Source organism: Leptopilina boulardi, unplaced genomic scaffold (assembly GCF_019393585.1).
Source record: "Leptopilina boulardi isolate dan_hultmark-lab unplaced genomic scaffold, ZJU_Lbou_2.1 LbouV2_324, whole genome shotgun sequence".
Classification (NCBI taxonomy): domain Eukaryota; kingdom Metazoa; phylum Arthropoda; class Insecta; order Hymenoptera; family Figitidae; genus Leptopilina; species Leptopilina boulardi.
The window spans coordinates 2,487,890-2,775,198 of record NW_026137890.1 but is presented as its reverse complement, the minus strand read 5'-3'; the positions used below and the strand labels follow the sequence as shown (position 1 = coordinate 2,775,198).

The 287,309-nt window shown below is 31.2% G+C and overlaps 5 protein-coding genes across 5 annotated transcripts; 3 read left to right on the top strand and 2 right to left on the bottom strand.

Annotated features, from left to right (window-relative positions):
- The first annotated feature begins 26,684 nt into the window (after window positions 1-26,684).
- On the top strand, window positions 26,685-27,893 carry LOC127284366 (3-phosphoinositide-dependent protein kinase B-like). Its single transcript, XM_051309762.1, has one exon. It carries the CDS (start codon window positions 26,685-26,687, stop codon window positions 27,891-27,893), a length of 1,209 nt encoding a protein of 402 aa, XP_051165719.1.
- A 17,959-nt stretch (window positions 27,894-45,852) lies between these two features.
- On the bottom strand, window positions 45,853-48,985 carry LOC127284365 (uncharacterized). The gene is made up of 5 exons (XM_051309761.1): window positions 48,970-48,985; window positions 48,378-48,920; window positions 48,085-48,251; window positions 46,340-47,842; window positions 45,853-45,894 (listed from the first exon to the last, which is right to left on the bottom strand). The coding sequence occupies exons 1-5, from the start codon at window positions 48,983-48,985 to the stop codon at window positions 45,853-45,855; spliced, it is 2,271 nt and encodes a 756-aa protein (XP_051165718.1).
- Window positions 48,986-123,347: 74,362 nt separating this feature from the next.
- On the bottom strand, window positions 123,348-124,603 carry LOC127284412 (uncharacterized). Its single transcript, XM_051309823.1, has 2 exons — window positions 124,475-124,603; window positions 123,348-124,031 (listed from the first exon to the last, which is right to left on the bottom strand). The coding sequence occupies exon 2, from the start codon at window positions 123,820-123,822 to the stop codon at window positions 123,520-123,522; it is 303 nt and encodes a 100-aa protein (XP_051165780.1). The 5' UTR covers window positions 123,823-124,031; window positions 124,475-124,603; the 3' UTR covers window positions 123,348-123,519.
- Window positions 124,604-125,108: 505 nt separating this feature from the next.
- On the top strand, window positions 125,109-128,296 carry LOC127284364 (uncharacterized). Its single transcript, XM_051309760.1, has 4 exons — window positions 125,109-125,248; window positions 125,754-126,032; window positions 127,450-127,887; window positions 128,268-128,296. Exons 2-4 carry the CDS (start codon window positions 125,783-125,785, stop codon window positions 128,294-128,296), a joined length of 717 nt encoding a protein of 238 aa, XP_051165717.1. The 5' UTR covers window positions 125,109-125,248; window positions 125,754-125,782.
- Window positions 128,297-158,137: 29,841 nt separating this feature from the next.
- Window positions 158,138-285,978, top strand: LOC127284407 (neural/ectodermal development factor IMP-L2). Its single transcript, XM_051309817.1, has 7 exons — window positions 158,138-158,234; window positions 192,170-192,331; window positions 192,764-192,831; window positions 202,169-202,253; window positions 227,990-228,161; window positions 253,648-253,958; window positions 285,095-285,978. Exons 2-7 carry the CDS (start codon window positions 192,170-192,172, stop codon window positions 285,107-285,109), a joined length of 813 nt encoding a protein of 270 aa, XP_051165774.1. The 5' UTR covers window positions 158,138-158,234; the 3' UTR covers window positions 285,110-285,978.
- The last annotated feature ends 1,331 nt before the right edge of the window (window positions 285,979-287,309 follow it).

The following is a 287,309-nucleotide window of genomic DNA, read 5'->3' as shown; positions in this document are numbered from 1 at the left end:
TGTATAACTTTGGATGTCCAACAGGAAATTTACCAGTTTTACAAATATACGGATATAAAGAACAAACGTCTTTATATTGAATTTTTTCGCCTTCTTTAATCTCATAAAAGGATATAATATTTCCTGTACGACCTCCGTAGAAAGCATCTCGAGGGTTTAGTACTTTATTATTTTTTAAAATTGGGTGATTTTTAAAAAAATCTTTTAACTCTGCGTTATTTGATTTTTCCCTATCAAACTGATACTCACAAATCTCAATGACCTCATACCCATTACGTTTAATTTTATCTCGAATTGCGAGAGTCCTATTATACCGGACATTCATAGAAGTTTCAGATTGACCTATTTTGACATCACGATTAGTTGAAAAACATTCTGGACACCCATGCCAAAAACATCCATGATATTGAAAAACATAACGAATTCCGTTATGCTCATAATAACCATCAACTATCGGTCCTTCAATTAGTCTGTATTCTCTACCTCTACCTGCGTGAGTAATAGAAACCCCTCGCTCACGTTCCATGAACAAAATCCATTCTAAAGATTTTCGAGAGTGATTATTTCTCAATCTATAACCTCCTCTTGGAATAATACCTATTGTGTTTTCTTGTAAACACATTATTCTGTAGTATCTATTACAAGCAGAGGCTATAGTTTTAGCCTCACTAAAAGGACATACATTTCCATACTCAATGAAAATTTTACGAAAAGCAACACATGTACATCGTAAAATATCCACATCGTTTTTACAGTATTAAATTAATTCATCCTGAAAATTAAAAACATATGCAGGGTTGGATTTTTTTCATTGTACCATTCAATGAATTCTTTTCGATTAGTTTCTGACATTGTATCAGGCGAATAAAATTTAATGTCTGGTAAAGGACCTGAATAGCTCTCATTTTCAGGTGTATTAAATAAATGAGAAAATGTACCCTTTTTTTCTCCTACTCCCACTATACCAAAAGACGCCGGTAAAGCTGATAAAGGTAAGTGGAAGTAATTGAGACTATCTATAAAAGTAGTGTGAGCTACAGTCATAGAAATGATTTTTGTCCCTGTTAAAATAAGCTCGGGTTTTTTTCTCCTACAAGCTTCAAGATTTACAAGGTTATTTAAAATTAATTGAGCATCATAACTACGTGCGTTGTGGGCGATGCAAATAATTTTTTTTGAGTTTTTGATACGACGTAATGTAACATTGACAAATTGGTGAATTAAATCACTATCTTTGAAAACAAATTCTCTAACCAACCCACATTGATTGCAAGGTTTTGTTATGTCTGGTTCATCAATGCACCCTGAACGAGTCGTCGAGATTAAAATTTTCTGCACTTTGTGCAATAGAAAAAAATAAACTCCAAAAGTCTTCAAATGCGACCTGTCGAACCAGTCTGTACGACAAAAAACTAGACCCTTGACCTAACGTGTTCGAGTGAAACTTCATCCCAATAAAATCATTCGGATTATATTGGACTAGAATCGTGTTAAAAATACTTTTTAAAGTATTTTCTAACCATGCTGCAGAAGCTACCGTTTCACTCGGTATATTACTTAATTTTATAATATATTCACTACCCTGTATTTTGAATTTACGCATATAACAACTCGTAATATTTTCAATTTCAAAATTTTTTACTGCAAAATTACGTAACTGATTATTAGTATAGCTCATGCCAGAGGGTCCCGCTTCATCAGCTTGTGGTACATATCCACCATCTCGATGCGTGATAGTGTCTACATTAAAAATATTTTAATGTAAATGTGCCAAAAAGTAAAAATCTTGTTCGATTACTTGGTCTAATGATAAAGGACATATATAGATCAAGGGTTCGAGCCTAACAATTTTTTATTTTTATTCTTAACTTCAAAAAAAAAATATGATATGGTTATTTCTGCGATACCAAATTCATTTCAAAAGAATAGAAACTACTATTCTATTGATGAAAAATATACAGAGTTGTTACTAGTCCGTGTTTCACTCAGAGTCATCACTTGTCTTTTATATTCAGATTTTTCATGTTTTCAATCAATATTATTTATTACTTACTATAAAGACTAGTGACTTCTATCAAGGAGAAGTGAGTTGTCACATAAAATTCATTAAGTTTTAGTCATATGCTCAATGTCATGCAGTGTATTTAAGATTCCGAAGAGCCAAAAGAACTGTATCGCGATAGGTGGTGAATAGCATTGACCCTTATGGGTGATTTCCCCAAAAAATTCAACTTTTCGATTTTTCCACTTTTTCACTTTAATAATGAATAGTTTCAAAGTATCGAGGCCAAAGATAAAAAGCAATACGCATGCAACCAATAAGCACCGAATAGTTTCAATGTATTGAGGCAGAAGATAAAAAGCAATACGTATAAAAGCAATGCGCACCGAATAGTTTTAAAGTTTTTTTTTCTAAAAAAAAGGAAAGAAAAATTTTTTCATTATTAAAGTGAAAAAGTGGAAAAATCGAATTGTTGAATTTTTTGGGGAAATCACCCATAAGGGTCAATGCTTTTCACCACCTATCACGATACAGTTTTTTTGGCTCTTCGGATCCTTAAATACACTGCATGACATTGAGCATATGACTAAGACTTAATGAATTATATGTGACAATTCACTTCTCCATGATAGAAGTCACTAGTCTTTATAGTAAATAATAAATAATATTGAATGAAAACATGAAAAATCTGAATATAAAAGACAACTGATGACTCTGAGTGAAACACGGACTAGTAACAACTCTGTATAAAAATTACAAGGGACAACTCTGAATATAAAAAACAAGTGATGACTCTGAGTGAATCACTGGCAAGTAACTACTTTGTAAAAAAAGTACAAATGCCAAGTCTGAATATAATAGACAAGTGTCGACTCTGAGTGAAACATGGGCAAGTAACAACTTGGTATAAAAGTCACAAACCTCAACTATGTATGTATATTGAAAAAAAGAGTTGTCGCATATTTTTAAAAGAAAAGAAAAAGATTTATGCATGGTATGAAATTTTAACTATTAATTTTTTTTAAAAAATGACTATATCTATTTTCTTATATAACTATTAATTATTTTAAAAAGACTTACCATTTTGACTGCAATCAGCATCTGAACTGTCCTGCAAATATGCAACAATCCGCAGGCAATCCTCCTCCATAATATTTTGACGTTCTAGCGACACTGTGTGATCTGGAGATGATAAATTCACTGCCCTATAGACACTTGCCGGAATTTGCTTTGGTAAATTATCACTCACTGCACTATTTTTGAACTGATTTTCATTTTTCACATCATTATAAATGTGTGTCGTCGCACTAAAACTCACTTCTGATGATGGTTCTTGTCGTTGTTCTTCGTCACATGTTAGAATCGGTTGAGAAAATAATAAACTCGATTCGATAGATGAAAATTGCGTTGAAGAACCCGAATCTACAATGACAAAATAGAAAAAATATTTGTTAGTATCTTTTAAATATAATAACTTGCTTTTATTTATTTATTTTTACATTTATAAAATAAAAATAAAATAACTTACCAGAAGCAAGAAGTGGTTGTGCTGGCAGTGGTGATGGTGGTGGTGGTATTGATGACCGGGATAATAAGTTGGTCATCACACGTACACGTCGATCTTCGACAATTTCGTCGAGGGCTGGTTGACCCTTCACAATGTTGGCAATTTGATTAATAATCGCCGGATCGTCGCACTGGAGCACCAATTGCTTAATAAGGAATCGAAGGAAAAAATCTTTGATTCCTACAGCACCGTACACCGCATCAAAGATATTTTTAAAAATATTTGCGTAAGACATTTTCGTTTTTAAAATGTTAGTATTGAACTACACGGAAAATTATAAGAATAGTTTCTTACACTAAGACTGAGAGAAAAGTGATGTCCTGACACGTTGAAGATACCTTATAAGTATTTTTTTACATTTTCGTAAGAAAATGGGTGTTTCTATTTTTTGCTGCTAGCCAATAGGAAACATAATCATATTAGTAAACAAGACACGTAAATTTGTAAACGAAAATGCATTTGCAATATCTAAACCCTTAGCATTTGCGAAGACTTGTGTTTACCTCTGGCTCCGTAAAAAAAAATAGACAAACCGCTAGATAGTGCAAGACCCTTGACTAATGAGTTATATATTTCGGCACTTTACTTATTTCTATTGTATACTACAGGATATACTATTTGTTTTTAAATACAATAATACATCTGTGACAAAATATATTTTATCATTTTTAAAAAATGTTGCCTATAAATAAAAAAAATTGCATACATTATTATTATAACTATATTAATAGTCTATAATGTAATAATAGTATACTACACTTAATAATATTCATCTTATAATATAATTTAAGTGTTAATGTATTGTATCCTAAGGGTAGGTGTCTACATCATTGACACGTTAAAACCTGCTTTGAGTTGTAGAGATTTCATAAGGTATTACGTCACCAACACGTCCATTCTTGTCTAGGTTAAACGGGTATAAAATCCTGTGAAAAACAGAGAGGGTATTCACTTTTTGAAAAATTGTCTATCGCGACGTGTGTTTGACGTTATTGTGTACTATTTTGATGGGCGTTATTTTTGCGCTGCACAACCAGCTCCTATAAAACTAAATTCATCAATTTTATGCTTTACAACTTCATACCATTCGAAAGCAATACTTATTAGTAAAACAAATTGTAACGAAGAAAATGCTGAGAAGAAAATTGCTGCCATAAAATCTTCTATTAATTTGAGGAAAGATTCATATTTCACAAGTAACATTGTTATGCAGGCAAATACATTTGAAGGATTACATAAAATAGTTGTGTGCATTGGTGAACGCTTAAGGAGTTTGGAAAGAATTGCATTGGATGTTTTTTTATGTAAAAACAATTTTTGTAAATGAATTATGTGAATACTTGGAGTCACAAAAATTGTAAAACCTGTTGTTGAATTTGTGAATCAGTTAATGAATGTGAAATCAGAATTCTTCAAAGAAAATGTAACATCTAAAATGGCATCTTCAACATTTGTTAATTTATATTTTGAAATTGTTTTCTTTGGAATTTCTTGTACTTTATGGTCTTTTCTCTGTACAGAGGTAAGAGAAAAATTATATAAAGAAGATGAACCAGAAAAAAAAAGAAAATTAATAAATCTGAAAGAATATTTCTCTACTTTCTGCTAACATTTTTTATATTAATGTTTCAAATTTCTGAAACGATTTTTCATTTGTATAATATTCATTACAATAAATAAATTTTAAATGTCTAAATATTCTATAAGAAAATTTTGTGTGTATGAATTTATTTTCTACCTTTTTCTTAACATTTCTACCATTTCAAAAATAGTTTACTCTATTTTCTTTAAACATCAGTTATTAATAATAATTTTAAAATGATTTAAAACTACACTCAACTCTACACGAAGAGAAGAAGAAGAAGAAAAGGTAGGTAGAAGAGAGGAAGAGACAGAGATTGTGGTTGGGGTGATGGCAGCGGCGGCAAACCTGGACCGGCGCGACTCGCCTCAACCTAGCGTATAGGAGGCGAGTTTCCCGCAACACCGAATAATTAGCGTATTTTCGGTGTTTTTGCCTGTATCATATAAGCGTATTAAGCCTGGCATATGTACGGTACCTAAAAATAAGCTTAACATAGGTAGCGTACTTTACGGTTTTTTGTTATAAAAAAAGAATCACCTTTTAAAATACTTTCAGTATTCAAATTGCCTACACGATGGAAACATTCATTTACTTCAATGATTTGTGGTCCAACTGGTTGTGGAAAAACAGCAACCAGGTTATGTAGAGTACGGAAAATCTATAGAGTTTCGAGAAGGATTACCTCAACCTGCTGATTATTCAAATAATAATGACCAAGCTAAACTGATTATTATCGATGATCTTATGAGAGAATTTTCAAATAATACAATAGTCGATCTCTTTACAAAAGGTAGTCATCATAAAAATTTAAGTGTTATATTCATTTCTCAAAATTTATTTCATCAAGGACATGGGCAAAGAGATATTTCACTTAATGCAAATTATATTATTGTTTTTAAAAATCCACGTGATCGGGCTCAGTTTCAACATCTTGCTCGACAAATTTATCCTGAAAATCCACGTTTTCTTCAAGAAGCTTATCACGATGCAACTGCTAAACCTCATGGTTATCTACTTTTAGATTTAAAACAATCAACGCCTGATAATTGTCGTTTTCCTACTGATATTTTTCCTACAGATGGTTTTCCTCAGGTTTATATACCAACGAAAAATATAAAAATTGGTACATCAATAGATCAAGTACCAGTTGTGCGATTATAATGGCGTTGAATAGAGTTCTTTGTAAACATATTAGTAAACAAAATGCTGCCGTTTTGCATGCATTATATCATCTCAATTCCAATCAACGCAGAGCAATTTTATCCACTGCGGATAATAAACTAATCAAGTGTATTTGCGAATGTGCTCTTAATGTTTTGGCTGGTAATATTTCTTTAAAAAAATGTGAAATACGTAAATTAAAAAAACACAGGAAAATTTTAAGAAAATTGGAAAATTCTAGTGGAAGTTGGAAACAAAAGAAACGTTACATTGTTCAAAAAGGTGGAGGATTTCTACCGCTTTTACTTGCACCTATTATTGGTAGTATAATATCTAACCTTTTCTAGGTTATTCTAATATGGAACATGCAAAGAAAAAGGTTTTAATTCCCAGCAAACAAGTTCATAAAATACAAGAACAACAACAGTCTAACTTTTTACAATTAAATAATGGAAACAATAAAAATTTTAATAATAATAATGAAATTGGAAATGACACAATACAAACTTCTGGAAATATTATGAGCCGCCTTGACAGCGAAATGAGTAAAATATTACATTCGACAGTTTTAATAGATGAAAGAGAAAAATGGAAAATGTATCAACAAATTTTACAAAAATATTTATTCTTTGTTAATTTAAAACGCAAACCGTTCAGTTCTAAAAAAATATTAAATAATAGCAATGATGAAGAAATTGATTCTAATGAAAATGAGGAAGATGATAATTTTAATGAAGATAAAATAATGAGTAATGAGGAAATCCTTGGTACTGTACCAAAAACTTTTGAATTAAAAGCCAAATCTTTATTAGAAAGTATCCGTAGACCTGGCATACGTAAACGCATAAAATGGGACTTGCGTGGTAAAGTTATTGTAGATGGAAAACCAGTAGAAAATTCAAATATAATTGATCTTATTAATGATGCTTTAAGATATAGAAAAAGTGTAAACCCATCAGGACGAGGTCAGTTTGCTAGTTTTCTTCGTGATATTGAGATATCACGTGAAATTGTATCAAATTCAGAATATTGGAAAAAGAATATAAATATTACATCATCTTCAAATTTAAAAAATAAACCAGTCAATGAGAAAAAATCTTTGATAGATTTAATGACAGATGACGAAAGTAATAGTAGCGAGAGTGAACACAAAGATCGAAGTCGAAGTACGAATCGTATAGACAGGTCAGACGTAAATTTCAACGTGCTTTTTATAATGTTACTAATATCGACGATCTCTGGGAAATTGATCTTGTTGATTTAGAGAATTTAAAAGATTACAATGATGGTTATGTATATCTTTTAGTAGTGATTGATGTGTTAAGTAAATATGCATGGGTAGAACCTCTAAAGAATAAAAGTGGCGAAGAAGTAAAGAATGCTTTTAATCGTATTCTAGAAAATACAAATGATGACAATAGTTACAAAAAAAGAGAACCTGTTTGTGTTCAAATTGACAGAGTAAAAGAGTTCTTAGCTCGTGAATTTCAACAAATGTTAGTAAAACGAGGTATACGATTTCGCGAAGTGAGAGATCCAAACACAAAAGCCCCAGTTGTTGAACGATTTAATAGAACTCTTAAGGAACGTATGTGGCTGTATTTTACGTATCGCAATACACATCGTTACATTGATGCTTTACAACAAATTATACACGGTTATAATAATGCTCGACATTCTGCTACAAAAATGAGACCCTCATCGGTAACTTTAGAAAATGCGCAAACAGCACGTTTAAATATTTTACAAAAATGTAATAAAAGAGTATTACATGGTAGAAAAAAAGCTAAATATAAGGAAGGTGATTATGTACGTATCAGTAGAGAGAGAGGACCCTTTGCGAAAGGTTATGAAGCTGGATGGACTGAAGAAATATTTATAATAAAACGAGTTTGTCATGAACGACTTCATTCCCCAGTTGTTTACGAATAAAAAGAATTATCAAATAAGCTTATAGAGGGATTGTTTTATGAACGAGAATTATCAATTGTAAAAATGAAAATCTTCTGACTGATACTGAGTTTATTGTTGAAAAAGTAATTCGTAGAATAGGTACAGGTAGATACAAGCAAGTACTTGTCAAGTGAAAAGGTTATCCTAATAAATTTAATTCTTGGATTCCAGAGTCTGATTTAAAAAATTTATAATGGATTCCGATCAATTTCATTTAGTGTTACCAAGTAACAGTAGTATGAAATAATGTCAAAATGTATAATGCCGGATGCTGTGAAAAAAGATGTTGTCTAATTGGTCGGCGACCTATTACAAAGTCACATTACACAATTGCATGCTAAATTGCCGTCTGAGTCGTGTACAGTAAACAGAAATGATGTGACATTGATTTTGAGTGAGTTATTTAGATTTTCTGTGTAATTGGTCGCCGACCACATCCGGCATTATACATTTCGACAGGAAATTTTCTCCCGAGTTCAAAAATGACAATGAAAATGTTCCTCTTTCATTGGTTGGCGAGTTGTATTAACTAAAAGACCAACCAGTTTGAGAGTTCATAAATTTTTAAACAACAATTATTAATTAACTAATAATTTCAGAACAGTCTGTGGGCCTCAGATATTTTTTATTTTACCCCCCCCCCAACGTGATGCAAAAAAAAATTTCAATTATATTGATATTTGGTGAAAAAAAATCATATACTTTAGATCAACTGTCCATGCAGAATTGGCCTAATATGCATGGACAGTTGATCTAAAGTAGGGGAGGATGGAGCAAGGATAGTTAAGGGGTAAGGATAATTAGTTGCTGTTATGTTTAGACGGCTTGCTCAAAATTCGCGTCATTCATGGTATATTTGCGTCTTACCACCAATAGATGATAGTAAAAATTGGAAGTCAATCTGCCACCATTTGCGAAGTCAGGAGTTTATTTTTGTAAAAAATTTGTTTTGCTAAAATGTCAACGTAGTGTTTATCATACTGTTTTCTATATTAGTGCTTCCGAATATTTATTTTCGTAAGTGTTTTCCGGATTGCAATTTCCTGCTGAACACGAATATCGTATTTATTTTCAAATTAATTCACGACGTTCCTTAAAATTTAGAAAAAAATTAAATATGGGCTCATGGGGCAAGGATAGTTAGAGTTATTACGGCTTGATAAAATCCTGCTAATGCGACTGCAAATTATAAAAAAATGTTTAATTATTGTTCTTTTTATGTTGATGTACATAATAGTACGTAATTATATACGGAAAACGAAGCTTATTGACCAAGAAATTGGTGATGATCTGAAGAAAATTGGTTAAACCCTAGATTTTAGTTCAGACGAATTTTAATGCAATAATTGATGTTTAGAAAATGTTCAAGACATGTTGTTAATACTTGATATATCAATATTGAATAGTCTAAATCCAATAAAATAAAGAAACCGAAAATTTACTGATTTTCTATAACAATTTTAGCATTTGGTTTCTTTTAACTATCCTTGCCCCGGTACTGGGGCAAGAATAGTTGAAATTTTTTTTTTACTTTTTCATTCGTATCTCGTAGGGATTGCACTCTACAGAAAAATAATGTATAGCAAAATTATAGCCAAACAACCAGACTTTCCAAAAATACTACTCGTTTGCAGATACAAATTCAGGTTTGGTCGCTAGATTCGAAAACGTCTTACCTAACTATTCATGCCCCATCCTCCCCTATATGATTTTTTTTTCACCAAATTATAGAATAATAATCTTTGTATTCATTCCTTCATTCATTCACATTTTCTTAGTACTTGAATTTTCTCATTATTATAAGATTATATCCCTCACAACAAAAGGATATTCAGGATATCCTTGGGACGACCTGGGGATATCGATTTGTTTTCGGCGGTTTGGATATCCCTGGGATATCTTAGAGATGTCCATGGATATCCAGAGGATATCTTAGGGATATCCGAATCGCCAAAAGCAAATGGATATCCCCAGGACGTCCCAGGGATATCCTGAATATCCTTGTGTTGTGAGGGATATACATATATATCTTTACTTTGATAATTAGGGTTCTCGAAGGTTTCTACCTGAAATTTTTTTTGTCAGAACAGCTTTCGGTTGAGGGTTCATATGATGGTCCATGACCTTTTAAATACTGTCCTATAAGGCGAAGTTGTGTCCCCCACTTTACCAGCCCGGCCCGAACAATTACCATGTGGTTATATGTACTGGAGAATAAGAAGCAAGAAGAAAATTTTTGGTGCCAGCACCTTTGGGTTAAATCGGTTTAAAACACATCATGTAGGTTTATTGAATTGAACTAAAATTATAAAACTTTTCAATATTAACATTTACTATTATTGGAGCAATATATGCTCCTCGTAATCGTGAACTTCTGAGGAAAACGAATATGTCAAAATAAATTAAACAATGTTTATAATTAAAAAATTTTTAATTTTTTTGAAAAACTCATTAAGCGTCATAAAATAATATTGTCATTAAGCCCGAGAACGCCACACAGGCCCCCGATGTAATTGACTTACTCGAGGTCTGAGCCCGGGACAGGCCGATAGAGTGAGGATATACCACTTCCCTTTTTAGGACCCAATCTGTGATCGCTCGATTCGTCCTAACAGCCTTGGGTTGAGGGAATTTTTTTTTATTATTGTATATGCGATATAGATGATAACCGTTTAATCCCCGTGAGTGGAAGTGGTGTATCCATACTTAACTTACCAACATCTGTCCCCGAGGACGCCACTCAGACCTACCGTAATATCTGCCTCACGCGAGAACTTAACATAGGCCCGGATTGGTAGAGTAGGGGTATAACACTTCTCCTCAATGGAGTGAAACGGCTACTGCTGATTTAAGATGCTGATGTTAGTCTACCGTTGCAACAACATTGTAGTAGTGTCGCTAAAAAAGCTTCTAATAGTCTCAGGTAACTTAACTTGATTATTATATAGTTTATAATATTTTTCTGCAATTTGTCGATCAATAACTGTGTTGAATCTTCTTATATTATATTTGTCTTTTTCATTTTTGTATTGGGCCCAAAAAATATATTTCTATTTTTGTATAGTATTAATAATTATATATGTATTTTGAAGATAAAACATTGATTATTGAATAATTTTTTTATGCATAAAATATGGATATTGCATAATATTGGTATAGAAAATATTTGTTTCTTTTGGTTGTCTTAAATGTTTCATATAAAAAATACTTCAATCCATTTAGTTTTCTTGGTATTCGATAACATTGGCATTAAAGATATTACGATTTTGAGGATAAAGAAAGATATTTGATAACATTAGTATTGAATATATTTTGATAATGCAACAAAAATATTGATTGTTTGATAATAGTGGAAGCTGGCTTTTGGAAAAATTTTTTGGTATTGGATAATTTTGGCATTAAAGATATTTTGATTTTAAGGATAAAAAATGATATTGCAGAATATTAGTATTGAATATATTTTGATATTGGAAAAAAATATTGATTATTTGACCACAGTGGAAGTTGGTTTTTGGAAAATTTTTTGGTATTGGATAAGATTGGCATTAAAGATATTTGGATTTTGAGGATAATAAAATATGATATTGGATAACATTGGTATTGAATATATTTCGATATTGAAAAAAAATATTGACTGATAATAGAGGATGCTGGCTTTTGGAAAAGTATTTAAATAGAAAGAGGTTTGAATATTGTTTTAAGGGTTGAAGTTGTTTTATGGGTTAAATAATAGTTTGTGAGTTGAATATTGATTTGAATATTAATAAAAAGTGCAGAGGAAAATAAGTCAAATAATAATCATTATCGAAATTAATATAATATGGAAAAAGATTAAACAACGCTAATTCACGTTCATGTAAGACTATCATTGTTGCATTAGTTAGCTGAATTATAGTTAATGAAATATTTTATAGGTGAAACACATGTAAGTAAATTTTTTAAAGCAATAAACTAAAATAAACGATTTGTTTTGAAAAATGGCTTTATCAACAGTTTAAAAGTTGAAGAAGGATACCATGTCGAACATAGAAGAGTATTTTATTTTAAGTAATGACGATTTTAAAATTATTGAAAATGTAAATGAAATGTTAAATGATATGAATATGTATAAATTTCAAGAATTATTAAGAAATGATTCAAATTCTTTTTTCATTATGCAAAGTACTTTGTATTTACAAATGCTTGATTTAATTGTTCCAATTAGAGAAAGAGTTAAAAATATTCAAATAGTTTATAGCGGTAATAACAATTCTGGTCATTGGATTTGTGTTTATTACGATAGAATAAGACTTTATATTTTTGATAGCCTTAATGCAGGGTGTTTGAATATTCATCAAATAGAATATTTAATTAGATTGTTCCTTTTAAACCAACAGAATTTTTTGTGGATGTTGATCAACAACCGATTAATACAGTTAAGTGTGAAGTATAATGCAATAGCATTTGCAACATCTGTACCCCACTGAAAATTCCCACATAGGCTTCCATATGGGAAACCACATGGGTCCCTATATAGGAAACCATATGATTTCCTATACAAAATCGTATACGTAATTGAAACAGGAATTTGAATAGGAAATTAAGTCGGAATTATCATATGAATCCACATCCACACAGGAATGTACATTCCTATGTATTTTTTAAAGACTTTTCCCAGTAAAAATGACAACAGAGTTCTGTCTACTGAAACTGAGAATGAAAAGAAAATACTCAAAGAAAAAAATTTGTCCTGTAAGATGAAGAAATTATCTACAGTAATTGAAGAGGGATTTACATGTTGATGTAAATTCAGTATGCACAACAGAAAATAATAAGAAAATAATTTCTAGTCTTATTGTTAGGGGAAATTTTGATCCCATGACATATCCTACAATGTTTCCTTCTGGTGATCCTGGATGGACTGTTAACCTTAAGCATACTCAAGGTACTTGTAATTTAATTTATTTACAATTTTATATGTATCGTCTTTCATAGAGAAGAAAAAAGCGTGGATTGCCACATGTGCGTTTAACTATATGTTTACGTACACAAATTTGCGATTCAGAAACTTTAAATAAAATGATATGTGCTGAAATCACAGACGAATTAAAGAATCCAGAACTTTTTAACATTGTAAAGCGATTTTAAGTTCATGGGCCTTGTGGTAAACAAAATAGGAATTCACCCTGCATGGATCCTGAGATGGGTGAATTAAATATATTGCTAACAATTCGATTATCGTAGCATATAATCTTTATTTGAGTACAAAATTTAAAGGTCACATTTACTGTGCAATAATAAGTATTATATTATTATAACACCATAATGTTGAAATAGTAATACAGTAACGATTTCAAAAATAACATTATTAATTTTGAGAGATCAAAATTCCGATAACTTTTCGTCAAATAAAAATAAATTTTTAATTTTTTATAAAAAATTATAGATACCACGCGCGTGTACGCGCGTTTCTTTTAGCTAGTATCAATATAATTGAAATTTTTTTTTGCATCACGTTGGAGGGGGGGGGGGTAAAATAAAAAATATCTGAGGCCCACAGACCGTTCTGCAATTGTTAGTTAATTAATAAAAAAAATTTTTCTTGAAAATTCCCCAAAAACTTGTCTCCCAAAATTTGTAAATTTTTTTCAAAATTGAGAAACGAATAAGTATATTTATGAAGTATAAGTTGACATACAGAGTTTCACTATATCTCCTGATCATACGGTAAGTAGAAAATATTTTTCAAATAAATTTGGTTTTCTTAATATTTAAATAAATTGTTTAATTATTTAATAGAATAATAATTATACAGAAATTATCAGAATAAGGAAACATCACCTGTTAATGTTATGAGTGGTTTTTTGCATGGATGATAAAAATAGTTACATACATTTCAGAGAGGAATCATCTGGAGTGTAATATGAGATATGTCAGCACAATAAAATTAGAAGACATAAAATACTCATTATTATTATCAATTATTATTTATTATTAATTATTATTAATTATTATTAATTATTACAATTATTATTAGTATTATTATCTCTCAAGATGTAATTTTTGCATGAATTTTAATTTATTTTCACATCAGCTGACAATAATAATGATTCAATCTAAATCTCTTAGAAAATGATGAAGTATATTTAGTAAAAAGAGATAGAGAAAAATGTATGACTATAAAAGAGTGAGGAAAAATTTCTTATTACTACATTGTATTGTTATGTCCGATGTGAAATATCAAGAAATAAATAAATTTTTATTAATTCACAATGAATTTTGACTATTGTAAAGAATTTTTGAAGGTTATGAATACTGCTTTAGCAACTTTAAGTAAATAAACAACACCTGAAGAACTGAAATTTTTTAAAAGAATGGGAAATTTGAAAGTTAATGTAGTTTTTGCAGCAAATTATAGTGCTTTAGAAAATGGTAGAGAAATTGATGATGTCAAATTTTTTAACACAAAAAAAAAAATTTCCCTATTTCTCTAAATGACATTTCAAAATTTGAAAAACTAAACAATTTAACCATTAACGTTTATGAAATTGATAAAATTAATAAAAAAAATGATATTGTTCCACTTTATTTAAGTGAATATAAATCAGATGAACCAACATATCACTTATTAATGATTGAAAATAATGAAATTGACTTTGATGCTGATGATGATGATGATGATGATGATAATGATGATAATATTTTTCAATTCAAAAGAATTTATCATTTTGCACTAGTCAACGATTTATCTCGATTAGTTAGTTCACAGATTACAAAAAATTGTCATAGAATATGGTTTTGTGATAGATCTTTATGTCATTTTACACATGAGCACTCTTTTAATAAACATACTCCTGATTGTGCAAAATTAAATAAGTGTAGAGTTTTTATGCCAAACGAAGATGATAATACTTTAAAATTTAAAAATTACAAAAATAAAGAACATGTTCCATTTGTTATATATGCTGACACTGAAAGTCTTTTAGAACCTGTAACAAATACATATGTGAATACAGCTCCATATCTAAAGCATATTCCGACAAGTGTGGCTTTCTATTTACATTGTAACTTTGATGAATCACTCTCTGAATTTAAAATATTTCGAGGATCGGATTGTATTAAATGGTTCATGAATGAATTGAAGCAATTGTCTGTAAAAGCAAATTCTTATTTTACAAATATAATTCCAATGGAAAATTTAACTTTTTCACAACAAATGCAATTTAATACAGCAACAAATTGTCATATATGTGAAAAAACTTTTAAAGAAGATGACATCAAGCACCGAGATCATTGTCATTTTACAGGAAAATATCGTGGTCCTGCACATCATAGTTGTAATGTAAACTATAAAGATTCACAAGTTATTCCAGTAATTTTTCATAACTTGTCTGGATATGATGCACATTTTATTATAAGAGAACTTGCAACATCTTTTGAGGGTGGTATTAAATTATTACCAGTAAACAAAAAAAAATACATTTCCTTTACAAAAGATGTAGAAAATACAAAAATAAAATTCCGATTTTTAGACTCATTTAGATTCATGCCCAGTAGTTTAGAAAAGTTATCTTCATACCTTGAAAATAATAAGAAAGAAATCACAAAAAAATATTGTAGTAATTTAGATGAATTCAATTTATTGACAAGAAAGGGGGTCTTTCCTTATGAATATATTAATAGTTGGAAGAAATTAGAAGAATGTCAGTTACTGATTAAAGAATCTTTTTATTCTAAGTTAAATGACTCTCATATTTCAGACGAGGACTATAATCATGTTTGTAAAGTATGGGAAATATTTAATTTGAAAACATTAGGTGAAAACTCTGATTTATATTTAAAGACTGATGTTTTACTTCTAGCTGACATTTTCGAAAATTTTAGAAAAACATGCTTCTTAACATACAAATTAGAGCCACTCCATTATTATACTGCACCAGGTTTGGCATTCGATGCAATGCTTAAGTATACAAACGTAGAACTTGATTTTCTAACAGATATAGAAATGTTTTCTTTCATTGAAAGAGGTATTAGAGGTGGAGTATCCCAATGCTCAAATAGATATGCGAAAGCGAATAATAGATTCATGGAAAAAGATTTTAATCCCTCTGAATTAGAGTCTTATATAATGTCAAGTAATGAATTTGAAAAAAAATTTTATAAATTAATGAATAACTCTGTATTTGGAAAAACTATGGAAAATATTAGAAAACATAGAGATGTAAAACTAGTGACAAAATGGGAAGGAAGATATTGTGCTAAAAATTTAATCGCTCAACCAAATTTTCATAGCTGTATTGTATTCGATAAAGATATGGTTATTATTAAAATGAATAAAACAAAAGTGATGTTTAATAAACCAATTTACACAGGATTCACAATTTTAGATATATCAAAAATAATAATATAGGACTTCCATTATAATTACATAAAGAAAACTTTCGGTGAAAATGCAAAATTACTGTATACTGATACTGACAGTCTTATTTATTTTTTCACAGTACCAAATATTTATGATTATATCAGACGGGATTTACATAAATTTGACAAATCTGATTATCCAGAAAATAATATTTATAATATACCTCTTGTAAATAAAAAAGTTTTAGGGCTTATGAAAGATGAGAATAATGGTAAAATTGTAGCCGAATTTATAGGTTTGAGATCAAAATTGTATGCTTTCAAATTATGGGGTGATAATGAAGTATTAAAAAAGAAAGCAAAAGTTGTGAAATTTTCAACATTAAAAAGAATAGAGTTTAATGATTACAAGCACACTCTCGAAAAATCTGAAATCCTGATCCAAAATCAGCACTTTATTAAAAGTAAAAAACATGAAGTTTATACATTCAAACAAAGTAAAGTTGTTCTCAACTGGCAAGATGATAAACGAGTCTTGTTACCAGGAACAACGGACACGCTTCCTTGGGGTTACAATTCACCCTGATGAAAAAATTACCAATAAATAAATAGGGTGAGTATTTCTTCTTTTAATTTAAATTTAAATATTCACACAGCAGAAGTGAAGTATGAAAAGAGTGTCGATTTCAAAATATGATAACCTGCTTACACTTTTAGAATCACGAATTGTTTCTTTCAGCTGTTTAGCTGATAAGAGATGGGATGGATTTCAACAATTATGCAGACCAATTTCAAAGATTTTATATAAAAATTTTCTACACATTTCATGAAGAGTGGTCAAAAGGAGGATAATAGACAAAACATTATGTTATTATTATACATATATGGACAGTATTGAAGATGAGATTTCTTTCAGTTTAGTGTCACTCCCGCTCGAAAGAAGTAATACATTTTTTATTTAAAACGTACCCCTAAAGAAAAGATTATTGCTTTATCAAGATTGGAAAAAGACATTTATAGTCAAATTTCAAATCTTGCTAAGCAATAAAATTTTCTTTATTATAGTGTTGTGAAAAATAGTTGCATTAAATAATTTAATTTTTTTCAGTTTGAAAAATGGCAAGCCCGGTTTACAGCCAGGTGCAACCATCAGTTGTCGTGCCAAAGGAGTGATGTTGTGCTTTAAAACATAAAATTTTAATGGAAACAATAAACTCAACAATTTACACTTTTGTGGAGCAATATTTAGAAACAGATGTAGAGCCTGATATATCCCTTAAAATTGGGAATATATCAGCTAGATTAAATTTAGTGAATGGTGAATATGTTTTTATGCCGCTGGAATATCCACATTATTGTAAGGTACACAGTGCTATTTCTGTAAAATGGTTCCGTGCTTACGATTTTGATTTTCTTCTACCCGTGCTCAATTTCTCAATAGATCAATATATTGAAAAATATATGTCTTTAAATTTCGAACCAAAAATTATTTTAAAAATTGAAAATACTTTTGGGCTTTAAGAACAGTGAATAATAATTACATTTTTACAAAAATTGGACAATAGAGTTTAAAACCAGTAATATAAATAAATATAAACATCTTATTATAAGTAGATTGATACGAAAGGGTCCGTCAACATGTAAATAAATAATCTTTTAATATATTAAAGTATAAAACGTTATGTATAAATAAATAAGTGAATAATCTTCAAATATATTTTTTGTAAAATGTTATGTTTCAATAAATTTATACGAAAAGTGTAAATTTATTATTTATTTATATTTATCATTTATACAAAAATAATTGTTACAGATATGTGACCTAATTGCTATAGTTTTGTGATCTAATTGTTACAGTTTTGTGACCTAATTGTTACAATTTTCTGATCTAATTGTTACATTTTTTGTGACCTAATTGTTACAGTTTTCAACAACCTTTTATAAAATATAATTAAATTAGGTTAATAAACTGTAACAATTAGATCACAAGATTGTAACAATTAGGTCACAAAACTGTAACAATTAGGTCACAAAATTGTAACAACTAGGTCACAAAACTGTAAAAATTCCTACTTTGGTCACCCCCTTTGCTGCACTGACGTCTCAAGATTATGTGTCTCTCCATACCTTCGTCTCCCGCTTCATCAACATGTGCTTAGACCCCGGCCGCTCATCACCTCTTCAACACACCTACAAACTATGTGATACCTCGAATGCAGCTTGGAGTTAAAAACATTACTCATTTCTTATTATTTGATTTTTAAAATATTAAAATAAATAGTTATCTACGATTAATAAAGTAACTTCTTTTACTCAATTCTTTACTTTTTGACAATAATAATATATTAACATTTTGATTAAAATAAAAGGGGTTTTTTTTATTTATTTATTTAATATAGGCACATAAAGAGGTTCATGGGATCTCGAAGGTAAGCGCGGAACTTTAAATGATATTTCGCTCAACAGATACGGACAATGGGTCTGGGAGTTTAAAATTTTTAAAAGAAATAATAAAACTGAAACAATGCGTCGCTCTGCCAAAGTAAAAACATCAAATCTATAACATAATTGATATGCTGGGCGAAATATAAATTGATACTATAATCACAGTAGAATACAGAAATTTTATTTTTACAGCAATAATGTTGATATCAGATTGTAATAAAAGAGCAGAATTTAATGTAGTTAGGGAGGTACGAAACGTAGAGCGAATTGAAATCAGCACACCTCCTCCTCGAGATGACAGGCACCGCGCAGATAATGAATAACCAGTCCCTTCTCTCCCTTCTCTACTCGATCCCTCAATTCTTTTCTCACTGTAGTGAATTGAGACGGTTGAAACGGTGTGCGATCTGGTGTGGGGTCTTGCAGAGTTACTTTGACAGGTTTTTGTTTGGAGCTCTCCTGTGCCTGTTTACCAATACGTGTCAATGTAATAGTATCATGGAGAAGCGGTTTAGTAGAGAGATAATTTAAAATTGGAAGGACGACGTGCAAATCATTATCTTTATCAACATTAAGGTTATCAGGCAATCCGAAAATAATTAGATTTTTTGATCGATGATTACGATCTTCCAATTCGGCCAAACATGCAGAGATCGCATTAGTTTCAGAAATATTACCTTGATTATTCTCCATAACTTGAATCTCAATGTCATCGACCCTTTGAGTAACGGTGTCAATTTGAGATTCACACTTGTTCAATCTGGTAGAGTGATCATGGAGATCCTTTGAAACTTTCCCTAATGATTTTTGAAGCTTAGAGTGATCATTAGACATAGTCACTCTAACTGCTGCGAATTCTTCTCTAATTAACGCACGAATATTTTCTAGAGAAACTGACCAAGAAGCACTCATTAACATAGGGGACGGTGGACCACAGCATTTCTTTAGGCCTATATTTGGTAGCATAACAGTTTTAGTGGCACACTTGGGGTGGTAGGCTGCATTGCAACCAGGACAAAAAGTTTTATCTTTCACCACACGAACTTTACATTGCGGGCATACGTTGCTTGAGTGATTTGATAAATCATCAGTTGCCGGTATGACAACACTAAGTTGTTGACTGTCAGTCTCACCTTCACTCATGGTGAAAACAATGAGAGAAAACGGACGTGAGAACAATCAAACGAACAAAATATCGAAAAGAGAGAAAAAGAATAACAATAATTTAAAAATTATTGTTATCATAAGAGGCAGATAACTCATAAGTATTTAAATTATTACGAGAAGGCCACCAAAATGTCACCTATAAATAATTCAATTCAATAACAACTGAAATACCACAATCCTTTAACACAACTATGGTAGTCTAGAGTAACTTTCCGTATGGGAGACGCACAAAACTAAAATTTGAAAATTTATTGTTTAAAGTCTGTCACATCACACTAAATCGTAGAGAGAGAAACTCGCCATACTTTTTTAATAACTTGTTATAAAAAACAATATTAATTATCGGCAGAAACTCGCGTAAATCCAAATATTCAACAGCTGATAAAAACACGTCAGACCACGCCGAAAACAGGGTCGTGATAAATAAATGACATGAGACTCTTTTGATATTTATATATGTTTATTTTTTTTAAATGTTACACATAAAAAATTTTTTACAACAACTTATTACTAGTATTTTTAGATAACCACTCTGATAATAGTTTTACATTTCGCTCAGCACATTAAATTAAATCTATTTCAATTATTTTGCGATGATTATAACATGGCTTGATATTATACGAAGCATGCTTCAGTGATTGAAGCGATGTACAGTTTATATCTAACATATCTATAATCACAGTAGATGGCTTAAGAAAACTTTTTAACCACTTCTTTTTTTCTAAACCTTTTACATAAATTAGAGTTGCATTTTTAAAAATAGTTTTTAATATAATGGGAAGTAGTGTATATGGAACATCACCAGACGACCAATATATACAATGTAGATTATTTTCTAACCACTTATTCATTCTTTTATAATGTGGTGAAATACAGTTCCAATCACATGGAGGGTGAAAAATAAATTTGTATGGTTGTTGACAAGTTTTTTCAAGTGGTAAAATAGCTAATTCCTTTATAATAAATTCGTTAACAGGCAATTTGAAACATTAGACATCTACTATGTATGCCATTGTTCTGAAGACTAAATATGTTATACAAATATTTAATAATTTATATAATTTATTAAAACTATTTTTTAACCCCACCGCTAATTGGTCTGTACTCAACAATTCTGTCATGTAATATAAGACAGTAAGCTGCTGTTTGGTCAGGTAAATTTTCCTTAGATTCAAATTCAAGACGAATATCAACAGGACCATATTTTAATGATTCATTTTGCCTTGAACAATCAATTACTATAAGTGGAGCATATTCAAAAAACTCATTTTTCGATAAGTATGGTTGGGGCTCCTTATTGTAATACGTCACTTGAAAATAGGCATACACGTCATAAAGGACAGCATAGTGTCGTTTATCAAAATCTAAATTCAAATTGCATATGGATAACTTTGATTATTTAAGAATAATTTAACATTTGTAATTTGACAATGATCAAAATGACTGGCAATTCTAGTATTAACATTTTTTCGATTTGTCTGAAAACCTAAAATTATGAAACGAGGTTTTTTCAACTGCGTTGATGACTTAACTGTCCACACGTGATTGGCTGTCTGTGGTAGTAAAGGATACTCATAGAGTTCCCATGTTCGAAAACTTATTGGAATAAGTGGGTCTTTCTCAATGTATTTTAATAATTTGAATTTACGTGAATCAGACAAGCGAACATTGGGTAATAACCATTCAATTTTATTAATGGATACTCTAATTTGATCTTCACTTGTCTGTAGAATCGCATTCATATCATTTCTTGCTCTGGTTAAAATTAATTCATGTCTTGCATTAACAATAATTTTTTGGTAGTCCTCAGCAAAACCAAATAGAATATTAAATGGTATTGAAATATCAAAATTTCCAAGGTTGTCAACAAGAACAGTGTTTGCGTTACAGGTGAAAAACCAACCAGCGTTTTCTAAAAATTTACTTTGAACTCCATAAACAGAAACGTAATTCTTCATGAGATTTGTAAGACCAACATTTCTATTTTTATCAATTTCAATAGCGTTAAGTTCATAACGAGCTTCTTCAAACAGATGACAGATAGCGTTGTTAATAAACCTAGTATGTGTAACAGGTGTCCCGTTTTCCTTTAGTAATTTTCCTTGAATATGTAAAAAACTTTTGCTTGTCAAAACACAATGATCCTGATTTTGTACAGCTATTCTTATTTCATCACTGTTATTAAATGTTGCTGAGGCATATGGTAGATGAGCATGAACCTCATAGTGATCAATAGATTCATTGTAGACAAACAACTCTTGTTATCTTCTTCTCGATCACTTTCAGACCCCGATTCTTCAATAGTTGAATGTTTTGAGGTGTTAACCTCTTGGTTGTGGTGTCGTAACTGACTCTTTTTACACATTCTGGCTTCTTATATCCGTAACCAATTTTTGATTAAAGGCAATACCCATTTATACTGCTTTCACATGCAATCTAATGGTAATTGTTTCACTTTGAAAATTTACAAGATTTCCGTCCTGATCAACAATTCGTAACTGAATTTGATCAATGTTCTTGACGGCGATAGGCAAGTAAATGACATGAGATGGTACTTCCACTATTTTATATCCTGGTGGAACTGTTGGAAAAAATTCATGAATCGTGTGAACCTTTAGATTATTTAAATATGCACCGGTTGTAATATTACATTCAACTCGTAGTGCATTAACTTTTATAACAGACACTGGTAAGTTAGATTGGAAATATTTATCAGCTTCAAGAATTTGAGGTTCAAATCCTAATAATTGGGCTATGGAATCATCTTTTTGAAAATTAATGTCACGATTGCAAAAAATCTCACTGCGTAAAGTATTGTTATTTGGTTTAATATAAATTTCAATTCCTTTGGGTTTCAAAACACTTTGTAAATAGCGCTGTATATCACCAATTTCATAACTACCAGTTGGTATAGTTATTTCTTCTTGATCAACATAAAACTTATTGTGTCCAATATCTACATTTGGGATAGAGTTAAATGTAAGAAATTCAACCAGACCAAGTACATAATTCTGATGAGGTAACAAATCAATTGGTGGAAAATATTGTGTCTCCAATATGGATGATTTACCTGATAAGGTAAATGTTAATGAATCGTTCATATTGCTAGTTTAATTTATACTAAACTCAATGTTTCAGTGCCTTTGTTTTTAAAGAGTAAACATAGTTTTTACCTCAAGTTTATTTGAAAGAAATTTTAAATACAAATGACCACACACATAGGTATTAAAATTTTGATACCTCTTATGGTTGTATTTAATAACATTAACACTGAAATACTTCACAAGATCTGTAGGTGGTTGAAGATTACCAAAACTATCGATGATCGTTTAATTACTGTCCTGTAAGGGGAAGTGGTGTCCCTCATCTTACCAGCCGCGCCCGAGCTATAACCATGTGCTTATACAGGAGAATCAAAATGAAAAAGAAAATCTTTGGTGCCAGCACCTTTGGGTTAAATTGGTTTAAAACACATCATATAGGTTTATTGTACCAAAATTAAAAAATTTTTGAATATTAACATTTATATTTGGAACAACATATGCTCGTAATCGTGAAATTCTGAGAAATATGTCAAAATAAATTAAAAAATGTTTATATTTAAAAATTTTATAATTTTGATGAAAAATTCATTAAGCGTTATAAAATAATATTGTCATTAAGCCTGAGAACGCCACACAGGCCCCTCGCTGTAATTTACTTACTTGAGGTCCAAGCTCGGGCCAAGCCTGTTGAGTAGGAGTACTCCAGTTCCCTTTACAGGACACAATCAGTGATCGCCCGTTTTATCCACACAGCCATGGGTTGAGGGAAATTTGTTTTCTATTATTGCATACGTGACCGTTTAATTCCCGTGAGTGGAAGTGGTGAATCCATACTTTACTAACCAATGGCTATGCCCGATAACGCCACTCAGGTCTACCGCAATGTCTGCCTTACGCGAGGTCATAAAATAGGTCCAGTCCGATAGTATAGGGGTATAACACTTCTCCTTACAGAAGTGGATCGGCTACTAAAGAAAAATTGTAATAGTCCCAGAATACAGATATAAAAAAAATCCTTCCATTTAGTTTTTTGATATTCCCAGTAAAAAAAATTAGGTGTAAGCGAATAGAATTGGTGGTAACTTAAGCTGAATTCGGTTTGGCGAAAAAACCGAATTGGAACGTTACGGTGAATTATTTTTTTCTTACCGTAAATTCTTTTCTCTTGAACATTTAAATTGATGTTTGTTTATTCGAGTTTGCATTATAAATAAATAAAATAAATGTTTCGAAGTGTAAAAAAGCCGATTTGGACTAAGAAATATATAATTTTTTAAAAAGAAATAAAAGAGAAATGTGACAGATTTACCGACAATTTTAACATGTGAGTAACAGATTTTCAAGAGTGACAAATAAGTGTACAATGCTTTTGCAATTTAAAAACAACTTTAAAAAACTAATTTTAATTGAGGAGCAAGTTTTCAAAAGTTGATAAATCCATTTTCCAAAAAATTGAGATAAATACAGATTTAACAAATTTAGGACCTTAGAAATTGATTTGTCATTCTTGAATTTATGAAAAAATTTTATTAACAAAGAATTTTCAATTTAAAATCGTCTGGATTTAACCTAAGTGATTATTATTTTCAATTTTTTTTATTAGAAAAAATAATCAAAGTCTTTAAATAACCCTATAATAAAAGACTTTAATTAAACACAAAATGTATTAAATTCAAAAAATATTCGTATAGAAATAATTAATTAAAATTTTTGTACTTTAAAGTTTATTTTGGTGGTTATGTGATAAATGCAATTTTTTAAATTTCTCAAAAAAACAAAATATGGATTTATCTACTTTTGAATACTTGCTCCTCTATTGAAATTTGTTTTTTAAAGTTGTTTTTAAATTGCAAAAGCATTGTACACTTATTTGTCACTCTTGAAAATCTGTTACAAAGATGGATACATTTTATGCACTCAAAATATGACATGTATAAAATTCACTTTCATTTACATAAAAAACAATATTAATACCGAAATTAAATCATGAATGCAAACTGCAATAAAATAACATTATAGGATTCGTGACTAATCGTAAACTAAACAAACTTATCAGGTTATAAAACAAATGAATGTAATTTTTCTGAACAAAAATATAATGCATTGAATAAATAAGTAAATTCACATTGTTTTATCATAATGTATTTGTTAAGCTTTCAATAATATGCGATAAATATAAAAATTACCTATAAAAATGACAAAATTGTAAATAATTTATGCACATGAACCGCTCTGATTTTGTTTCTGTGATTTTCGGTTTTCTGTACATCTAAAGTATTACTCTACATGCTTTGATTTCGTCGTCATCGTACTGTAAGGAAGAACAAATTTGTATCACGAAGAACGACCGCGAAAGTGACAGGTGAAGGTCACTGAATACTAGGAGCGAAACGAAAAGCGAATTGAGTATATCGAGCGCACGGACTGTAAAGAAAGGACCCTCTGTCGCCGTCGAAAATTTTGGCCAAGATGCGCGTCACCTATCGAATTTCACATAGCTCCGCGCAGACTTGGAAGTTGTCCCCACCAGGCTCCATCGGAGAGATCCAGTATACCCCTTCCACTCAACTGGCGGGCCAATCGCGTGCGAGGCAAATTCCCAGCTCGAGCATAAAAGAAGCCGCTCCGGCCACGAACAACACATTCTATTCGATGTCTCGGTTCGAGACAGATGGGAGCATTTCTCCAGTCAGAGCATTACTCTGACAAAAAGAGCATTCCTCTTTTGTATCTAATATATTGAGCATTTCTCAATATATTAGAAAGGTATTTTAACGTAAAGAATCTTTTGTTCAAAAGAAAAGTTGTCGTGTTACGCTCTTTCCTCCGTGCATTTCACGGCAACTAAAATACGAGTATTTCTCGCCTGTAAGAGTTCTCATTTCCTGGTCTTCGCAGCTGAGTCATCGTAGTGGATCATCATCGTTCCCTGGTCATCGTAGTAGATCATCATCATTCTTTGGTCATCGCAGCAGATCATCATCGTCGTTACCGTTTCTTACCCTTTCTTTACCTTCGTTGATACGTGTCGCGTTTCCTTTTTTTTATGTCGTAACCATATTCACATTCGTCGCGTCGTGAATATCGCTTTAATTTAAATAATTTTACGTGCGTCAATTTGCGTAGTAGAATTACGAAATCCGTTCTTTTTTTTACTTTTACTGTGTTTAAAAAGTTTTACGTTTATTGATCACATTTTTGTTACTTTAACGATTGTAATTTTTATTTTATATATACGAACCCTGATCCGACGAGCTAATCCACAAAATTTATCTGACATTCGTTACAAGTTTCTGGCGCCCGAACAGGGACTAATCGAAATAATTTTATTCTTTTTATGTAAAAATTTCATTTTTGTTTATTTAAAAAAAAAAAATGGCAGACGATAGGGTTCACCTTACTCGTTCCGTGATTTGGACAATGAATAAAGTCACGTTAGAAAACGAATTGCGTGATAGAAACGTGCCTTATCCACCGGACGCAACTCGCGAACAATTAAGAAATCTATTGCGTAACTTAATCGGTCATAATCAAAGACAAAACAATCCCGAAAATAACCCTAACGGAATTCCTGTCGGTAATAACGAGGAAGACGAGGATAATATGTCTCAACATAGTTCTCACACGAATTTAATTAATAACAATAATCAGTTGTTAAATGACGGAAGTAATCAAAATGGTCGACAAACTCCTTCCGCGAATAATTTCGATAATCAGCAAAGAGATCCGCGCTTATTAATCCCTGGTAACCAATTACAAGAAAACGCGCTAAGTAGAGCAAATAGTCGTTTAAGCAACAATTTAGAATTCGTCGACCCAGTTGCGGGAGAACAAAATAATCAAAATAGAATACAACGTCCCCGTGGGTTAAATCGTCAACAAGTAATTGACCATTTATATCAAAATCGCGAATCTAGAAACCCACTTGATCGTGATAGACCTATACACCGAAATACACCGCGTCCTAACGATGACAACCTTGACCGTGTATATAACGAATTTCATAACGATGATAGACCTCGCGAAAGTCTTGCAGAAAAGGTACGTAAATGGGGCGTAACATATGATGGTACACGTGATTTGCTTGATTTCTTGGAGCATGTGGAGGAATTAAGTTTCACTTATGAAATCCCGCTGGATAATTTGGTGTCTTGTCTTCCAATGCTCTTAAAAGGAAAGGCTATTTCATGGTACCGTAATAATAGGAAAAATTGGCAATTTTGGGACGAATTCGCTCACGATATTAAACAATTCTTTTTACCGGTTAATATTGATAGTCAGTTAGAGGAGGATATTAGAAATCGCACGCAGGGACAGAAAGAAACCGCACATGATTTTATCACAGCGTCGCAGACTCTTATACGTAGATACGGACTCATGAGTAGGGAAAGTGAAATAGAGCGGTTGTACAGAAATCTTCGACCAGAATACAGACGTTATATACGTAGACATGAAATTCAGAACGTCTCGGATTTAATTCGTTTAACTAACGAATATGAACTGATCGTCGTCGCGGAAAAAGCATATAAACCGCCCCCTCAATCAATTTCCGGTCCTACGCAATCCGAACAAAACCACTCAAAACGACAAAAAGAAAACGTGGCAAGTGTAGAAAGTTATATCGGCTAGATCATTGTTGGCGATGTAAAGGACGCGGTCATCGTCGAGGTCAATGTAAAGGCCAACCAAAAAAATTTTGTTCTTGGTGCGGTAAGGACGACGTTTATTTCCGAGATTGTGAATGTCGTAAACAGGAAAACTCGCGGCGGACCGACGAAAAACCGGCGGAGACATTGTCCGAGACTCAAGTTTTCAAAGCCGGACAACAGACAAAGTAAATATCGCTAACGTACCAAAAAACGCACGTATCTATGAACCAATTAATATAGAAGGCAAAATTTTTTGTGCTTTATTGGATACGGGTGCGAGTCATTCATTTATTGGTGAAAAAGTTTACAATGAAATTTGTAAACATAACCTCGCGGAGTTAAAACCTTTAAATATGATGGCACGGTTTGCAGATGTCAGTCGCGCTCAAATTTTAGGTACAGTCGACCTTAAAATTTTCTTTAATGGAAAAACTGTAGATGTCTCTTTTCGTGTTTTACCGAGTCTTGATTTAGACATGTTAATCGGTCTTGATATTCTTAGCGCCGTAAATTATTAATTCGATTATAATAAAATCGCGTCGACCGATGGCGAATTTATTAACCCCGACGAAAAGGACATTAACGAAGCGCTCAGGGAAATTTCCGAAGTGTTGAAGATATTCAACGAAATTAAAGGTCCTACCAAATTCGGCAAACATACGATTAAACTTAAAAATTCGGACCCTATAAATTTATCTTATTCCCCACGAAATCCCGCGATGCTTAAAATTATGAACGACGAAGCAGACGATATGATCGCGAAAGACGTAATCGAGCCATCAAACGGTCCTTGGTGTTCTCCAATTGTTATCGTCAAGCGAAAAGACGGAACTTATCGTTTCTGTATCGATTTTAGAAAAATCAATGCCGTATCGGAGAAAGATGCATATCCAATACCTCAAATCAATTCGACATTGGATAAATTACGGGATTCAACATTTTTTTCCAAAATTGATTTGAAAAATGGCTATTGGAATATCCCACTAGCAGAGGAAAGCCGACCGATTACGGCTTTCATCATTCCCGGACGTGGTTTATTCCAATTTAAGGTCATGCCGTTTGGTTTGCATTCAGCATCAGCTACTTTCCAACGTACGATAGAGAAAGTATTAGGGCCTGAAATAGGAGTTTCGGCATTCGTATATTTGGATGATGTTATCGTTCTCGGTAAGGCCGTTAATGAGCACTTAGAGAACGTTAGGCGTATTCTTAAACATTTGCGAAACGCTAATTTAAAGGTGAATACCGAAAAATCGGAATTTTTTAAAACTAAAATTCATTACCTCGGACATATGGTCGACGCGACGGGTATTCACACCGATCCGGAAAAAGTAAAATCGATTCCGGTCCCGAAAAATATTACCGAATTGAGGCGATTTATGGGAGTCATCTCCTGGTACAGGCGTTTTATCCCGGATTGTTCTACGTTGACTGAACCTTTGACGCGTCTTCTCCACAAAAAAAGTCGTTGGAATTGGGGATCCGAGCAAAATAACGCATTCGAGACATTAAAGGAACGTTTGTCGTCGGCACCCGTTCTCGCTGTACCTGATTTTTCAATTCCTTTTTGTCTTCAGACCGACGCCAGTCAATATGGCCTCGGAGTCGTCCTCCCTCAAACTCAAAACGGTCAGGAAGTCGTTATCGCATACGCGAGTCGTACGCTCAATAAAGCCGAACAGAATTATTCAGTCACAGAAAAAGAGTGCTTGGCTATAGTTTGGGGAATATAAAAAATGAGATATTACCTCGAGGGCTACTCTTTTTATGTAATTACCGATCATGCGTCCCTTCGGTGGTTACAAACGTTAACTAGTCCCGCTGTTCGAATAGCCCGTTGGTGTGTTTATTTACAGCAGTTTGATTTTACAATTAAATATCGTAAAGGTAAATCGAATAACGTCGCCGATGCCTTGTCTCGCGATCCGATTGCGGATGAAAATCTGTCCGAAGATTTTATAGACGAAACTGCTTTTATTATCGACGAAAACGATCAATGTGAATGGTATCGCAATTTATTAAAGGCTTCGATTGCAAATCCGGATCGATACCCAGACTTTTCTGTGAAAGACGGGTTGCTTTATCGACATTTGCACCACAGTCTCAATTTCACGGATAGAGGTAAAGCCTGGAAATTATGCGTACCCGAACCGTTGCGACCTAAAGTATTGAATGAAAACCACGACGTTCCGACCGCCGGACATCTCGGAATTACCAAAACTATCGCCCGAATTTGCGAAAATTATTACTGGCCAGGTATGAATGGCGATATTTCTCGATACGTTCGGAATTGCGTTTCATGCCAGGAGTATAAATTTTCGCAAAACGCGACTTTTGGAAAAATGGGAACCTGTAATGCTACCCAACCATGGGAGTATGTGTCAATGGACATCGTCGGTCCATTAGTCCGTTCTTCTCGCGGAAACAAATATTTACTTGTTTTACAAGATAAATTTACAAAATGGATCGAATTGTTTCCCCTTAGAGAACAGAAGACTAAATCAATCATTCAAGGTTTTAAAGATAGAGTTATTCTTCGTTTCGGTTGTCCGCGAATTTTAATAACCGATAATGGTTCTCAATTTCGAGCGAAAGAATTTGAAAAGTTAGTTCAAGATTTTAATATTACGCTTCAAAGGACTCCCCCGTATTCTCCACAATGTAACCCGGTAGAAAGAACTAACAAAACTGTAAAAACAATGATCGCGCAATTTGTTGAGAAAAATCAAAAATCATAGGATAATTTGTTACCGGAATTACAATTCGCGTTTAATACCGCGAAACATGATTCAACAAAATTTTCACCGGCGTATCTTAGTTTTCAAAGAGTGCCACAGACACCTTTTTCGCTAAAAGGTAGCTTAGAAAAGGTGTTTTCGCGAAATACACCTTCCGTTGAAAAATTAAAAGATACTCAGGAACTCGTCCGTGTGAATTTGGCACGCGCTTTTACGCATTATAATATACGTCGTAAAAATTGGGTACCTGAAATTGGGGAAAAAGTAGCGAAAAGGGAATGTCACCTGTCGTCTGCTATTGATAATTTCGTGGCAAAATTAGCTCCTCGATATTCAGGTGATTACGTCGTTATAAAAATTGTAAGCGCAAATATTGTCGAAATTCAAGATTCTTCGAAACGAATTCATAGATGTCACGTAAAGGATTTGAAACCCTTCTACTCCGTGGATAAGGATCCACATGCACCGTGATTGGACGTTAGGATTCGAGAAGATTTTCCCCCACCTCCTGATTCAACCACCAATGATAAGAGAAGAAGATTTTCGCAACCCCACCATTACTACATCGACTATATAAATTGATTGCATAAAATTTCAAGTCATTATTTTGTCTATTTTGTTATTCGAGTAAGATGGCATCTCTTCCAATTTTAAATATGTGTAACGACGTTTCGGCTATCGTCGAACAAATAACCCCGGATGAAGAATTGTCGGACATGGCGGTAGTGAAGCAGATCGACGATTTACTTCAGCGGAGATCCATACCTGTTTCAAAGTCAAGATATCCAGTTAAAGACACGGGCTTATTGGAGCCAATTGTAATTTCATACCCTCAAAAAAAATTACTGTTAGTACATCGACGCAGCGCAAACCATCACCAGACTCCTTCGAGAAATTCAATCCGGAAACGATGTTCTTAGAACAGGATGTGCAGGAGACTTATTTTCGCGAACGTGAAGAATTTGAGGAGGCATACGCTGCATTGTCCGAATTTGTCGACGACGCTGACAAATATGTGCCCACAATTGTAAATAGTCCGCTACCCATGGAGGAAACATCACCCTCATATACATTTATTGTCGAGAAGGATGTCGTCTTAGTCAACAATGCGGAAGAGTGGAAAAGCCGACTTTTTTCAATTGAAGTCTTATATCGTCCAACTCCACAAGCCAGCCTCGATTTGCGAGCTTCACAAATCGAAAAATTAAAGTTAACGACTGAAAGATGTTCCGACTTTTGGATTCCTCTTCCTCCAAGAAAAAGGTTCAACGACGAAAATTGAACCGTCAACTTTCGTTTTCCAAAAGGAAGAAAATCCCGATTTTTGACGACAGTGGATGGAGTCTTGATGCAAGTACAGACTGAATACTAGGAGCGAAATTTTTTTTTAGAATTAGAATTAGAATTTGTTTATTAATATCAATTAAAGTTTTACAAAAGTTATAACATTTGCATTAACATAATGAAACTTAACCTATGGCTCCTATTTGTGCGACTTATCCATGTATAAAAAAAAATATTATTTTATTTATTTATTAAACATAAATTTTTAAGGAAAATTTTAAATAAATGAAACAGGAAAATTTTTGAAAACCTACTTAGCTTGTTGACTTAAACTAGTTTTAGATATTATTTACATATTTACAACTTACAACTATATTTACAATTTTAATATATTTAATCTTAATTTGTGGTTTGTAACAAATGGTTGGGTAATCTACATTTTATTTTAAAAGGAGCTTCATTATACTTAATTTTACATATATTTTCTAAACTCTTAAGACTATCTAAATTACTATAAAAGTTTTTTGTTAACTTAAATATTGTTTTCTTAATGCTATCTATTTCTAATTTCTTATGCAATAGTGATATTTTTGTTCCTTTTTTCGCTTTTAGGATCATGCGAAGACATTTATTTTGTATCAATTGTAGTTTTTGAATATATGTTTTAAAAGTACCACCCCAAATGGGAACTGCATATAACATGCCTGGCAATATAATCATTTTATATATAAGTTTTTTGTTATTTATACTCATACTGCTTTTGCAACATAATAGAGAATATAATTGTCTTATAACTTTAAATGTTTTGTTTCTTGCTTCTTCTATGTGACTTTTAAATTTAATTTTTCTATCTACAATCATACTAAGATATTTGACTTTATCTTTAATTGGAACATTTTCATTAAATAATTTTAATTTTGGGACATATTTTTCTTTAGTTTTTTGCGAGAAAACTATAAATTCTGTTTTGTCTACATTTATCTTCAGTTTCCATTTGAGATAGTACTTTTCTATAATTTTTAAGTATTCTTGTAGGTTTTTCTCTATTTGTTTTTTCTTCCATGACGCAGTGTATAATGAAGTATCGTCAGCGAATATTGCTTTTTTAACTATCTTACTAACAGGTATATCATTTATATAATATAAAAATAATACTGGACCTAATACCGATCCTTGCGGTACTCCCTTTGTCGCCGTCGAAAATTTTGGCCAAGATGCGCGTCACCTACCGAATTCCACATAGCTCCGCGCAGACTTGGAAGTTCTCCCCACCAGGCTCCATCGGAGAGATCCAGTATACCCTTTCCACTCAACTGGCGGGCCAATCGCGTGCGAGGCGAATTCCCAGCTCGAGCATAAAAGAAGCCGCTCCGGCTACGAACAACACATCCGATTCGATGTCTCGGTTCGAGACAGATGGGAGCATTTCTCCAGTCAGAGCATTACTCTGACAAAAAGAGCATTCCTCTTTTGTATCTAATATATTGAGCATTTCTCAATATATTAGAAAGGTATTTTAACGTAAAGAATCTTTTGTTCAAAAGGAAGGTTGTCGTGTTACGCTCTTTCCTCCGTACATTTCACGGCAACTAAAATACAGAGTATTTCTCGCCTGTAAGAGTTCTCATTTCCTGGTCTTCGCAGCTGAGTCATCATAGTGGATCATCGTAGTGGATCATCATCGTTCCCTGGTCATCGTAGTAGATCATCATCATTCTTTGGTCATCGCAGCAGATCATCATCGTCGTTACCGTTTCTTACCCTTTCTTTACCTTCGTTGATACGTGTCGCGTTTCCTTTTTTTTATGTCGTAACCATATTCACATTCGTCGCGTCGTGAATATCGCTTTAATTTAAATAATTTTACGTGCGTCAATTTGCGTAGTAGAATTACGAAATCCGTTCTTTTTTTTACTTTTACTGTGTTTAAAAAGTTTTATGTTTATTGATTATAAATAATAAATCACATTTTTGTTACTTTAACGATTGTAAATTTTATTTTATATATACGAACCCTGATCCGACGAGCTAATCCACAAAATTTATCTTACATTCGTTACAGTACGCAAACTTTTTTCGTCTTCCTGACCACTGTGTACACACTTGATGAAATTGTCGGTGGATCTGTCACACTTCGCTTTTATTTCTTTTAAAAAAATTATATATTTCTTATTCCAAATCGGCTTTTTTGCACTTCGAAACATTTATTCTATTTATTTATAATGTAAACTCAAATGAACAAACGTCAATTCAAATGTTCAACAGAAAAGAAATCACGGTAAGAAAAAATAAATATTTAAATAATCGTGAACGGAACCCTAGGTAAGCGAGTGTAACTCCCACTTGACAAATTTTTTTGGAATTTTTCTTTAGTGATTCGATTGAAAATTGTTAAAACTTAACGTATGGCTTACAGAATTTTTAATAATTTCAATCAATTTTATTATTTTTGTACAGATTACCGTGAAAGCGTCATTAGTCCTTTTTGAGAGAATCACCCAAATAAATTTTTTAATGCAGGAAACTGAAATGGAAGATTTGTTTTGAAAAGTGACTTTACCAGAAGCTTGAAATTTGAAGAAGGTTACCATGTCGAAGTAACAAAGATTTAAAAATTATTGAATATGTAAATAAAATTTTAAATTATATGCATATGTATAAATTTTTAAAATGATTGAGAAAAGATACAAATTATTTTTTCATTATGCAAATGCTTCATTTAATTTTTCCAATTAAAGAAGAAGTTAAACATATTCCAATAGTTTTTAGTGGTATTACGATTTTGGTTAATGGATTTGTGTCTATTACGATGTAATAAAACTTTATATTTTTGAAAATCTTAAGGCAGAGTGTTTGAATGTTCTTCCAAGTAGAATATTTAATTATATTGTTCCCTTTTTAACCAACATCTGTATTGGTTAACAGTGTAAATTAAAAGATTAATTTATGAAACTGATAATAATATAATGAGCAAGCATTTGATATCATTTTTTGAAAACAATTAATTAAATCATTTTCCGGCAGTTAGAATGTCTAATATTAGGATATCGATTTGTAGAGAATGATTGGAATTGTCTTTTCATAAATCAAGCTAAAGAACTTCAAAATGGTGGACTAAACCTTTCATATTTTTGTAAGACTTTTGCCAGTAAAAATGACAACAGAGTTCTGTCTACTGAAACTGAGAATGAAAAGAAAATACCCAAAGAAAAAAATTTGTCATGTAAGAAATTATCTATTGAAATTGAGGAGAGATTTTACATGTTTATGTAAAGTCAGTATGCACAACAGAAAATAATGAGAAAATAATTTCTAGTCTTATTGTTAGTGAAAATTTAGATCCCATGACATATCCTTCAATGTTTCCTTATGGTGATCCTGGATGGACTGTTAACCTTAACCATACTTAAGGTACTTGTAATTTTATTCATTTACAATTTTATATGTATCGTCTTTCATAGAGAAGAAAAAAGTGGAATTGCCACATGTGCGTTTAATTATATTTTTACGTACACATATTTGCGATTCAGAAACTTTGTGCTGAAATCACAGACGAAATAAAGAATCCAGAACTTTTTAACATTGTAAAGCGATTTTAAGTTTATGGGCCTTGTGGTAAACAAAATAGGAATTCACCCTGCATGGATCCTGAGATGGGTGAATTAAATATATTGCTAACAATTCGATGATCGTAGCATATAATCTTTATTTGAGTACAAAATTTAAACGTCATATTGACTTTGCAATAATAGGTATTATATTATTATAACACCATAATGTTGAAATAGTAATACAGTAACGATTTAAAAAATAACATTATTAATTTTGTAAGATCAAAATTCTAATAACTTTTCGTCAAATATAAATAAATTTTTAATTTTTCATAAAAAATTATAGATACCACGCGCGTTTCTTTTAGCTAGTTTATTTTATATTTTTTAATGATTTAGAAAATAAAATAATAAAAATTATTTTATTTAATTACTAAAATTAATAATAATTAAAAAAAATTATATGTTATATTAAAGTGAAAATTATTTAAATATTAATGTTAAAAGTTAAATAATTGTAAAGTTATTTTTTTGAGAAATTAAAGATTTTAGAAAATAAAAATCAGTTAGAAGAAAATGATTAGCAGGTAGACAAATTATTGTTCTCGGCGAGCGTTAGAAACGGAATTAGAGAGAGAAAAATAGCTCTGTCCTTATAAGGACATAATAATTTGAATGTAATAGGCTATCCAAAAATAGACGCCGCTAAAAATCCAAATAGAGTGAGAATTTGACGGTAAGAAATACATAGGAGAAGCGCACTGCGTAAAATGGTGAGAGAAACTCGCGGATTCTTGCTCAAATCAATTTAAAATTTCGTACTCTCAGGTGGAAAAGTTCCCGGTAGTAACTACCGGTACCGTTACCTGTACAGTGACTACCAGTAGTTATTACCGGTAATTTTTTCGAGAATTACAATAAATTTTGGTTGCGATTCCCGGACTACCGGTAGTGACTGTAGAGGTAGTGGTACCGGTAGCTACTACCGAGAACTTTTCCACCTCTTTACTGCGGTCGATTCGTTATCAACCCGTATGATAACTGATCAACTTAGAATTAATTATGAGGCGTCGATATTGAAGAGAATCACATTCTCAGTAAAGTAATTTAAAATTTATATACAAATAATTAAATAGTAGCTTAACATTTGCGCAATATCTAATGGAAAAACTTAAATAATGGACAAACATATTTTTCGTACCTTTTCTAAGAAGGCATATATTTATAATATAGCAAATATATAAAAAAGTATGTCATAAGTTGATAAACTTTGATCGAAGATAAAAATTTCAAAAATAATTAAAATAGGTAATAGCTTTAAATAAAAAATAAATTGAATAACCTTTTGATCTTACAATTTTTATCATAATAAAATTAGATCATTTCATTGTTTAAAAAAGTATATAAACCGCTGTTAATAGGCTTATAGATGTCATATTACTTCGGTGAGTTTCTGCCCGAACAGTATCGTCGAGTCGACCCTTTAATCGTGAAATTGTACTTTAAAGTCAGTGTTAATAAAAAGAATCTTCTTTCTTATAATTTATATAAGATCGAAGGTAATTTTCATTGAATTTTATAAGTTCATTTATTTCGATTGTCGTATAATATTATTTTTAAAAGTTGCTTCCGATTATTAAAGAAACAAGTTTCTTTTTGTATTAAGGTAGTGTCGAGAAATAACTTTTAAATAGTATTAAATAGTCGTCTATGCATTAGTAAAGCCGGTTGCATTCATAGTAATAATCCAGAATCAACTTTAACAATGTAACTAAAATTATATTTTAAAAACATTATTGTCAAATAAATTGTTCATTGTAAAAGGGAATATGCATAATATTATTTACCAAGGATCCTTGTTCCTATAAAGTGACACCAATCAACATAAAAAAAATATCAAGATTTACCAACCTGATAAATCAGTACCTTACCTCCCCTTTATTATTAAATAAATAAAAATCATCCTCGCCTTAGCTCGGGACGTAACATAAACTATACACGGAAAAAAACGAACTATTTTAGCACCAAACTGTTTTGTCCTTTAATAGATTGTAACTTCGTTTACCTATTAAAGTATGAAATAATGCTTTTTTAGTTTAAAGTAAGTCCATGCTGAATAAGTATAATAGTTATACTCTTATAGTAATAGTGACGTACTTTGAAAGAATAAAATTAATGCCCGCGAAGTACGACATATAGTCTACCTAAAATAGTAAGAACTTTATCCTGTTTGGTGCATAAATTCTTGCAACCTGCGATAGTTGGAGAGGGAAACTAGGCGTGACCAAAATGCAGGTTACAAGAATTTATGCACCAAAAAGGATGAAGCTCTTACTATTTTAGGTAGACTATATTTTATGATTTTAAAGTTCGTCACTATTACTATAAGAGTATAACTATTATACTTATTTAGTATGGACTTACTTTAAACTAAAAAAGCATTATTTCATACTTTAATAGGTAAACAAAGTTCCATACTATTAAAGGATAAAGCAGTTTGGTGTAAATATTTCGTTTGTTTTTCCGTGTAGACATGATCCCTAATCAATCGAAAAATTAGTTAGACTAGGATATAATTAATTTATTTAAATTAACTATCTAGTAGGGTTTTTTAGAGATAAATCTATTGAAGTTCAATGAAAATTTCACAATTTAATAATATATTGTTAAATTATGATCAATTATTGCAGTTTAATTTTTTTAATACAAAAAATAGAAAAGATAGATTAGAGTCAGAAAAAACTAACCCTAAAAGTTTTGTTAGGTAAAAGTTTATAATATTGATAAAATAATTGTTTTATATTTTTTTATAGATTTTCAAAAACTACTCAAACCGATATTTTAAATTTAGTTTTGCAAGTGATCAAATCACAAAGTCAAGGTGTGTTTGTATTTATTTTTATTAACCAAAAATAAATTCTAATTCCATTCAGAACTAAGAGAATTTATTAAAGAAAAATCCACAACCATTTGAAAACTGAATAAGTTATATCGTCAGTCTGATTGTTTATTTTGAATATTTAAATAAAAATATTTAATTCTTTTCTTTATTATTATTTTCTTTTTTCAATTGTCTAAACAAGTAAAAGAATTTTGAGAAGTTAATAATAAAAGCTAAAAAACTAAATAATTATTTGAAAGATTTCTCTAATTTAGTTTGAAAAAGCGACAAATAATTTAAAAATAAAAAAGAAGAAATATAAGTATAGAATAAGAAATAATCAAAACAAACTTATAAGAATTTTATTTCATTTATAAATTTCTACTATATTTTGATAATCTTATATGATGATATAGTTCTCACGCGTTTCATTATAGTGATCAATAGAAATTAAGAATATAATGTCCCTTTAAATTTGGACAATACTATTGTTTCTCTTGTATTGGAAATAATAGAATGTGGATGATATTTCCCTACCCACATAGCACGACTTCTTGCTGTGAGGTTACTGTAAGGATATCTGTAGGGTTTGTAAGGTTACTGTGTAAGCCTGCAGTAAACTTGAGGCCATCTTAAAACTTCCGCCTTACAGTAAGCTTACACAGTAAAGCTAAGGTAAGCTTACACAGTAAGGTCATGGTAAGTTTACATGGTAAGGTTGAGGTAAGCTTACACGGTAAGGTAGTTGTAAGCTTCCTTTAAGGTTACTGTTAATATAAAGTAATATGAAAATATATTAAAAATAATTATATTATAATATATATTATATTATAAATTTTTTTGTATACAAAATTATATATTTGGTAAAGTACTTTATGAACCCCAATAGGGTTTGTCAAATAAAAGTTACTGCGCAGCCGTATGTGCCATAGAAAACTACTGCGCATAAATATTAATAAATTTTATTTATTAACAACATTCTATGTTTACAGTAACCTTACATCAACCTTACAGTAACCTTAAAGGAAGCTTACAACTACCTTACCGTGTAAGCTTACCACAACCTTACCATGTAAACTTACCACGACCTTACTGTGTAAGCTTACTGTAAGGCGGAAGTTTTAAGATGACCTCAAGTTTACTGCAGGCTTACACAGTAACCTTACAAACCCTACAGATATCCTTACAGTAACCTCACAGCAAGAAGTCGTGCTATGTGGGTAAACATTTATGTTTGTATCTAATCAACCACATATTTGAACTCATTTGCTTTTCAGAATAGAGGTATTACAAAAAATTAATTAAATAAGAATAAGAAATTATATAATATTATAGAAATCCCCGGACTGAGAGTACATGAATGATTAAAAAATATAACAATACTGATGTATTTCTATAACAAAAAATGTAAAATTACATTTTCGTATATAACAGAAATGTAATTTATATATTCAGTCAACTTTCGCGTTAAACATTTACTCACATGCAGACATTTTAATATTGAAACAATCTTTTCCGAACCCTGCGATTCGATACTCCCAAGTTAACGTTTAAACCTTTAATGAATCTTCGGGGAATTTTCTGTGCTGTGTGGGAGGTTTGAGTCCGATTTCCGGACTATTTAATTTCAGCCCGTTTGTGTTCTTATTTTCTTTCTTTTCGCCTTTTAATAAGGAAATCTTGGTTGTAAATAATTGATTCACGCACTGATTTTCATTTAAATATATCTTTATTTAATATTAAAAAATTAATGTGTATTTCCCTGTATAAAATTTCCCAAAAAAGCGTTAAAAAAGAAATCATATAAAGAAAAAAAGGTAATTGATTTTGATTTATTGGTAACAATGCCCAGTTAATCTAAATAAAAAAAAGAATCTTCATTTCCAACATTTGTAACACTGAAATATTGAAATAAACTAATATTTTTGTTTTTTTGAATGTTCTAAGTGTTTATAATAAATAAATATTCTATAAGCATTTAAATCCTTCAACGTTTATCTGATTTTTAATCATTTTTAACCGATTTCAGCAGGTGGTTAACTCATGGATACAAATTTTTTTTGTCAAAAAAACATCACTTTTGAATATGGATCTAAAAATTTTTCTGTGAAGCAGAAAAAAAATCTTAATATATATATTAAAGTTACATACTCTACGGAAAAAATAAGACAAAAAGTCTTCTACAGTTTTTCTTTTTTTATAGTTTTTGCGTAAATTGCAATTGAAAATTTAAAAATTACGTGTGGTGATTAGCCGCGCGAGCTCAGTGGGCCGGTGGGCGGGGCATAGCGCGCCGGAACTTTCCTGATTTTCCATGCGTAGGCATGTAGACTTCAACCGATTACTTGAAATAATCCTTTGAAAAACACATAAAAATACATACATAAAATACATACTCTTTTCTTTTCTCCGAAAAATACATAATTTGTGAATTTTTCAAAGGATTAATTCAACTAATCGCATAAAGTCAACATGCCCACGCCTGGATAATCAGGAAAGATCCGGCGCGCTGTGCCCCGCCCACCGGCCTACTGAGCTCGCGCGGCCGATCACCACACGTAATTTTTAAATTTTCAATTGCAATATACGTAAAAATTATAAAAAATTTTGAAAAACTATAGAAGACTTTTTGTCTTATTTTTTTTGTAGAATATGTACCTTTAATATGTACACCCATGACTGGGACACCCTATATAACTTATAGCTAAGGCCAATACCTATACCTACCTTTCTTTTACTGAAAAAAATTATTTGAGTATATAAAAACGAAACAATTTTGATTCTTGATGACCTTTATATGCTTCTAAAACTATAGAACTTAATCCTTACCTCTGAGTTCGAGGACGAAATAAAAAAATACTAAATATTTCGAATTATTCTTTAGTGTTAAACTATAGAATAAATTTTAAACCGAAAACAATAATAATTTTTCCTTTTCACGAGTTAAAAGAACTAAAGAATATTTCCCAGCTTAAGTGTCGTTTTGGAAAAAGTTTGAAAAATCTATGTTTTTTCAGAAAATATTCGTTTTTCTTTTTTGGATTCATGCTTATATCGAAATAAATCTTATTAAATTAAATTTTAATAAGATATTGGTCACATTAAATTGGTCCATTCGAGCCGCATACGAGGCACAAAACAAAAAGTCAAAATTCTGTCAAGGAGTGAAGTACTATGTTCCACATGGCATTTCTTTACATGGATCACACACAATCACGATAAAGTACATTCTTCAAAATTCAAAAAAACGATAATGTAAGTACGTTACATTTTTACACAAAAATTTATTCAAAATTTATCCATTTTTTACACATTTATTAAATTGCTTCGACTTCGCCATAAGAAGACTCCCTCCGTCTCAAAGCATTGGAATCGCATACGTAATTCAATTAAAGGTCAACTAAATATGTTTGAATTGTTCTTAAATAAATATAAATCAGAAACTAATTTTGTTCAATTACAAATTTGATTGCAAAGAATAAACCCGATCTTCGAAAGTTTTGATTCGGTACATGATGGATTAGATATTTTAGATAATTTAGAAACTAGTTTGTAATGATTGATTATTTTGCTACGGATAATGTTTGTCGGATCAGGTCAGAGTGACTCATTACACTAGTTACTTGAACAGATGGCGTGAAGCGCCTTCTGGCGTGACTAGGATTTGGTGGAAAAGAGGTGTAAACAATAATAAGAGATTTGAATTAAACCTTCGTAAGTAAGTATATTAGATAAGAAAGTGAAATCGACAAAATACAAATTATAAAAAAAAGAGTTAACAATAAACAATAATTTAATGACGTAGTTCAGACGGTTTTACAGTAGGCTCCGTGCCTCATCACCGTCCTGCATCTCGACTCCCGCAGCGAGTTCTGTCCTGCAAAAGTATCATGAATAAAAGTCATGCCGAGTTTCCGCCTGGTTACCTCTGCTCGAAAATCTAGGTTCAATAATTACTTGAGTGCTTATCTTATGTGATTACGTTAAACGATTTCTAGTTTTGTGCATTAAAGGTGACCGATTCAAGGGGAGTGTCTCTAGTGAACCGGTCGATGAAGAGCAAGGGGTAAACCCTGACCCTCTTGCCTATCGTGAAGAACGAGATAAGGAGTGAGATAAGTCGAGAGGAGGAAATGGTGGGTGCTTGCTTAACGCAGGGGCGCCTACAGTTAAGGTCACCCACCCATTGTTATTTCACATGTGCTGAAGGGCGCCTCATCCACATGGGAAGCTCATAGGGGAGGTTTTGCGTTCGCACCGATCAGCCCGATGAGCGCCTCGAAGCGTGTCTGGATACGAACTGCCGTTCAGCGGTCTTGCATTCTAGTACCTCGTTTTCGCGTAGCCGGCAGAGGGAAGTTACTCGCTGGAGGGAGAGCGACGCGACTTGTGTGCGCCTTCCGCACTCTCTCTTCACTTGCCAGCGTGCCATAGCATTCTCTCATGCTATAGCATGAGGCAAAACCCAATCACACTTCCATAATCACTTGGCCAACAAAAAATTTATTCTGGCAAAACTCCCCGGTGGACCTTGGGTACAAATCCCATTGGGAATGAAGCCCTACCGCATCCCACTGAATGATTGCAAATGGACTCTGCGGTTGAACCAGCCGCAGGGCTGGTCATATATTCTATATTTGTAAGAATATAAATATGGTACGATTGAAAATTGTACGCGATTTTAATTATCGTTACATCCCCTCACTTGGAAAGCGAATTTTAATAAGCGTATGCAGAGGAAACAAGGAGAAAAAAAATGAAGAGAAATTTTTTTTTCTTTTTTTTTGAAAGAACAAAATAAATTTAACCCACTTACACCATTTTCCGTGCATGACGAATCCATCCTGAGCGCTGGTCAAGCCTCAGGGCCCATTGACAGTCATCCAGTGGGATGCGGTAGCGCTCCATTCCCAATAGGATTTGTACCCAAGGTCCAACGGGGAGTTTTGCCACAATAAATTTTTTGTTGGCCAAGTGAGTAGGCAGTGTGATTGGGTTTTTCCTTGAGTTGGTTGGAACAAAGGGTTCGACATTGTCTAGGCAAATGTCGGATGGTTCTTCTTCTTCGATGATGTTCTTAAGGTTATTGAACAATTCTTCAAATGAACTGGGGCACTCTTCCTTTTTTTCAATATAACTGGAGTGGTGAGTATTCTGTCCTCTATTATCTTAGGTTTATTTTTCTTAATGTTTATTCGTTCTAATTTTTCTTTTTAGGTGATGTTGTAGGCGAGGTCAAATCGATGAATTCAATGTCTTCTTTTGTGGTAAGTAAGGACTGAGAAGTTGGAGGTAAGTATTTCGATGCTGGTTTTATTTCTTTATTTTCTAGGTTCTCTGTGTTATTGGTGATGGTTAGTTCGGCGATGGGGGTTATTGCTTTTGCTGGATGGTCGACACGTGTGAGGTTTATTGACAATAAGTATGTTTATTAAAGTTGTTTGTGAACGTAATTTGTGTGTCAATCTTTCTTACTATGTTTGTTTGAGAGATACTAGAAAATTTGAATTCAGTACGTTTTCTCCACGATGCACTATACCCTTTTATAAAATTATTATTTAACGTTGGGTTAGCGTCCGAAACCCATGGTCCAAGAAAAATGCATTTTGAAATGCATAATCAAATTCTTCATTTTGATAATTTAAATTCGCGAGGTCTAATGCGTCTTTTTTTATTAATGCTTTATTATAGCAGGCGAGTTTTCTTTCGTTGTAACGATCCATGCTGACTGGTTTCTAGCAAACGACTGGATAATTCTGAGAGCTGTGTGGTATTCATATGGTCATTCTTATCTTATCTCTCTATAGGAAGGATTTCTCAAGCGATAAGCTGGCCGTCTACAAACTTCTTAATATCTTTTAGCTACATGTGTCGAAAAGTCTTTCCCTTTTCGTCGATTAAATCATAAATATTTGGCGATAATTTTTTTTATAAGAATTGATCCGCTGAATTTTTCTAGAAGTTTTGCGTTTTTCTTTTGTAGTTTATTCGACAAATGAAAGTTTCTTTTTAGGACTTTTTCACCTACGCTAGGATTCCATTGTCTTTTCCGCAGATTATAGTGTTTTTGTTGGGAATGAAAATTTTAGGCAAGATTTATTGTCACTAGTTCTAGGGCATTTTGTAATGTTTTTATTCATATTTCGGATGTTGTGGGAGGAAGGCAGTTCAATCTCATGTCTTGGAATCCGGGTGGGAGGAATTCTCTGCCGGTGGTAAGATAAGCTGGTGTGAAACCTGTTGATGTGTGTTTAGCAGTGTTATACGCAAATTGTAATTCTGCAAGATGACGATCCCAGTCTGGTTTCTTCTTATCTATGTACTGGCTCTGTACTTATCTCCACTGGATTGCATTGTGTTGAGTATGGCGGTGTTAAGCGATGAGTAATGCCGAAATCTTTCAAGAATGTTTTGAACTCGTTGCTGATAAACTGTCTACCGTTATCTGAGACAATTTGTCTGGGGCATCCGAAGCGATAAAAATTTTCTTTTAATGCTGAAATTAGTAACATAATTGTGGCTTTTCGTAACGGTTTCAATTCTAACCATATAGTAAATCTATCCTGAATAACAAATAGTGTTGTGTTTCCCGAGGTAGTGCGAGGCAATGGACCAATGAAATATACGGAAATCATTTCCCACTAATTTTCTACTAGTGTTTAATGCATTTTATTTGCAGCAGCTTGTTGGGAACTTTTATTCTGTTGGCAATTAATGCAAATTCGTTCGTACTCAGTGCCATCTTTTTTTTTGTTAATATTTTAATTCTTTTTTCTTTTGGTATGCAGTTTCCACTGATCTTCGTATGGGGAATCTTTAAAGTCCAGTGAATGTAGAACGTGGTGAAATAGTCTTCCGTTTTCTATCTTGAAATCTGGGTTTCGTTCCGGATTTTCTTTCGTATGTTTCCATTGTCTTTGGTACCAAGGGCACAACGGTAGTTTTTCTATTGTAGCGACCTCTACAGGAGAACGGGAGAGATAAGCGGGTAGCCTATTTTCACTGCCTTTTTTATATTGTACATCAAAATCCCACTGAGATGATTCAAAAATCCAACGAGCTAGACGTCCTGAGGGTGTCTCAATGCCATTAAGCCATTTAAGGGCTTGATGATCTGTGATGACCACAAAGTGGTTATGAGGTAATGGAAAATGAGGTAATGCATCATTTTCCAAATACTCCATTTGACTACGAGACATTCGAGTTCGGTGGCTGAATAATGTTTCTCAGCGGGGAGTAATGTAGGCTGGCATACGCGATGACGACATCTGTATCTCCTTGTTTTTGGGTCAACACCGCTCCCAAACCTTCCAGGCTTGCATATGTTTGCAGAAAAAATGTTTTTGACCAATCTGGATAAGCCAAAACTGGAGCTTTTGTTAATTTGGTTTTAACCGATTCAAATGCTTGTTAGTGAACTATGTCCCAGTGCCAGATGTTGTTCTTTTTCAGTAAATCAATTAAGGGTGCCATGCAGGGCCGAATTTAGGATTGTGGAGGCCCTGGGGCCAGAGTCAGGTGGAGGCCCTATGAGTGCAAATTTTTTTTCAATATGAAACAAAACATAAAAATAATAATTCTTTTTTAGCAAATAATATAAGCTTTTATTTTTTCAATATTAAAAATACATACATTTAATAAAATATTAAAGTTTTCCGGAAACTTTTTTTAACTTATAATATTAAATCTGAGTTTTGCGTGATTTTGCATTTGCAAAGTCATTTATGATACCATCAAAACTTAAGTTGCGAAGAATATCATTTTCTAAGCTGAGAAGCGTTAAATTTTCCAAACGATTTTGTCCCATGCTAGTTCGAAATCTATTTTTTACTATTTTCATCTTAGAAAATGATCTTTCTCCACTACAATTAGTTACCATTAAAGTAAAATATATTCGAAGAGCTATTTCTGCATTGCAAAATGTTGATTTCAAATTGTTTTCTAAAATCAAGCGATAGAAAAAAAATTCTACAGACTCGTTTTCTCTTTTTTCGTATTGTTTAGAAAAAGCCACAAGGTGTAAAAGTTCGTTTGCTAGATTCCCATCTAGATCTTCAGGATAGACATCTACAAGATTATTTGCTTTTCTTTCTAACTCGGCAGATTCTATAGTACTCAATTCGGCTAAAAACCCAAATCTTTCATAGATAACCTCATAAGCTGCTATTCGTTCAGTTAATGACGAGACTAATTGATCAAAAACCGGAAGAAAACTCTCTGTTCGAAATTTATCTCTAGGCAATAATTGAACCGAAGGTGCTTGTACACAGTCAAGAGGTCTGCGAGTCACATTTGGTCTCCTTACACGTACAATTTCATACTCTTGAACATTAGATAATTCTTTGCCCGCAACTTCATACGTTTCAAATGCGTCTCTTTTCGATTCAACAAATGTTTTTAATGACTTGAGGCAGTTAACAGCTGTGCAAAGAATCATTGTGGAACTTTGTAAAATTTCATTTGTTGAATTGAACCTTTCAAGCATGTCATGCCAAAATTTAGTATAAATTGCAGTTTCTAGTTTAGCCATTTTTTGTAAAAGACCAAAAGCTTCGTTTCTCACAATACTTTTTTGTTCAACGTCGTTGTAAATTTCATCTAATGCATCTTGAATAGGTTTGTACCCATGAACCAGAGCTTTAGTGGCATCTGCGCGATACGACCAACGAGTATCGCTTAGCTTTTTTAAAGTATAGAAGTTTCCTCTTGGTGTCGCGGCAGATAATTTTTCAATTAAGATTTTATATCTCGCTGTTGAATTAGTAAAAAATACACAAAGTTCTTGGACAAAGTCAAAGAAATGAACGGCAGCAGGACATGCATTGGCAGCTGATTTTCCTATTAAATTCGTTGAGTGCCCAAAGCATGGAAGATGTTCAGCCAAAGGATTTTCCTCTTTTATCAAAGCCTGCATACCTTTGTATTTGCCACTCATATTTGGTGCATTATCATAAGACTGACTTCGACAATCCATTATGTCTAAATCATATTTACTTAAAAATCCAAGAAGAGCTTGGGCCATATCTTTGCCTTGGTGGCCAACATTCGGAATAAAGGTTAAAAACCGTTCTACTGGATTCAAATTTTCCATGTATCTTATGACCACAGTCAACTGATCAATGTGTCCTTCATCAACCGTAGAATCAACTGATACAGAATAGTATTTCGCTTTTTTTATGCGGGAAACTATTTCGCGCAATACTTCTTTTCCCATAAGAAAAATTAGTTCTTCTACTACTGTTGACGACAAATAACTTGTGTGACCACTTCCCTTGTTTCCATATTTTTCCATATGAGTCGCAAGAAAAGGATCAAATTGAGCAATTAACTCCATAATTCCCAGAAAATTTCCATTGTTTGGCGAGCCAATAATTTCATCGAGACCTCGAAAAGCTAGTCCACGTTCAACAAGAAATTTAACGGTGCCTACAACTCTTTTAAGAACTTTTCTCCAATATCGAGCTACTTCAGTGGCCTAAATCAAATTATTGTTATTAGTAACTTAAAATATTTCACGAAAAAAAATGGTATTTTAATACAGAACTAAAAATATTAATTTCTTATTGTTTCCGAATTTCTGATTATTTAGATTTTCATGTCAATACGCTTATACAAGTATTATATTTAAATAATAATTCAAATTTGTAATGAAAACAAGCAGATTATAGTCAATAAATAAAAAGCCTGTACACTTAATTTTTTTAAATTAAAACTTACCTGTTCTTTTATTTTGCTATCAATGCAAGTTGTTTCATTGTAACGTGATGAAAAAGCTGTAACCGAGTTCAAATGATTCTTCGATATTTCATGTTGACATACACGTTCTGATGCATGTTTCCAATCGCAGTACCCTTCTTGACTTAGTGCTACATTCGGTGAAGTTGCTAACAATTTACACAAAAAACAATATATTTTTCCAGTAGATGGTGAAAAACATAACCAAAACCGATTGACTACTTCTTTGTTTTGATTGATTCGATGAAAAAGGCTTGGTGTGCACTTTCTTGTACTCTCACTCACATTTTGCCTTATCTGAGTAGAAGAAAATTTAGAGAGGATTTTTTCGTCGCTGTTTTGTAATTCAGTTGGACCTTTTTTTATCCAGAAGTCGATCATATCATCGGAGTAAGGTTGTACCCAAAGTCCGATATCAGTCAGAAAATTAGGATTTTCTAATGTCTCCTCTAAATGCACTGCGGTGTCGGTTTTCGATTCAACTTCACCAAATTCTAAAATATCTGATGAAGAAATATTTGGTTTTTCATTACATACAGCTTCTGAATTAACGCAGGCAATGTCAATGGCAGAAATTTTTGATTCACATTCAGCAAATTCTGAAATGGCTAAACTTGAAGGACTAACTGGTTGTTCGGTTTTTATAGCTTCAGAGTTTTGATAAGAAATAAAATAATTGCTTATTTTCGGAGTTTTAGAAAGTGAATGCTCAAAATTTTTTTCTTTTTCAGCAGCAATTTTTCTTTTTTGAGCGCCACTTGGAAAACTTCGCGGAGTTCTATGGCGATCTTCATTTCGATTGAACATTTTAATTTGTTCTATAAATTATAGAAAGAATAAATTTAAATATAGCAATTAAAAACTAACTGATAATCATTGACATTTTAGTTTATGTACAATACTTACTGTGTTTTCTCTACAAAAATAATTAAAATTCAAACACCTGCAAATACTGCAAGCTTTTCACTTACAATCACTCTGCATCGAGAAATTCTCTCACAATTAAAATAACATTTTAAAAACCGAATGTAAATCTCATTAAAAAGAAAATACCTTGAGATAATATTATAATGTCAGTCTGTAACTTTGTTTATAAATAGTCAGGTCTAGAAACTGTAGTGGTGGGAGTAGGGTTTGATTTCGAATAAACATATGATGCCAAAAATGACCACCGTGAGCGCGACGATCGAAGGTTGACGAATTTCAGAAACAGTAATTTCTCAAAATGTAAATGAAGTCATGACTTTTGAGTAAAAAATATTCTACAAACAGAGAAAAAATAAATTTAAATTTTGAAAGTATTTGATTTGGTGGAGGCCCTAAATGGTGGAGGCCCTGGGGCCATGGCCCCGCTGGCCCCGTGGTAAATCCGGCCCTGGTGCCATGGATTGAGAGTTGTCCTTTACAAATCTTCTATACCAGGAAATCATTCCTAAGAATCTTCTCAATTCTTTCAGTTTCGTAGGAGGGGAGAGTTTCAAGATGGCGTCGACCTTTTCTGGATCTGGATGAAGACCATCTTTGTCGAGAAGATGTCCTAGGTACGTCAATTGTGTCCTGGCAAACGAACATTTTTCCCAATTTGGAATTAGTTTGGCTTCGCGTAGATTAGTGAAAACTGTTTTTAGTAAGCCTATGTGTTCTTGGAATGTTTCAGAAGTAATGACAATATCGTCAAGGTAAGAAAATACTTTTGGAGCTAATTCTGCTGGAATTACTAAATCTATTAATCTTTTGAATGTTGCAGGTGCTGAATGGAGTTCGAATGGCATCACTACAAACTTGAAGAGTCCTAGGCTGAGTACTGTGAATGCTGTGAGTGGTGCGCTTTCGTCTGTTAGTCCTACCTGCCAATAACAGTTTTTGAGCTCAATTGTTGATAAATATTTGGCTCCTTTTAGTTGGTCGAGAATGCTATTTATTCAAGGAAGCGAATATGCATCTCTTTTTGTTATTTTGTTTAACCTTCGAAAGTCAATACAGAATCTTAATTTGCTACTATTCCTTTTAATTAGAACGACTGGAGAACTCCATGCACTACGAAATTTCTAGGTTGGTATCTCTGTTTAATTGGGGTAAAAACTTCTAAGCGGATCACGTGTTTTAATAATGGTGTACATCCTGGAATGTTTTGAAATAGGGTCTTTTCTGTCTGTAGTAAATTTTCTAGTTCCTCTTGTTGCTGATGATCTAGAGAGGTTAGGCCTGAAGGTCCAATTTCACATACTTCAATTTTAAACGATTTTTTCACTAGTTGGATGTTCATGTTATTGATCCGAAGGTCAAAATTAAACTTTTTTAGTAGGTCTATCCCATTTAACATAGATTGAGAGAGTCCTGGTAAAACAAAAAATCTATGTTATACTATTGTTGATCCTACAGTAATTTTAATTTGAAAACTTGTGTATACTTTAAATTTTGCACCGTTAGCTAGGGCTACAATGATGTCTGCTAGTTCTGTAACTCCTCCTATTTTTCTAGATTATTGGCTGTTTCGATGTTAATAAAAGAACACACCGCTCCGGTGTCTATGAGGGAACAAATTGACAAGTTTTTACATGTGTAGTTTACGAAAATCCGGGAGTCTTCAGTATGTAAGGTGGAACTTACTCCTTTTGTTCGACCTTCCGGTCGTTTCCCGAAGTATGGCATGGGCAGTCTTTAGTAAGGATGTTGTTCCTTCCGCAGTAGGAACAGAATTTCTTGGACTTACTTCTACATACGTGGTGACGGTGCCCTGGTTTCCTACATCTACAACAATGAGTTTTTGGGTCGTATGGTTTAGATACTTCAGGTAACTCATGGATTTGGCGCGTTTTTGGTGCTTTTTCTGGTGTGTTTACTGTCTTTAAAATTTCTGCGATTTCCTCTACTCTTTGAATGAGTGTATTGACACTGTCTATTTCTGTTCTCCTGATGTGGAGTCTGTAGATGGGAATTATGTTCCAATAAAGGGTGTCTATTTCCCGGGCGTGATTATATCCACCATGTCTTCTCATCAGTGTTCTGAGGGAAATTGCAAAACTTTTAATTGATTCGTTATTTCTTTGCACCTTGCTCGCTATCTGAGATTCTAGGTTTCTTATTTCTCCAGGTAAAATGGGGAGAGAGAAAAAAAAATTTCTCATAAAAAATGTTAATTGGGAAAAGCGCTCCATTTTCCGTTGATGTACTAAAGTTTGACGGTCTCAGCTGTTGTTTCCAAATATCTTCTTTCTTGCTTTACAAAAATTTTTAACGATGTGTGATACCGATCGCAAAAAAACTAACTTTAAAATATCGCGGTTCCTTAACGTATCCCGATTTCCTATTTATGATGTTTAAAATTTAAAATTTAATTGACGTCGACGACGGAGGCCAATTTTTTCACAAATCGTAGTCACGATGGTCAAGTAAAAAAAGAAATCTAGTCCCTGTTCGGGCGCCATGTAATGATTGATTATTATGCTACAGATAATGCTCGTCGGATCGAGTCAGAGTGACTCATTACACTAGTTACTTGAACAGATGGCGTGAAGCGCCATCTACTAATCCGTAAGTTTTATGCGCGTACGACGTGACTAGGATTTGTGGCAAAGAAGGTGCAGACAATTATGAGACGTAAATTAAAACTCCGTAAGCATATATATTATATGAAATAGAATGAAAAATACAAAGGTTAATAATAATAATAATAAAAATGAGTGTCACTTATCAGTGAATTTATTGTAGGTTTTGTGCCTCGTCGTCGTCGTGCCTCTCGATTCCCGCAGCGTGTTTTGTCCTGAAAATGATAACGAGTAAAAGCGGTGCCTAATCTACGCCCGGTTTTCTCTGCTCGGAACTACTAGATGCTATTATCATCTAGATTGCGGATTTCATTTCTCACGTTTAACGATAACTAGTTTGTGCACTCAAGGAGCTCTCTCTCGACTTGCCAGCTATGCTATATATCTACAGTTGCCTGAATTTAAATGTGGTACGATTTAAAATCGTACGCAGTTTTAATTATCGTTACAAACTTTAACTCGTGAAGAATTTCCTACCTTTGAAAAACTAACTAAATTTTTATATTAAACAGCAATGTCGCTTTCTAAACAAAACCCTCATAATGATAACGGACCCCCTTCAAAGTTAAGAAAAAAAGGAAACAATCAAAACATTTGTTACAACAGGGAAAAAATGCCTAGCGTTGTCTGAAAACTTTCACCCGTTATTTAAATGCAACAAATTTCGCGAATTAAATATTTCAGAAAGAATAACATTAGTTAATGATAACGGACTTTGTAAAAATTATTTAAGAATTCATAAAAATAAAGAATGTATGTTTGGAGTTTGTAAAACGTGCAATAAAAAACACAATATTTCTTAAAAACAATATGACCATCAAATCCAATCGTGTTCGTTATATTTTTCCTATAATCTACACGCAAAAATATCAATGTATACCAAAGATAAATTGACTTGGTCAAACAGTGTATGCCCTAGGCGGATTAAACGCTTTTTTCAAAATTTTTTATTTTTCCTTGACAACGCTATGTAAATCGAAAATGGGGTACAATGTAAAAGTCACGCACTTAAGGAGCGTACTCTTCGCGAGTACAATGTATGCTTTTATAAATATATACCTATATAATAATAAATATATATCAAATTACACATTGTAACTTGGTTTTTAATAATCACGTACAAAACCAAGTGCAGAAGTCTCGCCGAAACTTTATTCTAAAAAGTAACATTTTTATTATTATTAATTTAATTATTTAAACACTGGCCAGGCTCGAACTCACCAAAATATTGATAATTATATTATTACTAATCTTGTTTTCGTTGAATATTCGAATAATAAAATGTCTTTAAGAATATTTTTATTAAAAAAAAATATATAGAGAGAACATTCACTTTTTAATATAAACTTTGTTGTAATAAATTATAATCATGTAAATAGTGTGATTAGCTAGCAGAAACAGATGACAGCAGTCAAAGACAGTCACCACTGCAAATTATATTTTTATTGTCGTGATTGTTACACTTTTGCCTGTGACAATCAATAATTGTCAATGGTAATTACCGATTCACGGATGACAGCTTTGGGACTACAGTTGCCGGCCTACAGGCGCTAATTAATGCGCAAACTCCTTCGGGGAGGACGAGAGGATCGTCATAACCATTTTCCAAAATTGCAATTAGTACTTGCTTGGCCAGTCCTTCTAGTCTAGTTTAGTTCATTGATATTCTGGTTGTCTGGGAAAACCAGGAAAGTGAAAATATAAAAGGACGCCGTTTGCCGGCTAGTCACACTGTGTTCGCCGAAAAGTGTTTGTTCTCTCTCTCTCTCTCTCTCTTATTTATAATTTGTGCTCTTGTTAAAAGTAAAAGTTTTCTTTAAGAATAAAATTAAGTGAATTTGTTGGTTATTGTGTACGAGAACACGACCCTGAGAAGGAAGTTTCCAAAATGCTTAGAGCAAAATGGAGAGCTCGGAACTCGAGCTAGACCGTAGTGCTCGCCAGCAGTAAGTATCAGAATAGCCCGCCCGGACAGCACCGAAACTTCCCTGAACCTTGACTGAACCTCGCTTGACGAGGTGCGGGAACTTGAGTCGCGAGGTCCAAACGAGGTTGAGTTGATGTTTAAATGTCCGCGCATAATAAAGGTCAGTCACAGAGGTTGGCTGAATATTGGATTTAAATTTCTGTTAAATATTAAAATTAAAGATTCTTGGCATATTGTGAGGGGATATTTAAGGAAATTAAAAATTCAAGATTTGTTAAATGTAATCATTAAATATTCTGAAAATTTAGAAGGAGCATAAATACGGAAAAATAAAAAGAAAGCAAAAGAATTTAAAAACCCAATGGGAAAACTTAATAATTAAATTAAAATAAAAAAATGGTCATCAAAGTATTAGTGAAACCATTTCTTCCAAAAAAGAATTTGTCTCAAATCCAATAAATAGGAAAGATATCGGGCAGAAAAAAAAATTTCGACAAGAAAAAAATTTTCGATCACTGCTTATATACCAATCTAATGGCACCTCAACTGCGAGAAACAGTTATGATGTTCGCCCTCCCTGTGGAATTGAGCGAACTAAAGTCCAGAGCTGAGCCATCAGCGCAGCGCGGGAACATTTGAAAAATTTGATTTTACTAGATATTTTATTTTATTTTAAATATGACAAATAATTAACTTAATAAATAATTAATTTCATAAATAATTATTAATAACATAATGTCATACTTAATAATTCGTTAATTAATTATTTTTAACGAAAATTTGACAAAAAAAAATTTGTCGTAAAAAAAAATATTACCATTAAAAAATAATTTTTTTGTTAAATATTCGTAGTAAAAAAAATTTTTTTGAGACAATTATTTGTGGCCTAAAAAAATATCACGATGAGAATATAATTAACAAAAAAAACTTACTCGTAGCACACAAAAAAATTTCACCATGAGAAAATAATTTTTTTAAATTTTCTTTGTAAAAAAATTATTGGTAGCTGAAAAAAAATATCACGATGAGAAAATAATTTTTTGTCAAATTTTCTCTGTAAATAAATTCATTAACTAAATAACTTAATTATTAGTTACATCATTTTTTTACTACGAAAATGTACCAAAAAAATATTTGTAGCACAAAAATAATATCAAGATGAGAAATTTAATCATTTTTAAATTTTCTCTGTAAAAAACTATTTTGTGGCCTAAAAAATTATCACGATAAGAAAATAACTTTTTTGTCAAATTTTCTTTTCAAAAAAATTAATTAACTAAATACCGTAATAATTAGTTGATTTTTTTACTACGAAAATTTACCAAAAATTTATTCGTAGCACAAAACAATATCACAATGAGAAAATAATTTTTTTTTCAAATTTTCTTTGAAAAAAAATTATTCGTGTCTTTAAAAAAATCTCGATGAAAAATAATTTGGTTGTTAAAATTTCTCTGTAAAAAAGTTTAACAAAAAAATTATACGTAGCACAAAAAAATATTACTATGAGAAATTTACTTATTTTTAAATTTTCTCAGTAAAAAAATGATTTGTGGCCCAAAAAAATATCACGATGAGAAAATAATTTTTTTTTTCAAAATTTCTCTGTAAAAAAATTAATTAAATAATTAGCTTAATAATTAGTTAATTAATTTTTTTTTACTACGAATAGTTAACAAAAAAATTATTTTTTAATGGTAATATTTTTTTTGACCACAAATTTTTTTTTTGTCAAATTTTCGTTTAACATAATTAATTAACGAATTATTAAGTATGATATTATGTTATTCATAATTATTTATGACATTAGTTATTTATTAACTTAATTATTTGTTATATTTAAAATAAAATAAAATATCTAATAAAATCAAATTTTTCTAATGATCCCGCGCTGCGCTGATGGCTCAGCTCCGGGCTTTAGTTCGCTCAATTCCACAGGGAGGGCGAACATCATAACTGTTTCTCGCAGTTGAGGTGCCATTAGATTGGTATATAAGCAGTGATCGAAAATTTTTTTCTTGTCGAATTTTTTTTTCTGCCCGATGTACCGATCTTGAATCTAACCCAAAGAGGCGAGCTGGTACCGCTACGAAGAATACATTGGAAAATATACCTATATAAATGGAGACCTTTCACTTCAAAGGCAGTCCAAAAATATACACACGGAGTTCGTCATAGCAAGTGTTAGATACAGTTTCCAAGATTATCATATTTCTCAGTGGTTACGTGCGGTAATAAAAATCTTAACGACCAAGAATATCCAATCTTAGGAGGTCAATACAACAGGTGCTAATTGAAAACTCCTCAATATAACATCCTAAAGGTAACCATACCAAATATTAAAACAAGGATTTATTTGATTGTATAACACAAATTGTTAAGAACATTTCAATTTTTTAAAAATAAATAATTTTTATATTATATTAAATCATTCATTTAATAAACCTCTTCCCTGTTACGAACGGGAAAATTAATTTATTAATTTTTATAATTTTGAACAATTATTTAAAATTTTCTATTCGCCGGAGGAACCAAGTTGCCATTAAAAAGTCAAAATGAACATTCAACTTAATAATGTTTATTTTTAATGTGGGTTCGATTAATTATATCGCCGATAGAAGACGAAACTGCCAATTTAATCTTTAGATCGTAAATAATGTTTCTTAGCTTTGAGATGAAAATCCACACTATTTTTGACAGCACAAATAAAAAGGTCTATTTGATTGAATAGAACAATTGGAATTTTAGTTTACAAAAATTTATTAAAAATCAAAGTAAAAATTGCAAAAATTACACATTATATGCTTTCTTTTGTAAAGAATAATGTTTTTGGAACGATACAGTTTTTTATTACTTACGGCTAGATTTCTCTTACACACTACCGTCGAGAGAGCTTGTTGAGAAGGGAGAATTCTCGCGATCTCGTCACACAATCAACGGGCAAAACGAAAGAAAGGTGTTATGCGTATTTCCGCGTCTCGAAACGCGGTACCGGTACCCTATCAGACACAAGCGGCGCAGGTACAATCCGTACGGACTGGCCGGTTTTAAGAACAAAAAATTATTTAATAAATTATAAATAATTTATTAAATAATTTCTCACTGTACTGATCAACCGATTGGGACTCAGCCGGTTCAAGGTTCGATTTAATTTTACGTCCGCCCAAAGAAAATAGAATTTAAATTGGAGCCAGCTCGCAGACGGGCCTTATTCTTAAAATTAAAAATTGGCTCAACGAAAATCTATCGTGATTCAGCAATTTTAATTTTAGAATTTTAAGCACTGCTGTTAATTTACCTGGCTCAACGAAAATCTATCGTGATTCAGCAGGTATATTATTGAGCTTTCTCCACAGTTTAAACTCTAAGTTCACTTTTTAAAGAAATAATGCAAAAATCAGTAACACGTACTAAGTGATTGACTGAAGACGAATAGGCAATGAGGCCCTATGAGCTTCTGCTTATAAAGAGCATCGCGAGATGCACTTAGTGGGATTAGTGAATCAGGGGTAGAAGGATTCTAGGGGTTTCAGGGGTATCGATAAGAAAGCTTAGATCATCGTCCATCGATATTCTCAGAACCCATGATTCTTGTTATTCTTTTCTCTGTTGACACTATTGGAACTGCACATCTCCATGTGTGTAAGTGTATATGTGCGTTTTTAATAAAGTATAACTCGCAACCTTTGTTGAATTCCAGAGCGGTCATAGTTCTGCACAGATTATCTTTTTCGTATAAAAATGAAACTATTTTCCTTTTTATATATGCATATACATTTTACGCATACACACGTACATTTACCTTAGTACAAATGCATATATGCACGGCATACATGTCTCAAAAATTTTCTTCTCTTTTTTTTTTTATGTGCATTTTGTTTTGTTTTTACAAAATTGACCCTCTTGAAATAAAATCTTAATTGTTGCGAGTTTATATGTGCTTGGAAAATGTGACACGTTCCAATTTAAGCTATCAACAATTATTGTATCTTTATTTCCTCTTTTTTTTTTTTAATTTGAAGGTATTATAAGGAAAAGAATAGGGGAAGGAAGGCAGTGTTTGCATCGCGCGATACTCCTCAAGCGCCTCACACATATGCGTTACGCAGGCTATGGGGAGTCCGTGTCTGTGTGTACCGCATCCATGCTGCGAGACTCATTGCACCTGAACGCGTGAGAAAGAGAGAGAAAGATAGATAGAATTGACGTATGCGATTCTTCTCCCTTCTTATAAAATAATACATTTTCGTAAATATAATAATTGCAATATAATAATCACAATATTGTTGGTTACTATAATATGCGTAGAAATGTGCAACCAAACAATGTATACACATGTCTATCCATATCACTTTGGCATACTATGAACACACGCACACACGATAAAAATAATGCACACGCATACGTGCATATACAATGCATATTCTTTGAAATAATATTTGATAATGATGATTCTAATAAGTAGAAAAATAGTATTGGTAATATATCCAATTGTTTATAATAATAATTATGATTAATTATTAATATTAATTTTAGTAAATGTAAATAACAATGATAATAATACGATTTATCATTATTATAATAATAAAAAAAAATCATGAATTAACAATAATTTGCATATTATTAATTAATTAATTACTGCAAATTATTAATAAAAATGAGTAATGTATAATTGTTTGATTTATAATAATAATATTTTAGTATCTTTATATAAGGTAAGTACACTATATTATATTTTTCATGCATATATTTATAATATTCAAGCTTGAATATTGATATTAGATAATTAATATAATTTATAATATAGCATAATATAATATAGTATAAATAATAATATAGAATAATATAACATAAGATAGAATAAAATAATATATTATAATATAACAGTTTAACAAAGTTATATTATAATATCATAGTTATAGATACATTTTTAGAAGCAACGAGAATATAAGTCTGTATGTGTGGAGTATCACTCAACGCGTGCGATTATCGGGGATTCAAATTACATGCCTATATACATTGTGGCATCTACTTGGAGATTTTTCTTAAATATTTTTCAATTATTCTTGAAAATTATTTATTATCATTTTATTTTTCTTTAATTTATAATTTCGTTACGATAGTTCGTAACATCCCAACTTAGTTAATTTAACTAAGTTAAATTGAGGAAATTAGAATAGGGAACAATTTTAAGTTCAGATTTGTTAAAAATAATATTTATTTAAAATATGACATAACACTCTCACTCTCACTCAAAAATTTTTCACTATCATTCTCACTCGCATTCAAAAATTTTTCACTCTAACTTTCACATTCACTGAATAATTTTTCTCTCTCACTTTCACGTTCTTTAAAAAAATTTCACTCTCACTGTCACTCAAAAAATGTTTACTCTCACTTTAAAAGATTTTAACTCTTGCCCTTACTTTTACACAAAAAATTTTCTCTCACATTCTCACTTTGACTCAATAAAATTTCACTCTCACTTTCGCTCAAAAATTTTTCACTCTTACTTTCTCTCAAAAATTTTTCACTCTCACTTTCTCTCAAAAAAGTTTCACTCTTTCTGTCACTCATTTTCATTAAAAATATTTTAATTTTTCTTTCACATTCTGTTTTACTAAAAAATTTTATATTTCACTTTCACTCTCACTGAAAAAATTTCTATCTCATTTTCTCTTACTCTTACAGTTATACTTGCACTATCAGTAACATGATTTTAAACACTTTTACTTTCACTTCCCCTTACACTTACATCTATTTTATATTCCCTCAAATCCTTCTTTATTTTAATGGTCAATTACACTATCAGTTTCATTATCAATAAATTCTTTAGTGCACTACACTTCTCACTTTTACTGTAATACATAATTTTTTCACATTTTATCGTTATGTTCAATGTCAGTGACATTTACATAATTTTTTTTAAACTTTCACTAGTAACACCACTAACACTAAATATTAAGGATTCATTTCTACTTTTACTATCAATTGCACTAACCTAAACTGTATTTTATATTGTTAATAAGATTCCTCTCTAAAAAAAGACAGTTCGAGAATTTCTCGAAGGAACTCGAAACCTCGACAATTTGAAACAGGAATACAATTAATCACCAATTAACTATTTGAGTCACGTTTTACAAAATACGAAATGATACTAATAAATTATTAATAATTGCCAAAATCTTTATTAAGTTATTTTTTTATGTATAAAGTTGAAAATGATTCATTAAATTATAAAATACATATACGACATATAATACGCATCATGAGACAAACATAACCTACTTAGTTGAAGCCACGTGATCGGCCATAATCAAAATAGTGCGCGCATATTTAAATATAATTTGCGCTTTCGGTGAAACCACGGATCCCGATCTGGATAACTAAGTGGTGCTCATTCAGTTTATATTAAATATGATTTTTAAAGTTTCTATAGACTGTTGCAACTTTTTTCAGAATATTTAATTTGGAATAAGGCAATAAATTCTGAATTTTATATCTTATCGAATTTTCAAATATATCATCAATCGATGCACTTTTAAATGCTCTACAAGCCAGTAATAATAACTTAGAAGTTATATGAAGATTTTTGAATAAAAAAGTCAAAAAAGTCATGTTTTTTCAAATTTCTTATTTTTGAAACATCAATAACTTTGTTATATTTTATGGAAAGAAGTTCAAAAATAGGTCAAATTTCATTATTTGTCCGCCAATGAGATCTTCAATTTAAAAAAAAATCATCCCGATAGCTCTTAAGGGCTTTGAGATATTTATGAAAATGTAATGTTAACACACACACACGCGCGCGCGGACGTTTTCTAAAAGCATCATTTTTGAACTCCTGGGGTCAAATTGTATCGAAATATGTGAAAAATATCATCCTCTACGGAGGAAGCAAAATATCGAAAAAATAAATGAGCATTAAAAATTGTGAAATCTCAATAGAGGGGGAAGCATTGAGGATGTTTAAATTATAAACGAGAGAAAATTAATCAATACACTACTATTTTTACAGAAAGCGGAAATTAATATTAATAATCGTTGATATACATTAATTTTGAAAGTTCTATGTCTAACGGGACACCCTCTACTGTCCAAAACGCATGGAAAATGCATGTGTAGTTTTTTTTGCCACATGGTATTTTTGGAATTACAACTATACGCGGTCAATATGGCGCTTCGAATAAAAATGTGCATTATACAATATAATTTTTGCCGTAGTTTCAAAAATTAGTTCAATTGTTCAAACACTAAATATTCAAAGCTTTGAGGGGTTGCTGATTATGATTATGAAATTAAAATCAAAAAATTCAAATTGCGGATCCAATATGACCAATTATTATTTTTAAATTCATGGAATTCACTTGAAACTTTTAACTCGGGGGTTTTTGGAGTCGCTGATTATTACGAATCCAAAGTTAGTTTTTCAATTTTCAATATTCAATATAGTGGATCCAATATGGCGGAAAATTTTTTAAAATTCATGGAATTCACTCTTAACTTTTTACTTGGTAATTTTTAGGGTCGCTGATTACAAAACCAAAATTAGTTTTTCTGAATACACGGAAAAACTTCGTGAATCATTTTTTGTTTAACTCGCTACTAAATTTTAATAAACTTGTGACTAAATTTAGAAAAATGTGAAAACTATTAATTAATACAAGTGTTTTTAATAAAAGATGATACACAAAGTCTTTCCGTGTATAAAATATTGGACCTGACATGGTTACAAAAATTATCAAAAATTGACCAGGCTCTCTTAAAAGTTGTGACTCAGGGGTTGTCGGGGACTCTGATTATGAATTTTAAGTGAAGTTTAAAAATTCAAAATATCGGGTCTATTAATCTTTTTATCTCGTTGTTTTTGTGTGGCCGATTACGAAACTGACATCAAATTTGTAATCAGTAACCTCAAAAATACCCGAGTCATAAGTGTCAATCAAATCTGTTAAATTGTTATAAAATTGGTTTGCATAGTTTTAGAATCCGCCATTTGAAATTCATTTTCGTAATCAGCGACTCCATAAATCGCAAAGTAAAAAGTTTCGTGATAAATCTGACAATTTTTAATTTTTGCATAAGCTATATTAGACCTGCCATTTTGTGTTTCGAAAAACCGTCCTCGAATTTGTAATCAGCAACCCCAAAAACCCACGAGTAATAAATTTTAAGCGAATTAAGTAAGAGGGAATAATAATAATAATAATTTTTGAGTGAAAGTGAAAGTTTTAGTAAAATTTTTTTGAATGAGTGAGGGTGAGAGTGAGAGAGAAAAATATTTGAGTGAGAGTGAAAGTGAGATTGAAAAATTTTTGAGTGAGAGTGAAAGTCATAATGAAAAATTTTTTAGTGGAAGTGGGAAGTGAAGAATTTTTGAATGAGAGTAAGAATGATAGTGAAAAATTTTTGTGTGAGAGTGAGAGAGAAAAATTTTTGAGTGAGAGTGAGGGTGAGAGTGAGAGAGAAAAATTTTTGAGTGAGAGTGAGAGAGAAAATTTTTTGAGTGAGAGTGAGAATGGGGGTGAGAGTAAGAGAGAAAAATTTTTGAGTGAGAGTGAGGGTTAGAGTGAGAGAGAAAAATTTTTGAGGGAGAGTGAGAGAGAAAAATTTTTGAGTGAGGGTGAGAGTGAGAGAGAAAAATTTTTGAGTGAGGGTGAGAGTGAGAGAGAAAAATTTTTGAGTGAGAGTGAGAGCGAGAGTGAGAGAGAAAAATTTTTGAGTGAGAGTGAGGGTGAGATTGAGGGTGAGAGTTACGTGAACGCACCCCAGATATGGCACTAGGTGCACGTTGTTTCAAATTACCTTTTCTTTCATCTTCAATTGAGGGATAAAATAAATGCTGCTTGAATGCACCAGATAAATGGGAATTTCTTTTTATAAGTAAATCTGTATTTAATGCAATTTGAATTTCACTTTCATCTTGAAAGTTGACACTATCTAAAAAGTACATAAGAAAAATAAAAATTTTCTCTTTTAACTATAATATGTGACTCTATTCCAAAAATAAAAAAAATATTTTAAATGGAATCAGAATTTTTAATTTCACCACGTTCAGGAGTAGGATTTTTCTGCATCTCATTCATTAAAGTCAAATCAACTATGTTTTCGAGAGAATCATTCACTTGAGAAAATTCTACATTTAAAATTGCATTCTTAATTAATTCTGGATCCTGATTGAGATTAGAATCTGTCGCTATGACAAGTGGAACATTTGTACTGCCCGTTGAGTCTGCACTTTGCTCGATCGAAAATACTATCTGCATATGAAGTGCAAAAAAATTATTATAATTGTTTTATTAATATTGTTCTTTTATTAAGAATTAGTAATTTCTAAAGACGGTAAAAATTTATATTTTACCTGATGGTAATCCTTCTGTAACAATTGGAATATTGTCAATTAGCTGAAACTCTGTATTTAACATGTTAGATTCCTTTTCTGTGTTTGAAAAGACCGCTAACGATTCCTTTTTCGCTTTCTCGAGAATATTGACAACCGTATCCACATTAACGCCAATTTTTTCGAACTGTGAGGCAAGAAAACAAATTATTACTTTTGTAAAGTCAATTGTTTGAGCGTCAACTTGAAGATTTGATTCACATCTATTAGTGTTAGCAACATCTTCCAATGTACTCTTCACACACTTTGAATAATCAACAGCATTGGAGTCCAGAGGAGCAAATGTAATTTTAGTTAGATGATTATTTATATTTTCAGGCCGTATTTGACACTCGCGAATTGTTTCCTTCCAGTGGACTTTTAAGGAACGAAAGACACTCACATCTGCCGGTTGAAGTATGTGAGTAGCATTTGGCAGCAGACAGTAAAGGATTGTCATTTTTGTGACAAAATTCACTAAGTTGCATTGGCAGATGCGACTTGTAGCCGTCAATAAATAGAATCACCGGTTTAAGAATTCCCTGTTCTATAATCCACGGATTAAACTCATTTGCAATGTATTCATAGAATACAGAAGAAGTAATCCAGCCGGATTCACTTTTACCCAAAACCCAATCTGAGGGCATACTGTTAATAACGTCAACAGGAGGCCGCACATACGGGAAAACCACCATTGGTGGAGCTATGTCCCCATATTGGGCAGAGACAAAAAGCAATTTCGTCTCCATTCATCACACGCCTTGAATTATCGAAAATTGACAATAAATTATTCTCCTTTAAAAATTCTAATAGATCTCTGAACCATTTTAAAATTCCTTTTTTAGTAACAATAGCTCTTCCCTTGGTAATACCTTCAGCAGTTCGAGAAGATATTTCTGGATGCCTTTTTAAGAAAAGCTTACACCATTTTTTCCCTGGTCGACCATTCGTAAATGGAGTTTTTCTTTTATCAGTTTGAACAATCTTCGCAACTGTGTTTTGTAAATCTTCGATTTTGACAGGAAATCCACATTTTGCTAAGTTTATACACCAATCGACCATTGCTTTTTCTTCCTCTATATTAAAAATTGGTGGAGGACCAGTTTTATTTTTTATTTCAGAAGTACGTCCAGCTAAAGCATCTCTCAAAGTTGTCTCCGGAACACCATAAGCTTTACTAGCTTTCAAAACTGTTTTAATACCATCTCGAATATCCTTCAAAGCAACGGCTTTTTGTTCTATTGTTTACTTATGAAGATGATGCTTTTCCTTCACTTTTACCTGCTCACAATTATTTATGTTCATCTTTTTTACCTGTAAATATTATTATTTTTCGTATTTTATATATATATATATATATATATATTAAATATTATTTAACTGTAATTAAATAAATTTTAGAATTAATAAAATTATCTTACCGATTTCTTCCGTTGACATTTACATTAACATTTCACAAGGAATACTTAACCTTTAGAAAAAATAGAAAATGACAGTCGAGAACTGGTATGAGTTAATAAAATACACGAAACCCACTTCTCGAGTCAAAAACTCGACAATTGGAGATGAATAAAAATTCAGCACCAATTACCGAGTTTTAATTTTATTTAAGTTATTAAATATCAGATAAAATAATTAACAGGATTTTCTAAATCTCTGAGTTTTTTTTAAATCCAATGATAATTATAAATATATTCAAAATATTAAAGGATATACTACTTTTGGAAATAAAATAATACCAGTCACATTACGAATGAAAATAGCAAATGGTGTCTGTCTCCTTATTTCGTGGATAATGTGTATAAAATTATTTTTTTTTAAATGGTCTTGAAATATAGGAAGAAATATTTTTCTACTCACATATATATTATTCAGAAACATTGTAAAATATTTATATTTTAAGTTTACAATACAATATACTATTTATTGGCAAAAATAGTCACCGCGGCTCGACAACTGGTGCCGACTCGGTAATTGGTTCCTTCACCCTATAAAGTTTGAAGTGAATAAAATAAATTTTGTAATAAAAAAAATATTTAAGGGGACATTCCAGTTCAAAATGGCGAAAAAGAAGACTTTTTTAGGATGTATTTCTAAAAAAACTTTGACATTTATTCACAAATTTTTGTTAACATGTTCTAAATAACTCATTGAAGAATATGAAAAAAAAAATTTTTTACTTGTAGTCTAAGATGGCGGCGAAGTACAACATTTTCAAAAATATTCATTTTTCATGGGGGGATCGATCCCGAGATTTCTAGAACAGATAGAGACATAAAATAAAAAGCATTTTCTTCGTTAGATATTTCTCTATGGATGGTACCTCAAAAAAGTAGAATTTTTGTACCTCTCTTTTTTTATGGTAAGTTTTTCTCAAAACTTGAAAAAAACACATGTTTTTATTCAGAATTTCTGTTATAAAAAAAAAGAGAAAAAGAAATTTTCCAGTTTTTGAGGTTCCATCCATGGAGAAATATCTAACGAAGAAAATGCTTTTTATTTTATGTCTCTATCTGTTATTTATAACATGTAAACAAAAATTTCTAAATAAATGTCATGATTTTTTTAGAAATACATCCTAAAAAACCTTTTTTTCCATTTTGAACTGGAATGTCCCCTTAAGAAAAGTCACTGAGATGTGGTACTAACCCCTTAACCATCCTTCGATTGTAAAATTTTAATCCTAAAATGAACCTGTTTAGACCTTATGAGACTAGTTGAATTTTTTACTGTCAGGCTAATAAACTTTTCTGACCCTTTTTTCATCCTACTTAACAGGATATTCGACCTTACTTATATCCGTATGGACCTAAAGGAACTGGAACCAAAATTAGAGGTGCTCATGAGTTGGTGAATAGTTTCCCGCCCACTAGGGAAAACTATCCAAAGGCTGTCACCAGCTTAAAAAATCGTTTCGGGAAAGATGAATTACAAGTCAAAGTGTACGTAAGAGAACTGTTAAGTTTAGTGCTGAACAATGTAGTGCGTGGAAAGGACAAGATATCACTAGTTCAATTATATGATAAACTCGAAACGCAAATGCTATCGCTGGAGACGTTAGGCGTGACTTCGGATAAATGCGCGGCCATGCTCTATCCGCTAGTAGAGTCGTCATTTCCGAAAGATTCTAAGAACATGACAGCGAATTTCAACGGCAAACGGCGCCAAGGATGCCAAATCTCGTTTGACTAGGCTGATAGAGTTTTTGGGATCAGAGGTGGAGAATGAAGAACGCATTCGATTTGCCATATCGGGTGACAACCCAAAAGCCCGTGGAGTGTATGTTTTGCCAAAATAACAACCATGAGAGTTAAGATTGCCTGAAAACAAAAAGAATGTTTTCGAGGAACGTCGCGAAATAGTGAAGAAAGCCGGTGTTTGTTTCAATTGCCCGAGAGAGGGCCATAGTTATAAACGATGCTGGTCAAAGGTGAAATGTGCTTGGTGTAGCAAGAGACACGTGCTGCTGATGTATCTTGGTAAAGGGAAAAATGTGAATAGTAGTGACAATATGAATTCTAAAATCGGCTCATGTGAAGAGCAAAACCTGGCAAGCCTATCTAGTGTCCCCGAAATGTACTTACAAACACTGTGCGTAAAGATAGTTAACCAGAAAATCGCAGTTCCGTTTTAAAATTTTGCAGAGAAAAAAATTTAACGGTCCGAAGATTTGAACTTTCGATTTTCAATGTTAGAGCCAAGCAACTGTTCCGCGCAGCCGTATGAATTGAACTATAGATATTTGATTTTAAACATACTTACTGCAGAATATTACGGAATTCAAAAGAATTAAAAAGTTAGCGAAATATCAAAACGGAATTGATAGGAATTAAGTTTCAGATATAACTGAAATATTTAGTCCGAATTTCTCATTCAGTATTTTGGAATTCAAAAGAATTTAAAAATTAGAGAAATATTAAAACGGAATTGATAGAAATTGAGTTTCAAGCAATCTTAGTCTCAACAAGGAATACATAGAAATTGGACACAAACAGATTGAAAACAATTAATAATTTATCCTTTTTAAAGAAAAGTTAGAAATTTTTAATTCTTTTGAATTCCTCACTTCTTCCAGGTAGATACGAAGTAACTTTGCTTTATTTAAAAGGAAACGAAAAGGCGTATGTATGTTTGTTCACGTGTGCCGTGTACAGAGCGATTCATTTAGAATTATTGTCATCCTTGTCTACTGCGAATTTTATTAAGGGTTTTTGTCGATTCATTGCCAGAAGGGGTAGACCGGCTGAGATTTTCTCAGACAACAGTACAAATTTTGTGGGGACCGAGAACAGGTTCAACAAGCTAAATTAGGACATCATTGCAGATTATAGTGCTCCTAACGAATCAGATGGAATTTTAACCCGCCCTCTGCGGCACGATGGGGAGGATGGTGGAAGCGGTTGATACGAATTGTCAAGTAGTTGCTGCGTAGACTTTTAGGAAAAGAGTGTGTCGCTTACGAAAATATGACTACGATTCTGTGCGATTGTGAGGCAATTATAAATTCACGCCCGCTAACATATATGTCGTCTGATCCTTCAGATCTATCACCTTTAACGTTAAATATGTTTTTAAGAGAACTGTCCGAAACCGGGGTGCCAGATTTTGATGTGTTGAATGCTATGACGTCTCGACAGAATAACATTAGGGAAAGATCGCGTTATTTGCAATCTCTTTAGACCTTGTCGGGCCGGGATGGTCTTGTTAGTAAAAACAAAGAACGGGGAATTGCTTCGCCCTATTCAACGTTTGTATCCTCTTGAAATTGATCACGATAATAATTCGACAAATTTTAAAGAAATATTTGTAACCGCGAATTTTGATGAGCCTCGACGAAAAGATGTAGATTCCGAGAATGATGATGTGCGACCTGCGGAAAGGGTAGCGCAGGAGAAAAGCCTTATGTCACTCGTAGTGGTATGGTTGACAAGAAAATATTTTCTTTAATATGATTGAGAATCATGGTGGGAGAATGCAAGTTATAAGACTTGCAACATTTTCGATAGAAGTGGAAAATTACAGGAGTGGGATGAGTCATTTTTGCCTGCCTTTGCCTATCCCTTCCTAATTACTCAGGCCTAATTATATTAACGTTTTTATTAAGGAGAAAGTAAAAATTTCTCAAATTTAAAAAATTATTGGTTTTTAAATATAGTTTTAAATAATTAATAATATTTATAATTATAACAATCTGATGTCATAATTCTAAAATAAAAATGTTTAAACGACTATAGTCGGCTTGATACGCAGGAGGATTAAATGAAAAATTTTTATTTATATTTTAAAAAATTTTTAATGTTTAAAAAGATTTTTTATGTATATATATTGTAACGTTAGTTTTTGTGATTGACGTCACAATTGCACCAATCACAACTAAACTTTTGAATCTTTGTATATTTTAAGTTTCGCTATAAATAACGATTTAATGTCTACCGCATTTAAGAAGTTCCTATACTTGACACAAGTCCAGTTGAAATACTGGTGCTCCATTTTTATGGAATTTTGCATTAATTTAGTATAAGTTAGCTGTGGGTTGGCAGGCTTTGTCGTATTTTCAGTATGACAGGTTCCAATATTCAAGTTATTGCGAGTTTGACATTGGAAAAGTCACTTAAGTAGTATTAGTAATTCAGAATTAGGTAGGGAAATGTTTTTGATTGGTTTAAATTAAAGAAAATCGTTGCGTCATCTAGTGTCAATTTTAGTGTGAATTAAGAATTTAGTTTTCAAACTCTCTCTCTTGCCATCCAACCCTCATCGAGTCAACATGTTTAGTTTTCAATAGTTTTTTTGATTATGTGTTTAGAGTTACAGTTTTGTGGTTACAGCCATATTAATAAAATCTAAATTATTTCTAATGAAGTATTATTAAAGTTTAACAACAGTAAGTTCAGTTTATTTCAAATTAGTTACAATAACACGTTTTTTCATCATGGGTCCAATCATCAATGCAGTGCATAACTGTAAGTCATTTTTTATAATTGTTTGTAAGAATCTTTTCATTATTATTGTTAATAGAATAATGTTAATAAATAAAGGCTCAAAAGAAAGGTTAAATATGTCATAAAGAAAATAATTAATGTCCATAGTTTATTTAATTAAAATGAAATGTTGTATTTTTTCACGCTGAATCCGAATCCGAAGTCAGAATTATCAGATTGGCTTTTATTTTTGAGATAAACTCAAAAAAACTGCTCAGAAAGAAAAATAAAATCAAAAAGTTAAAAAAATTTTGAATGTCACTGCGATAGTGTAATTCCATGTATTTTTTGTCGCTGAATCCGAATCCAAAGTCAGAATTGTTAGATTCGCTCAAATTTTTGAGATAATTGCAAAAAACGCAAGTAACAAAAAACTCAAAATACTCAAAATCAGTCTTTTGGAATTATCTTCAAAATTTGAGCCAATCTGTCAATTCTGACTTCGAATTCGGATTCAGCGTGAAAAATACATGAAAATGCACTATCGTAGTGTTTCGGCAAAAAAAATTTCTTTGAGCTAAAATCGCCAAAAACGGATAAAATTTCTGAATTAGGGGTACAGATAATTTTTTTTGCCGAAACACTACGATAGTGCATTTTCATGTATTTTTTTCACGCTGAATCCGAATTTGAAGTCAGAATTGACAGATTGGCTCAAATTTTGAAGATAATTCCAAAAAACTGATTTTGAGTATTTTGAGTTTTTTGTTACTTGAGTTATTTTTTTGCAATTATCTTAAAACTTTGAGCGAATCTAACAATTCTGACTTTGGATTCGGATTCAGCGACAAAAAATACATGGAATTACACTATGGCATTACACATTCAAAAATTTTTTAACTTTTTGATTTTATTTTTCTTTCTGAGCAGTTTTTTGAGTTTATCTCAAAAATAAAAGCCTATCTGATAATTCAGACTTCGGATTCGGATCCAGCGTGAAAAAATACATGGAAATAGACTAGTGTAGTGTCTCGGCCAAACAGCTTTTTATTTTTTGTGTGCCTGTGTTATTATTGTGTAATGTTAGTTATTTTTTTTAAGCCGGGGAGACCGCCTGCCGGATGGAGCCAAGGTCAAAAAAATATTTGTGAAAGAAGAAGATGGCGTGAAGCGCCATCTACAATACTTTACTTATTACATTATTTATTTGAAGAACCTTGTCTTTGAAGCCAGAGAGGAGAGAGGTGACCTTGATTTTTGGGTGTTGTGTCAAAGGTTGAAGCTTCCAAAACCTGATATCTATTTCGTAAAAATTCTAAGAGTGCCTGTAATTTAGGCATGTTTTTTCCCGTTAGATTTTTTTCCCATTCCCTGTGAGTGTTTCTATCAAATTTAGAAGTTAGAACGTAAATTAAAATTAAATCCCAATGTTCTACTGATTCATGTAGTGCTGCAAGAGCCCGAATATCATCGGGTAAGTGGAAAACTATGCCATTTCAGAAAATATTTGAAAAACATGCCATTTCGGCGAAGAGTTTTTTTCTCCTATTTTAAGTTGGTAATACTCTTTGAAATTTGCATATAATTTTAAAGATAACTTTTCGTTTACAATTCAAATAAATAATACTTAATACATAATAGTGCACTATTCTATTAGTGCAAAAAAAGTAAAACAAAAAATATTACAAGAAATCTGACGAACTTTTGGCATTTTTAGATATTTGATTAATTTGAAAAAAGTGCTTTCATTATTAAATTTTTTAATAAGAATAGCAGAAATCCGAGAAAAAAACTTTTTAGAGATGCCTATTATTTATTTCGAGTCAGTATTACCAACTTAATATAGGAGAAAAAAAACTCTTCGCCGAAATGGCATGTTTTTCAAATATCATCCGAGATGGCATGTTTCACATGGCTTTCACGAATAAGCATCTTTTCCAATCTTCGAGCGGAATGGCATGTTTTCCAAATATTTTCTGAAATGGCATAGTTTTCCACTTACTCGACGATATGCATTTGAAAATTGTCAATTAGTTGTCGAACATTAGTTGCGGATTCCTTATTAAAAACTGGTAATTCCATCAGCATCTTAATGTGGTTTTGAATATTTATACGACGATTATCATATCTATCGTTCAATAGATTCCAACCTACATTATTATTAGTGGACGAAGTTTCTAAAGAACTTATAACTTTAGATGCCTCGTCCTTCAAACAAGATCGTAAATATTGTAATTTTTGTATGTCTGCTAATGTTGAATTGTCATGAATTAACGCTTTGAAAGAGTCATAAAAATTCAACCAATCTTGATACGCACCACTGAAAGATGGCAAATCTACCTTTGGCAACCTTATTGAATCTTGACCTAGTAATTGTAATTGAGCAACATTAGTGATTTAACTACCAGGTCGTATAGAAGTTGATGTAGTTGGATTAGCTCATTCTGAACTATCTAATATTTCTCGAGCTTTACTTATGTTTAAGTAATAAATTGATTGGAATTCAGATATGCCTGTTCCCGGTTCAGTCTCGTCTGTTAAAATATCAATTTTCATTTGAATGGATTCAAACTCATTTAAAGCATTTTCGACGCTTTGTAAACGAACTTTAATTTCATTAAATTTATCTTTATTTGACGCATTGTTTATGAAAGTTACAAACCGTGTAAATTTACTCTTAAGATTTGTTCGAGTTCGTTTTAACCCCTTCGTGCCCACGCAAAACTGAGCATATAAAAAAACGAAACTAAAGTGGTTCCTATAGTTTTTGGGGTCGCTGATTACGAATCTGGTGTTAGTTTTTGAAAATTCAAAATGGCGGATCCAATATGGCGGATGAAAAATCAAAATTGTTTGGATTCGCATGAAAATGGTTACTCGGGGGTTTTCGGGGTCGCTGATTACGAATCCGATATTAGTTTTTCAAAATGACGGATGCAATGTGATGTACGTATTTTTAAAAGTTATTAACAAAAAAAATCCAACGCACTTCTTGCGGAACCTCAAGGGTGGTGTGGAAGGCCGTTACAGACATAAAAAAATAAACTTCTATTGCTGTTATACTTTTAACTTATTTTAATTTGTTTAATTTAAATTAGTTTCAATCGATTGTTAACGATTATTAAAAATTGATCTGCAACATTGGATTTAAGACTCAATTTTTGAAAACTAATACCAAATTCGTAATCAGCGACCCCGAAAACCCCCCAGTGACCATTTTCAAACGAATCCGAACAATTTTGATTTTTCGTCCGCCATATTGGATCCGCCATTTTGAATTTTGAGAAACTAATATCGGATTCGTAATCAGCGACCCCGAAAACCCCCGAGTGACAATTTTCAAGCAAATCCGAACAATTTTAATTTTTTCGTCCGCCATATTGGATCCGCCATTTTGAATTTTCAAAAACTAACACCGGATTCGTATTCAGCGACCCCAAAAACCCCCGAGTAACCAGTTTCAAGCGAATCTAAAATGTTTTAAAAATTCGTCATTTTTCATAATTATTTATATTTTTTTCTGAACAATATAAATTTTTAAACAAAATGTGAGTTCCATTTTTTGAAAGCTCTATCCTTCCTGAAAAAAATGCACCAAGTTTGAATAAAAAATATTTAATCTGTTTAGAGTTCTGGAGGTTTTTGTAGGTGGGACATATATGTCCCATGGGCACGAAAGGGTTAACTCAATGAGTTCTGCCTCATTAAATTAGTTAGCCATGATTAGTTATTAAAGTTACACTTCCGAAATAGATCAAAAACAGGGAGATGTGTATGAATTTGGTGATTAATTTTGAACTTATTGGCGAGTTGACGTTCGTTGTATTGTCCCAAGCCTCCGTAGATGAATTTGTTTCAATGTACGGATAATGTTCAAATTCCGTGTGTGGAATTGTAACTTAATATTTGAAGTTTGTTTCACTGCACCAATTGTCAAAATGTTCACTAAAATTGTTTGTCATTTAATTACTGTTCAAGTAAAAAAAGACTTTAATTTTACACTCGCGTTAGCATTATGTATAGTCGACTAAAATTATTCTGTATTCTTTTGTCACTTTCACTGTATTGTTTTTAAACTTCACCAGGATCCGGCTCAAAGGACCAAAATGTATGATACGTATGAGAAACTTCTTATATCACGATGTTACATCCCCAGCGAAAGGCGAGGTTGAATTTAATTTTAATTAATAAAATCAATTTTAAAATTTTTGGAGGAATGGTAGGCTGATTAAGTCAAGTTGGTACAGCTTGACCATTTATTTTTATGTGAGAACGTTTGTTCCTATCGATCCTACGGGGGTCGTCTTTTAATTTATTTTACTATTAAATAATTGCCTTGACTTATAGTTGTTACGTTTTTGTGACGGAGTAAATCGTCACGACATCTCTTATCGATCCCCGATCCTGCGCCGGTACTAGGTTGCGGTAAGGTAGGGATTAAGCGGGCGGGTGACCCACTAGTAATTTGAATGTGTGTCGCTCGGTCGAATAATTTTGGTTGGTAGTTTAAGATAGGGGTCACTGCCACTGCGGGTGTACTGAATAAAGTGAATATCAAAGAGAACTGTGTACGGTGTATTTAATAGTAGCTGTTGAGAACCATTGTGTGGATCTGCTGAGAAGCTGAGAAGCCCAGACACAATTTGGCCAGTTGTGTTCTATATAAGTTTTCAAACTGAAAATTTATATTTTGGCCAGACGAATTTATTATTGTGTTTCCCCATTATTTCTCTAAATTAAATTTCGCGATGTTCATACCGTGTAAAATTTAGATCGGTGCGTTAATTAATTGTGAGATCGCGATTGTGACGTCATAAAAATTTTAATTGAATTTTCCGTTATTGAAAACTATCGTTATCAGGGCCAGTGAGATATTTTTGCTGATTTTTAAATAAATTGATTATTTTTCGAGAACAATAAATAATGGCTAATTAAACAATTAGTGCAAATTATTTAAAAGTATTGGAATTTTCGACCATGTGCTCGGCCGGAAATAAAATTCAGTAAAGTCACGTGACGTTTGATTTTGCGCAGTGATTTAAAATCTGTTAAATTCACGCGACGATAAATTCAGGCGGGAAGATAATTGGATAGAGAGAGAACGCGATACCAGTGACGTGATTCACTATTACTAGTGAGTTAGAGAGAGAAAGAGTTATAGTTGAATCATTGGTCAGTCGCGGTAGAGAAAAATTTTAATTCGCACAGGAAAAATCATGCGCCCCTGTACAAGCGTGGGTGGTTACAGGGCCGGATATACAAATTGAAATTTTGTTTTTCAATTTTTGTTTTTTTTGCGTATTCTTTCGCGAATTCAAATTTTATTTGAATTTTTAATTATTATTATTAATTTATTTAATTCTCTCGTGTCGATTAAATTCAATTAAAATAAAAATGGCCCGAGCGATCGACGAAATGCAGGCGTACCACGAGCGAATATGAAGGCTAATGGAAATTCCAGAAGCGAATCGGGCCTGGGACACAATTGCGTTTATGCCACCGGGACAAGTTGTAACAAAATTGTTGTTGCACCATTGCTGTATTAACGGTACAGAGCAGGTGCTTAAAGAAAGATTATTCCGGATAGAGTTGAGAATGTCCCTCGATCCAGAGATTGATGTTCCATTTAACGAACAATATGATTGCGCGTCTACTGATAAAATATTCCTCAAGGAAGCATTGTCAGAGCCACACAGCAGCCCCTTTCCAAATGTCTCTCAACGGAGAGGGGGGAAGAAATTATCGTCAGACGAAACCGATTCTGAAGAGGGGGGAAAAGAATTTTTAGGGCCAATGTAGGGCCGAAATCGGACAAGGGTATAGTTTGACCCACCATCAACACGCGAGGATTTCGTCCCCTCAGAGAAAGACAGCGAATCGCCGACAGCTCAAAATGAACCGAAGCGAATAACTAGCCCTACCCCAGAAAATCTAGCACAAAACAGTGGGATTTAAAATTTAAGGGGTACGAGAATGAGAATGCGGAGGTATTTCTAGAAAGATTGTCGGACTGTAGGGACTGTGCCACACTCTCTGACAAGGATATACTCCAAACACTCCCAATTATTTTGCAAGGGGATGCGATTATTTGGTTCCGTACCCTACGTCATGAATTAAAAACGTGGAGAAGTTTCAAACGAGTACTTGGTGAAAGTCGATGACGAGGAAATCATCGACGCACTAAAGAGTAGGACCCAAGGAAAGGACGAAAGAATTTCTTCATATTTGCGTAGCTTTCGAGTCATCCTGGGACACATGAAGTACCCACTCGACCGTAAGAGACAAAATAAAATCGCTTTCAAAGGATTATTACCCGAGTACAGGCGCCATCTGGATCGCCAGAAGTACGACTCACTTGGCCAGATGGAGAAGATTCTTAGGAAATTCGAGAAGAACGAGAAGTTTGGACGAGAAATATGTGCCCCCTCCACCAAAAGAGAAAATTCTTTTCCCATCGGCAGCGTATAAAGGAAAATCAGAGAAAACGGCCGGAAATAAGAGTGCGAAGAGCGAGAAGGTAGCAGCACTCAGAAATGAATCGGGATCGGAAAAAGAGTCGAGTGGGAGTAACCACTCCACTAAGAAGAATAAAAAGAAGAGTAAGGTTAAGAAGGGCAAGAAAAATGAGAAAGCTCAAGGTCAGGACGCGGTGGACGCTATAAAAAAGGTAGTGACCCCCACCCTTAGCGCTCAAGGGACCAACGAGACGACAGACCAAACGCAGCCGCAGTTTGTTTCGGTGCCGATACAAACGTTTGCAGCTATGGTAGCAGGAGGACCCAGACCTAGTTTCCCCAAAGCATTTGGACAAAAAGGGGGAAAACGGGGCAAGCAATGGGCCAGAGTGGCGCTCCAACACTAGCAAGTCCTAAACAATTCTTGGGACCTTGCTACAACTGCCAGACGGTGGGACACCGTGCATCGGAATGTCCCAAACGCGTTTGTTTCGCTTGCCAACAACCAGGACATCATGCGAAGAAATGTCCTATGAGACAACCTCAAGTGGAGAGTTGTCTAGTGTGTAAAACCCCGGGAGTGACGTTCCTAACCTGTACAAGTTGTGCAACACTTAGGGCATGTTGGGAAAACGGCACGTGGGGGGCACAACACCCTTTTGTACCCCCCCTCTCCCCGAAGGGATCTTAGGCCAGAAAAGAGTAGAGAAGGTTGAATACCCAATTAACGATGGTGCGACTTGTAGTTGGGTAAAAACAGAGATTGAGTTAGAGTTAGAGAGAGAGAGAGAGAAAGTCTGTAGAGAAGAGTTAACCGAGAATGATGTGTTCAAATGTGTGCCAAGCGACAGTAGGGCTAGATCGAGTGAGGAGAACTCACTCCATTGCAGGCCAGACAAAAGTGTTAGTAAGGAATGTAGGACTAAAATTACGGAAGTGGGTCCGGTACCTAATGTCCTGGGGAGGGGAAAGGCTGTGATGGGCACAGCTGACCCAAACCTGATTATGGTTGAGAAATTGGATGGATCCAGGACAGAGAATAGATATGTCTTTAGGATGGCCATTGGCGATAAACCATATGAAGCATTATTCGACTCCGGTGCAACGATTTCGGTAATCAGCTCCAAAGTAGCCGAACCTTACAAGGACCGAATACAGCCGTCCAGATCAGCAATTAGGAGTGCATTAGGAGGCACCACCAAAAACGCTGGACTTTTGAATTTAACCATGGTAGTCGATGGTTATGTACAGAAGTTTGAGGTCATGGTCATAGAGTCATTGACACCTGACGTCATACTGGGGGTTGATTTTTGTAAAGCCTGAAAAATGGAAGTCCAGTTAGGCCAGGGTTTATGGAGAGTATTCGGTGGAGAGTGGCACGAATTTGACAAGAGTGAAGACACAGACAGTAGAGAAATAATTATTGCAGAGTGTGCTGGCATCTCCGCATTGGATGATGAGCAGAGACAGATTGTCCAAGCCATAGTGGATCGTTGGGTACTGCCAGAAACAGACGAACTTGGGGTAACCAACCTAACAGAACATCACATCCGTGTGACGGATGAGACACCTGTCCAACATCGGCCGAGACGGATGTCACCGATCATGAACACATGGGCGCAGGAAAACACGCAGAAACTTTTGAAAAAAGGTATCATCGAACCGGCTGCGGCCCAGTGGAGAAGCGCGCCAGTTATTGCCAAAAAGGGAGAGAACGATTTTCGGCAGTGTATGGATTACAGAGACGTGAACAAGGTCACGGTGAAAGATGCGTACACCATACCGACGATCGACTCCATCTTGGATAAACTCAGAAGAGCAAAATACTTGTCAAAAATCGACTTAAACCTCGCGTATCATCAGATACCAATGGCCGAAGAGAGCAAGAAGTATACTGCTTTCGCAATCCCAGGGTCAGGATTGTGGCAGTATCGCATGATGCCGTTTGGGCTAACGAACGCCCCAATGACGTTCCAGCGTCTTATTGACGCACTTTTCGGGCCAGAGTTTGAACCATTTGTCTTCGGATATCTGGACGATATCATAGTAGTCACGGATACTTTTGAGGAACACATCAAATGGTTAGAGATAGTATTGAGAAAGCTAAATGAGGCCAGACTAGTTGTGAATCCAGAGAAGTTTGAGTTTGGATGCTCTAGGGTCACATATTTAGGGTATCTCTTGGACAGTGAAGGACTCAGGCCAGACCCGAAGAAAATCGAACCAGTCATGACTTATCCGGAGCCGAAGAACATAAAACAACTTCGTCGTTTCTTAGGCATGGTTGGTTAATACTCCAGATTTATTCCTAACGACAGTGATATCAAGATGCCTTTGGTCAAATTGCTGCATAAAGGCCGGACGTGGGAGTGGGGAGAAGAACAACAAGAGGCGTTTGAAAAGCTTAAACAGAAGCTCACTTCGGCACCAGTGTTGGCTCGCCCAGATTTCACCAAGACCTTCACCATACAGTGCGATGCCAGCGATTACACCATTGGAGCGGTATTGACACAGGAATTTGAGGACGGAGAACATCCGGTCATGTACATAAGTCGAGTCCTGACGGAGGCCAAGAGAAATTACAGCGTGACAGGGAAAGAGTGCTTAGCGTTGCTGTGGTCAATTAAAAAGTTTAGACCTTACATTGAGGGATACAAATTTCATGTGATTACCGATCACAGTGCCCTCAAGTGGCTAAGGAATTTAAGCGACCCAACAGGTCGTTTAGCGAGAGGGGCACTGGAAATGCAACAGTGGGACTTTGACATAGTTCACAGAAAGGGTGCACAACATCATGTCACAGATGCATTGTCCAGGTTACAAGAGAGTGAAGAAGAGTTAGTGTCCGCGTTTGAAACCATTGAGGACCAATGGTACCTCAAGCGCCGAGAGCTAGTGATCCAGCACCCTCAACGTTTTCCAGGATGGACAGTGGAAAATGATAACCTTTATCGCCATAGAAGTGACTCACTTTTAGTGCCGATAGTAGGAAACGAGGATGGGTGGAAATTGGTCGTCCCAGAAGAGTACAGAGAAAGAGTTATGGAGAACGCTCATGCGCAAGCGTCAGCTGGTCATCTGGGAATAGAAAAGACCTATAATCGCGTGGCTAGAGAATACTATTGGCCAGGTATTTGGAACGATGTGCACAATTTCGTGACGCATTGCATACAATGCCAAGTACATAAAGTTTCTCAAGCGGGACCAGTAGGTATGATGGGCCAGAGGATAGTCGAAAGACCGTGGTCAGTTGTAGCAGCGGACACAATGGAGTTTCCACCGAGTAAGAATCGTTATAAATACTTGGTGGTGTTTCAAGATTTATTCTCGAGGTGGATTGAGGTTATACCCCTCAGGTCAGCAGATGGAAAGTCGGTAGCCAGAGCGTTTGAGGAGTTGGTGTTATTTCGATGGGAAACACCGGAATGTTTCCTATCAGACAACGGTAAAGAATTTGACAACAAATTTCTAAAGACAACTTTAGAAGAATATGGAGTCAAACATATTACAACACCACCTTATCATCCCCAGGCCAACCCAGTGGAAAGAAGTAACAGAACATTAAAGACGATGATATCTACTTTCATTGGGGCCGATCATCGTGACTGGGACTTGCATATTCACGAGTTTCGTCACGCAATGAATACCGCGACACAAGCTGCGACTAAAACGTCCCCTGCGTTTCTTAACTATGGTCGACATCCTAGGCCAGTCAAAAGTTTGCGTAGAAAAATTGAAAAGAGGGATAAAGTGGTTAGAATCAATCCAGACGAGTGGATAGATCGGGTTAAGAGATTAGATGCGCTGAGAGATTTAGTAGCGAGACTAATTGACAAAGAGCTTATTACTTATTACTTATTAGGAGATATGGTGTTGCGTAGAACACACAAACTGTCTAGTGGTACCCAAAGGTTCGCAACTAAGTTAGCACCCAAATTCGAAAGGCCCTATGAGATAGTCGAAGTGTTATCGCCCACCGTATTCATGTTACGCGCCGGAGACAGCCGTAGAATCCCTAAAGTTCACGTGACTGACTTAACCCTTTCGTACCTCCGGGCAACCTAGCTTATAGATTTTGTTGAAACTCGTCACTCGGGGGTTTTTGGGGTCGCTGATTTCGAATTTGAAGTCAGATTTTGAAAATTCAAAATGGCGGATCCAATATGGCGGACAAATTTTCAAAATTTTATCTGTTCCCCTTAAAACTCATCACTCGGGGGTTTTTGGGGTAGCTGATTACGAATCTGAAGTCAGATTTTCAAAATTCAAAATGGCGGATCTATATGGCGGACTAATTTTCAAAATTTCACCGGTTTCCCTTCAAACTTATCACTCGGGGGTTTTTGGGGTCGCTGATTACGAATCTGCAGTCAGATTTTCAAAATTCAAAATGACGGATCGAGTTTGTTCAAAAAATTTTTAGAAATTCTTAAATTTTTCTCACTTTCAAATCAATTGTTTGCAGAGGTGACGGTCTTCCATACCACCTAAGAGGTTCCGAATAAGGCGCGTTAGGTTTTTTTTACAGTGAACCTTCGCCAAGAACCCTATTTTAACAAGGTGGATGAATTTCATTATCATGTGAGTCGCGCAAATTTTCAAAATTGATGTAAGCTTTACATATAACAAAATACAAAAATTTGTTTAATTAATATAAAAGAAATTAATTAAATATAATTTTAAGATGGTGATTAAAATAAAATTAATAATTTCAATATAATTAGTTTAATAAAATAATAATTTTAATAACCCCCGAGTGATGAGTTTTAAGGGAAATCGGTGAAATTTTGAAATTTATTCCTCCATATTGGATCCGCCATTTTGAATTTTGAAAATCTGACTTCAGATTCGTAATCAGCGACCCCAAAAACCCCCGAGTGACAAATTTGAAGAGAACAGATAAAATTTTGGATATTCGACCGCCATATTGGATCCGCCATTTTGCATTTTGAAAATCTGACTCCAGTTTCGTAATCAGCGACCTCGAAAATATTAAAAGTCAATGTGTTGTTAAAAACGGATGAAGCCTAAATGAATGACTTAACATTATTGATATATAACTTTTGTTAATTTTTTATCAATGTTGTACCCATTGTTTAAAATAATTATAACTGCATTATACTGTTTTCTATTTTTTAACATATAGTAATAACGATTGTCAATAAAACTATCCATTGGAATTACTGATTGGGTTAAATTTGTAAGAGTTACATCAAATTTTGTAAGTGGTACATATATGTACCGGAGGCACGAAAGGGTTAAAGCGATATCTCCCACCAAGGGGATAATAGTGACATAACTAATTGTATTTTGGTGAGAGAAAGACGTGAGAGAGAGCAGAGAGGCCAGAGAGATGGACAGAGAGATAGACGAAGGAGAAAAATGCCATACGACCGCATTGGACAGAGAGGGATGGAAAGAGGCCGACATCGTCCATCGACGGACTTCGGTGTGGAACCGCGAGGTCAAGGACGAATTACGAGAGGTCGGAGTCAATCCGCCCATAGGCCAGGGGGCGAGTTCCAACCGGACACGACGGCTACGAGAGGGGCATCATTACTGATGTTCCCTAATAGAGATGTGCCGCTTCCCAACCCGTTGGAACCGGTGAGACCAGGAGAGGTTAAAATAAAGAGGCCAGAGAGAGTTAGGAACGGAGGAAGGTGCAGTGGGTGGAGCAACAGGCCAAGGAAGAATGGAAGAGAGACGGGAGGATCTCCTGGGAATAGACGGGTTCGAGAGATAACAACTCGCCGTCTCCCACACTCGGAACAAAGCGGAGATCGTTGTCCCGTATACTTGGCCAGCAGAGAGACGCAAGGGGGAAAGAGAAGAGGCATACGAGAGCCGCCTTGCAGAGCACGAGTTGGAGAGTTTCCTCCGCCACGGGTCGGTGTACCCGACGAGAGATTTGGCCCGGCTAAAGAGTCGCCAAAGTGAGGCCATGTCGGCCAGACAGAAGCCAGCTCTCAGGAAAGAGGACATGGAGAGCACTGCACCGACCCCGAGGGAAGCGCGTCGCACTCCCCACTTCCCGGACCGCCTAACCGTCGGGAACCTGTAAGGAGAGAAGCGGTCAATGCAATGAGCGCTCAGTCTTCTCAGGATTCCCGAAATGCAGCGACACAACGGCCAGAGAGAGTAGAGGAGAAAAGAGGTAGAGAGGTGGGAACAAGGAGGGCACCGCTGAAGATCAAAATTTCAGGGGTGATCTTCGGTAACTTAAAGGCAATTCCCACGGTGAGCGCAATCGACCCCCCGCCATATGCCTGTTTCCAGTGTTGGAGGTTCGATCATAAGTTGGAGGCTTGTTCGAACACCAAAAGATGGCCATATTGCCTAAATTGTGGTCGTCGATTGGTGACGCTCGAGACTTGTCCGCGTTGTGCAGAGGCATACGCAAAGAGAGGGCTAGAGGTGGTTGACCGAGTCGAGCGGGTCAACAAACGAGAGGAGACCGAGGCAAGGAAGCCAACAACGGAGGAGACCTCATCAGAAGAAGTCAAGGACAGAGAGATGAAGGAGAAGGGCGGTGACAAGGATATAGCAGCAAAGATCTTAGAGATCACGAGAGCCCTAGCGGGACTGCCGGCCTCCACTACAGACAAGGCCATAAACCAGCTGCTGGAAGAGAGGAGGAAGCAGCTGGGAAAGAGGGCGGACGTGTAGACGGGAGTTCCCGGCCAGAGAGAGAGAAAGGAGTTCGGACAAAGAGAGAGGAAAGGAGTAGGCCAGAGTGAGAGAAGGAGGAACAGACGGACAGAGAGAGAGTAACGGGAGAACCATGGCCAGAGAGAATCGAGGGAGATGACCATGGTTGCAGCTGATTTGGTAAAAAATTAAATTTTTTTTTATATTATCATTTTTTGTTGTTGTTGTTATATGACGACCCTACCAGGGGTAGTTCCGGTCATGGGGAGTGTATTGTGACGGAGTAAATCGTCACGACATCTCTAATGATCCCCGATCCTGCGCCGGTACTAGGCTGCGGTAAGGTAGGGATTAAGCGGGCGGGTGACCCACTAGTAATTTGAATGTGTGTCGCTCGCTCGAATAATTTTGGTTGGTAGTTTAAGATAGGGGACACTGCCACTGGGGAGCGAGAGAGAAGGAGCGAGGCTGCAGTGACGGTGGAGAGAGACAGACAGCGAGATGACGAAGCCAGTGGGATGAGGCATAGAGAGACGCCGAGAATCCCAATACATTGGTGTCCATTACTGTCGCGGAGATATAGATATACGTAACGAGCGCGTAGGTTACACGAGGCGGATCTGCTGAGAAGCCCAGACACGTGGTCGGGTATACATCGTGGGTAAGTCGTTTATTTGTCCAAGTCGTGTCTCGCCGCTGGCATTTCTGCTTGCCGGTGTTTTGGCAGAATTCCCTCTGGAGATTGAGAGCATCTCAGAGGTGTTGTTTCGTTGTTGTTGAAATGGATGGTAAAATAGTTTATTAATTATCTTTAAAATTAATTGGCGCCTGACGGCGAAAATTTATATAATAAATTTCTCATAATTTTTATTAGTTGAGGCCAGTGATTTTGATGTTAAGCAGATTAATTTAATTTATTAAATTTATACGTCATAATTTAAATATGAATTTAGGTATATGAGAATCTCAGTGAAGAATTTTATTGATATAAATGTTGTATAATTTATTAATATAAATGAATTAAATCAAAATGTTACAATAATGTTTTATGTTAAAAGATGTTGTTACAAGAATTGTGAATTTTAAAATATAGTACTTACAATTACCTCTGTTCAGAGGGCAGAAACAAATATAAATTGACAAGTTGGCACTTGTCCTTGACGCTGTGAGTTTTTACAACTCCTGAAAAGGAACGGTTGAGACTTCCTCACAGTTTTTTAGTTCGTAAACCCCGAAATGCACACACGTCACGTTTGCAAAATCGTTAAATTGAGAATACACTAATACGACGATTAACAATAAAATTTAATAAATGACAAGCTTACGAATCTGGCGATGATGATTACTTGCTCTAATACCGAACAACGAGTAAACATATACCGTTTGAGATGCAAGAGTTACAGTCGTAATAATTTTAAACTAACCGAAGGGTCAAACTCACGATGGTAATTTTACGTTATGAAACGAACTATGAAATGATTCCGGAGCAAATGACAAATGACAATGCATTTGCATGGGTTTTTATACTAGAAAATCATCCTCAGTGGGAGTAAATAAGTTCAAAGATCACCCCATCTCCAAGCTTGACTCTTAGATCCTTTATAGAATTAAGACAATTCTCAGAACTTAGATGGACACCTGCATCCTGTATCGCATAACGCAAGTATCGCTATTACATCGTCTACAAGCATCTTCCAATAGTACTACGCTCGAAAACTGTACTTGCGCCTCGCTAAACGCATACATGAGTCATAAGTCCACTCGTTGCTAGAGAGTATTGTGCGTAGTAGTGTCAAATAGCATAGGCATAATTTCTAGGAATTGCCTACCAACAGGCTTTCGATATTCAAGTCAAAGGTTAGCCTATGCTATTTGATACAAATGAGAAATTGAACATTGCATAGAATTTTATACTTTATGCAGCTGCAAAAACAATTCCTAAGAATTAGCCAAAGAATTGCGTGGAAATCATATTAGGAAAGTTTTTATATTGAGCATTATTCATACTTTTGAATAATAGCGTTTTGTAATCTTCAAATATTGAAAATATGAGGTTTGTTATGTTGATAATAAGAGCCCAAGAAGCACGTAATATAACCTCAATATCAAGGTAATATTACATGTAAGATTCGTAAAATAACGTTGTAATATTACAGTAATCTTACAGTGATCTTAAAATGTCCGCCTCAAGGTAATATTACCGGTAATGTTACTATAATATTACGCGCTAATATTAAGGTAATATTACAGTAATATTGTAGTAATATTATACCGTAATATTAAGGTAATATTACAACAGAATATTACAGTAATATTATAGGAACATTTCTTTACGAAAAAATCTACCCATCCAGGGAATTACTGTAATATTACCGTTAATATTACAGTAATATTCCCAGTAATATTACCTTGAGGCGGACATTTTAAGATCACTGTAAGATTACTGTAATATTACAGCGTTATATTACGAATCTCACGTGTAATATTACCTTCATATTGAGGATATATTACGTGCTTCTTGGGAGGTAATTGAATTTTATATAATATTGCAAAAAGAAATAATTAATTTTGAAGAATTAGGGCGAAAACTAGTATAGATAGTTTTCGCTCTTGTTCAACAACCACACGCGATTCCTCAGCATAGCCCTTCTGTAGCGGGAGGTCACCTTCGGTGATGCATCTAGGCGCCATATCTATACTCACATATCCATGCCTGTGCGCACTATATCTATATACATTGTTTGCTCGCTTCCTGTCATAGCATGCAGGCAGAGATATGCATATATATAGACATAGACACATGTAATGATATATATGAGACAATGCTTCAATATAATATTAGAAATAATTATAATTTTAGATTATCAATTTTGAAAGATTGAGAGTAAAGCTTTGTTTATTATTATTTTTACTACTTATTATATGCCTATATAAATGAAATATATTTTAATATATTTTTAAAATTTTTGTTACTAGGATGTAACAACGACAGTTAAATTAATAATGAATTGGAAACTGGTTAGGTCAATACTTATATTCAATATAATAAGTAAACATTGTTACAAATTCTATTGCGCGAGTATAACATGTTTCAAGTGTTACTTTTAATTTTTGAATGACGTGATGACAAGATACAAAAAATGACAAAATACAATAATTTTGTGAGTGGTAGACAAATTACATAGTGGGGGAAATGTTGGAAACGCCCCATGAGGTAAAGGGACTTAAAATCATAAAATTGAGCAAAGATGGATTTTAGCTACTTTAATGACTTAATTGCCTCATAAATGGATAAAGTCTCGTCAAGCCGATCCTTAATTATTGACAATAGCAATGGTTTTATAGTTCTGTCTGTCTTTAATTAAATTTTACCGTGACGAGTCATAAACTATTGTATTTCTAACGATTGGGGGTTTGTTTTAATTTTTTTGTTTTGGTGGATTTATTTTACAAAATAAATTAAAGATTTTAAGACACAATATTTAAATCGTTACACAATTTGCCTAGCAATTTTCCTACTTTGGTACTAATGATTTTGACTGCTAACAAAATCTAGAATAAAAATGTATGGAAAATTTTGAGAATTTACAACGTAATCTTTAAGCTTTTAGATTTAATTTGCCTTTTTGAAAAGTGCTGATCGACGGCTGAGATGTAGGAAAACATGCTGGGACCTTTTTTCAAAATATTTCAGAAACAAAAAAACATTTTTAAAGTTTCAAAAATGCATATTAAAGCTAAGACATTATTCTAGATTATGCCGGAAGTACCAAAGTAGGCAAATTGAATAATTTTTTCTTGAAATCTTTTCTGTGTTATAAATGCTAAAAAATTAAAAAAAATTCTTGATATACATTCAAACGCAGAATTTTATCAGTTTTTTTACCATCTAAATTACAAGTCTCTATATTTTTTCTAACTTAAAATATCTTGCTTTAAAGTCAGCATCAAATTTCCACGCCTTTCACGTCAGGTGTACCGAAAATATCCGAAGGTACTGTATATTAAATATATTTACACCTCTCCTAACATTTGTATGATAATTATTTGTATTAAAATATTTTAAAGCGATAAATTACGCGATTTCAAAGAAAAAATTAAACTCAAAAAGGGCTCGATGAATGATTTTGATTTTTGCTCAAAATATCTTCTGTTTTGTCCTAGAATACAATCATGGAAGAAAATCTTGGTTGTTTTAATCTTCCATAATAATTTATTTAAGCTCACCGTAATTTGTCTTCTTGCATAAATATCATGCAGAAATCTGCCCGAAATATCTATCATAATGGATTCGTCATTTTTAAATTTACAAATCTGACATCAGATTTGTAATCACCGTCCGTGAAAACCCGTGACAAATTTTAAGCAAATCCGATAGATTTATAATTTTACGTCAGGCATCTTGGATCTGCCATTTTAAATTTTAACATTTTATTCGTAATTAGCCACCCTTAAAAATCACGCGTAATAATTTTTAAGAAAATACAATTAATTTTTCAGTTTTATACAGGCTACAATTGAAAATTTTATGTATTTTTAATCTTTTAGACTGCCATGTCGGATCCTCTATATTGAATTTTGAAAATCTAACATCAGATTTGTAATCAGTGACCTTTAAAACCCATTTATGACAAATTTTAAGCAAATCCGACAGATTTTTACTTTCGCCATTTTGAATTTTAGAATTCTCACTAGTCATTAGTATTTAGCGACCTCAAAAATATGAAAATTGGAGGTTTTAAATATTTTTAGTCACAAGATAAAAGACTTTTTAAGTTTAAAAATAGAAAAATGTTAATTTATGTCAAATATGTGGCCGCCATTTTAAAAATTTCAAAAAGAGCAACTTAGCATTGGATTCTACATGAAAAATGCTACATTTTGATCTATATGACTTTGCGATTTGTTAAAACAATTTTTCAAAAAAATTCAACCCCCTCCCTCTTCGACAGTTTTTGAAAAAACCTAACAATACTTCGTGGTGAAAGTACTCACCCCTAGGGCTAAACTATGTGCAAGTTACAGCCCGATCAACTTTTTTTTCACTTAGTACGCTACACGAATTTTACCCCATATAAAAATCCATGTAAAATCTTATATAGAATCATACATAAGATTATGATCTCATATGGATTCCTATCTATATAGGATCCCATGTAAGAATTCATCATATAGAAATACATGTGGGATTGTCGTGTGTGGATTTCACTGTTTTAATTGTCCATCTAAGATACCAAGCAGGAAATTATATAGGAAATTATATGGGAAATTCTAATATAGATGTAGATCATCATAGTTCCACTTTTACGCCGCCAGATGGTGATAATTTTTTTCTCACAGTTGAGATCAGTCTTAAATACTATAAAAGCTGAGACTCTTAACTGAAAACGTGTATTGCAAAGCACAAATTTTTTTCTTGTCAGATGAATTGCAGTAATATTATTTGATTTTTGAATAAATAATTTTTAATTTTTATAAACTGCCGTCTGCTAACTGAAAATTTCTATATGAATTCCTATATTGTTTCCTTTATATAATTTCATGTGAAATCTTAGATAGATATTTCAAAATCTACATGAAATCCTATGTGATTTCTTATGTTCAAATCAATCATATATATGATCCCACGTGAGGATTTTTAATCTGATTTCATGTCAGATTTTTTGTAATAATTTTTTATCCAAGAATCAAAAAAAGATTTGATGTATGATTTAATATAGAAAAATTTCTGTTTAAGGATTGAGCAATGAATTTTGGTAGGTTTTTTTTATGAGAAAACACGAAGGAAATTGCCATAAGAAATTAAAGGAAAAAATGTAACGAAAAAAAAGTTGTAGGATTTCACAAATGATCTTTTCATAAGATCGTATATAATTCCTTACATGACACATAGGATTTAATGTGGATTTTAAAATATGAATTTATGTGAGATCCTATATAAGATCCTATATGAGAATTTTCAGTATGGAAATGCTGTTCAAGAAGAATTCTGGTATAAAAAATACAACGATTTGAATAAAATTATTATACCACTCTACATGAGGCATTCTCTCACTGAGAGACCTTTTGCATTGTAGCCGACTTTCGACAGGCGGCTACGGAGCATTCTGTTGGTAAGCTACGAGACAATACGTTTGGGCTACTGCAGTACATTTTTGGGCGCGTGTCTGCCAAAAAGTTGTACAGTTACAAACCAAAAGTGGCGTCCCTACAACTTCGGTGAGCTACTCACCAACATTTTGGACTGTCACGCTCCCAGAATTGTACCGCCACACACCAAAACCATAGTCGTGCTCCTGTCACTTACCTTGTTCCGCTGCAGTCCAGAAGGTCTCTCAGTGCTGAAAAAAAGCAACTTAAAGAAAATTTTTTTTGTCAATAATATGCGGTGTTGCCATACTGGCAGGGGTCAAACTTTTTTGAAAAATAATTTTCAAACCGCTATAACTTTAAAATGAATGAATAAATTTTAAAACACCCACAGAGTTTTTTCTGCAGAATTTCCAAAACTTTAAACTATGTACCGCAAAATTTAAAAATAAAATATTTCATAGAAAAAATTTGTTTTTTAATTTTTAACCCCTTATGCCCCCTTCGATTTTTTTAAAAACTACCTCAAAATGTTCCTTATTTCACCTTTTTACCCCCCAAAGGGTTATATATAATATTGCTGTCCCAAAATTTCCTTTAGATAGTAAAAATGTGGTAAAATAAGGAACATTTTGAGGTAGTTTTGAAAAAAATGGAAGGGGGCATAAGGGGTTAAAAATTAAAAAACAAATTTTTTCTATGAAATATTTTATTTTTAAATTTTTACGATACATAGTTTCAAAGTTTTGGAAATTCTGCAGAAAAAACTCTCTGGGTGTTTTAAAATTCATTCATTATAAAGTTACAGTGGTTTGAAAATTTTTTTTTCAAAAAAGTTTGACCCCTGCCAGTATGGCAACCCCGCATTACACGGACCTGAAATCATGTTTTTTATTTTAGTTTTTACATATACTAAAACATACATCATTGCCAAAATGAAAAAATTTTTAAGTGGCTTTTTTTCAGAGAATGCCTCACATTTACCTTGATGATTTTGAAACCCAAAATCCATTGGTCAGTCACGCAGGAGAACAGAAATTAGGTGGTGTATACATTTCCATTACATCATTACGTCCTCATATTCGTATTTTATATTTTGACTAAGGCGACTGAGTGATAAATTCAATTATTTACTTACACTGAGAAAAAAAATTTAGTGTTTGCAACAAAATTGTTTGATTAGGCAATTTTGGTTCTTGTAACCAAATTTTGGTTGGCTGAAACAAAGTCGTAGAGATATCTCAAGCAAACATTTGGTTAGGCCAACAAAATTATTTGGTTGAACATTTTTAAATTCCAACCATAATTTGGTTACGACAACAAAATAATTTGGTTAACACAACAAAATAGTTTGGTCTAAAAAACCAAATGATCGTTTGTTGTCCCAACCAAAATTTGGTTGCGACAACCAAATAATTTGATTCGCTCTCAGCTCATAGCTTAAGAGAACAGTTAGTTTAAATCACTTACAAGGATGGGTAGTCCAGTAGTCAGAGCTCCCGATCTTCAGTTTTAAAATAGAGATTCGATCCCAGGCGGAGATGAGATTTTTCAAAGTCCACAAATATTTCAATTGGATAAATATAAATTCAATGTTGAATTGATAATAAATAAATAAAAAAGATAAAAAGAAAAGAAATAAGGTAGAATAAAATTTTGAATTTTATAAAAAAAACTGTTTGTTTGATCAACCAAACATTTTTGTTGACCTAACAAAAAAAATTTGGTTGAGCTAACAAAACATTTTTGTTATGCCAACAAAAAACACTCAACCAAATTTTTTGGTTGACTCAAACAAATAGTTTGGTTGCTTAAATATCAACAAAATTTTTTTGTTGGCCCAACCAAATTTTGGTTGCTCTGACTAAACATTTTTCTCAGTGTATTATAATAAATGTTGATGGGACAGATCAAAAAATTTACTTCTAATGTATCCAAATTTTAGAGGATAGTTTAGGACTAAATAAGATTTGTGGCTTTTTTTAAAGTTTTGTAGCTAACATCTCTTAAGAGATATAAAATCTTATAAAAAAATCGTTGCAGAAGAAAAACTTGCAGAATGTATTCTTAATCAAATAAAAAATTTTCACATTTGTGAAAATATATCTGTGTTATGCACGATCTTCTAGAAGGAGTTGCATTTCATACAATTTCATAAGTCATACATAAAATAATTTTTTCAGAAAAAATGACTCTTGCTACCATTAATAACAAAATTGAGTCTTTTTCATATGGCACACTGGAGACGTTAAATAAACCAAGGCCTTTATTATATATGAACAAGTATAAGGAACGGGGATTCCCTAATTTTTGCAGAATAGACAATTATTGGCGGGAATTTTCAATTTAAAAAGAAGAAATGTGTCTATTGAAAAAATTATTAAAAATTTTAATTGGGCAGACGAATAGGTTGATCCCAAGTATCGTAATAATTTATTCCGAATGATTAAAAGTAAAATGGTGGGAGGGGTCGAAATGGCTTTACATATATTCAATGAGAATATAAATAATTTAAACGACTTGATAAAATGTTTGAGAAATACATTTAGAGAAAATAAAAGATTAGGGCAGCTAAATTCAGTGCTTGTAACTATAGTTCAAGAAGAAAACAATACAGTGCATTAATAGAGGCAGCTCAAGATGCCGCTACAGAAAAATTTCATTCCAGCTTTAAGAAAAGTATCAGCTTTGAAAGTAAGATTAGAAAAACCTAAAGATTCTACTGATGCATTAAACATAGCTATATATGTAGAATGAGAGAAAAAATTTGAGGAAACTTTAGTTAGGGCTAAGAAAAATGATTTTAATTATGAAAGGAGATCAGGATCTTTTAAACCTAATTATAGACCTTATAGAGTAAATCCAAGGGTCAGATTTATGGAAAAAAGGAAATATCAAGATACCCGGTAAGAAGGCTTTCATTGAAAAACATTCAAATTTTGTATTTCAATTCAAAAACTAATCAATTTCAATATTATTGAATCCCTGATTGAGCACCTAGTTTTAATGCCTAAAATTCAAATTAGATAATTCTAGATTTAAAACATTTCTATTCCGAAAAAAGAACGCCATTTTCTGTGAATTTATTTTAATACTTTTTAATGCATTAAAAAGGGAAAGGATTTACGTGATTTTAAACTGTTTTAATAACGTCACAGATATTGATATTCTAATCGAATTTAATTCCAATTTAGAATATTGATGAATATAGTTTTAATAACTTTGAATGTTTGAAATTGCTAATTAGAGTTTAATACAATTTAATCGTTAAAGAATTAAAGAAAATAGTTTTAATGACTTTAAATGTTTGAAAGTGCTTATTAGCGTGTAATACAATTTAATCGAAATTTAAAGAATCAAAGAAAAATTAAAAAGTTTTAATAACATTTATTTTTTGAAATCGCTTATTAGAGTTTAATACAATTTAATACCGATATTTATAATTAAAGTGAAAATCATGATATTCTTTTCTACGACTATAAAGATTTTATTAATTTATAATTCTCTTTGGGAGAAATTAATTTTTTGTACATTTATGGACAAAATACTATTATTTAATCTTCATACTGACGAATGCCAAAATTAATAATTAATTATGTATGGAAAAATTTGCTTATATTGACTTTATGAGTAAAAATTAATGAAATATCATATATTGTTATTACTATTTTTAGAATTTGAAGTGATAAGAAGTAAATAAAGTAGGGCGAAAAATTTTTAGAGTGTAATTAATAAATAATATATAAATTTGAAATTTTTTATTATTGAAAGAAAAAAATTATTGAATTAAAAATTATGCAGACAAATTTTTAATAACAACTATTATTTGGAAGTATATAATAATAAGACATAATTGCGAAGACAATTTTAAAAACATTTTATTAACAAGTATCAGCTTATTCTTCTAATTTAATGTACAGAAAGATGATTCACTGGGCCTCAATAGAATTTGGGATTTCGCAAACATATTGCTTAGATTTTAAATCAATAACCACAACCTTGGAGTCAATATCGGATAAAGTAATTGGTGAATGATCAATATTTTCATTAACTATCCAAACATGGAAAACTTGCGTTTTACCAATAATGAAGGGAGACAGTTTTAGTTCCTCAATGCTTAATCTACATGTATTGTTTGGTAATACAAATATTCCAGTAATTTGAACAATTTTTCCAGTTTTTAATTTTACAACTGTATCGTCGAATTTTTTTGATCGAAGATATTTAGTGCTACTATAAATACGATTTTCATAAATACACCGTTCAAATTCTTTTTCTGTAACACTTGAAAAAATATTCTTAGGGTTAGGACCAAACAAAGTTACATTGCCAATTTTTGTAGCACTTGCAGTAAATGTTTTTGACATGAATAAAGAAGCGCAGTATTGTTTTGCTTTTTCGGACATTTCGTCATTTGGTGGCATTATTCGATACTTTAAAAGGTTTAATGATTTCGTGGTCATTTGTTGTTCCACGCTTTTTGGTCCATTAATTGTTTGTTTTAAACTAAAAATATTATTTTCAAAGGGAAACGCAGAAGTTGCCCACAGTGGGCCAGAGAGTTCGACAGACATTCTTAGATGTAAAAGAGCATGCACATTAAAAGTCATACTTTCTGTCCCGTACAAAATTTCGTACTTCGCAACAAAAGACATTAAATCTTGCTCACATTTATCAAGTTCCTCCAACGTAATACTCATTTTCAACAAAGTGTACATACTATTGACAAATAACGCGAAATGTTCCAATAACTCTATTGATATTAAATCAGAGCATAGTGGTAAGCATAAATAGAGCATCCACGATTTCCAATGTGTACCTTTCCAAAGGCTTTTTTCCGATATTTTTAGTAAAACTCTTCGTAATTCGCGAGGTACAAGTATTTTTAAAAGACGCTCGTCGATAATTTTACGTTGCGCAGGTTTTAATTGTTTATAGAAAAAAGACCACACTTGTTGCGTTACACCAAGAACAGCATTATGCAGATAATCGAGAATGAAACTCCAAACCATATCGATGTTTGGTAGATTCTGAAATACCGATGAACCCTTGACTCCATTAAATTCTTTATTATATAATATTGTCATTTCAACGTCTTTCATATGCGAATAATGTGTTCTAAGTTCAGGTGCAACCGATAAGAAGGGAAATTTCATTCCTTTCTTATTGATATAAACTCCTCGATGGTAACAGTAGCTGCACCCAAAGAAACCGTTAAATTGAAAACGGTTCTGCAAAATGGGTTTAGCAACTGAGTCGGCGACGATAAATAGCGGGGTAAACCGTAAGTTTAATTCTCTGTTTTCGGATTCTACTTTGATATTAATGCCTTTGGAGTGTAATGCTTCTGCTTGTTTAACAAATTCATTAATAAAAAGATTCATAAGGTTGGGATTCGGTTCGTGAGAAACAACCATTACTGCAGATAAAAGCACATACTTAAAACGAAGATTGACAGGTAAATTGTTCAGCATTATTTGTAGAGGCCAGAAGCCTCTTTTTGAGACATTAAAGAGAGGAGCACCATCTGTGCTAATTGCATAAGTTATTGTCGAAGAATACTCTTTGACTGTTTTTATACCCAATAAACTATCATGGACGTCGTGCATTATATCTGCGTTTCTTTCCTTTAAAATATTCTCAGGTACAAAAAATTGTATAATGTCTTCTTTTTCTAACAATGATTTTAGCTGATATTCTAAGTCGACAGTCAAAAACATATTTCGGTTACTTAATGCTATGGAACACTCGTTTTCGCAGTTTTTGCATACACTTTTTTGACCTTTAATTTTATCCTTAGTAGAAGAGTGCACTAACTCTTTTTTACACATTTCGCAATAGAAATGATACATTATCGTAGAAGACGGTGGATCGAAAACCTTTGATAATTTATGATTAGAAATTTTAAGATCCTGAAATTCAGGCCCTGCGCAAATCTTTAGCATTTCCATTAACATACACCTCGCTTCTTGGGAAATGCCAAATTTTATATAATAAGCAACAACCATTTCTATTACATCATTAACAGTTAATCCTGATTTGTCAAACATTATTTTATTAATATGTGGAAAGTCAGAATACTTATTTGAGGATCACTGCGAGGTAAACCTTGGATGCTCTTCGCAGGCTTCGCACTCTTCAACTAAAAGCTACTATTTGCTACTTTTTTGATGGTTGGCTACTTTTTGGCTACTTTTTTCAACCTTAGGCTACTAAAAGCTACTTTTTCACTATTTAGACAACTTTTTGTTACTTTTTGGTGACTAATGAGTTCAAAACCTGTATATGGTTTTAAGTAATTTTAAATAGCACACAAAAATGGGATCTATAAAGTGCTGAATATCTTGCGGTTACTTTAACCCATTTAAATTTATGAAAAACTGTGAAAAATTGGTATTAAATCAGTTCTTTAAATTTCAAATATGCCTAAATAAATATTAATTAAAAACTTAAAGATTTTAAAATTTTCTAGAAATTAGAAGAAAATAAAAAAACTATAGATAAAAATAAATATCTAAATAAAAATAAAAATAAACTATATAAATAAAAAACTAGAAATTAAGAAAATAGAGTGATTTATCCCCACCACCGAAATATATATAGATAACCGGCTATTTTTCACAGTTTTACATAAATGTTAATGCGCTAGGTTAAAGTAACCGCAAGATATTTAGCACCTTATAGATCTAATTTTTGTGTCATTTTTGTGTGCTGTTTAAACTTACTTACTTTCACAGACCAACTTTGAAAACATATTTTATCTATTATTTTCATTTTTTCACTTAATTAACAAACCCCCAAAAAAAAATTTTGTCCGGCAAAATAGACTAGTCATTCTTACGTATTTTGGGTCACTGAATCCGAATCCGGGGTCAGAATTTAAAAGTTGGTTCTTATTTTTGAGATAAACTCAAAAAACTACTTAAAAAAGAAAAAAAATCAAAAAGTGAAAAAAATTTTGTATGACACTGCGATAGTGTAATTCCATGTATTTTTAGCCACCGATTCCGAATCCAAAGTTATAATTGTTAGATTTGCTGAAATATTTTGAGATAATTGCAAAAAACTTAATAAACAAAAATTCAAAAAAACTCAATATCAGTTTTTCTGACTTTTTTTTCTGACTTCGAATTCGAATTCAGTGGAAAAAAGTACAATGTACATGGAAATACAATATCGTAGTGTGTCGGCAAAAATTATCTTTGTCGACAGGAAAAACAAAGTGTTATTTTAACACCAGAATTGGTGTTAAAATAACATGCAACAAATTTAACCCTAAATCTGGGTTATATCTTATGGGTTTTTGCATTGCAGAAAATTACCCGCAACAAAAATAACACCATCTTTTTTCTGTGTCCCTAATTCAGGATTTTTATCAGATTTTTGCGATTATCTCTAAGAACTAAGACGTAACAATGACTACTCTATTTCGCCGGACAAAATTAATTTTTTTTCTGAGGCTGTGTAGTCAATAAAAGATAATAAATTAATTAATTCTGAACAAGAGACAGTAAAATACATTGTACATTTGAAAAGAGTTGTCAATATTTTTAATAATCTTTCTAATTGCTAAAAAAATGAGTTTTCCATATCTTCTCCATTTTAAACTCATATTTTAAGATAAATAATAAAAATTTTGACTTAATTGTTTTTATTTCGTTCTTTAAATATCATCCAGAATCATTTCGGAAAGTATCTATTTTTTAAAAAAATTAGGCCTTAACGACTTTTGATATAAAATATAATGGATTGAGCCAAAAATTTAAAATTACCTCTTTTGCCATTTAAATGTTCGAAAATTCTTTACTTTTATGGTATAATTTTAATTTTTTATACCCTAAAAACAAAGTATTATGCAAATTATTATGTAAATTAAGTGTTAAAATTTAATTTTTTAAAATTAAATACAATTTAATATATAAACTACACATATTTTTAATTTTTTCCGTAGGCTACTTTTTTTTACTTTTTTTACTTTTCAGGCTACTTTTTGCTACTATTTTTTTACTGACTAATGAGTGCGAAGCCTGTCTTCGTCTTCGGAAAAATATTCGGCTTCATTACCTGAATCGTTGTCTGAATAAAACAAATCTTGCGGAATAGGCTCCGAGTTAATCTCATTAATTGATTCTTCCGAATGAAGTAAACCGCAGTTACTAGGAACAGGTGGTGACGATATTTCAATGTTTTGTCTACAAACCTCGAGATCACAATTCACTGCTGGTAGCATTTCGGACACTTGACGAGCTACAATAAATATTGTAATTGTTATATATATATATATATATATTTTACAAATTATATTTCTACAATGTTTAGAAAGGAATACTTTAAAAATGGATTCGGGGTAAAAGTGTACAATTCAGTATAATTTTCTTAAATTCAACTTTCAAATAAATAGCTGTGTAATTTTCTTGTTTGGAAAAGGATTGAAAATCTCTGAAATATTTATTTATTAATATTGTTCGTTTGCAAAAAAATATTCTCAAAAATTATGTAAAGAAGAATATTGATAAATATTTTTTTAATTTCTTTTCTTGAACTTGTAAATAATTGTTATTGAGTAAGAATTTTTAAAACGTGCCACCTAAAACTGAAAAAATTTATTTTTTGTTGAAATGTTATTTGTCTTATAGTATTTTATATGCACAATCACCCCCTAAAACGATTTTGCAAAAAAAAATTATTTGTTGTTGTTATTAACAATTTAATATTTTTGACCCTTTTTTAAAAAAATTAATTTCAAAGAAATTTATTGATCGATTTTAGTGATCTAAACGGCATTCTTCTTGTCTTGAACCATAGTTGGACGCATGAAATGGACCCAAATCTCAAAAGTCTGAATCCTCAAATGTTCGAATTGAAAAATGTCGAATGCTCAGTTGATAGAATTGTCACAAGTTAGAATGCTCTCATTTGATAGAATTGACAAAAGTTCGAATGTTTATTTGTGCGAATTTTTAATAGTTGGAATGTTTAAGTATTTAAATAACAAAAAAAAGTTCGAAATATTTAAACATTCGAACTTTTGGAAATTCGAAACTAATAAAAATATTTCACTTATGAACGTTTGGGTTAGGAATCCCGTGTAAATGATGAAACTTTAAAGTTCAATGTCTCAATTTTTATCATCGCAAGCGATATTTAAATTTGTACCACTAATTCATGATATAAAAATTAACATTTTCTCAAAATTTAAAAAAATTACATCGTAAATCGATTTGCCGGATAACGTTCTTAACGTTTTAACTTAACTTAGTGAGCAATTGTAATTTTTATCATCAACAGCTCAATTCGGTTTTTGAAAAGTTCTCTACTATTTGTTCAATAAATATTGAAAATAATATTGTGAACAAAATTTAACAAACAGAATAATTATAGAAAATCTTTAAAAGAGCAAAATGAGGTATTGCTTATAACAATTGGATAAAAATTATAATTGCTTCATAAGTTAAAAAAAATGTTGACTAATTATTATTTAATAAAATAGTTTGGCTAACAGGAGTTTCTTTTTGAAAATTTGACAAATGAATCTTTTTCAACATTTGAGGAAATCAGCAAAGATTTTATTGTTTTTAGAAACAATTTTTAGTTTTTATGCTCTCTCAAAGGGTTGAATCTCCTTCATTAATATTGCTTTCTCATAAACATCAAATTAGTTTTTTAATGTTATTATTTTTGATTTAAAATTAAGTCTTGTTTTATATTGTTATAACATTCAACCTTAAGGCACAATTGCCTTTTTGCACAAGCTGTTGTTGCAAAATTTTATAAAAATTTGAAAATAAATTAACGCATAGTAAGAGTTTACTTTCTTTAAAACATATTTATCAAAAAGCTTTCTACTTAAAAAAATAAGAATGCTAGCAGGTCGTACAAGATTCAAATGAATTCAGAGAGATACGTTTTTGAATTAGTAAACAATTAAAATATTTTTAGTCAGAAACAATTAGAGTAAGATAAATGTAAAAGATGTAGTAAAATACAAAATTACTATATTTTTACACATAGAAGATGTAATTTGTTTTCTTAGTTTGGAAAAAAGATTTGTTACATCATTCAAAAATTAAAAAAAAATTATGTATTTTCAAATTTTTGAAGGTAAATTTAATAATTTTAATACTTGGGCACATTTTTAAAATATTGAAGTAATAAATATTATATAAGAACCTACTTTTCTATCAAGATTAAAACCAACTGAACTGAAAATTGCTACTGTTTAGTTATGAATTTATCTCTGCATGTAAAAAGTTTATATTTTCAAGTGCGCCATTTTTATATGCTTTTACAATTAAGACCTCAGAAATACACTTCCAAAATAGGTTTTTAAATTGGCAAATTTTTTTTAACAATGACACTTCCATGAACAAAAGAATTTACCGACTTAACCTTCGAAATAGCATAAACCATGTTGAAGCATTTCTTGAATTAAAATTAAAGTAAATATTATGTTTATGAGTAATAAAATACTTACAATTATTTGACGCATTATACAATTGTTGAAAAGAATCTTCACATTTTCTTTCCGTTCTAGTAGATGTCATTCCTTTCTTGTATTTTGGATCCAACATTAGTTTATAAAACTTTCGTTTCGGTGGTGATTTGACCTCGTCCATTTCTCTTCTGTCAAAAAGATTTTTGGCATATTTTATTATTTCAAAAAGACAAATGGAAAAAAATTAAAAACAATATATTTAAAAAATTGCAAAGTAGGAGTGGGTATGTACAAATAAACGTGAGAATTCAGAACAATATTTATGAAAAACAATTTAAAATTTCCAGAAACTGCTGCACGCGTACCTTAGATTTTTACAAAAAAATACTATAAATCGGGAAAATATACTAAACAATCTTAGTAAAGTCTTTTAAAAAAGAAAATGTATAACTACAAATAAAGGAGAAAAACAATGTAAAATTGCAAGAAATGTATTATGAAGTTTGGTAGAGAAATTTCATTAAAGAATGTTAAAAAAGAAAATTAAAAAATTTTTACTAATATTCAATAATAATGAGTACGTTACTGTGTGGTTCTAAATTTCTATTCATATTTTCAAGTGTACCATGAAATATACTAGTGTTAATTTGAGGTTAGGATCATTATGGAAAAACATTTTTGACTACAAAACTTGCTAAATGATTTTTACTTACCACTTTTCTTGACACTTTTTTCCCTCGGTAACTTTACAAAAATGTACACAATGAACAAAAAGTTCGAAATCATAGAAATACTTTTTTCTATTTCACGGTCGACAATGCGTGAGGAAGTCAGAGTCAATGAACGCATCGTAATAGAAAATCGGAAATCTAACAAACCCGCATTAAATTTCAAATACTGGAAACATTCCACCAATTGCCTCCATAAAGTTAAACCAATAGAAATCAGTGACTCGCTCTTCCAACCAATGAGGACAAACCAAGATTATTCCCCCACTCCGGTGAGTTAAGCGTGTGTGCTTAGCATTGCTTTAGTGAGTTTAACGTGGTTTAACGGTCCGTTTATTAAACAGTTTGTGTTTTTTTCTTACGGATCAGAGAAAAATTGCAATTTCCATCCGATTTTAATTCACGATGACTTGTTTTTTTTCTCTGCAAGATTATCTTTAATCGTTCACTTTTTAACTGCAATAATATTATTTAAGTCAAAAGTTATTGAAAAATTGTTTTTTGATTTTTAGATAATTTTTGAATCAAATAATTTTATTACAATTATTAAGATAAAGGTTAAAAAGAATCTTTCAAAAATAAGCCAGCGTGCATCAAAATCGAATGCAAATTGCGATTTTTCTCCGAAATATCCGAAAAAACACAAAATGCTAAATAATCAGTATTTGATAAAAAAATTGCGCGACAAATTACTTTTTTCTGGACATTGCATCTATGAATACTTCAAAATTTGTAATGATCAATATTAATTATATTTTTATAGATTTTAATAAGTATTTCTTAGTTTGAGGTTATGCAGATTTATGGTCACTTGACTGAAAGAAGACATTTACTAAATTTTAGAAAGGGTAAAATAACTTTTGACATAAATATTTGTATTTTAGGGAAAACGTGTAAAAATGGGAAATATTAATATAAAGTATACCAAACTTTAGAAACTATTTATGAACTTTAATATAATTGAGCTGCCGGATCAAAGAAGGGCACATAACTAATGTATTTTAAATGGGTTATGTGCCCTTCTTTGATCCGGCAGCTCAATTTATATTAAACTCAAACTCAAACATTAGTAAATGTAACTTTGAAATAAATTATATATTAAAGTTCGTAAATAAGTTCTAAAGTTTGCTATACTTATTATATTAATATTTCCTATTTTTACACGATTTCCCTAAATTGCAAATATTTATGATAAAGTTTATTGTACCCTTTCTAAAATTTAGAAATTGTCTTCTTTCAGTGACACTTCTTAAATTATTACAAAAATTCTATTTTACTCCATCTAAAATTGAATTTGGTTTACAGAATGACAGAAGGAATGATGAAGACGGCAAGAAATTAGAGAGAGATGAAAGCCAGATGGATATGAAAAATTCAATAATCATGAAAATGAAAAAGCAGCTACAGACGGCCAGGGATGAATATGGAAAATTAAAGAATGTTTTACAACAGAAGGAAGAAGAATATTACGAGATGAAGGAAAAACTAACAAAAACTGAAGAAGAATTGCATTACGTCAACGACTTAAATAGAAAATGTCAAACAAAATATATGGATAAATACGATGATATACATCGTTTGTTTGAAGAGTGGAAGCAGTCTTCCCAAAAAGAAGCCGACCACGATGCAACTCCGGTTGGGTTCATCAAAGAGGACGGAAAAACTGTAAGTATAACTCACACACTACCGGTTAGACTTGTGGGACCACCCATTTTTTGAAGGCCAAAAAACATCTTGAAACGTAAAAAGCATCATAACTGAAATTTCTCCTTCCTTATTTTCCAAAAGGTGATAAAATTCTAAAAAGATTGAGACCAAAAGGAAGTAATTTTGTTAATAATATTTTATTAAAATTACAGCTCCTTAAGATTATGTTAATCGAATATTAACAAAATTACTTCTTTTTCGTCTTAACATACTAAGAATTTTATGACCTTTTAGAAAATAAGGGAGAAAAAATTTTAGTTTATACGTTTTACGTTCTAAGATGCTTTTTGGTCATCAAAAGATGGGTGGTTCCACAATTCTGATCGTCAGTATACTTCTGTATAAATGTTAATTTTAAGTTTAAACTTGTGGATTTAATGTTTTGTAATAAAAAAATCGAATTGTATTTCAGATGCACATTGGGCGTGGAATCTACTTGGATAAAACTTTCTACACACTGGCTGCAACAGGAGTCACGGTGAAAAGCAAACGTAAATTTGTACGTAACATAATGATTAGTGTGTTTAGTTACGACACTCTAGCTAAAAGTACAGTCACTGGGCGACCAAGTAATCGTCGCACTTGATCATCAAAAGTTATTGGCTATAAGAGGTAACAATTGCATTGTGCACAATATTTTTTAACACAACGTTACATTTAAAAGATTGTCCATATACCAGATGGACAGTTTTAGGGGGCGGGTGTTTTAAAGCAAATGTCCACATTGACCTACAAAAAATGTTGTTTTAATAAGAATTCAAATTACTTCTATTTTTAAAGTTCTTTCTCTCATTTTAAAGCTTATTGTCTATAGAATTAATATTACTTATAAGCATTAACGTGTAATTTTTTCCTTGAAAAATGCAAGCCGTAAAAATGGCAAAACCCGCATTTTACACCAAAAAGTGCACACGTGCAAGTTGCACGTCAATGCTAAAGAGTACTATAAATTCTATGGAAAGTAAGCTTTAAAATAAGCTGAAGAGCTTTAAAAATTAATAATTTAATTTGATTTTTTATGAAATATTGAAATTTACATCTTTTTAAAATTATATTAATGAAATATTATTCACAAAATTACTTATCTTTGTGGTCTCAATATTCTCAGAACTTTATCACCTTTTAAAAAATGAGGGAGAAGAAATTTTAGTAATAATACTTTTTTTTACATTTCAAGATGTGTTTTGTTCATAGGGGGGAGGGGGTAAGAAGTAATTGAAAATTATCCACGTGGTATGTGGACGGCCCCTTACTGAATTTTGACATTTAATTTTAATTTATTATTTTAAATCGAGACGCATAATCATTCCCAAAATTTGGTTCACTTAAAATTAATGTAAAATACGTATTTTTTTAAATATTTACGCATTCCTTTTAAAAGACGCTTTCAATCTAACAAACTCTGAGGCTGAAATTGAAGCAAATAAATATACTGACATAATGTCTAAAAAAATTTCTTCCTTGAAAGACATACAAAATAGTAAGTAAATAATCCTTTAAATTCATGTAAAAATTAAATTACTTGTTTCTTAATGATATATTGTTCATTTCAGAACCTGAAAAACCTGTGAGAAAAACGCTAGGAAAAAATAAACCAGATCCTCTACAAATTGACGGAAATTTGGAACAGCAAAGCCTTAACGATAATAATAATATTCTTCAAGATAGCCATCAAGACAATATTCGAGAAAATCATCAAGCCGATCCTCAAGACAAAGTTGAAGACGATCACGAAGACGAAATTGAAGTCGATCATCAAGAAGAAATTGAAGCCGATCTTCAAGACGAAATTGAAGCCGCTGTCCAAGCCAGTCCTCAAGACGAAGTTGAAGACGATCTCCAAGACGAAATTGAAGTCGATCATCAAGAAGAAATTGAAGCCGATCTTCAAGACGAAATTGAAGACGGTCTTCAAAACAAAATTGAAGAGAACATTCTACAAAATGCTGAACTAAATTTTCAGGTAGATAACGAAGACGATCTCGTCAATTCGATAACTCCTAGCAGCGAAGGCCTTGACGTCGAATCTCTACTCAAAGCACTAGAATCAGGAAGAGTATATCATTCACAAAAAAATTAAGTTTTTTTATTATTAAATTATACGATTGTTAAGTTATCTATAATTATTTTTGTGAATACAAATATGGCTTATAAAAAAGCTGTTATATACGAATGTAGATCTCAAATTAACTTTCATTATATTTATGAATAAAAATATTTTATTTAAAACATCTGTGTTAAGTTCTTTACTTTTATGTTTACAATATTCTTTAAATTACTTTAAAATAAATAGATAGTATTAATTTTAATCTTTATTTAAGTAGTCTTTTTTACTACATTTATTTCTATACCATTAAAAAGCATTAATTTTGCACCCATTCAATATATTTTAATTCCACTTTTTTCATACATTTCATTTTAATACTATTTTCTATACTAATTCATCAAGTATTAAATTGCATTAAACAGTAACTTTCTTTATCACAACTTTTTGAATTAAAAGACCATGCACAATCTGGGATTAAAATGTTTTAAAACTTTGAATACTTTTTAATGCCAGCCTTCTTACCGGGTAGAGGGGAAAAATAGGTACATAAGGTAAAAATAGGGAAGAAAAATGTGATAAAATTGAAATTAAGAATTAAAATCCAGAATTTATTTGTTATGGGTGTGGAAAACCGGGCCACATGAAAAGAAATTGTCAAAATAAAAAATCTCATGAAAAAAGAAAGTAAAGCTTGTTGTGAATGGGGAGAAGAGAGACATATAAAACATAATTGTTCTGAATTAAAACCGGGAAATATTGAATGTACAAAATGCGGAATTAAAAATAATCACATTACAGAAAATTGTAGTGAAACCTACACATATTGTTAAAGGCGGAGTCATACCAAAGAAATTTGTTATGAACGTCAGAAATTGAGGGTTTGGGAAGATGATTGGGGAAGTTCAGGTGGACCTTAATGAGGATGTACAATCCTATCACCTTGAACCTACCCAGATAGCACGGAAACTTGCAGCAAGCTTGTGGCAAGTTCACCGTGCAGACTGTAAGCTTTCCAGGAAAGGTTGCTGCAATCTTGCCATGAAAGATTGCTACAAGATTGCTGCAAGCATACTAAGAATGATTGCGGCAAGCTTGCCGTGAAAGATTGCCGTAAGCTTGCTACGTAAAGTTGCAGGAGAATTTCAACAAGCTTCTGGAAAGGTTGCTGCAAGCTTGCTGCAATTTTTAAAAAATACATTTTAAATTAAAAAAAAATTTATTTGTTTTTTTTTAAATTTGAAAATCCTTGTGACGTTTATTATTATTAATTATGTCCTGTTTATTTTCATTTGGAAACTTAACGAGAAAATTTTCGAAACATATTTGAGGGGACTGGGAATTGAACCCGGGTCCGACAGACACTAACCAAAGACCCTAACCGAGAACCTACTCGACCAACTATCAGAGAATAAAAAAATCTTGCTCTTAACCCTCGACTGTTTTTATGAGTTGAAAAACAGTTGAAAAACGAGGGTTAAGAGCAAGATATTTTTATTCTCTGATAGTTGGTCAAGTAGGTTCTTGGTTAGGGTCTTTGGTTAGTGTCTGTCGAACCCGGGTTCAATTCCCAGTCCCCTCAAATTTGTTTCGAAAATTTTCTCGTTAAGTTTCCAAATAAAAGTAAACAGGACATAATTAATAATAATAAACGTCACAAGGATTTTCAAATTTAAAAAAATACAAATAAATTTTTTTTAAATTTAACATGTATTTTTTAAAAATTGCAGCAAGCTTGCAGCAACCTTTATAGAAGCTTGTTGAAATTCTCCTGCAACTTTACGTAGCAAGCTTACAGCAATCTTTCACGGCAAGCTTGCCGCAATCATTCTTAGTATGCTTGCAGCAATCTTGTAGCAATCTTTCATGGCAAGATTGCAGCAACCTTTCCTGGAAAGTTTACAGTAAGCTTTCACGGCAAGCTTGCCCTGAGTGGGACATTTCGCTAGCTCAGACAAGCTTGCGGCAAGCTTGCACGGTGAACTTGCCGCAAGCTTGCTGTAAGTTTCCGTGCTATCTGGGTAATGATTTTCCAATCAAACAAGATTATATTTATTTTAGAAATACCATTTTTTAAAAATTTAATAATTGTAACGAAATCTACGTCACATCTACCTTTTCTCTCTCCACTCACCATCCCCTGGACCATCCTTCCCACGCACCCTAAGGACATCCTAAGGAACCTTAGTTCTGTCAAGGCCCAGAAGTAACAATGTTAATTTTAACTTGTAAAAAGAAACACGTATCTAACTCTACGGTGTTAGAACGTGTCGTCATTAAACTCTCATAAATAAAATAAATAATAATTACAATTTTAGTAAAAAAATGTATACTTTTTCACCAAAACGAAGAAAATTTTATCTAAAGTGTAGATTACAAAAAAAATTTAGCGACGATGATTGGAGTTGGTGGTCCTGGTGCACGGAGAGAAAAGGCGTAATGAGACTTACTAGACAGAAATAGTTAAAGCCGAATAGCAGGGCTAACTGATTAACTAGTTGCCCTTACTAAACGAATAGATAGAATTACTACGCCAACTAGTTGGAAAAACTTGGGTGTTTAGTTAACGTCAAAATAGTCATTCCTACTAGGCAGACAGTTTGACGTACTAGACGGCATCGTATAATGCGAACGTGGTAATTCTAACTACTTCGTTTAGTAAGTGTTACAAATTATTAAGATGGAACAACTATGCCCTAATAGTCAATGACATTATAACCAGTTTTTTAGCACATATAAATGGTAAAAGGGTTACATAAAGTCTTATTATTTAGTTAATTAATTGATAAGACAATAAATAAACCATTTTATTTTTTACTCATTTATAATATATATATATATATACATATTCCTATATTACAAAAAGATATCGCCGCCGCCGCTGTTTCAAGAATTCTTGACCTAGGAGGGGGGTTCCCCCTCCTCAATTTTGAGGTTATGTTCGTTTCAACGCTCTGAATTTCACCGCAGGTCCCCCTCCCTCCTCTCATTTCCCCTCCTCCGTCAAAAATAACCAAAATTTTGAGGTTATGTTCGTTTCAAGACTCTGAATATAGCCGCAAGTCCCCTCCCCTCCCCCGCCAGAAATTACCTAAATTTTGAGGTTATGTTCGTTTCAAGGCTCTGAATATTGCCGCAAGTCCCCCCTCCCTCCTCTCATTTCCCCTCCTCCGCCAAAAATTGACCTAAATTTTGAGGTTATGTTCGTTTCAAGACTCTGAATATAGCCGCAAGTCCCCTCCCCTCCCCCGCCAGAAATGACCTAAATTTTGAGGTTATGTTCGTTTCAAGGCTCTGAATATTGATGCAAGTCCCCCCTCCCTCCTTTCATTTCCCCTCCTCCGCCAAAAATTGACTTAAATTTTGAGGTTATGTTCGTTTCAAGACTCTGAATATAGCCGCAAGTCCCCTCCCTTCCCCCGCCAGAAATGACCTAAATTTTGAGGTTATGTTCGTTTCAAGGCTCTGAATATTGCCGCAAGTCCCCCCTCCCTCCTCTCATTTCCCCTCCTCCGCCAAAAATTGACCTAAATTTTGAGGTTATGTTTGTTTTAAGACCCTAATAAAGCAGTAAGTCCTTTCCCCTTCCATATATATATATATATATACTAGAGGGGCTACGACCCCCTGCGCGCGTCGCGCGCCAACCCCCCTATTTTTGGCGGGAAATACAGAGCACGGTGAGCTTCGTTTTGGTTCAACCTAAACTGCATGACCCTTCTCAGGTTTTTTTTTATATCAATTCGGTGATGCCTCACGATCATTTTAAGACGAAAATTAAAATAATCGTTGGAGGGAAACTCAAATTATATTGATTTTTAAATTTTTTTTCTAGATTATTGAAGATATTTTCATTAAAATACCGTTTGGTAAAATACTTATTGCTTCAAAAGCTACAATTTAACATAAAAATAGATTATATATAATAATTAAACCATTTTGATACATAGAATTAAGAAACTGTTTAAAAATAGTCGAAAAAACTAAAATTTTTCTAATTTTTTAAACTTTACTCCTTTATTTAACGTTATTTCAATAAAGTCATGTAGAAGTGAATTAAAGTACATAAAATTTCCTGTAAATAAAAAAAAAACTCTTCTATCTATTATTGTTACAAAAATATGGTCATTTGAATTTTAAATTTAATGGATAAATAGTTAAAATTTACCATTAGGTCTAGATTATTTGGTAAAATTGTTTTCGCAGAACCTCATCTCAATTCCATAATTAAATCGCGCTCTTTGTGAATACAACGGCCTTCACGCATTTTAAAAATATCGTGGTTGTTACCAAATATTTGTACCTTACCATTTACTTTTTAAAAAAGTAAATATTTTAAATATGATTATGTTGCATTTTTCAAAATAAACGGATTTTTAAAAACTACTCAAATCTCTCTTATAGAAATAGACATTCTTTAAACCAATGTAACTTTCGATGTAAGTGAGATAAATAAGTTTTTTAAATTTGAAACTGTTCAAGATTAAACCTTCTTATACGTATTATATTCTGGAATTGAGATGAGGTTCTGCGAAAACAATTTTACCAAATAATCTAGACCTAATGGTAAAGTTTAACTATTTATCCATTAAATTTAAAATTCAAATGACCATATTTTTGTAACAATAATAGATAGAAGAGTTTTTTTTTGATTTACAGGAAATTTTATGTACTTTAATTCACTTCTACATAACTTTATTGAAATAACGTTAAATAAAGGAGTAAAGTTTAAAAAATTAGAAAAATTTCAGTTTTTTCGACTATTTTTAAACAGTTTCTTAATTCTATGTATCAAAATGGTTTAATTATTATATATAATCTATTTTTATGTTAAATTGTAGCTTTTGAAGCAATAAGTATTTTACCAAACGGTATTTTAATGGAAATATCTTCAATAATCTAGAAAAAAAATTTAAAAATCAATATAATTTGAGTTTCCCTCCAACGATGAGGGAAGGGGAAAGGACTTACTGCTTTATTAGGGTCTTAAAACAAACATAACCTCCACGAAGTAGTATAAGGAGACGTAACGCCCATAGTAGATTGTGGTGAAAGTGAGCCCCAAAATCGTGTCCTAGAGTTTACGCATTTTTCTAATAATGCGATGAGGACGCCGCTCGTGGAGAAATAGAGAATTAAAATTTATTACGTGCTCGCATGTGCTGACAAATTAATAGACATTTATAAATCGGACTGCAGATATTCATTCGTTTAAAGATTATATTTGTATCTTTTATATTTAATTTTACCGATGTAAATATGATGTATATATAGAGAACTGAAAAAAGATTATCTTTTTAAAACTAAATTAATAAATAAAAGAAAATTTTACTCTGATTAAGTCATTTTTATACTTTTTTATTTATGATAAATGTTGTAATTTTAATCTTCAAAACATAAGTTATTTATTAAATTCTTAATGAAAAACGTACCTTTCATTTACTTTCACTAATATTTAATATTTCACAATATTTATTTTATTATTTATTTATTACACAATATTTTATCAAAACCACTTCGTGATCAAAACACTTTTGCTGTCAACTACAGTTGTTTACGCGATAGCAGACGACATATTTTGATTCCGATTTATCTCAGTAGAGGCGCTACAAGAGCATTATTCGAAAACCTTAGTAACTCTAGGACACGCATTTGGGGTTGCTTTGAATGCATGGCGTTACGTCTCCTTATACTACTTCGTGATAACCTCAAAATTTAGGTCAATTTTTGGCGGAGGAGGGGAAATGAGAGGAGGGAGGGGGGACTTGCGGATATATTCAGAGTCTTGAAACGAACATAACCTCAAAATTTAGGTCATTTCTGGCGGGGGAGGGGAGGGGACTTGCGGCTATATTCAGAGTCTTGAAACGAACATAACCTCAAAATTTAGGTCATTTTTGACGGAGGAGGGGCAATGAGAGGAGGGAGGAGGACTTGCGGATAAATTCAGAGACTTGAAACGAACATAACCTCAAAATTGAGGAGAGGGGACTCCCCCCTCCTAGGTCAAGAATTCTTGAAACAGCGGCGGCGGCGATATCTTTTTGTAATATAGGAAGATATGAGAGATTCTTTTTCAATCGCCCCAGCCCAAAAAGTCAATGTTCTGGGATTGGCTTCATACTTTGGTAAATTGTTGTCCTATATGATAGTAATAAATTCCTAAAATATAGACTCATTAAAAAAATATTTGTAGAAAGTAGAAGGGGTTGAAGTTTTGACGTTAAGGGAAACATTGTCATTTTCAAATCCGTATAACTATGACAAAAGTTAATGGATTTTAATTAATCTATAATGATTTTTAATGCATTTTTCACGTACTTTTCAAAAATGTATACAAAATTAAAAAAAAAATTTTGACCCCTTTTTTTTCAAAATCAACCCTTATTTTTCGATTTTCACCCCTTTGGGTATTTTTTTTTATTTTTTTTATTTTCATTGGAAATCTGAGGTTTTTTCCCATGAGCTATGTAAATATGAAAATGGGACAACAATAATTTTGTGAGAAACAGAATATTAATGTAGGCGGTGCCGATAACTGGTATACCTAAAGATCATCTTCGAGGATTTAGGTAGGCACCGCCTACTTTAATATTCTGTTTCTCACAAAATTATTGTTGTCCCATTTTCATATTTACATAGCTCATGGGAAAAAACCTCAGCTTTCCAATGAAAATAAAAAAAAAATACCCGATGGGGTGAAAATCGAAAAATAAGAGTTGATTTTGAAAAAATGGAGTCAACAATTTTTTTTTAAATTTTTTATACATTTTTGAAAAGTACTTGAAAAATGCATTAAAATTCATTATAGATAAATTAAAATCCATTAGCTTTTGTCATAGTTATACGGATTTGAAAATGACAATGTTACCCTTAACGTCAAAACTTCAACCCCCTCTACATTCTACAAATATTTTTTTAATGAGTTTATATTTTAGCAATTTATTACTATCATATAGGACAACAATTTACCAAAGTATGAAGCCAATCCTAGAACATTGACTTTTTGGGCCGGGGCGATTGAAAAAGAATCTCTCATATATATATGTTATATATATATATATATATGGGGCATTCTATGTCACTGGGAGACCCCCTCTGCCCAAAAATAGTTTTAACAAAAAAATGTCTACATAGGCTTAAAATTTAGCTTATTATGTTTACTTTCAAGTGCAATGTGGCACCTTTTAAAATTGCAAATGGCAAATCCAATATGGCGGATAATTTACAAAAAAAATCGGAAAAAGTGTTCAAATACGCTTGAAAATTTTTACTCGAGGGTTTTTTGGGTCGCCAAATACGAATTTGACATCAGATTTTCAAAATTAACAATGGCGGATCCAATATGGCGGGAATTTTCTTTAAAAAAATTAAAAATGGGCGAATTTGATTCAAACTGGTTACTCGGGGGGTTTCGGAGTCGCTGAATAAGAATCTGACATCAGATTTTAAAAATTCAAAATGGCGGATTCAATATGGCGGACATGACATTTTAAAAAAGAATCAACTTTCAAGAATCTTGGTATCTGGGGGTTTTTAGGGTCGCTGATTACGAATCTGACGTCAGATTTTCAAAATTAACAATGACGGATCCAATATGGCGGATATATATTTTTTTTTTTGAAATGGACGAATTTGATTCAAACTGGTTACTGGGGGGTTTTCGGAGTCGCTGAATAAGAATCTGACATCAGATTTCAAAAATTCAAAATGGCGGATTCAATATAGCGGACATGATATTTTAAAAATGAATCAATTTTCAAGAATCTTGGTATCTGGGGTTTTCGAGGTTGGTGATTACGAGTAATTTTAATGAAAATCGATTAAAAACTAACTGAGCTGCATTGCACGGAGTTCAAAAAATACGTTTTGAGAAAAACGCATTTAAAGTTTTCGATACAAAAAGTACTATTTTAACTATTACTTTTGTACTCTTCCGCATATATTTTAAACCTCTTTATAATTTTTTTTTATATAAAAAACTAGTCGAAAAAATTAACATTGCGACGGTCACTTGGCCTAACAATCACATGTTGTTAATGCATTACTAAAAAACGATTTTACTTGTTTTATTACAATAAATAGTTCTTTAAAAATAAAAAAATAAAATGATTTTATTTTGTTTGAGCGATTCTGCGCTTCGCTATGTTCTATCACACAGTTCCCCCATCAATGTACTGAGCGAGCATCACCATGACCATATAAGGAGATGTTCGCATACTAGCGCTAGCGCGTGAGCCAATCAGCGCGTCACGTTTCTTCCTACCACTCATCTCCCCACCACTGTCTCAAACGAACCTGGGTCTGGCACGCTAGCTCGTTCATTCTTTCTGTGACAGCGATCCAGAACACTCTTTATATTCTACAGATTCTCTACGCATATTTTAATTATACATAGTCCGTCATTCCTGACCTTTCTTTCCCTTCATTTTCTTTGCCTTTTTCATTTCTTTTCTCTTTTATTCTATTCATTTATTTTTTATTTTTTTATTTCTTATTCTCCGCTTTTTTTATAGTAAGTAAGTTCTGTTTTTTATTAGTTGTAAGTTTTGTTTTTTATTAGTTGTAAGTTTTGTTTTTTATTAGTTGTCAGATTTTTAGTTATAAGGTTATTAGTTAAGCTTGTTTTTTTAGTTATTAGATATGCCGAATAAAAGTAACATTCATGCCGATAGATGTTGTAATCCCTTTCAAGCCGTGGGTCACAAAGGTAAGTATTTGCGTAATGTTTCCGAAAATCTCAAACGAAAGTTCCCTGATATTGACGATAATGCAAAAATTTGCAATGAATGTAGAAAAAAAAGTAAGGATGCTTCAATTAACAGAACACCTTCTGACGCTTCTGAGAATGTATTGGATGCGAATCAGATGGATGTTGACCAAGATCAGAATGTTTCTGCTCAATTAAACGAAACATCGTCCAGTCTGAATCCTGAAGATGTCCGATCGAAGAGAGAAATTGAGTTGGAAAACCTGCTTAGCGATTTAAAAGAAAAATTTCAGACTTTGTCCAGACATAATCCAATGCGATTAAAAATCCTTACCGTAACACCAAAATCATGGTCTGCTAAAAAAATATCAAAAGAATTTAATTGCAGTTGGCAATTTGCCAAAAAAGCAAAAGATCTTAGAGATGCAAAAGGTATTTTGCCAGAAACAACTTCGAAAGTTGGTAAACTATTACCGAATCAACTGTCCAAAAAATTTTAGATTTTTATAACAGTGACGAAAACGGTAGGATAATGCCAGGTAGGAAAGACGTCATCTCTGTAAAGAATGAAAATGGACGTTGTTTAATGCAGAAACGGCTTCTTCTTTTAGATTTGAGAGGTCTTTTTCTTAAATTTAAAGAATCTTATCCAGACTGTCCAATCAGTTTCAGCAAATTTGCCCAACTACGGCCAAAACATTGCATACTTGCTGGTGGTAGTGGAACACATTGCGTCTGTGTTTGTACCATTCACCAGAATTGTAAATTAATGTTGGACGCTATTAACATTGAAAAATTAACCAAAAATTCTGAAAAATCAATTTGCAGTTATAAAGATTGCTTGCAGCAAATTACATGTTTCAATCCTAGTGAGGAACAAAACTTTTACGATGTACAATTTAGTTCATGGTCAGGTACAGATAGATCAACCCTGCAAACTCAAATTTTGCCTACAGTTGAATACCTAGAGGAACTAAATAAAAAATTGTTGCTTTTGAAGCCTCATTCATTTGTATCGAAAGAACAGTCGCAATATTTTACAGAAAAAAAAATAATTTAAGTGATGGTGAAGTACTTGTTGTTTTAGATTTTTCAGAAAACTACAAATATGTCATTCAAGATGCGTCTCAGGCCTTTCATTTTAATAACGACCAGTGTACAATTTTTCCTGTCGTTTATTACCATATAAAAAATGAAAAAATTGAACAAGAAAGTATTGTATTTTTGTCAGATAGTACGCGGAATGATACAAGTGCTGTTTATACTATTCAAAAAATGTTGTTTCCACATATAAAAAAAAGCGTTGATGTAAAGAAAATTATTTATTTTAGTGATGGGGCAAAACAACATTTTAAAAATAAATATCAAATGATGAACTTAATGAACCATCAAGATGATTTTAATGTTAGCGCTGAAAGGCATGTTCATGCGACAGCTCATGGCAAAGGAGCTTCGGATGGAATTGGTGCATTATTTAAAAGAGAAGCAGCAAGGACAAGCCTTATTTGTAAGCCAGCTGATTCAATCCTAACTCCAAAAAGACTTCTGCAATGGGGAGAGAATCATTTTAAAAATATAACGACATTATTTTACAATCGACAAAATCATGAAAAAGTTGAAAGATTCTTAAGAAAAAGATTTGAGAAAGCCCCAGCAGTTCCAGGAATTTTAAAACATCATTGCTTTATCCCAAACAGCAAAAAAGAATTAATAATAAAGAGGTATTCCAATTCTTCTAAAGTATCAACAGTTATGTACAATGTTTAATTTCTTTAAAAAAATATAGGTTTAATTACTTTTTTTAACTACTTTCGATTACGCTCTAGCACATTCGACGATTTTGAATATACCCGATTCTGAAAACCTTCATTTATTAAGTTTTAAGCAAATTCGTCCATTTTCAATTAAAAAAAAAAAATTTCCGCCATATTGGATCCGTCATTGTTAATTTTGAAAATCTGACTTCAGATTCGTAATCAGCGACCCAAAAAACCCCCAGAAACCAAGATTCTTGAAAGTTGATTCTTTTTTAAAATGTCATGTCCGCCATATTGAATCCGCCATTTTGAATTTTTAAAATCTGATGTCAGATTCTTATTCAGCGTCTTCGAAACCCCCCGAGTAACCAGTTTGAATCAAATTCGCCCATTTTTAATTTTTTTAAAGAAAATTTCCGCCATATTGGATCCGCCATTGTTAATTTTGAAAATCTGATGTCAAATTCGTATTTGGCGACCCAAAAAACCCCCGAGTAAAAATTTTCAAGCGTATTTGAACACTTTTTCCGATTTTTTTTGTAAATTATCCGCCATATTGGATCCGCCATTTGCAATTTTAAAAGGTGTCACATTGCACTTGAAAGTAGACATAATAAGCTAAATTTTAAGCCTATGTAGACATTTTTCTGTTAAAACCATTTTTGGGCATAGGGGGTCTCCCAGTGACATAGAATGCCCCATATATATATATTTATATATTTAAACACGCATATCATCACTGTTATATCCCGGTACCAAAAAATTCTTAAAAGAATGGATCTTGAACAAATTAAATTATCTCTTTTAAATAAAGGTCATTACATACATATGAGTCATTCTCGATGTTAATAGTGAAAGATAGTTTCTCTTTATTTTAAACAATATAATTCTTTTGTTCGAGTTAAATAATTCTTAACTGTCGTATAAAATCTAAATTGTGTAAGTGTAACAATTTATGATTTGTATAACAACGCATCCAGAGACACATATTTGTAATCCTGATTGCCGCTTGTTACATTACTAAGTTTCAACTAATCAATTGTAAGTACTATTGTAATTGTATATTGTTATTAATAAATTGCAAATCATAAAAAGGAATACTTTCTTTAATCGCTTGACACAAAACCCTTAGTTTTGACAAAGTGACACGATCCTACATTGAAAATAAAGATCAGGCTTTACCAACCTGATTAATCAGCAACTTATCTCTAATTTATTATTATAAATAATAAATAAATTCTACCTTAGCTCGGGACGTGACAGCTGATTTGGTGGCAGCGGTGGGATTTTACTTTTGTTAATAATTAAAGTATAGTATTCCATAAAATTTAACAATAAATTGAGTTTTTTTAATTGTTTAAAATAAAAAGAATCTAGAAAAAATTTATTTTACGCCGCACGGCGAATTTCAATTTTCATTCGTTTCTTACGCCGCCCGGCGAATTAATGAACTAGACGATATTATTTATAACAATTTGCTTGCAAAATAATAAAAACTTTAGTTTTTCATCATAATTGAATTTTGAATATGAACGGTTCAATCTTACGCCGCACGGCGAATTTGGAGCCTCAATATCAATAAATAATTTCAATGTTTATTTTAATTGTTAGGAAATAAATACTATAATTGTTCTTTCATTGATCAATAAAGTTCTATCTAATTATTGTGACAGTTGTTAAATTTAAACACTTAGAATTCACAGTTTCTGCTCGCGGTTTAGGAGTTTTTCGAGACCCAATTCTTTCCGATTGTGTATACAATCATATGGTGTAAGTTTAAAAGAAACACAATTAAAACAAAATAATAGTTATTGACATCCTTTCATGAATATATAATAAATTTTGATAAACTATTTCATAAAAATTATAACAATTTTAATTATTTTACAAATACAATTAATAAGTAGATGCATACACTATTTCAACTATTGAATTTAGGCCTGATAGGAAATTTTCAATAATAGATTATCTTTGAAGCCGTCCGGCGTATTAATATTCTGAAAATTTAATTGTTTACTGCAAGGTTGTTTTACGCCGCCCGGCCAATTCTGACTTTGCAAGTTTGACATTTTACGCCGCACGGCGAAATTGTCTAAACATTTTTATTTTTATTGATCTTACGCCGCCCGGCGAATTTCGATAAAAGTTTAGTAATTATTTCAAAATCATTATCATTCACCATTGATTTTACGCCGTCCGGCGAATTTCAATGTTAAAATTCATTAACTTTTAGGTGAAAATTAATTTTAGGCCTAAAACGGTAATTCTTATTAGTTGTATAAATTTTACAAAAATTGCGAAACTAATACAAATTATTGTTTGATAACAAAAGAAACATCGTTCCGAAACACGTAAATTATATTACGCAAAAGTAAGAAATTAAACGATACTTTATATTTTGTTATTTTACATTTAATTTTTACCATAAGTTATTGAACACATATATTAGGTCCAAAAAAAAAAAAAAATTGTCAAAATTTTCTCTTTATTATTTTTATAATTATAATATATTATATTTGTTCACTAAATTGATCTTATATATTACAGAAATTTAAAAATTTTTATTCAACAAGTATATTATTATTGTTTACCAAAATCAACTATAAAAATTTTAATATTTTAAACAAATTTCTTTCATCATTAAAATCATAAGAAAATAAAATATTTTAGAGTTATTTTTTACTGTAGTATATTTCACCTATAAAAATTACTAATACATCTGAAGAAATATTCTCATAAAATTATTCATTATCAATTTTATCAATAACAAGTGTTCGAGTCAATTTTCCAAAATTTTAATTTCAACACAGGGATAAATATTTAATTGAAATAAAGGCCCTCTGCGAAACATATATTAGGGAACCATAGTATAACAGAATGTCAATGAAACATAATATCTATATTACTTAACATTAATCATAATTACTCATTCACACATTCGCGACTCGCTTGCAGTAGTACAAGCAGGGTCAAGTCAAACGTTCATGCTGCGACAACTTTTATATTAAATGATAATTGCATGCTTGCAATTTGAAATAATTCTTACACCAAGCACCATATGAGTTTATATTTTTGTTGTTACACCTCTCTATTTTAATCAAATAAATCTTTTAACGAAATTAAAGGAAGATTCAAAATCTATTCTTCTTTACCTATAAAATTCTTTGAAAGAAAAGAATTAATTCTCCTTTTAGGGATTGACAAATCAGAAAACATTTCCCTTAAAGACGGCACTATTGTTACAGCAGATAGACATCTTCTATTATATTAAGTTAACAAATTTCGAAAAACGACACCGACCCCGTGACCTCGACACCGTCCTTGAAAAATCTATTTTCAATTATTTTCAATTAAATCAAAATACTTTGCATATATGCTTTTAGAAAATCTTACAAACTATTTTTATGTAACATCTTTTTTCAATTTTAACCCGAAAAAGGGTTATTTTTCAATTTTAACCTGAAAAAGGGTTATTTTGCAATTTTATCCCGAAAAAGGGTTATTTTGCAATTTTTTAAGAATTTTTTGATTTTTTCAATATTTTATTATTATTTTTTATTATTTATTGTTATTTTTTCAATTTTTAGTTAGTAACCTATAATATTGTGTCTAATTTTAAGTGTCATTAAAATCAAATGTTTTTAACTTAATAATTTTAACATTTCTTAATTTAAAACGAAACATCTTCTATTATATTAAGTTAACAAATTTCGAAAAACGACACCGACCCCGTGACCTCGACACCGTCCTTGAAAAATCTATTTTCAATTATTTTCAAATAAATGAAAATACTTTGCATATATGCTTTTAGAAAATCTTACAAACTATTTTTATGTAACATCTTTTTTCAATTTTAAGATAAATTTTATACAATATTAATAAGATATTAATTTAAAACATAAATTATAAATATAATATACATAAACTACAATAAATAAACAACAATAAGTACAATTTTAACCGAGCGAGGAATACATCGCTAGTTTGTATAAATTAATATCACTTTTAAAATTTCAACCTAAAAAATAAATAGAAATTACAAACATAATTAGAGTTTTAATATAAGAAACGAAGTAAAAGATTTTATAAATTAAAAAAAAATTTTTTATTAAACAAACAAATACAATGATCAATGATCCAGAAGAAAGTAGTATAAACAGAACTTTAAGTGATGCCATGGTAACCTCAATGGCTGAATGTTTCGCGTTACAACAAGGGGTTATGCATATTCCTTTTTATGATGGCGGAAATATACCTGTAAGAAATTTTATTCAAGATATAATTAATGGGGAATCTAGTATTCCTAAAAATTGTGAAAAACAATTTATTAAAGTAGTTTTATCGAAATCAAAAGGTGCTGCTCGAAACAGTACTCACGGAAAGAATTTTGAAACCATTGACTCCCTCATTAACCATTTAAAACAAAGATTCGAACCTAGAAAATCTTATTCATGGTACTTTCATGAAATATCCACTATTTGTATGGATCAAAATGAAGAAGTTAGCGAGTTTTATGATAGGTTAACCCTTTTATTAGCAGGGGCAAGAGCTGCTTTGGAAGAAAAATATGAATCGGATAAAATAGAGAACATGGTTGAACCCTTAAACGATTGCGCGTTAGAAGCCTTTCTAAGAGGACTTCCGGATGCAATTTCAGGAATGATAGAGGCCCGGGATCTAAAGAAAATTGATGATGCATTTAAGGCAGCATTACAATGCGAAGCTAATCATTACCATCAATTACCTAAGTTGTTGTAAAGTTATTATAATAACTTATTGCATTTAATGATGAAGGTTGTAACTCCTGTTGTTGTATACATATTGGCATCGAGATAGAATTAACTGGAGATTGTGACGAAGTTGTCAATAATGGAGATGCAAATGTAATTAAAGATTCTTCTGAAAATTCTTGTGACGGCACCGATAACATAACATCAAAATCTGGCGTTAGAACAACGTTTGAAGAACTTGAAAAAATAAAATCTTTTGATTTTATAATCGATTGAACATAATCTGATTCCAACTCCATATTGATGTTTAAAGAATCCTCCTGATTAATCGCATTAGTTTTCATAGTTAGTGGTCCACTCAAAGAAGAATTGCTATCTATTTAAATAAATCATAAATGTGTAATTATATAAATTTAAAAAACAGTTTAAGTTTATATTAAATAATTATGAATATTAAATTCCTATTGCGAGGTCATCACCAATGTTACATTTTTTGACATACTTTTTGTTGTTTGTTTATTACTGAAATAAATTTTTTTTATTTATTTCTGTAATTAAAATTAACTTTTTATCTCTAAATAAGTAAATAATATAATTAAGTAAGTAAAATACTTTTTGTGATGAATATGAGGTATCAGAAACTCTAAGTCTTGGAAAAAAGTCCACTTGCTATAGTTTCTATTATGACATCGAACAAATTTATCACGAACATTTTTCCATTTTTTTTATAATCTGTAGGAAAAAAATTTTTAACATTAAAATAAATAACTAACTAGAAATAATAAAATAAATTTTTCAATGAAGAGGTTATATATTTAACTTCTTTTGATTTTGATATTCATATATACCCAGACAGCACATAACATTGCGGCAATGTTGCGGCAATATTGCTGGGCAAGTTTCGCAATATTGCCGTGTAACATTACAGCAATGTTGCCACAACATTAAAATGTCCCACCTTGCTCAATATTGCACAGTAAGCTTGCCACAAACTTGATGCTACAGAAAATTCTCGCCGTAGGCCATAAAAATAATTTTTTCTTCAATTAAAAAATAATTATTTAAATAATAATTAAAAAATAGCCATATTTAAATGTTTTAATTTCATTTTTTTATTCTATCTTTAATTTTTTCAATTGAACCATTTGCACAAGATATTTTTATACTAAATAATAGGAAATGCAATTTATGAACATATCCGCTTTTGAAAGGACGTTAAGAAATTAAATGAATAAATGGGACAATAAATGTATAAAATGTTTGAAAATTTATTTCGTGTTGTAGAAATATTTGTACTTTATAAGCTGCTTTTTTTCATAAATATTTTAAGCATAAAAGATTAAACAAATAAAGTTAAAAAAGATAAAAATATTTTTTTTTGGTAAAAAAATTTATAAAATTTTTAATTTCAAAAAAAAAATTTTACATCATTCGAAAGACACTCTGAGGATTTTTTTATTTTAATATTATCATGTTATATATTTATTAAATGTAGATATTAATGTTTCCTGAATCCGGATTATCATAAACGTTGCTGGTTTTTGTAATTGGTTTTACAATGAAGAGGATTTCATTGGTGTTAGTCTCAACAATATTATTTACTTTGCCAAATGTACCATCTTTTAATAAAATAGTACTGTCCTTAGGTGTCGTACAATAAATCGTCAATTCCGTGTGCTGAAATACTTTATATTGTTTTTTAAAATTTAAACAATTTTTAGTTAATGGCCCTCTAGTGTGTAAATTATGTAAAGCGTACGGTTTTTCCATCGGGAAACTCTCCATTTTTTCACGTTCGGAATACCGACGAGCGATTTGCTCCAAAGGTTTGTGACCTTTTCTTATCATTCTCTTAATGGTAGACATCTCATTCTCAAATTTGAAAGCGCTAAATTTATCAAGAGATCCGTAAATTTTCACGTCTGCACAGATGTGCAATAGATCATGCACATTATGTGAAACATATTGTTTTCCATAAATTCGTTGGAATCCAAGAACAAATTTCTTTAACATTTCGTGACATTTATTTATATTTTCTAAAACTTTAACGAGATCCTCACTTACCAGAATTGACGTAGCAGTATGTGGTAATAAAAAATTTCATACATTTCGGAATTTAAAACATTTTTTAATGCTACTGGACCTGTATATAAAAGAAATGTTCTCAGTTCGGTGGCCTTCCAATGAGTAAACTCTAGCAGTGAACGAGGCTTTCTATTAAATTCCATTGGCGTGCTGTTTTTCAAAATTAACAATGTTTTCGAAATTTTAGTGACATCTGATGCTTTCAATTTTGGACCCATGACCCAAAGACGAATAAGCTTCTTCATAACTCCCAATAAGATGAGGTGCATATAATCAAGTGGAATTGATGTTACACAGCCGAATTTCGGAACTTTTTTCAGAATGGTTTCCTTTCCAGAATCGTTATATGCATTTTGCGAAAATCCTTCGTTGGTTTCCATTTTAAAAGGCCCAATCCCAGGAAAGCAAACTGTCCCTTTTCGTTTCTTTCCAGTGCGTTTATTTTTTCGACTAATATATTCATCCTTTATAAGACATTTTGTATAACTATTATATCTATTGTGCCCTTTGAGATACAGAACGAAAGATTTTGCGGGAACGTCGCAAATTATAGCAGAACAAGTAATCGAGATCTGGCTATTTTCCAAGCCATTTTTAATTAAAGAAATTAATTCGTCAACAAACTCTTTCATAAACTCATTTGCATCAGTTGGTTTCTTCTTACCATAGAATGCGGAAACTAAATAAACTTTTTTTGTGTTTTTTTCTGAACATGAAATTATCCACAGTCCTTCCGTTCCAGAATGTAAAATTGGCAAAACATCGATATTAAATGTCAAGTTAAGTTCTTTTACTTCCTTATTTTCAGCAGAATAATCGCGAAGAATAGCCTTTACTGCTCTTTCCAAACCGAAATGATGAAATTCTCCTCCTCCAAATTTAGAAATTTTAACGTTCCTTATTGTTCCCATTATCGTCCTGCCATCTAATGGTATGTGAAATGGCAAGAATGGTTTTAATATAAGAAGTAAAGCTGCTAATGCCATTAAAGTTATGTTGAACTTTAACACCCATTGATGAAGCGACTCTCTCAGTAGATTTCCTTGTTGCGTGTTCTTCTCATCGTTCTGCCTGTCTTTTCCTTCATCTACATCTAACTCGAGCGATTCGTCATCCTCAAAATCGTATGAAAATGAATCGTCAGAGAAACAATCATCATCGTAAACGTCATCAAATATTGAGCTTCCGCAGCTTTCGTCAAAATCTAATGTCTGACGATCATCCTCATTCCTATTTTAAAAAAATTTTTTAATTAATTTAAAAATTAAATTCCTAATTAATTTAATATTTTGTATTTTCAAACACCAGGAAAGTAACTTCGTGCGCTAAGTAATGCAAAATAAAAACGGCTTTTATCAAAAATCAATATAAATATTTTTTTATCATAAAAGGAATTATTTTATAAACATAACACAAATTTCATTTCATATTTCGTAAAGATGATTGTTTCTCGAAGAAGAAATAGTAAAACTTTTTATAAAATTTTTATTATTGGTTGTAAAACAAAATTTTAAAGCAGAGAAGTACAGAAAACTGTTATTACTATTGTAATTAATAGAAAATATTTGTAACAATCTTGGAATTACTCTGAAAAGAAGAACAATTATTGGTACTTGCTAAGTGTGACAAACCATAATATTTAATTAATTAATTTTTTTCTACTATTGTCACAAATTATGGATTTAAAATATTTTGTTTATAGTTTCACAAAAAAGCAGATTTTAGCAAACATTATTTGCTGTAGATTATAGATTTAATGTAAGTAAAGTACTCAAATCTGCTTTTTAAATCCAGAAAGAAAAATATTTTAATGATTAATAAGCATTTTCAGAAAGTATTAATATTAATTATTATTATTCTTAGAAAATGTTGCAGTTTTTTATAAAATTAATAGTCTACTAATTGGAAATCGGTAAAATATAGTAAAATGACACGATTATTAATTTAACTAAAATTAAATTAATTAAAGTTATTTAATTATTTAAAGTTATTTATTGATTTACTGATTGGAGTATGGGACTTCCAAAATAAAAGTTCCAAATTAAAAGTTCCAGAGAAAAATTTCACAAAAGTTCCATGAGTCAAAATTTCCAAAGTCCAAAAAGTTAAAAATTGGAAAATTTTCTATTATTTTTAGTCAACATTTTCAAAGTTAAAAAAGTTCAAAGTTCTTATTTCTTTATTAAGAATCGTATTGTGAAAAAAAATACATTGGAAAAAAATACTTTGGCAAAATAATAGTTTAGGAAAAAAGTACTTTGGGAAAATAATAATTTTGGAAGTTTTGGCATTGGAACTTTTATTTTAAAAGTCTTGACTCCAAACAGATTTACTAAATCCATCACTGGATGTACATTTAGAAATTTTTGTTCAAATTAATAACTAATTAAAATTATTTACATATAATATATAAACATAGAAAAACGATAAAATTACGAAATTTTTTTGAATTAAACAGACATAAAATTTTTATATAATATTTTTAATTGCGAAATATTACGTAATACGGAGATTTTTTCTCACATTGCGGTTACATTTGCTCGCCGACTAATCTGTTTCATTTCAGCCTTAAAATAAAGTTTGATACTTTTATTACCAAATTTATTAAATTTGTTAACAGATAAATAAAAAGTTGATTTAAAATTTGAAAAAAATAAGTCCGTGAGCAAATGCATTGGAAATTAGTGAAATAACTCTGTTTTACGTGAGTTAAATTGATTTTGGTATTATTTAAAATATAAATATATTTCGTATGGAAATATTTTTTTTTATATATTATTGAAAATAATATTTAATTTCATATCTTAAAAGTGTAAAAGTTTTTAAATTCAGAACCAATTGGTTGTTCTCAATCACGAAGAAACATAAAAAGTCAAGCAATTAATAATAATTTCAAAAATTCAAAAATAAAAAAAAATAAAAAAAATCCATTTTTTCCTTTTTCTCTAACTGAATTTGTATTACGCAATATGAAAAATGTTTTAAAATAATTTTTCACTACTTTAAAACTGAAATGTTTAATAATTCGTAATATTTATTGATAAGAATTATGAAAAAAAACTTAGAGAAAATAGGCAATGAAAAATAATAAATATTACGAGAAAATTACTAATTTTAATTTTTCGAAAATTATACTTAACTCTACACTAATTTATCATTTTTAGCAGCAAAAAAAAGTAACAAAAATTTACAGACTCTTGAAGTTTTAGTATTATGTCTTATAAGTTACTTTAAAAGTGTTTTTACTATCTTATCTTAAGAAGCTGTTGACATCTTCATCGGGGCACGATTCTCTGGCGGAAAAATTCTTCCCCATCTCAAAATTGCGATAACCTATATCACTAGACCATTCCTCATTATTTACTTCAGGAACAAATTCACCGCATTCACGACCACTTGTTGAAATACTAGGAGCAGATGTAGAAGCCTCACTATTTTCATCCATTAACTCTTGCCAATCATCTTCCAATTGTTTTTTAAGAATTAGATTTTCTTGTTTTGACATGTCATTAGTGTTAAATGCAGCAGACTCAGTATCTTCCTCCGTTAACATTTTCCAATAGTCTTCCAATTGTTTCTAAAGAACTTCATCAGCTTCTCTTAACATGTCATTGTCATTAGATGATGCGGCCTCAGTATTATCATCAGCTAATTCGTTCCAGTCATCGTTCAATTGCTTTTCAAGAATTCGATTACCATGTCTTTTTGAATAACCAAAGGCACGTGGTATCCTCCAACGACGCATATTTTTTAAACAATTTTCTGTAAATATAATTGAAATTAAAAGAAAGCTAAACAGGAGGAACAAATAAAATTTTAACCTGTTTTACCATTTACATTTTCGACATGACAGAAGTATTTAAAAAAATTGTCAAAGTTAAATTTTAAAATAATTACAAACTAATCAAAATTATAAAAAATAATATTATTTAGTTTAAATTTATTTCAAGGTTACTAACCACGTGGAAAATATAAACTATTTCTATAGGTTATATCGGACAGATATTTCTTAAAAAATTATTAAAGAAATAAATTAAGCAATTTTAATTCAAATTAAAAAATAAAAAAACATTTTTTTAAGTATTTAAAGACATTGTTTTTAAAGCATAATACAAATAACACACAATGAAACTCACATAAGGTTATGTTTATAAGGATGTTATGTGAATCAATTCTAAATCTCTTATTATTATAGAATATCTTACCTAGACTAAAATGTTGTCATAAGCACAGAACACATTATAAAAAAAAATCTCACAATATTACAAAACTTAAATAAGATTTTTTCATTTATGCAAAAAATATTTTCAATTGACAATTGACGACAAATCGACACACTGGATGATGAATCGACGACTGCAAAGTTGTATCATGCTGAAAACATCAGTCGTAAACACGAAATAGATTTGAACCCATACCGCGCAAAAATATTAATTATCAGTTTCCATTTATTATTGATAATAACAAAATATATTTTCAATTACAAAATTTTTTTAAGCTTATTAATAATATATTAATGATATTGGAAAAATAACAACTTGTAAATTTTAAAAGATATAATAATTGTATTATAATCGGCAATAAGCGCATGCGCTAGAATTAAGTCTGACAATTAACAAGTTATTTTCCCAATATCTTTTATATATTGTTACTGAAATTTAAAAAAAATTTGTAATTAATAATATATTTTTATATTATCAATAATAAATGGAAACTGATAATTATTTATTATTTTTGCGCGGGATGCTTGCAGGAGCACATGCGCAATGTCTATGGACAAACGGAATATTTCGCGTTAACGACGTATGTTTTCAGCATGATAGATACAACTTTGCAGTGATCGATTCATCATCCAGTGTGTCAATTTATCGTCAATTGTCAGAAATATTTGTTCCATAAATGAAAAATCTCTTTTAAATTGGTTATACTTTGAGATCTGTATTTTTCTACTGTTCCATGTTCATAACATTTTAGTCTAGGTAAGATATTATACAATAATAAAAGATTTAGAACTGATTCACATAACTTCTTTATAAACATAGGTCTATGTTTTCAATGTATTTTACTTGTATTATGTTTAAAAAACAAAGTCTTTAATACTTAAAAAAATGTTTTTTTTCTTTTTTAATTTGAATTGAAATTGCTTTATTTTTTTAAATAATTTTTTAATAAATATCTGTCAGATATAACCTATAGAAATAGTTGATATTCTCCACGTGGTTAAATTCTCATGTGCTGTTAAATTCTCAACATTGAAATAAATTTAAACTAAATAATATTGTTTTTTCATAAAAAAAACAAATTTTAATAAAATTATGAATAACATAAAATAATTTCAAAATTAAATGAATATTAAAATTTTTCTTGACACACTACTTCTTCACGTAGAAAATGAAAATGTTGAAGGGTTAAAATATCATTTGTTCATCCTCGATCCATAGCATTGTTAGTATTTCAAATTTATTTTTTCAATTTAATTTGCAGCAAATTGTTGAAAGTACATTTTGATCAATATGGATGAGATCGTCAATCCAGTACCACAAGCTTATGTTGTCGTTGAATTCCCAAATGGATATGAAGTGATAAGAGTGGAATGGAGTATTTTTGAAAATAATGTCATGGTTGCATGTTATTTTCCACCAATAAGTCAGAGAAAGGAGTTACTGGCTTTCTTGAATGGAGATTATCAAGAGATTGATAAGGCCACATGGATCGACGAGGATGGCAAACCGTTCACGATAAAAAAGGTGTGTAATTACGCAAGTAAGTGTTTTAAATTTTAATTTCATACATCCTTGAAAACATAAATTTAAAATAGTTTAATTATTATTGTTACATTATTTAATATACATTTCTTTTATTACTCATTTTCTTTAAAACTTAGTTAATATCAAAACGCAGTTTGTTTTATTTACAACAAATTGTAATGTTCACACAACATGCATTTAAAAATATTAATATTTACAAATTAAACTTTATAAAATTTAATAAATATTTAAAAAGTAAATGAATTACATCATCTACTATAGTTTTAAATTAATTATTATAAAAAATTGTTTTTTTAATACATATCTCAACGTCAAAATGAAAAAGCGCTTGTTCAGTCAATAAAAGAATAATACGAATTTATCTTAATATGTTTCTACAGAAAAACCAATGCAATAATTTTGAACAATATTTCATGTTGATTGAAATATTGTCAACTATGTAAAATTTTTAAATTGTCTGTTTGTCTTAAATCGTAGTTAAATAATTTTATATTTTTCTTAATTTTAAAAATTAATAGCTTAATTTATTTTCTCAAGAATTATTTACGATGCTATTTTTTTAATTTTGTTAAAACTCATTTTAATTTAAAAATATTGGACTATTAACAAAAACTTTTTAATTTTATGCGCATAATATTATATTAGAACAATTCACTTTTTTAAAAAAATTTAAAGTAGAAAATTGCAAAGGATCTTTCAATAAATAAATTGAGCTAGAATTCAATAAAATTATATTAATTATATATTATATATATTTTTCTAATTTCTAAAATAAAAATGTACAAAGGGGATTTTTTAATTAATAATTTATTTTTAAGTTTCTATAATATAAAAAATATTTAGTAAAATCTAATTTTAACGTTATACACAATTAAGAAAAATCTTTCATTTAATGTAAAACTAACACAAATATAACCTTAAAATGATTTGCTTCTTAGGTCCCTTTCTTCGATGCATCACATAAAATTGTTTAATATAAATTTAATAAAATCAAAATAATTGGATAATTATTATATTAATAATTTTTATAAAAAAGCAATTATATTTATTTAAATATATAGATATGGTTTTTTAAAAATATCTTTTTGATTAACTTATGTCATTGATTAACTCTGAAAAGGACAATTTAGTAATAATTAAAAGAAATTTCAATTTTTCCTGTTGTGATTTTATAGAGATAAATTTTTAAAAATATTAATATAAATATTAATGAATATAAATATTAGTATATATTAATAAACAATTACAAAAATTGATATGCAATTGGCAGAGAATTTAAAAAGAGAGATTTAAAAGTGAAATTACCTGTAATAGTGTTCGCGAAATACAAGTTTTAAGAAGCCATTTTTTGAATTTTTTTTAAACTGTCCTTTTAATCATAGTTGTTGAAAATGGTAGTACATTTTTTTTAGCAACTCTTGATAACGCAATGAGGAAACTGGAGCTCAATATCATGATGTCTGACGTTGAGAGTGACGATGCCATCAATTTTGAAAAAGCAAAAAAATCACGTCACTCTCGCTGCATCGCTGGCAAATTTCAAAATCAGCCATTAAAAAGTAAAGAAAACATTAGGTTTTCTAAAAAAGCAATCCCTGGACCTTCTAAAATTATTGATCATGAGGAAGATGACCTAACAGGGGAGATTGTCAATGAGGAAGTTGTTAATTTGCATTCTCAATCTGGAGATAAAAGGAGGCAAATGATACGAGAAACTGATGAAGAAGAGATTGATTCCGAGTCAGATTCAGAACTTGGGGAGCTAAGGACCCAAGTTCACGAAGGATCCCCTTCACATAGTGAAGAAAATGCTCAAAATCAAGCTGAAGACAGTAAAACATATTCTCTTGGTGAGTATATAAGGATCTTAAACATTTTTTCACCTTCTCTTTATTCAATTTCGTTTATTTTCACATCCAATTAGTGAATATCATAATTAAAGTTTTTTACCCTTGGTCGTTTCTCATAAATTTTATATTTTTTCATATTTAAAATCTTTATAATTTAATTTCTTTTTTTTCATACTCCTAAATATTCTTTGTTATTCCGATATATAGCGATTTTTAGAAAATTTAATTTTTCCATATTATCATCGTTAATCTTTTAATTTATTTAAAATTTTTAACGTATCTTGTAATTTTTTCCATTTCCATATAATTTTTAAATTTTTCTAATTTTTATTAAATTTTTTAATTTCTAATAATATTTAATGTTTTAAATTTGTTTGCAGATATCTTAATCATATTAAGAAATGTCTAATAGTTGAAGACTTGAGAAAATGATAAAATTTTTATTACGTAAAATGTTTCATATCTTTGAAATTTTTTAATTAATTGCTTCTGATTTTTATAAATAGTCTTGATGCTGGCAAAAATTAACCGAGTGGAATTGAGATTGAAATCTCACGAGCGAAAGGGACAAGAAAACAGTCCTCCCCAAAGGTTTTCATTTTTGGATCCAGATGACGATTTAAAACTGTTTCCTGCAAAGAACCTTGCTGATATGAACAAGATCAATGATAAACTTGCATCGAGAAGTTTCTTTATGAAAGTTGTAAGTGTAAAAATATAATTTACTCATATTGTAAATTCTTAATGAAATATTTAATGTTTTAGTGAATATTTTTTCAAAATACTTTTCGCCTGGTATAATTTCCATTTTAAAAAATTATTAATTAGAAGAATATTCATCTTATATATTCTTTGTCACGATTATAATCGTAAAAGTATAATTTGTTATATATCTAGAAACTTCATTGAATTAAATTTTATCATTAAAAAAATTTTAAAACTTTTTATTAGGCTAAAGCATTGGTTGATTTGGGACCCTCAAATACCGAGAGTATGACAGTGTCAGATATGCTTCATCATCTTCTAACTTATGAAATGGGTCAAGCGTTCACCTATAAATGAAGGTTAAATCTGAAACCAGCCTTCTCCAAACTCAAGTTTAACACCTTAGTTATTTGTAAGAATTATTACATACACTACCGTCCGAAATTGTGCGAACTCTGCTTTTTCAACAACTATAAAACTGTTCAAATCTTCAAAAAAATTAAAACTAAAATTTTTTCCTCTTTATTTTATTAAAGTTAATAAAATTCTGAAAGAAATGACACCTTGACAAAGAGAATATGTTCATTTTTCAATTAGATATCTAAGAAAAACCCAATTTTCAATGTTTTTACTATTTTTTTTATTTCTCTGACAAAAATTAATATTTTTAAACATTCTTAGGCTCATTGAAATCGTATTTTGTTATGCAATTCAAATTATATAAAACAATTCATGTACACATTCTTCCCTAGCGTATGCAAACCGTGAAAGTTGGCTCAGAAAATGTCAAAAAATTTAAATTTAATTCTACAATAAAATATAATGTTTGAAAATCAAGTAAATATATCATTCTAAACTTCTCTGATTTATGTAAGTAAATTGAAGATTTATACATTTTACTGATCATTTTTTGTCATATAAATATTAATCACAATTTTTTGACATTTTATGAGCCAACTTTCAGGGTTTGCATACGCTAGCGAAGAATGTGTATATGAATTGTTTTATATAATTTGAATTGCATAACAAAATACGATTTCAATGAGCCTAAGAACGTTTAAAAATATTAATTTTTGCCAGAGAAATAAAAAAAATAGTAAAAACATTGAAAATTGGGTTTTTCTTAGATATCTAATTGAAAAATTAACATATTCTCTTTGTCAAGGTGTCATTTCTTTCAGAATTTTATTAACTTTAATAAAATAAAGAGGAAAAAATTTTAGTTTTAATATTTTTGAAGATTTAAACAGTTTTATAGTTGTTGAAAAAGCAGAGTTCGCACAATTTCGGACGGTAGTGTACACATCTCAAATTTTTATTTTTTTAACAATATTTAAATCTCACAATTTTTTATTAAACTTCCTCTTTTAGATGCAATTGGCGAATTGTATAAGAATAAAAATGATATAAAGAAAACAAAGGAATACATTGGATTATGGCTGACGCAATGCAAACACAGTGAAAAACGTGAAAAGTAAATATAGGAACAAGCTAAAATTTTATTTTGCAATTTTTTATTTTGTATTTTTCACGCTAAAATGGAAAACTGTGGTATTTTTGCTTCGGGATCTTAACCGTAAAACATTTGATATATCTGACAAGCCATTTCGGCAAGTTGAAGTTATATTTTTTTCTTTTTTTTTGAACTGATTGACGTGTCAATTTTCCTTAATTTTTTAATGTTCTCTTATGTTTTTAAAGTTTCACAATTTCTTTCTACTTTATTAAACAATGAATTATGCCATTGCCTTTCTTATTAAGAAACGAAAAAATCCACTACATAAAAGCTGTTTTTAATAAAATAAAAACCTTACACACACGTTTCAAATCTGAGGTGCAAAACCACCCCAGTTTTCCGTTACAGGGGTTGTAAAATCATGTATCCGTTCTAGGATGAAATAATTGATTTATATATTTTGTTTAACATAGAGTGGCCAAAGAAAAACAACGAAGATCTGCAGAAGATGCTCTTCTACATTTTACAGAAGACTAAGGTTACGTTCAAGGATTTCAAACCTACATTTTTGGTTGGCAGTGCTATTTCAAGCAGCCTTGAAATGTTAATAGTTGTTTACTGTAAGTATAAATTGGATACATCTAAGTAAACTTTTCTTTGAATTTTTTTTCTATTTATAAAGGGTAGAGATCCTCGCTCATTTATTGTTTAAAAAAATACTCATTTGAATAAGGTATATTTCTAAAATGTTAAAACAAAATTATAACCGTTAAAACGTTAACATATTTAAATATTTTCAGATTTTTACTAGAAAGACAAAATGGGACGCAGCAGCAATGCTGTTTCCTTATGGTCGCATTGTTTCAAGTAAGAATATTCAAAAACAAATATAAAAATATAATTTAACGTATATTGCTTCTAACTTGTAAAACAAACGATAACTTTGGTAGTTTCAAAATTTTAATAAATAAATTATAGTTATTGTTGCAATCGTAAGACTAAAATACTATAATTTTTTTCAGATTTACTGTGACCACTAAAACTTTGATTTTAAAAAGAGGTTTAAACAGAGGTTAAAAAAATTCAATTTTTAAATACATTTTTCAAAAAAAAAGAAAAAATTATTTTTATGGCCTAAAGCGAGAATTTTCTGTAGCATCAAGTTTGCAGCTAGCTCACTATTCGACCTTACATCAATCTTACTGCAAGCTTACGATGCAAACTTGCTGAGCAAGCTTGTGGTGCAACCTTGCCATAAGCTTGTGGCTAGCTTACTGTGCAATATTGAGCAAGGTGGGACATTTTAATGTTGTGGCAACATTGCTGTAATGTTACAAGGAAATATTGCCGCAATGTTATGTGCTGTCTGGGTAAGTATTTATTTTTCACGTATTCTTGATTTGACCTTCGATAATGATAAGCATTTTTTTCATTTTTGACTGAAAAAGTAACAGTACTGTATTTTCTTGACTGCAAAAAAATTAATTTAACCTTTTCATTTATCATACTTTTTAAAAATTCACTACTTTAATTATCATACAGTAATTTTATTAATTTAATTAAACTTAAAACATATTTCAAGAAAACAATAACTGAACGTACCTTTAAAATGTAATTTACGCGTTTCTATTATTTTACCTAAATTATCCCACATTTCATTTCTTTCTTTATCACCAGATATTCTCTCACTAGAACAAATTCAACACATAAACTAGATAAGTAGCGAAGCAATAAACACAAAATGGTAGGTGTAGTTTGATTTTCACATAATATGGAAAGAGTAATCTGAAGTATGATATTTAATTAAGGCAGGAAGTATATAGTTTTGTAGATTAGTAAATTAAATTTAAACCATTCAATTTACAATCTCTTCAGATGTAACATTTTGATTATTTGAAGACTATACTCATGTGATTGTATCCTAAGCCATAAACAATAAAGTGTAAATACATATGATGACACACTGTAGTGTTTAATTTTATCTGACCACGCGATTATTTAATAGTGAAAAAAATTCGTGAATAAGCTGTTGTGACGAAAAGCATAAGATCTAAAAATAACTTTTCGTTTCCAGGCACATTCTATGTGACTAAAAACTAGTTTTCTTCCCCACCTATCCCTTAGGAAGTTCGCTTGGCATTGTCTAGGACAAGGTTCCCTTTTTTAGTACCAATTTTACCTTTATTGTGGAAACACATTTCTAAAACTACGGTTTTAGAAATAGTTGTTTAAAGTACTCGTACATCCATATATAATATTAAGATTACGATTTTTATATTGTAAACGGTGTAAACAAAAACTAATATTAAAATAAACTATTCACAAATTGTTTCACAATAATAATAATAAATAATTATTAAAAACCCGTCACAAAATTGACGATCCTGCCAGGATACGTGTTGAGATTGTTCTTTTTATAAGTTAAAAGTTATACAAACTCTGGAAACCGTATCTTGATACGAACTAGCAATATATTAGCTTCGAATTAAAAAGTGATGTAAATAAAAGTGACGGAAGTTTTACTCTTATACACGTATAAGAATAAAACACAACGAAAAAGAAAACAACTATAATTTCTTTTATTTTTTTGAGTAAAATTAGTAGCTGAATTAAGTAGGCTCTGTACTACGTAAACTCAAAAACTCTCAAAATTATTTAAAGGGCTCGTCGATCGAGACGGTAAGACCTTAGGAACGTAAAACAGTACGGTAAATCCCAAAAGAAGAAGCAAGGAGAAACTCTGGTGGATCACTGGAATACAACCGGACTACAGCCAAGCAGTACGACTCTTATTTTAATCAAACAACTAAATAAAGGCGAGTATTTTAATTGTAAAGGCATAGAATTATAAATTCTATGTCCGTTGGTATACTCCTGGTGTTCCAGAGCAGTGCCACCGTCAATAAATTCATCGAAGTACTCTGAATTAACCTTGTGTGTACTCTTTGTAGAAGATTGCACAAGTGAGGAGTTTAAAATTTAAATTTTACGGGATCGAGGTACACACACCCGCACTCGTATATGATAATTAGAAATTTACACACACATATATATATATATACATACATTTGTAACCCTGGCTCTTAATTCTTATTTAAAATATTTGATAGGGGAAGATTCAGACTTTTATCCTCCTTCCCTTAATGGTGTAATTAGACGACATAGTAGTATTCGGTTCTACAATAGAAGAGCACAACAAAAATGTTGTAACACTTTTTGAAAGACTACGATATACAGGGCTTAAATTACAACACGATAAATGTGAATTTTTAAGACCTGAATTAGAATACCTAGGACATATCATTACCCAAGAAGGAGTTAAACCTAATCCTTATAAAACAAAAAGCAGTACAGGAATTCCCAATACCAACAAATATTACTCACGTAAGATCGTTTTTGGGACTATCAGGGTATTACAGAAAATTCATATAAAATTATTCGACCTTTGCAAAACCACTAACAGAACTCACTAAAGCCAATACAAAATTTTGTTGTACCACGGAGTGTCAAGAATCTTTTGACCGATTAAAATCGGAATTATGCAGTGCCCCTGTGTTAAAATATTCAGATTTTGAGAAAGAATTCGTGTTAACAACAGATGTTTCCAACGTGGGTTTAGGAGCTATCCTGCCTCAAGATGGACATTCATGTTACTACATCTCTCGAACTGTCAACACAGCAGAATTGAATTATACTACCACAGAAAAAGAGTTATTAGCGATAGTATGGGCCACGAAAAGACTGCGTGAGTATTTATTGGGACGAAAATTTAAAATATTAACTGATCATCAAGCTTTGAAATGGCTTTTTAACGTTAAAGACCCATCTTCGAAATGGATGATGTGGAGACTAAAAATGGAAGAATTGGATTACATAATAGAATATAACAAGAAGAGGGTCCTTTATGTTTATTTCATAAACATTATGCTTCCTCATTGTGTGAAGCAATAAATTCACTTCCTCGTGAAGGAAGCAATGAATTTGTCCAATTCAATTGATTGATTTAAAAAATTTCGAGTTAAAAATGTTTTAAATTAATTAAATTTTTTGAAATATAAAGAAAATTTTAATTAATTTAGAGTGTAACATAAATTTTATATATACGGATCGATTCGTTTTAATGCAAGGAATACAATTATTTTATTCATCAACTTGAATTTTAAAAAAACACAAGATTTTTTAGCTAAAATATGAATTTTCGATTATTCATTTTTTATTAATTCTTAAATTTCAAACCAAATCTATACTTTATATATACCAACCAATTCGTATCAATGCAGGGAATAAAATTATATTATATATTACCTTAAATTTTTCGATTTAAAAATTTTTTCAATTAAAAAAAATTTTTGGAAAACAGACGATAAAATTTTTTTTTGAGTATTTTTAAAAATCCTCTCGTCATTTTTGAGAGATTAATGTGTTAAATAAGCCTACCAAATTTTACCCAAATCCATTAAAACCTGTTAAAGATATCGTGTTCACAAAAACTATCCACACACACATACTCACACACATACATACATCCGGACAATTGATCAGGATCTCATATAACATGTTTCTATATAGAGGAAAATTTGTTTTCACCATTTTTAAAAATTTTATAAACGAAAGGACTACATAGCTTCCTCCACGAGGAAGCAAAAAAAAGGATCAGAAAACACTGCAGCTGACGCGCTTTCCCGCGTATATATCACACAGGAGAACACAAATGAGTCACAAAAAAGCAAACAGATTTTGATTCAGAATTCGACTTAGAATCCGAATTACCGGAAATCGAAGATATTAACTCCCCTTCTTATAGAGACCTTAACACCCCTATTCCTATAGAAGAAACATAATGTAGAGAATCGAACCACTTCCGCAGAGATATTAGAAATTCCCGAGAAGAATCCCACTAGCGATTTTATCTCTAAACCCCTTCAGGAACCACACGAAACACCATCACAACCCATAGACACTCCGCTCTATCAGGAATATCACAAGTGGTTTGCGAATCGCACGGAAACTAGAGAACAAGAAAAACCTAACGCAAATGGGAAATTGTGGAGGGAATTTAGAGAACGTGACACGATGACCCCAACATCAACCAACTACCACTCTATAATGAAAAAGAGTGGCTCAGGATATTAGATAATACAGCCAGGTGGACTCTATAAAAAAATGGACAATTCTTAGATTCCACTTTAATGACCCAACTATCACGTCTACCGAGCGCATAAAAATAAAAATCTTAATTGCATTTATTAGTTTCAAATACCCTCAGTTAAAAGTACATACATGTTACAACAGTACTACATAATTAACAATAGAGGAAAGAAATAAAATTATAGAAGAAAGTCATGGATCAATAATGGCACAACATTTTGGTGAAAACAAGTCTATTCTAAGAGCTAGAGAATTGGGAATTTGGAAAAACATGGAATAGGATATCATTAATTACATAAAAAAATGTACAACTTACCAGACACAGAAACTTAATAGGATAAAGAGAAGAAGCGAAGCTATTATACCAGATACTCCTACAGAACCCAACGACAAAATAGCTATGGACATTTTTGGTCCATTACCGGTCACGTCTGAATCCAATGAATATATATTATCAATTCAAGATGTTTTGACAAAATATCCTATCTTAATACCTCTAAAGGAAACCTCATCAGAAACAATAATAGAAAACCTTTTTGATCATTACATTTATACTGTTATTGATGGTTATATTCCGGGTTATATGATGTTTGACAAAATTTAGCATTTTATTGTTAAATTTAACAAACATTAGAAAATACCGGAAGATTCTTTAAAATGTCATTTTGACACCCACTTTTGTATGGAGGAATAATAATTTTATCGTTGCACATAATATTTATTAAGATATATTATAATTCTGTGGTTGAAAGGTATAAAAGCATAACTGACATTTTTATCAAATTTGAGATAACACCAGATTCTAGTACATTTAGTAATGCTTTCCAAAGATTCATAGTTGAAAAATCATTTATGTAACTATTTAAGTAGAAAATGATGAAAAATCTAATCGCATAACTGCACTTTTGGCAATAGGCGATAGGCATAAGCGCATAACTGCATTCAGAATAAAAAAACAATTGACGTAATCTACAAAATTAAAGTAATATTTTAAAATAAAAATATTATTTATTATTTATTTTTATCTTATAATAAGAAATTTCAGAAAAAATTAAATTTTTTATTAGTTTGACTAATTTTTCGATTTTCTCTTTTCATTAATTCTTTTGAATCACAGGTATCTTCATTCTTCTCGATATCTTCACAAAAAATATTAAATTTGAGAAATTACGGAAATGTAAACATAAAACCTAACCAATTTTATAACCTATTTTTAAAAAATATTCGTTTGATTTTTTTCATAGATACAATAAACATAAATAATAATTTTATTCTTTTGCCTTGATTATAATCATCTCCTTCAGATATATTTGTTTCAGACTCAGATTCGTACGTCGCTATTAAATTCATTTTGACAATTTATTATGACATGAAAAATAGAGTGAAGTTGGTTACATATTTAAACTTGAACAGCATAAACACATAACTGCAAAAAAACTTTCAATTTGACTAAGAATATATTAAATTTCATTGGAATTCGTGCGTTTTATTAAATGTGATAAACGTATTTTAAAAATACATTAAATAATGAGACTAAATGCCGAATACCAAACACATCCATTGATTTTCTAATTTGACAGAGCTAAATGAATATTAAATTAAAACTCATTTTTCTCAAAATCGTGACAAATGCAGTTGTGCTGTTATGCTTTTCAACCACAGAATTCTAACTAATATATTTTTACAATATATTCGGTAAAATATCAAATATAACCTTAAGAAATATTTTGATTTAAATCTATTTTTTAATCTAGTTTAAAATTAGCTATTTGTACCGGAGTTCGGTACAAAGTTGACGGCATGGCATAAAGGCACGTGAAAATCTCTCTCTCTCTCTGCAATTAAAGCGACGTCTTGTCGCTATGAGCTCCCGCGCTCGACTGATTCTCGCTTCTTCCCCTTCTTCGCACTCCACATGCTCCGCATGGTGGAGGAAAAATAAGGCCTCTATTGGCCCTCACAATTTGGAGAGAGGGTTCCTTGCGCGACTCTTCTCTCCACGCTACATAAATACAGCGAGTTTCTGTGACTCGCTCTCTCTGCTTCGCCAACTCTCAACGTAGTCACTGGTGATGTGTTGCGTAACACCAGCCACGCTGCCGCTCCACGCTTCTCACTGCCGTGAGACCCAAGCCACCGCGTCACCTTCTCGACGCCATCTTCTCTCAATCGCCTGCCAAGCCGTCAACTGCCGCCGTTCTCCACAGGGAAATTTTGTTGGAATAAAACCATTTCATCTTTCTGAACTCCATCGTCTCATGTACTCTTTTACTGGCCGTGAAAGACCATCACTATCACACACAATCTGTCCTTTTCAGGACAACCATTTAAAAGGAAAAAACATTGACAACTAGTCCTTTTCAGGGCAAATTGTCAATCGTAGGAATTATATTTTGTTCTTAAAATTTAACCTCGACAGCAGTCGCTCCACGAATCATCGAGAGACTTTTGGGGACAGCTCTCTGAACCCTGTTTGGGTTCGAGTGCCGGACACCAGGAACTCTCCCTGGCCACTGCTCGTTCGACATTTTTTTCGTTTTAGGTTAACCTTTGAGCTCGTCACTTTCCTTCAACACACAGTGACCGGTATCAATACGTTCGGATCCCCTAAACACATCCTAACTGATCAAGGACACATTAAAACAACTGCCTTTCACCCTCAGAGTAACGGTGCTTTGGAATAATCGCATGGAACTATAAAAGATTTAATTAGGACGGACATGTCAGATGTCCACACGGAATGGGATAAAACACTAAAATTTATAAGTATGGCCATCAATACAATGCAACACGAAGGAACCGGATATACCCCTTTTCAGTTGACGTTTGGCCGAAACGCTAACATCCCTTCCACACTAGCCACTACACCAAGTCTGAAATACCCGGAACTAGTAAGACTATGGCAAGAAAGACACGAAAGATACATCGCAAAAGCAAGGGATCAAATTCAGAAAAAAAGAAAAGTATAAAAGAGCACAAGACGCAAAAATAGTATTACCTCAAAGAATGTTTGACATTGGAGATCTAGTAATGATTTCTAATACAAAGGAAAATAAACTAAGTCCGGATTGGAAAGGGCCTGACACTATTATTAAAACATTGCCAAATAATAACTATGAGATAATTTTTAATAACAACAGATTTACTATTCACGCGGATAGATTAAAGATTTTTTATTCTTAACTTTCAGGTTCAAAATGCAGATCCTATTAAAATTAATAATATTAGCAACAGTTATCCAGGCCGACATCGTAGTAAAATCTCTACATAACATTCCCATGTTCGCTGAGAATTTGGGCACTACTAATTTATTCCACCGGACGTGGAAATTGGTAGTTCGAATAGACACCTCAACAATAGAAATAAGATTGCAACAAATTGCAAACACTTACAAAAGAGCATCAAATATGTGTTCAAATTGTGAAGAAGAACTTGAACTACATGCCATTTACAATAGGATTAATAGGCTAGAAGATTTAAAAGTTACCCTAGATCAAATTCTCGGATTTACACGCTCAAAACGAGGCATATTAAATATTATAGGATCAGTTTCAAAAACACTATTTGGAACACAGGATGAAAGTGACCTGACATTAATTAATGACGAACTTGACAACATTTACAAGAACCAAGACTTAATGAGTCAAACAATAGGAAACCAGACAAGAATTCTAAAAACCTTATTAAATTCAGCATCTCACGATTTGCAAAATTTAAATAAACAATCCGAAAGTCAAGTAAACCGATTAAACACTATGATTAACGCCACCAATAAAAACCAGAAAAATCTAATAGTAGCTAACATGATAGTCTTAAGTAGCGTTGTCGTAGAGGAGCTTAACAATGATTTAAATTTAATAATAAACGCTGTTAACGACGGAAAACACGGGATCATACACCCGCAAATTCTCACACCTAGTCTATTGATCCAGGAGTTACTAAAAATAGAAGATGAAACCAATAGCAAATATCCTATCAGATTAATGCCTCAAAACTACCAACACATTATAGACATTTCTGAAACTAATATCCTACTTGTTAACAAACGCCTTGTTTACGTACTTCGAATACCAGAAATAGAGCAGGTTAATTTCCAAACTTTGCACCTAATCCCAATTCCTATCCGTCGTGGAAAAGGGTTCCTTACACCCGTTCCTTCACACGAAATAATTCTAATCAATTCTGAGAAAAGTTTATGTATTCCCAGTGATGTAAAACTGGAAGACCAATTCATTTGTAAAAGAACTCAACCTACTTATTTAGTTAGCGAAATAGAAAATTGCGAAACCAGCATTATAAAGAATCAGAATAAAATAATTTCCGACCGCGTCTGTGAATTTTCGATGTTTAGAATCTTGGAAGTAGCTTTCATTCCACTACATGATCCTAACCAATATATAATCATCCCTGAAAGTGAAATAGAACTAACTACTAACTGTAAATCAGAAGTCAATACTATCTACGTTAATGAACCTAGCATTATTTTCAGTAATTCTGATTGTGAACTACACACGCCGAAGTCAATATTAAAATTTAGGAAATCTATAGAACACCGTACGGATATATGGTTTAAAAAAAACATGTCTTTCTCTATCAGCCAAAGTGACATAGAACTATTAAATGGACAACTACCAATAATTCAAGAATCACTTCACCGTGAAAAACTAAATTCATTAAAACGAAGCTTAGATGTAATGGAGACGTCCATCCAAAACATTAAATACACTCGTAGGAATAAAACATGGTTAGAGAAGGGTACCGACCACAGGGTCACATCCTAAATAATACAAGAAATCTTATATCACACGTAAAAAATATTGAAGGTTTAATACTTTTTAATTTTTAATAACAAAAATATATAATTTTTGACATTATAATGACTGGTTAATAGTAACTGTTGTAATAATTTATAAATTCAATAAATTATTGGAAATAATTTTAACAGTAATAATTGAAAACCACCATAACCTCATTTTTTCCTACACATAAAATTGAGTTTGAATAATTTAATAAACTAATTAATAACAAAATAATAACAATAACTAATAATTATTTAAAATGCATTATGAATCAGTGAACATTTTCGAAATACTGATTTTAATTATTAACCTTGGCGTTTCACTGACAAGCTGCAAAGTTGCCATAGTTGGTAGCAGTGCGTCTGTGACGTCAGCACGTCCGCGTCGCGACCGGTCGGACACGTCCGACGCGCTTATTGTACACGCTGCTTTAGGCCCACGCTTTCCCCACTCCAGCGCGTCAGGCCCTTCGTTCTTGCCTGCCACTTTCTCATCTTTTCTATTTTCCGGATCTTTTGCGCGCTTTATTTGTCTCTAAATTGTTTAAATAAAGAGTTGTTTGCGGATCAAATGTTAATTTTTATTATTAATATAGGCTCGCGTTTTTATATTAAACGCGAAAACGCGCCTATATATATGTATATTATGCATGTATATACATATATATATATGAGGACTGAGTGCCGTGGGTATATGTATCTCTTCGCGGATGAGTATGATAGTAAGTGTGAATGTTTTATTAATTTTTATACATAATTATAAGATTGATAATATTATTGTTAATAATAATTGTTAGAATAATTAATTCTTCAATTAATTAAAGTAGGTTAAGAGAGATGTGTGTGAATTTTCGCGAATGGAGGAAATCTCGCGTGAAAACACGCGACTTGACCCTTGACTTGCGGATTCCGCGATTTTGGCGGTTTTTCACGGTTTCCGTGAGTCAAGAGTAAGAAGTGTATGGACGAAAGGTTACCCCACTCTTGGAAAATTCTCCCACTTCTTCACGTTTTGGAAAAGTCACGGATTATAAAAGCTGATGCACTGGATCAAAACGTCAGTTCTACTTCGAGCTCACATAGAGGTTGGTCTTCCTCTTCTGCTCTGCCTTTCGCCAAGTGGGGACTTAGAAAATTTTTTGGCTAGTTTGTACTTAGAAAATTTCTTGACCTTTCGTACTTAGAAATTTTTTGCCACTGGTGGACTTAGAAAATTTCCGCGACTATTGTACTTAGAAATTTTCTCCTGTGTGACCACTGATTTAAATAAGGATTTTTCAACTATCACCTGTTTTGTTCATCATACTAAATAACTAAATAACTAAATAAACTAAATAACTTTTGGAATTGAATAGCTAAATTATTTATAACAAACACTATTCGTACTAACATTGCATACCGAGTTGGTTTCCTCTCGGAGCTACTACTTACACACAGTATCGAGTTGGTTTTCCTCTCGATACCTATCTACACTTACTATATTGAGTTGGTTTCCTCTCAATATCAGTATATTACACACAATCTCGAGCTGGTTTCCTCTCGGAACTACTACACACACAGTATCGAGTTGGTTTCCTCTCGATACCTGTCTACACATACTATATTGAGCTGGTTTCCTCTCAATATTAGCATATGATCCACCACATCGAATTTTTAGTCCCCTCTCGACGTCAAATCCACCTCCGACCTTACTGTTTCAGAGGGCGCTGAGGCACTACCGGAACCGGGACAAACCATTTGTTGGTTATAAAACCCGAAACCACAACTGAAGTCCACCTGGAGATCCACGAATGCCGCGGGATATAAAGAATACTGCAGCAGACACCGGACTCCGTAAATTGGGACACTCTCCCCACCACATTACCGCTGCCCGAATTTGGCCAACCACTAGTGGTCACCGTCATCGTTTCCGCTGGTTTGAGTATGGAACCTAGTCTGGATAGAGGCGTGACTCGACCTTTCCGACGACAACACTGGCTGCGGTTCGACTACGTGTCCTGCAATTATCCTAAACCCAGGGCCGTGGTCGCGCCAACAGTGGCCAAACTTAACTCGCCCGTTATTGGCGAAGACGCTCAGCCCCGAACTCCGCCAAAGTGCCCAACGCCTCCTCCTGAACTCGGTGCCAGTCCAGGAACAAACGATCATTTTAGTCCTGGGCCTATTAGCCCCCTCAGGTCACCACCTACTCCGGTCTTTCAACAACCCGAAAGACGAGTGCCAACACTCGACTACCTGCAGGACAACGATATTCTCAGCCTAGAAACCTCACCTCTAAGTGAGGGTCCAACATCTCCGGAGGGGACACCTGAAGCCGTGCGTTTCAGGCCGAACTTCCCTAGTTTAGCTCCGGCCAAATGACGCAGAATCGTGTGCGATCTACTCACACTATTCTAAGACGCCGTTGTTGTAATTTAAATATTAAATAAATAATTTATATTGTATTTTTCCCTTAGTCATTTTGGTTATTTTTTTCGTTGTTACATAACCTCCCTCCAGAACGTGGCTGGCTTCCTCCTCGTTCTATCCTCCATTTAACTTTCCTATCCCACTCGGATTGCACTCATTACAACTCAATCCACGTCGCTATTTCGTAAGCCATTGAAACACAACCATTGAAAATAAGCAAAATAGAGTTCGGCCCTTGGCCCAGTTGCTCCCTCTACAGTGACCGGTGTCAACTTATTTGGTATAAAAAGAAAATAATTTTTAAAAAATACAAGAGGGACTTTACTCAGGTAGTCAAGTGTACACTTTTTCTGTAAAACTCGTGTAATACCGTGTAATAATATTACGGTGCTGCAATAACACAAAAAACTCTAATATCCCAGTAATAACATGTAATACTCTGTAATAACATATAATACTAATTGTAAGTAATAAGTGTAATGTGAGGTGTAATACCGGTAGTCAAGTGTAAACGTTTTTAACTAGTAAATTCCCTCTCGAAAAAAATATGTTTCGTATGTCAAATAATGTAAATGAAACGAAGAGAAACAATTTTCTTAAATATTTTTTTACAAAATTGTTCCTTTTTGTATCATTTATATTATTTGACATACAGAACTTATATTTTTTAAACAATTGTTTTTATACCAAATAAGTTCGCTTCATGTACGGATTTTTCTCGAAAAATAATCACTTTCGGTAAAAATTGTATACAACATAAAATGTGTGTTTTTTTAAGACTTACAACTTTTGTCTAAATCATTTTTCAAAATTTTGCATTTCTTACGAGTATTTTTATTTTTATGAACTTCACCATGATAATCAAATTTGGACCAATTTTCACTATAATTTTCGAAATCAGCGTTCAAAAATAGATTAGTATACCAAGTTTGGTTCAAATCCGTTGAGGGTTCTATTGCGAAGCATCCGTCCATTTTAAGGTGCCACAAAAATATCATTTAATCGGTTGAAATCGAATAGCTATCAAAAAATATTAGTTACGCTGGTTAAAATGTACTTCTTAACTGTCGACAAAAGATAATTCATATTAGAAAACATTGTGCCACTAATTTAAAAATTAAATATGCTATACTAGTGTTTTATCTGGTTCTAATCAGGTTTAGTGCTGGATTCTATCTAGCTTTTCAAGCAGAGATTTTTTTGGTGAATATAATACTGACTAATAATAATAATAATTCTACAATTATTAATTATAAAAATGTAGGTCAAATCCACTAGACACCCACAATTGTTTAATAATGCTAGAGATTAAAAAGCAATAAAAAGAATTGAATCCTATTGACAAGCGGATCGATTAGGTATCTAATAAACTATAATTATATAATGTTTATTTTTTGATGTAAAAAGCCACTTCGGAAAAGAATCATTTAATTTAACACGATTTAACTTTCGGTTATTATACAACATAGTATACTAAATTCTGAAGAAGTGATCAAATTTAATTGACCCAGGTGAAAATGTTCACGTTATAGTACAAGTTAAAATTCAAAATAATTTACATACAACATGTATCTAAGCGATTTCAACGCAATATTTTGAAAAACTTCCACGTTATATTCTAGGCGAAAAATTTATTAACTTTTTGTAATATCATAATATATATTAATAAGTGTAATAAATAGTTATAAATCCCTTTCGGGTTTTGACACCTCTAAAAACTCAGTTAATACAAAGTACTTTTTGGACCAAGTAACTTTTGAACAAGATTATTTTTAACGTGTCAATTTTGAAGAATTATTTAATCCGAAATTTAATGTATAAAAACTTCCCTTTAACAGAATTTTAATTCAATTAAATTTTTATATAACTGAAATTATCCCTTTCTTTGATCATGTATCTAAACACAGCCATTCATTGAAAAAATTAACTGAACGAAAAATCTTATGTGAAGAAATTAGTTGTATGTATCATTTGCAAATATAAATCCCATAATTCAAGCAAAAAACAACCCTATTGAAAATATACCACCCTTATTTCGTCCCTAGTAACGTAGATATAATGTTCTTAAACTAATAAAGCTTTGCATCCCTTCTTTTCACCTTTAAAAACCAGTTTTTTTCATCATTTAAAGCAAAAAACCGTGAAACAGGTAATAAACTGTTTTCAGTTTTTTGTGTTTTCAATACACGGTGCTCTAGAAGCATATGCTTTTGTTTCAATGAATGGTGTTATTGCGGGCTGCCTATAGCAGATGCTATAAAAATCGTGACACTATGCATTCAAGACATTGAACTTGAATTCGAGACTTATTGAAACATTCTTAACTATTGTCATCAAAATAATGACAAGACTTATTATTTCAATTAATTAAACTTTTAATTCATTAATCGTGTGCCCCTACTGAAAATCCCTGTATAAGATCTTGTACAATTTCCTGTACAGGATCAGCAACTGAACTTGTACAAGTTCTGACCAGTTCCTGTACAGGAAAATGCATACGAATTTGGAACAAGTTCATGTGTGAGATCTTGTACAAGATCTTGTACAAGAAAGATACTTGTACAAGAAAAAGTACATGATCTTGTACATGAACACGTTCATGTTCTTGCACATGTATAGTAGAAAAATTTTTCTTTTTAAAAAATTTGAGATTTTGATCATTTTTAACCACTAAGATTCGTAACTCATGCACGCAAAAAACTATTGCGCAGCTGTAAAGGTTAAAGTAAACTATTGCGCAGCCTTTGAAGTTTTTAATTTTTAGTAAAGAAAACCATGAATTAACATGTGCAAGAACATGGACGTGTTCATGTACAAGTACTTATACATGAAATTGTACAAGATCATGTAAATTTTCTTGTACAAGTATCTTTCTTGTACAAGATCTCACACATGAACTTGTTCCAAATTCGTATACATTTTCCTGTACAGGAACTGGTCAGAACTTGTACAAGTTCAGTTGCTGATCCTGTACAGGAAATTGTACAAAATCTTGTACAGGGATTTTCAGTAGGGGCTTTTGTTTCAATAAATGGCGTCATTGCGGGCAATCTATATAACAGATTTTTAAATGTAACTATAAAAAGATTTTTTTCCCTTTTTCTAAAATTTTATTTATATATAATATAAAGTTTATAAATAAAAATTTATAAATTCATAAAAATTTTATTTTTTGATTAAGTTAAAAATTTTAAAAACCCATATGATAAGTTTAGCATTATAAAAAAATTTATTTTACTATTTTTCGTATTTTTTCGAAACATAAAACCTAAAAATATTCAATTATCAATTAAATTATATTAATATTAATAATACTCTTAATATATTAGTAATAATAATATTCTTTTATCTACTTAATGTGTGTGTATGAAAGGGGAAATTCATTCGATTGAAATATACATAGGTGTGTTGTATGTGAGAGTGCAAAATAAAAAAAATAAATATATAAAAGTGTGAATATGAGAAATAATTATAATATATAAAAAATTTGCAAGCTTAGATTAGTTTTTTTAATTTATCGTTGTTTTTATTTAACCTCATAAGAGGATTGAATTTATAGCATGGTGCTATTAAAGCAATAGTACATGCTATAGATTCTATAGAATATGCTTTAAATTTAAAAACTTTTTCCATTGACTTAAAAGCATATACTATGGATTTTAAAGCATATGCTTTTAAATTTAAAAACTTTTTTCATTTACTCAAAAGCATATTCTATAGATTCGAAAGCATACTTTTTAATTTAAAAACTTCTTTATTTGATTCAAAAGCATAATCTGTTGATTCAATAAAAATACCTTTACATTAATATAGTTTTCTGTCAATTTAAGAAATATGCTTATGTTTCAATGACAGTGACACTATCGAATCATTAAAATTGGTGTTTTCAAAACAATGACATATACGTTAGGCAGCCCGGTATGACACTATTCAAAGAATCAAACCCATATGTCATTGATACAATAGCATTTTTTTCTCAGTGTATTATATAAATAATATTTTTATATTTATATTTTTTCATAATATTTTTTTAAATTTTTATATATAATCTTTTTATATTTCTCTTCTTCTTTCTTCTTAAACTTATAAGTTTCAAACCTTCGTTTCAGGTCTGCAAAAAATATATACTTTGTAACATTGAACAATTATTAATACAATAATTCAGCAGAAATAAAATTCGCATATAGCCAAACAAACCGTTAACACATTATTTATCAGTGAGATTGACATGCCCAGGAAATAAAAACATATTCAATATTTTTGAAACAGTCGGAAGCTGAGTTGAATCCGCATTCTTAAAAAGAAATATCATATTGACTCCGATTCAAATCATTTACATTTTTCAAACATTTCTTCCTCATAACCTGTAAGTTGAGAGACAGTGATATGTATCTTTTCAATTTTAAAAACATTAAGCAAATCTAACTCTCCAGCTTATAATTTTTTTAAATCTCGTTCATTAAAAATTATTAAATTTTGTGCGGAATATGACAACAAAAACCTGAAATTTTTCGATCCGATTCAAAATTATGAAAATGTTACATTCCGATTGAAAACATTAATAATGAATCCGCATTCTTAAAATGTCTGATTCACTAAACGGTGCATTTAATAAGCTTTTTTCTGGGTGGCAACCATCTAATTACACAAAAATTTATCCTGTGAGAAGTTCCTACTTTATGAAATAAAAAGAATTTTATACTTAATCAAATAAAAAAACGTTTTTCATGCATTTCTCCAAAACGGGAACAGGTAGAACTTTATTTGAAATGGATTTTTAACCTATAAATATGTACAAAACATGCTACACAAACCATTTTTATACGCATTTTTGTGAAACCTATCTTCGCTTCTAGAGCACTGTAAATATTATAGCTCTTTTGATATAGATACATCATTCTCAGATTGATGTATCTTTTAAAATCCTATTTAAAAAAACCACCCCTATTTCATTCTTTAAATTTATAAATTTGTAGAACAGCAATTAATCTGAATACAATTATTTGTTCTTTCAAAATAGAATTTCTCGTTAAGTCGATATACTGCTTACAATTAGTGTATGCTCACAACTCTTAAGTTATTAGTAAGAACGACGTCGCTGTCTCTATGAAAGGAATAGGATTCAAGTGTAAAAAAAACTAAGTCAAAATGGACTTTAAGGGATGAAATAAAAGTGGTTTTTCAAGGTAAAATAAGGATTGCAAAGCTTTATTAATTCATGAACATTATATCTTCCTTACAAAAACAATCTGTTTGCAAAAGGTAGAGAGTTTTATTATTTATTAGTTTTTTTGTAAAAATTTTTCACTTCTAGGGATGAAATAGAGGTTGTATATTTTTAATAGGGTTGTTTTTTGCTTAAATTATGGGATTCATAATTTTCAAATAATTCCTTATAAAGTAATGAGAGAATTGATTTATGCGAATTTAAGGTTCCCTGTCGGGTAGAAAAATCGACTACTTTTAACATTGTCCTTTCTACAGCGGTATTCCTTGACCTCTGGCACCTTAAAAATCATTTTTTGAAAATTAGTTTTTTTAAATTACTACACTAAAAAAAAGGTTAATTGAATCAAGTAATTGCATTTACTTGAGATACTTTACTTGAAACATGCCTATATTTTCTTATTGAAAGAAAATAAAATTCTTGAAGTAAGAAAATATGGGATTTGTACAAATAAATATGTTACTATTTCAAATAAATTCCCACACAGCACAATATCTTGCTGTAAGCATCCCTTGCGTTTAAACCTAAAATTCGTAAGCTTTCAGCGTAAACTTCAGGTGAGGTTAAGGTGAGTTACAAATGTTCGCTTTACCGTAAGCTACAATGTAAGATTGTAGTCAGCTTCGTGTAAGCTTATAATAAGATTACAATAATTTTCAATAAATGTTAATAAATAAATTAAAGGATTATTCATGCGCAGTGGTTTATTATATAGCTTTTACGGCTGTGCACTAGATTTTAATCAACTATTTTAGTTAGGGTTGTATATCCTACTTCACAATATATATTATTGTGTATATTATTGACAAAAAAATAGTTAAATATTAATAAATAATATTTATTAATATTAATTAACAGTAGTTGAAGCTTACAGAAAGTTTACATGTGCATTAATGTAATCTTACATTAAGACTACACGAAGCTTACAGTAAGTTTACGGAATGCTTACAATAAGGTTATTGTAAGCTTAACTGTGAGCCTAAATGTAACATTTGCAACTCACCTTAACCCACGGAGGAATAGTAAGGAGACCGATCTTGCTGTAGTAGCGCTTCTGAAAATGTCAGAAAAACATGCACGATAAGTGCCAGTTTCACTGCATTTTACTCAACCTCCAAAGTAGCTGAGCATGCGCATTAGCCATGTGCTCTCTCTTTCTCTCGCAAAAAGTGTGCGAGTGAGATCTGGCTGACGTATATTTCTCAATTCTTCCATGCGTGTTGTGATGAAGAGGTTATGTGTTATTATTGTTATTATTTTAATAATTATTATTAATGTTTATTTTAAAATGTCGTGCTGTGTGCCAGGATGTAAGAAAAATCTTTTTCATGACATAGGGTAAGTCCGGGGGAGTTGGCCATAGTTTTTTTAAAGGCCTGTAAAAGTAAGAAGAAAGTGATTTATGTATTAACTTTTATTGCTAATTAAACATTGAAACTTTAACTTACAAAAAATAATAGAAATGAGAAATTTTTTAAATGCAAACAATCTTAAAATTAATATTTTCTAAAAAACGCGTTTGGCCATCTCTCCCGGAATGTAGGGGGAGATGGCCATATGCGTACGGGAGAGATGGCCAATACTTTAAAATCATTCTTTGGCTTTCCGCTTTATCAGAATTCTTAATTTAAAGTGATTAATGTCTTCTTTTCTTCTTCTGACCACATTTCGAACATTTATCATTAAATTCAGTGCAATTTTCATGAAGCCAAAGGTGACAATCATTACACTGAATTCAGTCTTCGATAAGCGCTCTCTGTTTGTCTGTCTCACCAACACAACAAGTCTACAAGGTATTTTTTTGAGATATCAGAGTGGTTTCCAATTTATTTTTGTGTCCTGAAAACTATCCCGGGTTACAAAATTGCGTATCACGTCAGGATTTTGAGTAAAGTGGGGGTAAAGACTCCAAAACCCGTGTTTTTGAGGGTTTTCAGTATTTTTTTTCTCCTTAACCTGACGTGATAAAGACTTCTATATAGGTTTAAATTAAAGCTTATATCTTACACTTTTAGACTCATATGCGCAAGGAAAAAAAATTTGAAATTTAAAAAAAAATTAGTTTGAAGTCACCAAAAAAGATTTTTGGGGTATTTACCCCCATTTTTATCAAAATTTCAAATTTTTTTTAATCCTGCGTAAATGAGTCTTAAAGTGTACGATCTAAGCTTTAATTTAAGCATATATAGAAGTGTCTAGCACGTCTGGTTAAGGAATAAAAAAATAATGAAAAACCTCAAAAACACTGTTTTTGGAGACTTTACCTCCACTTTATTCAAAATCCTGATGTGATACGCAATTTTGGAACCCGGAATCCGGTTCAGCACACAAAAATACATTGAAAACCACTCCGCTGTATATAAAAAAGTCTTACTTTGTAGACCTGTGTTATGATTGTTTATAAACGTATTTAAGATTTAATTACACAATAGTGATTATTTTATCTGATCATATTTAAATTTGAAAATCTTTTTTGGAGTACCTTGTTGTAATATATGTCATAAAAAATGTCATTTGCCACAGAATTAATGTTTTTTTAGCGAACACACGAATCTCAAGGGTGCCAATAACTTCAACAGTATGGCCATCTCACCTCGAAAAAACATGGCCATCTCTCCTAATGTCAGGAGACAAATTGACACATCTAAAATTTAAATAAATAAATAAATTTTTTGAATAAATATAAATTTATGACAAAGCTTGGGTCATGTACTTTACAAAAAAACATGAAATTCAAAATTATTCTATAAAATAACATAACACCAGTAAGAAACGTTAATTCATCACTTTTTTTCTGAACTAGTCAAAATAACAAATCAGATTTTTACATACTTTTTCAATATTTTTCGTGAAGTTTTTTCTTTTAATTGTGTTTTGACACAAAACAAAGCGAACTAATCTTTAATAAGCGATACCCAGCAGCAAATTCTATAAAATATTTGAATTGGCCATCTCTCCCGCATGGCCAACTCCCCCGGACTTACCCTACATAATAAATAATATGTTTGTAATTACTATGGCTCCATTATTCTTTTAATAATTACTTCAATTTATTGACACTTTAAATATTCCAATAGCATACATTATTATATACTTACACATGATTTTGGAGATACAATATCGCAATGGTAAATAAAATTTCTGAAATAAACACTGAACACTAAGATTTTTTTTGTGACATCATATATATATATATAATGATTTTTAAAGCTATTTTGACGGGCTACACGCTGTTAATAAAAATATTTTTTTTTAAATAACATTTGACCTTGAAATTCAAGGTCAAAATGTTAATTTACGTTTATCTCAAAATCGGATTTTTTAAAATTATTTTTAACTATCTCAATGGATGCGGAATTAGTTTAACTTTCAATTGGTTAGTTTAGATTTACGATAACTTTATTTGTTTGTAAGATATTTCATTTTTTATTGTTATTTAACTAAAATTGAACAAAAATACTTCATATAGGGCTTTTGGATGCTTGTTGTTAGTAAAAAATAAAATATTTTACAAACAAATAAAGTTATGGTAATACTGAACTTACCAATTGAAAGTTAAGCTAATTCCGCATCCAACGAGCCCTATATGAAGTATTTTGGATAAGTAGATTGTTAATAAACAATTGCAATATTAACTAATTGTTTATTAACAATCTACTTATCCAAAATACTTCATATAGGGCTCGTTAAATGCGGAATTACGTTAACTTTCAATTACTAACTTCAGAATTACGGTAACTTTATTCGTTTGTAAAATATTTGATTTGTTATAAACATTAATTAATTAATTAATTAATTAATAGCTCAAAAACTTTAAAAGATCCCACTCTGAAAATTACATGTTTTGTAGGAAATTGGTCAAGCTTTCCATTGAGATAGTTAAAAATAATTTTAAAAAATCCGCCCAAGTAGAAATATCCGTAGCTCGCCGTAATCAAACACCGGCATGGTACTGATCCAATACTGGCTGTCGGTATTGACTTTCAGTACTGGCAGTGTACTGACTAATACACCGAATCAGTACTATGTCGGAGGTAAAAAAATATTAAAACCAGTACTGGCAGTACACTGTCATTCACACCGAATCAGTACTATGTCGGTGATAAAAAACATTAAATGAAAAAGTCTTTAAATTATTTCAATAGGTAGAAAACGATGATTTTTTATTTAAAAAAATGTATATTAATTTCTTTCGAATACTTTCCCTCAAAATTTTGGATGTAATTGTAATGTATTATTATATACCTATATAAAATATATTTATGTTTTTTTAGTTATTTTAGTACTCATTGAAATATGGGCATTAAGTTATTTATCATGCATACAATAACAATAAGTTGAGAATTTTTTTCTAATAGTTTTAAAAATAAAGCAAATGTAATTTTTTCACTGTAATTTTTAAATATTATTAATAATTAAATATTAAATTTAAAAAATTTTTCACCATTCATATTTTACAGTCGTCTTTTATTAACTTATTTTTAATTATGTAATTCATCAATCATTTTTGTCTGTTTTAATATTATTTACGGTAAAAATAATTTATTAAAAATATTTAACTGAAATTAATATCCAGTTTTATTTCATTAAATCTTTGTAAAAATTGAAAAAATTTTGTGAGTTTAAAAAATTTAAGAATAAATTCATTTTATTTTCGTGATCAATAGATAATACAAACTTTGAAATCAAAACTTTTGTATTAGGTGAACTACTTCAAGTCAGCACTTCAAGCCAGCGCGGCTGTGCGGTATGCGTATCTGACTTGCGTTCTAAGGGTTTAGGGTTCGATCCCCCATGCGTGCGAGATTTTTCGTTCTTAGTTTTAAGTGTTATAAGTACAATATTTGTTCATGTGTAATATCAATTATTAAATAATTATTAAATTAAGTATAAGTGCAAAGTAAAAAAAATTAAATATGAATTTAAAAAAATAAAAAAATTTACAACACAAATTATTTTTTGTAAAATAATTTATTAAAAATAAAATAATTTAATTAATATAAATGATAATTATTATTTTAATTATTTATTGTTAATAATATTTTATATATTCTAAATAACATTAACTATTATTGGCTTCACATTACCTGTTCGTGTTAAAATGGGAGTAATAAGCTAATAAGGATGAAATTTGCATTGGAAAGCGTGTTTTAGCATTTTGTAAAAAAGTGAGATTTTAAGTCCGGATGAGTACTTTGCCAGTATTATGCCAGTATTATTCTAGTACTACGTTAGTACTGGTGAGCGGGACAAAATCAGTACTGGACAGCGTTACCAGCCAGGGTTGGTCCACTACTGGCCCAGTACGGCAGTCAGTACTGTTATACTGACTGGCAGTGTTGGGTCAGTACTATGCCAGTGGCACATTTCTACTTGGGCGATTTTGAGATAAACGTAAATTAACATTTTGACCTTGAATTTCAAGGTCAAATGTTATTTAAAAAAAAAATTTTATTAACAGCGTGTAGCCCTTCAAAAAAGCTTTAAAAGTCATTATATATATGTTAACTTTTATGCATTCTACTTATAAATTTTGTAGATTGAAAAAAAATTTTTTTTTTCAAATGTCAAAAATTAAAAACGTAATTCAAAAACTATTTTATTAAATTCAATAATAATTGATTTTTAGACTTTCACCAACAATAACAACATTTTAGAAAAGTATGGATTAAATTCGAGAACTTTTAATTTTTTGTTCGGACATTTCAGGAATTTTTTCCTCATATGTATATCGCATAACCACACTTTTCATCTGTCAAAATTGAGGTCCAATGCACATGCTCAACTACTTTGGCCAGTTGAGTACAATGCACTGAACCTGGCACTTATCGTACATGTTTTTCTGACATTTTCAAACGCAGAGACCGGTCTCCTTACTATTCCTCCGTGCCTTAACCTCACCTCAAGTTTACGCTGTAAGCTAAATAATCTTAGGTTTAAATTCAAGGGATGCTTACAAAAAGATATTGTTCTGTGTGGGTTGGTTTACTTGTGCCATATCCTAAAATGTATTGAATCAAGAATATTATTTTCTCATGTCAAGTAATGTACGAGATGTCTTTTTTTCCTTGAATCAAATCATTATTTGGCTTCGTTTAAAACATTTTCTTTTTTAATCTAACACTCATAATCTTGAGTCAAGAAAATAAATAAATAAATACTTGTTTTAATTTAATTAAAAATTAAAATTGTTTGAAGACAATATTAATTAATCTAGAAATTCATTCTATTTAATGCGATTCTATATTATTATGTTTCAAAAATACAGTGCCCAATCAGCACGAAAACTTGCAGCAAACTTGCAAGAAGCTTGCCGTGCAAGATTGCAGTGCAAACATGTAGCAAGTTGTTGCAAAGTTGTGCAGTGGGGTGCTAAAACAGCGATTTTCAATAATCGTCTGTTAATAATTTGGATTGTTAAAAATGCTATTTACACTGGTCTTATTTGACACAGAATTAAATGATTTTTCAAACAAAAAAAGAATTGACGGTTTATCTTCATTCCTTCAAATGTTATTAATTATTTAAATAATTTATATTGTTAATTATTAATTTAATATCCGTATATCCGAAATAGTTCATATCGATGGATGGGTGTAAAAACATGATACATCGAATTGGCGTTGAAAAACATATGATACGTCGGATTAGCGTTGGAAAACATGACATATCGTCGTTTGATTTGAAGAACATGACACGTCGAAAACGAAATTTTTCTTTTCAAATTTCTGTTGGTACCACTGACCGCGAAATTTAAAATAGTTTGTTATATATTACATTTTTTAAGAATATATGATGATATTAAAATAATAGAAGTAAAATCTTGCACTATACACATATAATTTTGAATATTTTACATGAAATTCATTTTAAATCAACGGGATTACAATACTTTATTTAAATGGTCGTCTGTATTATTAATTACTTTCCTGACAGGGTCTCTCACTTATATAAAAAATACATATAATTTATTATAAAATAAATTGATGATATATTGAACCTATAATTCATATATACAACTTTATAAAATGTCTAGTCAATTATTTGAATATAATTATATTAGAATTAGGCTCTTTTGTAGTTGCCCATTTATGGTTCTTTTAGGACTGCGGGCGTTGGTGTTTCAATAAAAAAATATTTATAATTTATGTATGTTTATAATATAAGTTTACTGTAACCTTACTGTAACTGTAAGCTTACATTGTAAGCTTACAGTAAGGTTGCAATGTAAATTTACCATGTAAGTTTACAGTAAGGTTACAGTAAACTTATATTATAAACATACATATAATTATAAATATTACTAAGTTAAATTTCAAATTTTAGAAAATTTGTTTTATTTAAATAAAAAATTCCATATTAGATCTTATATGGGATTTCATGTAGAATTTTACATGGGAAACCATAAATGATGCCATATGGTTTTTTATACACCAAATCCTATCAAAAATTCCTGTGTGTTTTTAGATCAGGACCTTCATTTATGGTATTCTTGAACAAATCGAAGGTGCGACAAATTGTCAAGCAAATCTGACCATGGGATCTTCTTCTTAATGACATTACATTTGATAATAATCAATTTGGATTAAAATCGTATCTGCTTAATTTCTCACAAAATTTAAAAAAAACGTGAAAAATTCTGAGAAAATAAATGTTTCTTGTTTTAAAAAATTTTTCCAATTTTTTTAACATTGATTTTTGTTTCCACTTGAAGAAATAGTTCTCATAAAATTATTTCTTGAGCAATTCATTTGGCATTTTTTGAAGAGTGAAAAACATCTTTAAAAATAAAATAATAGGGGAGAATGGGGCGAGTTTTGCCTCATGGGGGGTCGTGCTTCACGTTAATTGTTTTATTATGTCAATTAAGGTGACAAACAACTATTGCTATATTCTTTTCTCGTTGAAAATTAACTTTTTAAGTGGTACCCGTCATCTTTGTAAGCATTTTTCGTGTCTTTCCAGATAGTGAGTTAAAATTTTTTTCTAAAAGTTTTTTTGACTCTTTATGTTTAAGTTATTTCTTTTCTGTTTAGTGCATAAAAATCATCAATAATTACTCTCTTAATCTGAATCAGTCAAATATAACTGGTTTCCAGTGAAAAGTGTACTGCAGGTTTAATCAGTTGTAAAAAGTAATTGATTGAATCAGTAAACAATAGAAACTTATATACTGATGTAATCAGTAGAATGCACAATTCAAGCTCGATAAATGATCACAAAGTCGGACCAACTTCAAAAAGGTAGTAATAGCAACACTAAAAAAAATTAAATATGGAATTATTTATACAATTAACACATTATTTATTATTGGAGACCTTTTAAATACCCTTACTTATTATTATTTAACGCAATCACTTACATACATTTTCGAAAATATTTAACGCTCGCTGGGAACGAACCCCTTATCCTTATTCTCCGCAGGCTAACACGCTATCCATTACACTATCCTAAAATGGGAATAAAAATACAAAATTGATTTGATAAGTTGCGACTGAGAAAAATGAAGACTTGAGGAGCAGAACAATAAAGAAACAATAATTATATATAAATTAAAATTTATTTCTAATGTTAAATAATTTATTTAACATATAAGTCAACATTTAAAATTTTTTTTATTTTATTAAAATTTAGGAACACAATTTTTCTTATTATCTTCAATAAATTTGAATAATTTTTTATTTCTTAAATTTTTAAAGTATATTTTAAACGTGCTTAGCAGGATTAAAAACTGTATTGCTTATATAAAGAAGAAATAATAAGACTAGGTGATATATACAAATTTTAGTGTTTTTGTAATTTAACTACATTCTTAAGTTTTACAGGGTGATTTTTATGTTCCGGATCCCCTAAAAAAACGAAAAAAATGAGAATAAAAAAAATTTTCCAAGAGGTATAGAACATAAATATCACTTTGCATAACAGATTTCATAATTAGCTTGTAACAAATGTTTTATAAAACTATGCCCTCAATGATATAGAGCATTTATAGAATGTTTTTGCTGGATATAGTAGGAAGAAAATGGCAGAATGCGCAAATCGTCTCTAATGTGTTACTACAAATGGACGGTTTGAATCAGTAAAAAATTCTACCGGTGATATCTGTAACATTTAAGTTACTGATTTACTTCAATTGTAAACTAACTTAAGTCGTTTACTGATTTCACCAGTAAAAATAAAAATAATAACTGATTTTCTAGTGAAAATATGTAATATTGATACAATCAGTGAAAATTTCACTGATTCAAATTAAGAGAGCATTTTCAAAATTGACCCAATTTCGATGACTTATCAATGTAGACCAGTTTGTAATAATTTGAAAAGTAAAGTAATAAATAATTAATGTGTTTTAACTTAAAAAGTATTCTGAAGAAAAAAAATTTCCTATAAGTCCTAAAGACGTCTTTTAGACATCCCGGTGCCCACTGGTAAATAAAATAAATTTTTTGTATTTCATACAAAATTTTTTATATTAAAAAATTAAAAAAAATTTTGCAAGACGTCTAAAAGATGTTTTAAAGATAGCTTATTACAATTTTAAAAAAATTCCTCAATGTCTTTTAAAACATTCTCAAAGACGTCTAAAAGACGTTTAAAAGACACGACATAAAACCTTTTATAGAAGTCTTTTGGATGTAATTATGATGTCTTTGAGACATAATTTTAGTGTCCCAAATGTGTCCGCGGACAAATAAAGACGTCTTTTAGACGTCCCGGTGCCCACTGGGTTTATATATTAACCTTTCCTCCAAATCTCATTTCTAGAAAGGATATAGTCTATTAGTTTTATGTGCCATTTCTCTGAATGTGCTCGTTAATTTTCAAATAAAGTTAATGGTAATTTCTGGAAACGTATTAACTCTGCAGGACACCATATACAATATTACGGTGACTTTCTTCATTAAAATGAATTAAAAAGTGTAATCAGCATTATTTATTTGTTTCATATTTTATAAGTGACTAATTTTGCTCTCTTAAACAATTTATTTTTAATTATTGTTGTTTTTAAAAAATAAAGTGTGTAACTTTTAATTCAGTTACAAATTAATTGTGTAGTTTATACTACATAATACATATGTATAGTTTTTCCACTTTTAGCTATATATATATGACCTAAGAATAAAGTTTGGCACACATAATGTATAACTTTAGGAAGAAAAAACTTATAAGTTGTCATAATAATTTGTTTAAACAGTTGTATGTTAGTAATCAGCTCATAAAATGTAAAAGTTTAAAAATAATTATTTTCTGAAAATAAATAATTTTACTGTTTACATGGACTGTAAATACAATTCGTAACAAATGTCAAATTACATTTTGTGCGCTATATATTTAACCTGCTTTATATGGTAGCAGTATGTGCTCTGAGAACTGTTTCAAAGAATTCAATTAGTCTCCCGAGAATTAAACTACCCCTACTCAAATCATCAAAGGCCAATCGTTAGGAAACAAGGGTTTCGAATGATATGTTTCAAAAGTATAAATATACTGATGTGAAAAATTGAGATGCCAGTCTTTTCTCTCTTTATGAGAATAACACTACCATTGAACTTATAAATCTCTTGACATTACTGATACAAAATACTCATTTTTTTACTTTAAAGGTAAACAGTTATATTATAAATATTTTTATTTACAAAGATTCATATTTTTAATAAATTTCAAACATTAAAACTGTTTAATAAACAGTCAAATTTATAATAAGAGAGTAACTTTTCCTCATGAGGAAGCTTTGTAACTTTAATACAGTAGTTCGATCATAGGATAAATTTTTTTTGTTAAATCGCTTCTACAGACTTTTTTAAAAATGATTCGATTTCAATGAAATATGGCTTATTTTCTTCAGAAAATGATTCACTACAATTTCACCGTGGGGATTTTCAAACAGGCAAGCCGTTTAGAAAATATGGCTCTTTGTTTAAAAAAATCGAAATTTTTCTTTTAAACGAATAGCTGTATTTTACAAAAGGTTTGCTTGTTTGAAAATCCCCACGTAAAGTTGTAGAGAATCATTTTCTGAAAAAAATAAGCCATATTTCATTGAAATATATGAAGTTATGTTTCAATTTTCAAGTCAATCAATGAAATATTTTTTTAGTTATCATGTAAACCGTTGCAAAAAGCATTGTCGTACAAGAATCAACATATCTCTGATATTTTTTAATTTTTTAAATGTTTTTTAATTTTTTGAAAACTTAAATACATGTACTTTATGCCATTAGTGCATGAAAAAGTTATATCCCTTTAATAGGGTGGCCCAAAAATACACAAGAAAATTAATTTTTTAGAATTTTCTTGCTGCCTCCCCCTAGAATTGTTCCAAATGGAAAAAAAGAAACCCCTATTTTTTTATTTTAAAATCGGTTAAGATTTAATGGTGCCGCCAGGCCTTTAAAGTTACCCATGTATTTTATATGGGGAAAAGCTGCTTTTTCGTAAAATTGCAATAATTTCGTTAAAACTTAATATTTTTTAATCGGCCAACGATATTTTTCTTCAGGAGTGTTGAAATTATAAAGTTCTAATAATTATTAAAAAAAATTAAATTAAATATTTTTTACAAGGCAGCTAAAAACCCTATAAATGCAAAAAAAGGGAAAATACATGTTTAAAAGTGTTTCAAATGATTTTATCGATATTTTTAGCATAGGTTATTTTATTACTGAAAAAACATTTTTAAAACCAAAGTTGTTAAAAAAATTTGTTTAAACAAATTATTGTTATTTTTTTCAAAATAAAGATATAAAATTGTAGTTTTTTCTGAATATTACAACTTACCTTGTTGACTTCACCAAATAACCAGTAGAAGGTGATTGTCAAAAATTAACAATAAGATTTGTTTAAACAAAATATTGTTTTCATTTATTTATTATCTAAAATAACACTTAAAAACTATTTGTTTTTTCTAAAAGTTAAATCTTTGCTGTCTAACATCACCAAAACAAATTAACTCAAAGTTCATAAGTTTATGTGTGGTGGTATGGTGAAGTCAACAAGGTAAGTTGTAATATTCAGAAAAAACTGCAAACTTTATATCTTTATTTAAAAAAAATACCAATAATTTGTTCGAAAAATTTTTTTAACAACTTTTTTTTAACGAATTTTTTTTCAGTAAAAAATATAACTTATAAAATATAACTAATATATATATATAACTAATCCGAATTTCATATCAGATTTTAAAAATACAAAATATCGGATCAAATATGGCGACCAAAATTTTTAAAAATCATTAGATTCGATTGAAACTCGTTATTCGGGGGTTTTCGGGATCGCTGATTATGAATCTGACATCACATTTTGAAAATACAATATGGTGGAGTCAATATAGCAAAGTTTTTAAAACTAATGCCATGTTGGATACATCAGTTTACGATTCTGTAAATAAACACTAATAAAGAGCAACATTGACTATAGTTTAACAAATTATCTTACAATTAAGATATAAGTTAATTATTAAGTTTTTTAAATATATTAGAAAAGTTTAACTTTATTTAGATCTTGTTAACAATTTTTTCCTTACAACGAATATGATTAAAAGATCAGTAGTAAAAAATTCAGCTTCTTTTTGGTAAATTATAAAAAAAATAGATTTTGACCCCCATTAATAGAACATATCGATTTAAAAACTTGGCATGAATATTTTCAAAAAGAGCTCTCAAAACTCTGTCAAACTATGTCATTGAACCACGTAATATACTTTTTACATTCCGGATACAGGGTGTCGATTATGTAATTTGATTTGACGTCAAAATCAAATTCATTTTAACTTCAATGTCAAATTTAATTCAACAAATTCATTGCTTTATTTAACATAGACGTTAAATTAAAATTTAATTTTTTATTTCAATTTAACGTCGCATTCAAATTTATTTTTTGATAGCAATTTGACGTATTGCAATCAAAAAATAAATTTGACTTTGACGTCAAAGTCAAATCAAATTACATAATCGACTCCCAGTAACCCATTCCTTGAAGCAATCATCTCGAAATTGGATGTCATTCGTAGCCTTATTAAATGTAAGAACATTAAAGCTCCAGGATTGGACGGTGTCTCGTTCGAGTTCTTAAAGAACCTGCCTGATAATGTTATTGAATATTTATCGTTTTTGTTTAATCGAGTCTTGGAAACAGAGGAGGTTCCGACCTCCTGGTCTAAAATTATGTTGAAAATGATATTTAAAAAGGCGATTTAAAAGACCCAGACAATTACCAGCCCATTGTATTAATAAATCACGCAACTAAGGTTTTTACACAGGTTCTGTTAAGTAGAGTAAATGAATGGGCTGAAAATAATTCACTTATACCGGCGTATCAGGGTGTTTCCGAAAGAATCGAAGTTGCATTGATCATATTTTTACACTCAATTTAATTATACAGACGCGGATAAACAGGCCCTGAGGAAAATTGTTCGTCCTGTTCGCCTTCCCTTCGGTCACCCATAACTTGCTGCGGGAGAAACTATATAAATCAGGACTTGGAAAAAAATTACTAGAATCTTAAAAAATCTTTATTCTAAAGCTATCATAGCGGTTAGGAGATCGACTAAGCTTTCGGAGCCGGTGAGATTCACGAAAGGCGTCCTCCAGGGCGAAGTAATGAGCCCGATTTTATTTACACTTTTCATAGCGGATATAGAAGTATTCTTAAAAAGGGAGGGTATCAGAGGTGTGTCGCTGAACCATCTGACTGAGATTCCCGAGTCGAAATTTTAATGCTCTATCAATCCTCTTTATTGCTGATTGAATACTCTATCAGTACTAATTTCTCCTCGGTATCCTCTTTTTATCCTCCTTTATTCATAATTAGTCCTCAGTTTGTCCTCCATTTATCCTCTGTGCTTTTTCAATAAAATTTGTGAGTCGGCTTTTTATCCTCTTTTAGTCTTCTCGTTCTTTATATATTTCTTCCCTGGCGGAATGGTTGAACGCGGATCGGACGCCGTTGCGTCCAATTCGCGTCTGACCGCGGACGCTCTTGTATTTTTGTTATTTTTAAACTTTAAATAATAAAAAAAGGTTAAAAAATTATTAGAAACTATAAAAAAGTATTAAAGAATCGAATAATACCATATTTATGCATGATTAATGCAAAATAAGTTAAAAATTAATACTTAAAAAAAAGGTAAATATGTGAAAGTTTATCATGAAATTTGTGTGCAATTTAACGAAATGTGTTGTTTACAGGAAATAATATTAAAAAAGAACATTAAAAAAGTAAATTTCTACAATTTAGAATTACTATTTTTGACAGAAATTAATTAAAATAAAAGTAAAAAAAATAAATGTTCCAACAATAAGAATTTACCGACAACAAGGCGTAAGTTCATGTGGTGAAATGCTAGATGGCAGCACATAAACTAATCAAATCTTTTTAAATGGAACAAGAAGAAAGAGAATCTCAAAACTTATAATCGAATGCAAAACTCGTTTGTCACATTTCACTAAAAATTCATCACGCTTAGGTTATAGAGGGCTTTGATGTTAAATTTAATAATAATAATTTTTTAAAATTAATAATAATAACCAATAAATTATTTTTTTAGATTTATCTCAAATTTACGAATCGGGGATTTTAGAGGGCAATAATATCGAAGTTAATAATAATAATAATTTTGAAAAATTCAAAATGTCTAAAAATTGTTTATTTAAATTTCTTTATAATTCACCACTCGGCGATTATAGATGGCGCTGATGTCAAATTTAATAATAAAATTTCTTTAAAATTAAAAATGGTTGCAAAAAGAAAGTTTTTCAGATTATTCTAAAAATAATTATTTTAAGGTATATGAGGGCGCTAAGGTAGAATTTCATAATTTTCAAAAATTCTAAATGGCGATCAAAAAATAGATTTTTCAGATTTCTCTAAATATAGTCGTTTAGTGATATAGAGAGTGCTGAGGTAGAATTTCATAAGTTAAAAAAATTCAAAATGGCGGCAAAAATGTTTTTTCAGATTTTTTTAAAAATTAACACTCGGGGCTTATAGATGTCGCTGATGTCAAATTTAATAATAAAATTTGATTAAAATTAAAAATGGTGGCAGAAAGAAAGTATTTTTAAATTATTCTAAAAACCATCATTTAGAAGTAAAATTTAATATTTTTCAAAAATTCGAGATAGCTACCCTTAAATTGTTTGTCTAATTTCTTTAAAATTTATCGCTCAGGGGTTTTAAAGAGCATTGCTGTCGAATTTAATAATAGTAATAATTTTCGGAAATTCAAAATGGTACCTAAGAAGCAAAAAATTGTAGCTTATGTTTGTGATTTTTAAAGTAAAAATACACAAAGGGAATCAACTCTCAATATAAATTATTGGTTTTTAAATCTTCATAACATTGAAAATATTTAATTAAAACTGATTTTACTTTACATAATAAAAAATAAACTTTTAATTAAGATAAAATTACGACAAACATAACCTTAAAATGATTTTCTTCTTAGGTTTTAAAAAAAAACTGAGAAAACATTTTTTGCCGCCATTTTGCACTTTTTAAATTATGAAACTCTACCTCAGCGCTTTCTATATCACTAAACGACTATATTTAGAAAAATCTGAAAAATCTATTTTTTGATCGCCATTTTGAATTTTTAAAAACTATAAAATTCTACCTCAACGCCCTCTATATACCTTAAAATAATTATTTTTAGAATAATCTGAAAAACTTTCTTTTTGACACCATTTTTAATTTTAAACAAATTTTATTATTAAATTTGACATCAGCGCCATCTATAATCGCCGAGTGGTGAATTATAAAGAAATTTAAATAAACAATTTTTAGACATTTTGAATTTTTCAAAATTATTATTATTATTAACTTCGATATTATTGCCCTCTAAAATCCCCGATTCGTAAATTTGAGATAAATCTAAAAAAATAATTTATTGGTTATTATTATTAATTTTTAAAAATTATTATTATTAAATTTGACATCAAAGCCCTCTATAACCTAAGCGTGATGAATTTTTAGTGAAATGTGACAAACAAGTTTTGCATTCGATTATAAGTTTTGAGATTCTCTTTCTACTTGTTCCATTTAAAAAGATTTGATTAGTTTATGTGCTGCCATCTAGCATTTCACCACATGAACTTACGCCTTGTTGTCGGTAAATTCTTATTGTTGGAACATTTATTTTTTTTACTTTTATTTTAATTAATTTCTGTCAAAAATAGTAATTCTAAATTGTAGAAATTTACTTTTTTAATGTTCTTTTTTAATATTATTTCCTGTAAACAACACATTTCGTTAAATTGCACACAAATTTCATGATAAACTTTCACATATTTACCTTTTTTTTAAGTATTAATTTTTAACTTATTTTGCATTAATCATGCATAAATATGGTATTATTCGATTCTTTAATACTTTTTTATAGTTTCTAATAATTTTTTAACCTTTTTTCATTATTTAAAGTTTAAAAATAACAAAAATACAAGGTTTAATTCTCAACGAGAAGCCATGTGATAAACATGTTTATATATATTGTACCGTGAATCAACCCTACCAAAAATTACTAGAGTTCACTACTGGCGCGGTACTGTTACCAATATCGCGCCACTACTGGTAGTACTGGCGCCGTACTGCCCCAGTAGTTAATTTTTGATAGGGAACGAATTGTGAAATTATGAACTGACTATTCGTCAATATTCGTAAATCTTCGTATACATGAGTACGAAGATTTACGAATAAATAAATGCGCACTAATTGCGGCACATGCGCATTACTATATATAAAGGAGAAAATTTTATTCATGGAGGAGAAAAGAGTAGTGAAAGAGGATTAATTTTAATTCCAAATCTGCACGTTTTGAGGATAGAAAGAAGATTTGAATTACATTGTAGCATTGTCCTCTATTTATTCTCTACTAGACCTCTATTGCGAGGTTTTTTAGAGACCTAATAGAGTATTAAAATTTCGACTCGGGTTATCTTATTAGCCTTTACAAATGACATAGCCTTGCTTGCAGACTCAGCTGTTAAAATAACAAAAATTTTGAGAGCACTTCGTAAATATTGACAACTAAATAATTTAAACATTAATATTAACAAAACTAATATACTGATCTTTAGAAAGGGGGGTCATGGATATGACAAAAAATATTCGTTTTATTATGAAGAAGATAAGAAGATTAATGTGGTTTCGAGTTATGTCTACCTAGGTATTCCCTTTTCAAACTCCACAGTATTTCTGAATGCCGTAAATAATGCTGTCACCAGAACTAAAATTGCAATAAGTATAACGACTTCTTTAATTGAAAAATTAAAATTAAATAATTGGTATCCAGTTAGAAAGCTTTTTATCAGTTTAGTTATTAATGTCTTTATGTATGGGGCAGTAATATGGGGATGGAGATAATCTTGATAAAATAGAAAAAATCCAGACATCATTTTTTAAAACTATTTTACATCTGCCTAAGAATACTCCTGGATATGCGATAAGACTGGAGATAGTATACGGGAAAACAAAATATTGTGGGTGAAAGAATACCAAAACTTCCTATACCCGAAAGATAAGAGAAGATTGTGTGAGTCCCGTTCACTGTGTGTCCTCCCATATATGTTAATTTCAGATAACCTTCAACATTATTTTCTTATTAATTTGCCGTTGAAATATATCAGATTTATAGCACAGTTAAGATTGTTTACTAACTACCATACTACATTTATGTTCAATAATAAAATTTATAAACTACAACCTCGAGGGACATGCAGTGGATGTGGATTGTTGCTTAGTGAGGTACTTCACCATATTTTGGTTGAGTGTTTTCTATATCAAGAGGAGAGAAAGAAAGTTTCGAATGAATCTGATGAGAGAACTATAAATAACGCCGTTTTCGATGTATTGAATAATCCTTGTACAGAAACTGTTACAAACTTTTTTTATGTTTTTAATGCTATGGTTGATAAATAGAATGCTATTGATTAATTTATACTTCAAAAATGTTTTGTAAAAAGGCACAACTTCTTTGTATGGATTTGGTATCCAAAGACAAATAAACTAATAGTAATAATAAAGAAAATTAAAATAATTCAATACATTAAAATGAAAAAAGGCTTATTTTCTTTGGCACATGGATTAATATAAATCATTATAATGGCTGTGACTTTTTTCTTTTGTAGTATTTGAAAAACGTAACTTATAATCCTTATCTTCTGTAAGTAAAAACTGCTTTTGTTCTTCATCATTCGTTAATATTGAATTATATTCAGAAATAAGCTTTATACCTCTTTCGGCATAATCATTCACTACTTTAAGATTTTTTATGATTTCGTAACAATATTTATAGTTTAAATTTTCTGACCATGTTTCTGGATCATTTTGCAAAATATCTATACAAAAACTTAACTTTTCAAAAAACTTATTAGTACGGAAACTTAAGAAATCTTCAATTTTTTTCATTTTTAATATCATTAATGTTACCTAGTACAAATTTTTTAATGCCATCTTCTTTTGGTACCTTTTTATTTAAAGACTCTACCATAGCTTTTTTACTCTCAACGGAAATATCATCATCAAAGAATGATAAAGCAACATTTTCTTGATTGAGGTACCATAAGTGGTTTAACATTTTTGTACTTTCTGCTTCAGATACAACAGGGTCTATTTCTTTATAATTGATCAACTCTTCACAAAATTGGAGATTATTGAATAGTGCTTTTTTAGTAACAGGTGCTGTAAACCACGCTTTTATATAAACTTTGACAATAAAAATGCATACATCATAAATGCCTGCCTTTTCTCTTTTAGTTAATTTAAACTGGTCTTGAAAAAAAATATTTTCAGGGAGTATATTGCTTTTGACATCCAGCGTGCGTGATAAACAGCACCTGCACGATAAAAAGTAACAACAGAAGGCACAGCTGTCGGGAAGAGACGCCAGGTTTAACTAAAATGTCGACAAAAACGTAAAGCACAGTTGTATTTAGTGATGTTTTAGGAGTAAGAATCCGTTGGAATTAAAATCCTAGCTGATCCTTTTTTCGAGTTATTATAAAAATACGATTTTAAGGAGACTGTAAAACAAAATATAATATCTAATATCCTAATAATATGCAAATTTTTTTTATTTATAAATATAACAATTATATATAGTGACAATTCAATACAATTCAACCTTACTTTCATGTATGCCTTGAAGAAAACTCAACGACAGCTTTCTTTAACTTGGTTCCATAAGCAGGATCTTCAAGTGAGTTGATTTTATAGCGGTTCCAAAAGTCGAGAAATACTCTATGCACAGACTCGCCAGCTTGTTCAGACCACAGTCCTAGACCGTCATTGCCTAAGGCATCAAGGCATTGCTTCAAGTGTGTCGTAAGCACGTGAATTTTTAAAGTTTCAGAAACGTCAATACTTTTTAAAGCTTTTACAAGTTCAACCACATTTTTGTCCAAATCAGTTCCCTGATTCTTCAAAGAAAAATTATTACTGACAATTTTATCCATTGCTGTAAATGCCGTTATATAAGGCACAATAGCAAAATAGCCAACTGTCTTATGTATCTCGTCATCCTGAAGTTTGGATGCTTCTTTTAAAAGCTTCCTGCAAGCATTCCCTTCAAAAATTTCTCCGTGATAACTCTTCGGTATTAATTTCAACTTTTTCGGCCATAATAAAGCTTTTTCTCTTCCTAACAAGGGAACCAAGCCATCCCAGAATAAATGATTCACGAACCCTTGCAATGTATGCAATTCCGGAACAATGCATTTCTCTATTACTTTGGTATCATCTTCTTCAGTGAAAAGAGGAAGATTAACAGTACTACGACATTCTTTAGCAAGTTGTTTTTTCTTCCCTTTCGAAACGAACACAGAATAATCTTTTCTTAAATCACCGTAAGTTTTCAACGACCAATTATTTTCTTGATTTTCATCAACTTGTGCGTCAAGTACTTTCTTCGAATTTTGCAGCTCATTTAAAGTCACAAAGCAATATGGACACGGACATGTAGCACTAGCAGTTTGCTGACCATTGATTAATAGCAGAAGTTTAAAATCCGCGACAAATTTAAAAGGTATGTTATTTAAATTCGTTAAATCAATCAAAGTTTTGACATTTTCGTACGATTCTTTTATACGAGGAACGACACATAATAATATAAGCCTGTGAACACTGGTTAATTTACTTCTCTTTCCAAAACTTCCACCATTAGAATATGAATTATTCTCTTTATTTTCGAAATCATCAACACAGTAATCTTCTGGCAAAATTGTCATTGACATTTTAAAAAAACCCTGCCCACCATCCGCCATTACCTTTATTTTAATATTTCCAATTTGATTTCGGCTTTCTAAAACTGTATCTAGTAATTCTTCTGCATCTGGCCAAACGACTGGTCTATTTTCTTTCTTTCCCTTATCTGTTTCGAATTCGCGAACACCTTCTTTGTAGACGTCACTTAGTGTTTTGGACTTTTCAGAAATATGTTTTTCAATCCCAGTAGGAACCGATTTTCTTCCCGCAGTACTCCTTATGAAATTTGCAAGTTTTCTCATTTGTTTAGAAGATGCTCCAGTATTTACTTGATAATTGTCTAATCTTTCAGCCGTAAAAACTACATCTTTTTGTACTTCTGGATTTACTATTACTTTGACATTTGAACCGCGTGTGTTTAAAATCAGTTCTTCACTTTTTTGGCTTCTAGAAGAGCTTTCAGAGTTACTTTGCATATTTATCTTGCGTTTTAAAATTGATGATGCGATTTGACTTTGTTGCTTTACTGGTAATTTTTCTATCAATTGTAACACATTATCACGAGCTCTACTTACACTGTTACATTGATGATCTATGCCTTTACCAATTTTCTGGAAACAAATTTTACAAATTTCATATGATTTTTTTGATTCACTTTTGCTGTTACCAGATTTTGAGATTTGATTATGTTCTAAAGAAGACCCATTTAATAGACCGTTTGAAACATCATCTATAGTCGATATGGCGCGGATATGACCTTTACCTTTAAATTAAATATAGAATATAATTTTATTATAATTTATAATTGAACCGACGGATCGTAGAAGGGCATATAGGCCATGCTAAATACATTGCGTATATGCCCTTCTACGATCCGTTGGTTCAATTTATAAATATACAGATTAATATTATAACTAACTAAAACTTTACCTTTTTCTACCTTAACAGGACCTTTGAATCGAGCCGTTAAGCATATGTAACAATTACATGTGAAATCGTTAATTCTGGTCTCCTTTGACAAATAAATATCTGTGTAATTTGGCATGGTGGGCAGAAGTCGTTTAAAATCATTTTTTTCGTAATCACATAAGGTTAAACGACACGTGGAACAAATACTTCTCGGAAATTTCTTTTCAGATGTATTAAAACTTCGATTGATATGAATCTGAATTAGTTTTTCATAACGTTCTGATATGATAAAATTGTTCAATTTTTGTTTTCCAAAAACTATTTTCCTCCCACATGGAGCACACACTTTTATTCTGTTTTCTTCATGATCACATTTATGATCAATTTTCTTATGTGGGACTAAATTTTCCATCTTTCTAACAATATCTTAAGACACAGAACCATTGATATCTTTTATTCGAAAACTATTGGTAACCTCAATAAAATTTTAGAAGGTTAAACTGAGTCTCCTTGGAAACAAAAACAATTGCAGTTGCTAAGTAACTTCAATTGTTTCTAAAAAATTAGTCTAGTTTGAAAAAAAACTGTTTCATTTTTTTCAAGCTTTTATTAAAATCTAAATTTAAACATAACTCGAAAAAAGGATCAGCTAGGATTTTAATTCCAACGGATTCTTACTCCTAAAACATCACTAAATACAACTGTGCTTTACGTTTTTGTCGACATTTTAGTTAAACCTGTCGTCTCTTCCTGACAGCTGTGAAGGATGTTCTTTAAGAAATAGCTTAGACAGATTCAAAAGTTCTTCATAATTATCACGTGGATGCTGCGACCTAAGAGCAGTTTTTATAAAGTCATGGAGTTGAGTTTTTGGGGCATGCATAATTTCACTAACATTTTTCATTTGAAATACATTTTTGTATGAAGTTTGGTCAATTTTAGGTCAAAACTCTTTAAAACGTTGAAATAGAAGAACATTCGGAACAGAAGAATCTGAAATTTTTAGATCAAAAACACTTTTTAAAACAATCTCAAAAATATGATGTCTACAAGGAAAATACAAAAGATCTTTTTCTAACATCTGTTGTAGTAAAGTAGATGCACCATTTACCTGACCCATATTCCATGATGTGGTATCACAACATAAAACTACTACCTTCTGCCTGTTCTTTTTCCGTTGAATTCTGCAACGAAGGTACTGCGAGTAACTACTCATTATTTCTAATGGTAACTAAAATTGGAAGTCTATCCACTTTCTCCATATTGGTTACTGAAGGTAATAGCTTTCCATTCCAGTGAACTACTGATGCTAGTAGCTTGGATTCTTGAAAAACTTTTTTTAAATTCGTAGCCCTTTCTTGACGAAAACGTAGTCTGCAGCGTCGAAGAGTAAATCTGCTTATAGACAGAGATAAAACATCTCGTCCTAAAGCTTCTGTTCGATGAAACAACTTTTTCTTGTTCAACATCTTCAAAATTATGATTTGGTTGCTCTGATATATTTATTTCTGGTGAAACTAAAATGTCTTGCATACCAAACATAAATCCTGGACGACCTTTTTTTTGTTGGCAACTTAAAAACTGTTTATCTTCTTCTACTTCTATTAACTCAAATGCGTTTGCATGAGAAATATCATACAAATCATATAATTTTTCTATAAAAGGTTTTTCTTTTTCATTTGCATTTTTTTTCTTTGATGATCTCTGCAAATTTTTTAATTCATTATATGGATATACCAACTTATCAATACAGTGACATGTTAGCCTAATTGGTATACGAGCATTTTCCCAAAAAATAGCCACTTCTTGAATTATTAATTTAGCATTTTTTCTCACATTAATTTTACTTCCCGCATATTGAAAAATAATACTTGCAAAACTTGTCTATTCGATGGTAATTTATTTTCAACGATTTGATGCGCATATTGTCCAATAAGATATACTGAGATATATTTCCTCAATCTATATTTTTCACACATCATAATTTAAAAAAAAAAAAAAAAGAATTACACTAATTAATTAAATTATTCAAGTAAAAATAATATAACTTTAGATCAAACAGCAATTAAAAAATTTAAATTCAGAACACGTTTTTAAAATAAATTTGATACAACATGACATTTAAGTAAAACGCCATTAGTAATTTTTTTAGGGTTATTTTTACTTCATAAAACAAACGAAAACTCTCCGCTTGAACTTTAATTGTTTTAAATGAGAATTATGGGTCACTCGATTTATTTTTTTCCATTTATGAAAATTAAAAATTTTAAAAGGCGTTATAATAATTTAAATAATATTTTAATTTATATAATAATAATATATAATAATAATATAAAAATATTTAATAATAATAAATTTATATAATAATTTTAAAAAATTAATAATCAGTAAGATAATTTGTTAACGAATTCTCCGAGGAACGAGTTTCAAGCGAATCTGATAATTTTTAAAAACTTTGGGCGCCATATTGGATCCGCTATTTTATATTTTCAAAATCTGATGTTAGATTCATAATCAGCGATCCCGAAAACCCCCGAGTAACGAGTTTCAATCGAATATAATGATTTTTAAAATTTTTGGTCGCCATATTTGATCCGCCATTTTGTATTTTTAAAATCTGACATGAAATTCGGATTCAGCGACCCCAATAACATATAATTTTACTAGGTCATATTTCTTTTTGAAACTTTATTTTCTTTTGTTGCTGGTTTTGGCCCAAAACTGATTTTTTTTACCCAAAAACGATATTTTAACCAAATTTTGAACAGGTTATTATACATTTTACAATAAAAACCGCTGCCAAGTTGAAGTATGAACTTTTTGTGTTCATAAAATGAACACTTTGCTTACCCATGGAGATTTTTTGTGATCAATTTATGGTAACTTATTTGGTATGATTATAATTTTAAGAAGGTGTTAAATTGTATTTTTGGGTATTTTCAGAGATAGATTTTTAACATCAATAACTTTGTAATATTTCACAATAAAAGGTTCAATAATAGGTCAATTGATTCGTTTTTAAATATTCTCCAAGTTGTTCATAATGATTTTAAAGATACATAAATATTACATTCTCATCATAATGAGAAAGTATTACAATTGCCCGATTTTGACCAACCTTCAATCTTTGTAAATCTTCACGTTTCAAGCCTTCCTAATGCCAAAAAAATAGGTTTTAAACAAATGTCTATCTGTATGTATGTATGTCTGTAGACAAAAAAGTTTGCACGACGATAACTTGAGCAAATTTTAATTAATCGACCTCAAATTTGGTTTACACTTTAAGTGCACCAAAATTTTGCCTGAGTTCGTTGGGCAGACAATTTTGTCAAAAAACAACAAAATTATTCAAAAACGAGCGAAATAGATGCATGTAGTAGACAGGCGAGTATATTATTTTGTCTCTCAATTTGCTTTTATTTAAATTTTAATGAACATTTGTTACGTTCATTTTTACCCGAAGGTAAAAAATCACATGTGCCAGCTGTTAGTTTGTACTGTAAAGAAAAAATAAACATTAGTTTCAAACAGAAAAATAAATTTTTTTGAGATATCAGAGTGGTTTCCAATGTATTTTTGTGTGCTGAACTCGAAATAGGGTTCCAAAATTGCGTACGTCGGCAGTATTTACACTAAAGTGGGGGTAAAGTCTTAAAAAACTGTGTTTTTGATGGTTTTCAGTATTTTTGCTCCTTAACTGGACGTAATAGAATTTTATATAGGTTTAAATTAATTTTTATATCTTACACTTTAAGACTCTTATGCGCAAGATAAAAAAATTTTGAAATTTGAAAAAAGTTAAGTTCAAGTTACCCAAAAAGTTTAAACTTTAATTTAAGTCTTTATAAAAGTCTCTAGCACGTCAGGTTAAGGAAAAAAAATACTGAAAACCCTCAAACACACAGTTTTGGGGGTCTTTTCCTTAATATTTCACAAAATTTTTTTGTCTTGTGCATACGGGTCTTACAGTGTACAATTCAAAGTTTAATTTAGACCTGAGGAATTTTACGTGTAATGTCCTGAGTTAAAAAATTGATTTCTCGAAAAAAGTGAAACTTGGGGAAATTGTTGTCCTACCTGATAGTAAAATATCCCAAAAAAAATTTTTGACTTTTTTAAAAATTTTGGGGGAGATATAGAGGGGAGTCAATTTTATCAGTTTTCCCTTACTCCACCTACTATTTGAATTTTTTCTGTCTATAAATGGAATAAAAAAAAAATTTGTCACGTATCTTTTTGAAGGTTTTTTCATGCTCTTTGCAATGGTGAATTTTGTTTTTTTTAATTTTTGAATTTTGACCTTGATTTTCTATAATTAAACATAAAATTTCCATTTTCACTAAAATCGATGCGTTTTTTTTAAATAAATAATTGCAAACGAAAGCTGAGGTTTTTTCCAATCTGTATATAAATATTCAGAATGCCGATTTTTTTTTGTTTTCTCGAGATATTAAATATCAAAGATTTTATGTCCGCGCTCCAGTGTTTTAAAATTTCAATTTTTTTTAATCATGCATATATGGGTCGTAAAGTGTAAGAAATAATTCTTAATTTAAGCCTATATAAAAGTGTCTAGCACGTCGGATTGAGGAGAAAAAATTAATGAAAACCTTAAAAGACACTGTCTTTGAAGACTTTACCCCCTCTTTACTCAAAATCCTGACGTGATACGCAATTTTTAAACCGTGGATCGAGTTCAGCACACAAAAATAAATTGGAAACCACTCCGACAACTAAAGCAAAAAATTATTATTTTGTAGACCTGTGATATTAAGCTGTTAAAACTGTACTTTTTCACTCTAAAATAATCAAAATTTAAAATTTTTAATCCACCCTCTACTTTTGTTATTGTATCTTTCTAATTTTCGAGCGTGAAACGGGAGTGCCGTGATGAGAATGTAATTCTTAAAGTCAAAGTACTTTAAGAAAATAAAATTTAATTTATAAATACCAAAAATTTCACTTAAATCAATTGTACAAACAATTTTTTAGGGATAAAATTATGAGGGGGAAACCTAATAATTAAGGTATCACATCGGCACTAATCGGAGTCAAAAGTTTGTAGCTCGCATTACTACTTCCCGCAGTATACTTTCGCCCTCAATTCCCTATACTCTCAGCCCATACTGTACCTACTTCTACAAATACACTCGTACACGTATACCCCACACTAGCAGCGATTGGAAGGAGTAGGAGGTTTGACAACGTCGCTATAAGTCTCGCTTTGACTACTGTGGACTACTAAAACTAATGTTACCATCCTGCGATGTTGCCACATCAAAGTGGCGGGTGTGCTATATATTGCAAATGACGTCATGAAATAGAATTGTTAATTTATAATTACAAATAAACGGCACGGTAAATTATAAATTTCTTTGTATATTTTAATTCCAAATTTATTCCTGAATTCAACATTAGTTTTTGAAAAAAATTTATAGAAAACTTCTGATGATATTTATGAAAATGTACTTCTCCCCCATACATTAGTCCCGTCTCCCATGCAAAATAAGCAACTTTGATTGCTAATATCTCTGGTTTCGTACGGCGAAAATTCTTCATATTTTGCAAATTTGTCAAGAATGATAATAAGAACATATGGTAAAATTTTCAAGAAAATTTATAGAAAACGGTTTTACCGATGTGATACCTTAATTTAATTATTTGCAATTTTTTTATTGATTTAAAAATTCATTTACTATAAAGACATTTCTTAAAAGAGGAGGGCCCTTAAGGTCCATATTTTGCCCCCTTGGGATTTTAATTTAAATGGTTGAAAACTTTTTCTTAAGGTAGAAAAAGTAAGTTTTTATTGATTTTAGGTGAAACGGGGTTGTTTTGGTCAAATTAACCCTTAGACTTTAGGGGTTCTTTTCAAAAAGACTGTCAAAAAATTATGCAAAAAATGTTGTCCAATTGTTTGGTAATTGGCTTGAAAATCTTTACTCGGGGGGTGACGTCCGCCTTACTGGATCCGCCATTTTTAAATTTTGAAAATCTAACATCGGATTCGTAATCAGCGACCTCGAAAACCTTCGAGTAAAGATTTTCAAGCTAATTGCCAAACAATTGGACATCATTTTTTGCATAATTTTTTGACAGTCTTTTTGAAAAGAACCCCTAAAATCTAAGGGTTAATTTGACCAAAACAATCCCGTTTCACCTAAAATCAATAAAAACTTACTTTTTCTACCTTAAGAAAAAGTTTTCAAACATTTAAATTAAAATCCCAAGAGGGCGAAATATAGGCCTTAGGGGCCCTCCTTCTTTTGAACATTTTTTTCTCAATTGAAATTAGTTCGAAGCACAATAAGTTATTTTGATAATAAAAAAAATGTTGGTTTGCTGCTTTTCGTTAATTATCAGGACCTGGGCAATCCAAGGCGCAAAATTAAGGAACGAAGTTTGAACAGCAGTAGCACCGCTTTTCTGTTTTTTTTGTTCAATAAAAAATTTATTTTAATACCTTTAAAGCTTATTTATATAATACAATTTAACTCATATTTATAAAGACTATTAGATCTACTTTCTGATAGTATAATTAATACAATTTTAAAATTTAATTGAGGAATTTTTTAATTATACAGGGTAGATAAAAAGTAATTAATGATACTAGGTTCTTTAATTGTAATAGACAAATGAAGCGCGACGTTACGACAATGCGCGCTCAAAGTAGCAAGCGTGATGTGAATGTGACCGCCCCAGCAGGGGGCTGCCGGATTTTTTTTAATAAATAAGGCATAAAAAGTTTTCAAAATTTTTCAATTTCTAAATGTCAATAACTCTGGATAAAATAACAGTAGGATATTCCCTAATAGGTCAAAATATGCGCCTTAAAAAACTCTACAAAACTAGAAACAAATATCTATTAGTCTCAAAACACTTTTTTAAAATTATGGGCAATAAACGATTTTCTTTAATTTTTAAAAATTCAATAACTTCGGATAGAATATCAGTAGAATGTTTGCCAATGGCTCAAAAGATGCGTATGTAAAAAATTCTACAAAATTAAAGAAAAATGCTCGAACCTAGTCTCCCTCTTTAGAGTCCTGTCTTATTCCAAAAGTCCAGTAACTATTCTACCGAGAGGTCGCGAATCCTATCTGGGTCTACAAAGGCATGGCCCCAGCATTGATTTCTCGCTGCAGCGTAAGCTGGACAGTGACATAAAATGTGAGTAGAAGATTCTTTTTCTGCGTCACTCAATCTGCACCTAGGTGAAACGTTTCTACCTATTTTGTGCTGATGGTAGTTCAGGAGGCCATGTCCTGTGAGCAGCCTGACCACTGCTCTAACTCTGATCTTGTTGAGTTTTAGAAGGGACTCGGCAAAGCCCCTGTTGAGTTTTAATCCCAACAGAACCATGGCCTGTCTCAAGAAGACTAGAGACAGGAGAGTAAAGTAGAGTAGTGGGGGTAAGACAAATCTGGTAGGTATATGAGGGCGACCCTAGAAGGCGTCAAGTATCTATTTTTTGATTCTGCGCATAATATATATATGTATGTATGACGTATATATCTTACATGTGATTTGTTTTTGTTATGGCCGTCAAGTCAAAAAAGCCTGTGTTAGTTTACAAAATTAGCAATTTTTAAATGTTAAGTTAATTTATATTTGATCAATAATGAGTGGAAAGTGTTTTGTAACTAATTGCTGTGATAATGATGAAGATAAAGAAAATCATCGAACATTATTTCCCTTTCCGAAGGACGAGGTATGTCATATTGGACTTGTATTAGTTTATATTATTTATGTTTTTATTATAGTAATAATGTCTAATAATAATTATTAAAAAATGAAAATGTTAAATAAAAATATTCAAAAGTTTTAATTTACTGTTTATTTATTTATTATAACCATTTTTTGTTGTAGAAGTCTAGAAAAGAATGGTTAAATGCTATTGGACATAACCTGAAAAAATACCGGCTTGATGTAAAGCAATTATATATTTGCAACCATCATTTTAACGAAGATTGCTTTTATTCAAATGGTTTTTTTATTCACTGGTTCTTGTAAAAGACAATTAAAAAGATTAAATTTTTTTTCTTTACGATAAATATAATCTATTTACTTTTTCGTCTTTGAGCAACAGCTGATCAGCTGTGCATTCACGCGAATTTTACTACGCCCATGACTATGCCCAATACAAATATCTTTGACTATACACATTTTCTCGGTAAATGTGTGTGAAAGATGCGCAGAATCGAAAAGAGTAGTTGACGCAATCAAGGGTCGCCCTCATATACCTACCACTGTTGACTCAATGCTCTGCATGAGAAAACGGTCGAGTTTACTCTCCTGTCTCTAGTCTTCTTGGCCTGTCTACATACAGTAGTCTTCGTCGACTCTCTCTCGTGACATCCCCTAGACCATATTTCAATGGCCCCGTTCACCGCACCTAGCATAATGCCTACCGCCGGTTCCGGGCCTATCATAGTCATCTCAGACCCTCTACGGGCTAAAATATCTGCTTCTTCATTTTCTCTGATTCCCGAGTGTCCTGGTACCCAGTTTAATGAGAGCTTATTTTTAAAACCTAGCTCAAACCTAACTAGTTTTGACTCTATAGTCGGATTACTCAAGGCGTTTAAAGCCGCCTGACTATCTATGTCTCGACGTGTAAATTGCGGTCTCAATTCGGGAAGCGGCCTGCATAGCCGGCCTGCTTTCGAAACGAGGAAAGAAGTGAGGAATCTTATAGGGCGATGTCAGAAATTATTTTTGACATCGGATTTGTGTTCAGCACTAATGATTTAAATGTTGTATAAATTATAATTGTGATTTCAATAAGATTATGGTTATCTTTTTGTTAAATTTGATTTATTATATTAGAGTGTTGATTTTCTTTGAAAAGGTTACATGGCGATATTTGACTAGTAGTACACTATTTATAAAAAAAAGTTTTGCCCTATAATTGCCGTATAAGATAAATCTATATATAAATGCGTTTTAGAGGATTTAGTGCCTGAAAAACATTATTTGAAAATTCAACATTTAGCCCTTTGTCCCCAAGAAATATATACCTATCAGAATATGCACACAGGGATTGGGCACCTCCCTTGGCCAGAAGTTCTAGCTACGCCTATAGACCGCCGGTCTATTCGCTTCTTTTTTGACATCTTTATGTTTTAGAATTTAATTACAAAATGATTAAAAAAATTGACAATAAAATATGTGTTGTTAGTGAATGTTTGATGAAACTGGAAAAGGGGTGTCTGTGTGTCACTTTTTCCCAAAAGGCAAAGGTCGAGAAGCGTTGCGGTAGAATTTTATCAGGAATACAAATTTACAAAATGTTTCTTTACGCGAAATAATTTAAATAAGATTATTTATATGCACGAAACAATTTGAAAAGAAATTTGTATATTTCACCCAAACTGGTGCTAACCCTGTGGGCAAAAAACCATGTTCGTTCTAAAAACCTTTTAAGGACGTTCTTAGAACGTTTCATGTCCACCAAATAATGTTCTGGAACATTTCAAGAACATGGATGTTCAAATAATGTTCCAGAACATTATTTGGTAGACATGAAACGTTCTAAAAACGTTTAAAGAACGTTTTTAGAACGTACATGGTTTTTTGCCCACAGGGAAGCGAATGGCATCAGATGCTTTACCAACGTTACATTTGCCCGAAAAAAATATAGCAAAAGCCACCATCGATTTACCCATATGTGAAAACGAACTAACCACACATTTGGAAAAGCAACTATACCAGGAATTGAAGAAAAAAAAACAAATCTGTAATTTAAATAAAAGAAACAAAAGGTATTTAGTAAATGTAGAATATGTTTTCATGTTATTAATAAATATTTATAATATTAATAAATAAAATAAATAACACAAATTTTTTTATATTCAATATTGCAATTATTATTGACTTTATTATATTATGATTGTTTTTTATTTTTTAACATTTTGAACTTTTTGTACACGGAGAAAATCTGAAAGCACTGAGTATTTTTTCTCACAGCACTGGCTACTGTGGAAACCAAAAAATTAAATTCCAGAGTTCTGAATGTTCTCCACACAGCACTCAATGCTCTGCAGAAAATAATCACTACTTTTTTTGACAGTAATCAGAGTTACGTTTCATATTAGTAGACAACAGATTGTTCAGAGCTACGAATATAGCAATAAATTCTGTGGTCGAAGTCGTGACTGCTTTTCTCACAGCTCTGAGTACTGTGGATAATTATTTTTAAAAATTTAGAAAATAAAGGAACGTTTAACGTCAATTAAAAAGAAGATAGACATGTTTATTTTTTTTGTCAACTATTGATTTTAATTGGCATGTTTATAAACGGTTAATGAATAACAGAAATAAAGAAATGAAGACTTTAAAAAGTCCATAACTTTGGAATATATTAAAAATAGTTTACCATCATTTTATCTCTTTATATATTATATATTAAAAAAAATTCTTGATTTTTAAACTTTCAAGTTCTTGAAACTACTGTTTTCAGATATATAATTTTAATTAAAAACTATTGCTTTTTTAAAATTTTTCAAAATTATATAGCAAATAAAGTTATTATATTATAATAAAATAATAAATATTTATTTGTATTTTATACATTTTGAGTTTATTAATTAAAAGTAATTTGTTTACTATTATTAGTTTATTATTTCTTATTTAATAAAATAGAAATAATTTTAGTCAAATATGTAATCTGTTTTTGATAAAAATATTTTTAAAAAATTTTAATCTATTAAAATTGTTTTAAACGTTTGTTTAAAATTGTTATCTATTTTTTATAAAAGGTTAAACGTTCTTATATTTTTTTAATCCTAAAACATAATTCTACACAGTACTCAGAGCTGTGAGGAAAGCAGTCACGACTTCGACCACAGAATTTATTGCTATATTCGTAGCTCTAAATAATCTGTTGTTTACTAATATTAAACTAAACTCCGATTACTGTCAAAAAAAGTAGTGATTATTTTCTGCAGAGCATTGAGTGCTGTATGGAGAACATTCAGAACTCTGGAATTTAATTTTTTGGTTTCCACAGTAGCCAGTGGTGTGAGAAAAAATACTCAGTGCTTTCAGATTTTCTCCGTGTACCTAAGAAGAGCAAACTTCTATTTATTGTTTTTAATGATTTTTTTAGTTTTCATCGCTGGTTGCAAAAATCTTTAAAACGTACATTGAAAAGAATTAAAATTCCAATGTACCAAAAAGCTTTCGAGTAAATGTCAGGATTGCAGCAGCAATTTTTGGAGATGTTCCTTAAAAATGTAAATAAAAAATCAAATGGAAGAAGATTATAAGATTAAGAAAAAATTCTTTCACTTAATATCTGTAATCAATCTCCAAAGTGCTACAAATTTTTGAGAAAGTTTTTGCCTTTATCTTGTCCACCGATTTTGAAAAAGATGTTGATGAAAATTCCTATGGCCAAAGATGTCACCTAGTAAATGAAACAACCTTTAACGAAATTGGTAAACTTATGTAACACCAATAAGGATAAGGCACTAACTGTTATGTGGGATCCCAGTAAAAAAAGTAGTATAGCAGAAGCCTGGATTCCGTATACCAACTCCTAAGCAACTCAGGCTTAAAACTTCACAAGTGAACAGATCCCTTGTCTTCACCATATAATTGGCTGAGGGGCGGGAAAGGAGAGGAGATAAAACGTATTCTCGCAATCAGCACACACCCAGCCAAGCTATAGCGGCCCTATCATTCCGGAACTTTGTAAACTACTCTTCCACTTTTTGGTCAAGGCTGGACAGAAGAGGGAGGGGATTTAATTCTTCTCTCACCCTTCTGCTTGAACCCTGCCGAGCAGTTAGACATCTCCCGGTCAACCCGGATCTTCCGTCTTTATCTTTTGTCGACATGACTTTTATGACAAAAGTCTCGATATGTCTCCAGAAGTCCACACTTTAGAGCATGACAGAGATCATGGTATCGGGGTTGAATCGTGTCTCAACCACCGTAAACATGGCTTCTCTATCCTCGCACCTGTTCACAGGAGAATACATGTGTTCTGCGTCATCAATTTAAGCGTCACAGTACACGCATTTCGAATCTTTTTTTTCTTATTTTAAATCTATGGAGATACTGGTCGAAACATCCATGACCTGACAACGCTTATGTCAGGTAATAGCCAACTTCGCCGTGCTATCTATCAAGCCAGGTGGCGAGGTGGGGAATCAGGCGTTGAGTCCACCTTCCTTTTAAGATAAAATGAATTATTAAATATTATTATAGAACTAGCGATATATACTTCACTTGCTGATGCTCCCTTGGTTTGAAGTTGTATTTTTATTGTTTACTTATTATAGTTTATTTATATCTACCCTATTGAAAAAGAACACGTATAATAAGACATACGAATTTGAAACAAGAATTATACGTATAATTATACGTGTTTTTTCAATAGGGTATATATATAATTAGCAAAATTCCGTCACATAGTTTTTTCTAAATCAAATGATTTACAATTAAAACGCCCCCACAGCACCGAAACTTTCCTAAAGATTATTATTTATTATTATTTGATTAAAAATAATATTATTCCTTTAGCTCTTAAAGTATTCGAGTTATTTATGAAAATGTACACGCAAAAAATTTTTATCTCACTTTTTGTTAAACTCATATGCATTTTTAGTAAGTTGACGACTAAAGTGGGGAAAAAACAAAATTTCTTATTTAAAACAATTTTCTTTAACAATATATAATCTCTTTTTTCAGTAATTAGTATGGAAGTATAGAAAAATTCGTCGTGGACTCAGTGTCGTAACTCAAAAGGGTTTGGTGAATCCCTGACTTAAACGCAACAATTATTAATTAAATTGTAATTGAATCATAAATAATATTAATGAGGCTTTACTTTAGGTTCTTTTTCATTTTCTGTGATTATAATTTTACAATCCGGTTAGATTACACTGGGTAAAAAAATGGTCGTGTTTATTTTAAAACTCCTGTGTTTATCGAATATTTTGGTGTCACAGAACAAGATAATAAAAAAAAAATTTTATTTGTTCTGTTTCTTAAAAATGGGGGTTAAAATGTCGAAAAATGGCTTCTTTGGCACTTTTTGAAGTACTGTAAAATGAAAACGTAAGGACATAGAAAGCTTTCATAGGGCTCAAAATAAATCTTAAACCTTCAACTTTAAAACCCAAAACTAAAATGTCATGCAATAATTGTGGGGAGCCTGTATTTAAGGCATAACCTTTAACGTATCATTGAATTTATATTTGAAATATATGGGATTGTATGCTTGGTAAAAAAATCGGATTTGCTTGAAACTTGTCACTTAGCAGTTTTTTGTGTTGCTGATTACAAATTTGAGGTCAGGCTTTAAAAATTTAAAATGGCGGATCCAAAATGGTGGACGAAAATTTTAAAAACCGTTCAAATTCTCTTGAGTCTTCCTACTCGAGGGTTTTTGGGGTCACTGATTACGAATAATAAATAATTTTATTTTATTTAACAACCCCTTAACCTTTTAATAGAAACATCTTTTGAGTGTTTTTCCAAAGCCATTTCTTTTTTGTTTTTATCGATTTGTCACTTGAAACTAGTCAGTATGAATATATACACAAATCGTAATAATTTTAAATTTGAAAACTAACTTGTTCTTTTTTAAAATCATTTATAAATAAAAGTACATAAAAATAAAATTTTAACGCATTCCAGTTTAGAAAATTAAAATAAAATTTTTTTAGCTCGTAGTGTCTGTTTGAAAAAATAAAGAAGAATTTCGAAAGTCATATCATAAAATCCTTTGTAGCGTACAATATTAGCTCTTCCTTTTATTATTATCATGCGACAAAACATACTAAAAATCTGACTTCAAATTCGTAATCAGGGACCCCAAAAACCCCCAAGTAACAACACTCAAGAGAATTTAAACGGTTTTTAAAAATTTCGTCCGCAATTTTGAATTTTTAAAACCTAACCTTAAATTTGTAATCAGCAACCCAAAAAAAATGCTAAGTGACAAGTTTCAAGCAATTCCGATTTTTTTAACAAGCATACATTCCCAAAGATTTGAACTATAAATTCAATGATACGTTAGGTGTTATGCCTTAAATACAGGCTCCCCACAATTACTGCATAACATTTCAGTTTTAAGTTATAGCCTAAGCCTCAGGTGAGGTTGAGGTAAGCTGCAAATGTCCTCTCTACCGTAATGGAGTAAGCACAACTGAGTCGGGTACGCAAGTCGGATACGGGACCGTTTTTCAAAGGAAAATTAAAGACGGTTGCGGGAACTTACATATCCCGTAACCGACTTGCGTACCCGACTCAGTTGTGCTTAGGCCAGCTGCAGTGTAAGATTGTAGTCAGCTTACAGTTAAGCTTACTGTAACCTTACTGTAAGCTTCCCGTAAATAAACTGTAAGCTTCGTGTAGTCTTAATAAAAGCTTCCATGTAAGATTACTGTAAGCCTCATGTAAACTTCCTTTAAGCTTACACTACGGTTAATTAATATTAATAAATATTATTCATTAAAAGTTAACTATTTTTTTTATACCACATGATATATATTGTGATGTAGGATATACAACCCTAACTGGAATAGTTGATTAAAATCTACTGCGCATCCGTAAAAGCTATAATAAACTACTGCGCATAAATATAATTGTTTAATTTATTTATTAACATTTATTAATAATAATTTAAGCTTACACGAAGCTTTTAGGGTTAAAATTGCAGAAAACTGTTAAAACGGTAAAATATGTAAGATTTTCTAAAAGCATATGACAAAGGATTTTTATTTTTTTGAAAATAAGTAAAAATAAATTTATGAAGGTCGGTGTCGTTATTGGAAATTTGTTAACTATATATAATAGAAGATATTTAAAAGACTAAATTGTAAGGAAAATGACAATTTAAGGACAAAATGTTTTATTTTATTCACTAAATATGTAAGCTGTGACAAGAGTGAATTGATGGTAATGAGTTACCTGATAATATTGTTGTAACTTATCAACAATAGATATTAATTGAACGCGATTTATATGAATTTTATTATATGTAATTTTTTATTTTATTTTCTAAAGTTTGTAAATAAAAAAACTATTTATACATTAGAGAAGGCAGGTTATTTAAATAAAACAATAAAATTCTTATAAGCTGTGTTCAATTATTATCTATTGTCGGTAAGTAAGAACAATATTATCGGGTAAATCATTACCAAAAAATCACTCTTGTCACAGCTTACATATTAAGTGAATAAAATAACACTTTTGCCTTTAAATTGTCATTCCCTTTACAATTTAGTCTTTTTAAATATGCTATATTATTATTCAATAATTCATTTTATTTTAAAATAGGTATTTCGTAATTAAAAGTCATGCAAAAGTTTTCCATATACAACCTCTTTATAATTTCATATTACAGTAAAGACTGTAATCCGGAAAAGTCAAGAATCTGTATACCAGCTTAGGAGTTGGTATACGGAATCCAGGCTTCTGCTATACTACTTTTTTTACTGATATGTAGTGCTACTCGCTTTATGATTGAATTACAATAAAAACAGTGACAAAATTGTTGGGTTCAAAGATTGGGGATCAATTAGAACCGAAAATTATGCAGACCATGTACTAGTATTTATGATGAGATTTATCGAATCTGGAAACAGAAATTCCTCTGACGTTTAATTTTTGTAGCGGAACAACAACACCTAAATTGAGGAACTGGATTGAAAAACCGACCACACGTGCTCATACCAGTCGGATAGCAGTGTGTGGCCCAGAAGCGCTCATTGCTATCGACTGGTTCTTCGATCCAGCTCCTTAATTAAGGAAATGCATTAAAGAAGTGATTGGCGCTGTTAAGGAAGCTGGTTTCATTGTTGCTGCAACCGTTAGTGGCGGAGACTCACCATATCAGCGGCTACCCGGTTAAAAAACTTGTACAGGATCGTGTACACGATCTTGTGTATGATCCTGATCCGATATTGCACTTGTTCATTCACCAGGTCATATACAATAGCAGCAAGTGAACATGTAAAAAGAATTGGAACAACGATCTTGTACAAGAACATGCATATGTTCATTCATAGTAACTAAAGAAATCAAGTTCATGAGTCCATGCTCGTGTACTTGCATAATATCATGCGTAAGTTCATGAACATAATCTTGTGCTAATTTTTTTATTTTTGCAAAATTTGTGGAAATTTTTAATATTGGCCATAAAGACTCTTTGTTCATACGAGTACACGAGCACGGACACGTGTAGTGGATTTCATCAGTAGACATAAATATGAACGTGTGCACATATTCTTGTACAAGATCGTTGTTCCAATTCTTTTTATATGTTTACGTGCTGCTCTTGTACATGACCTGGTGAATGAACATGTGCAAGATCGGTGCATGATCGTGTATACGATCCTGTACAAATTTTTTCAACCGGGTATCAAAAGTCTTTTAGAAAATTTGAAAAAAATATTGGTAGAAAAATATATACACTTTCATTTTGCACAGCACCGAAATAGTGCCATTATTTGATATCCCACACTTAATAAAATGCGTGCAAAACAATTTGCTAAAAACATCTAGAGTTTAATTGTCATCCAGCCAGAAGAGAAGAATGAACATTCGCAAAGTGGGAACATCAGGGTGTCCCAAAAAAAGTCATACTGCCGCCCCCCATAATTGTTCCAAATGGTAAAAGAAGAGACCCGTATATTTTTATTTAAAAATCAGTTAATATTTAATAATTCTGTCAGGCCCTTGAAGTTTCCCATGTATTTTATATGGGGAAAAGTTGCTTATTAGTAAAATTGCTATAATTTCGTTAAAATTGAATATTTTTTAATCGACAAACGATATTTTTATTCAGGAGTATTCAAACTATGAAGTTCTAATAATTATTAAAAAAAATTTAACAACCTATTTTTTACAAGGCAGCAAAAAACCCCACACATGGGACAAAATTTGACGATTTTTATATAAAAAACTACAATTTGTCAAATTCGACTTTGTAAATAAGCAGATCCCATTTCTGTCAAAGTGTGATTTTAAAGTACACAAAAAATGCTATTTTTTGTGACCAAAAGATAAAATTTAAAAACGGCCTGAAGTAGCGAGAATTAAAATATTTTCATAAATTTTAAAGAAAAACGCTTTAAAAGAAAAAATTTAGATTTCATATTTATAAAGTAGAGAAAAAATCCTTTCAAAAACCTTATAATAAAAGTGTAATTGAACAAGTTTTATAGAAGTTATGTTTCATGTAATTTAATTTTATATTATATAATTTAATTTATAATTATTTATATAATTTAATTTTTTGTCATATGACAAATAAATTGTTTACTTCATAACATATTTTTGTTAGAACTAATATATTTTGGAGTAAATTTAATATTGTAGTTACGATGGTAAATAGGTTTTCCTATTAATATTATTTAGTCGAAATGCTCCTGTATATTATATTTTCCATTTTTCTTTACTCTTTTTGAATATACGGTTTATAAACAAATTACTGTTTTTTTTATTTATTTTATTGCACAATCCCAACAGGTTATGGTCCCAGTGTGCTGTTAAAAATCTAAAATTTGTTTAGTGCACGTGGTTATATCATTAAAATAAGTGCGTTCGAGATGTCGAATAATTCGGTGTCTAATACACTTAGGATTGAACTATTATCAAAGGATAATTATGATACCTGGAGTATGCAAATGCAAGCACTCCTGGAGAGGAACGAATTATGAGACTACAAAAATGGCACGTGTGTAAAACCGGAAGTAGCTGCGGAAAGTGCAAAATAGCTAAAAAATGATAGAAAAGCCAAAGCTGATTTGATTTTATCAATTCAGCCATCTGAACTGAAACAAGTTCAAGGATGTGAAACGTCGAATGAGGTGTGGCTGAAATTACAATCTATATATGCATCTTAAGGTCCAGCAAGGAAGGCAACGCTTTTAAAACAGTTGGTTCTTAAGCGTTTAGAAGATGGCGAGGATGTTAAGGAACATATTTTAAATTTCCTCAATATTGTCGATAAACTCGAAAATATGAATATAGAGATCAATGGAGATCTCTTATCCATCATGCTTCTATACAGTCTTCCAACGACCTATGAGAACTTCAGATGTGCAATTGAATCTCGAGATGCGCTTCAATCTGCAGAAGTGTTAAAAATAAAGATAATAGAAGAAAGTGAAGCACGAAAACAAAAACCGAGTGAGAGTGTAGTTACGGCCATGGCAGCTGGAAATAAAAACAATCAAAAATATGTAAAAGGAAAATGGAATGGATCTCCGAAACACAATAAATTTAGGTGTTTCAAGTGCGGTTTAGTGGGCCACGTTGCAAGATTTTGTCCTACACAGAAAAACGAAGAGAGTCGAAAGGAAACTAAGCAATCAGCTAGCAATGTCGACGAAGAATACACGGTGAATCATACAGTGATAGCTAGTGTTTACAATGTAGGTGATTCAAAGACGGAGACAACTAATCGTGCATGGATCTTGGATAGTGGTTGTACCGCACACTTGTGTGGTGACAAACGCAGGTAAAATGGTAACATGTCAGTGATTGCGGAACGTCAAGGCGATCTGTATTATGTGCGCCAAAATTCAGAATTCGCGAAAGCAATTTACCAACCTGAATGCTCCGACCTGTTGAAGTGGCATGAAAGGTTGGGCCATTTAAACGGGAAAGACTTAACAAAACTTGTTCGCGAAGGAAAAATTCCTAAAATTGATTTACATAATATTAAGTGTTTATCTCAGTGCGAAATTTGTATTAAAGGAAAAATGACCGCATTACCATTTCCGAAAAAGGAAAAATCATGTACAGAAAAATTAAAAGTTATACATTCGGATTTAGTTGGACCATTCAGAACTGAATCAGCTGGTTGCGCTAAATATTTCGTCACTTTTGTAGACAAAAGTACAAGGTGGTGTGAAGTTTACTTTCTGCGACAGAAGTCTGACGTCCTTGACGCGTTTAAACAATATCAACAAATTATATGTGTTGGATAAAAATCCTAATAAGGATATATGTGCTCAGAGATCTGTAGAAGGTATATTCGTTGGTTATCCTAGAGACCGTAAAGGATATCGTGTATGGTTGCCAAATACACGACAAATAGTTCATGCTCGTGATGTTAAATTTTTAAATGACACTGAAAAAGTCATTTATGAAGATTCTTTGGATGATTTATTCAGTTTAACAAATAATTCATCAAAAGAGGGCATTAACAATATTCCAAGGACTGAGTTTTTATCACATCCAACTGAAAATGAAAAATCCCATACATCTCCTTCGTTTTCTGTACCAAACATGGACAATCCCAGTGAAGTGAGAGCTCCGGGGAGACCGCGTATATTACGCACAGGAAAGAGAGGACGACCAAGAAAAATTTTTCAATCAAGAAGTTCAACGATTGACGAGGACCTAAGCGAGGTCACACTTGATTATGCGCTAAATGGTAAGTCCTGTGATGAATGGAAAATTGCCATGGAATCTGAAATAATAAGTTTATTAATGAATCATACATGGAAGGTCATAAAAATTGAAAATAAAAACAATGTTGTTGCTTGTCGATGGATCTTGACAAACAAATATGGAGTGGATGGACAGATCGAGCGGCATAAAGCTCGTGTAGTTGCAAAAGGCTACAGTCAAAAATATGGTATTAATTATCATCAAACTTTTGCACCAGTTGCAAGATTAGAATCTCTGCGATTATTATTAGCACTCGCAGTACAGTTCGATCTAAAAGTTTGGCAGTTTGACATTGTAACAGCTTTTTTGAATGGCTCGTTAAACGAAGAAGTCAATATAAAGATACCTGATTTCTTGAAGGAAATATTAAAGAGAATTATTTCAAAACAAGGATCATCTGAAATTGGAACTTGTGCTCAAAAAATGTTAAAAGATTTCGAAGATGGTAGAAACGTCTGTGGATTAAACAAGGCAATCTATGGGTTGAAACAAGCTGGCCGACAGTGGAATTCACGACTGAACGAAAAATTCAGAACTATGGGTTTAAAGTCAACAAAAAATGAACCATGCTTATTTTATCTGGAAATCAATGGTGAAATATTTTTGGTGCTTGTGTATGTTGATGTTGACTTGGGCTTGAAATTGATCAACGAGAAAACTGCATCAAATTATCTCAAACAAACTACATACTCGGAATATTAAAACAATACGGAATAAATGAATGCAATCTGGCTGAAACACCTTCTGAAATAAACATGAATTTCGATGATAAAAAGGAAGAGGACGTGATTAAAAATTATCCGTATCGCTAATTAATTGGTACTCTCATGTGTCTGTCAGTGGGAACGAGACCAGACATTGCAAATGTTGTGTCAAGATTAGCGCAGTTTACGACTAATCCACGGAATTGTCATTGGCTTGCAGCAAAGAGGGTACTAAGATATCTCGTTGGGACTACGAACATTGGTCTCATATATGGTCTCTCATATATTAACAAAACCTTTGGTGCGCGTAAATCATAAAAAATTTTTAAAAGCACTTGGTTTAAATACTACTTTTTTGACTAAATGTGTGTATTGAGAGGATGTGTTAGAAATTACCATTTTTAATTTCTGTATTACAATACACACTTTATATTTCACGTAAATATGCTTGTCCTTGATTTCATCAAGGTTCTGAGTCAGTCTAAATCGAAACGTTATACGTTATAATTAATTAATTAATAAACTTAAAATTGTAAATATTATATAAGTAGATGAAAATTTTTTTTCATATATGTTTTCCAAAGGTTTTTTGTGCTCTTTCAATTGGTGAAAAAAAATTTCCAAAAATTCCAAATTTTACCTTATTTTTTAAAAAACAAAAATTTATTTGCTTTTTTTCAAAATCGGTCTTCTTTTTTATTTTTCAAATTTTTTTGGAAAGTTTAAAACTTATACTTTCAACATAAAAAATATGGAAATGTCCTTCTTCGTTGCCTTTGAGATATTTATTAACCAATTAATTAATGTTAATAAGAAATGATATATTTTATAAACAAATAAAATTATTGTAATTCTGACGTTACTAAATGAAAGTTGACATAATTCCGCATCCAACGAGCCCTATATGAAGTACTTTGGATTAGTGGATTGTTAATAAACAATCGGCTAACATTGCAATTGTTTAAAAAAAATCTTCTAATCCAAAATAGTTCATAAAGGGCTCGTTGGATGCGAAATTACGTCAGCTTTCAATTGGTAACTTCAGAATTGCAATAATTTTATTTATTTGTAAAATATTTCATTTTTTATTAACATTAATTAATTAATTAATTAATATCTCGAAAATAACAAAAAAGGAAATCTTAATATTTTTTGTTGTGAAAATACACATTTTTATCTTTCAAAAAAAAATAAAAAGGATCGAAATTTAAAAAAAAAGTCAAAAGAAAATTTAATTTGCAAAAAAATCGGACAAGTGCGAGTTACACTCGCATTAAAACCGAGGGTTCCGTATCCTTAAACCTAAAATTTAAGGGGGTTAAAGTGGTGGAAAAATTCCAATTTTGCTTAATTTTTCCTGTAATGTGAGCATAAAAACACAGTCACATATAACGAAAATTATCAGTTTTTCTTTGAAAACGCTATGATCATCAACTTCAATCTTGTTCACTATATTTTTCTTGTAATTTAAACGTAAGAATACGCTTAAAAATGTATAAATTTGAAGCCCTTTAGATAAAATTTTCTTCGTTTTTTGAAGAAAATTTATGATTTTTATCGAAAATTATCAGTTTTTCCTTGAAAACGCTATAATAATCAACTCCAATCGTTCTTGCAATATTTTTTTGTAATCTACACGTAAAAATATGTAAAAATGTATAAATTTGAATTTCTTAAGATAAAATTTTCTTCTTTTTTTATTCGCAAAATCCATGATTTTTTCTAAAAATATGAATTCTCCTCAAAAACAATATGATCATCAACTCCAATCGTGCTCGCTATATTTTTTTTGTAATCTATACGCAAAAATACATATGTATACTAAATATGAACTGTCTTGGTCAAATAGTATGTGCGCTAGGAGGATTAAACGCTTTTTTAAAATTTTTGATTTTTCCTTGACAACGCTATGTAAATATAGATCCGAATCATGTTCGCTATATTTTTCCTGTAATTTTCACATAAAAATACATAAGGGTACCAAATTTGAGATCTCTATGTGAAAAAATGTGGCCACCAGGGGGGGTACATAATCATTTTTAGGGATTTTTCGTAAAAATTCATGGTTTTTCCTTGACAATGCTATGAAAATCAATTCCTATGAGATTCGTTATATTTTTCCTGTAATCTACACGCAAAAATACATATGTATACCAAATTTCAGCCCTCTAGATAAATTCGTGTGGCTGCTTGGGGGGGGGGGGTACATGCTTTGCTTCACTAGTCTCATTAATAGGGTTCCCCCTTTGGGTACGGAACCCTAAAAAGGGTCAAATTTTGAATTTTTTGAAAAAATTGTTTCACCGTTCGAAAGAGTATGAAAAAACCTTTCGAAAACATATAAGACAAATTTTTTTTCATCTTTCTGTTTAAAAGTTACAAGTCTTCAAAAATACACTGTTTTAATTTTTCAAAAAAATTGAACCCCCTCCCTCTCCTACAGTTTTTGAAAAAATCTAACAATACTTCGTGTTTAAAGTACTCACCCCTAGGGCTAAACTATGTGCAAGTTACAGCCCGATCTGATCAACTTTTTTTCACTTAGTACGCTACACGAATTTTACCACATAATAATAATATATACTAAGTAAAATAGGTGTCAAGGATATATTTTAAGTTTTAAACTATTTTTTTAAGTGTAATAATAATAAATATTAACAGTTATAATATATAATTTTACCCCATAATAAAAATATATACTAAGTAAAATAGGTGTCTAGGATATATTCTAAGTTTCAAACTATTTTTTTAGTGTAATAATAATAAATATTAGCAGTTATAATACAGTTATGAAATTAAATTTGTAACATTTGCTTTAAAAAATATTTTACCAGTAATTCCATATAAACATGTAGTTTAAATGAACATCTAACTATTAAGACTGAAAGAAATATTAGATGTAACATCTATAATAACATTTAAATAGTTTGAAAAGTTGAAGGAACCATCGATCGTAAGGCGTTCTCTTGTGGAATATTAACATCTTTATTAATGTATGCAAAAAGCTCTCTTATCTTTTTGTCATCAAAGAAGGAAATTAGTAGAAATTTTTCGACCGTAAATTTCTCAATCATTTAATTAAAAATATCTTGAATAAATTTATATTAATTTATTGCTATTATTAATAACATTTATAAATAAATATATTTATTTAATAAATATATCGTGTCGTGGTAAAACACTATTTTTTACAATGTTTTTGGGAACGCCATTTGATAAATCAACTTTTTTGGACATCGTTCCACACGTAACCCCTTAAGTACTTACCTTTTTTATGTATGGACTATGAAACAATTAAATATTGCTTCTAGATGAATCTACAAACATTATGGCTAAGTGCAACATTAACTGTAATCATAACTACACATGGGTATGGATTTATATATCAATCATTAGAACAAGATGTAAATACAATGCCAGTGCCAAAAAAATTTCACAAAGTACTCCATTCTTATGTTAGTGCCACCAATCCTGTAAGAATACATTAAAATTATTATTTATTCTGAAGCGTCGATACAATAGTCACAGTTTAGAGCACAATTTTGATAAGCAGGTATTGAGAAAATAGAAGTGATGCGCTGTGTTCGCGATTGATTCTTATTGCACTGTACAGCAATTAAAAACTGTCAAATAATTTATAAAATATTTTTTTCGTCTCTTCATTGTCTATTAATAGTTACAAATTTGTGAATTTTAAAAAACTAAAAAATAATTACTTTGGAACTGTGTTTCTGAAGCCACACAGGCCTTGAGTGTTTAGATGTCCTTACGTCGAGAGTTGAGTTACTTCAATGTATCACTGCACTATACTGTCCATTGCATCGACGCTCCAGTGTATTTTGTCTACAAGAATTAAATGGATTTATCACATAATTACAATTGGTTTGAATCGTTTACAATTACAGAAATCACTTAAGAACGCTTGGATAACAGTAAAATTACGACAAAATAATTCTAAATTGGTCCGAACAGGGTGAGTAAAAATAAATGTATTATTAATTTTCAGAGTTATATATAAATATACATACGGAGTCTCAAGCAGAAGCTGGTTTGATGAAAATGTACCTACTAGGACTTTCCATACAATTATCTGGGATTGTTCTCTAGAAAGCCTAAATTGAAACATAAGGGATTCCATTGTGGAATATTAGTCTTAGGTAAGACAATTTCGACCCCAAAAGGATTTTAAAAAAATTTTAAAATCCATATATCCATATATTACGTCACAGATTTTTTTTACCTTTTTTGACCCCCCCCCATGTCACACACTATTGCGTACATTAGTGCCATTTTTTCTGCTGGTTGTCACAAATGTACTAACCTCTTTCCCCTTAAAGTGTGACGTAATATATATATTATATAATATTAATATATATTTGGACAGTTTTTTAATATGTAACGAATCCTTAAGATTTCAACTTTCATTTAAAAAAATTAATTGATGGAGACTTCAATAGTTTCAGAGATATTGAAATTCTTCTGAAAGCGTGCAACAGTTTTTTGCAAGCGCTGGGCAGTGTATATATTGTACCATGTGCGTGAGGTCTTTTAGTTTTTTCTGACTTTTAATCATTTTTTGTGTTATTGATGTTTTTTTTGGTGTGATCTAATTTGCTGAATTTTTCTGCTTACATTAAAGTACTTTGTTATCAATTTTTTATTGTCATATAAATGTAAACTGTGATTAAGAGTTCTTCGCATTCTCCTAACCTTAAATTTGTGTGGATACTTTTTTCTGATAATTCTCAAAATGCTGCCTAAAGTGAACTTGGTTGATAGTTCTAATATATGTATGGGTTGTAAAGCATCTGTAGGTGATCCTATTTTTTGTCCGAAGTGTCGTACACCTTTTCATCGATATTGTGCTTACCAGTGGGCAATGAACAGTTGACTGCTATGAATGTGGAACGCATTATTAACAATGCCATTAGGACATTTTTTTCACACACGAAAAAATCAATGATTTTCAGAAACTAGGACCAAAAAAAAATACCCGTGTCTGGCCGTTTTGCTAGATCAGGTCATTTTTTGCTTTTAGGGGTAAAAACAACCCTTAAATGAAAGGTGATAGGAAATCTTGTACAAATTAATAATTTTTTATGAAACCTGGTATCTCGGGGTTTTTGGGGTCGCTGATAACGAATATGATGTCAGATTTTGAAAATTCAAAATGGCGGATCCAATATGGCGGTCGAAATTTATAAATATTAATTATTTTTTATAAAACTTGGTATTTTTGGGGTTTTTAAGGTCGCTGAGTACGAATCAGAAGTCAGATTTTTAATATTCAAAATGGCAGATTCAATATGGCGTTTCAAATTTATAAAAGTTCGTCGAATTCACTTGAAACTTGATACTTGAAGGTTTTTGGGGTTACTGATTACAAATTTGATGTCGGGTTTTCAAAATTCAAAATGGCAGATCCAATATGGTGGTCGAAATTTATAAATGTTATTAATTTTTTATAAAACTTCGTATCTCTGGGTTTTTGGGGTCGCTGAGTACGCATCTGAAGGTAGATTTTTAAAATTCAAATTAGATCTAATAATATAGAAGATTAGAAAACAATATATAAAAAATAAAACTTTCCACATATGTGTTTTTTGTATATTGGACACTTTTTTAATGACAAAACAGGCTTTGTAGTAAGTAAGAATATTTTTATTAGATAACAGTAATAAGCTCAAGTAAGATGAATTTAAAGATGTGAAGTGATTGTTTAAAACTGCTGTGCAAAGTAAAAAAGTCTACAATTGTCATTTGTTTTATGTACTATTTTCCATAACTATGCAACTGAAAACGAACATATAAACAACTGTCATTTGTTTTAACTTTGTCCAATATACAAAAAACACATATGTAGAAATTTTTATTTTTGAAATATTGTTTTCTAATCTTCCACATTATTAGATCTATTTTGAATTTTAAAAATCTACCTTCAGATGCGTACTCAGCGACCTCAAAAACCCAGAGATACGAAGTTTTATAAAAAATTAATAACATTTATAAATTTCGACCACCATATTGGATCCGCCATTTTGAATTTTGAAAACCTGACATCAAATTTGTAATCAGCAACTCCAAAAACCTTCAAGTAACAAGTTTCAAGTGAATTCGACGAACTTTTATAAATTTGAAACGCCATATTGAATCTGCCATTTTGAATTTTAAAAATCTGACTTCAGATTCGTAATCAGCGATCTTAAAAACCCCTAGATACCAAGTTTTATAAAAAATAATTATTATTTATAAATTTCGACCGCCATATTGGATCCGCCATTTTGAATTTTGAAAATCTGACATCAGATTCGTAATCAGCGACCCGGAAAACCCCGAGATACCAGGTTTCATAAAAAATTATTAATTTGTACAAGATTTCCTATCACCTTTCATTTAAGGGTTGTTTTTACCCCTAAAAGCAAAAAATGACCTGATCTAGCAAAACGGCCAGACACCGGTATCTTTTTTTTGGTCCTAGTTTCTGAAAATCATTGATTTTTTGGTGTGTGAAAAATCGTGTCGGACGGTGAACTAGATGGTTTTGGGTAAGAACCTTGATGGTGCTTTTGTAAAAATCAATAAACATGAAACCAAGATCGACGAGATCTCTGACAAACTATCAACTATTGAAAGTACAGTGGCTTCTATGAAATCAGATAAATCTCATAGTCCAATGGACAACAATTCTTTAACCCGAGAGTATGTCTTGGAAGTAGAAAACAGATTATCTAGAAAAAAGAATCTTATTTTATTTTGATTGTCTCATGTCTTGCCATCTGATCCTGGATCGAGTGCATAGCTCCCTAAATCTGATGAGTTAAAAAAGTCTTATTAAATGCATTTATTGATATTGTCCCTTCTGAATTGACATCTACGATATACGAGTGTTTAGAGTAGGGAAACTTTTACAGAATCAGTTGAGACCACGTCCCGTAAAGATCGTCTGCGAGGCAGTAGAGAATGTGCATGCTCTTCATCAAGCCTTTATGATTGCCAAGAGGGATTTGAAATTTAAAGATCGATTGAAGGATCTATGGTTAAATCACGACTTTACCAAAATGCAGCTCAGGGAATTACCAGAAGTAAAGGAACAACTAAAAGCACGCATTTTGCAGCGAGAGTAGAATATCAAACTGTCATTTCGTCGAGGAATACCAGTGATAACAGTAATGACGTCTCATCAGTCTAGCTGAATCTAGTGACTTCTGCTAATGTAGATAGTGTGAGTGTGTTGACGGATCATCCTCCTAGTGCTATTTGTGGTAAGGATACCACATTTACTTTATACTATCAAAATGTTCGTGGTCTGCGTACGAAGTTACACACATTGAGGCAATCTGTTTCATTGTCTACATACAGTGCGATTGTGTTTACAGAAACGTGACTCACGGATAGTATATATTCCGCTGAACTTGGTTTAAATGGATTTAACATTTCTAGATGTGATAGAAGTGTAAATTCAAGTTCTAGTTCACGCGTTTTAATTGCTTTAAAAAGTAATTTGCACTGTTCACGCATTAATACTCGCTACAAAGTAATTGAGCACATTTTTGTCAAGTTTACAATGGGATCACATGATTTCTTACTAGAAGTATTTTATATTCCTCCTTGTTCTTCGGTGGATTATTATAATACTGCGTGTCAGTTAATTGAGGAGGCTGTCATTGACCTACCATAGGCTATTATAACTATTTTAAATGATTTCAATATGCCTTTTCTCTCATGGTGTACAGACAATAATTATGAGATGCGTAGTTCTTTGCGTGATGAATGACTGGACAAATTCGTTTGAGAATTTAAGTATTCATGAAACAGTTGAAGTTTTTTACAGTTCATTATTGATCCTCTGCATATAATATATAATAAATCATTGACAAACAGTACATTTCCTGCCTTTTGGAAAAAAGGAATAGTTATACCGGTGTTCAAGGAGGGTCATAAGAATAATATAAAGAACTACAGAACGATAACATTACTTAATTCTTTTGCAAAAATTTTCGAAAGTCTTATCTTTGATCATTTTTACAAATCTTTTTCCGATTTACTTATTGATGAGCAACATGGATTCGTCAGAGGTAGGTCTGTTGACACAAATTTGACAATTTTCACTAAAATGACAATTTCGAGTCTTGAACATAACATATACTTTATAAAATTTTTTCCATTTATTTGCTTATTTTGATCTGCGAGTTATTTTTTCAAATATTCGGCTTTTTTGCTTCTTTTCTTATCTATCCTACTTTTTTCTCTCATCTGATCCGACTTTTTTTTAAAAATTTCCTCTTTTTATCTTATTTTTTCAGTAAGTTATGAGCTTTCATTCTATGTTTTTTTTATTATATTTTAATTTAGTACTATTAAAATATATTAAAGTACATTTTCCGTTACGGTCCTGACTTAAAACTAAGGGAAGGTTTTTAAAATTAATTATCTTTGTTTTCCTGAAACGTATTGTTCTTGTTAAAAAGTATATTTTGAATAACCCGCGAGTGTGATTCAACCCCTTGTCGATAGAGGGTACATTGTATTTGCTTTTACTTTTCAGAGACATTCTAACTTCTAGTTCTATTCAGACATTCACTCTGTTCTCTACTGTAATTTTCTCTTATGTTAATATAAACTCTTTTGTACCGCAATCCTTATCATTTATCTCATAGCTCCTCACAACCTTTTTCACCAACAGGTTATGGGCCCAGGTTGTGAATTAGTGTAGCGTAATACGGCTGAAAGTGATTTTTTCGCGTCGGTGAAAAGTTTGAGGTTAGCGTGTCCTCGTGAAATTTTAGTGATTCGTTACAAAAATGAGCAACGCTTCCAGCGCAAGGTTCGACCTTCTCCGGAAGGATAATTATGATACTTGGAAGGTCCAAGTACGTGCGGTACTGATAAAGAACGATGCGTGGGGCTACGCCAGCGGCACCGTAGTCAAACCAGAGGTAAACGCTGACGATCCAACGACACAACAGGCCGCGAATAGATGGACACAGTCGACAAGTTGGCAGAACTGGACATTCGGATAAACGAGGATCTATTGTCAGTCATGCTTTTACGAAGTCTTCCGGAAACGTACGAGAACTTTCGGTGCGCGATGTCGTCTCGGGACGAATTACCGACGATCGAAATGCTTCGAGTTAAAATAGCGGAAGAATCGGATGCGCGAAAAGAAACGAATCGAGGTTATATGCAAAATGCGATGGTTGCCGGAAAACCCGAAAATCGAAGTGCGCAAAATAAATACGGTCGACAAAAGAAAAACGGAAAAGGAAACGTCGAGAATAAAGACTTCAAAATGAAGTGTTTCAAGTGCGGAAAAATTGGCCACCGCGCTAGAAACTGTCAAAATGCGAAAGAGACTACCGGACAGTCCGCGAGTGGCGCAGAAGAAATAAGTCTATTTACAAATTCGGAAACCAGTGTCGACAAAGCTTTCAGAACAGTGAACGATTTAAATCGTGGAATTTAGTGCTTTGACAGCGGGTGCACATCGCACATGTGCAACGACGCAAATTTATTCGTAAAAGTGACGCATAACGGTGAGAAACGAAAACTTAACCTTGCAAACAGTGCGCGTACGGATATTTTAGGCAAAGGTGTAGTGTCTACCGAAACTGTCGACAACGGAAAAGTTAAAGTCTTGAAGTTAAGTGACACCCTGTACGTTCCGGATTTACGTACGAATCTTATCTCGATCGGGAAGATTACAGACAAAGGTCACGACGTCGTCTTTAATAAAAATGAGGTGAAAGTGATTGACTGCGATGGAAAAGTTTTGATCGCGGGAACTCGCGAAGGCGGGCTTTACTACTTAAACAAAGTTAGTGAATCGGAATGCAAAAACGTTCGCGAACCCGACGCAAAACGGACACCGAAAAGGGACTCTCTTGAAGACTGGCATATCCGCATGGGCCATTTAAATGTGCAATCGTTGCGGGAAGCTATAAGGAAGGGATCGATTCAAGGTGTCAAAGTTGAAAAACTTAACGAAGATTTTCAGTGTACCGTGTGTCTTCGCGGAAAAATGTGTCGCCCTTCATTTCCCAAAGCATCGAAAAGGATTACAAATGTTGGAGATCTAATCCACACAGACGTCTGCGGTCCTATGCGCGTCGCATCCAACGGAAAGAAGAAATACTTCATCACTTTTATCGACGACTGCTCCAGATGGTGTGAAGTGAAGTTTTTGTGTCACAAGAGCGAAGCAGTTGAGGAATTTGAAAAATTCAGAAGATTCATGGAAACACAGAAAAACACGAAGGTCAAGCAGTTACAGTCAGACAACGGAAGAGAATTCGAGAACCGGAAATTCGACGAATTACTTCAGAAGAATGGGATGACGCGAAGGTTAACGGCTCCTTACAACCCGGAGCAAAACGGTGTCGCTGAAAGGCGAAACAGAACCTTGGTGGAAACTGCAAGGTGTTTACTGATCGAATCCGGACTTCCAGCAACCTTCTGGGCAGAGGCCGTCAACACGGCTAACTTCATTCGGAATAGGTCACCATCGAGCAAGTTGAACGGAAAGACGGCATACGAGATTTGGTACGGAAAACCCCCTGATGTCACAAACTTCAAACGATTTGGCAGTGAAGTCTTCGTCTTGAACAGGTCACCAGCCCTCGGAAAAATGGAACCAAGATCAAGAAAGGGCATCTTTGTTGGATACAGCACAGAATCCAAGGCGTACCGTGTATGGATACCGGAAGAAAGACGAGTTGAGATTTCGAGAGACGTCAAGTTCATCGATAAATTACCCGTTTGCCAAAATGATGATTTCGCAGACTTCTTTCCAATTGAGAAACGTCCTAACGAACTACCAAGTCCAGCAGCAGAATTTTACGAGATCGACTTATGTAGAAATCCAAGTCCAAGCACAGAAGTCGACGAACAGCTGGAAAACGAGTTACATGAGGAAGGGGGAAAAGAATCCGAAGGTGAAGAATCCGAAACCGAAGAATTTCGAGGATTTCCTCGTAATGAGCCTCAAGCTGCAGCTCGACGAGGAAGATCAACAGTCATACGAACAGGACGTCCGGGCAGACCTAGAAAGGTTCGCAATACTGCAGGCTGTGCAGACGATGTCGACGAGGATCTCACTTTTCTAACCGAAGTTCCAATCGATCAAGCTATGATCGATCATGATTCCAAACAATGGATGGTTGCAATGGCCGACGAAATAAAAGTGATCATCGAAAACGACACTTGGAATCTTGGAGATAGACCTGAAGGATCATCAGTGATAGGCAGTCGTTTCATCCTGCGTAACAAGTACACCTCTGACGGAATCGCGGAAATGAAGAAGGCTAGAATCGTGGCAAAGGTCTACTCACAGCAGTACGGAAAAGATTTCCACGAAACCTACGCTCCCGTGGCGCGTTTAAGCTCTATAAGGACGGTGATCGCTTTCGCCGCTCAGAAGAAGATGAATATTCGACAATACGACGTCACGGCAGCATATCTCAACGGCAGACTCGACGAAAAAGTTCTGATGGAACCTCCTAAGTGGTTAGAAGAGACACTGAAATTCATCGTACAAAAACGGAAGAGCGAAGGTCAATGGGTCAACAAAGCAAAGGACATGTTGAAAGAGTTGACAAGCGGTGACAAAGTTTGTCACATGAAAAGGGCTCTTTACGGGCTGAAACAGGCCGGACGTGTCTGGCACAAACGATTGGACAACGAGTTACGCAAGTTGGAAGCGATCTCAAACGTTGCCTCGGAATGGACTTCGAAATAAGCGAGAAGGGAATTCACGTCAATCACAAGACATACATCTTGGAGATTCTGCAACGATTCGCGATGTTGGACTGCAATCCAGTGTCAACTCCTTTGGACCTGGGAACAAAACTCATCAAGGACAACGCATGGCAGGATTCAGACGGTGAAAAGCCACCTTATCGGGAACTCGTGGGATGCCTTTTATATTTATCGGTATCAACACGTCCAGATATTTCTCACGCCGCGAGTGTCTTAAGTCAGTTTAACGACTGTTTCAATAAAACGCATTGGAACGCCGCGAAAAGGGTGCTCAGATACCTGAAGGGCACAATTGACTTGGGAATTTTCTACTCGTGCGAGAAAAGTGATCTTGCGGGCTACGTCGACGCTGATTGGGCCGGATCAACTCATGACAGGCGTTCATTCACCGGATTTACCTTTGTTATGAATGGTGGCGCAATCATTTGGGACTCTCGAAAACAGCGCACGGTCGCGCTTTCGACAACGGAGGCCGAGTATATGGCCATGGCTGAGGCGGCCAAGGAGCTGATTCACCTTCGTCGTTTCCTCATGGAACTCGGGCTTGACAATGCTGAGTCGATAACTCTCTTCGTCGACAATATGAGCGCGCAGAAATTGGCGAACAACCCTGTGCATCATGGACGAACGAAGCACGTCGACGTTCACCATCACTTCATTCGAGAAGTCGTGGAATCGGGTCAAGTAAAGCTAAGTCACATCAAATCAGACAATATGATAGCCGATGTATTGACGAAGGCTCTATCGAAGCCTAAACACGAACAATGTGTCAAATCAATGGGATTATCGAAATCCAGTGCTTAGAATCAGTGGTTGCATCAAGGGGGAGTGTTAAAAAGTATATTTTGAATAACCCGCGAGTGTGATTCAACCCCTTGTCGATAGAGGGTACATTGTATTTGCTTTTACTTTTCAGAGACATTCTAACTTCTAGTTCTATTCAGACATTCACTCTGTTCACTACTGTAATTTTCTCTTATGTTAATATAAACTCTTTTGTACCACAATCCTTATCATTTATCTCATAGCTCCTCACAACCTTTTTCACCAACAATTCTCTAACTACAATCAAAATTAATATTATTAGAAATTTATTTAAATCTTCATATTAGTCATTTAATTTTATTGTGATGTGAAAATTTATAAAATACTTACTTTCTTTGAAAATTGTCTAAAGGGACTCTCGATGTTAGTTTTCTTTGAATGTAAAAAAAATTAATTTTAATACAAAATATAAATTAAAATTTTTAAAACTAACATATTTCAATATTTTAAAACTTGCTTTATGTAGGACAATAGTAATTGTTATTAAATTTTCGCGTATATTGTGCAATTAATTAATAAACATGAAACACTTAAAGGCTAAAGGTTTCAGAGATTTGTCCATATGTTTATTTCGAAAAGATAATCAGCTACGATTTTCGGGTTAAAAATAAATTAAGACTCCTGGAACCAACCCAGACAATTCCATGGAAAGTCTAAATTAGCACATTTTTATCAAACCTGCCTCTGCATGAAACTCACTGTGCGTAAATTATAATTTAAAATGTGTTCAGTGATCGTGTGGAATTTGATTGCGAACTCAGTGGTAGCCCAACTCCTAATCTACATTGGATCAGAGGAATGAAGACTGAAAGAGAGGTACAGTATTATTTCTTTAAGGTATATCACACATGCACATTTTTAATAAATTAATTTGCCGCGACTTTTTAACAATTATCAATTTTTTCATTAAAAATATAATCATAACTTTGTTATAAAATACGTCTAGTTTATGTTTGCCCTAGGGTAAAAATGAACAGAATTACACACTCTTAAAGACAAAAAAAAGAACAAAGTCCTTTAGGTATACCCGGGCCCATGTAGGGGCTATAATCGCAGATGTTCATGTAACCCCCTTTCCGCTACTTTGACCACAAGGCACTGCGAGGATGGAAAAACCCCTCTTACGAGACAGAATTCCTTGTGCTCTTGAGAACACAAGATAGACGATGTCTAGAGTGCAAAAAGATGGGTGCCCAATGAAATGACGGAGCGGTTAGTTACATTCATCTTGGCTCTGATGACAAGAACAAGATGACAAGAATCCTGTACTTCCAGCAGGGACCACGCGGAGGTTCTACTCCCAGACTGCAGTCTGAAACCACCCCGGTCTCACCCTGCCTCCAGAGGAGGAGGCGTAACAGCGGATCCACAAGGGAGCAAAATCGCTGCGACGAGGCGACTGCCTTACCCCCACTGCGCTATCTAACTAATGCTTTCCCTTTCTGACGACACGGAGGGGAAAGCATTAGTTAGCCTTAAACGACATGCAGTGGGCTACAGGCGCCCTATTCCTTAGCCGGGAACGCCGCGGCGAGGTAAAAATGAACTGCTGGCCCATGTGATATTTTTGCCTTAGGGTAAAAATGGACGCTATTTTCAAACAGTAGAACAAATAAATGGCTTCTTCACCCGGTCATAAGATAATCTAAAAGCTCAACGTTTGTGCCTTTGGAATAAAAAATATCGTAAGTAACATGGATCCAAATTGTTAACGTTGACGTTTGCTAGCACTCGTTCATGTCTCGGGCTGCAAACGCCAACATAAACAATGGCTGCCTGTAGACCCTTGATGCTTAATATACTATTTGTGTGCTGAACACGATTCAGGGTTCCAAAATTGCGTATCACGTCAGGATTTTGAGTAAAGTTGGGGTAAACTCTCCAAAAACCAGGTTTTTGAGGGTTTTTAGTAATTTATTACTTCTTAACCTGGCGTGTTAGATTCTTCTACATAAGCTTAAATTAAAGCTTACAATTAGATCGTACACTTTAAGACTCATATGCGCAAAATAAAAAATTTTGAAATTTGAAAAAATCAGGTTTAAGTCACCCAAAAAGTTTATTGGGGTTATTTCCCCAATTTTTAAAAAAAAATTTTATCTTGCGTATATGAGTCTTAAAGTGTACTATTTAAGCTTTAATTTAAGTCTCTATAGAAGTGTCCAACACATCGTGTTAAATTACCATATCTAAAAAAAGTTTAATTTTGTACACGAAGAAAATCTGAAAGCACAGAGTATTTTTTCTCACTGCACTGGCTACTGTGGAAACCAAAAAATTAAATTCCAGAGCTCTGAATGTTCTCCTTACAGCACTGAATCCTCTGCAGAAAATAAACACTACTTTTTTTTGACAGTAATCAGAGTTTCGTTTCATAGTAGAAGACAACAGATTATTCAGAGCTACGAATATAGCAATAAATTCTTCGCTCAAAGTCGTGCCTGCTTTTCTCACAGCTCTATGTACTGTGTAGAATTATTTTTTAGGATTAAAAAAATAAAAGAACATTTAACCTTTAATAAAAAAATATATAATAATTTTAAACAAGCGTTTAAGACAATTTCAATTTTTTTTTAATTTTTACATTCTCATCACATGAGAAGGTATTATAATTGGTCGAAAATTGAGTTTTTCTATTTCCATGAAATCTTCACGTTTTGAGGTGCCCTGAATCGAAAAATCATGGTCCAGCGAAAGTGTCTGTTTGTATGTCTGTATGTATGTCTATCCGCAGACACAAAAAGTTGATGACACAATAACTTTTGTAAATCGAAGCGAATCGACTTGCAACTTTGCACACACAAAGTTAGTGTCAAAATACTGGTCAAGTTCGTTAGCCAGTCATTTTTATTAAAAACTGCAGGATTTTCAAAATTAAAAAATTTTTTTTTTAATTTTTTTTCACTATACAGTTTTATAGTTCAGGAGAAAGGAAACAACTTTTTTATGTAAAATTTTTTGATTAAAAAAAAAATCAGTGCATAAAATTGACACATACTTATCACAATATATACGGAAAATATGGTACAAGTGAAGAAAATAGCAATTTGGCAAAAAACCACTGTATACATATTATTTGTATTTTATACACAAAAATCAAACTTTCTGACTCAATTATCTCGTAATATGTTAATCTTGGCAAAATGCCCCTAGAGACTTTTTTCTTCAAAATTTTATCAGCTACAACGTTGCTATTGAACATTTTTCTCTATCTCTTTACGTTTTTGAGATTTAAATGAAAGAAGCATTTATTTTTACATTCTTATCACATGAGAAAGTAATCGACGAAAACAGTTTTTCTTTTTAAATATGTCAACAAAATTATGTAGGTATAGTGGTTTGACATAGTCATTATTTAAACTAAAATCTATGATAATAGAAAATTCGATACAATTAAAGGAATTGGAACAAAGAACATGTACATGAACATTTACAAGTACATGCAAGTTTACTTCTAAGTATATTTGTTTACAACAGTTTTGGATTCAAGAACTTGTACATGAACTTGTACATGTTCTTGTACTTGTCCATGCGTGTACAAAAAATATTTCTTTTTAAGTCTAAAATTTAAGAAAAGTGTAGGAAAAATTTAGCCTATAAACATAAGGACAGACTGTAGATACCAAAAAATAATGCGCAGCTTTAAAACTCAAAGAAAACTACTGTGCAGCCTGTGAAGAATTTTCAAGATCGTGTACATGAACATGAATAAAAATAAAAATAAAAATAAGAATAAAATAAATTGTTTAATTAAAGAAACTATTTGAAAAAAATAATAAAGATGTGGTACCAACCCCATAAATGTATTCGTTCGCTCAAATGTTTTAATTGTTTGAAAAATCCAAATACTCAAAAACAGTTCTAATTCCGCATCATAATTTCGAGCGCTAAGTGCGAGTGCAATAATGAGAATGTTATCCTCAAAGTCGAAGATTTTTAAGAAAATTAATTCTGTATAATAATAATAAAACCGCTGCCAAGTTGAAGTATGTATTTTTGTGTTCATTCCATGAACACTTTGCTTCCTCATGGAGATATTTTGCGATCAGTTTACGATTTTTTATTTATATTTATTTATATAACCAAGAAAAAGCTTTCTAATCTAATTATAATGATTTTACAGATACATAAAGATTTTTGAACAAAAAATGCAAACAGGTTTTTATCAATATTATTTATTTTTAAAATGTCAATAACTTTGGATAAAGTAATCGTAAAATGTTCGTTAATAGGTCAAAAGATGCGTCTTGAAAATCTCTACAAAATGAAACTAAAAAAACTGTAGGTGTCATAACATTTTTTTAAAGTTATGAGCAAAAAACGATTTTTTATGATTTTTAAAATGTCAATAACTTTGGATAAAATAATCGTAAACTGTTCGTTAATAGGTCAAAAGATGCGTCTTGAAAATCTCTACAAAATGAGACTAAGAAAACTGTAGGTGTCATAACATTTTTTTAAAGTTATAAGCAAAAAACGATTTTTTATGATTTTTAAAATGTCAATAACTTTGGATAAAATGATAGCAGATTGTTCGTCAATAGCTCAAAAAATGCGTCTTAAAAAACTCTACAAAATTAAGTAAAAACATCCCAACTTTCAAAACATGTGTTTCAAGTTATGGGCAAAAAACGATTTTTCAAAAATTTTAAAAGTCAAAAAAAATATAGTTAATATGTATTAATTTGTCCCAAAGTTTTCTCATTTTATGTCCCCAAGTGAGATCTACAATTTAAAAAAAAATTCAGCCCTAAAGCTCTTATAGAATTTGAGATATTTATGAAAATGTAATGTATATACACACACACACACATACGGAATGACATTTTCTAAAAATGTCATTTTTGGATTCCTGAGGTCAAAAAACATAAAGATATGTCAAAAAAATGAGTTCGAAAAATTTCGCGAAAACAATACTTCCTCCATGAGGAAGCAATATAATTATTATATTAATATATTATAATATAATATTAACTGTAAATGCACACTTTTTAAAATATTTTTATGAAAAACAGATTAATTGACTGAAATTATATATGGGTCATTCCATGTGAAAAGGCAAATGGATTTGTCCACTCGTGGTTTAAAGCAATCGCAAAGTCTTAGGGCTTAAATTTAGCATTTTTTATGTAGAATCGAATACCGAGTGGCTGATTTTAAAATTTTCAAAATGGCGGCCACCACAGGCTGGAATGTGACGTAAAAAAAGCTTTTTTTTTATTTAAATTGGAAAAACTTTTACATTTTCAGACCAAAATTATTCAAAACAACTACTTTTCATATTTGTGAGTTGACAGAACACAAACATATGGTCAGAACTAAAAAATCCAAAATGGCGGAACCAAGATGGCGGATTAATTTTTGAAAATTCAATAAATTCAACTGAATTCAGTTGAATGGTGTTACTCGGGGGTTTTCGGGGTCGCTCATTACAAATCTGATGTCAGAATTGAAAAATTCAAAATGGCGGATCCAATATGGCGGCCGAAATATAAAAAAATGAGTCAATTCGCTTGAAACGTGTTACTCGGGGGTTTTCGGGGTCGCTGATTACGAATCTGAAATCCATTTTTGAAAATTCAAAATGGCGGATCCAATATGGTGTACGAAAAAATTAAAAATCACTTGAATTGAAACGAAATTCGTTACTCAGGGGTTTTCGGGGTCGCTGATTACGAATCTGAAGTCAGAATTAAAAAATTCAAAATGGCGGACCTAATAGGGCGTATGTTTAATAAAAAAACCATTAGAAATGTTCAAAACTTGTTACTCTGGAGATTTTTAAGTTGTAGATCACGAATTTGTCAGCGGAGATTAAAGAAGAAAAATATTAATTAAAAAAAGCGCTGAATACGAATCAAAGGTCGGAATTAAATAATTTTAAAATATCGGATCCTATATGGCGGAATATTTTTTCAAAAAATAGCTAAGGACTTTGGCTTAATACTATATTTATCAAAAGAAAAGTCCTGAAAACGACTCATTAAAATTGGTTTTAATGCTATTTCTCAAAATAAAAGTCCTAAAAAGGATTGATTGAAATTGGTTTTAATGCTATTTATCAAAATAAAAGCCCTGAAAAGGACTGATTGAAATTAGTTTTAATGCTATTTATCAAGATAAAAGTCCTGAAAAGGACAGATTGAAATTGGTTTTAATGCTATTTATCAAAATAAAAGTCCTGAAAAGGACTGATTGAAATTAGTTTTAATGTTATTTGGCAAAAGTAAAGTCCTGAAAAGGACAGATTAAAATTGGTTTTAATGCTATTTATCAAAATAAAAGTCCTGAAAAGGACTGATTGAAATTAGTTTTAATGGTATTTGGCAAAAGTAAAGTCCTGAAAAGGACTGATTAAAATTGGTTTTAATGCTATTTATCAAAATAAAAGTCATAAAAAGGACTGATTGAAATTAATTTAAAAATTTTAGACTCTGCAAAAGTTTTTAAAATTCTTTAGAATGTAGAAAAAAATTTATTAAAAGAGAAGACGAAAATGAAATAAAGATATAAGGAAAAATAAATGAATGAAAGGGAATTAAGTAGATTCTACTGTAAGTATATCGGATCTAGACTGTATTTATTAACGTTGAGAAAAAGTATTTTCTAGTATGGTGATAACTGCACAACCGTAGTCGTAGTGAGATAGTAATAGTAAATAGTTTGATGTTCTGTCCGTCCTCTGTAGCTCCGTGTGGAGGGGGCAACTGCATGATGGCGTCGATTAGGGGGCTGATTGGCTCAAGCTATCACGTGAGAATCGCGCAGGCGCACAGTGGTAAGAAATGCAAAGTTTTGTACAAAATTCTGCTGACAATAGAAATGTTGACCATTTTCAATTTTTTTCGAAATACTGAAGAAGGATTTTGCTACAAGCCTTTTGCAACATAGCCTCATAAAATTGATTTAATATCTTGAATAATCAATCCTACCTAAAAAAGCATGATCAAGAAGTCACGATTTAAAGAATTTAATACTCTCGAAATTTTTTTTTCTAGGTCAGAAATTAAAGAGGGCTTAATGCTCTTTAAGATTTTACCATTGTGAATTTTTATTATAAATTTTTAATAACCAGCGTATATACCCGACCGCATCAGAAAACCATATTTTTAAGAAAGTCCGTTAAAATTCGAATTTGGCGATCCCCAACCTACGAGAAAGAATATTCATTTTTTTAGTAATTTTTTGAAAAAAGTTTCCGCCATATTGGATACACCATTTTGAATTTTTTATTTCTGACCTTTGATTCATATTCAGCGACCCCAAAAACCATTGAGTAGCAATATTCAGTTTATTTAATGGATTTAAAAAAAATCTTCTGCCATATTGGATCCGCCATTTTGAATTCTGACCTTTGATTCGTATTCAGCGATTTTTTTTATTAATATTTTTCTTCTTTAATCTCTGCTCACAAATTCGTGATCTACAACTTAAAAAACTCCAGAATAACAAGTTTTAAACATTTCTAATGGTTTTTTTATTAATCTTACGCCCTATTAGGTCCGCCATTTTGAATTTTTTTAATTCTGACTTCAGATTCGTAATCAGCGACCCCGAAAACCCCCGAGTAACGAATTTCATTTCAATTCAAGTGATTTTTAATTTTTTCGTACGCCATTTTGGATCCGCCATTTTAAATTTTCAAAAATGGATTTCAGATTCGTAATCAGCGACCCCGAAAACCCCCGAGTAACACGTTTCAAGCGAATTGACTCATTTTTTTATATTTCGGCCGCCATATTGGATCCGCCATTTTGAATTTTTCAATTCTGACATCAGATTTGTAATCAGCGACCCCGAAAACCCCCAAGTAACACCATTCAACTGAATTCAGTTGAATTTATTGAATTTTCAAAAATTAATCCGCCATCTTGATTCCGCCATTTTGGATTTTTTAGTTCTGACCATATGTTTGTGTTCTGTCAACTCACAAATATAAAAAGTAGTTGTTTTGAATAATTTTGGTCTTAAAATGTAAAAGTTTTTCCAATTTAAATTAAAAAAAAGCTTTTTTTACGTCACATTCCAGCCTGTGGTGGCCGCCATTTTGAAAATTTTAAAATCAGCCACTCGGTATTCGATTCTACATAAAAAATGCTAAATTTTAAGTCCTAAGACTTTGCGATTGCTTTAAACCACGAGTGGACAAATCCATTTGCCTTTTCACGTGGAATGACCCATATTTGAAAACAGTAGTTTCAAGAACATGAATGTTTAAAAATCAAAAAACTTTTTTTTAATATATAAAATGATAAAAATGATGGTAAACTATTTTTAATAAATTACAAAGTAATGGATGTTAGGGACGGATTTTCTTAACAAATATAATTTATTTAATCATTATTTATCAACTATTTTCGAATATTTATAATATAAAACACAACACACATTTTTATTGTGAATATTTTTAATTATTGTTTCAAAATTATCTTTAAGCATGTCAAAAGTCTTTTCTTAAAATTTATTTAATAATAAATAATTAATTTGAAATGAATTACAAAATAATAACATGATCTAAATTCTGATTATGTCATTTGAATGTGGGTCTTCAATATTATGATAGTTACTTAATCCATTTGGAAGATTAAGTAATATTAAGGAAAAAATTATAAGAAGAGTAGGTGATTGAATGTATCACTAAGCCAGTTAAAAATGCAACGTTGTTAAAATTGCATGAAAATAAGGAGAAGTCAGTTGCAAAATCAAGTCTCCTTCTACATGAAGCGGGAGTGATCATTGTCACCAATCTCATTGTTGTAAGGAGTTTAAATAGTCGGTCTTTCGACAAAAAAAGGGAGTTCAAGTGTTCAGTATCATTTCCCGCAGAGCGGATGTTGTGTTGATTCCCGCAAAAGACGGATGATTATATATTATTGAAGTCCCACAGAAAGTGGTTGAAAGTATTGAATATTTCCCGAGTCAGGGTTGATTTTACTTTTTAATATTAAAAGTGCAAGTGCTTTAAGAATATAAAAAGTTAAATAGATAGTATTTAGCAATTCATATTAAATAAAAGTATATAAGAGAAGACTTCCGCACTCAAGCATCTAGTGACAAATACGAGTTTTTAAGTAATACGATACTTTATTCTGGTCTGATTATAATTATTATTTTGGTGAGTCTCTTTAATTGCCTTTTATTGATACAGTTTCTTTTTAAAAGAAATTAAACATACATTTACACAAACACACAAACATCTTTCGTAAAAAATAGAAATTGTATTTTGGAAATAGAATTTTTCTTGCTGTTATTTGTGAAACTTGACGTAAGTCAAGTAGATTAATTAAATTGATTATTGAATTGTGTAATAAACCTTTCTTTTCATGTATTAAGGTAAATACATTGAGAATAAATTGTAATAAACTGAGTGTTAATTTAATTTGATTTCATTTATTTATTTCACTTTGAAATACTTTTGTCTCATGTTTCTTTTCAACATTTTCTCTCAAATACCGTCTATCCGGGTTTATTGAATTGATAATATACTGAGAGGTAGTCCAGAAAGATTTGATGCGGTAAAAAGTCAATTATTAGTCGAGAAAGAAATAGTTAAAGATACTCGTTCAGAAAACAATTACAGCTCACTAGCACAATTATTGCGAGATTTGAGTATGTCAGATAATTAAACGGTTTATTAATTACAAGAAATCAACGACCTTGCAGTAACTAGGTAGGCTACGGGGTCAATGCGTTAGTCGTATTTCAAAACATTGCGAGCACCAAGTCACAAAAAGATTGCTGAGTTGACAAAATATACCCTGATAACAAAATGTAAGGCTAATGCCTAGCCCTGCTCTAGCCCGGGGTCCGATTGATAGGACCGGGGTGTAGGCCAAAACGCAGCGTTTTGTGCGCGCCATTGTCAGCCATATGGCTCGCCCAGTGTGACAGGCACCCGCGTGCCGGCAGGCTGCACACCCTTGATGTCGACATTATTCGAACGTATTAAAATATAATTCTTTTAAATGAAAATAGGTAAAATGAGAAAAAAACAATATTTATCATCTGTAATCAAAAGAATTTATTTCTTTTTCAAAGAAAGTTTCAAAAAAATCACTGATCATTCGTAAATTCGTTATTCATAAATGGAAATAATAATCTCAATAGAAATATTTTGAAAAATACGAAAATAATTTTTTTCAAAAATTAAAAAAGCAGAAAATTATGTTCATTTCATGAATATTTTTTACTTCATGCAAGAAATACAATTCTGACAACATTATATTAAAAATTTTATAAAGAAAAAGTTATTCCAAAAAATAAGAAAAACGATTTTTTTTAAATTAAAGTAGCAAATAATTTCATAAATTCTGATAAAATACATACTTTATATACATGAATCGATTCGTTTTCCTGCAAGGAATACAATTTTCACAAAAATTTCTCAAAATTTTAATCGAGAAAGAAGTTATTTTTAAAAATATGAAAAATGATTTTTTTCAAAAATTAAAAAAAATTATTTAATCTCTAGATTTAGGTAAAATATGGACTTTTTATAAGTTAATCAATTCATTTCAATGCAAGGAATACGTTTTTCAGTAAAAAAATTGATTGCACAAGAGAAAAAAATTTTTTTCAAAAAAATTTATTTTTCGATTTTCGAAAAAAAGGCATAAAAAAAATTGCATGGATATTTTTGGAAATCCTTGTGTCTGATTTTAGATATTGGTGAGTACAATAACCCTACAAAATTTCAGGCTGATCCCTCAAAACGTGTTTGAGATATTTTGAAAACAAGGAATTGGTGACATACACACACACACACATATCCACACAGATATTTATCACCTTTACTCCACCACGAGGCCAAAAACATTCATTGCAAGCAATGGATACAATCAATGATATTGGTCAATGGTCGCGTTTCACCTGATCGAGCCGTTTGTACACCATGAACAATGGCGCGTGCGCGTGTCGTGAAAACGAATAAAGGTCAGCACACAATATTTTCCAATTCACACTTCCTAAGGTTAACGCACAATACATTCGGAAAACTGAGAACGATTACCAATTTAATTTTTATAAAATGTTTATGTTTATATTAGCAACGTACATTTTCATGCATTCGTTTTTTTATGTCCAATCAAAAATTTAAAAAATGTTTTATATTTCACATACATTTCTAAGTATAAAACCGTTGAGAAAAAAAATTCCACTGATTAAGAAAGAAATTTAATAGCAATATTAATTATTTAATTATATACAATAACATTTGAATATAAAATAATAATTAATTTTATTTTTTAAAATTGTGCATAATTGTAGCGTTTAACCTTCAACCTCTAATTTGCGTACTTATTAATATTAATAATAATTATAAAATTTTAGAGATAAGTAATTTCTGTTAATAATAATCTATTTCTTATTCAGTGAGATTTTTTCTTGGGTGTTTTATACTTAAAAATGTACGTGAAATATAAAACAAATTTTTAATTTTTGATGGGACATAAGGAATATAATTTTATATTAACATTTTATAAATAATCAATTTGAAAAATTATTAAAAGCAAAAAATTTTTTAAACAATAATTATTTTTGTATAGTGTGTTTTATAACGAAAAAAATTCTTTTCTAATAAAAATTCTAGAACAAATACAAAACATTTCTTTGACTAACGCATTTTTATGTGAACATTGAAATTTTATTATTTTAACTTTATTTCCTATTATATATTTATTTTATTTGTAAGTACATGTAATTTAATTAATAAATTGGGATTAATAAAATCTAGCCATTTGCTGGCTCTCAGCGAGCTCACGGTCTAGATAATGTGTAAGCGAATTCTCTAGCCCACTGCTAGCCCGCTTGATCTACAACAAGTGCGCCAGCAAGTGCTAGTTAAATCGCAGCGTCACAGCTTACACTCGGTGTCTCGGCCGCAGCGTGCCGGAGACCTCTGTTATCTGGGTACGGTTGAAAGACATAATTAAATTAATAAAGTAAATAAAATAAAAGACATAATGTGTTAATAAAAAAATTTTTCTTTAGAAAAAAAAGAAATTATAAAGAATAGTTTTTCTTTACGATTGTTATTAAACTATAAAATCTAATAATTAAATATAGATTTTTTTTTGTTGAACAGAAATAATCGTTTGAGTGCGATTTCTTTGCGACAGAAGCGAAGAGCAGAGAAAATATGCAATAAGAAACCGGGTCGTATTACAGAGTTATACGAGTATTTAAAAGACATTTATTTTGAAATAATAAATTAGGAAATTACGATTATTTTATTTTGCGATTATTATGAAAATGAATAGATTTAAATTTTTTTTAAAAAAAGAAGTATTCGTGATTTTTGTCAGTTATAACTAGGGAAAAGAATTGATTTTTTTTCTTTTATGTTGAGAATTTTTTTTTGAGAGAGATAAATCATGACGGACCAAGAAAGAAACGGTGAACGACACCAATCCGGTAATGAAAATCCAAGACATGTTGACAATCCTTTCGCGGAAAACAGACGCGAACACTTCAATGCAACAAATGTAGCAGAATTATATAGAGACAACAGATTTAGGGTTCCAATCAATTTTGCCTCTGCAGCGACCATTTGTCGCAAATGACGAAGAAAATGCAGGTATTGCGGCAGCTCGCTCTATTGCTGATAGTTTAACAATACAAAATGCCCTAATGGAAATAAAGGTTTACGTTGGAAAGAACATGTGGGTCAAGGATTTTATTCAAGATGTAATTGTAACTGCCTCGAAATTTCCACCTGAATATGAAGGAACGTAAATTATTTCGGTTTTAGGAAAATTAACAGGTCCAGCGAGAGACTGTATAGACAACAAGTAATTCGCTAGATTGACCGATATAATAGAGCTTTTAAAAGAAAGATTTGCACCAGGACAAGCTTTTGAAGTGTATTATGCAGAAATTATGAATTTGAAAATGTACAGGAATGAAAATTTACCTGACCTTGTATGATAGATTATTGAGATTACTTAGTGGGGCAAGTTCAGCCCTACGTGCTACTTTCGACGCTCATACAGAGGCAGTAACAACCAATGTTGTGAAACATACAGCATTAAAAACTTTTGTTAGAGCGTTGCCCGATGAAATTGCGAACGCAGTAGATGCACGTTCGCCTAGAAATTTAAAGGAAGCGTACAAATACGCAAAAGCGGCACAAGAAAGAAAAATGCAACCGATTACAGGGAGTTATTCATCATATATTACTAATTATAACGATAATAGACAAGGAGCCATGAAACCTCAATGGAGAGAGCAAAATGATTTTAGAGGTTACAGAAATTATGGGGAAAGAAGAGATAAAAATAGATATAATGGCGGAAATCGGTCTAGAAGGGAAAGATTTCAAGATTCAGGAAATTATCAACCAAGATACAATCAAAGGGATGATAGAAACTATGGTAGAAATAATTATGGCGAAAATCAGCGTGATAATGCAGTACGTAGTAATGATTATAATGATGCTAGACTTTACAACCCCAATTCCGGCAGAAATGACTGGGGTAATAGGTATCAAAGCCCAAATAGATATGCCACTGAAAACCGATATAATATAAATGGTCCTAAGGAAAATTGGGAAAACAGATACCCCACAGATTATAATAATGAAGGAACAAGGAATTACTCCAATAATAGAGCAGCATCAATTGAAAGAAATAATACTAATGAGTCTTTAAACTGGGAACTAGCTCGTCGAGAAGATGCGACGATGGGCTCGAACAGACAAATGCGTCCAATAACTGTGAGATTTCAGGAAAACCTGTCGTCTTCAAGATAAGCGAAACAGTAACTGAGTCACCGGCAGTAAAATTACCAGAAAATTATTTAGTAGGAGGTAAAGCAAGTTTTTTTGTGGATTTAGGGGCGGACATTAATATTACAAAATCAGATGCATTAACTGATGCTCCAGTTAAAACTTCAGAAGCTTGTTACATGACAGGTGTGATGAAAAATAAAGTATATACTTTAGGCACAGTAGAAATTATGATATTCGACAAACAATATACTTTTCATGTGCTAAAACTAAATTTCAGGGTAAAGACAGAAGGCATAATAGGGAAAGAAAGGAAAGAAAGGGCTAATTTAAATTTCTTTTATAATTCTCTAATAACTGCGTCTAGGCTGGTTCAACCTATTCCATTCATAGATCAAGAATCGCAAGATGCTAGAAATAGTTTGAGAAAAGAAGTTAAGCCAGTACCACGACTTTTCCGAATCAAAGCAAGAACTATGCAAGTAATAGATATTCCAGCTGCTAACCAGGACTTTAAAGAAGGATATTTTCCTGGAATAGAAGCCCCAGATGGACTGATGTTAGGCGAGGCTTTAGTCAAACAAAAAAAAGGTAAATGTAAAATTATGGCAATAAATACGACGGAAAAAGATATACAAGAAGGCATAACTCCTCAACAACTTTACCCTTTCGATTATGTTGACAATAAAGATGAAATATTTATCAGTCAACAGGAATATTCTGAAGAAATTAAAGAGAAAGAATTAAATCCATACTTGAGAAAATGGATTTATAAAAATTAAATGAAGAAGAGGTAAAATAGGTGAAAAAATGGATACGATTAGGACAAGACACATTTTTAATGCCTGGCGATAAACTACCAGTCACCCCATTAGTAAAACATTACATTCCATTATCAGATGACAGGCCTATAAAATGCAGACAATATAGACAACCTCCTGAATATGCAAAAGCTGGGACTGAATTATTAGCAAAAATGTATGTGGATGATTTGATTGTAAATTCTAATTCAAGTTATAATTCACCTGTTCTAATAGTGCCCAAAGAGGCAGATAAAGAGGGTAATAAGAATAACAAGATGGAGGGGGACAGCTACCCGATGCCCCTGATAAGAACAATTTTGGAGAAGCTAGGGGGCGCTTAATGTTTTTCAGTTTTTGATTTAGCTATGGGGTATCATCAAATTGGTACAGCAGAAGAAGAACAACATAAAACAGCGTTCTCTTCAGGTAGAAGTCACTATCAATATAAAAGAATGCCCATGGGTATTAAAAACGCAGCTCCCACTTTTCAAAGATTGATGGATAACGTTCTAACAGGGTTACAAGGACCAGAATTATTCGTTTATTTAAATGACATTATCGTATTCTCGGCTACATTAGAAGAACATGATAAAATTATTATTCGCTTATTAGAACGATTGAGACATGCTAAACTAGCCCTACAACCTGAAAAATGCGAGTTTTTACGTAGAGAAGTGGCTTACTAGGGCATCTAGTAGGAGAAGATGGAATAAAAGCAGATCCTAAGAAAAGAGAATCAATAAAAAATTTTCCTACACCGAAAAATCAGAACCTACCAATTGCATATTTTTCTAGGACTTTAATAGGAGCAGAAAGAAATTATGATTCTACTGAAAAAGAGTGTTTAGCAATTATTTACGCATTGGAAAATTTTAGACCATATTTATACGGAAGAAAATTTGTACTTTCATGCGACCACGAGCTGCTAAAAATAATAAACGAAGCTGATAATAAAAATGCAGAAGAAAATAAAAGAGGAAGACCAATAGGGAAAACTAAAATAAATGAAACAAAGCTAGGTAATGATTTTGCACCGATTACAACGAGACCAAGACCTAGAACAAGGCGGCAACCGGTGGCTACGCTAAAACATTAGGCTAAAACTAATTATGATAGGCTAATTTCAGAAAGCGACGAATCAAGCACGGAATCTGATAGTAGGGTGGAAGCAGAATATATACTAATTTGGGAAAAAATCACAGCGTATTACCTTCTTTAAATAACACAAATGCCGAAGATACAGACGATGAATCTAGTGATAGCAACGACGCTGATAAAATAGAGCAACCTATTACGAGCAAGGAAACCGCAGTATACTTGAGTCCACCAGTGAACACGTCAGAAGAGGAAAATGAGGAAGATACAACAATTTGCGAAACCAATGATAATCGACAAATTCATAATAAAGAAATGATAGATAGTATAAAAGAATCAATTAAGCGTTTTGATTTATCAATGGCGGGTCACCAAACATACTTTTGGGACGACGAATTTGTTGAAGACAATAAGAATTAAGAAAAAGAAAATGAGGAAGTAATTAATGAAGTTAAAGTAGAGCAAAACGAAGTTAGATCAATAAATGAAATTATAGCTGACTTACAAGAAATTTCAGAACGAATAAATCAGCCAAATACAAGTGAGTTAAAAGACACGATTCAAGATAGAAATTTGAGTAATTTAGTAAGAGATACAATCAGTAGTAAGAAAACAGTTACTTTCGATACACCGATGCATAATACGAGACCGAATGCTCAATCCACAACTTTCGTACCCAATACGATATTAGGAGAAGTAAAACTAGATGGAACGGTAATAGAAAATAGGCAAAAAAGTGCGATTCCAAGAAAAATAATAACAGGCAAAGAAAACGAATGCCCCAATGAAAGAAACACAGATTTTAAGCCTAAATTAGGATTAGGTATAACAATGCCGTACATCGATGTTCGAAAGCCCCCTTTTTTAAATAAAAGCATGAACAAAAAGAAACTTATTTAGACAGGTTGGACATTTTAACCTATGATAGGGGACCATTAACGAATAATAAGGACAATTATGTACATTTTATATCAGCGGATGCAAAGCCATTTACGCCTGCAATTAAATTATTAATAGCGACAGGAAGAATAGACTTGGCAGAAATAAAAATTAGCAAACCAAGAATAGGACAGGTGCTAATTACGCCAAAAGGAAAATACAGAACTTTTACTGTAATAGTAAACGAAAAATACGATCAAAATATGGACGAAGATGATCTAGATTTCGCGTTACACAATCTCAAAGATATTTTGATAAAAGAAGGGATAAAATGATTTAGAGTGTCACTCTTATATATCCGAAAAATTATACCCGAATATCATGAGTCTAATAGCAGGACACAAAGGGGTGAATAAAACGTATCAGCGAATTAGGGAAAAATTCACTTGGCCGGGATTAAGGCAGGACATTACAGAATACATTAGAAAATGTAGAAGTTGCGCTCAAAGAAAAATAGTCAAAACCAAAAATAGGGAACCAATGCTAATAACGGACACACCCTTAGAAGCGTTCGATAAAGTGTGTTTAGATACTGTTGAAAAATTACCCACAACAGCCGATGGGAATTGTCACCTATTAACTATGCAGGACCAATTAAGCAAATATTTTGCATATTTGTACCTGTCCCAGATGTAAGTGCAACAACAATAGCTCATGCTGTAGCAACGCATTTATTCTCCATATATGGAGCACCCAAGACAATTTTAACAGATAGAGGCAGAATGTTCACTAGCAATCTAATAAGGAGACTAGCTAATCTTTTCAAGGTGTCTCAAGTGACTATTACTGCCTATCATCCGCAAACAAATAGTGCCCTAGAAAGAAGACATGCTGTATTAGCAGAATACATTAGGCACTACGCTAATTCAAACGATGACTGGGATCGTTTATTACCCTTTCCAATGCTAGCATATAACACATCAGTTCACAATGCAACTAAATTCACACCCTATGAAGTGGTATTTGAAAAAAGGCAAGAATCCCTACAGCCTTTCCAACAGAAAAAAAATTAGCAATTTATGAATCATATTTGCAAGAACTTATAACACGATTAATCGAAATCAGAAGACTAGCAACGAAAAATATTATTGATGCTAAAATAAAATCAAAAGAAGTATATGATCAACAAGCCAGGCCACTACAAATAGAAATAGGCGACGTGGTTGATGTAAAAGAAGAGGTCAGGGCAGGGAAATTTGAGCTTTATTATCACGGACCCTATGAAGTAGTCTCAATCACGGAAAATAGTAATTTGATTTTTTGCGATGCAGAACGAAAACGGTTTAGAAAACATAAAGACCAAGTCAAAAAAGCATATTTATGACAAGAAGATAAAGCAGGATTCTTAAGAAATAATGAAGATTATATACACGTTAATGGGACTTGTAAGGCCAATGGTGAAGAATCAGCTGGAATAGAAATAGGAGTATGGTTTAATCACCAACACCCGCTCAATGTTAGCGAAAAGGCGAAAATAAAGCAAACAAACAATGGAGCAGAAATAGAAGCTACTGTAAAGACAATAAGCATAATAAAAAAAACTAGGACTACACAGAGTCAGAATACACACCGACTCGAAATTTGCGATAGATGGTTATCAAAACTGGTTACCAAAATGGAAAGAAAATGGTTGGAAAACTAATAGAAGAAAAACGGTAGTCAGTAAAGATATATTTAATAGGCTAAACGATAATATAAAAGGTACACAAGTAGAATTCATCTATGAACCAGGGCATAGCGGTATAATAGGCAACGAAGAAGCCGATAGACTAGAAAAACTAGCTATAGAATAAAAAAATTTTTTTTTTGTTTTATAATTTTACCACTCAAAAAATAGAGTTAACTAAAGAAACCACTATAAATTTCGGTTGCAGAACTATGTTCTAGATAAAAGGGATACTGATATTCGTAACATGGATCATAATAATAGTTCAAGCGGATGAAACAGGTTTAACAATAATACCAATGAACAAGGGGGTGGGAATATAATATGAAAGAATATCTACAGTAAGAAGGACAACAGGATTTTGGAGAACAGCCATTGTGCTAGATATGAAAGATTTTTTAGACCAATTACCAATATTATAAAAACATGTAACAGAAGCCAAAGAACCCTGTACGAAAATATTAGGCAACACTTGTAGTCATTTTGCAGCCACCGAAAACCTTAAAAATAAACTAGAAATAATCAAGTTACGCTGGGAAGAAGTACAAAGAGTCATAAAGGGTTTGAAACACCCGGAATCATCACAAAAAAATTATAAATAGAAGAATTAACAAAAGAAGTGCACCCCTAATAGGAGTAATAGGAATATTATTAGGGCCAACAATTGGAGTGTTAACCTACGAAGAAGGAGAAAATTATAAATCGTCCATGTCAGAACTAAATGAAGCTCAGAGAAATATTTCTCATTTAATGGGGGAACAAACACATGTAGTTAGGGTTGAATTACACAAAATGTACGATATAGCGGAGAAACAACATAACCAATCACAGGAAGTGAGAAAACAATTAAAAGACTTCGAGAAAGAAGTTTTACAATTTAGAAACAAGTTGAACCATGAAACCTATTTAGAAAACATTAGGAATACGATAGATAATTCGAATAGTCAAATAACTAATTACGAACATAGTTTAAATAAAACACTCGACATCATGCACAAAGCAAAAGAAGGTCGATTATCACCTAAATTACTTACAGATGAACAATTAGTAACTATAGCAACTGAAGCAAAAAAATATTTAGAAGATTTGGATTTTCCAATACCCATTGACGAAATAATCCTAGCATACATAGATAAAATTGCGCAAACAAGACTATACACTAATGAGAAAATAAATCATCACAGATGGCAGCATCCGTCCATTCAGACATAATTATATGAAGACTAAAACACAAAAAAAACAACAACAACAAAACATTAAAACAATAAAAATATACTTTTTACTAAAAGTAAAAGAAAAGGTGAAAATTATTTTTTTATATATAAAGGTAATAACAGCAACTTACCCGCGGCAGCCACCGAACACTTCATCAATTTGTATTTTTTCCAACTAGAACCTTTTCCATACTAAAAAACTAGTGACATTAGTCACACCACTAACAGACAACTCAAGAGCTATTTTGTAGGCTTCATACTCCACACTAGAATTAGACATGTTGTTTTTTGCGCTAAATAAGATGGACACGAAAAACACAGTAAGAAACGCGCGAAACTAATGCCAGAATAATTAATTTCAACAAGTACGAGGAAAGAATTTTTGCAACTATAAAAAAATAATAACGCAATAAATAAGGAACAAAAGATGTAAAAAATGAAATAAATTCCAGCACGGGAATTAAACTTAAGAAATAATAATATATAGGTATAAATTATGTTGAAAACAGCTGTCAGGGAACGACAGCAAGAAAAAAAAGAGGGTCAGGGGTTGGAGAATATTTTTTTTTAATATTTAGTCTCCAACATAATTTTTTTATTATTATTTTATATTATATATATATGAGGCAAAATTCCTGAAATGTCCGAACAAAAAATTGAAAGTTCTCGAATTTAATCCATACTTTTGTAAAATGTTGTTATTGTTGGTGAAAGTCTAAAAATCAATTATTATTGAATTTAATAAAATAGTTTTTGAATTACAACGTTTTTAATTTTTGACTTTTGAAAAAAAAAATTTTTTTCAATGTACAATATTTATAAGTAGAATGCATAAAAGTTAACATATATATAATGATTTTTAAAGCTTTTTTGACGAGCTACACGCTGTTAATAAATTTTTTTTTTTTTAAATAACATTTGACCTTGAAATTCAAGGTCAAATTGTTAATTTACGTTTATCTCAAAATCGGATTTTTTAAAATTATTTTTAACTATCTCAATGGAAAGCTTGACTAATTTTCTACAAAACATGTAATTTTCAGAGTGGGATCTTTTAAAGTTTTTGAGATATTAATTAATTAATTAATTAATGTTTATAACAAATGAAATATTTTACAAACGAATAAAGTTACCGTAATTCTGAAGTTAGTAATTGAAAGTTAACGTAATTCCGCATCCAACGAGCCCTATATGAAGTATTTTGGATAAGTAGATTGTTAATAAACAATTAGTTAACATTGCAATTGTTTATTAACAATCTACTTATCCAAAATACTTCATATAGGGCTCGTTGGATGCGGAATTAGCTTAACTTTCAATTGGTTTGTTTAGATTTACGATAACTTTATTTGTTTGTAAGATATTTCATTTTTTATTGTTATTTAACTAAAATTGAACAAAAATACTTCATATAGGGCTTTTGGATGCTTGTTGTTAGTAAAAAATAAAATATTTTACAAACAAATAAAGTTATCGTAAATCTAAACTAACCAATTGAAAGTTAAGCTAATTCCGCATCCAACGAGCCCTATATGAAGTATTTTAGATAAGTAGATTGTTAATAAACAATTGCAATGTTAACTAATTGTTTATTAACAATCTACTTATCCAAAATACTTCATATAGGGCTCGTTGGATGCGGAATTACGTTAACTTTCAATTACTAACTTCAGAATTACGGTAACTTTATTCGTTTGTAAAATATTTCATTTGTTATAAACATTAATTAATTAATTAATTAATATCTCAAAAACTTTAAAAGATCCCACTCTGAAAATTACATGTTTTGTAGGAAATTAGTCAAGCTTTCCATTGAGATAGTTAAAAATAATTTTAAAAAATCCGATTTTGAGATAAACGTAAATTAACATTTTGACCTTGAATTTCAAGGTCAAATGTTATTTAAAAAAAAAAATTTTTATTAACAGCGTGTAGCTCGTCAAAAAAGCTTTAAAAATCATTATATACATGTTAACTTTTATGCATTCTACTTATAAATATTGTACATTGAAAAAAATTTTTTTTTTCAAAAGTCAAAAATTAAAAACGTTGTAATTCAAAAACTATTTTATTAAATTCAATAATAATTGATTTTTAGACTTTCACCAACAATAACAACATTTTAGAAAAGTATGGATTAAATTCGAGAACTTTTAATTTTTTGTTTGGACATTTCAGGAATTTTGCCTCATATATATATATAGTCATGGACCGAGGTATTAAATTTTTTCTCTATAAGTTTGTCGGTAATTGTAAATCTATAAATCGTGAAAATGTAACCATCATTTTTTCGTGAACATTTTTTTATATGCATATATATAAATATGCATTTGCATTGTTGTAAAACATTTGCATTGTTTTACAAGACATCGTTTGATTGCAAATTTTGTTCTAAGTATAACTTTTTATTCTTAATTAGAAAACAAACCAATTAAATAATTTTAATAATGTTTTATTTTATTTTTTCTGAAACATTTATTTCAGCTACTCAACAAACTACACCACTTTCATGAACCAGGATAAATTGTAAACATTTTAAAATGTATATCTACGAAAGGAATTTTGTAAAAAAATTATATTTGATGACATCACACCTACACAGGCTGCCAAGGGACGTCAGCCAGAAGGAAGGGGGATATTTGTTAGGGACAGATTTTCCTAACAAACATAATTTTTTTTAATCGTTATTTATCAATTATTTTTGAATATTTGTAATATAAAACACAACACACATTTTTAATGTGAATATTTTTAATTATTGTTTCAAAATTATCTTTAAGCATGCCAAAAGTCTTTTCGTATAATTTATTTAATAATGAATAATTAATTTGAAATGAATTACAAAATAATAACATGATCTAAATTCTCATTATGTCATTTGAATGTGGGTCTTCAATATTATGACAGTTACTTAATCCATTTGAAAGATTAAGCAATATTAAGGAAAATTATAAGAAGAGTAGGTTGCAAAATCAACTCTCCTTCTACATGAATCGGGAGTGATCATTGTCACCAATCTCATTGTTGTAAGGATTTTAAATAGTCGGTCTTTCGACCAAAAAGGGGAGTTCAAGTGTTCAGTATCATTTCCCGCAGAGCGGATGTTGTGTTGATTCCCGCAAAAGGCGGATGATTATATATTATTGAAGTTCCACAAAAAGTAGTTGAAAATATTGAATATTCCCCGGGTCAGGGTTGATTTTGGTTTTTAATATTAAAAGTGCAAGTGCTTTAAGAATATAAAAAGTTAAATAGATAGTATTGAGCAAATCGTATTAAATAAAAGTATGTAAGAGAAGACTTCCACACTCAAGCATCAAGTGACAAACACGAGTATTTAAGTAATACGATACTTTATTCTGGTCTGATTATAATTATTATTTTGGTGAGTCTCTTTAATAATTGCCTTTTATTGAAACAGTTTCTTTTTAAAAGAAATTAAACATACATTTACACAAACACACAAACATCTTTCGTAAAAAATAGAAATTGTATTTTGGAAATAGAATCTTTCTTGCTGTTATTTGTGAAACTTGACGTAAGTCAAGTAGATTAATTAAATTGATTATTGAATTGTGTAATAAACCCTTTCTTTTCATGTATTAAGGTAAATACATTGAGAATAAATTGTAATAAACTGAGTGTTAATTTAATTTGATTTCATTTATTTATTTCACTTTGAAATACTTTTGTCTCATGTTTCTTTTCAACATTTTCTCTCAAATACCGTCTATCCGGGTTTATTGAATTGATAATATACTGAGAGGTAGTCCACTACGTTATTTTAAACATTGTTTAGCGAAGAGCATTTACGCTTTACCTATGAGCGGAATTGCTAATAATAACATTTAAATTGGTAATTAAAATATTATTATTTTTCAAAAATTTTCTTTTGTTAATTTAACTTCCGTCTTTAACAAAATGGTGGCAACGGTGGGATATATCGCTCATATTTTAGAGAAAATGTTTTATAAAAAGAAAAAGTTGAGACTTCAGTAAAGAGTGAAAAATAAATTTTCTTTCTGAAAATACACATAAATTAAAATACACTCACAAATACACAGTAATTATTTGAAGTAAATTGTGAAAAATGATGAAATTGGATTGATGTTGGAATATTTGTTTATTGTTTCAATGTTTTAATGTATTACTTTTCAGACAAAATTTTTGTTCGGGTTTTTGTCAAGTGCGCGAGTAGAATTTTTTTTTTGTTGTTTGCTAACGTCGAAGTGAGACACAGTAACTACCCTATTGAAAAAAAACACGTATAATTGTACGTATAATAATACGTATAATTATACGTATTATTATACGTATTATTATACGTATAATTATACGTATAATTATACGCATAATTATACGCATAATTATACGTATTATTATACGTATAATTATATGTATTATTATACGTATAATTATACGTATAATAAGACATACGAATTTGAAACAAGAATTATACGTATAATTATACGTATAATAATACGTATAATTAATTATACGTATAATTATACGTATTATTATACGTATAATTATAATTCTATTAAAACTAGAATAATAGAATAGAATAGATTAATTAGTAGCAAAATAACGCTGAAAATTTTTAGAAATTTTAAAATGCAAATTAAATTTCACGAAAAAAAATATCGTCGAATGTCAATTCAAGTAGTCACCCATCCAAGTACTAACCGCGTCCAACGTTGCTTAACTTCCGTGATCTGATGAGAACTTGTTCCTTCGCCTTGGTGTTTCCGCTGTCTTGTCTTGATTAATAACTTTGTCGTATAAGTATTGTATCGCACCTAACCTCACTTTTAGTGATACTTATACGACAAAGTTATTAATCAAGACAAGACAGCGGAAACACCAAGGCGAAGGAACAAGTTCTCATCAGATCACAGAAGTTAAGCAACGTTGGACGCGGTTAGTACTTGGATGGGTGACTGCTTGAATTGACATTCGACGATATTTTTTTTTGTGAAATTTAATTTGCATTTTAAAATTTTTAAAAATTTTCAGCGCAATTTTGCTACTAATTAATCTATTCTATTCTATTATTCTATTTTTAATAGAATTATAATTATACGTATAATAATACGTATAATTATACGTATAATTAATTATACGTATTATTATACGTATAATTATACGTATAATTCTTGTTTCAAATTCGTATGTCTTATTATACGTATAATTGTACGTATAATAATACGTATAATTATACGTATAATAATACGTATAATTATACGTATAATTATACGTACAATTATACGTATAATTATACGTACAATTATACGTATAATTATACGTATTATTATACGTGTTTTTTTTCAATAGGGTACCCTTGCATTCGGCAAGGAACGTTAAACGTTCCTTTATTTTCTAAATTCTAAAAAATAATTCTACACAGTACTCAGAGCTGTGAGAAAAGCAGTCACGACTTCGAGCAAAGAATTTATTGTTATATTCGTAGCTCTGAATAATCTGTTGTCTACTAATATGAAACGAAACTCTGATTTCTGTCAAAAAAATGTAGTGATTATTTTCTGCAGAGCATTGAGTACTGTGTGCACGGAAAAAATAAGTTCGTCAATCAATAACAGAATAGTCTGTCACTTTGAGATGGGACATAAAATCGTTTAAAGGTTAAAAGTCTCTGTTTGTTACTATTTAGAAAGAAAACTGTTTGTTAAATTTTCTATGACTGTTAAAAAATATAACACTGAAAGTCACTGTTCTTATATACTACATGACGAGATTTTTCATCACTTTCAAGAAAAGGTTTTGCACTGAACATTACTTTTTAATTATTCAGAAACATAAAAGAAAATTTATTTTTATCGAGGTCAATTTTTAGCCAGATATTGACTGCAAATTGTTTGTGGAATTTCATATTGACATTTTACTTATATAGTCTATAGCAGAAACATAAAGGCTGTAGCAGAACTTTGGAAGAAATGCGCACCGCATCTCTGCGCAGCTCGTCTGCCATAAAGTTAACTAACATTTCACAGAATTTTTTTCATTTTTTCTTTCAGACTTGTAAAATTGGTTGCGATTTTTGTTAACGGGGGGATGCAACTCTACCCATTTTGTAAATTTATCTTACATCACGAGGAGATTGTTGACGTTACCAATCTTTTTGCAATTTATTAATTTTCGTTTGAATAAAGTTGCTAATTGGAATTCCGTGCTGAGGTTTGTTATAGGTTGCATCAAATAATAACTTTATGTTTAAATAAAACAATGTAACTTTAATATACAATCAAAAACTGGAAGGTACTAATACATAGATTGAGAGCTTAAATTAGTATTGTGTGCTCTAGTATACGGTTGAAATTTTTTAATCTGGTGAAGATTTTTAGTTTTACATCGACAGAGGTGCGAATAACGATTTGTAAAAAGTGGAAGGGGAAAGTAACAGTGGAGGGGATGAAGGTGAAAACGGAGAAATATCGTTAAGTGCAAAATGGTTAAGGACAAATTACAATAGATAGGGCTATTCGAAGAAGTACCGTAATTTAGAGTTGACACCCATCGATGCGAAGGTAGCAGTAACAGAGATTAAGATAAGTAGACAAAACACGGATTAAGTAGTAAAATATTGAAAACGGAACACGTTTCAAAATGACAATTATATTCATAAATAATAAACTTAGGTTTCAACAGAGATATTTATGACCACGTGATGAACTCGTAAGGCGAAGCGTTTAGAAAGCGAAAAATCGGACATAACATGCTTCCTGATAGCTTTCCCACTGCTTCTTAGCAGCTATCCTAGCGCTTTAAACGGGCATTTTACTTAGCTTCATAAAGCGTAAGATTTTCGACTGGGATAAGCTTTAAAAAAAGTTATTGTTTATTCTTTTTTCTTTATTAGAAACAAAAATATAAAACTTTTTGTAACGCCTAAAATTCTGTAGGGTGGACAAAATTTACTGAGCGTCACTTTAATGTAATACTTTTGGTATTCATATAAGTTTTGAATTAAAAAAGTTTTTATACAGACATTATTACTATATATGCAAGATAATTATTTCTCCACCTAATTTTTAAGTAATATTTGTTTTTATGTAACAATGCTCTTGATATTTCAAACATTTCATATTTTACAGATTACAGAAATTTTAAAGAATGGTATAGCAGATGCATCGTGGGAAGGATTATCTCGTGTAAATGGCAAATTAGTTATAGATTGTGTTACACCTGAAGACGAAGGGTTAATTTACTGTGCTGGGGTTGCTGGTACTGAAATTCAACTTGCAAGCACTTTACTAATAGTAGATAGTAAGTAAAACTTTTAAGAGTTATGCGTAGTACAATATATATAATCATTTGAAATTATAATATAGTGACGAAAATTGTTAAAAATAAAAATAGTAAATTTATGCACCTCTATTATCCGTCATTTCGATTATCCGGCATAGTGCTGGTCCGGTGCCTATCGGATAATCGAGGTTCCACTGTAATTATTTTTTTCTATTATATATCCCTATCTTACAAAAAGATATCGCTGTTGTAGTTTCAAGAATCGAACATAACCTTAAAATTATTTCATAGGTCAACAAACAAATACATCATATTTGACAACGATAAAAGTCGATAATAACTTCAAACTTAGTTCTACTTCTACCCAGACCCTCATTTTAGAGCTATGAACAGAAATTTTACAATGCTTCTAGTAAAGCGATTGTTTGGGAACGCAGAAATATACACCACATGTAATTTAACCAAAATGCAATTAATCCGCACATGACTGAGTTCATTATTTGACGTCCGCGGCTGAGGTGGCTCCGAGGGATCCAGCTGCTTTAATTTAATAAAAGCAAGATTTAATAGCAAGATATTCAATATTTTAAATCTAAATTATAATTGTAAAATTTTGCAAATATAATTCGAAAAAATATTTAATCTTTTGACACTTTAGGGTATATAAATAGCCTACAAAAAGTCGCGTCGTGACACCTTTTTCGACAGGGCGAATTTGAGTGTACAGTACAAAAGAAGTAATTAATTTAATTTCAGTATTACTAAGTATTCTAATGTTTTTGGGGTGGCTGATTACGAATCCGATGGTAGCCAAAATACCAATTTTTCCGTCTAATTTTAATGAAATATCAATTATTCCATCCTATTCGACACATGTTTTTACACAAAAAACTGCAGTATTGGCCATTTTTATTTATAAATTTCGTTTTGGAAATAGTTTAAACATGAAAGTTGCATTCAAAAAGCAAGATGTCAAAATGATGTTTAAACATATTTTACAATAAAAATTAGTTCTGAAAATGTCGCTAAACTATGTTATTTTCTTTTTCTGTTACTAAAGTATGGAAAATCGTTAAAAATATAAATATTTATACTGATTTTGTATTTTTTTAAAAAGTGAAATCATCCAAATCTCTGTTTTTATTATTTTTGAGAAACTTCCAATTCAATGCTCCCCGATGCTCCGCTTCCAAATGACTCAGTTAAAGTGCAAATATCTTTGTTATAGTGTACTGAATGGATTGTATATGCGCCATTTTGCGCTTTTCTAGAAACATATCTAAAATTTCATATTAACTCATGAAAAGTACGAAAAATTTGAAGTTTTCGTAACAAATATGAACTGAAATAGAATTTTAAAAAATACACATATATATTAATATGTAGTATGTTTCTAGTATCACTAAATCGAACTTTTTTTGCAAAATTAAAAGATTCAATATGGCGGATCCAATATGGCGGACGACTTTTGTGAAAATCGATTCAAATTATCTGAAACTTATTACTTGAAGGTTTTTAGGGTCGCTGATTACGAATCTGAAGTTAGTTTTTAAAAATTCAAAATGGCGGATCCAAAATGACGGACGATTTTTTTTAAAACTCAATTAAATCGCTCAAAACTCGATAAAAAATCGATTAATGTGGTTGCAAATGTTTACTGAGGAGTTTCATGAATTTTCGCTCAAAATTAAAATTTTTTTAAAAGTACTAAATACTAATTAAAACTATAGATTTGGATTTAGAAACAAGAAAAATCTTTGTATAGCCATTGACTTCCATACCATATTCTTATACTATACTCTCATACCCGATACATACATACATCATATTGCGTAAAGTCATTTTTGTAAAGTCCTTTGTTTATTTAAAGGTCAGTGAAAAGATTACCTTTAAAAGGAAAAAGGTAGTTAATAATTATTCCGAGCTACTACTAGAATGCGAATGTAGTATACATTAGATTAAATTGAAGAAATATCTTACTTGTTTGAAGTAATATGAAAATCACAAAAAGAGAAGTGATTGATTTTCTTAGAAAATCACCAGAAGCAGACCCAATTACTTTCATTTTGGCTAAATATGATAAAAATAAAGCAGATTTAGAAATGGAAAATGTACTTTGCATTGAAAAAGCAATAAGTTCTCTAAAATCAAAATTTAAGATTAAATATTAAGCAGCTGTTAGAAAAAATGATAGATTTCAGTTAAAAAATAAAGATTGTCTTGATTCAGAATTTGTTTTCTTTGATTTAAGTACAAAAGCCGAAACAAGTTCAGGTAGAAAACCGCTTGATTTTAATGATAAATCAGCTAGATCAAAAAGTCGAGAAATTGTTTAGATTAGTTCCGCTAATTCTCATGATCCACAAAGACTTATTCTTGCTGCACGATATGCATATAATAAATTAAAGCAGCATAATGTTACAACTGTAACAGATGAAATTAGTAAAAGTTCGTCTCGTCCTTCAGAAATACTAAGCTTGATAAAAACTGTTGAAAAGAATGTAATAAGAATGATAACACCATTAGAGGCTTTAGTTTTCTTATTCGATCAATATTTGTCTAAAGAAACATATAGTAGTATACAACACGAGTCAAAGATTTGCGGAGCTGATATTTGGCCTACTTACAACGAGCTTAGAGAAACAAAAAGATTATTAAAACCACAAGCTCTTGGGGTAATTTTGTCTTAAAAACTTGAAACAGATAATGAGATTGCTGAGCTACTTCCTTTATAAGTGATTATAAATGATGATTACAAAGTTAAGGTTCACTTTTCTAATCATTTAACTTTAATTGATGGGAAAGTTCTGAAAATTGTCACAGGTACAAAATCTGCACAGAGTTGCCCCATTTGTAAATCAACACCAAAGGAATTTAATAATCTGAGCAATATTAGGAAAGAAACAAATATGTTTATATTCGATCAAAACCGAAAGCTGGTAGAGATGGCACAACTAATGATGGAAACTCTGCACATATCGCATTTCAAAATGCAGATATTTTTGCAGAATGTTAAGGAATTGATTGTTGTACGTTTCCTTGTATCCTTGGTACCCAATGCCATCACCTCTTCATAAAATTTTAATTCATGCTGCAAAAATAATAAGAAACTGTACTCTACCAGTACAGGTATGTATGGAAAAGAGGCATCAGAGTCGCGAAACAAGAATTACAGGAATTTCAGGTTGAAGCACAGCAGACAGTGCAGTAAAATCAAACTTAGAGGATCTCTTTAATCGATTAATAGATTCCTTTGATCCAATTGTGTTCAGTATGTTTGCGTTGTCTTGAATAAACAAAAGGAAACGTTTACCGTTACCAACAGCAGTTAAGTAATTACTTTCCTTAGATGATCAGATTGATGACTATGGGAATAACAGCGAAAATGAAGGCGAAATTGAAGTTCAATCTGAAGACATAGAAATCATTGGTTTAAATTCAGTTCCAGTTTGCTAGATGACTTAGAACATTCAGAAGAAGCAATTTTCGAAGATAATTAAGTCGGCATATTCATCATTGATACATGAGTTCATTCGAAAAATTTTAATAGGGTTCCCTCTTTGGGTACGAAACCCTAAAAAAAACAAAAACTTTAAAAAAGTTAAAATTAAAAAAAAACAAAAAAATACAAAAATTAAAAAAAACAAAAAAATACAAAAATTAAAAAAAATTAAAAAAAAAACAAAAAAATGGGATTTTAAATCGGACTAGAAACCTCCCCGCGGTATATCCTGGGTGTATAATATTACAGCTGATTCTAGGCGTAAATTCAATAAAAAATTAGAAGGTATAACTAATTATTCTTTTTGCTCTCTTATAAGAATAAAAATATTACTCTATTTTAATAAATTGACCCCAAAAACCCCCGAGTAACAAGTTGCAGATAATTTTAATCGAATCATGCAAATTACTGCTCAAGGGTTTTCAGGGGCGCTGATTACGAATCCGATGTCAGTTTTTTAAAATTCAAAATGGCGGATCAAATATGGTGGACGACAAAATTAAAATTTTAACGTATTTACATGAAACTTGTTGCTGGAGGGGTTTCAGGGTCGCTGATTGCGAATATGACGTTAGTTTTTACTTTTTTCTTTAAAATTCAAAATGACTGATCCAATCTGGCGAAAATTTTTTTAAACCTGATAAGTTTGGCTTGAAACTTGTTACTTGGGGGTTTGTGGAGTTACTCATTACGAATATGACGTCAGATTTTCAAAATTTTAAATGGCGGATCCAACATGGCGCACTAAAAATTTTAAAAGTAAAGCTAAGGTTGCCATAATCACTACCTATAGGGGGTTTCAGGATTACTGTTCAGGAATATATCAGATTTTAAAAATTTACAACGACAGACAATTCGCTTAAACGACATTTCTGTCAATTGACGTGTCGGTTAATTGACAAGCCTGCCAAATAATAATTCAGTTAATTGACATGTGGGTTTAACCTTTGCGCAGATGAGCTGGTTTCCTTGGACCCAGACAATTTGCTTTTTCAACTACTTTTATGTAAGGAAATATTTTTCCAAAATCGTTATTTAATTAGATAAGCTAATTTCATAACGTACATTTTAAACAATATGTGAGCATAAAATATTGAATATCCGGATATTAAAATCTTGTTTTTTATTAAATTAAAGCAGCTGGGTCACTCGGACCCATTTCAGCCGCGGACGTCAAAAAATGAACTCAGTCATGTGAGGATTTAGTATAATTCCGTTAAATGACAATTCTGTTGTCTGGAATTTCGGTTGAGTGTCATTTAAGGCTAATAACAATTCTTTAAATATCAATTCGGTGAACTAATATATTTCTATTATTAAGTGAAAATTCGGTTAAGTAACGTGTATCTCTGATAAGTGCACTATTTAGGGCTGTAGCATAAAAATATAACTTATGTTCTACATTGTGATATTTTCATATTGGTAGTACTGCAGAATCTTGTTAATTATATAAAATAAATATTAAAGTAAATTATACTTAAAGAATATTAATGTATTTGATTCTTGTGTAATATTTGTGAAAATATGTAAATTTTCTTCATATTTATATTTTTTTCATTACATATTCACTTTATTTTAACAATTTTTAAATTAAGCGCCTTTTGCGCTCAGCCACTTCTGCTTTATACGATTGACTCTAATACAGTTATTAATGAAGTCAACAACGTCTATACTTTTTTTTATTGAAAACCATTATTTTATTTAATATTTTTGTAAGTAATTATTTGTTTGTTCACGATAATTTAACATTAATCTCGAACTCAAAATAAACCTAACCGGGTTCAATTTGAAACATTTCACTAAAAACTTAAAATGAGTCAAACCAGATCACATCAAAATGAGTATCGTACGTTACTCATTTTGAGTTCAGTTTTTTCTATGAGGTTAAAAGCCTTGTTAAGGACTTAAGTGATAAATTATATGTCATTGAAAAGTATTTTTCTTGAAAGTCCCATTCGGAGAACCGATTTGAAATTCAATTTGGCATTGACAAGTATTTCCGGTAAAATACCTTTTCTGTATCCTCTAACCGAAAGTACGATCTTCCCGTCCCAATTTTCTTTCGGGAACACCAACTTTTGTGGCCTGCTCGAGCCAACGTGCGCTCTGATTGGCTACGAGATTTTCGTGGCCAGCTAGCTTAGCAACCACATAGCAACGCTTATTTCAAAGCCTTTGTTATGACATAGGCTGTGAATAACCTCATAACTAAATTATTTTTTTAAATTTATGTATAAATATAATGCAGTTGAACGAGTGTTTTTTCTTTTTTTTGAATTTTTAAACTAGGGCGTTGTCCGCAGTGGCGAGACATTAGGATATTTCAGACAGCTGAACTGACTGTGCTGGCACTTCTGGTCTGAAAGTCAAGTTTTATTGTGCTTTAACTTTTCAATATGATATATACGTTTTTGATGTACGAAATATCGCTATACTGTTAATAACAGTTTCAAGATATTTTAAAAGTTTTATTTCCCATCGGTATAAGTGATAATATATAAAAATTTCCGGAATTTTCTGAAGGGTTAAATGTTTTGAGTCTTTAGTATTTAAGTTTCCTTCAAAATTTCCAGAGCACTACTTATGAATTATTGTTCGATGCATAGGATTGTACATCGTCATTACCGAAAAATGCTGTTTCCGCATTGGCGAGACACTTGTTGTCGGCAGTGGCTTTTTTATATCTAATAATATTGTACATGTCCTAATGAATTTGATATAATTTTTGTACGTTTTGTCGACAATATTTTTCATAACTATAGTTTAAATTGAAAAAGATGAACAGGAAGAAAAGCTTATTTGTTTTTAATAACTGTGACATGGATTAGCGGCTCACAATCAGAAAAATATTTGCCTGTATTTTTATGATTGAATGAAACAATATTATGATTTAAAGGCATCAATTATTATACTCTTTCTCTTTGATTCCTTTGTTTTTGTTACGTTTGAACGATGAAGACTCTGATTTTAAGATAGTGTCTCGCCACTACGGACGATTTTTTATGTCGGTAGTCGCGAGACATTATCGTAAATCGGCAATAACTTTTTTTTCCGATATCTGTTCTGTAACTGTATAAGTTAAATTTGCAGAATAGAGTCACACCTGTCCATGGATATATATGAGGCATTCTATTTCAAATCGTACCACCTACAAATGTCTATCGAGGGTAGAGCACTTTTCATACATAATTTATTTTATTTAAAAGTCTTTAAATTTAAAATGTAAATAATGCTTTTAATAGAGAATTTTTCAAGCTTTAAGGTGGTATAAGGCTTTATTTTTAAAAAAAATTATTTCTTGGTTTAATTTGCATTTAAAAACTTTGAGAGTTAATTTCTCAAAATATGTCATTTTCAATTTTGTTGAAAGTTGTCTCAAAAGAAAGATTAAATTCTCTAGTTTCTACCATCCAAAGATTATAATGGGCTTTTCAGTGGATCCAGGGAAAAAAAATAAAATGTAAATTCACTTTTTACTGAATTTGGCGTAGGAAACGTAACCCTCTTGAATTTCACGTCAGAGTCAAAATCATTTGTTTTTTTAATTCTATTAAAAAGATCAATTTCTCAAAGTTGTTAAGCAAAAATATAATTTAATAATATATCTGTATTATTTAAATTGTTATGTATCTTTTATTTTATATAATTATATATTCATAATATTAATAATATCAAATTAATTACCATTTTGAATTTTATTGCAAAATGAAAGTAACAATTTTTTAAATTAAAAAAATTAAATTTTTCATTCTAATTGTAATAATAATGTATTATAAATAATTGAATTATTGCAAATATTTAATTATTTAGATAAATTTTAGCAGTGATTTAAATTAATATTGTTTGTAATTAAATACACTATTGAAAAACACATTTTCTTGCTTTAATCATAAAATTTTTTATTTTTAATTATAGTTAATTAAATATTTTTAATATAAATCAAACAAACAAATTATAATTTTTTAAAAAAGTTAAACAACTAGTAACAATTAAGTTTTTCTTCTTTTACAATATTTTTGAGTAAGAGGTTTTTGTACTAAACACTTTTCCAAATGACGTTTTCGTGTTGGGAAAATTTTTTGTTCATTTGAAGATGAAAATTTCCTCAAAATCATTTCATTATTAGAAATAGGAATAAATGAGTGATATTGTTGGGTTCCAGGAATTGTCACAGCATCGTTGAATCTTTTTTCGAGAATAGCTTTAGTTGTGTCGTAAGCATGTTTTTGGATAAACCTAATTTCCGATTCAGTTAAATTTTCTTTAGACCATTCAAAAAGCGCTAATGGTGTCAATATTTGTTGATTAGATTTCCGTTGTAAACTTGCACGTTTAGCTTGACATTTAAGATTACCACCGATTCCATCGCACGGACCTTTACCATGTCCTGTTGCATGGAAGTGCCATTCGGCTGGAATTCCAAAATCATCTAGATGAAACCTGAGGTTAATAAAACTGTTTTTATTCTTAAAATGTTGTGGTGCTCCATCAGAATAGTAAATAACCTTGCTGGGATTAAATTTTTCTTTGAGATAAGAAATGATCAATTCTTGACATTGATATACGAAAATCGTGTCGTGAGTTAAATTATCGGAAATTACAATCATACTTTTATGCTCAAGTTTCCCATTTTCTTTGTAATAAATCACTACAGTAAATAAAGATGCCTGGTTATTGTTCCAGTAGAAGGATTGAACTGAGTCTTGAGCTACGAAAGTATAATTTTCGGCAAAATCGAATAGTATTAAAAAATGTCCTCCTTCCAAATTTTGTTTAGTTTCTTTTAAAAAAGATAACTGTTCTTTAAAAATAAAATCGTGTACTTTTAGCTTTAATATTTTTTCTTCAAAATCTTTGATAAAATCATCAACATTCGAAATTTCTTTCTTCATAGTAGTTCTGTCACTATTTTGCCAAATTTCATATTCAATATTCTCGATTTCATTCTCGTCAAAAATTAATTTTAAAATTTCGACAATTCTTTTCTTTCCCGGGAATTTTTTGCATTCGTTTAAGTAACATTCAGGCGTTGGGTCATCACAAATAATTAAATTTACACTCTTGATAGTCCGTTAATTTCATTTCAGAGTTTTTAGTCAATTCTTTCATTTTTGATCCATCAATCATCAGTTTTACATTTTCATGGTAAATGCAAACGCAAATTATGTGTGTACCACTAGAACCTGCTGAAACGCAATAGGATGGTCTTAATTGATAAAATTTTGCTAATCCAAGTTTTATACCTTCATTTTCCATTTTAAACAAGCTATACAATTCCGAGAGGTTAGCTAAAAGTAATCGTTTCTGTGCATAAATTCGTGAACCATCAGCTTGCTTTACTGAAATACAGTCTTTTAATCCTCGCATTACTCTACTGTGTTCATCGGACTCATAAAATTCTTTAACAAGATTTTTAATTTCAGGCGATAAGGGATGACCTGCTCTTGGATCTGATGAGGATAAAATTCCTCGCTCTGCAACAAGTTTCTTTGCTTTTCTGGCTTGATAATATGTTGCGTTAAATTCTTTTGCTAACTTTTGATACCCCCAAGATTTTGGCGCTAATGTCAAAAACAAAATTTTTTCTTCTTCACAAGTAGACTTTTGAAATTTTTCAATTATTTGCTGTAATACTTCAAGACCTGCTTCGCGATATTCTTCAAAATTTTGATATTTCGCCTCTATAGGACTCACTAAATTATCCGCATTTAAATTATTCGATTCTTCAACTCCATTTGCGACTAAAAATTTGAACGAATTCTTTATAATATTTAAATATTTTTATAAAATAAAATCCCTTATTATTCATGTATTTACCTGAAAAATTTTCAAACGATTCATGAGTATTTGATAATGCATAAATTTCTTTTCTGCAACTATTACAAATTTTTGATCCTTTAGCGGTAATATTTGGAAATCTTTCTTTTATGTTTGAAGAAATATTTCTTAAATTCTTTCCTATACCATGATCTTTTTTTTCGAATGGATTTACGCATCTACTATATTGTATTGAAGACATAATAGCAAAATATTAAAATTATATTATGATGCTTATTTAACTCACATAATTCTATTTTAAATTAATTTCTTCGAGGTTAAAATAAAATTAAACCTTTTTAATAGAATTAAAAAAACAAATGATTTTGACTCTGACGTGAAATTCAAGAGGGTTACGTTTCCTACGCCAAATTCAGTAAAAAGTGAATTTACATTTTATTTTTTTCCCTGGATCCACTGAAAAGCCCATTATAATCTTTGGATGGTAGAAACTAGAGAATTTAATCCTTCTTTTGAGACAACTTTCAACAACATTGAAAATGACATATTTTGAGAAATTAACTGTCAAAGTTTTTAAATGCAAATTAAACCAAGAAATAATTTTTTTTTAAATATAGCCTTATACTACCTTAAAGCTTAAAAAATTCTTTATTAAAAGCATTATTTACATTTTAAATTTAAAGACTTTTAAATAAAATAAATTATGTATGAAAAGTGTTCTACCCTCGATAGTCATTTGTAGGTGGTACGATTTGAAATAGAATGCCTCATATACAGACTTGATGTTCTTGAAAATGTGAGTGCTATAACAAAAAAACAAAACGTGTCTCGCCACTACCGACTCTCCCTTAAATAATTTCTTTCCTTTTGTCATCTGTATAACTATAATAAACAATACATCTTGGAGGTTAATAGCACAAATGTACACAGGTGGTTAGATCCTTTGGCAGAAAGACTACATTTCTCAAATATGATTATTACTTTTTCCTTTTTTTTGCATGATTTTTTTCTTTTGCAAATTTTTTTGATGCCTGCCCCAATCAGCAAAGACCTCCGCCTCGGTTATGCAAAAGGTGGGCGGGCGAGCTGTCAGCTGATCGAGGCAAAGAGCAGATACCAAGTACATTTCACCACACGCTTCGAGAGGTGGCCACGAGAGCGCGCTAACGCACTCCGTTACATTAGGCACAGTATAGATATGCTATTAATGACATTTTATTAATTAATATTAACTAGCGATGTATTCCTCGCTCGCTAACGCTTGCTCGGTTATAGTTGTACTTATTGTTGTTTACTTATTGTAGTTTATGAATATTATATATATATATAATTTATGTTTTAAATCAATATCTTATTAATATTGTATAAAATTTATCTTAATTTTGATCAGTATCATTGAAGAATGAAATGACAATTGTTAAATATTAGATGTTTTTTTTATTATAATTATGACAACAATATTAATTATATTATATTATAATATATTATATTATATAATAATATATCATATTATATTATAATATATTTTTTTATCTTAAATTATATTATATTATATTGCTGTAAATTGCCCCACAAACACATGGAGATTTTGCAAATTTTTGAGAGAAATGTTCGTAATAAATCGAAAAACCTTTTAAAATATCGATTTTTATTTTTATTATCCAGAGTAAACCTTTATAAAGAGATTCTTGTTTGATTTTACATATATTACTTGTTGTCCGGAATTAAGTGCACCAAAAAAGGTTCCTTTTGGAAGACGTCATCTACACCTACAAAATTAAACTTAATACTCTCCAACAGTTTTATAAAAAATTGTCTACATAATTTGCAACAATATTTAAAAGAATTTTTTATTTTTTTGGCACAATTACAATATGGCAGATGATTGTAGTCAATGTAAAAGCGATAATTGTGCTATGTGGTACAGGATGCAGGTGTCCATCTATAGTTTGAGAATAATTTCAATTCTATGAAAAAAAATAGAAAAGCAGATAATAGATTTGTTGTGCCGTATAATCCTTATTTGCTATTACTTATAGAGGCATATGGCAAAGTATTTTGATTTATTTGAAAATAAGTAAAAATAGATTTTCCAAGGACGGTGTCGAGGTCACGGGGTCGTTTTTGGAAATTTGTTAACTTAATATAATAGAAGATGTTTCGGTTTAAAATAAGAAATATTAAAATTATTAAGTTAACAACTGATTTCAATGACACTTAAAATTAGGCACAATATTATAGGTTCCTAACTAAAAATTTGAAAAACAACAATAAATAATTTTAAAAAAACCATAAAAAATTGAAAAAAATTGTTTATATGTAACTATTTAAAAATAGAGTAATTTTAAAGGTATATATCCAAAAAATTCGTAAAAAATTGCATAAAATTGCAAAATAACCCTTTATTTGGGATGAAAATGCAAAATAACCCTTTTTCGGGTTAAAATTAAAAAAAACATGTTACAAAAAAAAGTATGTAAGATTTTCTAAAAGCATATGGCAAAGTATTTTGATTTATTTGAAAATAAGTGAAAATACATTTTCCAAGGACGGTGTCGAGGTCACGGGGTCGGTGTCGTTTTTGGAAATTTGTTAACTTAATATAATAGAAGATTATTGAACATACTTTCGATTGGGGATACTGAAAAATTGTATACGACACACGACCAGAAAGCTGGATGTCCTGGCAGGCATATATATCTCGCCCGCCAGGAAATTCATCTTTCTGGCCTAGAATCGTAATACACTATTAAAGGTATGTCTGGTGAAAGTCACATTAAGGGGACTGACCAGAAACATTAATAAACGCCACACATATTGAAAAGGCGTGAACGCCTTGACAAAATTGTAATAAGGGTTGAAAAATGATTGTTATTAACTGTTAACAACTTTCCTCTTAAAAAAAGTTATTAAAAACTTGTGTTCATTTATCTTTTGATTAATTCAGAAAAACTGGCAAGGGCCACTCCAACGCCTTGCTATTAACATCCGGAAAAATAAGTTCGTCAATCATTAACAGAATAGTCTGTCACTTTGAGACAAGACTTAAAATCGTTTAAAGGTTTAAAGTCTCTGTTTGTTACTATTTAGAAAGAATTCATGAACCTTTAATGAATGTTCACTAAAATTTAGAAAACTGTTTGTTAAATTTTCTATGACTGTCAGAAAATAGTTAGACTGATAAATAACAAAAAAAAATTTATTTCTTTTCACAATTATTAGTAATTTCAAACTCTGATTAGCACAGAATGATAATACACTTTCTCGTTGCACAGTTCGATATTTTTTACACTTTAATCCTACACATCTCAGAAACCCCTTGACCGATTTTGATCAAATTTACAGGGCATGTTCAGCACATGTGTCGGTATCGCCCGAACTAGGATAATTGAAAAAGGTCAAGTAGTTTTCTACTTATACGACAAAATAGACACAAAAAATTTCAAAACCACATAAAAAATTCGTTTAATAATTTAAATTTAAGTGTATCAAAATTGGGGATGGTGCCTCCCCTTAAATAATCCTAGTTCCAGCGATAGCTAGAGGCCTACAGATTAAAATGCTATTTTACTTTTTGATTTTGGATTAGTCAATCAACCGGAATCGTGGACGCCGATGGACTACTGTCTATAAATCAAAGTTACTTCCTTGTATTATAAGTAGAAAAGATTAAAGTATTTTTACTTAAGTACCTTTCAGACATATACTTTTAATAGTTTAACATTAAATCAAAAATAACTGGTAACATACTGAATCCTAAAAATTCTATGGCTCGTTTTTAATATTTCAATTGCAGAAAGTTAACTAAAATTCTACGGAAAAAGTGCCCCGTCTCAAAGTGATAGACTAGTCTCTTAATGATTGACGAACTTAGTTTTTCCGTGCAGAGATATTTCCCCATGAGATGGATACCATACTGAGCGCACCCAGTATTATTAATAGCACTACCGATCTCACAGATGCTTTCCACCATATACCAATTGATTCAAAGTCGCGTGAATACACCGCTTTCGCAATTCTTGGTGGTGGACTATTTGAATGGGTACAAATACTCTTCGGCCTTATGAATGCGCCAGCCATTCTTCAGGTTCTTACAGATTTGTTAAAAAAAGAATTTGTCGAACATTCATTAGATAATAATATCACAGGCACACAAAAAAAGTGGTGTGGCCGAGACACTACAGTAGTATATTCCCATGTATTTTTCACCGCTTAATCCGAATCCGAAGTCGGAATAGTCAGATTGGCTCTTGTTTTTGAATTATACTCAAAAAACGACTCAAAAAAACGAATTAAAATAAAAAAACAAAACAATTTTATCTCACTACACTAGTATATTTCCATGTATTTTTTCCTACTGAATCCGAATTCGAAGCCAGAAATGTCAAATTGGCTCAAACTTTTTACCTCAAAAGTTTGAGCCAATTTGACATTTCTGGCTTCGAATTCGGATTTAGTAGGAAAAAATACATGGAAATACATTATTGTAGTGTGTTGGCCAAAAAAAATTTCGTTTTTTTGATTTTAACTAATTTTTTAAGCAGTTTTTTAAGTTTATCTCAAAAGTTTGAGCCAATTTGACATTTCTGGCTTCGAATTCGGATTCAGCGGTAAAAAATACATGGAAATATACTAGTGTAGTGACATAAAAAAAATTTTTTTGTTTTTTTATTTTAATTAGTTTTTTTTGAGTCGTTTTTTGAGTATAACTCAAAAACAAGAGCCAATCTGACTATTCCGACTTTGGATTCGGATTCAGCGGTGAAAAATACATGGGAATATACTACTGTAGTGTCTCGGCCACACCACTTTTTTTTGTGTGCCTGTGTATTTAGAACATTCGATGAATATCTTAAAATTTTAAACATTGTATTCGATATTTTACTAAAAGTGGGTTTATCAATTGGAAAAAAATCTCATTTTGGGAAATCATCAGTCGAGTACCTTGGATTACTTTTCGATAAAGATAGGTTAAAGCCTAATCTAAAGTGCATCGAGCCAATTATCGAGCGTTAAACACCCCGTAATAGAAAAATATTGCGTCAGTTCAACGGTTCTGTGAACTGGTACCATAGACAATTACGCAACATTGCTAAAGTACAAATTCCGGTTAATGAATTAACCAGCAATAAGATTCCTTCTTATTGGAACGAAGAATACGAAAAATCATTTTGGGAAGTTAAATTGTCTCTTTGTTAAATTAAAAATGATTTTTTTAGCAAGCCGTTTTCGAGTTATGGAATTTTGAAAATTGGGGAGTTTTTCATGTCTTTTAATTTTTGAATGCTCATAACTTCCTTAAAAATGCATTAATTTTGAAAGCCTTTTTTTTCAAAATGTGTGTTTTTAAACGTAGGCTGAATCCATCTCAGATCAGGCAAGCCGACTAGCTTGAAATTATGGATTTATCTGCCGATGAAATATGTTATTCTGTACAGAAAATAAAGAAACACGTATTTTTTTATTTTCCATGAAAATTATTTTCAACGAAGTTATTCACTTTTGAACTTTGAACGGTAAAACTCGAAAAGTACAGTGAAAAAAAATTGTTTTACTCGTAACTTTTTTTCTAATTAGTGTAATCAATTTTTCTTTTTTGGATCTTTTTAATGGTATTTGTCTCTTAAAAATCCCGTTTAAAATTTGTAAAAATCTTTAAAATTAACGAAATGGCGAATGATTTTCTGAAAATAAATAAGGTTAATTTTCTCAAAAACCCCACTTTTTTTTCTTTCAAATTTTTACCATAAATTCTTACAAATACGAGGAACAATTCCTAGGAGTTTCAAGCATGCTAAACCATTCTGTCATTCAGGGGAATTTTTTTTCGAAATTTTATTTTCTTCGAATTTTGAGATAATTGGTGCGGACTTTCAAGAACAAAACAATGTTGTGAAGCTCACTGAAGTAAGTCCTTTTATAACCAACAATTATTATTGTCTTAAGTGAACGGAATTTGACAAAGAAAACATTGCAGGGATATTTATTAATTTGTTTGAATTTTCGTATTCATATTTAAAGCGAAATTTCAAGATTTGTTTTTGAGTAAGTTTTAATTTTTCTTCACCTTTTGGTTTATCTGATTTGAAGACAAAGTTTGATTATATTGTTATTTTCAGGACTGGAAATGTACCCTGTTCTTTTAATGTTAAGTGTTTAATTTTTGAAAATTATGAGTAGAAGTGAAAGCAGTTATTTTTCTGCAGATCGTAAAGTTTGTCCTGATTTTGCTAATGTGCACAAAAAACGCATACGGAACACCGAAAATAATCAATTTATTAAACTTGAAGGTTTATCACTATTGCTACAACCTTTGTTTCCTGAAAAAAATATCAATTTTAATGATTGCGTCTGTAAAAATTGTTATAAACGATTCACTTCAAATTTTTTGGTGTCTTCTAATTTGGAAATATTTGACGATAGTGTCAGTAATTCAAGCGAGGATAATTTTGTCGATTGTGAACCTGAAACACTTGAACAAGATGATTTGTTTGAACCGGATTTTGAAACGCAAGTTGAAGAAATTAACGAAATATCTTCCAACCTTCGATTGAACGTTTCACCTTTGCGAGAATTAGATTTAGAAATGACCGAAGATAAACGAAAACATTATGTTTGCAGAAAAAGAAAAGAACTCACTGATTCATTTTCAAATGCAACAACCAGCAAGCTTTCGAAACTTTACGACGTTACATTGTAGAACGGAAATGACTGTAATCTTTGTGACCAGTGGATAAATAATTTTGACTTGGCGTTGCAAAATTGCGAAACAACATCCGAGAAGATCCGTCTATTAACAATTTTGCCCGAATCCCTCTTAAAAAATGCGTTACTTTCAAAGCTTACAACAACTAAGTACATTATTGATGAAGCGAGAAAATTAAAACGAAATAAAGGAATATACAATTATTAGAATATACATAAAAGTAGCACAAGAGTATTACCTGAATGATGATTTGGATTTTTCCAGGCAGAGTCCAAATAAAAATGATGCTATAAATGTTAATGTCGATGGTGGAAAAGAAAAAAAAGTGAAACGGATTTTAACTAGAAGTATTAAAGAAACATACCAAATTTTTCGAGAAAAAAATCCTGCTATAAATATTGGAAGATCAAAATTTTACTCATTAAGACCAAAATGGGTAATAATTAATCCACAAAGAGAAGTGTGCGTTTGTATATACTGTGCTAATTTTGAACTTCTCCTTATTGCATTGAAAAGCTTAAGAAAAGAACGCTTTTTGGATATTAAAAAACTTCAAAAAGATCTCTTCACAGTCGTAATGTGTTCACCTTCAACTGAAAAATGCATTCTTCAAGAATTTAGCTTGTGTCCTGGTGCTGAAGGAATAACCACTCAAGTTCTGAAAATTTGTGAAGAAATTTCTCTCGGTGAAATAACCTATGCTTTGTGGAATGAAGGCGAATTAGTGAAAAAAAACAACGAGCTTCAGTACATTTTTAAGTGAACTGAAAAACTACACTCTCAAAGCAAATGTTCATAAGCACATAAAAAATATTCAGAAAGAAGAAATAATAAGAGTTAAAGAAGAAGCTAAATTGAATCCGAAGAAACTGGTTTTTCATGTTGATTTTGCAGAAAATTGGAGCGTGATTTTCCCGAATGAAATTCAAAGTGCCTATTGGAAGACAAAACAGATTTCAATTTTTACAGTGGTTTGTTACAACAATGGAAAACCACAAAGTTTTGCTGTTGTTGCTGATGACACGAAGCACGATTCTGCTCATGCGATGTTGGCCTTGAATATGATACAAGAAAACTGTAAAGAGCAATTGGAATTAGAAGAAATAGAAGAAACCACAATTCTTTCAGATGGAGCCGCTGCTCATTTTAAAAATCGGTTTCAATTTTTTGAGTTCTCAGAATCGAATATTAATAAACAGTGGATTTTCTCTGCAACAGGACACGGAAAAGGTGCATGTGATGGCATTGGCGGCATTGTGAAGCATTTCGCCAGCACTCATAATTTGCAAAAATCCCATCTTCAAGTAATTGACAGTGCTGAGTCTTTTGTGAGAGAAGTACAGAATTACACTCCTTCGATTAAACTGCTTCTAATCTCATCTAGGGAGTTGGAAAAGTTTCGAAAAGGAAAAATCCGTCAATGGAAGAGTGTTGAAAAAATTGCAGGAATCCAAAAATGCCACGTTTGGAAAATTCAACACAATGAAAATGGGGATATGGTCTCTTACATGGCTCGAACTGCTAAACATGATTTAGTAGAAATTTGATAAATACTTTCAATTAAATATTTGTATTAAAAATTTTAATTAATTTAAATAGATGTTTTAATGTGCAATAAAAATATTTTATTTGTAAGTAAACAAAATTATTCATGATTCTAATAACAATTTTTTTTAAATTTAATAAAACACTTCAGTTTTTAAATTTAACAAATTTTGTAAAATTTATATTTGATTTAAAATGTTTTCTTAATTAAAAATTCCATTTTTTATTTTTTAATTATTAAAATTTAACTTTACATAATATTAACTGTCTTCAATTTTAAATTATAGAATTTAGACAAATAATAAATCCATAAATACTAATTTCTAAATATATGTTCAATTGGAAAAAATGTAAAGTTAAAGTAACTTGCAAAAAAATTTTCAAAGATAATTTGAATTTAAATAAAACTTTGATAAAATAAGCACTTCTGCAAGAATTACAATATTTATAAAAACATTTTTCTTTTCAAACTTAACAATATATTTAATTTGGTTCTAAAGAAATTTAAAGTACTAAATTTCACATGTTTTGATTTATAGAACCTTCAACACAAGTTATTTTACAGTGATTATGTATGCAAACATTATTGGTTATAAAAGGACTTACTTCAGTGAGCTTCACAACATTGTTTTGTTCTTGAAAGTCCGCACCAATTATCTCAAAATTCGAAGAAAATAAAATTTCGAAAAAAAAATCCCCTGAATGACAGAATGGTTTAGCATGCTTGAAACTCCTAGGAATTGTTCCTCGTATTTGTAAGAATTTATGGTAAAAATTTGAAAGAAAAAAAAGTGGGGTTTTTGAGAAAATTAACCTTATTTATTTTCAGAAAATCATTCGCCATTTCGTTAATTTTAAAGATTTTTACAAATTTTAAACGGGATTTTTAAGAGACAAATACCATTAAAAAGATCCAAAAAAGAAAAATTGATTACACTAATTAGAAAAAAAGTTACGAGTAAAACAATTTTTTTTCACTGTACTTTTCGAGTTTTACCGTTCAAAGTTCAAAAGTGAATAACTTCGTTGAAAATAATTTTCATGGAAAATAAAAAAATACGTGTTTCTTTATTTTCTGTACAGAATAACATATTTCATCGGCAGATAAATCCATGATTTCAAGCTAGTCGGCTTGCCTGATCTGAGATGGATTCAGCCCGTACTTTTTAACAAAAAAATCGAAAATTTTTTTAAACGATATTACTTACTATCAAATTTTTGAGTTTTAATGATAAAAAGTCATTTTTCTCATTTGACGTACCTACTGATCGATTTTTTCAAAAAAACTAATTCTTTTTACGAAACTTTTAAGCCTAGCCCGATAATGGGGAAACAATTTTTACAATATTTTCGGAATTTTTCAAAAATTTTTGAATTTTTAATTTTTTTAAAATATTTTTGGTTATTTTTAAACTACGTACTTTTATGTATTTTGATGCGTTGATAACGAAAATCATACTAACAATACCCAAAAATTTGATTTTTAGGGTGAAAACCTTAAAAAAGTCCCAAAATTTATGGTTTTTTTCGTTTATTAGGTAATAGATTTAATAGTATGCACTCTTGTTAACATAGCATATTTTGTGCGTTTAATTTCAAGAATATTTGAAGTATAGAAACCATGCTATTCAATTTAAAGTATACACAATAAATTATATTACAGATTTTATTGAATTAATTTCTATTTTACTTTAAGTTGCTAATAATAATTAATGTTTTTGAAAAAATTATTTATCAAATAATTCATGTTACCTGATAATCATTTCAAGAACATATCTTCAAATTTACTCTTTTTTATACATTTTCATACATTACATACACTTCGAATTCTTAACTTAGAGCCGGCTGGGAACTTAGAACGGATGGGGGATCGAACCCGTGTTTGCCGGATGCTACCGTGAGACCCTAACCACTATGAAACACAACCATTTGTAAAAGGAAAAAAAAATCTTCCTCATACGGTGCAGGAAAAATTTTGTTGTGTATAAGCGATCGAAATTTTTGAGTTATAGTTTTCTAAATGAACATAATACTTAAAACAAGGAGGGGGTCTTTTATGTTTATTTCATAAACATTTTACTTCCTCATTGTGTGAAGCAAAAAATTAAATTTCTCCAATTCAATTGATTGATTTAAACATTTCAAGTTGAAAACTGTTTTAAATTTCTTAAATTTTTTGAAAAATTAAGAAAATTTTTATTAATTTTGGGTGTAACATATACTTTATATATACGTATCGATTCTTTCAACGCAAAGAATACAATTATTTTAAGTATTAACTTGAATTTAAATAAACACAAAATGTTTTAGCTAAAATATGAATTTTTGATTTTTCAATTTTCATAATTTCTTAAAATTTAAATCAAATTATACTTTATATATCAATCGATTTATCTTGACGTAAGGAAGATGATTTTATTATATACCACCTTAAATTTTTCTATTTAAAAATTTTTCAATTAAAAAAAATTTTTGGAAAAAAGACGATAACATTTTTTTTGGGGGTATTTTTAAAAATTCTTTCGTCATTTTTGAGAGATTAATGTGATAAATAAGCCTACTAAATTTTACACAAATCCATTAAAACCTGTTAAAGATATTGTTTCACAAAAAAGATCCACACACACACACACATATACAGTAAGAAAAGTACCATGGTAGTCACAGCCCATGAGTGCGAATGAGACAAACTTATGCGTAAGGCATTCTTTCCTATGACTACACTTGTGCTTTTCTTACTGTATATACATCCGGACAATTGAGCAGGATCTCATATAACATGTTTCTATATAGAGAAAAATTTGTTTTCACCATTTTTAAAAATTTTTTAAACGAAAAGACTATAAAGCTTCCTCCACGAGGAAGCAATAAATCATTAAAATAATATTGTAAGAAATTATTGAAAAAGTAAAAGCTCCAAAAAGGTTATTATTAAAATATTGAATTCTTAAATATTATTTATTAATTAAATATTAATAAATTAACGAAAATTAATTTTCAAAAAATCTAGTTTATATTAAAATAAATCGTAGGAATGTGATTTCTGTTTAAAGAATGCATTTAGTACAAAAATTTCTAATTTTTGAATAAATTGTTCTATGATTCAACTACGTATACTGTCAATTTTATAGCATCTGCATTTGAACGTATGTGAATATGCCGTTTATTATAACAACAGCATGTGCTATTGAATCGAAAGCAATTTGTGTTGTTTCAAATATACTTTTTTACAAATTAAAAACAATATTTTTAAATATAACAACTTTTTTTAATTAATTAATGAGTACACTTAATTGAAATCAAATAGTGTTTCTTTGATAATATAAATTCTACGTTCATCACAACTACTTAAAATGTTTCTATAGAAAACATTAAGCTTTTAGTTTAAAATCATGAATTGTTCTATTTCAATATATTTTAATTTGATTCGAAAAATATGTTATTGTTTCAAAAAAATTGATTTCAATAGCATCGGCACTATTGAATCAATAGTGCTTTTTTCTCAGTGTAAGTTCGAAATTTGATATATACATAAACAGATCACAATGTAGTTAGTTATCTTGAATATAAATAAAAGCAATAGATTGTTTATTCTTATTTCCATAATTTTTATAATAACATCGTGAGATCATTGTACACACTCGTTAATCGATGGGAAACCTCAAGGTTTTTCTAATAGATAATGGTACAGAATTTGTTTACAGTAACATAACAAATTTTATGCGTAAATTCGGTTCGGATCAAAGCACCACTCCTTTATACTCCTTTATCTCGTACAACGCGTGAATAATAACTTCAAATCTATGATCGCTAGTCTTTTCATAGATGATCAGCGCGAATATGACATTTTATTAAAAATAAAATTTGCGTACAATAACACAGTTCACTCTTTTGTAGTCGTTTCCCCACGTACATAAATCATACACGTGAATTGAGACGTAGTGGCCAAAAATTATCAGACTTAAAAATCGAAGGCATTGCTGCCGAAGATACTGCTTATAACTCGCTCGAACGCCTAAAACATGCTGATGCACTTCATACTAAAATAGAGAGTTTCAATAATAAATTAGCCCCGATATATACCCACATAGCACCGAAGATTTAATAAATATTTATTAAATATTTATTTTCAATGTTCTCAGTATTTAGAATATACTTAAGGTTACTTTAAAGGTTAAGTAAAGCTTCTGTAAATATTTAAATGTTCGCACTTTAGCAAATGTTTAGCGCAAACCTTGAGTGAAGCTTGAAATTAAATATTCGTTAAAGGTTCAGCTCGAACCTTGATTGAAACTTGAAAAAAATATTCGTTAAATGTTCCCCCAGATAGCTGGATTTTAAAATTATCTAATCATAAAGTATTAATTGTATTAATAATAATAATATAATTAAAATAACTATATCTTTAATTTGAATCAGTTTAATGAATAAATTGATTTAACCCATTAACGCCCAAAAACTGAAAATTCTTTGTACACATTCAGGCTACGTTATTTTAAGTAAATCGGTCAACATTTTCTACGAGAGGTACATTTCCTATAGGTCTTGAGTGTGCTCTTTCCGATTCCGGTGTCAAAAATTAATTTCGTCTGAGCCTAAATTAAATATGGCGGTTTAAATGTCAAAAAACACAAAAAAAGTTTCATTTTTTTCAGTTTGACATTTTTTTTCAATCGGAAAAAATATAAGAATAAAATTAAATTATCAACCATAGGTGCATAAAAGTTGTGTGCTTTCGAGAAACGTAAAGTAGAATAAAAAATTTCAAGATGGCGGACTAAATATGGCGTCAAATTCATTGTAAAATGTGAAAATTTTGTGCAATATTGGTCAAATTGACAAAATGTAACTGGATTTGCCTGAATTTTGTTACTCGGGGGGTTTTGGGGTCGCTGATTAAGAATCTGAAGTCGGTTTTCAAAAATGCAAAATGGCCGATCCAATATGGCGGATGAAATTTTAAAAATGCATTCAATTGGTTTGAATTTTCATACTCGGAGGTTTTCGGGGTTGCTGATTACGAATTTGAACTTCATTTTAAAAAAATCTAAATGGCGGATCCAATAGGGCGGATTTTGAAAAAAATCCATCGTATTTACATGAAATCAGTTTCTCGGGGGTTTTTGGGGTTGCTGATTAAGAATCTGAAGTCGGGTTTGTAAAATACAAAATGGCGGATCCATAACCACTATCTCCATAAAATCTAATATGACAAATGAAAAATGTAAAAATCCGTTCAAATAGCCTGAAGGGGTTTTCAGTTTTTTTTAGCAGCCCATTTAGGCGTTTACCAATTCTTACCACGTGGAGGTAGACAAAATTAAGAATGTTATTTTTTTTTTATTTTTTTAAATATAATTTGTTTATTTTAGATTTAATTATTAATACTGAATTAAAAATTTATTTATTCAAATGTCTGAATATTTCTAGTGACATACACACAGAAAGAAATAGTTAGTAAAACTTTCATGAACTAGATATTATCTTCTGGATGGGCACGAAGTTAGTAAATTTTTAAACTTTTTCGACGAATTCATCAACTTTTTCTGTGCGCATGCGCAAACATTGGATTTTATGGAGATAGTGGTTATGGATCCGCCATTTTGTAGTTTACAAACCCGACTTCAGATTCTTAATCAGCAACCCCAAAAACCCCCGAGAAACTGATTTCATGTAAATACGATGGATTTTTTTCAAAATCCACCATATTGGATCCGCCATTTTTAATTTTTAAAAATGAAGTTCGAATTCGTAATCAGCAACCCGGAAAACCCCCGAGTATGAAAATTTAGACAAAATAAATACATTTTTAAAATTTTTATCCGCCATATTGGATCCGCCATTTTGAATTTTTAAAAATGAAGATCAAATTCGTAATCAGCAACCCGGAAAACCCCCGAGTATGAAAATTCAGACCAAATGAATGCATTTTTAAAATTTTCATCCGCCATATTGAATTCGCCATTTTGAATTTTTAAAAATGAAGTTCAAATTCGTAATCTGCAACCCCGAAAACCTCCGAGTATGGAAATTCAAACCAATTGAATGCATTTTTAAAATTTCATCCGCCATATTGGATCGGCCATTTTGCATTTTTGAAAACCGACTTCAGATTCTTAATCAGCGACCCCAAAACCCCCCGAGTAACAAAATTCAGGCAAATCCAGTTACATTTTGTCAATTTGACCAATATTGCACAAAATTTTCACATTTTACAATGAATTTGACGCCATATTTAGTCCGCCATCTTGAAATTTTTTATTCTACTTTACGTTTCTCGAAAGCACACAACTTTTATGCACCTATGGTTGATAATTTAATTTTATTCTTATATTTTTTCCGATTGAAAAAAAATGTCAAACTGAAAAAAATGAAACTTTTTTTGTGTTTTTTGACATTTAAACCGCCATATTTAATTTAAGCTCAGACGAAATTAATTTTTGACACCGGAATCGGAAAGAGCACACTCAAGACCTATAGGAAATGTACCTCTCGTAGAAAATGTTGACCGATTTACTTAAAATAACGTAGCCTGAATGTGTACAAAGAATTTTCAGTTTTTGGGCGTTAATGGGTTAAGAAATTTTAGTTTTCAAAAATGAAAAAAAAATAATTTCTTAAATTTAGGGACTCATACTTGATTAATCAATTTTTTAGAGACTTTAAATAACGAAATTAATTTTGAAAATAAATTTGGGGGACCGGGGATCGAACACGGGTTCGACGAACGCAAACGCAATACTTAACCAACCGAGCTATACGAGCAACTATGATTGGAAAAAAAATCTTGCTCTTAAGCTACAAGTGAGATATAGTTATTTTAATTATATTATTATTATTATTAATAAAAGCTTAACGAATATTTAATTTCAAGCTTCACTCAAGGTTCGCGCTAAACATTTGCTCAAGTGCGGACATTTAAATATTTACAGAAGCTTTACTTAACCTTTAAAGTAACCTTAAGTATATTCTAAATACTGCGAACATAGAAAATAAATATATAATAAATACTTATTAAATCTTTGGTGCTATGTGGGTAAAAGTCCGGCCAAAATCATACAACAAAATGTCTTCGGTGGTAGTCGTTATTGGCGATACGTATGGCAAGAAACTTGGGAAATATCATGTCTACGACTTAAAAATAATTAAGAAAAATCTTATGTCACGCATTACGATATAAATATTTTTCAGATTCAACACTATAGATTAAAAATGGACAACAAAAATTAAACAACAACTGACTTATCTGAATTAATATTTACTCATCTGACCTTGGCTACAGCTAACTCATGCGTAATAAGTTTTAAATAAATCCGGTTATGAAAATCGATTTTTGTTAAGTGCTTTCTAACCCAGCTATTTGTACTGTTTGAGATAGCAATTACATGATAAATAAGTCTCATTGCAATTGTTATTCATTTTTTAGTTTTTGGAATTACAAGTTGAAGGTTTAAGCTTTCATTTAAGCCTTTGTAGAGATTTTTATCATGTTGCGTTTTCATATTACAGTGCTTCAAAAAGTTCTGAAAAAGGGATTTTTTGACGCTTTAATCTTATTTTTTATGGAAATGACCGAATGAATTTTTTTTGTATATTCTGGTTCAATAAGAACCAAACTATCAATAAACACAAGAAATTTTAAATAAGTACGACATCACCGTTTTTGGTCCCCCAGTGTAATGTACTTCTCATGGGTTAAAGTATATTGAATAATAAATTCTATAAATGATCATAGAATTAAATAGGAGTAATGACATAAAAATACATCAAAAATAATTGCCTAACTATGCGACGCTGCATTTACACGCACGCACTGTTGGTAATAATCAGCTAGCAGTGGGCGGCTCAGTTTCGCTCATTACTACCCGACTACAAACAGTACGTACGCCCTAGTGCTGCGTCGGATATGCTTTTCGAACTCTCAATTATTAACTCATTATTTAAGAATTTCTCTAATTTTGTTTCTGATTTAGGAAATCTGAAAGGCACTTGTCGGGAATCTAGTAAACCAACAATTACTTTGCACGCAAGCATGGTAATCTCTAATCTCGAGTCGACGGTCATCATTCCATGTAGAGCCAGTGGTAATCCTCGACCTCAAACATACTGGTTGGATAATTATGAGAAGCGAATTAATTCTAATATTGATTCCCGATATAGTGTTTTAGAAAATGGTGATCTGTTGATTGAAAGTATAACATGGGAAGATATGGGAAGATTTTTATGTGTTGCTAAATCTGGAGACTTTGAAGTTTCAGTCGATACTTTCTTGTATCCACTTAAGGTAAATTTCACATAATTATATTTTGCAGAAAAATAAAGTAATGTCTACCAAATCAATTAATCATAAAATTATTTAAGGTGGGCTTAATCGCGGTATTTTGTTTGCAAATCATCATTAAGTAATCTGCTTTCTTACTTCAATATTTCTGTACATTAAATAACACAGCCCCACAAAAAAGTGTCAGGGTTTGGGGATAAGAGTACCCTACCCCCATGTACATTTAGGTCTTAAGGGTCTAAATATCTTCCTAATCTCAAAAAACGTCAAATTTTCGGTGCTATAATTTTTTTTTTAAATTGTTAGATTTATATGAAACTTGGTATCTAGAGGTTTTTGAGGTCGCTGATTACGATTCTGAAGTCATATTTTTAAAATTCAAAACGGCGGATCCAATATAGCGGACGAATTTTTAAAAATTTATTGAATTTGCTTGAAACTTATTACTCGGAGGTTTTCGAGGTCGCTGATTACGAATCTGAAGTCAGATTTTCAAAATAAAAGATCCAATATGACGCTTAAATTGTTTGAAAATTGGTGGTTTTTTAAGAAATTTACTTAAACATTGGTATATTTTCATGAAATTTGTTAGTTATAGGTAAATATAATGTATGCAACGTGCTATTTAAGAAGAGCTATCTACTACGAATAGAAGTTTAGTCCATAGTAGTGAAATAACTTTTTATTTGTATCTGCGTCCAGGACACCTCCACGTGGTGAGAGAAAGAAAGAGAGTGAGAAAGTGGGCCAAAAGGCGTCGTCATCCAATGACCACAGCTATACATTGGTTGGTGATTTGGCGAATGTAGAGTATGAAACCACAAGAATAAAGTTTCATGAAAATATACCAATCTTAAAGAAAATTTCTTAAAAAATCACCAATTTTCAAAATATTTAATCGCCATATTGGATCGGCCTTTTTGAATTTTGAAAATCTAACTTCAGATTCGTAATCAACGACCTCGAAAACCCCCGAGTAATACGTTTCAAGGGGTAGGGTACTCTGATCCCCGCTACTTTTTTTGTAGGGCTGTGTAATCCTTCCCTTCTATTATACGTTTACAATTTAATCGTACAATTTAGACAATTAGTAGTGCTTCTAGAGTGTCTTACTCTCTAAAATTTCAGATTCGTGAAAATTACACAGGACCACCAATTTTTTTTCGACTTAATAAACCGGACTAAACAGGTTTACTGAGTCGGAAAAAATTTGCCGTCCTGTGTTATATTTAAAAAAATTTTGGTAAGTCCGATTTACGCTTGCACTGAATTCTAGTATTCCGTATACTAATCAAAATTAGAATTTCTTCAAATAAAAAAAAATTTTTAGAGGACTACCCATTTATCATTTTCAATTTAATTACGTTTCCAACAAAAGTAGTTTTTACTCACTTTTTAAAAAAATTAACCCAAATCAAATACACTTAAAAGGAACACTAGGTAGGTGTCCCCTTCCGATTTCGTTCATCTTCATATATGTTGTGGTACTCGAAAAACTAATTAACACGTATATTTTTTTATCGGCAATGGTGAAAATTTAAAGGGTGAAAACCACCTCTAAAGTTTTTACGGAAATATAGAATTTTCATAATAAAAAGAAAAATTGAATAAAAAATTTTTTTTATGCTCAATAATAATTTAGCACGAAAAATGGAATAAAAAAATAGCATTTTCACCAACAACCCTCATGAATTTAGGGGTAAACACCCCAAAAATGAACTTTTCGTTCAAAATTATATAATTCCTCGCTTTATATTTTATTTTTCTAAGCACAAAAATAAGATATAAGAGTTGTAAAATATTAACAAATGTAAAAAAACATTTGTCCAGGGGGTAGATAGGGGTAAAAAAACTCCCTAAAGTATATTATTTCAAGTAAAAGACATTAACTGAAAAAATTTATTTCTTTTGCACAAATCATCTATATAATAAGAGGAATACTTTCTTTTCATTTTGAAAATATTAACAAGACTGGAATTTTATTTTCCGGGGGTAACTACCCATAAAAATTATTTTTCCATTAAAATAATACTGTTTCACGATTTTAACTGCATTTTTATATGCAAATTAGGAATATTTGGGTCCTGAAAAATCATCGGAATTATCTTCATATTTTGTTCTTAAGGTGGATTGAGGTAAACAACCCCTAAAAACATATTGTTCCAAATAAAAAACTTTATCAGAAAAAAATTTATTTCTTTTGCAAAAAACGGCAACAAAATAAGAGGGATACTTTCTTTTCATTTAAATTTTTTTTATATTTTTTAGGGGTAGTTACCCCCTATAAATAAAGTTCAAGATTTAAAAATATTTTCATAATGAAAAGAAAGTATCTCTCTTATATTGTTGATGAATTTTGCAGAAGAAATAAATTTTTTTTCTGATATAGTCCTTTATTTAAAATAATGTGTTTAAAGGGTTGTTTACCCCAATCCACCCTACGAACAAAATATGAAGATTATTGCGATGATTTTTCAGGACCCAAACGTTCTTAATTTGCAAATAAAAATGCAGTTAAAATTGTGAAACAGTATTAATTGAATGGAAAAATAATTTTTAGGGGTAGTTACTCCCGGAAAACAAAATTCCAATCTTGTAAATATTTTCAAAATGAAAAGAAAGTATCCCTCTTATTATATAGATGATTTGTGCAAAAGAAATAAATTTTTTCCTGTTAATGTCTTTTACTTGAAATAATATACTTTAAGGGGTTGTTTACCCCTATCTACCCCCTGGACAAATGTTTTTTACATTTGTTAATATTTTATAACTCTTATATCTTATTTTTGTGCTTAGAAATATAAAATATAAAGCGAGGAATTATATAATTTTGAACGAAAATTTCAGTTTTGGGGTGTTTACCCCTAAATTCATCAGGGTTGTTGGTAAAAATGCTACTTTTTTATTCCTTTTTTTCGTGCTAAATTATTATTGATCAAAAAAAATTTTTTTATTGAATTTTTCTTTTTATTATGAAAATTCTAAATTTCCGTAAAAACTTTACGGGTTGTTTTTCACCCCTTAAATTTTCACCATTGCCGATAAAAAAATATACGTGTTAATTAGTTTTTCGAGAACTACAACATATATCAAGATGAACGAAATCGAAGGGGGACACCTACCCAGTGTTCCTTGTTAATAAATTTTGATGACATGATTGTCCTTTTACAGTATTTATATTTTTTTCTTTAAGTTTTAAAATATAAAATAGATAAATAAATTATCTTTTTAAATTTCTTTTAATTAAAAAAAATTAAAATTGTTGATGAAATTTGATTGGTATACGGAATCTTAGAATTTAGTGCGAGTATAACTCGAACTTGCCTAATTTTTTTTATTTAATTTACAAAAAAATATAGCGTAACAATAAAAAAATGTATTTCTATTTAAAGTAAAATCTTAAATACTATAATTACTTTTTATAACATCACTTAAGGGATTAGTGATAGAATAGAATCATCAATGTGTTTGAAAGGAAAAAACCCAAAAATTATATTACTGGAGAATAAACATTTAATAAAAATTGTCTGTACCTATTCAAGATTTTAGCAGCAAGTTACTTTATGTCTTTATTTGTGTTCTGGACATAACACCATTAAAAATGTGCAAATATAGAATTTCAAAACCAAACACTTCTAAATTGCTGAAAACATACCTAGGGTCTAGCTTATTGTGTCTAAAGGTGGTCATTCGAACCATCCTCTAACTGTTAGAGAAGGTGTAGTTGCACTCCCACCATATTAGAAGGCCCAGGTAATGAGGAAGGTAGATAGGAACCCTTAAGAGAGTATTCATTCACTAAAAATCGCTCAAAATGATAAGAAGTAATAAGCAGTAATTTTAAGTAGACAAGAATTGTATCAAAACTATTGTGTTTAAATAAATTGTTTTAATTTATCTTAACCATTTTAAGTTCAAAATTTTTTACAATCACAATACACAACAGGTATTAATTTAAATTACACACGGAGAGAAAAAACGGGGCTTAATAGCACGGTAGTAGTTTGTGAGTTTATCGCATTGGCGCTTCACTTACCCGTCGAGCATGAATTCATACCGGATCTGCGTGAGCAATCTCTGTACGTGCTACGTTTGCACGAGTTTCCTCCTATTTCGGTAAGAGAACCTTGCAAATGAGCAGTGATCCGTTTTTTGAATGTTTGTGACTTAAAATTTATAGAATTTTATACGTTTGGATGTTTTTATGGTAAGTATTAATTAAAAATTAATTTGTAATTGTTAATCATTTCCTACATTTAAAATTTTTTTTAAATGCAATTTATATTTTTATATTTTCAAAATTTAATAATTTAAATTAATATAAATTAAATTTAATAATTTTAATACTTTTGTAGACCATAATATTTTAATAAATATAGTCGTAATGGAGAAAAATATATATATATAATTATAATATATAGAAATATGTAATAATAATATATATAATATATAATAATTATAAATATATATATATTTATTATTATTATAATAATATATATTTATTATAAATATATATATATATATATATTTATAATTATTATATATTATATATATTATTATTACATATTTATTATATATTATTATTATATATATATTTTTTTCTCCATTACGACTATATTTATTAAAATATTATGGTCTACAAAAGTATTAAAATTATTAAATTTAATTTATATTAATTTAAATTATTAAATTTTGAAAATATAAAAATATAAATTGCATTTAAAAAAAATTTTAAATGTAGGAAATGATTAACAATTACAAATTAATTTTTAATTAATACTTACCATAAAAACATCCAAACGTATAAAATTCTATAAATTTTAAGTCACAAACATTCAAAAAACGGATCACTGCTCATTTGCAAGGTTCTCTTACCGAAATAGGAGGAAACTCGTGCAAACGTAGCACGTTGCTGATTCTTGCGGCATCCGCGTGGCGCCGCTACTTACATAGTACGCGGTTCGAACTGTCAAAGTACTACTACCACGGCTTCATAGTACAGAGATTGCTCACGCAGATCCGGTATGAATTCATGCTCGACGGGTAAGTGAAGCGCCAATGCGATAAACTCACAAACTACTACCGTGCTATTAAGCCCCGTTTTTTCTCTCCGTGCAGGGTTGCTTATTTTGATCAAAATTTTCTATTAAATAGTATATTACATTATAAGGGCTGAAAGTTTGCTGTGCGGGAATTTCGAACTTTATGCCCAAGTAAAGTATACTTTTTTTCTTCATATCCGGTCGAAAGTACGCCCCATAATTCACTAATTAAAAATATTTCAATTGCGTATTCCATTTGACAGCCGACCATCTTTTACTTTTGCTCCTCGCTTCAGCAGCAAATGTCGGGTCAGGCATTAAAAAAAGCAAAGAAAATACAAATATAACTACAATTTTTGCAACTACACTACCGTCGGAAATTGTCGGAACAGCTGACGTGCGAGGAGAAGAAATTTGGTGCTGAATTTGAAGCAAGATATTTTAAGTTAGAAAAAAGATAGAGACTTCTAACTTAGATAGTTGGAAAGCTGATAAAATTCTGTTTCTCAATGTACAGCAAGAAATTTTTTTTCTTTTTTTTTGGTATTTATTACACCGAAAAGATTTCAAGAAAAAATTATGCAATTTTCTACTTTCGTACTAATGTTTTTTGACTCCAGGCATAGTCTAGAATAATGCGTTGAAAAATTTGACAATTTTACAACATAATCTTTAGGGTCTTAGCTTTAATTTGCATTTTTGAAACTTAAAAAATGTTTTGTGGTTCCTGAAATATGTTAAAAAGCTCCGAGCATGTTTTCCTACAACTCAGCCGTCAATCATCACTTTTCGCCGCCTCGCTGCTGGGTTGTATAAAAACATTCTCGAACATTTTTTAACATATTTCAGGAACTACAAAAGATTTTTGAAGTTTCAAAAAAACAAATTAAAGCTAAAAACTTAAAGGTTGGGTTAAAAATTCAAAAAGTAAAAAATTCCTGGACAGGATCCTTAAAGGATTCCTAGAGGTTTTCTACAGAGGATCCTGTTAAGAATCCTACTCAGGATCCCACTAGAATCCGTTGCAGGATATTGGAACAGGGATCCTGTACAAGAACCTGTGCAGGAACATTAGTTACCTAAAGTTCCTTTGCAGGTTCCTGTGCCTGAAAGTTTAAAACAAATTTTTAAATAAAAATCCCTGTACATGAACCTCCACAGGATCCCATGCAGGAACCTTTGTTCCTGAATATTAACAACTTTACTTGTTGCGCAGTAAGTTTTATGGCTTTAACATCTGCGCAAAGAATTTTTTTGAATTAAGTGCGAATTCAGATCAGAACTGAGTTTTACTCAGAGCAGTAAGGTCTTACCTTTCTGCAAGCGTAGAGTTTTACTCTTCGTGAATAGAGTTTTACTTTTATATCTGATGTATGTCGAGTTTTACTCGAATGCACTAAATTCTTACGAGAAATACTTTTTGTTTTAAAACATTTAAATTATACTACAGTTTTACTCTAGTATAAGTAATTACGTGTAAAACTACACAGGTTTTATAGCATTTCGCAACGACATACAGGCGAGGATCATCATTTAATCAGAAGATTTTCCAACGGCTCTAAACTCTCCGGTTGACGCCGACAAGCAGATTTCGCGGCTGGATCCGCATCGAAGCCGATTCTACCTTGCGGTTCAACGTATCCGATGGACGCCGGTTAAATTGAGATTTGAATTGATTATCGCGATCTCCCAGTAAACTTAACGTAACCTGTACTCTCTTCCAGTAATTTTTTATTAACCGCGAATAAATATTTTTTTGTTCACCCTTACCCATTTTAACTTATTTTGCTTTCTGTTCGATAAATCAGTAGTTTTACTCGTTACACACAACTGTCGTTAATGTTTCGCGAATCTTGCGAGTTGATCGTACTTATCATTGTCAATATAGTTTTTATCACAACGTTCATATTATCTTATACTTTTAATGTATAGGAACCGATGGCGCGGTTCATGATTTATTAAATCTAGGATATTAAACTTGATGTCAGTCCGTATCCGTCGACGCAAAAACGTCCAGTCAATTTTGTGTTGTTGTAAATAAATGTTGTAAATAAATAATTTGTTTTCAGTCGTAATTAACCGAAGTTTTATTTTTAATTTGAATCAAAAAACCCTGTCTCGGCGAGCTAATTAGATTCAATAATTGCAAACGTTATAAACAAAACAAGTTTTTGTTTTTAATGATTATCTTTAAAGTTTATACACTGAAATTTACGTTGATTTAGCGTCACTTGCACCTTAAAAGGGAAAGAAACTTGTTTCTATGTGTGCGTGAAAAGCAACTCAAAATTACTATGTATTATAACTTTAATGTGATAATAATCATTAAATTCGACAATTAATTCAATTATATTAAAGATTCTAACTGTCAATATTGCTTTTCTTACACCTTTAGAAGGAAAGAAACTTGTTCCTAAGTGAAAAACTAATTGACTTGCACCGAACACGGAAAGAATACAGTAATACTTTGTTATAAAATTAAAAGGCCGCTCTACGATATACACGATATAAATCTATTCGGAACTTCTGACATTCGCAGTGGTAATTTCTTTGGTTTATATAGTAGTAGAAAGTCGTTTGATTTGGGATGAGACGGATTATAGACAAGTACTTTTGCTAATTTGTAGAAAGCATGTACTTTTGTCGATTTGTATAAAGCACGTAAAAAGTATCATTTTACATACTTTGCTTGTTCTTTTCTTAACTATTAACTAAATGGATCTTACAATTAATTATTGATTTTATCGATTATTATGTCTTGATTATTTTAATTTGATTTGAAACAAGTTCTTATATCAGAACTTGTACCAGATCTTGCACAATAATTTTTAGGGGACATAATTAAAGAGTTTTAATGATTCTAAATTAATAAAATATCAAATTTAAAAAAAAAAATTTTTTTTTAAATAAACTTGTACAAGAACATAAACGGTTTCATGCGTAAGTAATTGTACATGAACTTGCATAAGAATACATACAAGAACATGTACATTTTTTGTATATAAATATTAAATATATTTTCTTATACAAGATCTTGCACAAGATCTGGTACAAGATCTGATACAAGAACTTGTTCCAAATTCTGGTGCAAGAAAATGTAAATTTTCCGCACCTGATCTGGTACAAGTTCAGCTGCTGAACATGTACATTTTTTTGTACAAGATTCTTGTACAGGGATTTTCAATAAGGAACTGCCGCAAGCAAATGGATAACCTGAGGATGTCCTAGGATATCCTAAGTATATCTTAGAAATATCCAGACTGTCCCAAGCAACTGGATAACCTGCGGATTTCCAAAGAATATCCTTAAATATGCGTTGCTCTTAGGGAAGACATTTTAGAATAATTAAATACATATTTTCAAATTAACGTAAAATAAACAAATGAATTAAATGAAAATTTAAACAGTTTAACAATTTATTCTTCATTAAATTAATCCTCTATGAACTCAATTTTGGTATCATCGATTTCCAAATCCAAATCAAGTTGATTTTCTGAATGCCCGGCTTCCAAATCAAATTGATTTTCTACACTGAGAAAAATGTTTAGTCAGAGCAACCAAAATTTGATTGGGCCAACAAAAAAATTTTGTTGGTATTTAAGCAACCAAACTATTTGTTTAAGTCAATCAAAAAATTTGGTTGAGTTTTTTTGTTGACATAACAAAAATGTTTGGTTAGCTCAACTAAATTTTTTTTGTTAGGTCAACAAAAATGTTTGGTTGATCAAACGAACAGTTTTTTTGTGAAATTAAAAATTTTATTCTACCTTATTTCTTTTTTTTTATATTTTTTATTTATTTTATTATTTATTTATTATTATTTTAACATTGATTTTAAATTTAACCAATTGAAATATTTGTGGACTTTGAAAAATCTCATCTCCTCCTGGGATCGAACCTCTGTTTTAAAACTAAAGGTCGGGAGCTCTGACGACTGGACTACCCATCCTTGTGAGAGATTTAAACTAACTGTTCTCTTAAGCTATGAGCTGATTGTGAGAGCGAATCAAATTATTTGGTTGTCGAAACCAAATTTTGGTTAGGACAACAAACGATCATTTGGTTTTTTAGACCAAACTATTTTGTTGTGTTAACCAAATTATTTTGCTGTCGAAAACAAATTTTGGTTGGAATCTAAAAATGTTCGACCAAATAATATTGTTGGCCTAACCAAATGGTTGGTTAAGATAACTCTACGACTTTGATTCAGCCAACCAATATTTGGTTGCAAGAACCAAAATTGCCTAACCAAACAATTTTGTTGCAAGCACTAGATTTTTATCTCAGTGTAGATCTTCAATTTCAAATAATTAATCGTCCACATTGTTTATGAATGAATACTGCATAGTGAATTGAGTTTCTGCAAAACTCTTATCTATCTTCGAAAATTTTATTAATTTTAAGGTAATCGGAAAAAATTTGTATTTATCATCGTCAGCATACGTCTTCTTATATTGGAAAAAGTAGTGCATGCAGAAGTATTTCAGGGCTCATCACATTCAATTATATGAAGCTAAAAATTAATGGTTTTAAAAGCATTATTCACTCTCTTAACATTCCCAAAAACATCTTTTAAATTGCCACTCAGGATGTATACGGCTCTTACATCCACGTAGAGTTCACGAAGAGCAGATCTATTAATGTGAATGCTGTTCATGCAAAAAGAAATACTTCCGACCCTGTTTTTTCGGGTAAATGTAATATTGATTGCTTAATAGTTAATCCTGAAAATTAGTTCATATACATATTAATATGCATAAATGAGAATGGTAACTTCTCATTTATTACATTGTTTATATGAATATAAACAATTTATATGAAATATAAATTTATATGAATATAAACAATTAATTTTTTGTACAATTAAACATTTAAGCGTAAAATGAAGCTAATCATATATTACCTGATTCTTTTGTCTGATCTTTAACGAATTTTTGTTTTTCGTTAAAAATTGCTAAAAGAATTTAAATGGCTTTAACTTCTTTTGTCATTTTTGAGCAATGACTTATAATTTCAGAAATGACTGATATTTCAGTGCAAATGTCTTTAATTCGTAGTTCAGAAAGATGTATAGAAGTTGAACAAATTTGAAAATTTAGCCGGACATAGTTAAGAATTCTATAATAGTTTAAAAAATAGTTATGAATTTTCACTGGGTGTTTTCGACGTTCACGCTCTGAGCGCTCTAAAAAATCAAGGTGTGATTCAATAATTCTGGTGTAACTTGCATTTTAATTGGTTGCTTTATCCGCACTAAAAGAAAAAGAGCGCCCTGTCACGCTCGGTCTATAACTGCAAAAGGACATCTATAGACCGAGCGGGATAGCAAGTGAAATAACGCCCTTGGATGCGAATATAGCAACCAATGATAAAGCAAGTATACCAGAATTGACCAATCACACCTTAATTTTTAGAGCGCTCAGAGCGTGAACGTCTAAAACACCCACTATCATATCGGCTATTCCACATTTTCAAATACAAGTAAATGAAACTTAATTTTAAATAACTTTTTTTATAATTCAATATTCATGTAACTAAAAATTCATTCTATAACAATTTTGAATGGAGTCTACCAAGTTTGGTCCATCTAACTTTTTAACACGCGAACAAATTGAAAGTACGTATAAATGAACAGTACACCGTTCTAAAGGTTTTTGGGATCACTAATCACGAATATGTTGTCAAATTAACAATGTGACGGTTGACAGCTGTCAAATCAACTGTCAACTTTGCTAAAAAGTAATTTGATTTTATAAAAATGAAAGTAATTGTGTCTTTAGGGTTTCTGACCACAAATTTTACGTCATATTAACAATTTAGTAGTTGACAGCTAACTAAGAATTTCTGAAACGTGCCACCTAAAACTGAAAAAATTTATTTTTCGTTAAAATGTTATTTTTCTTATAGTATTTTACATGCACAATCACCCCCTAAAACGATTTTGCAAAAAAAAAAAATTTGTTATTAAAAATTAATATTTTTGACCCTTTTTTAAAAAAAATTAATTTCAAAAAAATTTATCGATCGATTTTAGTGTTCTAAACGGCATTCTTCCTATCCTGAACCATAGTTTTATTGATATTTTTTAGTGCAAAAATATTGATTTTTTTTGCAAAAAAAAAATTGTTTATTATAGATGATAATTTTTTTGAATTTACGTAATTTAGTCAAGATGTTAGTTGTTTTTGGTAAAAATCCACATTTTATTTTTAAAATTCTTATTAAATGAGCTTTCGCCTGTCAACGTTTTATGATGTATGATGTTTATGTGTCGATATGTGTTCTACAAGACACGTGTTTCAACGGATATTAATATAAGTTTATAAGAAATTAAATTTGTTAAAAAATTAAAAATATACTTTATCATTTATGGGTATGATTAATGATGTAAAATCCGTAATTTTCACATTAGTTGATAATTGAGTGATCTACTATATTTGAAAATTATAATTTAATAATAAATTTAATTTTTCCACAGACTTTGTAGAATAGAATACCTAAATTAGAGTTCTAGCGGAACGTAGCGCGGCGCCTGTCACTCACTACGTAGTGAGTAACTCCAGGTCAAACGTGTCAACAAATTTTCATTGATTTTCTAAAATGTAAAAACTTTTATGAAAATCTATAGTTTATAATAAAAGAAAAAAACACTTTTAACCGTTTTTTGAAATATTAAATTTTTGTTAGTTTTTTTGCATAAACAAAATTTAACAACATTTTAAAGAAAAATTAATAACTCAAGAACCGTTTGCAATAAATTAATGAAACTTATACTGATTATATAAAAAATTTTCCTTTTTTCAATGAATATAATTGCAAAATTGTAAACCTAAAAATTCGATATTTTTAATAACAATTTTATAAACAATTTACATTATTTATGTGTTCTACACCTCTGATTGTGATGAAACTTAAATAAAGTGTACATGTCAGTCTCCTCTTTAAGTTCTAAAAAGAAAAAATTTGTATTTTCCACTAAAAGTGTATTAAAAATTTTTACTATTGTTCCTTAGTTGAATTCACCTCTGTTAACCCTCACGTGCCTGAGTTCATTTTTTGACATACGTGCCTAACCTGAGTCGGAGGGACCCAGCTGCTTAAATTCCATAAAAAAACAAGATTTAATAGCAGGATATTAAATAATTTAATTCTAAATTATAATTGTAAAATTTGCAAATATAATTGCAAAAAATATTTAATCTTTTGACACTGTAGGGTACATAAAAACCCCACAAAAAGTCGCGTTGTGGCACCTTTTTCGACAGGGTGAATTTGAGTGTACAGTACAAAAAAGTAATTAATTTAATTTAAGTATAACTGGGTATTCTTAGGTTTTGGGGTCGCTGATTACAAATCAGACGTCATATTTGGAAAATTTAAAATGTCGGATCCAATATGGCAGACAAATTTTTAAAAATTAAACATATTTCCTTGAAAATAGTTACTCGTGGGTTTTCGGGTTCGCTTATTCCGAATTTAAAATCAGTTTTTCAAAATTCAAAATGGCAGATCCAATATGGCGGACAAATTTTTAAAAATCAATATATTTGCTTGAAAAACGTTACTCGGGGTTTTTTGGGTCGCTGATAAAGAATCAGGTGTCCGTTTTTCAAAATTAAAAATGGCGGATCCAGTATAGCGGACGATTTTTTAAATAATCGTTCGGATTCGCATGAAAATCGTTACTCGGGGGATCTCGGGGATCGCTGATTTCGAATCTGATGTAAGTTTTTCAAAATTTAAAATGTCGGATCCAATATGGCGGATAGGAAAATTAAAAATCAATAGAATTTACTAATATCAGATTCGTAATCAGCGACCTTGAAAACCCCTGATTAACGAGTTTCAAGCATAACCTTCAAATTTAAAAACATATATCCGCCATATTGTTTCCGCCATTTTGAATTTTGAAAAAGTATCATCAGATTTGTAATCAGCGACCCCAAAAACTCCCCAGTAATCATATTTAAGCAATACCGAACGATTTTTTTTTATTCTTCCGCCATATTAGATCGGACATTTTTAACTTTGAAAAACCCCCGGACTGTTCTACTCTCTTTGAAAGCTCACGAGATACTCTGTCTACAGCCATAATTGGTTTTAATATCAGAACTTATCTTCTGCTTAAGTCACTCAAAAGTATTCACATATGTGCCTATAGAAGTACATTGCCCATGTTTTATTTCGTATTAGCGACGCAATTAAACGTTTCCTGCTGGATATTTCTATGCATTTTAAAAGATAATGAGACGCTATTGAGACCTACTAACATAAATGGTTTTAAGATTGGAACTTATCTTCTACCTGTGTTACTTAAAAAAATTGCCAGTCTATATGTGCTTATTAGACATTGGGACACCCCTAGCGGATGGGTTCAACGCGATTTGAACGGAATAGCGTTGAAACACCGTTGGGAACACAACGGTCACTAAAAATGTTATTTAAAAAATAAAATATGATAAAGTATTTATTAGTATTTGTAGAAAAAGTGTTCATGAGTAATTTAAGACTTTATTTGTATCAATTTAATACGAAATAAGTGAAATAAAAGATAAAATATGGAGCACTGTTATATCAGGGTTTTCTGTCAAATTTTTATATAATTCAATGAAAAGTGTTTTAAATATGATTTTTTAATAATAAAAAAGCAGTGAAAAAGTATTAATTTTTTATTTTAACCCTTTGCAGCATAGTGACACTCCTGAGTGTCACCTTTTTTCTTGCACTTTTTTCAATACTTCAGCCACTATTTTACACATTTCAGTAACAAAATGTATTTAAAATGTATTTTAGAATATCTATTACAATATAACTACATTAAAAAAGTGTTTTTTATAAATAAAATAAATGTTACAAACAAATTAAGTTTAAAAATAGCGTTTTTTTACAATAAATGTAATTGTAACTAAACAAGAATAGGAAATAACCTAACAATAATGTCTATAAAGTTTTCGGGGTCGCTGATTACGAATCTGGCATCAGATTTTCAAAATTCAAAATGTCGGATCCAATATGGGGGATGACAAAATGAAAAATTGATCGGATTTCCTTGAAACTTGTAACTCGTGGGTTTTTGGGGGCGCTGATTACGAATATGACGTTAGATTTTCAAAATTCAAAATGGAGGATCCAATATGGCGGATGAGAAAATGAAAAATTTATAGGAATGGCGTGAAACTTGTTACACGGGGGGTTTTTGGGTCGCTGGTTACGAATATGATGTTGGATTATCAAAATTCAAAATGGCGGATCAAATATGGCGGATGACAAAATGAAAAATTGATCGGATTTCCTTGAAACATGTAACTCGTGGGTTTTTGGGGGCGCTGATTACGAATATGACGTTAGATTTTCAAAATTCAAAATGGCGGATGAGAAAATGAAAAATTTATAGGAATGGCTTGAAACTTGTTATTCGGGGGGTTTTTGGGTCGCTGGGTACGAATAAGATGTTGGATTATCAAAATTCAAAATGGCGGATCCAATATGGCGGATGATAAAATGAAGAATTGATCGGATTTGCTTAAAACTTGTTATTACGGTGTTTTTGATGTCGCTGTTTATGAATATGAATTTGGATTTTTATAATTCAAAATGGCGCTTTTGTGTGTGTGTGTGTGTCTGTGTATGAATCGTGATTACATGTGAGGTACAAGTAAATTTGTTGTGTATATGAACGTTCATCTTTATACATGCATTCATACACCTATCAAAGAAGACATCTTTACATATCGTTTCATTATAATTTTTACTGGCATTCTAACGCCGTTGCTGATAAATAAGTGTGTTGTGACATTTGCGAAACTTCTGAGAATGTAACAATTTGTCACTTGCTTGTTTGTGGGAAGTATAATTTATAGTGTGTGCATATTTATCTGCATTCGTCTAATAATTAATACATCTTTTCAATGGAATTAAGACGGAAAAGTATATTAAACGTGGAAGTGGAGTTTGCTGATATACCCAGCGATTCTGAATCAAACGATGGATTATGTGATTCTGAGGATGAGGATGTTGATCTTCATGATTTTCAAGCAGTAAGGAATTATGAAATGGAAACTGCAGCAGAAACTGGTATTGAGGTCGAAAGTGACAACTATAGTGACGATGACTTTAGTCATGTTCTCAGTGAACGATTGTCAAATTTAGATGGAATTTGGGAAAAAAATTAAGATCAAAAGATGATTTACCTTAAATTAGAGATTCTGGTCCAAGTATTCCGACTTTAGCTACGTCACCATTAGATATTTTTTAATGTTTGTTTCCTGAAGATCTTATTGAGCTCGAATGTTATGACAGTCAACCGCTTTGGATTCATATTATCGCATCTCCATCTGAATGATAATTATAAAGAACCGAAGAAAGGGCAACCTGGATATGATAAGTTGTTCAAAATCAGACCATTGCTTGATAAACTTTCTAACACTTTCAAAATGTGTTTCAAACCGAATCAATATCAATCAATCGACGAAAGTATGATTCGTTTCAAAGGGAGAAGTTCATTGAAGCAGTACATGCCAATGAAGCCCATAAAAAGAGGGTATAAAGTTTGGGTGCGTGCTGATAAAAGTGGCTTTGTCTCCGAATTTCAGATATACATTGGAAAAGTGAGTAATGTGTCAGAAAAGTCATTAGGATCGAGAATAGTAAAAGATCTGACACGCGAAATTGTCGGAGGTAACCATCGAGTGTTTTTCGATAATTTTTTTACCAGCACGGAACTTATGATTTCCTTGAAGGTAGACAACATCATGGCCTGTGGTACTGTAAGATCCAATCGAGTTGCATTGCCGAAACACCAAAAAGCTGATAAAGAAATGATAAGAGGAGAACATGAATTTCGAAGTTCGTACAAGGGCATTACGTGGTTGAAATGGAAAAATAATCGAGTTGTGTCACTCCTATCGAATTATCATGATCCATTGCTTGCAACATTTATCGATCGTAAAATGAAAGATGGCACTTCTAAATCTATCAGTTGCCCTGAAATCGTGCAGGATTACAATAAACACATGGGTTATGTTGACAAGGCAGACATGTTGAAATCCTTGTACGAAATAAATCGAAAATCAAAAAGATGGTGGCTCAGAATATTTTGGCACTTTGTAGATGTATATGTAACAAACGCTTTTGTCATTTGTAAAGAAAACGGCAATCCAAAACTGCTTCTGCTCATATGCCTGAGACAATGGAAGGAAACAAAGCACGACGTTGTGCTCACTGTTCCACTAAAGATCAAAGAAGAGTTACAAAATGGCAATGTAGCAGTTGTAATGTACCTCTGTGTCTTTTGGCTGATCGTAATTGCTTTAAAGCATATCACATTTAAAGATTTTCGAAAATCGGGCCAATAGGGCCAAACAATTTATTTCAGTTTACAAAAATTTTCTAAAAAAGTAAAAAAAAATTATTAAAACAGAAAAACAAAAAAAAATTATAAAAGCAAAAAAAATAAAAAAACAAAAAAAATGGAGCTAAAATTTCGCTACGTCCTCATCGTTAGCTCTGGGTAACGCTAAAGCGAATAAAAATCAAAATACGATTTAACATCAGTAAGTCACATCTTGTAACAGATCCAAATTATTTTTAACTATTTTGGGCGCCATATTATCGGATTCGTCATCAGCGACCCCGAAAACCCCCAAATAACCAGTTTAGAGAGGATTTGATCAATTTTAACAAAATTGTCCGTTATATTGGATCCGCCATTTTGAATTTTGAAAAACTGACATGAGATTCGTAATCAGCGACCCCGAAAACCCCTGAGTAACCAGTTTCGAACAAATTTAATCAATTTGTAAAAATTTGTCCGCCATATTGGGTCCGCCATTTTGAATTTTATAAAACTGACATCGGATTCGTAATCAGCGACCTCGAAAACTCCTGAGTAACCAGTTTCGAGCAAATTTGAACAATTTGTAAAAAATTGTCCGCCATATTGGGTCCGCCATTTTGAATTTTATAAAACTGACATCGGATTCGTAATCAGCGACCCCAAAAACCCCTGAGTAACCAGTTTCAAGCAAATTTAATCAATTTGTAAAAAATTGTCCGCCATATTGGGTTCGCCATTTTGAATTTTGAAAATTTTTAAAATCTGGCTTCGGATTCGTAATCAGCGACCCTTAAAACCCCCTATAATGCACTTCAAAGATAAATTCCTGTTAAAGAAAAATGTATGCTTCAAAGGGTTAAAGCATTTGAAAGGGTAATAAATAGTGAAAATTAATGTGTTTATTGTGTACTATTTGTGTGTATAGGACAACGTTTATCGACAGCAAGTTACAGGTTACATCGGTGAACGCTAGATGGCAGCACAGTAAACAATTAATAAGACTTTGACAAGAAAAATATTTAACCCACTGAACGTCGATGATGCATCTAGACACAAAGAAAAAAAATGTTACTAGGGGGTTTTCGGGGTCGCTAATTACAAATTTGATAACAGATTTCCAAAATTCAAAATACCAAATAAAATATGACAAAATAGAAAAAAATTAAAACATAATCAAATTCTCCATCAGCTATTTTGCATAAACATTTTTAAAATTTAACTTCATTTATAAATCGTTAAAATGTGTATAAAAAATATTGTAATTTTTATTACAGATTTATTACAAATTATATTTCAAATATTTAGTTCGATAAAATATTTTTTGTCAACGGTACATTGTTTGTCAAATTAAAAACCTTTTGCAGCTATGAAATCCTACTTATCCTTTAAATACCTTAACATTTATTAGACTGATTAAAAAAAATACAAACAAAACGAGTCAACTCAAATAAATCTGTAACTTAGTTTTTAGTAAAAAAATTTTTTTTTTTAAAATGGTATATTTCAAAAAGCCCTCCGCCGATTTTTTTCTTTTTTGTCTTAAAATAATCCTAAAAAAATATAAATTCAGAATCAACAAAAAAATTTAGAGTTACTGAAAGTTTGAATAAAATTTAGTTCAGGCCAACCGTGCGCTATTCCGTTCAAATCGCGTTGAACCCATCCGCTAGGGACAATTTTATTCATGTTCCCATTATTCCAGAAAACTCAAATGAGATGTATATTACTCTGTTTGAGGTCTACTTTTAGCCACCAAAAGGTAGCGTTTATCCTTGATGGGCCATTTTCTATAAGGATGTTGGCAGACTCCTTTGACAGTGGTTATAAATATTTTAATCAGCTACTTTGTGTCACAACCCGAGCTAAGGTAGAATTTATTTATTATGTATTATAATAAATTAGAGACAAGTTGCTGATTAATCAAGTTGGTAAAGCCTGATCTTTATTTTTAATGTAGGATCGTGTCACTTTGTCAAAACTAAGGGTTTTGTGTCAAGCGATTAAAGAAAATATTCCTTTTTATGATTTGCAATTTATTAATAACAATATACAATTACAATAGTACTTACAATTGATTCGTTGAAACTTAGTAATGTAACAAGCGGCAATCAGGATTACAAATATGTGTCTCTGGATGCGTTGTTATACAAATCATAAATTGTTACACTTACACAATTTAGATTTTATACGACAGTTAAGAATTATTTAACTCGAACAAAAGAATTATATTGTTTAAAATAAAGAGAAACTTGTTTCTCTTATACAAAACTTTTGTAAAACTCACTAAACTCGCGGGTTTAAATAACGAAGTTTAAACAATTACAAAACTGAAGGGCCGATTCTCAGACACTATTCGGGCAGAAGCTCGTCCGATTAACTGACATTTTGCAATAGAAAAACTAGGGTTTATATACTACATGATCTTTGTTCATTGGGGTAGAATTGTCACGTATAATTTGCAGACAGCGCAATTATCACGTACAATTTTCATTTAGCGCAAAAGTCACGTACATTATTTATTAATAGAATTATAATAATATCTTAATTAATTTATTAAAATTTTAGTTTATTGATTATTAATTAGTTGATTGCAGTCACTTAGGATGTATAGTGATCGACAATTGGTATTATGAAAAATAATATTAATATCGAGTAATGATCAATAATCTTATTGAATTCTTTAATCTACTATACACACATATATATATATATATATATATATATAACACATCTGCTTTATGCGAGTCTTCAGCATTCAGAGGTGTTATATTACATCTATCTTTCACTATTAACATCGTGAATGACTCATATGTATGTAATGACCTTTATTTAAAAGAGATAATTTAATTTGTTCAAGATCCATTCTTTTAAGAATTTTATGGTACCGGGATGTAACACTTTGAAATTTTTAATTACATGTTATTGGGTTTATATTGTAAATTGTATTAAAATTAAATACTTAGTGTAACTGAATATTTTTTTTAGTTTTCAATTCTTCTTAAAAATTGTAAAAAAAAACATATAAGAATTTCAATAAGAGCGTATAAAACTTTTTCGTTCAGATTATTTCACCAGCAGTTAAACATTTTTATACAAAAATTTTTATAAACTTAACAAAATTAAAAATTAATAAAAAGTTAACAGAAGACTAATCGCATGAGTCATCGAAAAAAACCATCTTTATCTTTTAATACTGCCCTAAAAATTCTCAGCATTTGGTTAGTCAATAATATTAATGTTTCCTTATTTGTTGATTTTTAAGCGGTTTATAAACATTCCCATAAGTTCTTCATATTTTTGGGATGCATTTCTCTCGTTTTTCGGTCCACTTCGTCCTACAGTAATTCTATGTGATTGAGATCGGGAGATTGTGAATGATGATCCATACAAACCAAAATTCCTTCGTTTTCTTGATTTGCAAAATAATTTTTACACAGGGACGAAGTGTGTTGTGGATCGTTATCTTGCTAGAAAAAAAATAATTTATCTTTTATTAGGCGTTTTCCAGAGGGAATAGCATGTTTTATCAAAATTTGGTGGTAGCCCTCTTTATTTAAAATGCCTTTCACTCTTTTCAAATTTCCAGTCTGACAATTTCCAAAGCAATCCTAAACCATTATGGATAAAAGAAGAACACGCTTCACACTCAAGACTACGAATTGACATATAATCCTCTCGTCTTCCATTCTGCGAACTTATTACCTTCTTTTACCACCACCAAAAATTTCGAACTTCGACTCATCGGTAAAGAATACCTTTCTTCAGTCTCCAGGTTTCCAAGAAATGTATTTTTTGAACATTGATAACGTTTTTTATATTTATCAAACGCAAAAAATGCTTCTTTGCGGCAATTCGTCCCTTTAGACCGTAGTTTCTCAAACGATTTTTTACAGTAGTTATACATACAGGAGAATGAGATTCATAATTATTAAATTGCTTCACGAATTTCTGGCGCTGTCATTTTTCTATTTCTTTTACTCATAAACACTGTCTGTTTATCTTTTTGGACACTGCTACACCGTTTTCTCTCTCTCCTGCTTTGTTGACATATTTTCCAGAATCATAAAATCTGTCGACCGTGAATTTGTCACCATTCTTTGAAATACCGCTTTTTTTAATAGATTTATTTAAAGTCGCTTTAACAACTACGGTCCTAAGCGACTAAACAGTTTAGTACTTTACATTTTTCATTGTTGAATCGTTATTTTACAGTATAATTTTTAAATAATCGTTGAGAAATGAACAAATATTAAATGAATTTGTACAATGAGATAGATTTTAAGAATTGAACCACTTTTTCATAACCGTTTGTATTATTGAGTATGTCTTTGAGCTGCAATGGTAAATGGATGGAGTCTCTTTCACTTTTATAATCTGGACAATCTACCAAAATGTCTTGAACTGAGAGTTGACAGCTGCATTTTGGATATTCCTTTGGTGGTTCCTTCGTTATTAGATGTAGATAACTGCAGTTTGTGTGCCCAATTCGAAGTCGATTTATGGTGGTTTCTTTCTTGTCGCTTTTTATGAATGAATTTAGGTATTTCAAAGGTATCTTTTCTTATGCTATGTAATTTTGATAAAGTGTTCAGCCATTGGTAGTTTCATTTTTCTTTTATTTTTATAAATAGAAATTTTTTGTTTTCTAAGATATTTGGGATTGCAATGGGATAAATAAGTAACATTTTGGTTGCTTCTTTTGCAGCTTTATCTGCCATTTCATTTCCTATTATTCCTTTGTGAGCTGGCATCCAAAATATTATTATGCTAATCTGATTTTTTGACATGTCAATTATTTCTTTTTGTATATCTTTTATTAGTGGGTTTTTGTTTCTACTGTTTAAAATTGCTGATACACTTGATTTCGGATAGGTAAAAATTATGCTATTTTTTATGTTGGGATTGGTTTTTATTAGGATTATTGTTTTGTATTTGGCAAAGGCTTCGCACGTGAATATGGTAAATTGTTCAGGAAGTTTGGTGGAAAGTAGGGTTTCTTTTTCTGACGTAATGGCACAGGCTGCATTTCCATCTAATATTGATCCATCAGTGTAAAATTCTATGTGGTTTGGGTACTTTTCTTTTTCTGCTTTAAATAATGATTGAAAGGTATGTGCTGCGGTATAATTTTGTATTCGGATATTTAATGGTTTTCGGCTTTTATCGTGATCGTTGAAAAAGTTTGATAGATGGTTGGAAGAAATTTGTTTATATGATTTTTTAGAGAGTGATGAGAGGTGACTTGAAAATTTTAGGCATAGGTATTTTGTTCTTTCTTTAAGTGGAACTTCGTTGGTTTCTGCTAAAAGGCTGGATATCGGACTTATTCTAAATGCTCCTAACGCTAATCTGAGAGCTTGATGATGAATATTATCGAGTATTTTTAGGATGTTGTGATTAACTGATCCGTAAATTATGCGTCCATAGTCAATTTTGGATAGAATGATTGCTCGATATATTTTTAAAATGGAATTTTTGTCGGCACCGTGTTTTATGGATGCAATAGATTTGATAATGTTTAATCATTTTAAACATTCGGTTTTTAGGTGTTTGATGTGTGTAGTCCAAGAGAGTTTTTCGTCAAATATGAGTCCTTCGATTTTAAGATTTTGTTTTCTTACTAAAGGATGGTTTTCGAGGAGCAATTTAGGTTCTTTTTCAAATTTTTGTTTTGTTATAACTATAAATTCAGTTTTAGTTTTAGAAAATTTGAATCCTGTTTTTTCAGACAAATTTTGGATTTTATTAAGGGTTTTTTGCATAATTTTGGTTGTGGTATTAATTTCTTTTCCAAAACATGTTAACGTTAAATCGTCTGCGAATATTGATGCTTTTACTGGTCGGTCGATGTATGAAAAGATATCGTTGATTGTTAAAATGAATAGGATAAAGCTTAGAACGGATCCTTGCGGGACTCCATTTTGCATTTGAACTTTGTCAGATAGAGTGTTGTTTATTCTTACTTGTAATATTCTGTTTTTTAAGAAGTTTTTGACGAATTCTAGACAGTTTCCTGATATGTTTGCATCTTCAAGTAGGTAGATAACTTTATCTTTCTAAACCATTTCATATGCTTTTTCGATGTCCATAGAGACTACAAGAAGGTGACCTTTCTCAGCAAGAGCATTTCATGCTTCCGTTTCTATATTAGAGAGATAGTCCAGGGTAGAAAGATTTTCTCTAGATGCGAACTGATATGGGGAAATCATGTTTTTTTGTTCTAGTACCCATTTTAATCTGTTACTGATAACTTTTTCCATAATTTTACAAAGATTGCAAGTTAATGATATGGGACGATAATTAGTTGCTTTTGAGTGATCCTTGCCTGGTTTAGGAATTGGAATGACAATGGCTTCTCTCCAGAGATCAGGAAACACTTGATAAGTCCAAATAAAATTGTAGAGGTTTGTCAAATATTCTATTTCCGATTCAGGTAAATTTTTTAGTAGGTCGTTTGGTATTTCATCAGGACCTGGGCTGGTTTTTCCTGCTTTGGATAAAATATGTAGAATCTCATATTTTGTGATGGGTTTGTTTAAGGAGTCTAGATAATCTGGTTCGTTTGATAGATTGGAATTAACTTCTTGGTTAGTTCTTGAGTGGATTTGATTTTCTTTGTTTATTAGGAAATTTGGATGATAATTTAATATATTTTTATACATGCTTTTTGGAATCTTTAAGATTTTGAATGCATTCAGGGCTAATCCATGAAAGTCTTTTAGTTTTTGGTTTATTAGATGATTTGGGAATAGATTTTTTTGCAGCATTAGTTATAATGGCATTAAATTCAGAGAGAATGACATTTATATCTATTAAATGTGGTTTTGAGATTGTTTGAAGGTTAGTTAGGTTTTTTATTTGGTCATCTATGAGGTTTTAATATTCGGTCCAATTTGCTTTAGTCCAAATCCATTTTTGATGAGAAGTTGAGGGGATGTTATTTAAAAGTTTAAGAGGTTTAGTTATGGGTAGCAGTACAAAAGAACCAAAACAGAAGGTCCAAGACAGATTATCCAAAGCGAAAGGTCCAATAATTAAAAAGTCCAAATGGAAAAAATCCAAAATCTGAAAAGTCCAAAGTTCAAAAATTAGAAAAGTCAAAAACTAAAAAAGTTATTTAAAATAAATCAACAATATATTTGTTGATTGATATTTAACCAATGTTATTGAAATAAACATTACTTATATACATAAATATATTATATTCATATGTGTGTTATATTTCAGAAACATTGTTTCCAAGACACACCACGTGGAGGTAACTGTTCCCATAATTACAAATAATTGATAAAATATAGATGGTACTACCTTAAAAGTACCATCTACGAATCATGTTGCACTGCTAAACAGTGCCCTTAAATTGTCTGTAGTTGTAAATATTATTATTCTACCAGAAGTTAAAGCTGTTCAATCAAATTGATGAGCAATGTCTGAGGTTGAGATTGACAGATCTATAGCGCTTTCATTGCAGGTAATAGAGTTAAAATGTGTATTTTGTCTATTATTTAATACTACTAAATTATTATTATCCAACCATTTTTCTACTATTTTTCCTCTGTTGTCAACTTTTGAGGATCTCCAAATGGGGTTGTGACTGTTGAAATCACCAACAATTAAAAAAGGTTCAGGAAGTTGTTTAATTAAATTTTCTAAGTCTGTTTTTTGTAAATATTGACTGTTAGGTAAATAAACATTACATAAGGTTATTTGATCTGTGATTTTGATTTTATTTGCTACTGCTTCTAATGGAGTGTTTAAATCTACTTCTTCACTATAAATATTATTTTTAACAAAAATTGCTACTCCTCCTCTAGTTCTTTTTCCGGTGACTCTGAGGTATTCTTTTTAGCTTTCTTTTTTGCTTGTTTAACTATTGAGTTCGATGTTTTTTTCGCGTTATTTGACTGCTAGTGGATTCGCAATCAGACGAAATTTCAGAGTCATTGGGACTAGTTGGATTATACTTTAATTGATCATTGTTGACACTGCTGGATGAAGTTGATATTAATGCTCGTTTCGCGGGAGAATAGTTATTTGGTTTTGAAAAAGGAGGAAAAATGAGATTGTTTGGATTAGTGGGTGGAAGTAAAGGAAATTCTATGTCCTTTTGTATTGACAAGTTGTATTGAGTGCTTGAACTGTTTTCTGTTTGGCTAAAGGGGGTGAAATTGTGGTTATTGTCTTGCAATTGTGTGTTTTGATCTTGAGTCATAGGACAGTCTCTGGCAATGTGGTCAGCTTTTTTGCATAAGAAGCATGTCACGATATCTGATGTTTTGAAATAAAGTATTTTCCGTCGTCCAGAACGATAAACACGTCTGTACGCTATCGATGCTTACAGTCTACTGACCGCATTTTTTGTTATTTCTCCAAGAGAGAAACCTTCCTTACGTAGGGCACATATTTTTACTCTTAAATCATGATTTTTATTTTTGATACATTAAAAAATTTTGCAATGTTAACATATGAAAGTCCTTCCTCACGCAATTTACAAATTTTATCTCTCAAGTTCCGACTAAATTCTTTTCTCGGTGTCATTTCGTCAATTTCACATTAAAAACACTCCAAATTTTCTAAATTAAAAAACACTTCAACAAATGTTGCGTCTTCACAATAACAATATATGTATGGAGTAAAATTCCTGTAGCGTACTAAGTAAAAAAAGTTGTTCGGATCGGGCTGTAACTTGCACATAGTTTTCCTATGGCTGAGTACTTCAACCACGAAGTATTGTTAGATTTTATCAAAAACTGTAGGAGGTGGAAGGGGTTGAATTTTGTTAAAAAATGTAAAGAGTGAATTTTAAACAGTAATGTAATGTTAGCCAATTTTTTATTAACAATCCACTAATCCAGAATACTTTATATTGGACTTGTTGCATGTAGAATTAAGTCAGCTTTTAATTGGTAGCTTCAGAATTGCATTAACTTTATTTATTTAAAAAATACTTAATTTTTTATTAACATTAATTAATAAATTAATTAATATCCCGAAAACAAAAAAGGACATTTCCATATTTTTTGTCTTGAAAATACACGTTTTTAACTGTAAAAAAAATAAAATAAAAAAAGACCGATCTTAAAAGAAAAGTCGCGCATAAAAAAAACCAAAAATTAAACAAAGTTATTGTCTAGATTGAAGTTCAAATAGAGTGTATTTATATAACGAAACTACACGCTAAATTTCAAAATGATTGATTAAAAACTTTTTAAGTTAGAGTGTACACAATTTCAAAAAAAGTCGTTTACACTCTAAAAAATTCCGATTTAAATTTACAATGTCGAACGTTGGAAATTATTTGCTTCACATCCGACGTAGTAATCTTACAGAAACTGGTATTAAAACATAACCTCAGCGTAATTTTACAATCCGTGCGTGTTATTGTATAATCTAAGATTTATTGATGTTAAGAAATTTATTATTAATCAATAATATTATAACTTAATTTAATATTATATACTATACTATAACTATAATTATAATAGATTATAATAAAATTATAATATTCTTATTCTTATCAAGATAAGTTAATATAAATTATTAATTCATAATATTAATAAAAATTATACAAAAATTACACTAAAGATGTAACTATACACGCACTAATACGTAAAATAACTAAGCGTTGTAAAATAACACAAGTAAAGTAAATTTACATCAGAATGTTAATTTAGTACGTCGGACTTAAAGCAAATATTTTCCAACGTCTGACATTGTAAAATTTCAAGTTTTGTGTTAATTTGCAGTGTAGAACGATGTAAAGTTTACACATGGTAGTGTAGAATTACAATTCTAGGTTAAATTACTACGTATAACGATGTAAATTTACCACATCGAACGTTGTATTCTTGCTGAGTGAAATAACACGACGCATGTTAAAATGCAATATCTCTTTTTACAGTGTAGAGAAAAACGTGTCAGAAAAAGTTAACCCCTACACGGGGTGCTTGAACGAACTTTAAATGTCGACTTTTTTTACTTCGGATTTTTTTCTTGCATTCGATTCAGGAGCTTAAACATAGTGTGCAAAATAATTTTTAACGAAATTCATCGAGCCGTTTTTAAAAAAGATATTTTTTATGTTAGAAACCAATTTTTTAGCAATTACATATAATAAACAGGTAATATTTCGATTAATTCAATTAATTCAAAGCTACCGATGTTGCGGTAATTAAAGTACATAATAAACAAAAGAAAAATATAAAATTTAATGTATAACATTGTTTGTTAAAAAATGTTAATTTTTTAATAACTTATGATATGTAAACATTAGTTTTCATTCTATTTAAAGAATAAAATCTATAATTTTATTAATCTACCTATTTTCTTAACCAATTAATCGGCATAATATATTTTTGATTTTTGAAAAACTTTTTTTTTAATACAAAAAATAACTTTTTTTAAAAAACTGCTCGACGAATTTTGCTAAAAATTATTTTACACACTATTTTTAAGTTCACACGAAAACTACATATTCAAGAAACAAACTGTCTAAATTTAAAGTTAATTGGTTGAATAGTTTTAAATAAAAGTGTGAGAAAGTTGAAAATATAGGTAGGGGAGGATGGGGTAAGGATAGTTAGGTAAGACATTTTTGGATCTAGTAGCTAAAATTCAAAAGGCATCAGAAAAAGAATAGTATCGTTCGAAAGCCTGTTTATTTAGCTACAATTTTGTAATACATTATTTTGCTGTGGATTGCAATGCCTTCGAGATATTTTTTTTTTGCTTAGGGACTATTGGGAAATCTGTATACAGATACCTTGGCTTCCGCATGCCAAGGTTATGTGGGGTTGGTAAAAAAAAAGAGAACACTAAACAAAATAAGCTGGCGAACTACTACCAGCCCCGACCCACTAAAACCCGTCAACCCTTCTTGGGAGCCCTTTGATCCACCCTCGGTACTGTCGTGAAGACTTTTGCCTTTGAGGGTGGCGCTCCAACTCTGTCACAAAAGCGACTTCGTCCATTCTTACGGACATCCGGCGTCATTCGTAATAAAATAGTAAAAAACGAAAATCGTAGTCCAGGCGGAACCAACAGCACACCAGAAAAGAAAATTATAAGTCAGTAAATAAAAAAACAAAATATAAAATAAATGAGTCAAAATAAAATTGTAAAAAGACAAATACTAAATTTAAACACATAAAATATAAATAAAACTGTTAAAAGACGGACGGATATATAAGACAAGAATATTAAAATTGTAAAAAGACAATACAAAACAAATGATTATAAAATTGTAAAAGGACAGTAAAAGACAAGTAAACACAAAATTGTAGAAACAAGAAAAAAGACAAAATAAATAATGAAGTCAATAAATAAAAAATAAATAATAAATAAATAAATAAAATAAGTAAATAAAAAATAAAAACTCTATGCTGTTAATTACGCCTTTCTGCGGCCATCGAGATCCTTTCTCATCATAACAGAGATGATAAAGGTCTCGATGAGCCGCCAGTTTTCCTGGGACTGGATCATCAGCGCTACCATGTTCTCCGGTGTAACTGTAGCGTTTACACCGATGAACATGGCCTGCCTCTCCAAGTCCCATCGACTGCAGGCGAAGAGGGTGTGCTCTGCGTTGTCCACAGGGAACTGGCAGTAAGCACACTCCTCGCTATCTATCTTCTTAAAGCGCTGCAGGTACGAGTTAAAACACCCGTGACCTGTCAGCGCTTGCGTCAAATAATAGGAAACTTCACCATGTTTCCTACTTAGCCAGGTGTCGAGTGTCGGTATAAGGCGATAAGTCCATCGACCTTTTACCTCCCCATCCCATCTCTCCTGCCATTTTTCTATGAGCCTGCGCCTCGCTTCAAAGCGGATGCGGTCCTTGCTGGGTAGATCTTCCTCTTCAAAGGAATTCGCCTCTTTGAGAAGGAGGATAATTTCCTCCCTCTCAAGCGCCAAAAGATCTGCTGGCGGGACACTTGCAAGGACCTGCACAGCGCTCGTAGATACTGTCCGATAAGCAGAGGCAATACGTGAAGTAATGCATCTCTGCGCGGACAGCATCTTTTTACAGATGGTTGAACATCTGTTTGTTCTCAGGGAGGGGGCCCACGCTGGTGCTGCGTAAAGCAGCTTAGCGTCGGCGGCACTCGCCACCAGTCTCCTTTTCTTCTCACGGGGGCCTCCAACATTTGGCATCACCCGTGCTAAATTAGCCGCACATTCGATCGCCATGTTCGACGCCGTAGCCATGTGGTGATGGAAGTTTAACCTTCCATCCAGTTCCACACCGAGGTACTTTATCTGTCTCCTCCACTTGACCTCGAATTCGTCTATCACGATTCGTGGGGATTTATAACCACGTCTGTCTGTGACCAGCAATGCTTCGGTCTTTTCGAGGGCCATTTGAAGACCTCTGGTTTCCAGCCAGCATTTTGCTAGCCGCAGACATTCGTTCACCAATGTCCCCAGAGCTTCCGCCGAGTCGGCAGCGCACACGATCAACGCGTCGTCCGCAAAGCCGACGATCACCGCACCTTCGGGCAGGTTCATTCTCAGGAAGTCATCGTAAGATACATTCCATAAAAATGGTCCTACCCTCGAGCCTTGAGGGGCCCCACGCTGCATCTCTTCCTTGAGAATGCAGGTGTCTCCCTCGTAAATAACCCACCTGTCGCTTAGATAATTATCCATTATCCGCAACAGGTAGGGCGGTATACCCTTCTGTATCATCGACTCGATGAGATCTTCCCATCTCGCGGAATTAAACGCGTTCCGTATGTCTATTGCTACCAACGCGCAGAAGCTCTTCTTTTTATCTGGTCCCAATTTGTTTTTCCCTTTTCTGGCGAGGTCCACAACTGCCTTTACGGCATCAACTGTGGACCGACCTTTGCGGAATCCAAATTGGTTATCGGATAGACTATTGTCTCCGGTCAAGTGAGATTGCATTCTCTGCAGAACCATGTACTCTAGAAGTTTGCCCATCGTATCCAACAGGCATATAGGCCTGTAGGATGAGACCTTATCTAGAGGTTTGTCTCCCTTTCTTAGGAGGACCAGACTTTGCCTCTTCCAGTCTAGAAAGAACTCTCCTCTCTCTAGGCAGCGATTGAAGATGTCCAGCAAAATCTGGGGGAAGCAACAATCACCTCTTTTAGGATCTTGTTGATTATCCCATCGATTCCAGGCGCCTTGCCTGTCTTCAATCTTCTACCTGCTGCTTCCAATTCTTCAAGAGTAAAGAGTTCTTCCTCTGTGACTATGCAAGAACTCCAGTCCTTCCTAAGCCACGGCTCTGCAGGAGGAAACAGGGCTTTTATTACCTTTCTGACCCAATTGGGATTGTCCAGGCCGGGGGTCTTTTGCCTCGTTACTAATTTCTTAGTAACGATTTTAAAAGTCAGACCCCATGGGTCCTTCTCGACGTCCTCGATTAGGTCCTTCCAGCTACGGCGTCGCGACGCACGGATCTCTTTGCTGAGGTTCTTTTTGGCCTCCTTGTATGCTTCCTTGAGCAAAGGATCTCCCTTAGATCGGGTATATGTCCTTCTTGCTCTGAAACATGCCTTTCGCAAGGAGGCCAACCTTTCTGACCACCAGTGCAAGGATTTCCTTCTGGAAGAGGTGCCTTTGCGACGCGGCATTGATACATCACAAGCGTTGATGATAATGTTCCTCACCGCTCGGACCTCTTTCTCCAGATTGTTCGTCCTCTTCACCCAGCCCAAGTCTTTAATGAGACAGGCTTCTTCAAGGGACCGGTCGAACTTCTCCTTGTCGAGTCTCTTAGTGTTCCACGAGGGGCTTTTTCGACTAGGGGACTAGGCTATTAGCGGAAAATTAAAAAAAAATTTAACTATCCTTGCTCCACTATTGGGGCAAGGATAGTTATCAAAATTGTTTTTACGAAAAATAATCAAAAAAAGACATTAAATTTGGGGGTTTTTTAATTTCATTGGATAAAAGCACCTCAAAGCACTACCAAAAAAATTTTTTGGACATAAATAAATATTTAAAACAGTTAATATCTGAAACAGTGTTTTAAACAGAACTGAGACATTTTAGAAAAAACAGGATTTTTACAAATAAACACGTAGCTTCCACAAATGATATCGCATCAAGATCAAATTTTTCTTGACGTCTTTTGGTGTTAAAACAAGTATATATGATGAATGGTGCCCTTTTTGAACAAGCAGTGTAGGCAATAGAGCCACTAACTATCCTTGCCCCTTAACTATCCTTGCCCCATCCTCCCCTATACAGTTTCGAGAAAAACACGCTTAAAGATTTTAAGTAGAAATTAAAGAAAACAGTGATTCTTACTCAATCGGCGATTACAGCTTCGTCCATAGTTCATTCTTTGGATTGTAAAAGATCAAGTGATCTAATGCCAGTCAAGTAGCAGTGAATACCTCTAGTTAACGCACTCGACGACTTGTTGTATGTAGCTACTCATTTTATATCAGGTTAAGACCTTGGAAATACTTTAGAATAATTTTACCATGTTCTTAAATAGTTATACTAACCAAAAATAAAAAAAAAAAAATTCGATTTTTTGAAAAAAAAATCACTGTAATCTCCCCTTAACTTACAAATATAAAAATTATATTCATGTGTTTACCATAAAATTTATTGTGTCATGATTTTTTAATCATTAAAATTTTTTACATACTGGGTTAATTCCGGTGACAAAATCTTGAACTTAAACCACTCTGACTAATACTAGATTAAACCATAATTTTAAAAATAATTTTCATACTTATTATACTTTCTAAAATTTTTATTAATTTTATTATGTTTTACAGCCTGCAAACGATTAAGGAACGCTGATTTAGAGAAAAAGATGGTGTGGACAAGGAGAAAAATTTGCCAAGTAAAAGTCAAATCGTATTTGTACATTTGTTTTTCAAACTAAAATATAATTGTAAGAAAATAAATTTCACTTGTTGTGGACAAACATGCGATTTGTTAAGTAAACTTGAGATCATATTTATAACTTTATTTTTCATTACAAAATCTAAATGTAAGAAAGAATAATTATACCTTTAAATTTTAAAAACACTTAATTAAGTGACAAATGTACAACACAATCATTTATTCAGTTGCCACATATATTGCAAGTTTTATTACTGAAATTATTTATAACTTCTTTTTATTTAATTTTGTATATGTAAGAAGATAAATTCAAATAGAATATCCTTTCTAAAATATTACTCTCTAAATGTGAATCAGTGAAATTTCACTGCTGAACCAGTGATAAGTATACCACTGGTTTCATTCAGTGAAAATTTCACTGGAAACCAGTGTATTTTCACTGATTGACAGTGAAAATCTCACTGATTGAATTAGTGAAATCTGTTTTATCGACAGAGTTTACTGATTCAATCAGTGAGGTTTTCAGTGTCAATCAGTGATAATACACTGGTTTACAGTGAAATTTTCACTAAATGAAACCAGTGGTATACTTATAACTGGTTCACCAGTGAAATTCAACTGATTCAAATTTAGAGAGTACTTTGTCAACTGAGTTGCCATAATAATTTTCGTAATAAGATATTTAATAACTGTTTTTGGAAACTTGAAAGGGTTTTTTCTTTTGACAAAATACTTTTAGATTTATCTTTATTTGTCAAAATTTCTTTTAAAATATTTGTAATTAAATAGAATAAAATTAATTTTTTTAATTAAACGTTTTATTCATTACTATGTGATTTAACAATGTTATTTTAATATATATATATAATACAAATCTACTATCGAAAAAAAGAAAATGACACAAAATGTACATTTTTCCTATTATTATTAATAGTAATAGTATTTACTTTTAGATAAATATATGTATAAATTTATCAATCATCTCATCAATTCATACATATATTTATCTAAATTTTTTTACCAACCCAGTCGAAAATCGTAAGTTTCCCTGAAGGGTTCACATGGCCTTCAGGTAACTGTTATGAAGGTTTCAAAAGCTTCATGGCAACTATTTATACAATAGACCTAAAATTCTGTGATATTTGCTTTCTGACTTCTTAACGGGAAGCTTTTTCTACAGCTTGTTGAATATCTGTGGACAGCTTCTAGCAAATGTCTACCAGTTTGCTTGGTGAATGCTTTCCTAATGCCTGGTTTAATGTGTAAGAAAGCAATTCTATTTGCTTTTCACAAGTTGCAAATTAATATGTAATTTAATTACCTTTTTTACACTTCCTGAAAACTAGAATAATTTCATTAAATTAAACTAAATCGAAAAATCATAAAAATTCTATAGTAATTTGTAAATCCGTTTTATACAATTAATAATTATTCTTTATATATTATATAAAAATTATTTTTCAAAGAAAACGTTTATTTTTAAACACTTAAATTATATTCGAAAAAAATTATATATAACTTGAGCAAAATTTGGGGTTAGGAATACGAACACGGTGAAAACCTTTTATATTGAATAATGAAAACAATTTCTTAAAAAAAGACAAAATATTTAATATTTAAAAAAAAAGATTATTATTTTTATACTGGATATTTATGAATATTTTTTATAAATAATATATTCTTTATTCTTTTAGAATTTCATAATTTATGAAAATGAATTTAACAGCGTATTAAATTATTAATCAATATTAATTGTGTAATTTCACTATAGAAAATTAATTGACAACTAACTTTTAATTGAAAGAAGATAATAATTAATTTAAAAAAAAGTTTATAATATCACTAATAGATATTTTATAAAACAATTGTACCCTTTTAAAAAGACTGTGGAAATACCGAGTCTGACGTAAATAATTTTTCTTTAATTCTTCAATATTTAAATATAATAATCTAATACATAATATTTTTACGAGATAAATAAAGATGGAAAGAAAGGTTAAAATTAATTTTTGATCATTGTCATTTTTCCGCTGTTTCCTGAAACATCCATGACGCTTCATTTAATTTTCGCCACCTGAACGCTTTCTTTTTATATATGCAAAATCCTGTAACTCTTTGATAACTCTCTCAAAGCTACTTGAATGC

What these genes read in the sequence shown, in the direction of transcription:
- LOC127284366 (XM_051309762.1), top strand. Translation starts at nt 26,685, where the DNA reads ATGAATAAAGTCACGTTAGAAAACGAATTGCGTGATAGAAACGTGCCT.
- LOC127284365 (XM_051309761.1), bottom strand. An exon ending in AAGGCAAAATGTGAGTGAGA is followed by an intron (nt 48,252 to 48,377) that starts GTACAAGAAAGT and finishes GTAAATTGTTAG; the next exon opens with CAACTTCACCGAATGTAGCA. An exon ending in AAAAAAGAGAAAACGAGTCT is followed by an intron (nt 45,895 to 46,339) that starts GTAGAATTTTTT and finishes TTGCACTCATAG; the next exon opens with GGCCTCCACCTGACTCTGGC.
- LOC127284412 (XM_051309823.1), bottom strand. Translation starts at nt 123,822, where the DNA reads ATGTTAACGGAGGAAGATACTGAGTCTGCTGCATTTAACACTAATGAC.
- LOC127284364 (XM_051309760.1), top strand. Translation starts at nt 125,783, where the DNA reads ATGGATGAGATCGTCAATCCAGTACCACAAGCTTATGTTGTCGTTGAA. An exon ending in AAAGGTGTGTAATTACGCAA is followed by an intron (nt 126,033 to 127,449) that starts GTAAGTGTTTTA and finishes CATTTTTTTTAG; the next exon opens with CAACTCTTGATAACGCAATG. An exon ending in CAGTAAAACATATTCTCTTG is followed by an intron (nt 127,888 to 128,267) that starts GTGAGTATATAA and finishes ATTTGTTTGCAG; the next exon opens with ATATCTTAATCATATTAAGA.
- LOC127284407 (XM_051309817.1), top strand. Translation starts at nt 192,170, where the DNA reads ATGAATCTACAAACATTATGGCTAAGTGCAACATTAACTGTAATCATA. An exon ending in ATGTTAGTGCCACCAATCCT is followed by an intron (nt 192,332 to 192,763) that starts GTAAGAATACAT and finishes TTACAATTACAG; the next exon opens with AAATCACTTAAGAACGCTTG. An exon ending in GAATGAAGACTGAAAGAGAG is followed by an intron (nt 202,254 to 227,989) that starts GTACAGTATTAT and finishes CATATTTTACAG; the next exon opens with ATTACAGAAATTTTAAAGAA.